Genomic DNA, 243,793 nt, shown 5'->3' with positions numbered 1-243,793 from the left:
CCCTCGAATCCTATAAGCTCACGGAAATTGGCCGTTCGATTTATCACGTTGACAGCTCGGGAACGATTGGGAAGGATCGGTAAGAAGGCATGAGATGAAGGCGTTTGATTCCATCCGCTTTATGTGTGATCAAAACAAGACGATTAAAGCCCGAATTACGGAAACTCCAATACGGTAGCGCGTCCGCTCCGTGTTATGTCCGGTAGCTGGACACTTTTTTCTATACGGGTTTTGTAATCCTTCCGGGAAATGGATTGTATTCTATCGGTGTGCTTGTTATTGGTATTGTTAGCATTTTTCTCATAGTTGTTACTGGTATTGATTGTCTTTCAGGTATGTTTTGTAACCTTTCATGTGAAAAAGTATGAATTTGTAACGTTATTTATTAATTTCGTTATGAATGATTGTTTAAAGGCTCATCAAGAGGCATCCATAAACTACGTAACGTAAAGAGTAACATCGTTTTGGCTACATTTTTGCATAGAATAACAAGATGTGATGTTGAAAATACCAAACCTTACCATACCATAAAATACCAATCTTCTTTGAACGTTACTCCATTTATGGATGATCCCTAATCAATACGCATTAATAGAGCTAGAAAATTTACATACATTTGTTTAGATAACAATAGCACATCTAGTGGTTTCTTTACTGTTTTGGTTATTAAATATCTCATTTTAATTATATTTATTAATTTAAATGTTTTAAATGTGTGTTGAAATTGAAAAAAAGCAACTAAAATACATTCCATTTCACAAATATAAACCTTAATCCCTGACCGGATGTAACGATCTACACTACCGTTTTTTGCCATTTCCGGAAGAGAACCCCCCGGTGCCATTTGCCACAAGCTCACACTTCCTGTACTGTCAGGTTCGGTTCTGTGTTTGCTTAGACCTTACAAAAGAATTAATTATTGCAGTACAAAGGCCTCCATCCCTGCCGTTCGGCCTAGCCCGGGCAAGGTCCTTTCCGCCGTCCAGAGACACTAATTGTGTGAAATAAAGCGATGCACAACACGCCAAGGCAACGCAGCAAAATCAAACAATTGCCGCAAAAGTTCATAAATGAAAGGAAAGCAGCAGCAGCAAAAAAGTGGCAATTCGTGTGCAATTGCAATTCCCTTTTGGGTGGGCTCGTAAACCGGAACGGAAAACCCGCCCGTGATGAAGGTTCAGTTTTGGCACAACAACGAAGACCGATGATTTTACGACTTTTACCCTCAGCTTCTTGGCGGATCCTATCGCCCGTCGTAGGATTGCAAGGGAAGGACCAAGGATCAAGGGGAATGTGTTGCACATGTGTTGCATTTCCCTTCTTCCGGCGTTGGTAGCATTCAAAGCTTTTTAACCTCTTTCCCTGTACGCAGTCGTGCTGCGAGCGTCTTCGTCCCGGGGCGACAAAACGTGACAAATACAATACGTTTTCGAAGCCGGGATGGCCGGGAATTCCGCTTCCGATCGGGGTTTCCTCGTCGGCTATTGAGTTATAAAACCTTCTTTGGCTTTCTTTTGCCTTTCTTGTGCTGCGCATTGTGTACTGCTGCTGCTGCTGGCCGGATGATAGCAGCAAAGCAGCACATCCTTTTTGATCGTTATTACTAGCCGACCAGCGGGGGTGAACCGGAAACCGGAAGAGAGTCGAAACCAATTGGGCTTTGGTGGGGGAAAGAAACGGTGGACCGTTCGCGCGATCGGATGTTTATTTCCGCGTGCTGTCGAGGAGAAACCGGAATGGCTTCAGCTGTACTTGTGGGTTTGCCTGGGTCAAATGGACAAAACAAAACTGGAAATCAATTAAACTGACATAAAAAATGGAACATTTACAAGTATTGTTAGTGATAGAGAATAGAGAAAAGGAATATGATGATTGTTTTTATTTTTGTTCACCTGGCCGCTCCATAATATAATTAAATGAATGTTTCTCATTTGTGCTCTTCAATAAGCTTTAAGACACGAGTAATTATATCGCTTAAAAATCGCTTGGTTGACAACTAACTTAATAAAAAGCCTGCACAAAGCACAAACTGCAGTAATTCTACCAAATATTCCTTTTGTACCTTGTGCGTTGAAAAAAATATAATTTTGCTATTAGAACTCGTGGTCCTTCGAACCGGATTTAAAGTTGAGACCTTTGGATTTTGGAATTGGATTTTAACAATTATACTTTTTTCTAAAAATCATGTCATTTTGATCTGAGTAATGATTTTAAAAAGCTATGAGCCTATTCGTGACTTATTCCTCGTTTGTCAAATTAACTAACATGTGACTGCGGACTTGAATTTCACGATTTTGCTAGAAAAACTAAACTATGCGTGGAACTGGCTATACTAGTGGTAAACCAACTTTGTGACCGAAAGAGCAAAATTCTTCAAAAATGTTCGTAGAGTTTCATGTGAAGAGCCTAATTAGCAAAAAATGTGTGAAAGTTCTACGAAACATATAAACGGTTAAGAGCCGCCATCTCGATATCAAAGTCCGCATGTCGCTCGCGAGCCTTAGTTTTCTGAACGCTTTTTTCCGATTTGGCTCTACACATGTAACACTACAAATATTTTTGAAGAATTTGGCTCTTTCGGTCATAAAGTTTGTTTATCGCTGGTGTAGTCAGTTCCAATACGATCCGCTTTGTTGGACGGAGTCAAAATACTGAGACAGTCTCCTATTCTTTAAATTTGGGATTTATTTGCGACATCTGAATGAAATTTCCTGCAAATCATCTTTATTTTTGTAGAGTGGGCTGCTTATCTGCGTAACTTTCCTTAGCAAGGGTTTCAATGAACTTTTTTATTGGACTTTTTTTCCTCGGTATTGCCTATCTGTATCTGTTATGTTATTCAAAGACTCTTTATTTTGTAGCATTTTACTGGTGAATGGTACGGATTTGTGCGTGCTAAATGACGTTTGTCAGTTTTCTGAAGGCCAACTGACAACTTATCCACGTGCTATTAACAGCAAAGCGAGAGCTCTATACAAATAAGAGTGGATCCTTTCCAGGCTTTTTGATACTGTGTGACTAAATCAGAGAAAAAAAATGAAATAAAACCTTCCCTTTCACTGCACTGCGACCAGATTGATGCCATTATGATTGATATAATGTTTAGTTTTTAAAAAGAGCTATAAATGAAGAATTATAGTGAATCTTATGTGCAAGTTTTTTGGAAGTATCGCTGATGGATAATTTTTGTAAGTATCGTCGATGGATTTTTGTTGTTGTAAATATCGTCGATGGATCGTGGAATAGATGTGATCGCGTGTGAAATAGCAAGTAGTTTTAACCAGAAATAAAATTCCAATTTTGCAGTAAGAAAACTATTAGTTATTCTATCAAATTCAATCTAAATACAATCCCCGAAATACATATCACGAAATGCAATATCTTAAATATCTACATTATTATCGCATTTTAATTGTAATCTATAAATATGGTAATACAAACAAGTACCGTAGCAAAATAACCTAAACAAACTATAAAAATTGAAAAAAAGATAAATGTATTAAATTTTTTTACAAACAAAACCACTTTCCTGAACGCATTCCCTCTCATAAAACACTCGATCAGCAGAACGTTACTAACCTTAGCCAAGTAAGGAGAACACATGATTTATTACAACATCGAAAACCTGACGCGGCACACGTTTCTCATTTGTGTTTCATACGCTTTTTGGTTACATCCTCATTTCGTTCGTCGCTAGTAGCGAACGAAACAAGGCAACCGCGTGAAATGTGACACTTTTCTGACGTTGGAAAAAGGATACTCCCGAAACCCATCCGCTAACGGCCGCTCGTCGCTTGATCGACGTGGATGGGTAGGTAGGTGGAACACGAACGATTTTGTTCTATTCTCCTTTCCTCCAAAACGAACCAAACCTTAAAGTGTGTCCTTCCTAGATCACCATCTGCACACAGAGACAGATTGCGCACCGGCTAATGGGTGAATTATGTAAATAGACGGCTGCACTTTCGGGGAACTTGCTTTTCAAACATCGATTGCCACGTGCAGCTGCACAAACGGACGAAAAGGCAACAAATACGGGGGGGACAAAGAGTGATCCCATCCCTGGCACGATCGCGATTGCCCTAGCTCGATAAGGTGGTGAGGGGTTTGCTTTCGGTCCCCGTGCACCATACCCAACCCCGACTTTAAATTGAATTCCTCTTTCGTTGCAGTCGCTGCAGTCAAGGAAGTGCGTAATTAAAATTAAGCAAAAGAACGGCGGCACATTCCCGCTTCTGGCTCCGGGACGTCAGCTTGCGTACGATCGTCACCGTGATTCGACACTTTCCGGGTGGGTTTTGGATTTTTCTTCTTCATTCCGCACATGCAGCATCCTTCCTCAAAGCTATCAATCTGATCTGCTTGCCGCTTCCTGCTCTGTTAGGGTTTTGTGATGTTCTTTTTTTCCTTTAATCCTCGCTCGACAAACAAAGTTCGTCCTTTTTTACCGAGCTGCCGGATGATGTTTCAAAAATCGAGTGTTGAAAAACAGCACAAAATGACTCAAGCAAAGGAAAGGAAAAAAGGATGCTGCTCTCCTGTGGCAGGATGTTTTTTTATGCATTCCCGGTGTTGATTGTGAATGATTTTACAGTAAAAAAAGGATCGTCAACTTCCTCTCCACATTTGACATTGCTGCATGGCTTCACGACGCGGTTAAACGGATGAGCGGATATGTAAAGAAATACTTCATTCCGATTGCTTGTGTTGGAAGTGTCGTATTTTTTGTTTTGAAATACACATGCACATCGTTGTAGGTTCGTTCTATTTGCGTTCGCCCTTTCATCCCCCCCCCCTTGCAAACGACCGACACAAGGACAAATCGGGATCGATTCCGGGTCGCCAAAGTAAATACAAGCGATACGATATTTCCCGCGCGATCGATACATCCTTCCCCGGTCAGTTGCAAGCGTTTGTAGCGTTTGAAAACCAACAAAAAATCAACAACTAAACCCCACCCCATCTGACCGACCGCAAGGATTTGGTCCTGTTATTTTTTTTGGTGGGCGTCGCTGCACGGGTGAGTCGTAAAGAACAGCACGGGATATGGGTGTGTGTGCAGATAGAGGTTTGTTTGCGATCCGACACAAATCCACCGGCCTGAAATGGTCCGTCTTTAACCCAGCCTTAACCAGCGGTCGATCGGCAGATGACGCTCAACGATCCGGTCGTTAAAAAGGGCTGACGACCGGACGAGCATCATGTCGTGGATGGCGGTACAGAGTAACGAAACGCTCATATTTCCTCTCGGGTGCCGGGTCAAGCCTCGGGCAAAGGGACTCTCGAACTTGGTTTGGTTTACAAATCAGTAAAACTGTCATGCGGGAGATGTGTTTTTTTATGACGCGGTGGTCTAGTTCTTGGCTCGAGACCGCACATGGTCATTTTCAAAATGATCGTAAACGTGAAGGAGGAGTAGGAGGATGCAGCGGATGAATCTATTTTCAAACGGATTTTACAACCTGGAAACGTTTGAAACGGCAGTAAAATGCAAACAGTGAAGCAGATCTGCTCACTTGAAACTCGTAATTAAATGCACCAAAACGCTATAAAACTATGAAAACACATCGTAAAAAGATAGATACAAATTACTGTTTTGTTTGTATTTTTCGTTGACTTAAGCAAATAATTATTCTTAAAAATCCCGATCTGGAAACCAAAACTGTTTAAAAAATGTTCTTGTTTTTTTTTCCTCCCCATTTATTGAATTACATACTTGTAACTGGTTTATTTCTTGGCGAGGCTCTACGATACTAGAACTGATCAGCTGTTTGCTGCTTGGTTGTGTGCGTGCGATCGCTTTACTAGCAGTAACACTATGGGCAAGTTAAGCAGTGCTATGTGAACAAAGTGGACATTTGTGAATACATTTTATGGATAAAAAAATATCTTTCTTTCAAATTAAATGCAGTTGGTTCTCGAGTTATGCGATTAATACATTCGAAAGTCAACAGCGTAGTTCGAATATCCGTGTAAGCCAACTATCGAGATTTTCGACAATTGATGAGTAATACAGTGATATCTCTCTAAGACGTTGTCTCTTCAAGATGAATTGTTTCTTTAAGATAAATATGCTGACGATCCCGTCCTATTCCATACGTGTTATGTATCTTCAAGATGAATATCTCCCTTAGGCGAATATCCTTCAAGCTGCATATGCAAGTTTCTATAAGATGAATTGTTGGGTTACAATTGACAAACATATTGGTGAAAGGATGCCATGTATTTCCCGTGGATACCTCACAACTTCATAGCCACATCTTCATTAGTTTTCCTCAACATGAATATCTCTCTACGCAGACGGCCCATCATATTGGAAAAAATAGTCCAAAAAGCTATAGGTGAAACCTGAGATACAACTGTTTTTGGGACTGAAAAAATGTCCCAAAGCAGGATGTAAGCCGAATATCAGTCATTATAAAGTTTATTACCTAAGATGCAGAGTCGAAATCTATGATATCGTGTATTTAACTGAAAGCAACATTAGACAATATTTTAATTTTACTCCAAAAACCGTTTACATGATATAAATATTCAAGATTGAGTAGTTGGGGAATATTTATAAATGTGTATGTTACGGTTATCAGTCATTAACTTAATAAAAAAAAACCTTATATTTCTTCTAAATGACAGCTTTAATCTTCTTCTTCTTTTGGCTCAACAACCGATGTCGCTGCCCGATGTCCACCGATGTCAAGGCCTGCCTGTACCACTTGTGGGCTTGGCTTTCAGTGACTTAAGGATTTTACCACCCCATAGCAGGATAGTCAGTCCTAGGTATGACGGCACGGTCCATTTGGGGTTTGAACCCATGACGGGCATGTTGTTAAGTCGTACGAGTTGACGACTGTACTACGAGAACGTCTAAAAAAACAGCTTTAAACTGTCAAATTTAAGAGGCGAAAGAACTCCGCAGGAGCCAAAGCCTCTCTAAACCATACTAACAACAACATTTAAACTGTCAAAATCAATATCGTCGTATCTGCAAATAGCCGTAACTCGAAGGGGTCGTATCTCGAGGATCACCTGTATACGATAGTTTAATGACAGTTCAAGTAAAACGCATACCTGTACATGCAAATATGTACAAAAACACACGAAAAATTCCTTCCTATGCCTATCGGAAAAATCGTTAGAAAAAAGCCAACTTATAGGCATTCTTTTTAAAGCTGCCAGGCATTCACAGCTCTACTGATGATTTCAGACTAAAGTTGGCATGCAAACGAAGTCAGCTAGTGAGTTCAGACTGTAACTTCAGCTTTTATTTCTTCTTGTCATACTTATAAAATGAAAATAATCAATTCTATTCAAATCTCTCTGTAAGCTTTATCAAGGTGAAGTAAAACCGTCTTAAAGCTCTTTTATGCTATTTCTATGGCCTGTTGTATTTTTCAGGAATATTTTCAGTGAATTATCCAAGGATTGAATTTAAAATATTATAATTCAAGTTTCTAACCTTGAGACACACACACACATTTCTACAGTAACAAGAAAAATTTAAATAAAATAAACAAATAAATAAAACATTTGCTCTCGCGCAATCGCCATCCTAACCCATAGTGCCTATCCGGTGTGGCCAGCTCGCTCTTTCTCTCTCTCTCGCCCTACCATCCGGCTCTCCCGTTTCACTTACATCGTAAGCGTTGCACCAAACAAAACCATGAGCCGAGCATAAACATCCACTCATTCCTTCCTTCGTTCGCGGAAAGCAAACATCGCACGCAGCGCAGCATCGGCAGTGGTGTTAGTTGGTGGTTTAGTTCTCGCGACAGCAGAAACAAGATCGTTTGCGTTTGTGTGCACGTTGTGTGCTCTTGGCGTGCGATCGTTGCAGTTTGTGCGAACGGAGTTCTGCAAAAGTGCAGCAGCAATTTGGGCCGCTCGAGGGCGAACGTCGTGTGTTGTGTGCGCGATTCCAGTGCGCCAGTGTGTGATGTTTTAAATTAGCTACTTTGTGCACGGTTTACTTGCGTGTGCTTGTGTGTGTGTGTGCTTCCATTACATTAAGCCTTGAGGTGTAAAAGCAGCGCTTGTTGCAAGCGGAAACAAGTGGTAAAACATAAACCCCGATTCGGTGAAGTGAAACGCGCGCAGAAAAGCGAAGAAAACAGTTTGCCGGTGTAACGATCTAGCGATAAGACGTGCGCGATCGCGAGCGATTCTACCTGTAAAGATTGAGCTTTTTATTATTTTTTTTTTTTGAGAGCGCAAATTAATCATATTCCGGGAAGTGTTCTACAGACCTCGCGCAACGAACCAGCAAACGCGCAGCGAACACCCGGCGAGGAAATCACTCGCCCATGAACTAATTAGAAATACGATAATCAATTTGGAGAAGGAGAGCACAAACAAAAAAACAAAGCCACAACTCATACAAGTCGTTCTGGGTTCCTTTGGGTGTTTGTATCGTGTTTCGTGTGGCCACGTGTAGCAACTCCGGTGTTCTCCGGCGCTAAAGGTACCAAAGTGAGCACAAAAACAGAACCCTACAAGCAGTAACATCTTTCGACTGAAACATCTGTCGAGTGTTTGGCAGCTACCGGCACGGCATCATATACCTTGCACACCAATAGCACAACAACAACGGGGTTGCAAGAGTGCAACAGTGTGAGTCCAACCATCATCGTCATCATCCAGCAGTGCGCCTTCGATAATCTCTGTAAAACGAACGTTTCAAAGCATCCAGCTGGGTCCCGCATTTCGTAACCAACTGGCCAGTTTAGGGGTGAAGCTCAAAACACAGCAAAAAAAAAAGGAACCAAAAAGGAGAATCACGTGACGAGCGGGACGAGCGCATCCAGATCACGCAAGCAGCATTAGGAGGCCGGTTGCCGGCAGCCGGTAGACGCATATTTGCACCCACTTTGTTCTGTCCGTTGCGCTTGCTTTCCTTGGCTGGAACGACAGGGTAGCCCCTTTGGCACGTGTTTCTGTGTGTGTGCGTGTGTCTCTCTCTCCAGTCCAGTCGGTTAAGGGCACACGGCACAGGCCGTCTTCGGTGAGCGACAGCATCTTTAAAGCAGCAGCGCCGGCTGATTTATTCCACCATCGAACCGGAAACATCTGCAACCGATCGACCGGGGCAAACCGGGTGCTGAGATTGCCGGTCGCTGGTGACGTAAAACGAAACGAAACGGCTTCCGATTCTGTTTGAAGTTCGTTCCAGACAAGAAAGGTAAGCTTAAGTTATTGCAAACATACTTCTTTTTTGAAATAGAACAATCATGGACCAAGACGATTGCGTTTTATAAGTGTTTGATGTTTTTTGGTTGATCGGTGTCATTATAACATACTTTACTACTTGTTAAAAATTCATTTGAAGCATAATTTTACACAAAACAAAGGCTCATTTTACACCAGATCTTTTTCAAAACAAAAGCAAAAGCAAATGATTCATATTGAAAAACGAAGTGGAGACTCATTTAATAACCCTCCGCGACGTTATGAGTCAAAGCTCCTTAACACCTAACGCCGCTCGATACAGAGAAATTCCGTGCACCTACATTTTCTTTTATTTTCTACTGAAAGTGTAATTGGAGAAATCGACTCATCAACTCATCGACACACCATACCCCCGAAACTCACCCACGTTCAATCAGTCAGTACCCTACTTCTTCGCAACCCTCCAAATGTTTGCACAAAATTAAATCGTGCCGCTTAGTAATGAACGAACAAAAAACCAAGTCAGCAAGGCAAAACAAAATCTTTGAAATTGCTTCCATTCCGGGCGCCGTACGCTTGGGCGCAGACTTAAACACAACCACGTACTGCATCTCGATCCTCGTCCATTTGGGGGATAATACAACCGTTTGTGTTTGTTTGTTGGAACGTTCGTTTCTTTCCCCTTTGCTTCCTTTGCTCCGTTGAGGTCCGTCGCGTCACGATTGAATTGCTTCGAAAGTCCCCGGTTCCCGAAAGGCCAAGTGGTTGTGAGGCACCTACACCCTACACTGTACGGCTTTCGAGTGGGTGGGTGCCGATTGAGCGACAAAAATGCGCCAACATGTGCGTGTGGTGTTGTTGTGTGCCTCAGAAGATCGCTCCGCAGAAGCCAGGAAATGGGCTGCCGAAACCATATGTTGGCCAGGCGGTGCAAAACGGGAATGCAAGCTGCAAAAAGAAATTCCACTTTTCTTTCCATTTTTTCGTTGCGTGTTCAAGTCGAAATCGATCAGAACCACTTTTCCCGGACTTTTCCCCGTCCAATCCAATGCCACCACATATGGGCGCGTGTGTCTGTGTGTGTTACCATATCCGTCCGACGACCGACGTTCTTCGTCACCACCGGCTTTGATTTATGGAAATGGAAACGAGAAATTGGATTAGGGATTCTCAGCTTTGGTTGGGAAGCCAAACGTTGCCGCCGTTTGTTATACACCCAGCAGCGGCAGCGGCGGCAGTTCCGGTCGAAGGGGTTAACTGGAAACCCGAAAACGGAAACGAACAACCCGGCCGGCGTCTAATAAGTGGCCCCCTCTTTGCGACTTGTGCGTAATCTACTTTTGACAAGAACGCTCATTTTCTCGGCTCAATCCTTCGTTACTGCTGCGGCTCATTTTCCTCTTTTTTGTGTGTGCCGTGTATGGGCGCCCTTTGGTAGCCATGGTGTAGCGGTAATGAGAAGGTGAAGAAAATGATCGGCCCACGGAACGCAGGTCCGCCCTTCATCCGGGTTTGGGTTTTTTGTTGTTGTTGTTTGTCGAGCCGTTTGATCGCATTTCCCGATCGCGGCGTTTGAACTTTTCCCCTTTTGCTGGCCAAGTGGCCACAGCCAATAAGTGGGAAATGGGTGGCAAACGAACCAAAGCGGCCAGCATGCTTGTTTTGAGCATATATGTACACGGACGGCCAACAGGAAAGAACAGTCCACAGACCAGCATCTTCCTCTCGCCGTCCCAGGGTTGCGTTCTGTAAGGGTGCGTTTTAATGAGCGTAGGAAATCTATTATTAATTTACGAAAATCTTACACCATCCCGTTTTGCAACGAGAGTGCGCGGCGGAAGAGAAGCCGGAAGTCGCAACCGGAGGCATTGATGGTTGCGTTTTTTTGGTGGTTGTTTGCGTATGGTAAGGGAGGGATGGCAAAGGGGGAGATGCAAAAATGGAAGGAAAATAAACAAACGCATTGGGTTTTAAGACGGGTGTTAATTGAGACTTCTCTAAATTCAGTCAGGATGGAGTTGGCATACTTGGAGCAAGGTCTCAATAATATTTGAACTAGCAACTTGTAGAGGACTTAAGCAAGGCTGAATCTACAAATGAACATTTATAATGGAATAAAAAATGACGCTAAAATATTAATAAAATGGGCCTTTAACAAACCTTTGTTGAAAAAATAGGAAAATTAGTTAATAACAATGAAAAACAAACATAAAATAGATAAGTTATATTTGATTAAAACAATGAAAAATATAGTAACAATAAGAGATTATAGTTATTTAAACATCCACGTCAATCCATGTAAAAAATGGAGGAAAATAATAGACTACACTTGGTATTAAACTACAGAGATGTTTGATCGAATTATCATTTGACAGATGCTAATAAGAGAGTTAATAACAATGTAAAAATAACCGGCCATTTTTGCAACATGAAAAAAGCAATCAAATAAGTGATTTTTTAATTAAAAATTGAACAGTAATTAGACAAAGAAAATAAGTAAGAATGTTTTATATATAAAAACAAAAAAAAGACAAAGAAAAGACAAAGATTGATAATGAATTTTCAATAACCGATATTTTACAGTGTTATTCATTAAATAATGTTGATAACGGAATTAATAACAATGAAAAAACGAATTAAAAAAAGGCAAACAAATTGACATTTTGTATGAATACAATGAAAAACCCCAAAAAGTAGAAAACATTCAAAGAAAAAAAAAAGAATTATTTAAACAAAGACGTAAAATGACAAAAAAGAACATAAATAAGGCTACAGTAAAAAAAAAAAGAGATTATTTTGGTCTGTTTTTTAATGTTGGATCATTTAATACCAATAGAACTGATTTCAGATACATTCTTATCATTTATTCAGTTCAATCAATTGTAAACTGCTGTAACTGAAACCTTAATCGAGCTTTGTTGACGATAAAACAATGCCCGCAAGATGTGAATAAGTCTGAAACAGTATAAGATAAATTAAATTAATTACCATCGACCCTAAACCATGACAGTAAGCAACGCAATCAAGCAGCAAATCAACAAAGACCGAAATTAATCACACCAGACAAGCCCGGTTTTCTAAGAAAAACCCGCACACAAACATGGAAAACTAATTCAATTTACGTGCCTGCCAGATCTGGGCAATCGATAAAAACCAAAAGGCGAGACTGAGGCGAGACGCGACAAGAGCGTATGGGGCGAATTTTCTAAAACCACAAACTGCTAGAAAATGGGAGGAAAAAGATCATTTGAAGCATCCGTCCGGGCGATGACAACGAACTCACAAACACACACACACGCTTTGCTTCCACTTCTCTCTCACTCCTCTTTCGCTTTGTACATGCGGAGGAAAAACTCTATTTCCCGCATCGCGAAAAGGGCACCAAACCCCCGCCCCCCCCCCTTCCTTCGCGCGTATGGCCGATCTAATAATATTGAAGGTCTCACATTCCGGCTCGGAAACCGTGTGACCAAACCCGGCCTTCCGCTCACTGTTGCGGTGACCCGGCCGCCCCGTCTCCTTACCCGCCTAATTTGCCGCGCGGACGGCGCACTTTGTCGACTCATTTCCCGCGTACACGCACACGCATGCGGACATTTCCTGCCCGTGCGTGCATGCGCTCCGTGCGTGCGTGTTCACATAGTGACCGCGTCACAAACACACACGTACACGGGATGAGCGAGTCGGGAAATGGACCACCACCACCATTAGCAGCTCAAATTTCCCCCCAAAATTTCATCCGTGGTCATCTCCCGAAGCGAGGAGAGACACGGGCGGATGGGGGGTGAAGAAAAAAAACGCAAACCAAAAACACATCAAAATCCATTTCCGAAGCATCATCGAGCGGACGCGCGATCGTTTGCTTCATTTCAGAGCTTCCGTTTCAGCAGCGTCGAGAACAGTTGTTGTGTTCTTTTTCGTTTTTAATTCGGCGCGTCTCTCGCGTCTCCAAAACAACAACAACAACAACATTGCAAACATTACCAGGCGGATGCCTGTTTGAAATAGAACCCAATCCACACTGGACACCACCATTCGCTTCCATCCGCTTTGGAACGTTACACGATCACGATCGAAAGTGATCAAAATTTAATTTTTGGATAGCACGCAGCAAACACAGACACCTTTTTAAGGGGGATCATCCAAGAGCATAATTGCAGCAGCACCACGAGAGGATAGAGCATTCCATTCAGCAGACGACGACGGGGTTGGCGCGCAAAAGCGCGCGCAAAATGTTTAAATATAGAACTGTCGAGGCTGTCGTCTAAGACTGTGGTGATTGTTTACATGCGCGCGCGCGCGCTCACTGGCCCGCAGTGAGGTGCCGGATGCATCACCACTCCACCATGCCGACAGCGCACGACGGAGCACGAGAGAATCGATCACGAAATTGACTTCCTTTCGGGTTGCTTCCGGTTTTCTTTAACCCTTTTCTTGTGTGTCTCTCTGTCCGGTGCCACAGCACAGGCCGGTGGCGAAATTGAATGAAAAGGGAAATTAGATCATTAGGGAAAAGTCGGACGGATGGACGGATGACGGATCTGTCTGTTGGAGGGAGTGGTTTTTTTTGGTTGGTTGGTTTGAGATGAAATCACGGCCACAGCGGATGAGGACGCTAATGATCGACGATTATTCGAGCGGTGATAAAGAACTGTGGGATACAGATAAGGCGAAGCGTGCGGTTCTGTTGGATTATGGGTTGAATTATAGACGCTTTTAAGGGAGATTTCAGTTTTGAGGTTTTACGTAATCAACAAATTATCGTTAAGGTTGTCTTGTTATCTGAATTTGAAGTTCAAAAAGAGTTTGTTATGTTGAAGTGATGCGTTAAAGTTGAAGTTGGTTTATCTCTTGGGCATCATTTTTGGAAACATAGTCTTTGAGATTCAAGTCTTTTGTAGAAATATCTCTTTTATATTAGGAGTACCTCATTTTGTCTTAGAGATATCTAACAACAGTGTTTGAGATCAGCTATCTGTGGTGCATATGGTGCATATCTCCAAACTATGATGTCTTCAGGCTGTAGAACTCTACCATCACCTGTAGGAGAGCTTTATTTGAAATGTAATACGGTCTTCAGAATCTCAGAGCTGCATCAAGTATAGCTCCATCATCTGTACAGTGTCAAGCATTAATGGAATACGCTCCTATTTCGTCATCTTTTTGGACGATCTTTTACAATTCTAGAGATAGTTCTGGGTGGTCTGGTTGTGCTTCTGGAAGCGTTCGCTGGAACAGAAGTCAATTATTGCTCTCATGCACAAACATGACGCGCGGTCGAAGATTGATGACTTCATCAATGAACAGCCCATCTGTTAGTCATGCATCAAACCGTGGAAGAAGGGGGCGTTGTTCTGGAACTAATTAAAACCCAAGAATAGCCACATTCATATTTACCCCAAGACAACTCAAAGACACATATCGATATACCAATAACCACTTCTAAGCGTTTGTTGTGGAATTTCCCTTGATATTCCTTTTCCAATGAGCCATACTCCTCGAAAAACCCTAGCGACAGCTACCGGAAATGACACCGATCAATCACGGTAGGTCCCATTCGAGCAGTAGTTACTCCCGATGGGATCATTAATTGAATGTTGAAACGCTCGTACGAACACTTTCAATCGGTGAAAGTCCCCTTTCATCCCATCGATGGTTGTTACATCGGCATTGGTAATTCCTTTCCGTTGCCCTACCCGTATAAGGAACCGGCCACACACTAATCCATATAAGAGAACACCCCAAAAAAAAACTATCAAAATATGCCCGCACCCTTTTGCCTACCCCATTGGCTGTCGGGTTGTTGTTGCCCACAGTCAGCGGATGCACTCGGCATGTTTAACTCGGTGCGGGTTTTAACATCCGCTCCTACCTCACCCCAACGGGAGATAACGGTAGCGGTCGGCCCTGAACGACCCCCGTTGTCTACAGGAAGATAACGTGATAAGACATACGAACCGCAGCAAGTAAAGGTACTCTGCGCGGTGGATACTTATTTTTGGAAGCGCCCTTACGCCCGTGACTCAGAAGACGGGCATTCAACGGGCAGCGCACGGCGCACTGTTCACATTGATTCATCTCGCGTGTATTTTTCTAATTTTAGCCTACACGATCGTACCTTCCAGATGAGAACTCGGCTTAACTCTCGCTGGTGCGTTCGATCGTTTCGCCGTCGCTGCAGAGGAGACACGATGGCCCAGTTTTCTCTAGGACGTGCCCGATTTCGTTGCGATCACAATGTCGTAACCGTAGATCACCAAACAAGCACAAAAGCTTGAATTGTATTGCTTTACCGACGAAAAAACAGGCGATAACGCGGCGGAAGTTTATGAACAATCCAGCTCCCAGTCGATTGGTATTGGTGGCACTGTCTCGCCCGATAGGGAAATTGTGTCACAGCGTTGAGAAAGGAACGAAAACATATGATTTCACCAGAATCAATTAAAATAACCTCAATCGCGAAACCGGTAGTGCGTTTCAATTGAAAGTAGATTAAAGAGCGGGACAGCAACACATAAACAAATTTGGAGTAAAAAACGAAACCTTCAAAAATTTCGCCTTACTCAGCAGGCTTTGGCACGATCACGAGCCTCCGACGTTTTGTTATGACGTCTCACCCTGGACGGGCTAGCAGGCAATTTGAAAACGAACCTTCCATTACCGCCCCAAAAATGCCCCCAAAGAGTGACATGCTGAGCCAAAAAAAAGCACCCAAAAAACTCCATACCCAAAAAAGCGCATCCAATTTTTTCAGTCCGTATACCCGAAATGGATGTTTCGCCACAGCTTTTGGAGGTAAAGTGTGTCACGTGGTTGGCGTACTTTGATGGATGGAAACAAAACACACCTTGACGCTTACCACACCTTGGGGAAGTTGTTTGTTGTACATCTCCAAATTTTGGAACCATTTTGGTTGGGTGGATTCATCCTCAGCCTCGGAAGAGAAACGAAAACACATAAACAAAGGCGAAAACCAACCTCAGAAAACCTTAAATGTGCCGTTTAACGCACATACAGTCTACGAAAGGAAATTCGGCATTCTAGCGTTGCGGTGCATTCAAATGACCATATGGCACTGGTTTCTTTTTGCCGGAGGTTTATGCCGGATTTTATCAAACTTCGAACTCCAAAACAGTCTTGCGAACAAAACTGAAAAAGCGGTTTTTGCTCCCAAAAAAGAAGAAAAAAACCTTCACACCCGCCGTAACTGTACACCGTCTATTAGCGGAAAGGAACTGAACGATCACGCGCCTGCTGCTGCTGCTGCTGCTGCTGGCCGCAATGGGTGTGTGTGCTCTCACATCAAAACGCTCTCGTGGTCTGGAAATGATGTGAAAATTGCGATCTTCCCTCCGGGATGTTATGGTGTGTGAAGATCGCTTGGAAACTGGGGGAGAAAACTGGGGAATTTCCTTCCCATCCCATCGGCGCTGCTTGATTTGCGGGCCAAGGCACACTCTAGGAATTCTTTCCCAAGGTTTTGTGTGGTCTCGTTCTCTGTGCGGGGAAAAACAGCACAGCATCCAAAGGTGAAAAGCGGATAGCATTATTAACAATTTACTGCAGAGCAGAGCGTCACATCCTCAATAGCAATAGGAATACGAAGCGTCTCAGAAGCGTTAAATACGTCGATGTTTTCAGGCTGGGGTTTGTCTGTTGGACATGACTTTCAGAAACTAAGACCCATTTTTTCCAGATCATGAAATCTCTATTCCACGTTTGAAGCTTTTGTACGCACCCAGAAAACCCTTTTGTATTAAAATGATGATTTAATTACCACCCAAAAAAGCCCATCTATCGTACGTTAACCTGCGGCACCAGCGCGCGCTCTCTAATGCGAAGGTGTGCTGATCTTGTGCGATGGTCTTAATCTCTCTCACGCTTCAGCTTAGGATCGTTTTCACCGGACCGGAACAGAGCGCGCAACACAGCTGAGGAACGAAATTCCGAACCTTGGAGGTGCAAATAAACAATAATTTAGCCGCGTTCCACGAGCGGAGTGCCTATCGGAAAACACTATTTTCCAAATTAGACGAAGGTGGGAGGGTGTGCACAATCCGATCGATCGGATAACATCACTGTGTGTGTGCTTGTGGTAGGAATTTGCTGGTGCTGCTGGTGGTGAAGATCGGCCAAATCTTGAACATCTTCCAACCTGTTGCTGGCCGCATTGGAGATGAGGTGAATTTTCCAGGCCGACCGCGCTCGCGGAGAAATGGAAATGAGGCATTCCCGTAATGGGATCGCTCACCTGGCAGCAAAGGAGGGCTAGATTAATGTGGAATTAATTCCACCAGCGGTCGGGAACGTCTTAGGGGGTACGAGAGACGTATATACCGCACCAACAGCTGCTACTCCGGCTCCAGTGGGTGTTGCTGCGGCAGGCAAACAATTGGAGTGTAAATAACGGTGGTTGCCCTCGATTCACGCCTGCGGCTCCCAAAACCTCCCCGCGATCGACATCATTATTGCGAGCGACGACGAGAACGGAACGGCTTTCGAAGGGTTTCCGCATCTCGGTTATGGTCGGCGGATTTCCAGTTCGTTCCGCGCACGCGGTTTCCCTCTCCACCCCGGGGGGGCTTCCTCGGTTTTGGTTGGAAATGTGAGAACAACTCTGTGAGCTTGGGGCTAAGGTTCCTTTTTTCCACGATGTGTTGCAAAGACCACCGAGCAGCTAGAAGTTGGATCTAGCAGTTTGAGAGAGACGCCTTAGAAACTGCTGCCGGCTTTTGCGCAAGAACAATGCGATCAGTGCGCGCGCGGAGACCGTGACAGGCAGAGTACGACTTGGCTTACAGCAAGCATTCGTTTCCCACAGCCTATTCTTACTTCCATTTGGCTCCGAGCAGGAGTTGGATTGAGACTGAGGCACATGCGATGTTGTGACGTTCTAGTCGGGTCTACAACCACCAAGCTCGGGCGCAGTGAAGAGTGGAAGGCTTGGGAATTATGTTTCGCACCAGCTCTTATATTACGCGTCGGCAAACTGCAGCAACTGGAGCAACATCCCACCCAAATGTGCATGTGCTAATGGAAACGGTGGCAGGCCAGCCTTTTTTTTGTGCACACATTTTCTCATCGTCCATTCGTTCACTTGAGTCGTCACTTGAGTCATCGTTTCCTCTTGCGTTGTGCGCTCTTGGAGTGTCGTGTTTTGCAGCAGCTTGGAAATATTACGACGTATCGAACCTCTCCCTGGCAGGTTACTGACATGACATCAAATCGTACTGGTATTGAGAACTTTGGGGGAACAAAAACAGAAAAAACAAACACTAGAAGCTGTTGAAAAACAATCTCATAAGACCTCTCCTTTCTCGCGGGAGTGCAGGAAATTGGAGGGTTATCAGGCATCCATGCACCGAATTTGAGCTGCTGCTGCTCGTGCTGATAGTAAAAAACCAAACTTCCGTACACTGGCCGCGGTTGACTGGCGCCAATCTCTATGTGAAGACGAACCGACACCGGCCCTATCTGCGCCCGGTTTGAGTGTTTTCAAATTGATAGGTTCAGTGGTTTTAAAAACTCCTCGTGTCAGGGGTACGTACTGTTTCAAATGCAAAACCTTAATTAATGCGGAGGACGACTGCTGCAAGCGAAGCAAATGAACCAGAAATGAGCCTCCGCCTGCGTTGGTATGTCGAAAGCAATGTCTAGTGTCTCGGCTGTCGGTGCGACAGGATGCCAGAGACACGCGCCGGTAATTTAAACGTCGAACAAATGTCATTAACTCGACCGGCGTCGGCCCACGTCGCACATGGAGAGAGTCAAGCGACGTACCTAATCAGTCATCGCACTGCTCGAGGGGGAAGATTTTTGCACAAAGGTGCACAGGGCACACTGATAAGTGCGTCGCGTCGTTCTGCGGGCAAGTGGCTCGGTGAACTTCGATGATCTCGCAGCAGCCGACCGACACCACCGAAGAGAATGGCGTTGAAGCAGAACATAATTTTCAAGAGAGAATGGCATATTATGCTCAACGCCCTTTTTTATTGCTTCTGTCTGTCCGTACACCATGAGCACACCTCATTTAGCATTGACTTCGATACGGTTTTGCGGTTGTCTGCACTTGTACACACGCGCACGTACGTACGCGCGAACGGAGTGAGCGGAAGTGACGCCACCGGGCAGCACCGACCGAATGTCGGTCAGCCAAAACTGCGTCAGGGTAATTATGGCGGGTAAAACGGCGAATTTGGCTACCGTTTTGGAGGTGGTTAGCGGCATGAATGATTAACGCGCTTGTTTTTTTTTCGTTTGCTGTTCGTTCGGATATTGGATACGCGTCTTCCCCGTCCGTACGTGTTTACCTTGAGCAATACGAGTTTGTTTGTTTATCCGCATATAAACACAGCGATCGAGCGGAGGGAGAAAGAGAGAGGGAGAGCAGGAGAGCGACCCAGCCACCGGATGTAGCGGTGACCATGATCGAGCAGCGTCATGAACCGATCGGTGCAATTATCGCATGATCGGTTGCGCTGATGGCTCACTCTTCTCGCTGTAGCAGAACCACCACGGGAAGGAAGCGTGCAATTAGCGCGTGGGGAAAAATGTCACAATTTCCTTTCGCTTTAACATTGTGTGACTCCACGGGACTGGGAGGAACTTGCGGGAACGCTTGATTGGCAAGCGAGAACCAGCATGTTTTGCTGCCGCAAGTAGGTTTGGATGCAATTCCCGGGAATGAAGATGCCGTTCGACGTTTGTGTGGTTTTCCATTGCCCGTTTAGCGCAAGGTTCCTGTTGTCACAGCCGGAAGCGAGAGCTCCGGACGTCCAAAACGTGAACTCTGGATGGAAGAATAAAGAGCGCACACAAATCGTTCTTTGCACCACAGCATGTGGTAGCTGTAATTTGGCAGGCAAACATTGCTAAACACAGCGCATTGAGAGTTGGTGGGAAATGAGACTAATATTCCTGTTCACACACACAAAGCAACCGCCAAACGAGATCGCCGCATGTAACGCAATGAGGGAACTTCCTGCCCTTCTACGGTGGCCTTCAACCCGGGAGCGGCCTTTCCGTTCAAACTCTCTTCATCGCTCTCTCTCTCTGTCTTGCTCTCACCCTTTAGAGTTTGCCCAGTTTTCAAAATGTCCAATCGTAATTTCCTCCGCCTCCCCTTCCGACCCGAAAAACCTAAATCACGCTGAGGTAACATCCGTCATACTTTGCGGATCATGTCGATCGACAACGGCTCGATCGTCGCGATGAGTGTGCGCGTTGATTTATTTTGTTCGTTCGTTTCGTTACGTTTCGTTTTTTTCCCCCTGTTTGCACGTAAAGCACACAGCCGGAACTCCGGTGTCTGTCCGGTTGTCTCCAGCGGCGAGGTTTGTAATTACGTTTGACAATTGCTTCCAGCAGGTGTGGCCTGGATTTGCTTGTTTTCGAGCACAACAAATGCAGACGGAAGGCTCCACTCCTGATATCTTCAATTCCAAGGCCTGCTTTCTGTGATGTTTGATTTGACTCATCTGGGGATATCTGGGGAAGAAGATCTCGACAAACCCCCGTGTCGCGTCGCGTCTCTGAAGACTCTAGTTTTAGGTCGTAATTCGTTTGGGGTTTTTTTTGAGTAGCGTCTGGAGTAAAATTCAATTCCAATCCCGCAGTCATAAATTGTGCTACTCTGTCTTAAATCACGACACACACACACAATGTGCGCCGACGGAGGACATCCGTTTTGTTTGGCAACACAACAGGCAGCAGCAAAACGGGAAGTGTAACTACAACGACCCCTTGGGACCGACCCCGATTTGGCCCGGAGGACCGCGTCTTACCGAATGCACACATGTGGCTATAGAAAATTGAGGAAACGGCGGCAGCACCGGCAGCAGCAACAACAGCAACTACCGAGCACATCCGCCTGTGGCCCATCCGCCATAGATGCGTAAAGTATTTCCGTTCGGTTATTGGTTTTTGCGTTTAACGTTTAGATTTCATTGCATTGTGTGTATGTTGTGGCTCTCTCCCTCCCCCTCTCTCTCTCTCTCTCATTCTTCTACTGCTACATTGCGAATTATTGTGTACTAACCTCCGCTCGGAGCTGGAAGTTGCAACAACAGTGCGCTGCTGTTCACCTACTTTTTGGGTTTGGGTTAGCAAAGAAGCAAACGGATTTTGGCGCTCCGTCGAACGATGTGTTGTGTGCGCGCACCGGAAACAGCCGTAAAGCAAAACGGTAGAGTTTAACGATTGCAGCAACTCCTTGGAATTTAATACTGCATGCGCAAGCTACGCTCACAAGACTCACAATCCAATAAGATCGACGACACGATCCTCGCTTCAGCCTGATTCATGATTCACCCGATCCGGGAGACTCCGGAATAAGAAGCGATAAAACAAGGTTTATTGCTTGCTCTTAGAGCCGGTCGTGTAGACTCACCCTGGCAAGGATTTAGTTTCCATTTCCCTGTTGCCGTGTGATTGCGCGAACATAAATCTTCACCCACACGCACACAGAACCGAGGTTCCAGAAAGCAATGAGCCACAAGAGAGAAAAAGAGCCGCCCGGGATGGAAAGTATTCCGAGCGGATAAAGCCCACAAAAGGCTGGAGATTTACTGGAGCAACATTTGCTCCACTGCATCTACGAACCGCCCTACTCCTTGGGCCCCTGCCCCAGTCAACCGCACAGACCATGAAGCATGAACGGTGGGCCCCCGGTAACACTGGAACGAAATCCATTAGATACCGATTTAAAAGAGCCGGTAACCGGATCACGAGGGCGCTTCTTGTGGGAACAGGAGAGGGCAAGAGAGGAAACACAGAAGAGAAGCAAAAGCGGAAGATTGTTACAAACCGGCCAAGAAGTTCTGGGGACGGCCTATGAAGAATCAGTTGAAGGAACGCCATCCGGGCATTGGGGCAAAAGGAAGCAGACATCCGACGACCCCTGCTGCTGCTGCTTCTACTGCTGCTGGGACAGGAAAAGTATTACCGGGAAGCGACGCTTTTTTATAGGATAATTACATAACTATCAACGTAAACCGAACTTCGTCGTCGCTCCGTTGCCTCTCCCACTTACACTGCACACACACACACAAACAGAGAACGCCCGGATGGCCGTCATCCGGTCGGGGGTTGGCATTATTAGACTTTGATCGTGCACAGAAAAGCGCATCACGACGATCGCAGCACACAGATCATAAATCCACACTTTGGAGACATAGTTCAGATTCTTCCACTGGTTGGTTGGTGTGCGAAACAGAAACCAACCAACCAACCGGCATGCTGTTTTCTCTGTGCGCCACCATTTCCTGCTCACTTGCGTAATAGTAGCACGGAGAACGCAAGAGGCACCCCGACCACGTGGTCGCGTTTTGCGCGAGATGTTTGCCGAAGTGTTTTGCGCTCGCGCGCTCGATCTATATTTATGTTTTGGAATGCGCTTTGCGCGTGTAAAACTCACGGCAGTGGAGTGTCAGTGGAGAGCCGGGGAAAAGCAGAATGGGAATGGTTTATTTTTTGCTTCGGTTCGGTTTAAGCCGTGGTCTCTTTAACCAAACGCACCGGAAAAGCCCCGTGCGTCGAAAGGAAACCCCGTGACAGCAGGAAAAGGAAGAGAGCATGGTGAAAGAGATTAATAAGAGAGAAGAACAACAGCAACGGGAAAAAACAACGTTGTCGTATACACACAAAAAAGGAATCCCGGAGGACGACGCACGCACCAGGAAGCCCAACGCCGCACGGAACGAATCGAAAGAAGAGGGCAGGAAACATACTAGAACAGGAAGCGAAACCCGGAGACCCTTTTTAACGAGAGACGAAGGAAGATGACGAAGGAGGACGAAAACGGGCTTAAAAGGCTCGCGGCTCCCGCGTGTGATGATGATCCCGCGTGTGGTGTGTTTGTGTGTGTTTGGGAACTTCGTTCGCTTCGAAGAAAGCGAAGGAAATGAAACAAACGCCCTGTGTGCGTGTGTGGCGCTGAAAAGATGTGAAATAGCGGACGGTGGTGGGTACAACAGCACAGCAACATCCGCCAAGGGGGAAGGAAAAAGGGGACAAAAACGTGCGCACTTGCTGCCTCCGGTGCATCTGCTGCACAAAAGGAGAACACAGAAAGAGAGAGCGGGAGAGAAAAGAGAGAATACCACAGCGAGACGACGTTAATAAGGAAGTTGATTCGTGTATTGTGGTCCCTGCCGAGTGCCGGTAGCCAACTGCGTGGAATCGGTCCATTCAGGAAGTCCATTCAAAGTACGTGACTGGGAGGATGATGTTGGCCGTGGTGAGAGGAATTGCTCTTTGAGGCGGTTTTGAGGCCCATTAGCGCATTGCTTTGGAATTAATTAGATCGAACGGAGGAGGAAGGATGCAGCAGTGTAATTATTGATAAATGAGGGCGATTGAAGATGACGCTGATGACGGCTTAGGAACAGGACGTATTTGAACTGGAATCTTGTTATCTAAATTTCTGATGTTTACATTGCGTGTGTCAAACGTGAAGCAACGATACACTGACGCATAAGAGATGGATAAATTGCAAACTATTCCTTCGGCTCCGGGCGACTCCCGACGTCTTGGGACGACTCTTGACAACTCCCGACAACTCCCGACAACTTCGGACGAAACTCCGGATAAACGAAGTCCGGACAACTCTTAGTGAATTCGGATCATACCAAATGGCTTTGAATGAAGGTGCAAATGTGCAGATTTATCTTCGATGCAATAAGAAATTCACGTCTGGAGTCGTTTCAGTAACCCCGCGTTGTTCGGATGAATTTTAGATTCGGAGTCGAATTCAGTCTTTCAGAGTCCGAGTCAGAGTGGATCTATGACTCGTCGGGAGTCATCTGGAGTAGAGCCTAGAGTCGTCGGGAGTCAACGAAAGTCATCCGGAGTAGGATTAAGTGGTCTGCAGTAGTCCAGAGTCATTGGGATTCGAATCCGACTTTGACTCGGAGTTTGATTCAGTTTTTCAGAGAGCCGGAGTTTGAGTGAATTCAGTACTCGGCGGGAGTTATCCAAAGTTGTCTGGACACGTTTAAAGTCGTCCGGCAGTCTTTCACAGCTATCGTCGGATTGGATCTAGTACACGTAGGGAGTCATCGAGATGCATCCATAACCGTCAGGAATTGTCCGTAGTCGTCACAGTCTAGTCGTCTAGATTCGAAACTGATATTGACTCGAAGCCAGAATGGATCCACGACTCGTTGAGAGGCATCTGGAATTAAACGGAGTTGTCTAGAGTCATCCAGAGTCGTCTGGAGTCATCTGAATCAACGAATCTATTCCCGCTTACCCATCGCTACAAACGCACCCGGAGATTCGGGGATGTTCCGTGCGATGTGAATTTAGATTTCCTGTCCATCTTTCTTCCCACCAGGTTCATCCCTGGTAATTGCTTAATTTTATTAACTTCGTCTGCGTCTGCACCGAACCGCCGGCGTCTCTATGGCATTGCGTGGCTCTAACTCTAGACCCTCGCTCACCGCTACTTCTCCCTGTTAAGCACTCACACGCCACCATTCCACAGCCTCCTCCATTGACAAGTCCCGGTTTTGTGTTGTTTATCTGTGTCGTTCGCTTTCGCTTCTGTTCTATCTGTCTGGTCTGGTCTGGTCGCTTGCTTGTCTCGTCGGTCGGTCCGTCCGTCTGTCTGGCGTTGATTGTCTGGCAGCCGATACACACGTACCCGCCTATCGTACGTTGGCGTTTCACCACCACCCCGCACTCTTTCAGCCTCTATCTATCTCTCACACCCGCGCGCGCGTTTAACGCGCATTGACATTCCGCGGCAGCGCGAACGCGCGCTGCGATTTAACGCATTTTGAGATCTCGCGTGTACACGCCGTTGATTTCCGGTGTGCGATATGCTGCAAGGGGGTGCAGCATATCCGACAAGGGGAAACCCCCGTGCTCGCACACGTAGCTTTTGCGTGGGCTGTGGGTGTTCGTCGTCCCGGTCGCGAATGAATTCAATTAGCCGCAACCGTGCGCAACACACGCGCCATCGAACGCCGCACGTCGGACTTTGGTCGAATTGAATCAATTTATTGAATCAAACCAAGGGGAGATAGATGTAGGAGGGGAAGTCGAAGACCAATAGAAACTCAATTTTAAATATAAACAGATAGAAGAAGTCGAGAAACGTCAACTTTCACGTCAACAAGTCGAGAAAGTTGAGGGAGGAAACCAATTCGACCCTTTTAAAAACACTCAAAATCCCCATCTTCTTTGATCGAGAGCCAACTAATTTCCGCGCTGACACGGTCGCTTGTTGGCACTTCACTAAAATCACGCACTGTCGCACTTCACGTCACAGGCCACGCCCCGTGGAAAACTGCACACGCATGAAGCGCCTGGACGATGTGGCAAGAGAGCGTGTGGTGTTTATTTTCCCAGCGCCATTCAAAACAACCGCGCGGGGTCGTCGATCCCGGCAAGGGTGTAAAGCCGGTGCTCGCTGACGGAGTGCTGCGTACGTTGAAAGATCAAACCACGCACATGGGCGTCACAATCTTGCCACTTGAATCACTTCACGAACGCGCTCACACTCGTCAAACACACACAAGCAGCGTGTGATACAAACATTCCTTCGATCTTGAGAAGGGGCAAAAGGCAGACCACAGCGAGAAGAGCTGGCATCCGTTTCCGGGATCCACCCGGGATGCGTTGAGATGTCGTCTGTGCCTTCCCGAAAGGAGCGCTTGGCGGGAATGGCCGGGGTGGCATAAAGCAAGGAAACGCATCTCCAGAAGCTGCTTCCGCTTTCCCAGGCGAATCCGTGACATCCGGACATCAAGCATCATATCCGCGGGCGCCATTGGAACAAGCGTTTGCGGTTGGGAAAAAAAACACATGTGTCGTTCGCAGCACGCCTCATCGCCTCATCATTTCCCGTTCTGGTTAATGCTCCAAAGATGGAAACGGTCCGATATTGAACGAGATCACCGGCGTAGATCTGTCTGTGTCGGCATGTTATGGGTGGGTTTTGGAACGCTGGTGGAACGGATTTTGAACCCACACACACCATTAGTGAGGGCGCGATGAAAGGTTCGCTTTCAAACCAGTCTCGGGAACAAGACGGGAAGTGACAAGATCTTGTAGCCCTGGAGCGAACTCCAACTTTGGGTGGTCATCTCTTCAGTGTTCTCTGATGACAACTTCACAGACACACACACACACACCCGGAGAAACTGCTGGAGGTCCAACTGTGAGCATCCAACATTCCGATCGCCTGCTAGAGAGCTGCTCGATCGATCACACCTTTTCGGTCATTTGCTGCCCGGAAGTGCATTCATCTCGGCAGCGGCAGCATCAACCCATGGTGGGAGGAAACCCCGGGCAATGGGACAAAAGCCCGATGCTGCGGAAGCCCCATATGCACCAACCAGATCATGCTAGAAATGCAAGGTCTCCGCCATTGACGGACTTCCTCACGCAATTCGACAACCTCCGAGAGGAAGATAGACATTACAACACACGCAGAGAGATAGAGAGAGAAGCCTGGAATGACGAAATCGAGTTTTGTCACCGGAACAAAAGACTATCACCCCTCCCTGAGGGCAGTTACACATCGGACCATTTCCGCTGGCTGCGTGCAAATGGGCGCATTGTTGTCCGATTGTCGTTGGTTGTTACACGATCGGCGTGTGCATTGTGTGGTCGGTTGGTTGACTTTTCCTGTTCCCGCGTGTTCTACGCAATTGTTCACTGCTGTGACACTGTTTCTGCGCACAGATTGTTGTTCGACCTCCCCCCCACTGACGCCTCCACCAAACAAAATTGTGTCACTCCATGGTCCATGATTGATCTAACGCAGTGTGCGCGCATATCACCTTTCCTTCCGCTTTCGAAGCTTTCTAAACATCTCTCTTTCTCTCTCTCTCTTTTTGCCTTTTCCAGATAACTTCCACAATCACCAGGATGCAGGTGGAAAGTGCAACGAAATGGCGCGTCCCACCGCTGGACCTCTCCGCCGTCAGCGTGCTCACGAACGAGGCGGAAAGGCGCTGGAATCACGGCTCGGGCAACGGTGCGAGCAACAACGGTAGCAACGGTGGCGCAACAAACCTTAATGGGCGCGGCGATTCGGGCACGGGCGGACACACGCAAACCAGCGCCAAGAAGATCCAGTACGGCGCGGATGGGCTGCCAGTTGATCCGCGGGACTGGACGCGCGCGAACGTGTGGACGTGGCTGATCAATCTGGCCCAATCGGAGGGGCTCGACATCAGTCCCGAGCTGGCGCAGAAGTTCCCCATGAACGGGAAGGCCCTATGCCTGATGAGCCTCGATATGTACCTGAGCCGCGTGCCGATCGGTGGCAAGATGCTGTACCGTGACTTCCGCGTCCGGTTGGCAAGGGCGATGAGCTTATGAGCAGCGCAGGTTAAGATCAAACGTCAAGCAAAGGTAGGGGTGGGGGGTGTGGGCTTGCTGCCACCCGAAGAACTGACTACTAGAAAGGGGGGGAAGGGGGAGGTTTTGTTAGTTATTGGAGTGATCAAAAGGGCGTGGGGAGGCACCGTTTAATTTATCTCGATTTATAATGTACTAGAGCGCACCCTAGTTACCATAAGCTAGCTCTCCAAAGTATTGCACAGATGATGTTTTTTTTTTTGCTTTCGCTCCCAAAAACTTCAATTTAAAGCGGGAGGAACACGGAACCCTGAGCGATGGCCGGCAGTGGCAGCGGGGGCAGCAACACCAAAACATTACAACATAACAGAGACAAAGAGTGGCAGACGTGTACAGCCGTGTACATGTACAAAGAGGAGCTTAAATAACTTTTACAAGGTTTAATAGAAAGAAGAACAATAGAACTGTATTTAAGGGAGTTGATCATGAGAGCCGGGTCAAAGCTTACTCTATCTTAACTATCTAACTGAAACAGGCACTTAGTTTACTCACTTTTTTGTCACAAATGATCATTCTTTTTTTTAGTGTAATTGTAATATAGTCTAGACATAAGTTACTCTAGTCAGTAAATGCACAAATATTAAAAATCAAGAGAGTGTTTGAATTTATTTTTTATACAAATTGAGCGAGAAAGACTCTTAAATAGCAATTTTGGTTGGTGTTGATTCAATCCGATTACGATACAAACCGAAGTCCCGGAAGATTCAAGATGCGGATTTGTTACGACGGGTACGGAGTTGATTGGAGTTGTTCGGATTCGTCCGGAGTCCTCGGGAATCGATTGGAGTAGTTTGGAGGTGTCTGGAGCAATCTGGACTCGTTCGGAGTCATCAGGACTGGTTCGGATTCATGAAGACTTGTGCGGAGTTTCTGGACTTGTATGGAGTCTTCTGGACTTGTCCAAAGTCTTTGGAGATGTCTGGAGTTGTCCGGAGTCATCTGGAGTCGTCGAGAGTCATCTAGAATCGTCCGAAGTCATCTTAACTCGTTAGAAGTCGTCTGAACTCGTCCGAAGTCGATAAGACACGTTTGCAATCGCATGATATCGTCCGGAGTCGTCTGGATTCGTCCAGAGTCATCCGAACTCGCCCGGAGTTATATGGGCTTTTACAGGGTCGTCGCTAAACGTCCGGAATCGGTTGAACTCGTCGTCTGAAAGAAGAAATCGCATGGACTCGTCTGAAGTCAGTTGGATTCGTCAAGGGTCGTTTGGACTCGTCGGAAGTTGACCGCATTCGTCTGAACTCGTCCTGAGTCATATGGATTTGGACGGAGTTATTTGGACTAGAATGGAATCATTCGAGCTTGTCCGAAGTCGCCTGGAAATGGTTGGAGTCATCTAGAGTCATCCGGAGTTATCTGGAGTCGTCCGGAGTCATCTGGAGTCGTCCGGAGTCATCTGGAGTCGTCCGGAGTCATCTGAGCTCGTCCGAAGTCGTCTAGACACGTTTGTAATTGTATGGTATCATCCAAAGTCAGCTGTATCTGTCCGGAATTGCATAGACTCGTACAAAGTCGTCTCTACTCGTCTGGAGTCATATGGGTTATTACAGAGTCGTCTCGAAACGTCCGGAGTCTTTTGAACTCGCCCTAAGTCGTCATAAAGATTCTTCTTTCATCGCGTGAACTCGCCTGTAGTCATTTGAACTCGTCCATGTTCTTGTCGGGTCAAGTCCAATCAACGACTTGTCCAGAATTGCGTAGTCGGTGCGTGGTTTTTATTCGGAGACGAGTTAATTTTGTCACAAGCAAAGTTGGATTGGAACTAGTCTATCTATTGTAGCTATGGTTCCTCCGTTAACCCAGTCGATTTCAATTGTAATACAGATGCATTCGTCAAGTATCTGAACTCGAATAAAATATAGTACAGACTATTCCGGACGAGACAACTCCAAATAATCCATTTTACTTTATTTATTATCAAAGGTTAAAAAATACAATGTGGTGAGAAACGGATAGGAAAGAATCCGGCAGACTAGAAATTCGTCTAAGATCACCAATGCTTCTTTAGTGCTGTAGAACTTGCAGTAAAATGTTTATTCTTCTGTTTTGCGTAACGGCCATTTTGATGATCGGTCGCCGTATAAATAAGGTCCTACGGAAACAAATGATAGCAATTTACCCCCTCTTCTGGAAAAGAACTCAATTCGACAAGGGAATTAAACTGGATCTAATTTAGTAGGAAAAAGAACGTCTATCAATTAGATCACTTCGATCATATCGTTCGATCATATTAAACGTAAACACTCGACCATAAGCCTCAAGTCCCCAGGAGTGCGAAGAAAGGAGGTTTTGAAATTATACATGGAATTCTTTGCTCGAGCGAATAATTAAATTTAATATTTTTTTAGAATTTTCTCAATTTTTATAAATTTGAACAAATTATAAATTAAATAATTACAATTTTGCAAATTGATTCATCTGCGATTTTAAAAACATATCTCATTTTTCATTAGAATGAGCGTATACATTTAACCAGAATTTCGATCGGAACATTGATATCTAATTTTGTCTAATGGGAATTTCCTTATTAAATTCACCACAAGCTCTGTCTACACTCAACTCCGATCGCCCGATTCCATTGTAAACTTAAACGGCATATCGCTCCATTGGCCCCGCAAGGTTGGTAGTCGGATCCTGCTTCCTGTCCTCCATTTTGCCAGCACCCAAAAAAGCCGCTTTACTAATCTGCCCGGCTTTGTGTGTGGTGTGTTGCACGGGGTGAATCTGCAGATAGTTAGCCGTTAGCCGTTTTTGTTTCGTTCTATTGTTTTTGTGTGTTTGTGTGTGTCCCCTGTGTACTGTGTCTTTTTATAATGGCTACTACAAAATCTAAAGGTACGCTGCAACACATTAATCGCTGGAGATCATTTCTTTAAACCCTATTGTCATCCTTGTTTTTTTGGCCTCGCCCCATAATCAGCGAGCGAGTTGACCGCTGTGGTAAATCCCGCAACCGCACTGCAACCGTCACCGATCATACAGAAGATCTCCCCGAGCGGCAACTGCACCGCGGACGTATCGTTCGAGGCGTACAAGCAGCCGAAGAATCGTTCGAAACGGCGCAGCTTCTCGCCGATGGTACACCAGGACCGGATACCGTCACCGGAGCTGTCACCGATCGAGCTAAGCCAAACGTTTCGCATCTCGCCCCGTATGAACACACCGAGGGCTACGGAGCGTCAGGACGTGGTGGGCAAGACGTACCTGTTGGCCAAACCGATTCGGTAAGTGTGTGTGTGTGAGGGCGTGTATCAGAGCTTTGTGTTTCATCCTATTTTCTTTCCTTCTTTCCTTTGCGTACACGCGCAGTCCTCAGTACAAACGATCGCCAAAGGAGGATGAAGTGTACGTGGTGACACCGGTGGCCAAGCGTGAGCTGGAGCATCGCATCTGCGTGTCCAACATACTGAAGGACATGGGTCTGGAGAAGTACATACGCATCTTCACGAAGGAGGAAATCAACTTCGACGTGTTTCTGACCCTGTGCGAGAAGGATCTGCACGAGATCGGCATCCACTGCCAGGAGGACATCGAGAAGATACTGGCCAAAATTGCCGACTACAACATGGGCGTGGAAGGCTAGCCAAGATGTGTGTGTGTGTATGTGTGTGAGACATGCAGGTCATTGATCTCGATTCGCAGCGGAGGAAGCGGTCGCTTGTATAGGATTTTAAGTTATGTGATAAGCTTTCTATGTGTGTATTTGTGTGATTTTAATAAAATGATACTTGAAGACTTTTAGTAGGAATAGTTAAGGATATGAATGCGCAGCTGTGAGTTTGTTTATTTTACATTTATTGTTTGTTTGTTAAACATTGAAAAAGCGTTCGCTTACCTCAGTTCGCACCGAAACCATAAATCATCCGGTAGTACATGAGGTACTCGTTCTCGTACTCGCGGTAGCTGCGGCCGTTAAACAGCTTTGTCGGGGGCACGAACTTCCGCAAGTTGTTGGCAAGCGCAAAGTTGTAGTACAGCCGCACCCTGTCCATCGTCTGGCGCGAGCTGTTCGTCAGCGTTTCGATCTTATCGAGCAGCTCGCAAATCTTGCCATGGTTGGACTTCCATCGCTGCTCCAGCTGGTCGTGGTCGCAGGCCGGTGCCACTACAGTGCACGAATCCACCGTCGAGCCCTGGGCGTGTTGTTCCAGCTCCTGCAATTCGGCAAACTGCTTCAGTGACACTTCCGCACTAACACCCGTGCAAGGGAGCAGGGCCAGTACGGCCGGCAGCTCGAAGAAAATGGCCGGGTTGGGTTCCACACTGAGCAGAATCGTTTTCGAGTGCGAAACGTACTTTGCGATCGGGATCTGGCGGAACACTTCCAGCTCGCGGACGAACGAGGGCAGTACGGCCGGGCTGTAAGTGGGACCGCCAGTACCACCCACTCCGCCCAGCATCGTACCGTCCATTCGACTGAAGGAATGATCGCTCAGGTTGAGCGTGTTGTGATTGTTTCCACTCTTCTGGCGCATCGTGTGAACCGTGTGCTGGCACACGTACTTGGTGTAGTGTACCTTTTGCTTGATCTGCCGCACCTGGTGCAGTTCCGCCTCCATGTGTTTGGATATTTCCTCGATCTGGCCGTAAATGCCGCGCAGCTGCCCAAGCAGCTGCTCGTGGTTCTGCACCCGCTGCGTGTACGCGTGCAGCTCCTGCCGCTTGCGCTCACACTCGCGCACCATATAGTCGATCTGGCCCTGGTTATACTCGCGCGAGTTCCACTGCACCAGATACTCCTCCAGCGCTTCCTCCGCCTCGTCGTCCATCACGTTCAGCAGGGCCATCTTGGCCTCCAGCTCGTTCGCGCTCGGCGTATACTTGGCCAGGTACTCGACGCGGGCCGCATTCACCTTGTTCCGGCTGGACACCACGTCGAGAAACACGTTAACGTGGCTGGTGTACATTTTGGTCATGCTCGTCTGCAGCAGATCGAGATCGGACAGCGTCACGCCGTGTTCGGTTTCGTCGCGCCGGTTCTCATGCTCGGCAATTTCGCGCAGATGCCGATCCTTAATCGCTAGCAGCACGTTCCACAGCAGATGGTTCGGGATGCCGCGCAACGCTTCGCGCAGGTCCGCCCAGAGCTTTTCCTGCAGCGCACAGCCCGCTTCCTGGTTCTGGTCCTGGAAGCTGTCGTAAAACCGTGCGAGCAGCTCGATGCACCGTTCGATAGCTTTTTCCGCCGTGTCTGGCCGGCACGTATCCGAGCGTTTGATGGGCATAATGCGTTCGATGCGTTGGGCAAGCTGGGCTTCCTTTTCGAGGCTTGCTTTCAGAGTGGTTTCGTGGGCCAGGTAAAGTGACACCTTGGCGTACAGTTCTTCCTGCTTGTTCATCAGCTGCAGCTTTTGGATGTCTGCAGAAGGGGTAATGGGTGGGTGGTTATAGACGGTGGAAAATCAAGCAAAACCTCTACTCTTACTCACTTTTCTCTTTGATTTGTAAGTTGAACGAGTCGAAGCTCCCAACCGACTGCTTTATGCGGTGTCGCGTTTCGTCAATTTTCTTCTTCAGCTTTTGCACCTTCATGTAGCGCTGCAGCTCCACGGGCAATGTGTTAAAGGATGCATTCTGCAGAAAGGAAAACCATCAATTTGTAGCAAATGGAAAATGTATTGCCTTGAATCGCCCTTACCGCCACGATGCTGTCCATTTTCTTGTAAATTTGCAGCTTGTGTGTTAGCACGTTCCTTCGCATCGCTTCAATCTCTTGCCGCGAGCGCACTTTTTCCATGATGTGGTGAAACATGGTGCTCTGCTCGCCCCGGAACGACCTGCCATGGTAAGTGGAAATGCCATCTATTTGTTAGCTTGGTTTTCTGGCGACGTGCGATAAAGTACAGCTTACTCACTTTTTCAGCGTGTCATCGGGCGGAATCTTTTCCGGCGGGCAGCCGAGCTTTGTTGCCCACGCTTTGAAGCGCATTATTTCATCCATTTCGGGGTGGGAAACGCAATTCTTTCGCAAAAGTGTTTGGAGCGCAATGGGTCAGCTTGTTCACAACACAGCCACAGTTCGTTTGATTCAAAACAACGGCTCTGCGGTGGCTGTCATCGCGAGATGGTTGTCAAATTTGCAGAGTGCTGCTAGCGTCATCTAGTGGACAGTAGCGAAAGTAGCGGAGATTTGATTTTGTGAAAAAAAATCGGGAAAAAGTTAAAGAAAATAACTCGATAGCACAATTTTATGAACTATTTTCGTAAAATTCGAATAAATACTGTTAAATAACGTATTTTTCCCCTATTTTTGCGTAATTTGCCCATTTCAAATTATGATTTGTTCGTTGCTCTCAGCTGTCAAGGGCAATCAACGCGAGAAGCTGTCAACAAGGAAATGACAGCATGGACGTACCTGGTCTTTTAGCAAACATTGCAAACAAATAAACAAACGCGTTCACATCGGAGCAAAGCAATACGCGGCGGCGATGTGCAAATGTTTGCGTGCCCAGGAACCAGATAAACGCCCTTAAAAATGAAGAAAGAGGGCTCTGAGGCGACGCCCCGCCCGTTCAAACTATAAGTATCATCAGTTGGCATGTGCACGTGTTTTGCTGTGCTGTTTTGTGTAATCGTGTTTGGCTTCTTCTCCTCCCTTGCCCCTTCCTCTCATTACAGCGCACCAAATCCTAAGCCTGACCGGTATCAACTTCGAGCGGAAGAGCATCATCGGCTTCGTGGAGCTGCTGATTGTGCCAACGAGCGATTGGCTGCCGGTGATACGGCTGAACTGCCGCCAGTGCCGCATCTATCGCGTCATCCTCGACGACAGCTATGAGGCGGAGATGCACTACTTCGACCCGTTCCAGGACATTTGCCAGGGCGAGACGAAGAACAAGTCGCTGGAGTTTTTCTCCAAAAGCCACCTGGACGTGGCCCGGCAAACGGACGCGGACGAGAACAAGGGCGAGCTGGTGATCGTGGTGCCGCCGGAAGCGAAGCACTTGATCTCGGAGGGTCGCGGCGTCCGCATCGGGATCGAGTTTTCGCTCGAAGATCCGCCGGGCGGCGTGCACTTTGTCATCCCGGAGGGCGAGGGTACGATGGAAGAGCGGGCGGCGCACATGTTCACCTACGGGCACGAGAACTCGTCGCGCATGTGGTTCCCCTGCATCGACAGCTACGCGGAACCGTGCACCTGGAAGCTGGAGTTTACCGTGGACAAAACGATGACGGCGGTGTCGTGTGGGGAGCTGGTGGAGGTGGTCATGACACCAGACTTGCAGCGCAAAACGTACCACTACGTGGTGTCGGTGCCGGTTTGCGCCCCAAACATTGCGCTGGCGGTCGGGCCGTTCGAAATCTTCGTCGATCCGCACATGCACGAGGTGACGCACTTCTGCCTGCCGCAGCTGATGCCGCTGCTGAAGAACACGGTGCGCTACCTGCACGAGGCGTTCGAGTTCTACGAGGAGGCGCTGTCGACGCGCTATCCCTTCTCCTGCTACAAGCAGGTGTTTGTGGACGAGATCGATAACGAGTGCAATGCGTACGCGACGATGACGCTGCTGTCGACGCATCTGCTCCACTCGATCGCGATCATCGATCAGACGTTCCACTCGCGCAAGGTGATGTCGAAAGCGATCGCGGAGCAGTTCTTCGGCTGCTTCATCACGATGGAAAACTGGTCGGATGCGTGGTTGGCGCGCGGCATTGCCGAGTACCTGTGCGGGCTGAATTCGAAGAAGTGCTTCGGCAACAATGCGTACCGCAGCTGGATCCGGGACGAGCTGGACGAGGTGGTGCGGTACGAGGAGAAGTACGGGGGCATCATACTGGACTGTAGCCAGGCGCCGGCACCGCCCGCCGTGTCGGCCATCAACAACTCGCCGGCCGCGCCGCAGAAAGCGTACAACGACAACCCGTTCTACTTCCCCATCAAGAATCTGCACACGATGTCGCCGAAGTACATTGAGCTGATGCGCAAGAAGTCGCACCTGGTCATACGGATGCTGGAGCACCGGATCGGGCAGGAGCTGCTGCTGCAGGTGTTCAACAAGCAGCTGGCGCTGGCTTCGAACGCGGCCGGCACGAAGATTGGCAGCGGGCTGTGGGGCCACATGCTGATCTCGACGAACGTCTTCTCGAAGGCGATCTTCACGGTGACGGGCAAGGACATGTCGGTGTTTATCGATCAGTGGGTGCGGACGGGCGGGCATGCCAAGTTTACGATGACGTCGGTGTTTAACTCGAAGCGTAACACGATCGAGCTGGAAATTCGGCAGGACTGTGTGAACCAGCGCGGGGTGCGGAAGTACGTTGGTCCGCTGCTGATTCAGCTGCAGGAGCTCGACGGTACGTTTAAGCACACGCTGCAGATCGAGAACATCATCGTCAAGTCGGACATTACGTGCCACTCGAAGAGCCGGCGCAATAAGAAGAAAAAGATTCCACTCTGCACGGGGGAGGAGGTGGACATGGATCTGTCTCCGATGGCGTAAGTGTGGGCGTGCAGAGCATATTCGCTTCCTGAATGCAATAATTCCTCTCTACCTCTTTTTCAGTGAATCTCCCGTCCTGTGGATACGGCTCGATCCGGAAATGACGCTGCTACGCTCCGTCAACATCGAGCAGCCCGACTTCCAGTGGCAGTTTCAGCTGCGCCACGAACGCGACGTAACGGCTCAGCTGGAGGCGATTAAAGCCCTGGAAAAGTACGCCACGCCACAGACACGCCTCGCCCTGACCGACACGATCGAAAGCGAGCGGGTGTTTTACGAGGTCCGCTGTCAGGCGGCCATCTGCCTGACGAAGGTCGCGAACGCCATGGTCACGTCGTGGCAGGGACCGCCCGCGATGCTCACGATCTTTAAGAAGTTTTTCGGCTCGTTCAGCGCGCCGCACATCATACGGCAGAACAACTTTACCAACTTTCAGCATTACTTCCTGCAGAAGACGATCCCGGTGGCGATGGCGGGCCTGCGGACGGCCCATGGCATCTGTCCGCCCGAGGTGATCCGGTTCCTGCTCGATCTGTTCAAGTACAACGACAATTCGAAGAACCACTACTCGGACAACTACTACCGGGCGGCGCTGGTCGAGGCGCTGGGCAACACGATCACGCCGGTCATCTCGGTGGTGCATCAGGGACGGGCGCTTTCGTCGGAGAATCTGTCGCAAGATGCCAAGTAAGCAGCTGGCATGTCCATTCCGCGGTCAAAGAAGGTTCATTAATTCAACCAATTTGTTTCCCTTTTTTGAAGGCTGGTGCTGGAAGAAGTGACGAGAATTCTTAATCTGGAGAAGCACCTACCATCGTACAAGTACACCGTGTCGATCGCGTGCCTGAAGGTGATCCGCAAGCTGCAAAAGTGTGGCCATCTACCGACGAACCCGAAGATCTATCGCAGCTACGCCGCCTACGGCCAGTACATCGATGTGCGTCTGGCCGCGATGGAGTGTTTGGTCGATTACGTCAAGATCGATGGCCGGTGGGAGGATCTGGAGCATCTGATGGAGCTGCTCGAGACGGATCCCGACCCGATGGCTCGCCATCAGCTCGGCCGTTGTATGATCGAGGCACTGCCGTTCGATAAATCGAACCGGCACCGTCTGGACCGGGAAGCGCTTGCGCTGCGCATTTGGGAAAATATGAAGTAAGTTGAAGAACAAAAAGGCACGATATTGAAGCACGTGAGTGACATTAATTCTTCCTTTTTTCTTAGTTCGAAGCTCTCGCACGACACACGGCTCCGGTGCGATATGGTCGATCTCTACTACACGCTGTACGGTGTGCGAATGCCGGCCTGCCTGTCCAACCAGGAGCTTGGGTCGATTCTGCGCGCCCAGAAACCTTCGTCCGGCTTCGGCTACTCCGATCGGGGTGGCAGCCGGCGTAGCTCCCCTGCCCCGGACGACGCGATGCCCCTCGCGCCGTACACGATCCCGAAGCGCGATCGGTCCGCCACACCCGAGCCGGCCGACGTGAAGGAATCGTTCGATATGATCGAGATCGGCGACACGAAGGTGATGATACCGCGCAGCCGCGACGGCTCACCGTACGACGATGCGGAGAGCCGCGCGCGGGAGGAGCAAGAGGACAATGAGCGGGTGGCGCGGGAAAACCAGCGCATCATCGAGACGGTCGAGGCCAGCATCAAGAAGGAGGCCGGCGAGACGGGCAACAAGTCGATGGAGCAGGTGAAGGAGGAGGTTATCGATCTGGACGACAACGATCCGCCGTCCGGTGTGCTCGAGAAGGAACCGCCGACGAAGAAGATCAAGGCAGAGTTCTACTCCGACAACTCGATCTCGCTGCCGGGCATTAGCATGGGCAGCTCGAAGGGAGCGGGCGGGCCGACCGGCTTCGAGCCGGGCATGTTCGGCAAGGCGGGAATGGCAAACGAATCTTCCGCAGCGGTCGATCCGAACAGCTCCAAGACGGATGGTAGCAAGGTAAGCATGCCGGGCTGGGGCCGATTGAATTTTTTTTTTCAGAGCAAATGTAACAAATATGCTTTTGTTTTACAGAAAAAGAAAAAGAAGGATAAGAAGAAGCATAAGCACAAGCACAAACACAAGCACAACAAGGACAAGGACCGGGAGCGGGACCGGGAGAAGGATAAGGAGCGGGGCGGGGGTGATCGCGACCGGGACAAGGGCAAGGACAAGAAGGATCCCAACATTGTGCGGGTGATACGGGAGGAAACGCAGGAAACGCTCAGCTCGGCCGACAGCTCCAGCCGGGACAGCAATCCGACGACGCTCGACTTGACGCTCTAACAGGAAGCAGCATTAGGCTAAGAAACTTTAAATAACGTAGCGAAAAGGAAACTAAAAGTATAAAATAAATAAAACAACTATAAGCGATTTGAAAATGAACGTTACAAAAACGGTTAGCAAGTACTGGAAGCGACAGTATGAACCTGCAGCTGTCAGCTACCCGTACAACAAATTACTGCAGTTTGTGAGCTCGCGAGATCGCTCCAAATCGGTGCGATTTTCCCTCGTGCTGGCGAGCGTTTTTGAACGGCGGAATGACGGTTTTTGACGTTTGGAGTGAGGCTTTTTGAGGGTTCAAGACCGCCTGCCGAAAAGCTAGCGATGGTGTGCGACTGTGTTGGTGGACAAAATTAAATGGCAAACAAAAAAAAACTCAACCACTCTCTCCACCTCACCTTCATTCATTTCATGTGCGTGTCATATTTGCATCTTTGCTCCATCGTCTCACTTGCTCGTACATGTTCCGCTATTGAATCAGCTGATCCTTTTATGTACAATCTTCATTTGCTGGTGACATTTGAGGTGGTAAACAAATCGCTGCATCTCGCTCTCTACTTTCTATACCCGTTCTTTGCTCACCTGGCGTCCATCTTGAACCCTCAAAAACCCTCACTGAAAACATCAAAAAGTGTCATTCCGCCCAAATTCCATGTAGGATACATAGCCCACAATGCATAGCCCTTTTTTGCACTAACACAAAGATTGGACAGTTGCCTCGTTTATTTCTACACGCACGCATAAAACCTTGAATTAATCGGGGTGTCAATTTCGCAACTAGTTTTACTTTTTGTGGTGCTTTTTGTCGTTTTTAATTAAATTGAGTCAAGAATGTGTTCTCCCAGAGAAAAATTGAACCAAACACACGGGTTTAGCTTAAAAATAAATATTTTCTTTGTGCCACATTCTTCAAAATAAAAAAGTTTTTTGGGTGTTTTCGCGGTGTATGGTACTCATAAATAATTATTACACTTTAAATAACACCACAAAAAATCGTATTAAAGATGGTGTAGGAAGAAAGACCCAAAATTTATGAACGGCATGCACCATCCGACACAAAAAGTACACAAAAGAACTGGACGAAGCAACTGTCATCCTGAGCCTTCTTTTACGTCAAATATTTAAGGGAGGTGGCAACGCTCATCTGATGCAATTTTGTGGGACGAAATTTATATGGGATTTGATTAAGGATAATGTATTTAGAAGGTTGATTTTTCTCGCTTTTGCTGGGCGACATTGTGGGGGACATCTGTCACTCTCTGCATACAAATTTCATTACCCCGCACCAGCCCTCTCCGATTTTTATACCGGAGCCCTCGGAAGAGATATGTCAAGTCGTGAAATGTCATTTTGCTCTGAACAACTTCACCTTGTAATTTATAACACCTTGGATTTGATAGATAATGTCGGACATATGATTCGTCGTCCGACGCTATCTGTCAAATCCCATGTAAAAATTTGACAGGTCGTCCGATGAAATCCCATGCAAAAAAGCGTTGCCACCAGCCTAAGTCCACATCGACCTGTACCTTATATGGACTTTAATTCCGCCTTTCAAAAACGCTCGCCAGCCCGAGTGAAAATCGTACCGATCTGGAGCGGTCTCGCGAGCTCTGCCAACTGCAGTAATTTGTTGTACGGGCAGTGTGCGGTGCGCGGTTCGCGAAGCGCCGCTAATCCGTGCCGCTGCCAATGTCCGGGACGGATAAGCGAGGTCGGTTTGTTGTAGTTTGATGGGGGAAACAGGAACATTTGGTATTATTATTTTTTTGGGTTGTATCCACCGAACGAGGAAGCGCAGAATAAATCTCGGCTGCCGCACGGTGAGGCAGCGTCCAGGCAGCAGCGTGCCGCGTTCAAGGTGTGTGTGTTTGTGAGTGCTGTGTGTCCTGTGTCCGTGCGGGTCCAGTGACGACAACGACACGCTGCGTTCCAGCAACAACAACAACAGCAGCATCAGCAGCAGCAAACGCAAAGTTCCGCACAATATCCAGTGGCAGGTCTGTGTCTCCTCACCTGAGTGCGTGTGTGTGTGTGTGTGGCCATCGCTCTCCTTGTGAATCCTGTGAGCGAAAGATCTTCCGCTCCTCAGTGTTCAGGGAGGGGGTGAGTGTGGATGCGGGGAACTATCATCTGCTACAGTTACGATCGAACGCTCCCTCGCCGCCCCCCCCAGCAAATGGCAAGTGGATTGGAACCGCTTCGGTGGTGGACGTCGTCGTGCATCGGTAGCCGTGCAAGAGTGTGTGCGACCCCCCGACAGTGCCCCGATCGGGAACCGGAAATTTTGGTCTTCCCTGGAAACTGTGTGTGTGTGCATGTATGTGTGGAATGTCCACTCTGTGCCTTTTTTTGGGGGGTTGACCTGGAATAGAAGGGCAGCATGAGAAAGATATATGTAACGCAACATATTACACACCGGTGTGCGATAGGTCAGGTGATCGATCGAACTCGCCACCCGGCACCATTTCTCTGTGTATATGTGTGTGTGTGTTTGGGGTGTATGGTGAAGCGGAAGGGAGGAATGTGGAAGGGCACACCGTCGCCGGGAACGGAACCCATCGCGTGGGGAAGCTCGCAGGGCAACCATCTGCAGCAGGCTGTGGGAAGGAAAAGAAGAGCACACACACATGGTTTTCGCGTGGAGGCCGTAAAGAAGAGGAGAAGAGCTCAAGTCAGGAAGAAAAGGCATTCAGGGCAGGACAGGTTCGATCAGCTAGTTGAGGCACGGACGGTGCAAGAGCAAGAAGCGAAAGAAATAGCAAAGTGCACTAGCATGCCAAGGTTGTGATGGTGTGCCGTGGTGAGTGTGTGTGTGTGTGCTAAAGAAAGAGAGAGAGAGAACGAGAGGACGAGACACCAGCATAGCCACGGGGACATACCGAGCAGCGCGGCAGTAAAAGAAAGGGATCCAAGAAATGGGCGAATATTGTGTTTTTTTTTGGAGGATGATGACGGCCGCCACCACGACGTCGCTCATTTTCTGCGTGCTGTAGTGGCACATACACATACACACGCACATACGGGTCCATATTAGAGCATAGAAGGAAAACATCACACAAGAAGTGTATCGGTGTGTGCAGCAGCACCGCTCTGGTGTTTTGTTTTGCTTTTCTTGCAAGCAGCAGCACCAGCGCCCTACAACAGAGCAGCCATCGCGTTTGAGAGAAAGAGAGAGATAGTGTGAGTGAGCGAGAGAGCGCGCGTAACCAACCTGTCAAAAACGAAGCGCCCTTGCAGTGGGCGAGATCTATCCGGGGTGAGCTGGTGCTAGTTGTTGCTGGATTGCTCTGACCGCGCGCGCGTGTGTGTGTGTGTCCTGCACACGTCCTTTTGCTTCGAGTCCTTTCCACGGCATTCGCTCTCTTTCCCTCCCGCCGCGTGTGTTTTGTTCGCCAGGTGTGTGTGTGAGTGACTCACCGCCCTTTGCTCGCAGTAGAACAAGCGCGTAGGCTTCGCAGTGTGTGCAGGCAGAGTGTCGGAATTTAGGAATCAATGTTGTTGCGATGCTGTGTGTGTGTGGGTTGTACGTGTGTTGTGTGACGGATATTGAGTATCCCCCCCTCCAAAAAAGGGCTCTTTAATTATTGCTGATTGTTCTTTCTCCATCTCCTTTTTGTCACAGTGCCGTGTAAACAGGTGTGCGTGTGTGTGGTGTGGTAACGCTTTCGCGCGATTGTTTCAACCCAATTGCAACAACAACACAACAACAAAAAGTGCTCGCGCGCGTGTGTGTGTTTTCCGTTGTTGGCTGTCGTTGTTGTGTTTTTAGTAATTGTAGGTGTGTGTGTGAGTGTATTTGAAGGTGAAAAATAAATAATTCACAACAAAAAAAGGGAAACGGTGAGAATTAACCTTAACCACCCACACACAAGAAGAAGAAGCCGTTCGTAAAGGGAAACCGGGAGGAAGGTGTTGGTGGGGGTGTGTGTGCATCGTAATATAGTTGTGTAAAAGTTGTAAAGCGTAGATAAAAAATCAATCCCCCACACCCAAACCCGGCGTGTGTGTGTGTTTGTGCGTGCGGTAGTGGTGGTCCGGTACACACCGGTGCGTGGGTAGGTGTGCGTGCGTGCGTGTGTGTGTGGTAAGAGTGATGATGAGCGGGGTGGTGGGATTAAGTGGCAGCGGGAGCGTGGGCGGAGGCGCGGGCGGCGGTGGTGGCAGTGGCGGATTTGGCAGCGGAAACGGTAACACGGTGCCACCGAACAACACGAAAGCCGCTAAAGAAGGTAAGTGACACCGTGACTCAAACAGACAAACACATACACTCACTTAAAATCTATGATTTAGCAGAAAAAAATGGGAATACAAAAATAATATTCATATTTTCCTCTTCTTCTTTTTCTTCTTTTATTGCACTCGTTTCTCATCCTTCTAATTGGATGCTTCTTTCTAGTAGTAGTGGTGGTGGTGCTGTTGGCGGTCTTTTATGGACCCACACATGCCAGCTCCCACTTCACCACAGCTCTGGCCGTGGGTGGACCAGCTTCAAAAACCAAAATTTGTCCATAAATATTCGAATCACTCTTCATCCGCCTCCCCCCGACAGAGGGAGAGAGAGAGAGGCCACGTTTCAAGGTTGCGCCCAAAAAAGAAAAAAAAACAAAGGTTGGCCCCAAACGACACACGCCCGACAGGCATGATGTGGTGGTCTGTGCCCCGAAGCCAAATGTCTCTTGGGGATGTTGTGGTTTTTTTGTTGCAATCGATGTCCGTTGCTCTACCTGCGTCTGTTGGTCGTTTCCATTTTTAATCGAATTTATGCGATGTACGACGACTTGGCCAGCATGCCATCGGTGCTAATTGATAAACCTTGGAAGCAGGAGAAGGTTTTTGGAGCGGTTGATTGTTATACAGTCACGTGTGAAGTGCAGTTTTTTTCCCGTTCAATAATCACTATTTTACGTGCATGTTGCGTGGAAATGCCATTTTCCTCCCTCCCCGCATTCTGATAAGGCTTTAGTAAGGGCCAAAAACCATCTCTAATCCGTTGCAAAACGTTTGCCTCACTGTTTTTACCATTATTGAGGGCAAGTTTGAAATTAACGAGCGTGTGCGTGCATTGTTTTATCTCAACACAACACTACAGTGAGTGTGGGTGGTGGGTCTTTTTTTGTTATCCCCTGTAGCCACCACCATTTTCAACCTGTTACTGTAGGGTGCTCTCATTTCCTTTCTCGCTAACTTATCGCAAACCTTTGGCTCAGCGCCTTTGGTGATAAGCTGCACCGACCACAAAGCGCGGTACCGATTGTCCCAAGCCCCTTTTACAGTGGTTTTTGTTTCCGATTTATACCCCCCGCCCCACCGGTGGTATCAGTTTTTGTAGGTAAAAGATAATCTTATCGCGCGCTTAGCAAAGTTTTGCACAATAAATGGGCTAGCCAAGAGAAGGCTTTGTAAAATAGCTTCCGATGAAATGATATTAACATTCTGCGAAAGTGTGATTTTAGGACAAAGCGATACTTCGATTTTGCACTTGCTAATTCCTCTCCGTTTTGCGCGAAAACTTCTTCCCTGCGTGTGTGTGTGCTTGTGTGCAAAGTCACGTCCGGACTACATTCCAATAGATGCGACCTAAAACCTACACAACGGGGAGAGTACACGAGAGGAGTGTACGGAGTGTTTGGCAGGAGAGAACCCTAGGCCCCTTGGCGAATGTCGCGCGAAAAGAAACAAAGAATTAATTCGCACACAAGAAACGGCAAAAGTCAATGAAATCCGTCCGGTGCAGCAGCGAACCCGGGGTGTGTAAAATGGCGAGACAACGCATGTCCCCCCCGGACCAGAAAAGGGTTGTGTTCCCACCGCGATCGTATCGGGCATCTGGTTTCACTGGCTGGTGGATTCGATCGAGAGCTTAAACGTTGCAATTGACGATCCTGTACACTGGGTTTTACAGGGTTTTGCAAGTCACATTCAAATGTTAACATCATTATTCTCCACCTGCAAGATGTTTTTCAACAGCTGTCACATATTGTACTGGCATCACTATAAAATTTCAGTTCTTACACATGATTTTCAACACATCACAAATAACTGTCAAACTCAATCCAGCTTAAGACGTGTTGAAAATCATGTGGAAGAACTGAAACTTTATTGTGATGCAAATACAACATTTGACTGCTTTTGAAAAACTTCTTCGAGGAGGTGAATAACGAAATTCACATTCGGAAGTCAAACTTGGAAAACCCTGTAATTTTTAATTCCTTCAGTATGATTTTCAACACTTCAAAAGTATATTACCATCGTTTTTTCACCGGGGTTTGATGCCTTATCTCATCACGCATAGACCGTTGAAGTGTTGAAAATCATGCTGAAGAATTAAACAATATTATGATGGAAATGAAATATCAGAGTGATGTGGAATAACATATTGCACGTGGTAAAAAACAGTGTTTTCGAATTCGAAAATGACCTGGAAACCCCTGTATCCGAGTAGAAAGGCTTAATTATTTAAATAATTAATTGTACAACAATTGCACCTTTTTTGCAGTAAAAATGGGGATTTACATGGAACGGCTTGAAAAGTAATGTATGCTCTGCTGCAAAACCGCCCAGAGATCTCGAGTGTCACACCGTGTCTCTCGTACATTCCTTCTCACGATCGTTGCGCTTGGCGGGCGTAGAAACTTGATCTTGCTTCTTCCGTCTAGCCAGCATCTTGAAACAAACTTGCTGCTGCTGGTGGTGGTAGTGGTGGGTAAGGAAACAGACAAAAGCAGCCAATGTCCTTCGATGGCTAAACTCTTTGCGGTGTGTGCGTTTCTTCGTACATGCGCTAAAAAGGAATGAGCATTGAACGGCGTTGCTTCGGCACAAGAACCTGTGAAGGAAGGCGCAAACATGGCTAAGAATCGATACAGACCGGAAATATCTACAATTATTGCACCATTTTTGCTGGGAACGTTCTTTGGATTTGGAAGCGAAGAATTATTGTGTGGTGAGTGGGAAATTCCGTGCGTCGTTCCGTGACGTATTTCATCATGTTTATGCTGGCTATTTTGTATACATTAAGCATTCTTCTGATTGAATTGGATGTAATTCCATTAGCATGACACTACCGCAACACTAAAACAGAGATTTTGCTGTACCGATTGCATACCTGCAGGCGTTTATCGCGTCTTATCTCTAGAAATGCTTCTTTACTATCTTGTGACCCAGTTTAGCAGTCGCTCTGTGAGTAATAAACCTTCTACTAGCATTTACAATACACACACACACACACACAATGCAGACAAGAAGAAAATGGATTTTTGCCTCTCTTTTCTCTTACTCTCACTTCACTAGAACATGCTTCACACTACTACCACATCCGCTTTTCGCAACTGGCCGCAAAAACACTTGTACGATGTGTGTGTGTATGTGGGGAGAAAACGGTGGTGCATCATCCTTTTTTTTCGAATTCCCAATGGAAATAGTGTTTTTTTATCTCTTCACTAGCCCTGGAAAAAAAGAGAGACAGTAATCGCTTTCGTACCAAATTCACCGTAAATCTCGGCTTGCGCGCGGCGAGTGTGTGTGTTTTTATGCTGGAAGCTGGAGCCATTCATGCGAATGGGTTTGTATCATCGCTTCGCCTGCTAAAACGCTTAATGCACAAAAGTGAAATGATGTTGTGCTTTTCTTTCGCTCGTTTGCGTGTTTTTCTTCTTCTCGTGTGTTTGTGTTGTCGTTTTAGTTTTCGCTTAGAACGTTTGTACCGGCACTTCGGTTCACATAATTTCCCGCATGTTTTGTGTGTGTTGTTGTTGCTGCTTCCACTTGAACGTGAAACACTTAAGCCCCCGAGTGTGGCGAAACTAGAACATATGTAGGGAAATGGGTTGCGGTGTGTTTTTGTTTGGTTTTGCAGCTTTCCCTTCGTCTGACACAAATCGGCACAATTGCAGTCCAGGGGAAAAAAAAATCTGGAAATGTGCAAGATTTCACTGATAACACGCTTTAGCGGGCTATGTTGGGCAGCTTCGCCTTCCGTTTTTATTTTCCTTTACTGCATACAAATGCAGCGAAGTGTCGTTTTTAATGTGCATGCATTCGAACGCCACTTATCGTGCAGAAGACTTATAGAACAAAAAAGGATTTAAAAAAAATAAATAAAGGTAAACTCTTCAAATTAAAACGGTTGAACAATTTTGATAAACTGGATAAGCTGTTTAAAAGGGTTTTTTTTGGCTGTACCCGTAATGCCTATAAAATTCCCTCTATAATTGCTTCCATCGCTCGTGCCATTTCCATGCTGTTAAGTTAGGCAGAAATTGCCTGAAAAGACAGATTTTCCAACTGAAAAAACGTGGAAAACTTATTTTATGTACGTTCTTTTTTTTGTTCTTGAAAACCTTATTTGATGGCGCCTTGCCACCTACTTCCTACCTGCATTCTGCTCCACGCTGGGAGACAGTTTTTTTGTGATTCTTTTTAATGTGTTGTCGTGTTTCGCGTCTTCTTTTACGGTACGTTTGTTCCAGTTTCCGGCTCACTTCCGACAGAGATTGCAGTGCAGTGCTTTTGAATTTGGTTCTACTGTACTCCGGCTCCGGTGCTGGAGCGGATTTTCTACTTTTCTTCGTCTTTTCTTTGTTTTGTTTTCAAAATTTTTCTTCTGCTGAAGGACCACCGAGCAAGAAAGGGGGTAAAAAATTATTTAAAAAAATGCAAAGACAACGTGCATACGAAATGCAATCGTTCTGTTGCAAAACGTTTTTTTTCCCCTACAAGAGCACAAAGTTCACATCAAACGTGGGACAGAGAGCCGAATGCAGTCCGCTTATAATTGATTGTAACTGCAGTGGAAAGTGGAAAGAAGAGGATGAGTTGGGGAATGGTTTGCAGCTGAAGAGGGGAACGCTAGTGATTGCTATCTAATCCATTTAGCGGAAAATGTATGCCTCACCCTGGGACGGACAATTCTACTTCAATCGAGTAGTTGTGGACCGTTCTTTGCACTCGGATGAGAAGTGGGTACACTTGAGCAGCATGTTTGATTGAGTACATTTTTTTATAGTAATGTTTCAATGGAGTTGCCCGGATAAATAAATAATTTCACTGAGTGCGTAATGCGGTTCGTCGCTTCTATCAGTATGATTCATCTAATGTACCACTTAGTCGCTTTTATTAAAATATATGATTATCCGATTACAAGACGCATTGGATGTCTTACAAATTACATGTAAAAAATCCTCCAATATGTACCAGTGAGACAAAGCGTGGTTGGTTGTTATCACACGTCGGTACGTATGCGGATTCTGATATTAATCACAGTCACTTGGACGTCATATTTAGGCATAGAATTACTGCTTTACGACCGTCCGACTGATGTCATATGATTTCAAGATAATTAGCGTTCATAATCAATTACACTCCGTATCAATTATCCCGCCCTCCAGAAACGGTGACAGTGCGGGATAATTAATCTAAAGTAATTTGCATCCCGTACGTCAAATCTCTGGCCGACACCTTCCCCCCTCTCTTAGTGTTCAAGAAGGGGCAATAGCATGAATCGTGCCGGAGAGAATGTGCGAACTCGTCAACCTGTCGGTAAGGGTACTTGTGACGGTTGTCCTCATGAGGCTGATATTCTTTTCGATGATGTGGAGACTTGCATCCTCAAATTTTTATTGATTAAAATAATAATTTTGTACGTTTCTACAAAGTACGAGTACTTTGATCTCCCTTGAGATATCTATTCTAAATGAAATGATTTTTAAAAATGGAATAAGGCTACTTGAAGCAATCAAATTAGAATATTAAATACAATACTGCCTATGAAGGAATTGAGGAATTCAGGAATTATGCCGTATGATTAGTACTTCAAAACGTCGTGAGAATCACGTGATAATCACCACAGAAAACTATGAAAATATGCGTGAGTCTCACCTCTGATCATCAATGTAGAGCTCGTGACGCTGACATGATGTTGTTTCAGTCAGAATTAGTCAGTAAAAAAAAGTCATGACATAGTGACTGCCCACGCGTTGGTCGCAAAAATGTCAGGAAGCATATATTGGTCACACCAATCGTTTTGAGTATCACATCTGGTCATCACAATTGAGTATGTGACGCTGACATAGATTTTATTTCAGTCAGATTTTTTTATGACATTGACAGTGATATTTTGCAGCACTTCTTATGATAGCTTTTAAAAATCAGTAATTAGAGATATAGAACTTGGAAGTTCGTTGCTCGGAAGTTGCCTATAAGAATTAGCCCATCGTATGTATAATTCTATGAATAAGACCTAAAATTTATTTAAAATTCTATAAACTAGCCATGAAGAATTTTTCAAAATATTCAGCTATCTTGGGCAAATGTCCTATCATTTAGGTATTGAAGTTTACTGTTTTAAATATTTTGGCAAGCTTAAGAGGACACTCGTTAGAGGACTTTATAGTTCCAGCACTTTCATGCTCCGCTGAAGAACATCTATTGATGCGCAGTTTAGTGATTCATTCAATATTATAATGAAATGAATGATCTGATCATGACAATTAAATGCCGCCTAAAGACCCGACAGTTTTTGAAGATACGAATCGTTGAAGCAGTTTAGTAAACATTGTCTCCTCAGGGACAACGCCACGGTTGCTCGATTTCGAACCGCGAACGTGTTTAAATAACCCACCACGTCGATGCAAATAGTTGCCACTAATCACGTCAACACAATGCCATGCAAGATTAACTTCACGGAATGTGAAACCTTCTCCCCTGGTCCCGAGCGCACCACCCAGCTGCTATCCAGCAAATCGAGATCGAGTCTTTCCCGGCCACATTCCCCCCCCCCCCCCTCCCGAGACATATGGGAAGCACAGCGCAGCCCGCTTTGGGACGATAAAATTGTCATCGTTCGATTCTCGGTGTACTCGGTTCGTTTGGTTTCCGGTGGAAAAACTTTCCCTTCTTTCCAATGGTACCAATCTTCTCCCCACAACCGCTGCTCTCGGGCGAGGAGTGGTGGCTCTTCGTGGTGTGCTGTCTTGAGTGCAGGGTTTCCTTTTATCCGGTGTCTCTACCATTCCACCGGAGTGTTATGTCCAACGGAATGCCTTCCCCAGTGGAGTATCACCTTCGCCTGGCCACGATACTGCAGACAGTATTTATAGGTGCACACTCTGGTGTCCCCACACACACACACACACAAATGCTGCTCCTGGTTGCACCAATTTGGGTGACGCGCGGAATTAACGCGCTGGGGTTTATTTTTGTCGGCAAAATATTTACGCACACGCGCGCGCATCGTCTCAACCCGTGTCTGGATGACACTTTCCCTCCGGCGGTGTGCTTGTTGGACTGTATGCAGTTAGATTTTCACCTGAAAAGTAGAACCATTTTCCATCGGTTTGTACTTCGTTCGGGCAGGGCAGTAGAGAGAGAGAGAGACTGAGAAAGCAAACTTTTTTTTTTTGAAAATTCTTGTAACCGATCCGGCTACGAGCGGCGCAAGGTATCGTATGCGGGAGGCGACGGACAATCTCATTAATCACGCCACCACGTGACTCGGATTTAATTCTGCTCATTACTATGCACCACCACCGCGCGCTACTATTTTCATTTGCAAGCATTCCAAGCTCCCGTTCTATCCTCCTCCCCTTCTACCCCTCCGTACATGTTAAGTTGTTTGACATAAATTGGAGAAAACATACTTAAAGAGCTTTAGGCCACGGCATTAGGCTGATTGAATTAATGAAGCAAAGTAAAACATTATACGCAATGGGCAGGCGAATACATCTCTCCAATACTGCCGTGTACACGCTGCACGGCGCTGGAAGACTTTAGCAAGACACGCTGCTAATATAACAGCTTCACGTGATTGGAATTGACGTCTTTTGTGCTGTACCGGAATGATTCGGTCTGATGGGAAAAAAAAGTTCCAAATATTTGTACCCCACGTCCCACGGTAGCGGCAAGACCTCCTTCTTGAGTAGCTGATCACGATTCTTGCTGCACTGGAGAAGACACGTTTCCTCGAAGAAATCCTCTGACACACACTCTCACACAACGGCGCCCCCTGTCCCTGCCCATAGAAAGCGTTCATCATTCAGCCATTTATCATCATTTGGGTGATAAAAGGTGTAACACAAAAAGGAGCGAAGAATTTCGCCTTCCCGTTGTAGCAAATTCCCCCTCCCCTGATGTTAGTTCCGTGGAGAAAGATCTATCTTTGCTGGGCTTTCGCGGTGTGCAGCTTAGCATGCAGCGCTATCATTCCGAAGTAACTTTCGGCAAATTAATCATCTCCACTTTGCTGGCTGCTCCGGCAAAGGTGGCTCTAATTGAAGGTGATGCATAAGTGGAAGCCAAACTTTCTCGAGGGCGCTCTGCTGACAGGATAAAGGGCGCATGCATAATCTTCCTACTTAAGGTTCATCTAGATTGTTCTCTGTACTAGGATGGGTCTATTGGAGCGATGAATTATATTTCGTAATAGCGTCACAGTTGAAACGGGTGCTGCATAGTGCAATGGATAAGCTGGCGGTGTTATATTGAAGAGGTTATGGGATCAAATCTCATTAGAAGTAATTACTGATTTATCCAATTATATTACATGTTGAGCAGTTTTATTAGAATGATTCCCAATGGGAGGCTGTCTTTTCCAATATGAAGAAGAAGAAAAAAAGTGAATGAAACAACGTCATTTATTAATGTATGGAATTGGTTGTTGTGCGAAAAAATCGCAATTTTAGATTGCTGTCGCGTCATTGTTTTCGGAGCGCTCATTTGACCTTATCTCATGCATAACGCAACTCATAAACAATATCAAACGGTTGATTAAACCGATCCCTGCTTCGATCCAATTTCGATACGAATACAATGCTGCACCAGACCGTGAAAAATTCTACCCCATATAATCCGCAACCGACGATCATTTATCGGCTTTATGTGCGCTCATCGATCGATACGCACCCAAGTTTGAGGCTGCCGGCGACTACTACGTCGTCGTTGTCGTTGTGCTCGCCGTGTTTCGATTTTCCAGCCACAACGGAATTCGATCGATTTACAGAAAAGTCGCTCTACTTCCCTGTATCCGACCGGTAGTGTGGTGGTAGTGAACCCATTTCCGAACCCAATTTCACTGACTGCCATCCGATAGCCTGCGATGGTTGTGTAGCGGGGTGTGATGTAAATACAATCTATTTGTCAAAGTTTGATTGTTCGAGCGCACGCTAAATGGTGTCCGTCGGAGCGTCGTAGGTAGTGTTGCGTGGAAGCGTTAGGGTGGAAGCAGCGCAAGGAAGCGCGTTTGCTGTTTGATAATCCCATTATCAACCTACTTATTTCGAACTGCAGCAGTAGCAGCAGCAGAGGCAAGAGCGCTTGTAATTCACGACGATGTTGCTATGGTGGGAGCGATGAAGTAGAGCTGTGGAGCAGCGCAGTATCGTATTGTGATGGTATTACAAAATGACATCGTGGCCGCGTTGTGCTTTTCCTTCCACTACCAGCTCCATCCCGAGCTCTGTGGTTGGATAAAGTGTTACAGCAGATGACGCAATGGTGCGATGGTGTAATAGGTGCAGTCTTCTATTTGCTTTTTCCGTTTTGCGTGTGTTCTGTTTGCATGATAAATAAGAACTGTTTTTTGTGGCGCTTAAATAAGTCACGTTGGGGCCGTTGGAAACATTTGAAATTACACATATTTTTAAAAGAAGTTTTTTTAATGAGACGAAACGATTATGAATAAAAAAAGAAAAAAGAAATTTAGCAACATGATTATCCCTTTTGTTTGGTTTGCAGTAGTGATGGGAAATTCGTTTCATTTCACGACTCGGATTCGGGTGAGAGCTTATCGGAATCGATTCGGACTCATGAGAACAGCGGGTGCGTTAGAACGGAGTCGTAATCAAGTCCGGCTTATGGGTGGAATGAGTTCGAGTATATACGATTAATGATCAGTAGGTGCACGAAATCATACAGGGTCTACCATGTCACTTCCGAATTTGCACATAATTATTCACCGCCTCCAAGATATTTTTCAACAGCTGTCACACATTGTATTGGCATCAGAATAAAATTTCAGTTCATTCACATGATTTTCAGTACATAACAAACAACTGTCATGTTCAATTCAGTATGAGACGTGTTGAAAATCATGTGGATGAACTGAAATATCATTGTGATGCAAATTCAATATGTGACAGCGGTTGAAAAACATCTCACAAGCGATGAAAAATTTTGTTGACACTGGAAATTGAATAGGAAAACCATGTAAGGGCATGGAACCGTTGGAACAGCGAGTTCGCATAATCACCACGTTCGTTATTGTGCAGATTGAACGAACAGCTAAACAAAAAAAAAACAAAAGCAAAACACCAAAAAGAACCATTCCATATGAGTTAAATAATGAAATAAAAAAAATCTATCTCTATTAAATAAATTGTATATCTAAATTTTACATTCTCAATAATCAAAATTAAAGTAGGAAGCTGTTTATCTATTTATCTAACTTCTATATGGCTGACTAGGTATTACCAAAAACTAGTGAACCAAACAACCAAAACAAACCATCTTATGAAAAACTTATTGAATTTGTGATAACAAACATACATATTCGTGTTATAGGAGTATCCCCTCGAGGTGGAGTCCTGATGTGCCCAGAAAAACGGCGTTGTATACTGCATGTTAAAACCAAAATTTAGCCTATCTTGGCCAGAACCGTTCACGGAATCACTGATGCTGTCTTGTACCTTCTGAACCTGCTTGTACCTTTTGGGTCGATCTTAACAACCCTGAAAGCGATATTATGTAGACCCGAAATTAGGGATGGTTCCGAAACGGTAGATACGACTCGTCCCGCACATCACTAGTTTGCAGCCTGCGAAAAACTCTCCCCGATTCGCATCGGTAGGCTTATCTGATCGGTTATCTCGCTCACGCTCACGGTTCGGTAGCCACCTCCAGCCCGTTGATGACGTCAAAGCAAAACCTCTAATGATGAGGTGATGCCGGTTTAGTGCCATCGCTGCTAACAAAGTTTGAAATTCATTTCATCGGCAGTTTTATTCTGCCCATTTCTGCTTTATCTCACAGTACCCTTCCGAATAATGCTTTTGCTCCAAAAAACAAAGTGTTTTTTTTGGAATCCCATTTTGGATGGGGGGTGTGGTGGGATTTAAAAATCTGACTGGCCCTTTACTGGCCCTTTTAAAAAGCCGAATACAGGTGGGGAACAACACCCTTTTGGTAGGCAAGGTAATGGTGGGGTAGGCCTGGAAAAGCTGCTGCCGTTGTGGGGTTGAAAGTTTGACCAGCCCCGGCTTTCTCATCACAAACCTCTCCGACAAAAGATGATGGTGTTGGGGATGGTGCACGTGGAAAAGTTTTCTACCTCATCGTGAGCCTCTCCCGGTTATTATTTGCTGGCACAGTAGAGCCAAATCAGTTGGAAGGGTAAAAGAAAAAAAAAAACACATCAAGCGTGCGGAACCTCTAGAAAACATTTCCCGTTCGGTTGTTCGTTGTAGGTTAGTATGAAGCTGTCAAAGTTGGCTCAAGATGGACACGGGAAATAGGAATGTGGGATGTTATTTTTCGAAAGCTGCTACTGTGCGAATGAATGGTTTAGTAAGGGTCGTTATTGACGTCATAGAAAGCGATCTAAAGTTGATAAAAAGGTTCTTTTTGCGATATGAATGAATGTAGAGAGTTTTGGGGAAAGAATATTAATTCAAATCAAAAATATGGCTTTAAATGAAAGCTCTTTTCATTTGTGTTGTATTAGTGTTAAAAACTATTAAAATGTTTCAAATTTCATTGCGAAATAAATGTAAGCTGTAATCTGTTTCCTTTAGTTAGCATTTTCTGTTTTATTTACCTGGTTAACATCTTGCTAGATTAAATAAAATGTTTCTTAGTTTATTCTCTTTTTTATTCTATTATTAATTCTGTATGATTTTTCTTTGTTTTTTCTTCAATTGTTTATTCGTTTTGTTGTGTTTTTGTTTATAATTTGTTTTTATTTCTTTTTTTTCTTGTCATTCATATTTTAGATAGTTAAACCATATTTAATATATAATTACGCAAGTTTGATAGTATTGTAAAGGGAATGCATAACATTTTAACTGATGGATATATTACAAACACAATTTATTCTTATCATGGTTAGAATATTGATTATTATTGACAATTTTTGCTTTGTAAACATGTTCAAAATCATCACCATTTTTGACTGATTCATCTCAACTTTGGCATCCGGAAAACGTCATTAACAATTCAAATCCAACACCTTCTCCCTTTTTTCCCGCCGTTATGGTTCCGTTCGAAAAGCCATGTCAAAATAAATACATAATACCTCACGGAATTATTTTGGTTCTCTGTGGCACTTTGATTGAAACATTGCGACATTCCGGCGATATCCATTCGTTTGGAAATATTTTAGAGAAGCCGTAGCAAAAAAAAAAAGGAAAATAAAAACAAACAAACCCCAAATCGGAGCTGGTGCATCTGGTGCATCTGATTGGAGATGGGAAGTGGGAGAACATAAAATCAACCCACTCCATCTCTGTTGCAGCTCGCCTGGCTAACGTCATCATCAATCTCGTTTCATTTTCGTACGCGATGTGTTCGGTATATGAGCTGCTGCTGCAGTTTGGTGCGGCCCGTTCCGGATAAATTGGCGCTGTGTGTATAGGTTTGGAGTCTCAAAATAGTGCGATGGGTGGAATGTTAGGAAGAAAAATCGTTTCCACTAATTTGAACGTATTTGTATGATGTATGTTTTCCACCGTTGTTTGAAGCGGTACAGCAACTGCTGCTTGCTTGCGCTGCTATTAGTGAAAGATGAAACAGAAAAGCCGAGCTCATTTGTTATCCTCTAAGAAGGACTCCGAAACACGGTTAAACGACGTGGCATGGCTTTGCTGTACCGTCCGTCAGGAGCTCGTTTGGTGTGTTCTACTGTGTGGTAATGGTGTGCCGTACATATCGACCATGGTGTCATACCCCCCAAAAACACTCACTCGCGTCGTAAAGTGCATAATAGTGCATCTGTCACGGGGCACATGTTTTCCCATTTTCCATTTTGCCGAGAACATTGCAGCCAAAGGTGTATGGCGTGGTGGTGACACATTTTAGCTGCACCGTTTACGTGTCCCGGTGACACAAGAATTAGGCCACTGCGGCAGAGCAGAGCACAAACCGGGCGGGGGTGAGAGGGGGTCGGTCGTTTCGGGTGGCCCAAAGCCAGTGTCCGGTCATGTCGAATTATGACGTTGTTTCGCGTGAGATCGACTTCCGCACCGGTTCGGGTTCGTCTTTGGAGTCAAGCGGGATGAAAAACCGGGCGGTTCACACAAAAACGGTTAAAATCTCTCACGGCTTAGCTCTTTGGGGAATGTATCTGCAGTGAATAAATGTCTGTCCAACGACTGGCAAACGAGATTTGACAACAACGGCCGCCCGTTGGTGTTCGCAATCCGCACGGAAGTTGAACAAATAAATTTAGTCACACGGAGAATCATAACTTCCTTCGAGAGTGGGTCCTAGTGGAAAAGTGTTGGTTTATATCTTCCTTTTTTTATGAAAATGGTTTGCGGGATCTAATTTTGGTGTTCAAAAAGTTTGTTCTTTCAAGGTTTATATGGAATAAAATAGAATAAAACGCAAATTATCGAGTGGCCGAATGAGTATCAATTGAATTTTATCATGTATTGTGAAAACAAACCTGAATAAATACCTTATTTTATTATTGCAGTTTCATTTTAATGATTCAAAATTATATTCTGATTACTTCGCTTAATAAGGGAACATCCATAAATTACGTTGCATGATGAGTTCTTTGCTGGAAGTTACTGGTATTGTTCGTACTTGTACAGTGTCTTTTCATAGTTCATCTGAGAAGTTCTGCGCTGATATCTGAAGAATCAGCTTATATTGAATCTTGAACGTGGTTATTTGTATTTTTTCTATGATTTCCCGTAATGACGTCAGTTGTCATTTCACTGCAACTGGTTATGGTCTTGAGCTTTGATTGTTGATATTAAACTTTGCATTTAGATTATGATTTGTAATGTATAAATCGCATTAACAGTTCGTCTTTGCGTCTTTACAGAGTTTTTAAGCAGATCTGATTATTTTTACACGCTTTCTAGACACCTTGTGAAGTGATGTCATAATCTGTCAAATCACAAACAAGACATAAATGTATCACTTAATGTAACAAAGAGTGCAGGAAGTCGGCGAACTTTATCAGATAAAAAGAATCCCCCTGTAACTCAAACATATAAATAGTTATAATAACGTAAATTGTACTCTCATAACTTATCAAATCGATTCGAATTCCACCGGATCAGAACTTAGAGCACAGGTCAATTTTATGACACCTTTCAACCCACATCATGCCGGTCCCAGGAGCGGCGAGTGTATACATTCCGATATAATTCCCCCGACGGGTCAAGAACATTTCGAGAACAGAATCATTTTCCCTCGGAGCGCACTGTTCCGGTTCAAGCTTCAAAGTTCACAAAGCTTCCGAATGTTTGCCCAGTCCGGGAAGGCGCTTCTTCGGATCGTTCGGTTCGCAGCACCGTTGCCATTTCCATACCGAGGCCAAAGAAAATTGCGTCTGTGCAAATACGTAATCGAGAGCAATCACCGCTCCTTGGTGACCATTTGTGTCGTACGAGCAGGCAGGCGGCAGCGCACGGTGGAAGTCGCCCGGCGTCGGAAAAGGATTAACGTTTGTGCATTGAACGTCAAGAAAGCAGAGGCATTTGAATCCGTCTACCCGGGCAGATGTTGCTTGTGTGCGATGGGTTGCGGGCGAACGGTAAGGCACAAACGATGGAAGATGGAATTGAAAGTAAACGCATCGCACTTTAAGCAACGGGCGTGAGCGAGTAGCTTGTCCTGACCGCAGCCAACCCGCGCCGGGTGGTGATGGTGGGAGTAAACTTGATAACCGTGGCGATGGTGCTGCTCAACGACATCAGATGTCGTGTTTATACTGCTGCTGCTGCTGCTGCTGCTGTTGCAAGTCGATATCGATGAGCAATACTGTGGCAATGAAAACGATACCATTATTGGTTTGGGTTTGAATGGGCGCTAGAGCTGCCCATTGACCTGTTGGTTGTGGAGAAGGAATTAAATGTATGTGTGTGTGTGCTTCGGTTGAATATGGTGTTGAAGGTGGTTAACCAGCAAAAGGGAAGGCGGCTTGTTTTGAGTGGTAGCGTTGCCAATTCTCAGCGTAATGGTTGATTGGTATTTAAAGTTATTTTGCCTAAGTGCGTCGTAAACGTGGCGGAAGGCGTACTTACATTCCATTTGAACGGTGTGTCTGCGGTGTGTGTGCGTGTTTGTGCACGCAGTGGGAGAAGATATTCAATAAAACTGCCTCGAATCTAGTAGATGATGGAATAAATGGCAAGAACGATTAGAATTTGCATTAGGGTAATTCGTGTCACCGTTTATTGGTGTTTGTAAACGAAGTTAACAACGTGGTGACCTTAGAAACATGTTATTTACGTGAGAGCTATAAACGATATTGGATCTATACGTTCTTCAGATTGGAATTAGCTAAAATAGTATCATTACTTTTCAGAACGTAGTTTCGACCAGTTTTACATTTTTCTAGAATATAATATTGCTCTTTGAAATACAATTGCCCAACGAATGTGTTGTTGAATATGTTGTGATATTTTTCTGGATGAACATTTAAGAAACTTAGTTAGATAACTTGTGTAGTGATGGGAAAAATGGATTTTTCGTCGGAATCTTTTCCGGCTAGCTACGAAGTTTTCTGGAATCGATACCGGATAGTATGCCCAGAATCAGTTTCCAGAGACGATTCCGGAATCAGAATCGGTTTTGGTATCGGAATCGGGTCCGGAATCGGGTTAGATTTGGCTCCAAAATCAGAATCGGCTTCGAAGTCGAAGTCTGGTTTCGGCATCTACATAACGAGTGACGTTTGGATCTAATGATTCTACGTATTGATATCCGTAAAGAATCCAAATTTACAAGTAAACAGTTCATTCTCATGGAGATTTCCGGATTGATTTTGCTTCTGATACTCCTTATTTCAATTCAAGAGCTGATTCTCATTCCGGTGCTAATTCTAATTCTGGAGTCAATTCTGATTCCATTTCCGGAGCAAATTGCGATTCCCAGGCCAATTCCGATATCAGAGCCAATTCCGGATTCAGAGTCCACTCCGCAATCGGCTCCGGAGTCAACTCCAGCATCGGAATCGACTCCGGAATTGATACCGAACATACTGTTTAATGTAAACGACTGTATAATATTTTGTACTAAAAATGTTCAAAAATCAATTAAACCTAATTCCCAATTGTTTTTTTTCTTCTATTTTTTATTGCAGGTAACATTTGAACTCCTAGACACCCTTGAAGTAGTTTCAATCTTCCTCCGGCAATCCAGCAACATGCACGAGACTGTATAAAACAGACCTACTACACAAGTCGTAGGTTTTAATGAATTTATCTGTTTGTCTATCAAATTCATTACTCCTACCCCCTCCCCCACACCATCAAACGACTTAGTTTGTGGGGGCCACTACGGGTCGTCTGCTGCAAGTTATGACAGCTTGCGTCGATTACAAATATAATATCGTCTAGAATAATGTTATTTACCCCGCGCACCGGATGCGTCATTTGATCGGAACACACACAAACACACACACTATTAGTCCCGTGTACATATTATCGCGTGTGTTTGAAGGCGGTGGCAAAGTTAAGCGAAAACGGTCGTTTCATCCATGTCAGCATAAATTTTCAAACCCACTCGTGCGTCGCTCGGTGGTGGAGCGAGTGGTGGAGCGATCGGGCGGCGGCACAACCCTTTCGCTGGCGTGCTCTGCCCCGGCGAAGCGAAATACATGGCGGACAGGTGGCCAACTTTCTGGCGCGCCCTGGCGCAAACTCAAGAACGCTACGGACCGAAAAATCGACTATTAAGTAAAGTCATTTAAGGCCCTCTCACTTGCTCTCCACTTTCCATCCTGATAGAAATGTGACCGTCATTCGGAGGCGAATGGAGAAGGAAAGTGGCGTTTATGATTATGATATGGGTATTTACATAACGGCCACCATCGCTATCCATCTTTGCGCGGGACAGTTTGAACCCGTCGAGTTGCCGCCCCGAAAGGAATGGGTTCGGGCAGCGAGTTTTCATGCTAAAAGACGAATTAAACGCTAACTGCTGCCGCTGCTGCTACATTTTCCGGAGCCACATAATCGTATGTTTTCACTGTGGGCTAGGGGCCGGGGAGGACGCTGAATGAGTGACAGGTGGTCGTGCTGAGGGCGGCTTTTTTGTGTGTGCCCCATCCCCGTGAAACACTGTATCCGTACATCGAATCATTTAATTTGCCACTTTATTTCCCCCGAGATGCGAGGATATTCTCATCCCGATTAATACTATTCCCCTGTCCGCTCTCGGGGGCAGAAAAAGTAGGGATAGATTTTGGTCTGAATTTTGCCTGAAGGTATGAAGCGCTGACGAAAGAACAAAAAAACACACTATTTCGTAAACTGATGAAGGCACTTTTCAAGCTTTTCCGCCGCCTGGCTTTTCCTGACCGGCCCTGGCCAGTAACGACATGTACTATTATCCATTTGCTGCTGCCCTGTTGGTGCTGATGAGTGGAGTTGTATAATGGAATCCCTTTATACCCCACCTTCGTTACAGCCACACGGCCTGTCGAGGATTGCTCGGTCGTTGTATTACAACATTCCAGCAAAGGACCGGGCTTGGGGCAGGGCATGAATATTTTATGGAAATTTGTAATCACATGAATACTAGCCCGGGATGCAAATGATTTCACTTGAAAATGTGTGTGAGTGTGTTTGTGCTCTTGAGTTTTGCTCTTCGGGGGTGTTAAGCCAAAATGGACGAAGAATTAGATTTTGTGTAGCGTTCGATGTAAATCGTAAACGGCAAATGTCGTTTGGCGAAAGGAGTTGAAGTGTTTTTTTCACTTTAAACTATTTTTCATTGGTTAAAAGTGGAAAAACATACTCCGGATTTAAATAAACGACGTAAAAAAAGGTCCTTACATCGTTCGCAACAAAAAACTTAAAGAACTCTCACCGTTCAATCAACGCGGAAAAGTCGCCCTTTACCTGGTCTGGTACGTTAGATACTGCCAGAGCGTACATAGTGCTAACCAAATTATTTTAACGAGCCCCATAAAAAAGAGGGAATGTAAAAATGTCCAGCTTAAATGGCGCCATCATGTGTCCAGGCAGACACATCCTTTTAGGTCCTTTCTGTCCTAGAAGAGGTTTTTTTCAAGCTTTTGGGAGTGCGAAAGACCTCACAGAGGACTAAAGGCGACAAATACCTGGTCCGAACTGGTGAACTCTTCTTCTCGCAGGTAACTAACCCAAATGGGCAGTTCCCCGGTAGAGATCGTACAACGGAAAGGATAAAGGACAACGCGAAAACAAACAAAAAAACTGGTTAAATGGTTGAGGAACAGATCTTGTGGATAACAAAAAAAGAAAAGTCCCGATTAGGTAGAATGGGATGTAACTTCAGGGCGAAAATTTTTATACACTTTTCTTTCTGGTTTAAAGTTGAAAAAAGAAACACAGAAAAGAGAAGGATTAACCCTCGAAAAAGCGAACACATGCTCGACACTGTTGGGCTTTTGGGCTATTTTATGTTTTATGCTGGAATCAAATTATCGGTGGACAGTGTGCTCTAAGCTCGGTGCGCTGGTGCTTAGAAAGCGTTGCTTTCGTTGGGTTGCTGTAGGAATGTTCGCTCGACTAGGGAGTCGCTCGTCCGTTACTCATCTCGGAACATCATCATTTATGTACCAGGGCGTACAGTGAACACAAAAAAGTAGAGTAAATTTATCTCTCTGACATTTTGGGCTTCGGAGAATGGATTGTGCCTTTTTGGGGTAGGAATTTGTTGGGTTTTTTTGGGATTTTGTAAAAATGTGCTGCCAGTAGACTCTCTAGCAGCTCTTGAGGCGAAATGAGTGCAATGGATTGTAAAAAAGCTCCACATTAGGTTGCTGGGAGATGAAATATAGATTTTGGTGTGTGTAATAGCTTGTCGTATGATTAAATGGTGCAGCTTCACCGAATGAAGTGTATAAGAACTATTTGAACCATGCTTCCATTCTGGATGAGTTTGAATACCCATGGGAGGATCTAAGACGGGGAACTCCATAAAGTGTCTTTGTTATGTTTCTAGTCGTTTCAATTTTTTGGAGTATCGTTGGCCAAACTACTAGCAATCTTCTATAGTATTATCGTTTCATGAAAGGTTTGAACTATCTATACTAGCAATGGAACGATCGCTTTGTCCATTCGATTGAATTTATTGCCCATAGAGCATTCCAGATGGTTAGCAGTGTATGATAAGTTTCGAGTTCTATTGTTGGAGTCTTTTGAAAGGCAATGGTTTTTGGGGTGAATTCAAACTTTCAAATTTTATTAAAAATACTTAAAATTTTGTAAAAAATAATTCTTTGAAGAAAGATAATTTAAATATATTAAAGGAAAAGTTCAGTCAAACCTGGGAAGGACATTCGTGGATCTTTTCCTCAGTAGTTGATTCATTTCATGCCTTCATTATTGCTCAATCATGCTTTGAATTCTAAACAGGTATAGGACAAACAAAGAAATATTATTTTCATTCTACATTGTAACTATTGCACCATTGCGCTACATCTAAAACAATATGCACCTAATCATGGTCTATGCTGCTTGCTGTCAAATTTCCCTAAAACTTGCCACGCAACGCTGCGTGGGCAGGGCAGCACGAACTTCTGCAGAAAATAAAACATATGATAATCGCATCAATCAGAACTATATTAAAAGAATTTAATTGCAACATCCCCCACTGCCGTTTGCAACAAATCGCCCAACTTGTTCCAGTTATCGAACGTTGGTCCGGGGGCTACGTGTGAACGAACATTGTTGCCTGTGACCCCGAGAAAGAGCTGTTTTTGTAGACCGCCGCTTGTTCGCCGGCAGTGGCAACAGCAACAGTAGCAGAGTAGCCCCACGGGGTGGCTACGATCACGTGCCGATGCAGCACAACCCATTTCACCCACGTTTCGTGTCACGTTTTTGGCACCGACTGGTAACGAGCAGCGGGTACGTGCTGCGGGTGCAGGGACTTCTCTTCTTGCTACAGTCGGTCGAGATCGATCGAGCAGTATTTTGCTGCTGCTGTGTGTGTTGGAACAATCAGCACAAACGGAAACACGAAGCACGTTTCTCCGTTCGAAGCGAAACAGTGTGTTTTATTTTCATTTGTTTTTTTTTTGCCTCTACATAAGCGTTCTTGCTTTGGTTCAATCAAGCAAAAAGTACTACTATTTTAAACAAATGTACTTAAACTATCTTGAGTAACACTACCGAAACAAAAATTAAAATAAAAACGTCTTAAGTTTCGTACAAAAAGTTAACACATAACTACGCATAGTATGATGGTACACTTTTTGTTTAAATGACTTTTTTCATAGCTCTTCTGACTTCTTGCCAGATTGAATGTGACGGTTATTAGATTGTATCAAGCGTTTCGTGATGTGCGGTACGTCTTACCCGGTACACTGCCAACCGTTTCCTTCGCTGCAATAGATAGTAGGTTTGCTGCAATTTCTCACATTGTGCAGAAAGATGAAATTAGCACCATCTCTCGTCTGGTGGCGCCCTTGCCCAGAGGCTACAGTACGGGCTGGGAGGCTAGAAAAAAGGGAATCCATTATGATACTTGTGCGATCTAGCCCTAGCCCTCTCTAATAGCTTAATTATTGGCGACATGCCGCTAATTGGATCCATTTACCATCTCACGGCGCTCGCGCTGTGCGAGGCAAAGTGTCAAGTTTTTGGCGTGTGCAGCGTGCAGCTGGTACACCACCGCAGTGGCGAATCTCGAAGGCGAATCTCGTACAATGTGGCGTTTTTTCAGTAAGGGCGTGATATAAAATGTGCAGGAAAGGTAATTAAATGTCAGCGCAATGACACGGTCACTTATATGAAATGTTTTGTCAGATGATTGACGTTAGTAGGTTTTAATTGTTTGGAAGGAGGACAATAAAATCAGCATCGGCAAAATGATGGTTAGATTTAACTATTGCCAAACGCCTTGACATCTTGTGTCAAAAGCAGTTGCAGGAACCTAACAGCTTGAATGAACTCGTTTCGACTAGTCAATGAAATGGGAACTCAATTTGAATTATGCGTGAAGTGCAATCGGATGAAAATATTTGAATATTTTTATCATTTTCTTACCTTATGTTTACTAATTGCTAATACTCAAACTTTATGGCAATTTCGAAAGAAAAACTGTTTGAATTGGGGCTTATCCATAAATTACGTGAATAAAACCATATCTCCTCACTTCTAACATTTTACATTATTTAAATGTTGGTCAATGAGGGGTGGTCCCGTGATACATTCGTCAACTCGAACGACTCAATAATATGTCCGTCATGGGTTCAAGCCCAGAACGGACTGTCCCCCATTAGCCAGGATTGATTATCCGGCTACGTGGTAATGAATTAAGTCTGTATAGGCCAGCATGTCCACGTAGGACGTTACGTCAAATAGAAGAAGAAGATCTGTTGGTCAAGTGTTGCGATGGGCTATTTGTAGTGGTATTAGCCTCCTGCAGCAGAAGTTCAAAATCGCTCATGGTCTCGCGCCTTCGTCTGTCAATCCAGACGCCTCCACCGCAACCTGAACATTACACGACTTCGCAGTCCTTGTAGACGGCCGAAAATGACTTTAAGGGATATTCTTAATCTGATAAAGAGTAGCGCTGGAAGCAACCCTCTTTATAATGATTATGTAACAATATGCCGTACTTCCGACAAATATTTTCTCTGATCATTTTTGATTGTAAAAAAGTGGTTTGAAATAAGTGCATTATTTATATTTAACAATTATTCCTTTGTAACTTCAGAGCGTAACGTATTTTATGGATGATTCTTTGATAATTTAACTTTTTTTGTATTGAAATCGATCAATAGTCTGGCGTTTTTACTCTTTTGTCATAAACATAAAAAAATCAAAGTGCTACGTATTTTATGGATGATCCCTTCATAATTGAACTGGTTTTTATTGAATTGAATGAATGGTTTGGATATTTCACGTTTTTGTCCAAAAAAATAAGTAAAAAATTATCCAAAATATGCTCATATGAATGCAAGATAATTTATTTTTGATTTTTTGTTAAATAAATAAGAAACACGAACTATATTGAAATCCAATGTCACACATTTTCATACGATTTGATTGACTGCTGCTCTATATTATTCATTGCTAATAATACTCGTTCGCTCGAATTCCTTACAATTCACCCATCACCATTCCAGTCAAATGATGGGCAAAAATAGTTCTTCATCTTTCAACATACTTCCAGCGCAGTACGGCGACACTGTGTGGTGTGGACTGTCTTGCAAAGGAACTATTTTCTTTGGCGCATCGCATGTCAATTGCACGTGGCTGCCCTTCACACTCCAAGGCAGCGATGTGTCCGTTTCATCCTCTGTGGTTGTCGGTGGCGCAAGAGGCTAGGGCGGGGTAAAGTTATTGAGTTTGTTTTTACCTCTCTTCTATATTTTGCACGACTCTTCGAATATCGAGCGGTCTCACGGTGTGTGTGTGTGTATCTGTGTGTCAAGCCTTGAATTGCAAAAGATGCTACTGCGGCATCGATGCGGTCCGGCGATGCGCACTTTGATAGAGTCCCCCGCGCGGCGCTCCCTTGAGGCACGGCGCGAGTAGGGGTGCGCGATATTTTTCTTTGCAAAATCTCATTTGCGTACGCAAACCCCCTCCACTCGGTATCGCTTTGCGGAAGGCAATTACCATCGCGTTTGGGTGAGGGCTGCTCGCGATGTGTCCTTTTTTCCACCCGGTGTGTGCGCGCGGGTTTGATATTTACGCAAATGGATTTCCGATCGTCTGGAAGCAGGCGGGAGGAGCAGCACACGATGCAGACATTTCGTCTACCGAAATGGGGGTAGCGGCACTATGCTGCCGCGCTCTTCTTTCGCTTCCGTTTTGCCCCGTCCGGACCAAAAGCTCCACACATCACATGCAGTCGACGCACGGCGGGAAACTATTTGCATGCACGCGCGCATTCAGACGGAAATGGTAAATAGTATGTCGCATGCAAATGTGTCCCTTCCATCATCAGCATCGGTGGCCGGTTGTGGCTTTGGTGGCTTCGGCGGGGTGGGCTTGTGTGCTAGCTTTGCGGTGTATCGTTTTCCGCTCCACGCAGGAAGACCGGATGAAGTCGTCATAGATAGGTTTCCCGTTTTTTTTTTCATCTCTCCCGTAACTGCCTACCTCAACACCCAATCCGTCAAAGTTTGCTGCTGCTGCTGCTTGCCTAGCTGGTTTGCTGTAGCATTTTGGCAGTAGCAGGTGGCTTTGTGTTATGCTGTTTGAAGGCGCGGAAAATAAGTTCTGTACCGATTGGCGGAAAAAGAAATTGCATTTCGCGTCAATAGGGAAAAAAAAAGTCGAGTCACACGCAGACATCAGACAGAGAGACACAGCAAATTTGTTTTGCGCTGCCTTCTCGCCGAAGATGCCATTAGCCTTTCTTGGGCGGAGGTCGCGTTGGCTCATGACCATCGAAGGGACACGATCGTCACGCCCGTAAAGTGCAGGTGCTGTTTAAGATATGGTAATTTAATATGCAAACAGCACTGGCGGCCAATGCTCTCCTGGTCCATTGCCATCCCGTGCAAATGTGTTGATTTGAAAAGAAATAAGAACAGAAGGGGAAAAAACGGAAAACAAGCTGTTTCTTTGGATCCTTCTTATGCGCGGAACAAAATGATGCTGGTTCGGTGTTGCTTTCAAATCCGTTTCTAATCTATGTTGTATTGCTTTATCCTTTCGGTTCTGCTGTGCATCTGGGATAGTGATTTGACGCAATTTAATATTTTTTTCCCTCGCCATGGTACACGTTTTTCCTATGCATAGCAATGAAGTGATGGAATAGAATAAAATGTTAACAAGAACTAGTCTGTCCCGTGTTACCGGTTCGTTTGCTCTATTGTATTAATGGTATGCATGTTTTTTTTTTCAAAAGATTTTGTGTTAGTGAAAAAAAGCTTCAAGTTTTGATGATTCCTGTCAAAAATGGATTTAAAAAATATAAAATATACTGGATATCAGATAGAGTGTTCGTGACGGCTGTTTCAAACTGCGAGATGAAATATTTTGATGGAATTGTCTATTTCTGAGTTCTATTTCTTCTTCATGTTTGCGCAACAAGCCGTATTTAGTCCATTCTTAAGTTCCTTTTTAACTATTGTAACTATTTGGTTTATTCATCACTGAATAATGTACGGCGCCGTAAATGTATGTATTATAGGTTTTACGTGTGGTGGAGCTCGGTTTTTATTAGATTAGAACCTACGAATAGCGTGTTGTCAGATCGTACGACTTGTCGACTGAGTCACTTTTGACTGCAGCAGTAGGAATACTAATAGTCAGAGGCGGATTTATCCATCTAGGGGGCCTAAGAGGGGGATATAATTGGGGCCCCTAGTTTCCTGTAAAGTCCAGAAAATTATATCGCATTTTTATGAATATCTTGTTACGAATATCAAATATGTCATCCTGATTTCGTTAGGGATTCATATTCTTCTGTCGTTTTTTATCTTTTAACTAACTGCTAATTATTTTAATAGCTTCTATAATCTTCGTGTAATCAAGCTAACATATTTTCCATATTTTTACTATATGCGTCATCGTTGTTTCCGGTAGTACAAAAATCAAAACTATATTCAAATACTAGCTAGTATAGTATAGTTACTAGTGTTTGGTGTGAAGAAGCATTTCATTCTCTGTAGTAGTTTTTCAACACAAGTACGCATTAGGTCGTTTTTCTAAGCTAAGAGTCTTTTATATTGAAATGAATCAATGAACAATAAAATGATAAACTGTAGTTATTAAAACTCCAGACTTTCCGAATTATAGTACAGATCTAGGCATATCTAGATAAAGGCATATCTGGAAAACCTGACAAAAAATCTGAATTTTACTCATTTATACTTTTGTATTTTTAGAGCAGTTTGCAATACATTTGTTTTCTCATTCATGTACATGAGCAGTGAAAGCCACTACACAAAGCTTGTGTGATTTCCTGTTTCACAGATACATAAAATGTGCCTGAAATCCATGCGTCCGACAATGATTATCCTGCAATTGCGTATTTGTAGTCTTTTCCTCCTTGCAATCGCGACCGTTTAGGAAGTTCTTAAAAAATATAAATTAATCGTCCCAGGAGCTTCTTTATGACTATTATTTATGACCTCACGAGAGGATTTATTGTTTTAAATATGGAAGAGTGTGAAAGTATGTAAAATTTATTTTAGCCTTCAAAAATTATCACCAAAGTTCGTAACAACTTTTAATTGCTATAAACGTTATCAACACATTCCATACACTTACTTGTAAGAATTTACTACTTTGAGAATGATTTAGTTTTCCGTTCATTTGGGCATTAATAACAAAAAATCAATCGCTTATAAAAGTGAACTAACACGTGGAGGCTTAGCTCGGGGCCCCCTTTAGGCCGGGGCCCCCCGCGGCCGCTCAGTCCGCTTATAGGAAAATACGCCACTGCTAATAGTGTATTTAAGCATTGGTGAGTATATTTGTAAATATTAGCTTGGACATACTTGTACATGTTTTTCAGCTTTCGATGCGAATAGCGATGTTGTGACAATAAATAAAACATGATTGTTTGATATGCCTCTCCGTGGATATAAAGTGAAAAAATAATTATGAATATACATCGTTTCATTCAAAATATTTAACTATGTTTCATCTTAGTCAATTCCTTCACTTAAACAACATAGGGAATATTTTTTAAGAGTTAGTTTTGATTTATCGGTTAGATGCTGTAATTACCCATTATTTGAGATGTACATATATGTTTGTTTCTTTACAATTACAATTACAAAAAACTAAATTTTCATTTTCACACTCCTTCTAATTTCTGCGCTATCACATACCGGCCGAAGATCCAAGCCTGATGTATATCAAACGTCAAACGACATTCAATACAAATAGTTTAAAGCCTTGATGATGCATTTTCACTCTTTTCCCGATCAAAAGTTTGCAAACATATGCATAAAGCCTTCTTTTTTGTACATTCACGCGCACTTTTTGCGCACTCAATGGTGGCAGTAAATTAATAAATCATCAATTTCCACTCCATTCATGGTCCAAACGAGCGAGAAAATATTACTGCGCATCTCTCCTTCTTCTTAGCCCGTGTAGAACGAAAACAGAGCTCCGCTAATGGACACCACGTGTGCAAAAGTGCAAAAGCGGGAAGAAAAAGCAAAAAAGACCTTGCATCACAGCACCATTGCGCGCGTATTTATTTGTTTCCAACCGATCGGCGAACATAGCTTTTTAATGGAAGCATATTTTTCATTCCCCCAGAGTAAGTCCTCAATCATCTCTTAGGTGGTGGTGGTAGTGGTGGGTAGAGAGCACCAACTACAACATGGTGCAATTTGGTTGGGTTTGGTTTTTGCTTTCATCCGAATGCGTTTGGCTCCCAAAATTGTGGAGACAGAGGCGGTATTGGCGGTGTCGGAAACATTGTAGGTGGTGTGCGCCCACCCACCCAACAGTATGCGTTTGTCGGCATGAAGAATGAGCGCGATTGTATCTATGCTTACCGCGCCCGGTGGGCGATTAGTTTGAGCGTGTAGTGAGCGGGCGTTTGGTGTGTTGTTTCTCGTGTGCGCATTTTTTCATCCATCAGCTCGTGCCGCCGTGCTCGTTAGCATGGAAGCTACCACCGCCGCCACCACTGCGGGTTCGATTTACATGCTTTATTTGTCAGAAATAATCCAATCATTGATAGCGATAATACACAACATGTGTGGCAAATTGTTGTGTGATATAATTGTTTAAAATCGGGCCGCGGCGGGTCTGTGGGAAGGCTGGGGGCTGCAAATCGCGTCAATTACGCCTCGTGGCGTATTTCTCCTCATTGGTCGTGATGGCGTTGAAGCAAATTAGATAAATCTGAAAATGGCTCGTGATGATGTTGCACATTTATTATCGTGCTCTCCGATGTTTGGAGCATGAAAAGAAATGGGAAATAAATCAAAACTCACGCTTATTCCCTGTATCGGGGCGCTGGGGCATCGATACCTTCGCTAATGCTTTGCCGCATCATATGGGGTTTGTACCAGACCCCACCGTGACGATGACAATGCTGAAACGATTTAGTACCGTGACGCTGGCGGTACCGTACACGTTTCGTTTCGCTATATTAAATCATACACCGCGCGGTGTACTTGCTATGCTTTGGTGGCATACTGCTGCACCATTTGAGAGGGGGTGTGTGGCGGGGCCAAACCAGTGCTGCTGCACCATAAACATAACATCTCCCGGTTTGTTTGGTGGGATACACACGGCCCTGTTGGGGGCTGACTCGCGCCCGCCTGTGTGTTGGGGTTTTTTTTGTGTTGCACACATTGCGGTATGAGATTTGCTTGCCAAGAGCTGGTAGTGGAGGTAGTGGGAAATGGATAGTGTGTATATGTGATCGTGCTGTTTTGTATGTGTCGTCCCACCAGTCAACACTCCTTTAAGGCCCCGTGCGCGCACCAGTTCGATGTACGGGTGACGATCGGTCGTGTGATGGAGGTTTATTTTTAATTTGTGACTATTTTTAAACATCGCCAAATCGACGGCGTGGAAAGTGCGATACACAGAAACGGAGGAAAAAAAAGGCCACCACACAACTACAACCATTCACTGCACAGCCCCGCAACCGACGCTGGGAAGGAAGGAGCGTGTTTAAAGGGTGGTTTGGGGAAATGTGGGAAAACATGTGCAATGTTTTCAGCAATAGGGCGGCAATAGCAGTGACAGCAGAAGAAGAAGAAAAAAAAAACAACGCCGACACTCAAACAAAACAAGTAAATAATGTTTAAAACGGCTTCCGAAACCGTGTCAACTGGTGGTATGTGTGTGTGTGTGTGTGTGTGTGTGGATAGGCGGTCTATGTGTGTGATTATTGTATTTGGTTTGATTCAATCGAGGTAATTGTAGAGCAGGTCGTGACGACGCGAGTTAAACCCATTTTATGCACATGCACGAGGAAGCAAGCTGATAATCTCACCGTTCACCACTACCTCATACAGGAAGATAGCAATTGCCGGTGCGAGTGTAGTGTAAGTTACACGTTGTAGGGGAAGGTAGGTAAAGACGGACACTGCGGGTAAGATGGACACTTCTCATAAATGCATCAAAATAATACTTTTCGAAAAAATCAACAATGCAGCATCCTAACTTGAAGTTGAACAACACATTTGAGAACATTTTTGGCAATATATATGCAAAATTGGTTAAATCAGCGAACAAAATAAACTTTCAATCATGAGTATCCTTGTGGATCTAATTTGACTACTACGGATCTTAAGCTCTACAACTTGTATTGTTTATATTTCCGGAAGTTTTATTTCATGAATGGGTTGTCGTGATCATTAATGAAAAAACTGGCGAAAGAACGAGGATAAAAGCAATACAAAATATTGTTTTCTGGTGGTTTAAACATTCTGACACCAAAGCGGGAAAGACGGACACCTTGTTGTAGGGAAAGATGGACACCAAATTAATTGATTTTTTTACTTCTTATATCAATTGGTGATGAATATATTTCTTCAAATACCTTAAATAAGGCTGTTCCGGTGCTATAAATCAATCACCCCCATCAATCACGCCACAGATTAAGCTTAAACGACTGGAAAATTGAATATCCATAGAAAAAAAATGAAAGCTCTACAGCTTCGTTGGTTTGATCAATAGATGGCGTATTACAACTTATCATTATATTGCTATCTTTTTCTTGCAATGTGTTTCGACAAGTTTCATCTTATCATGACGTATATAGCTTCTAACTTTCCGAACAAAAATCTGGTTGGGGTATCCCACCAACAGAGAGCGCCACCAGCTTTTTCGCTATTTTTAGAATGCATGAGTCGTTTGCCGTCTGCTAAACGAAGTCTTTCTATATTCCGTTTAGGTAGAGAACTTGAGTCGTTTAGAAGCCGGTTAGTGGTCGTTTAGTGGATTTGTGGCACTTGGGCAGCAACTAGAGAAAGTATTTAAATAATCGAGAAATGAAACACCGGTCAAAATAGTAGCCATTCGTTATGCTATTACACGCTCGACGCTGATGAGGCGCTTCACGAAATCCAATATCTTGTCACAACTTGGACAACTTTAAGCAATAAAAATATGAGGCATTGATACGACATCGTTAAGGAATAGATGAGAAATTCTATGGGATTACAAATATCAAATGTTGAATGTTGACATGGTGGAAAATGGATTAAACTATTAACAAGTCCCTCAAAAATTACTGGGGTCGTGGTCTTTTCGCGTAGTAATTTCCTTAAAGGCAGTTCTAGACTGTTGTTCTGTAAGCTGGAGCAACGTCAGCTGTAAGTGCGCGATATTTCAATAATGCTTTAGATGCTTCATTCTACGATATATTAGAACCAGTGCTTACAATTTCTAAAGCCACGGCTGAATGAATCGTTGTTGTAATAGGCCAAGAATTGGTTTATAAACGTACCAGGACGTGGAAAGCGATAGAATCAGTTAAAATACTGTAAAACTTTTCACTTTCCAACGTTTTCTACAGGTGTCCATCTTACCCTTTATGGTGTCCATCTTTCCCATATCAGGTGTCCGTCTTACCCGAACATTTCAAAACCGCACGAAAAAAACCATGTTTTTCATTCATGAAAAATACGCAAAAATCGATGGAAACTTAAAAGTTTCAACACATTTTCTGATAAAACATGAGTGTAAGATAATATATGCACATTTTCAAGATCGTTGCACTTATATATCCCTAGATTTTTACCATTTCCCTTAACGTGTCCGTCTTTACCTACCTTCCCCTAGATGATATGGTTGGATGGGAACAGGGGCAAAAATGAGGGGAACGCATTAAGATAATTTTGTTTTGTATAATATAAGATGCACGTTTTAAAGTGTAAGTTTACAGACATTTTCTTTCCCAAAATGCACTTTTTTTGATTTCTCAACTTAAACGTGTCTGTATATCTCAAATGGTAGTCTATCCATTTGAAAGTTTAAACTACAAAACTATAATGAAACCCAATGAAAGACACATTAGTAGGATGTGATATTTTCAATGGACTTAAAAAATGCGTATTATCTACGAGAACTGCAGTGACCACAATGTTGTAGATACCGTCCGACAAATTCCGTTCGAATTGTTTTATCGACACAATTTATAAAATTAATAAAGCTGTGGTATTATTTGAAGTTTTCAGATAAAGGATTCCACATCGATCTGGTATGTCATTTCCATCACAATAATTTTTAATTTTCTACACCATGAATTTCAACACGACTCAAGCTGGATTGAGCTTGACAGTTCTTTGCTATGTGTTGAAAATCATGTGTTGAAACTGAAATTTCATTTTAACACAAATAAATCATTTGACAGCCGTTGAAAAACATCTTGGATGCGGTGAATAACAATGCTTACATTCGAAACTGACTTGGAAAACCCTGTAAGGCAAGCCATACATACAGTGACACTCTAGCCCACTTGGAGTATGAACCAAATGCTAGCCAAAGGTCATGATTTGGTACAGCTGTCCGTTGGTATAGCTGTCAAGTTGTTAGACCTAATGTGTCCTTCATTTCTTCAAATCTCGCATTAAATTTTAAATAAGACAACATTGTGGCATGTCTTTCTTTATAATATTGCGATTATTATTCTGCTGAATGATTTAGTTATTAAAACCATGATACACTAAAACTTTTGTTTCATAAATCAAATGTAACATTTTAATTTCATAATAATAGTTGGATTATAATTCCATTATAATCCAATATAATTGAAGGTTTTTTAAGAAGATTTCTAGAGCTTTTGGGATAAGATTGGTGTTATTTGTATAGATTTGACTCTGAATCCTATGATTTGAAAACATTATTTTTTATTGCTATTTTGTCAACGCGATTTAAAAAAAATAGTTAAAATTGTGAAATACAGGTATTTCCCGTTTTACGCCATACTTTATAAGGACATTCCTGGGCCATGGGTTTTTTTATATGAGCACATGATGAAGCAACAAAGTTGAATGAAGTTAGTTTAATTGTTTTTATTAGCAATTAGCGCCTGGATATCCATGGCTGCCGTGACAGTGAGCCCTGTGGATGGAAGACCCATATGTCATATGAACATGTCATGACATTTAATGGAAGCTATTCCATAAGTTCAGCATGACCAAATTAAATTTTCGTATGTCCTATATGGTTGTAAAAATGGTCAATGATAGCGGAATAGTCAAACATCTTCTTCTTTACCACAACAACCGTTGTCGGCTAAGACCTGCCTGCGCCACATCGAGGCTTGGTTTTTAGTGACTTTTTGATAAACTATAGCAGGATAATAGTTAGTCATATTGGAACTTGAACCCACGATGGGCATGTTGTTAAGTCGTACGAGTTGACGACTGTACCACAAGTCCAGCCGATAGTCAAACATATTGAAAAAGAAAGTGGGCCACGATTGCTAATGTAATGTAAACACTAACATTTGTAAATAAAAGACTTAAATAAGTAAATAAGACAAAACTATGGAAGGGCTATAAACCGGGATAAGAATTGAATGGAAACCTGTACCAAGATAGCAACACGGTCATAAAAAGTATCAGTAAAAAGACATCAAAAGAGAGCAGGAATGCTTATCTACATGTTTGCATGAAAACATTTAAATATGGCCTGCAGTCAGTATACACGTCTTAAGTTCTGTTGCGAAACCTGCAACCGGGCCAAATTAACTAGTCAGTACAAATTGTACTGATTTAACACATTTATTGTCGTATAAATTCCATTTTGGTTGAATTTAAAAACCATTTTAAAAGGTACATAATTGTAATCTTGTGTTGGAATCAGATTAAATATTTGAAGAATTGATTTTTTTTTTGCTATAATTTCACTGAAAAAAAAAACCGAATATTTGAGATATGCTATTGCCTTCGGTCCGTATTAATAGCGTATATCGGGGAACACCCGTACCTGAATTTTGATAGATATTGACGAATCAGTGAGCATCTCTTTACATTTGCGTACAATGGGGATTGAGTAGCTGCAAGCTGGAACCCTGGTACCTGGTACCTTACAAATCAGAATGCATTCGAGATTAAGATTTTGATTTAAGATAATTTAAGGAGCGGAATTACAACATTTGGTGCGTTTATGTAAAAGAAAACAAACAACAACAGTTTTGTGTGTTAAATTTTATGTAATTGTTACTTAGAATAAAATATATTCTAAAACCAGCTTGACGAATTCTTACATTTAAACGTACTATTTTGAAAAAAAAAAAATAATCAAAATATTCATGAAAAAAGCCTATTTACTGTCAATTATTATTTGTCAAATCAGAATTTTAAAATGTGCAAAATGCTCACGGCAGCATGGTGTTGTACATCCACCTTTTGTTCGTGCTGTAGCATAAACGCATGTTTAACATACCTTCAATCATAAGTACTCGAATGCGTACATGAAAAAAATAGACAGAAGATCAGTAGTAAAACCCCACGGGCGTCCCACACTTCCAGACCATCCATTATTCTGCGGCAGGTTCAGACAATTCTCCATAATTCATCACCGTTCTCTAGCCTAATTTATGCACATCCAAATCAGTTTTGATGAGCTGCAGGTGCGCGCCTCCATTGCTGTAAACCGTCAACCCACCAAAAGGAGGACCCGTTTCACACACATGTTCACGGTATCCTTCGATCGAAGAGCGGTAAAGCAACTGTGTGTGTACCGCTATTTGTTTGGGTTGGGTTTGGCGTGTGTGTCTTTTTTCTTTTTTTCTTTTCATACTTCTTATTTTCAGTCACTCTGCGACGTGTACCGTCCCCACACACTACCCGTATCGAATTGTCTAGCCGCGCAGGGTGAGGATGGAGAAGGGTATTTCGCTATTTGGCAGAGCGAGGGAGTGAAGAAGCTAGCGTGGCGTAACGCTAGAAGTGGCTGTACACACCGGAGCCTACGCTCGTGTGCGGAAGTTCCTGACGTCATGACGTTGTTTTGTTCGGTCCCCTTCCGCGATTGCGATCCCTGGGCTAAAGGTTCAATTCCGTAACAGCCGACGACTAACACACTCCAAACCTAATGCTACCCGTATACCCGCACACACACGTAGCCACGTGCCCTTTTTTCGATGGTAGCAAGCCTGCTGGATGGCGGGCTGTGTTTTAGAAAAGGATGTACTTACAGAGGAGTCGCGAGAGTAAGCGAGAGAAAGATATAGGGTGGCGTAGAGGTAGGTTAACTCGCACGCATACTAAGATCTCTCGCCCGCCCGTAGCTGGGCATTGTTTGCGACTGTTAGACCCGGAGTTCTAACGGCTGACGGCTGCAGGAGTTAGGGTGGGGTATCTGCCTTTGCCTGGGAATCTCGTCGAGATGATTCATAATATGCCTTGTGCCCTACTTGAACTTCGTTCATTCTTCGGGCGCGCTAGACGCAACCGGAGCAATCCGGGAAGGGAGAGAGAGAGAGCGAGAGTTCTGCTAGTGTGGGGCGTTTTGTGCTCTCTCGTGCACTGCTGGGGATGATGTTATATGCTTGTGGAGAGCTCGTTGCTTCGTGGTGTTGGTAATTTTGTTTTGCTCTTTCTACCACCCCCTTTAGTACGTTAGTAACAAACACTCCGCGTGGGCGATAAGACAGGGGAATGTGTTTTTGTAGAGCATTTGAGAGTGGGAGAGAGTTTGTCTATTCTGAGTAAATTGTGATTTGGTTGAGAAGAAGTGAGCATATCGAGGGGTCCACCAATGTATCTTGCGTTAGGTTCTGGCGTTTGTTTCATTCGTTGAATGTTTGAAATGAAGAACTATGTCCAATATGCATTATTTTGATATTATTCAAAAAACTTGAGGAACTGAGGTCCAAACACAAATATTTTTGTATTCTTCAGCATTTTTGGAGAACCTTCATTGCCTTATTCTGCAGAATTCTTTAAGAACACAGGTTTAACATGGATTTTTGTAAACTACTTCAGAAGTATCGAAGAACACATTTTCAACATAGAAGTTATCAATATTCTCCAAAATTGATGAAGAATACAAGTTAAACATGGAACCTTATCAAAATGCATCTTCAATTACGTTTTCGGCCTTCAAGATCGCTTCTAAAATGTAGAATCTTGAATAAAATGACATCGAACCATATTCGATTCCGAACAATTCGCTTCTTTATGCAGAATTCCTTTCGAACTGCGTCGCGCGACGCCCGCACCGTGTCTACCATTCACTTCGCACGCGGAAACGCACACTTTTACTTTCTAACACCCTTGCAAACAAACCAAAGAAACAAAAAAGTCCACCCCATTCTCCGGGTTGTGCTTGTGAATGCGCTCTGGCGGCCAAGCTCTCTCGAGTGCGCTTTCCCTCTCTGACGCTCTGGCCAGCCGAACGCGCGAGCTACGACTCGTGCACTGGTGTTGGTAGTAAGGCGTCGGCGGACGTGTGCGTGGGCCAAACGGCACGAGCAGCATACGGAGAGCGCACCGAGGACTTGCTCACTCAGTTCAATCTTGGTCTTTCTGCAGCTTCGTTCGCGCCTGGTACGCGTGTCCGCGGTTTTACAAGGTACAAGCGTTCCACACCAAACGGCTTCCCGCACAAACTACGACAACGGTACGCGCTCAGAAGCGTTCTAGTCCCCGGTGCGATCCGCTGGAAGTTTGTGCAGTAAGTTTTTGAGGTGTACTTGTAAGCGATTGAAATTCCCAAAAATCCCTAGCGCTTGCAATCACTACTGGTGTGACACAAATAGCCCTTTTCTGGTGGTGTACAAGTTCCGGAGGACCGGGATTGTGAGATCATCTGAAAGGTGCACAGCACAATGTGAAACCGTGAAACGGTGGTTTGGTGGATCAAAAGCAACCTCAAAACTTGTTGATCCAAGCTTCTTGGAGCGGACGCAGCTACAACGCGCTCTAGACCGTGTGCCTAAGCGTCGCCCGTCGCCTACATCTGGCCAATTGAGAATTCCGGCGTCTTTTCGTGCCTCTCTGCGGTGGTGGTGAACATTCAGTTGCAAGGCGGCCCACAACAATTACGTCATTCGGGACGGGTGGGGCGGTGATTAATTAGAATCCGGCCACAGAATATCCTACGCCAACGTGCTGCTGCGGTCTTCGGAGTCCAATAGAGAATCAATACGAGAGTAGCCCCCCCGCACATCGTGGAAGGGGTGCGTCATACGCGAATGCCCTGACCTAGACTGAAACACTGAAAAGTTTGGCTTGACTGAACAGTTTGGGAAAAAGTTTGATCTCTTTTTCAACTTTTTGAAGGCTCGTGGAGTTGCTGTCATTAAACGAAATTAAAACATCAAAAATTCAAAGCAACGGTGAAAGTGTCCAGTGAGTTTTTTTCGTTGGTCGTAAGGGAAGTTCCTGAAAAGAATTAGGCCAAAGAAGCCATTGCTGGGTTTTGGAACTCCCTGGAAAAGGTTACAAAATCGTTGTGCATTTGTGGTTCAACTCTAGTATCAATTTCCTCTGTGTGTATTCGTGTGTGAGTGTGTATTGTATTTGTACGTGTGCACAGCAGTTTTCCGGTGACAAGTGCGTACAAGAGCCTCAAAGCACCTTTGTGTATGTGTATTTGTGTGAGTATTTGAAGTTTAACACCAGTGAAAGGAGGGTGACTGGGGTGTTCGTCCCTGTGCATAATCCTTATCCGTACGTATACGTGTATGTATGTGTATGTGTGCGTGTGTACCGTGATTTCGTAATATTTCCCCCTTTTTAGTAATCAGCGGACGCGGAATTCCCTACCGCTAAAGAGGGTGGTGCAACGCGTCCTTACGCTTCCGAGCATTTTGTGCGTTGGGTTGCCTGTGTGTGGCTGTGCCTGTTAGTACTACGAGAGTTTCATTGAAAGTGGAAGGTTGCTGTTTTGTGGAAAATTGGTTTTCCCCCTTTTTGGTCTTGGTACGACGTAAAACGGTTCAAATAAAAGGGGTCGTTCGAACGTTTTGCCCTGGCCAGTCAGTGAGAAGGAAGGAAAAGGGCCAGTGTACTCGCTGGTGGTAGTAGTGGAAGTAAGCAAGCAGGCAGCAAGAGCAGCATTTTGTCACACCCGCCATCCGTTTGGATCCGTCCAAAATAAACCGCCAGAATTGAGCCGCCTATGTACATCAAGAAGGACCCGAGAAAGGAAGGTATGTTTCAACGCCGTTTCCTCTGTGTGTGAGTGTATGCGTCCATAAGGTGGAAAATCGGTTTGTTTTATATTGAACAAAAAAAAACTCCCTTAAATGCAACTCTATGCTCCTACGCAGTGCCCAGATCTAGCTCCGTTCAGAAGGCAAAGTTTTAAGAGGTTCTCGAACTGTGTATAGAAGGATGCAATAGCGATGATGCTGTACGTGGTATTACAACTACGACTACTTGCTGCCTTGCCTTTATTCCAAAACGAGATATAGATTAGAATGTTTCACCAGCGCGTTGGGGAAGAGTGGATTTGTTTACAATTTGTTCGTGCTACTGCTTTCCTCGTACCGTCTGTGCGGTGTGGGCTCTTGATTTGAATATTCTTCTTGCCAGCAGTGGTGTAGTACACGGCAAAGGTTCTTACCGCACACGGGACTTGGGCCGAACGTGGGCCGGTATGATGGGTGAGTGCAGGAGAGTGGATTCAGATCTCGGATGCTGAGATGATTTTGCCCTTTTTGTTTATCCTATCCGGGGGTCGAACTCTCCAAACCGTTCGACATGATGAAACCGTCGCTTCCTTCTCCGCACACAGTTGAGGCTCGACTCCACGTACCAGACACCATTTTTCTCGTACTAATTGAACCGACCGGAGTTCATCTGCGGTACGCTGTGAACAGATGTCGGTAATGTCTGTATATTGTAAATTGTTGGTTTTTTGCTTTTTTTTTTGGTTTTTTGTGCACAGCATCATCAGCATCATCCTGATCGAGGAACATTGCACGAGAGCGTTTTAATGGTACCGTATCGTTCACTTTAAATGGTGTTTGCGCAGAAATTTGCATGTAGGTTCAAATTAGTGTGCTTGATGTGTAATAATAAGGTGCCGGACACGCAAACATACGTTGGAAATAAGATATTTAGTTATGCTTTTCATGTTACAAGTTTTCGCATATAAACTTAAGAACATTTAGTAACGGAGCAGCTTCAAATGTCTTTTGAACTTTTGTATACAGTCATGGTTTAGAATTAATTCCAATAATTTCGCAAAAATCAATTCCTCTATATACCTGCTGCCTTTACATTTAAGTTTCAGTTGTTTTTCTTACACTGTGATGATTTGTAATTGCTGGACTTGACTTTGCGGGATCTACTGCCTAAGTACATTCTTAATGTAGTAACTATTGGCCTGATGTTATAACTAAGCATCTTAATGATTAATTAATGAATAATTTGAGGTAAAGTTGATTCAAGATCCCTTGTTTGTACCTCCCTCAGTATGTTGAATATCTTGCAATAAGCTACTGCTAGAAAAAAGAAGCACATCTCTGGTAATGTCATTAGTTAGTAACACAATTCGCGTAAAAGTATCAACTTTGGTACTCAGGAGGCTCCAAATTTGCGTGAAGAATAATTCGCAATTCGAAAAGATTTGGGATGGATGAAAACTGGTAAACTAGTACTGGTAGTTTCTGCCTACAGAAACTACTGATTTGGTGGTTTTTGTGGGTTTGTAGTGTCATTTTGGGTCTTGTCTAAGCATTGAAAGTGGAAAATAAAGACCAACAACTAATAGACCTACGAGCCGGAAAGTAACAACTACATCAGAAACTCCACATCTTTGCACCGTCTATCCAATTTCGTTTCAAACTCTCTCATTAATCAAAACAAACATCCAAAAGCTCTGCTCTCGAAAGTCCATCCCCAAGAAGCGTAGATCCCGGAATCGTTTGCGGAATACACTAGCAATTTGCAGTGGCTCGAAAATCTTCCGGGTTCATCGCCGGTCGACGGGGTACAATCATCATGCTCGTTCAATCATGATCAACCTGCTGCAACGGAGCGTTCAAAAGCTTGGGCCTGCTGCAAGTATCAACACGCAAGTCGTCGCGTCCCTTCATCCATCCGTCATGCGTTCCCGCGAACCACGCGAATCGATCGGACGAGATAATTTTCTTCCATTGTGTGGTGATGGTGGCGAAATCACTTCCCAGTGTGCGTGTTTGTGTGTATGGTGGTGACTTGCAGCAGAGCTCTACTGAACTGATCCGGTGTTGTGCGAAATCTGCTAAGGCTTCTTCCCCCAATGCCCTTGGCTTGAGAAGACTCTGTAACGCTCCCGGAGGTGTTTTTTTGTGTAGCAGCTCTTTTGCCGTGTGCCGTTAAGATGCGAGTGAGAATTTTATGGAAAGCGAAAACCACTAAAAGGCTGTGCTTTTTGCTCTCTTTCTAACCGTTTCTTGCACCACACTTCTGGCAATCGTAAGAGCGTTCGTCCGCTGTGGTCGCGTCTTTGGTGCGTAGCAACAACCGGCAACTGTCCGGCCAATGTTTCTTCTGATACGCTCCGGACCCAGCAGCTCGGGTTTTGGTGGATATTCCCTTTGCCGTTTGCAGTTGTTTTTGCCACGGTTGTCGTCGTTCGGCGGCTTGCATACGTTGACCGAGCGAAAAAACGGGCGAGTTAGCGGCAGCCCTGAGCGAGCGGGTCGTTGAACATTGAACTCAACCTTGCTCACCTTAGCCGTACTGCCACCGCGGGGCGAATGGACGTTGTTGCTGGGTAGCACACTACCCCTCTCGCCACTCCACCAGAAGTCGCACGAAAGATCTTCTGCGCTGCCCTGCGAACTTGGATCCGTGTGTGTTTGAAGCAAATGGCACGTTCTCGTGTTCTTTCGGTCGGAAGAAGCAAATGGCTTCTTCTGATCCGCGTCTGTGTCCAGGTGGCGAAAGCTCATCAGCATAATAAAATCGTATGTGTGTATACGGTGCGGGATGTCGGGGTGCTGTTCATGTCGAGCGTTGTTTTTTCTCTCTCTCTCTGTGAGCGACTTCTACGGCTGCAATCTCACTCCGCCGTTGAAAGAACGCTTAGGTACAAAAAAAAAAAAAAAAAACCGTGTGAAAAGTGACAGCTAAAGAAGCATTCTTTTTTATGCACCAGAGCCAGCATTTGTGTAACATTTATGCGCTTTGATTGTCTCGGATGTCTCTTTTTTGGGTCTCTTTGTGTACCTCGCTTACTCACTACAGCAACCCTGGGTTGGAACGGTTTTCTTTTTTTGGTTTGTTTGTAAGAAAGTCAAACCAAATCAACTGTTTTCAGAACAGTAACAGCTTTGGCTGGGTATCATCCGGGTCGTATAACTTTATTACTCCCGCGGAATAGTGAAGTCGCCAGCATTATTTCGATCTTTACGACCGACCCGGGCTTGTCGCCTCATAGGTTCTAGGACCCGACCTGGTCAGATATTGTCAGATCATCAATTGTCCAGCGGGTCCAGCTCTCCGTCGTCAGCTATATCCGGTCGGGAATGGAATATCTTTGCATAGTTTATTGTGCGGCAGCTCCAACATGCACATGCAATTGTAGCCTCTATGCTTTCCATGTATTTGCTGTGCTTTTATGTTTGCGTTTGGATGGCCATATTTAATGGTTTCGTTTTAATGTTTACTTTGTGCTTATGCGACAACGATGACGGACTGTTAATTCATTTTGACGTGTTGTTATGAGGTTTCCTGAACGCATACTACGACAAAGGTAACGCAACAAAAGAGAGATGAGAACTGTTCCATTTTGAAAGAGAATGTTTCACTTAACCAGTTTCTTTGAATTGAGCAGCCACTTACGAATTAAAGCACAACAGATGCAAAAATGATTTTTTCTGATGCATCTTGCAATGTCATTGAAGAATTTGTAGCATTAAAATGATAATTTCTCGTTGAGCCTGTGAAAATGATGACGTTATTTTGAAAAAAAAACCTTTCATTCCATCATGTTTCGGTTCGCTCCGAAAGCAAAATGCATTAAAATGCCGAGCATCCGTTATGATGATAATCACCATTTTTTGAAGCTACCTTTTCGTGCTGTCGAATTTCCGGGTTCTTTTAAATGGTTCTCTTGGCTTTTTTTTCGTTGTTTTTTTTGGGACTATCATAAATAAATGCATTAACTTTTTGGCATGCTGAACGTACCAGCGAGATCTGCTCTTGCGATACGAACGACGACATGATGGTCCGCCAAATGTGTGAAAATAATGTTTCCTTCACGAGGGGCAGAACGTTCTCTCGCCAATTTAAACCGAACAGGCAGAATGGGTCGATACAGTGTTACCGGTCAGCGCGAGCCAGATGAAGGCAAATTCATTTTCATATGATTAATGATGGCAATAAGCTGCAGTAGAAGGAAAGAAAAAACTTCACGCTTAGTTTTTCGAATGGTGGATAGCACTCTCCAGCGGGAATGCGTTGCATTCATTGACGCGTTTGTCAGGCTGTTTTTTGTTGTTGTATGTGATCATCTCCCTTCGCCTTCCGTGGTATATGTGCGCGGGTTTGCTAATTGAACGTCTAATTAAAGCTAATCTATTTCGCCAGCAATGATGTGGTGTTCAGTTCGGTTGCGGGTTAGTGTGTAACGTGCGCTTGCTTGACAAGAACCGTCAGGGAGAAGGGGGGCCGTAAAAGATGCGAGATAATTATGCACAACTAGCGTTAATGAGAGGATACAGAGCTGTGAATTGAATGACGAACGACCCGAGTCGAATGGACAAATTGGGCTACGTTTTGTATGGAACAGTTTCGTGCAGCCCGTCCTTGCTGCTCAAAACTCGCTGCGATGACTGAGGTTGTAAAAAGAATTTCCATCGTGAATAGAACGAACTCCAACCAGACGAACGGAACGAACAAACGTCCACTTTTTGAAATCAATTTTACCACCACTCTATAACGATTCCATCGTTTGGGTAAAACCCCATCACGCGGGTAATGACAGGCATTGCTGGATATTAGATGGAGCATGAAAACTGGGACACAGCAGCACACACAAAAAAAAACCCGCCGGTGCACGAATTCGCAATTCCGCTGCCCAAATGTACCGTCGTTCGCGGCACGCCATTTTGTGCTATCTGCCCATCTGCCCAGGCCATAGTCAGGCTCCCATTCCCATCCTGGTTTCGTGCGGACCGGGAGCAAATCGCGCAAGTTGATTAACTCACCATCGTTCATTTTCGTGACTGTCCGATGCGAGGCAAACAGAACAGTGTTTTCGTTTTTTTCTTCTTCTCCTGCTTTGCTCGTTCCTCTTACAGCTAGTTACTAGTTTTAGCAACCTTCCGCAACTGGCTTTCCAATAGATATTAGAGCAGCGAGTGAGCGAGATTGGTGGTGGAAGATTGTATGTACAGACGCCCGTCTGCTGCGCTTCTCTGCCCAGATGTGGCGGCATCAGTGGAGCATTATTGGTTTAGTGCCAGATAGCCGGATAGAACTAGCCATTGACCGCAAACTCATCGATAACTGTGCGAATCATGATCAATTACTGCTGCTGTTAGTTTGAATCAGCATATGGTGGAGTCCGGCTTTTTTTCTCGTTCCAGTTTCACTCGCCTTTGCTTGCTGCCTTACCCTGTGGCGAACTCATCGAACGCGAGGTCGTCCAGTCTGATGTAACTGCTTGGTGGTTCAGGCTCATCATCATCAGCATCACCATCATCATCTGTTCGATTCACAGCAACCCCTCATGGTATGCTTTCTTCTCTTTGGTTTGCAATTTCGCCCGGGTAATGGCTCATAATCATCATTAGGGCGCCCGAAGAACTGGCGCGGACTGTTTCGGTAATAATGGAAACGGGCAGCAAGCTTAACTAGCTAGCTAGCTGTGTCCTACTTTGCCAGTAGTTCCGAAAATTTTCACTCAAATAGCACGTGTTGCGCAAGCAAATTATCCATTATTGGTACAGTGTTCCAGCGAACAACTGTACAAAGCAACGAATTAAACTCACATTTGAAGTACATTCGTCCACAACAACACGGCGTTGTGTAATTAAACTTTATTTTCGTCGCGCTTACATTTAAAACAGATCATAAATAGGTGGCAGGTACTAGAAACTAATCGAGCGATGTGCGTGCTCCTTCTCAATATCCACACGCTCAATGCTGCTGCGGTCCCATCATCCCGTCCTGCATCGGTATGAGCTGGAACATTTGCTCCGGGTTGTCCGCGGTCACGCCGACGTGCTGCGTTTCCTGCGCGGCACACACGTCGTCGTGGCTGCGCTTCATCAGCCGCACGATCGTTTCCTTCGGCTCGCAGACGTAGATCTTCTTCTCGACCAGCACGTAGCCGCCGCAGCCGCACCCGTTCGGCTGCACCTGGGCGGCGTACTTGCTGTAGACGTTGCGCTTCTGCGGGATCGCGTTGGTCAGCTCGGCCGGCTGGGGCAGATCTTCGGGCCGCGGTGCCGTCTCGAGCTCGACCTCCATCAGGGAGGTTTGCTCGGGCGAACCCTTGGAGACCTGTTGCTGTGCCTCATTGGTGGAGCCGTTGGCCGCAGTCGCGGCTGCAGTCGGTACGGTGTCGGATGCCGCATTGGCTGTTGCCGTTGGTGCTGCTGCTGCTGCTGCGGCTATTACTGTTGGGATCGTTTTTTTGGGTGGTTTTTGTAGCTGTTGTAGGGAGAGCGGCACTTGCAGAGGTTGGGCGGGTGTTGCGGTCTGCACCTGGGCCAGTGGGGTCGGCAGTGCTTGTGGTGTGGTCAGGTGCGTGGTGCTGGTCGGTGTGTAGACGGTTTGGCCGGCCCGTTTGACGATCGTCACTTCCTCGGAGCTGTCAAAGTCTTGCATACCGTACGCGTACGGTGCGGGTGGCAGGTCGCGCTGAATGAAGACGGGCTGGATGGGGTTGGTGGGACTGGCGGTACAGAGACTGCTCAGAATGGTGGTACCGACAGCCAGCAGCAAAGAGATCTTCGCCCAACTGGGATGGCCCAGGCTCTTGCTCTTCGGGTTGAGATATTGTCCGGTTCGTTGTCTCATGTCGGTTGGGTCTTTTACTGGCCGATTTCGGAACGTTATTCTTGCCGCGCTTGCACCGCTACAGTGTGAATGAAGGGCCGGGTGTACCAACTTTAAATATGGATGCAGACCTCCGTTTTCGGACGTGCAAACGGACGACGCGTGTTGATAAACTCGATTGCGATTAATCCAAACGTCTTTCGCGAGCAGTTGTTGTTGTTGTTGTTGAGGACCTTCGAAATGGGTGTGAACCCCGATATGGTGGTGTGCCCTGACCGCGCACTGCTTTCTCTCTCGCAAACCCTTTGCACCAGCGGTTTGATTCGTTTTGTAACGAATGGCGGCACTTATCTTGCGGCTGGGTGCCCAACATACCCAAATGGTGCGGCGTGGCGTAGTAAAACGTGTCTTTAATGCGTGTGGTGCACTTTGGTGGAGAGAAAGAGTGTCTTTTTTCCTCTTCACTTTTCTTCGGCTTCGTTTTTACTACGAAGCGATTTGAACAGGTGCGATGTGATGCAACCTCTCGGCGGGGTAAGTTTGCAAGTTCGAAGGCTGCCCAACACCAGTGCCGAAGTAATCTATCGCAGCACAGTGTGTGGACGACTGTGGACGACGGGTGTGTGGATTAATGTTGGTGCAATCGCGTGTTAGTAGGCGGCGGGACAGTTTTGTCGTAATCACAACACGTTACTGCCCTTTGACGTTATTGTCTATTGAAAGTGCACGTGAGAAGTTGGATTTAGCGTTGATTGTGTAATTTCATTCGATAAGGAGGGTTCTGTGTCGCATGAGGATAGGGTTTTGTCTGTTTTGGAAGGCCTGGAACCTGCCGGTGGCTTAAAATAGTTTGATATGGTAAACAGTATGCCTCACTTCACGTAAATGAAGCAGTCATTGGGACATCTGTGTGAAGTCTAAGCGGTAGTAAGTGGATGATTATGGCAAAATAACACTAATACAGCAAACCAATACCGATAACAACTGAGACATTATAGTGTCACATCAGTTTGTCTTAAATCCTGACTGTTTCCGCCATTTTAAATGACAAAAACCACATGTGATTCAATTTCTGAATAATTCCAAATGATTGATCCAGACGCCAGCGAAGACTACACACTCAATTAATCATTGCATTTGAATTTCTGATTAATACTACCAGCCACTACAGGAAGTCTTGTAGATGTTATTATTTATTTACGAAATGCAAACAGTCGCAACGAAGCGTACAAAAACTAATCAGCTGTCTAGCTGGCACACCATCCATAAACTGTGACCAAACAAAATCAGTGCTTCCCCCCTTTATCAGCGTCTAGCACACCTCCGTTCAGTTTCCGTTTTGGGTCAACGAGTTGAAGGTTTGTTTGAATCATTTCTATCGCCTTTTATTTTCGTTGTTGTGAGTCATAAAAAAGAAGGTTTCAGCGCTCTTATCTGTCAACGTAAACCATTCTTCCGTTGGAGTTGCTGTTGATAATCGATGCGAACGAGGCGTTCGTGTTGACTTGCGCTTGGAGGTGGAAGTAGACAAAGTTCATTCTGGAGTGGAGTGTCGTGGCTTAACTCTGGCACTGGAAGCTATGGAGTGTCAGAAATCAGCCACAAAGTGGGAAGAACGCTGTCTGCTCGCTAGCCGCTAGAGAACCCCGAGAACTGTTGGGAACGGGACGATTGCTTCCAAGTATGTGCCAACGCAATTTGCGAAAACGTGGTCAATAATCACGTTTCGTTCGTTGGTCGCTCTGGTACGGTGGTGCTTCTCTACAAAACCTTGGAATGTGTAGTGTGGTGTAGCGGCTTTTTTGTTGTTGCTTCGTTCCAGAGTGACGTTTACGATTTTATCTTCCGAGCCATCATCTCCAGTCCAGTTTATGGACCGCACTAAAGTTCGTGTTCACTCTGCTCGTGTCCGCCATATCCCCTACGGCTCCCGACTCCCCAGATCTAATGCAATATCCAGTGCGCACTGTCTGCATTGTTCTAATCAAAGATGGTGAAGCGTGCTGGTTTCCGCCCGAGAGGCAGCGCTTGATAATATTGCAAAATATTCACAATTGTTTCGTGCGATAGCAATCTGCCCCTTCCAGTAGAGCGTGGCTGACATTTGTGCTGGTTGGTGGGTTGGTTGGTTGGTTGGTTCGTTGTAAGTCATTTGTCGCTGTCGCGGTTTTTGTCAGCTCTAACGATGCGCCATATTTAATTAAAGATAGTTACCCAACACAGTGCGCTCTTCGCTGTAGCATTAACGGCGTGCTACAGTGGTTGTCATCGTCAATCGCCCTATCACACTACTGCTGCTATTCGAGCTGGCTAGCGAAGGGATCGTTTACGTGCTCCTTCCACCCTGGTGCCGACGGTTGACTTGTGTCCTCAGTCAACAAGTAATCGTGTGCATCGTCTTTCCGTAAGAGCAGAAGCGCTTTCGCCTCCTGGTGGACAACAAACATACACAACAGGGATCGTTAAGAATGTGACGTGATAAGAGAGAGCTCTTAGTAGAACTCTTACGATCTTCGCACTCAAGAATCCTTACTTGCCATCTTCGTTGGAACTGTAGCAATGGAAAGGAAACTTGGTGTGCGTGGGAAAGAGAGGCCACTTATTATCACTTTGCCACTGTCCACACGGGGGCACTCGGGACAGAAGCACTGGCAACCAGTAACAAGTCTATCTGAACGCCGGTGTCGATCAAACAGGAAGCTATTTCCCAGATGTCTCCCCCGGTCGAGATTGGCTTGTTAAGGGTGGGTTTCACTCGAGCTCGCGCGAGTTCAAGAACACGCCATGCTCCTCGTGCACGGCGTGTCGGACGCGGTCGGTCGCGAATTGATTGAAGTTTGCAAACCACCGCGCCTTGTTGTCCGACGCTGACCGATAACAGCAGATGTCAAGCACGGCAAAGAACGGAACAGGAGGCTGACTAACTCATGATGACGGTGAGGATGATGGTGCTGATTGTTGCTGCACGAAGAGCGTTTAAACGTTTCCGCTTTCGCGGGGAGTAACGTAGTATCCATTTCTTGGTAGAGTAAATGCGTGATAGACACGATGTGAACTCTTTGCTTTTTGCTTCCACAAATTAATCCTACACTTTTTCCTGCAAGAGCTTGTCATTTTCAGTATTTCATGCTCCCATGCCCGAAGCTTCATGCTCGAAAGCAAAACATCACAATACATTAAACGCAATGTAAGGATGCAATATGATAGCTCCGTTTTCTATTTTCTGTTTGTGATGTGTTTCTTTGATCTTCCAGGCTTCTGTCGCTCGCTGCTCTTTTTCCGTCGCGCACCACAATGTTAATACGTTTTGTTTTGAAAGGGTGAAGCAATAGCGATCGAATCTGCCGATAGTCGTCAGGGTTTGGATTTCTGAATCATAAACATGATCCGAGATCAAGTAGTAGATGTGCAGTGAGTTGTAGACATCGTCTCTTCGGCGGCAGTCATCGAATAAACAATAATATTTCCGCATTCGTAGAAATAATTTTCTGAAGAATTGTCTTTGTTTGAGGGCTTGGGTGGGTTTATTGTTTGGCATCATGGTTATGCATGAGTGAGTAATTTCCTGATTGAGGTTTTGTAGTCGCTAACAGTTTTCATGCTTTCAATCCGTTTTATTTTCAAACCAATAGGTCATAAAGAAGTCTAAGGGTTGTTGGTTTTGTGTCGTGATCGATTTCTAGGGTTAGTTGTCTAGTGAGAACAGTCATCTAACAACATTCACAATGTATTGAAATTGTTGGAGTATTAACCACATCTCCAACACCTCTGTAAATGTCTTCCAATTTCTAACAAAAAATGCGCAGAAAATAATTACGAAAAATTCCCAGATTTTGATTGAGTTGCATCTCCCTTTTACCTATGCTCTCCTCACTGCACCATGCTCCTCTGCGTGCGAAGTTCGTTCCGCCAGCTCAACAGCAACCGCATGTGTCAATCAGACCGGGTCGAGCACAAGCTTCAGTCCAATCTAGCTGACCTTTCGGCTTGCCAGAGAGGAGAAGTTAAACCGAGCACCGGGCCAGCATACGTTAAACGCGAAACCATTCAACCGAAAGGGAGGGAAACGGAAAGAAGCAAAGAGTGGGAGAGGTCACGTACAGTATTTGGAATTTGAAATTGAAACGGTCGACAATTGCTTCCTTTTTTGCGCTCGGCCACGGCGATCATTTTAATTCAGCGCAGTTGGTCCCTCTCGGGTGATGACAATTATACCCGCACAAGGTGTCAGTGTGTGCGACAAGGGGCGTCAGTGATGGGGTGGGAGTCCATTTTGTTCGCTGGTGGCCCTGATTGCATTTTGCGCACCTTTTACCATTGAAACGGTGTGGTCAGCGAAGGATAAAAAAAAATGTACACACGATGCGTCGACGAGGTGTTGTTCCATTGAGGTCCAAAACGATTGTGTCACCGTGGCGGCATCGTCGTGGGGCCTCCCCCCTGTCACCTGTGCTACCGAATTTTGTGGATGCACCACTGGATGGCACCCCGTGTGTGTGTGTGCGTGCGTGCGCGTATGCAACTTGTCCCTGGTACACGCCGACTGCATTCCGTTCCGTTCCGTACGCGCTCCGTTCAAGTTCACGACGCGTTCCGCGCAATAATTAGCAATGAATGGAAAGCAAACAAACGCGCCACACTGCGCGGACCGCGCTGGAAGAGCAATAGACGCGATCCATTTTTTCTGCGTTCGTGCGTTCATTGCCATACGTGCTGTGTGTGATGACGAGACTCTTAGGTGACGCGATTGAACTTGAACCACGCGGACGTAAAAGGCGACACCGTTCTAGTCGGTTTCCGTTTAGCACGGTCTCTCCTGAGGCAAAAGCGTTCAAAAGCAAACACACATTTATTGCTATCGTGTTTTAATCCAGCGTATCGCGCTTACTATGCCTGTGAAATAATGTTTATTGTTTTTTTAATTTAGTTTGCTTTATTTTTCTCCCCACAAAGCCATGCTCCAGAATGGGAGGAATTGAAACAAATAAAACGTGTTAGTGTTCATTAGCATTGAGGCGTATAACACGCTTTATTTGCTTCTTTCCCTCCCCACAGTCGGATTATTGGTTAATTATGTGCTTAAATTAATTACGAAATGATAATGTAGCTGCTCCCGTACGCGTACGTTCATACATTCCCATGCCAATCCCGTATCGATTGGACCAAAGGGGGTGCAAAAGTATCGTCCGGGAGCATTGCTATCTGGCGTGGTTTGCGTTGGATGAAAGTTTTTGTGCATTTTTCGTTTGCCAGAAATCTCTCTCCAACAGTTACGTTTTGTTTGCCCGTTGCACCCGTTGGCAGGGGAAAAGATGCGGAGAAGGAGAGCGAACATGCTTACTAATTGTGCAACACTTGGATGCTTTTCCCTAACGGTTGTTGTTCTGTTGTTGCTGCTGCTTTCTGATGTTGTTTTCTTATGCGGCACACCGTTATTGGCACTCCGATTGATTGGATCACACTGTGTTACCCTTGAGTACAGTTGTCCGAAATTGTGATTCAGGTTGTTGAAATGGAGGTGTTTGTCGTACTAAGGAGGCTTTTTTTTGTTTCTTTTTGTTTTAAATCCAATATTTTTTCCAATAGTTTCGTTTTTTTGAACCTTCATTATTAATGTTTTTTTTCTAAAAAAAACCACTTTTTGTCATCCATATTCAATTATAAATCATTAACTAATGGTGTTTGATATCATCCCATCTTTTCCAGGAGTAACAATGCGCGAGAAAAAAGGAGGTGCTTTGCAGAAGATAAAAAAGCGGTTATCGCACAGCTTCGGCCGATTATGTAAGTAAATTTGTATTGTACATTTAGTTTAAAACTTACGAATACATTTCCAAAATTAGATTGTGTATGCCTCATATGCCAGTTTGGGTTTGTGTATCTCTTGCAGTTCCTCCCACGTTTTAGAAACCTTCTAAATTTTGAAATTAGGTCACACGAATGATCTTTAATAGCAATCGGCAAACCCTTTCTCGGCAAACAAATACGATCGCACGTTTTATTGCCCCACCGGACCGGAGTGTGTGAGCCGAGTGCCCGTGAGTGAGTGTAAATTTAGTGAGTCTCAGTACACCTCATCAAAGCGAATAGGAGGGGGATGATTTTTTTTTATCGTAAACTTCCTGCGCCCTGTGTTATTCTACCCTCATGGGGGCGATATTGAGCGATATAGTCTCGGCAGCCAGAATATATAGTGTAGTTTTTCGTGGAAAATTTTCTGTTTATCTGGTGTGCGTGTGCTGCACCAGCAAAAGCCATAGGAAGTTATTTTCTTTCCCTGTTGAAAAGTTGGGAAAGTTTGCGTACGGTTAGGCAACATGATACCGCACTATATGTGTGTACACCCTTCCTGGAACAATTTAGCATAGTGTGGAAAGTGATACGGCACAGCAATAAGCACAATAAAGTGTGCGAGTGATAGCCGTTGAAACCGGAGCGGCGGTAGCGTTGAATCAATAAAAGTGTTTATTTATAGTATTGTATGATATACCTGAGAATCTCTTCCCTTTCCCAGATGTTCATAGATTGCTCAGTATTTCGGAACTCCTCTTGAAAAAGCACTATGCAGAATTGGGATGATGTTTGCATAATCACATAATGGACAGAAGGAAGCCAAATAAGAAAAAAAAGCTGGGTACAGATGGTCAATTTCGATTGCCCCGTCCAAGGACATGGGGCCAAGCTAGCGCTGTGCGGTTCTTGCAGCCAAAATCGTTCAATCGATAGTGTTGCCTTACCTGCGGTGCTGCAATTTTCTAAGTGCCCACTGTTGATAAAAATAGAACCGGAAGATATTTTTATACCGCAAATCGCAATGAGCAAAAGCCATTCGAGCATCGTTTGTTATGGTAGTTTATGTATGATTTTTGCATATCTGGACGTTGTTTAGATTGCGGAAGCTATTTTTGGGACTTTATGCTTTGATATTTTGATAGGTATGTAACACGCTAAAAGTGTTACGAATCGATAGGTTGATTGACGTGAGTAAGAGCGAACAGTCGCATGGTGCCGTGGCAACGTGCTAGGACCAATGCACCGTGAGTCGCGAGTTCAAATCCGATCAGAATGCACCAAGCAATCAAAGATATACTACAAATTGTTAACGGACAATACTCTATTATTTCTTTACTTCTTTACCTGCTAAAAACAACAACCAACTCATTACTAGTGAACCATTTCAAACATCGTTTTCAAAACGATACAGCAACTTTGCTGAAAATATGCAAGTAAAGCCCCGGGCATCATCACCGTTCACTTGAGTACCACTAATTCAATAAAAATGCTTCCAATCCAATTCGCATCGTTAACGAGGTCTGTATGCACTCGGGCATACTGGAATAAAAGTGTACACAACAATTACGCGGTGGAATGATTTTCCCGCTGCACAGCAGAAGAGTTTTTGCACACACACATCAAGTGGTGCTGTTGGTGTTGATGATCTGAACCGGTGGGTATGATAACTATGTACAACATGAGAGCAAAAAAAAAAGACGGTTTCAAAGGGAGATCCCTATTAGTTTCGCTATTTTTTCCCAGTATGTATGTGCAACGATCTGAAATGAGTTAGCTTTGATGCGCTGTTAAACTTGCAATTAAACGTGAAACGTGATGGTTGCGCCAGTGCACTTTTTCATTACACTCTTGCTTGTGTGTGTGTATGCGTACTACGTACCGCGAGTGTGCAGCATATTTGATAGCATTTGGCCTAATGTTTGAGCAATTAAATGCCCGGGATAACGCATTTGAAACTTTGGTAAAAGCGAGCAACTTTTTCGCAAGCGTACGATAAAATTGGAAGCAGCTGGTTACATTTTGACGGCATCTCTCTGTCTCGCGATGACATAAACGTTCGTCCGACGGATACCATTCCGCAGAAAAAGAAAAAAATGCGCAAATTGCGCGCTATTGCTTTTGACGATGGATAATATGTGCCGCTGTGTTTGCTGGCGATGCTGCCGTAAGCGAGTGAGTGTTAACAGGCAACCCGATTTGCTTGCCCATCATCACCAGCAACGCGCGGGAACGTGTGTGAAAATTCACCAATTTTCCATTCGTTTCACTTCGGGTTTTTTGGTTTCGTTTTTCGGCAATGTTTGTTTGCCCTTGATGTGCTGGAAGTGATGAAGTAATCGTTTTATTCTACCATTTAATTAACTTTCTGTTTATTGTGGCAAGTGAAATGTGAACGGGACGTTTTACATTGAATTTTGGCTGTGCAGTAGTGCGTTGTTGTGCAGCAGATACAGAGCAAGGGGAGACAGCGCAGTACATGTTTGCTGCTGATCTGTCGCTTTCCTGCGTTATTGAACACTGCTCATAAAGCTATTTTTAATTGAATAAGAACTTCCCCATACAATGAAAAAAAAAACTCAGTTTCAATGCTTAAATTCGATGCAAAAATTAATGTTCAAACCCACTGCTTTGGTAATTAACTATGCCAGTATAAAGTAATGTACAAGAATGCATATTCATCAATGATGTAAACTACCAATTGAACAACTGTAAGTGGTTGTTTTGTACCGGTTGTACGACTCGCTGAATTACTATTCCCATTCTCCGTACACGGGCTCCCGAAAAAGTGGAAAAGCTCTCCCCCATAGCCGCTGTGAGCTGCGCAAAATGCATTATCAATCGGGCCTGGATGAGTGCATCGACAAACCCCCGGCCGTGTTGTGCCTTTTGTGCCTTTGCAAATTACTTTTTAATTAGTTTCACTTTGTTTGGCCAAGTCGGTAATTTTATTTTCCCACTCGAGTTACACGACGTCGGCACACGGTTAAAAATCGGCGCGAAAAGCACGGGAAACGGGGAACGACTGTTGTACGGCGGGCCTTGGTTGTGCTTTCCTGTGGTGCAAAAGTTGGTCGTGTGGTGTCGCATGACTGAACGTAATCTGTTTCGCTATTGCCGCGATGCCGTTGTGATGCCGTTTAGCCCACAGTAGTGCTTAAAAATTGCATCCCGAGTTTGACGTGAAAATGTTTGCATTCAAATTCGAGGAGCGTAATTGATGATGAGATGATGGTGTGAGTGAGCGTGTCGTGGGAAAAAAATCGGGGAGGAAGTAACGCATAGAAAATGGTAACACCCCAAAAAAAACCAGCTTCCCAAAAGCAGTCTGGGAACGTTTTTTTTGCTGCGATAACATGATGCGTGGCGACGTTTCTCGTTTCTAGTTGGGCGGAAAATGTGGCGACGGTCAACGGTTGCCTGTTTTTCCTGGAATCGTTCAGCTGGAAAGCCGAGATTGTGCGGAACAACCATCTCCACCATCTCCACCACCGACCGAGTTCATAGAAAGCCACAGGAGATGCTCCAAATATTCTCACAGCAGCACGTTGGTCCCGATTGTCGGGCATAGATGCGCACTACACCGAAGAGACGTGTTAGACGTGTGGGGCAAGTGCAGCACTCGCTGCATTCAGCCACATTCGATACGGACGCGCTGATAACCTCATTTGTTGTGGGCTCGCTGTTTTGTTTTTTCATGGGCGTCTACTGTGCGCTTCTGTTGTGAAGTGACGAGCAGTCGAGCGCACACTGGCGGAAGTGAATGGAGCGAACGGACTGTATCGACCGGAAGGAAATGGTTGGTAGCGTCAGGCGGAGAAGAGACTCTGAGAGAGATTGTGCGTTTCGGTGGTGCGATGGGGTAGGGCGTTGATTATTGTTTCGCCCTTCACCAAAGCATGATGATAATGCTGTGCCTGGGGTGATGGGTAACCCTGGTGCAACTTTATTTTTTGATAAATTTGAAAACTTTATCTAAAATAATGAATGTTTTGCTGCGGTCGATTTTATTTCTACATCCGATATTGGGTGTCGAATTTGGGGAAAAAGTTGTTTGAAAACAAACACAGACATTTTGTCGATGGTTTGTCTTTTGTGCCATGGGAGATGATTGCTCTTTTTATAACTGCGGCGCTCATAAAGTTGAACAATTACTATTGTTTATGGCTGGTAATGAGGAATGAAACAAAGCAATGGGTAAAATTTGTATTTTTTTTGTACAGAAAAATGTAAATCAATAAATTGATCATTCTTTGCTAGCTCACACTTGCATTTCATCATCTATCTCCTAGTTATATCTTCCATAAATTAACATTTATATCTCCACAAAAGATACAATAACTAAGAATGAGTGCCTGATCTAAATCTTTGCAAAGATTGAGGTGAAATAAATCATCACTTGTATGTCGCTCATTTGTGTTTTAAGTCCTCTCGTGAGTTAAAAATCATTTTCGGGAGTTAAATCACGATGATTGGTTTAGTTTTTCGCGATGACATACGTTTGTAAATAGAATAACTCTTTAGAGAATTCAATGTGGATTGAAATAGCACTTTCAAGCGTCGATGGAGTTGTTCGTGTAATATTTAAAGAGGGTTTGGACCTCTTGGTTCTCTTTCGCCTCTGAAGCGTTGATGGAATGATTTTGTTCTTCACCCCGATTGTAACTTCACCCACAGTGAGTAAAATCATTTGTAAGTCGAGCAACTCTTTCAAGAGTTAATTCTGGATTAACTCTTTGTACTAAATCAGCGATGTCAAACTCATTTGACCCCGCGGGCCAAAATGCCACTGAAAATAGTAGCACGGGCCGCAGCCTAGTATTTTTTGCTATTATATGATACAAAAATCAAATCTTTAGCAATGCTCGGATCAGATCTTTAAATGATAAAAAAAAACTTTAAAAACTTTAAACTTCAAAAAGTTATTCATCACATATTTGTGCAGAAATGCTTTTACAAATAAATCTTGGCTCAAGCGGTCGCGGGACACATCGAAAGACCTCGCGGGCCATATTTGGCCTGCGGGCCACTAGTTTGCCATCTCTGCACTAAATTGTAATTCTTTAATATTTTTTAAAATTATTCTTAACGATGTACCTCAACATTCGAACTCACTCTTTATTAACTCCTTTAACTGAGCATTTTTCCCTCATTTCTTATTAAAATAAGTGACTACATTGCGTGAAGCTCTTTTATAAATGAATTCATTGCGGCAGACGAATGAAGAATGTAAAGAAACGAAGAAATACGTGTTCAATATACATCAAGATCAATATTGTTGCCTCCGATTTTGTCAGTTTCAATACGGAATGGACATGCAAACTGTGCCCACGGGGCAAGCAGTAAGTGAAAACAGGAGCACGTGCATCACGAGCATCACTTCGCAGATAATTTCGACCACTGCACACGTGTGCAAGGGACCATGCAACGTGCTGCAGTTTCTGGGTATGAATTTTAAAGAACAATTTGCACAACTCGAGAAGCTGCTGTGGCAAAAAAAAAAAAACGAACATAAAACACAACCGCGCTCGGGCCAATGGCTGATGCGACACGTGCGTAATATATATGCAGAGCGTTAACATGCTCGCACACACACATCTACAAGAGGACACAGTTGTTCAAACATGTTCGATGAAGAGAGGTACACATACGCTAAGCAAAAAGAAAAGACAAAAACAACTCGTGTGGGTGTAATGAGTTGTGTCACACACTTCCCGAGCAGGGAAAATGCACTTGCAAAGGAACGGTCATGCTGTTTTTGTGTCCGTGTTCCGTGGGTGAAACTGGCGAGTACCGATTGGGTAGTAAAAGTAGTCGGTGCCATGGCAAATTTTGTGTAAATTATTTGCCACCCAGCACATTTTCCCCTGCCCATTATGCGTTATGCGGGCGCTTGCTTTCATTCTCGTTTGCACCATTTTTCCCTTTTTGTTTATGCGAAACAGTTCCATATCCAATCGTGGTGTGTTGGAAAGGATGGCTGGAAGTTGCTGCTGCTTTTGCGCTTGCCCATGTGGACAAATGGACCTAATGAAATAAATTTCGGCCTGGATAAAGGGCCGAGCAGAGCATAATAAATAGTGCATGATGTCGTCATTCCGTGTGCATACGAGGCTGCAGACGAGAGTGCACGGAATGCTTGGGTAGTTAGAAATATTACACGTTTCGGCCGGCATTTCAACGTCATCATCATCATCATGGTCGTTGTCGTGGGTAGTAAAAGTATTCATAAAGCGCAACGAACACACGAAAACACCTGCACAACAACGGGCACGTTGAAGGGGCAGCATCCGGGAGCATTCAGTTTCCGTGTGCAGTTGCATTGCATAAAACCTTAGGCCGTCCAGAGACAGACGCGACCGTCGCATCATCGTGTCGTTCGCAGCGCAGAAAATGGTCTATTTGATCTCACTCTCTCGCACAAAGTCGTCCCCTCGGTGCAGTGGAGGGTTTTTGGTCACCCCCTTCCGTTGGTTTCGGGGACGTGGTGCTGCATTTTAATCCCCCCCCCTACCACACACAGCTCTGGTGTGTTAGAGTGTGCAGGCGTGTGTTGTTGTCTCTTTGATGTTTTCTACAGCGCAAGAGCGCGAGAGTGTTCAATATGACGGAGCAAGGGTTAGACGCCTGAATTTCGCTGAACCTTCGCCACTGGACTCGGCGATGTTGTGCACACAGCGTGAACACCATCTTGCCATGCGGGGGGTAGCTGCATGTGCATCGATGGCCCCACGTCGACACACACGGTCCACGGTGAATGGGAATAAGCTGCAATATGATGGTATTACAGGCCCTCTTCTGGAAAGGGCTTTTTGGGTCGATGTCCGTTACGCTACGCGAGTTTGGATGCATGGGAGGTCCAGCTAGAGCAGAGGGGGAGCGTATTGATTGCGTGAGATTAGAAGAAAAGGACATAATGAGAGCAGCGGTTTGATTTAGAGCACGGCGGTTTAGTGATGCTCTCTTCATCGGGAACTAATGAAAAGGCGTGTGGTGATGCACCCTGATGCTTTCTAAATGCTGTGCTTAACCGTCCATTCGTGTACAGCTCTCGGTGAAGTATTTGCGAGTTGTGCAGTCCCAAGGGACGGACTGATTGTATGTGGTTTGGTTGGGTTTAATCAAAAGCCGTTTTATTTATTAGGATTCTTGTATGTTTGTCGTCAGATAGATTTTTGAATCCTTCCAAATATATTCTTGTGAGTATTACTGTGAGTAGTGTGTTGAAGCGTCCTAAGTTGAAGTTTGTAAGTTGAAAGTCTTTAAACGTCGACATTCTTCGAAAAAACAGTCTGGAATAGATTTGTAAGCTTGAGGCATCCTTCTTCAAATGATTGAACAAATCTAAAATAGACGTATCAGGCACAATCTCATCACTATTCAACTGGAAAATAATCTTCTTTTGTGGGGCGTTCTCTCGAAGCCTTAATTGAGCGTTATCCAAAATACGCCCATCAAACTTAACAGGATCATTTTTGCCTTATAGTCTAACCCCCAACAGTCTTTGCATCCAAGAAAAGCCTTGTTTTCCTCCGCACAAATACATGTATTTTCGTCTTTTCTGGATAACTGGAACATTGCAGAGGTACTTTGCGTGAGTGAGAACAACATACACATTCTCTCTAGCACGGTCAGGGTGTTGTGTGAGTAGCGATACGGCAGAACATGATTTCGCCCGAGAAACGTGTTCTCGCATAAAAATCACCTGCTTCGGTGCGGATGGAACTGTTGGCAAAGAAGTCAACGCGTAGGCACCGTTGTAGGCGCACTGTTGTCAAACAAGAACATTGAGCAAACAACGGAACGGCATGCAGACAGTAGTTCATTGTGTTGGCACGACATTTGCCAAGCAGGCTGGCGGGTACCAATTGGTCTTTAAAACTGCGTACTTTTCTTCGCTTCTTCGTTAGTGTTCTAGGCGTAGGATGGTTTGTTTGGTTCAGGACGGAAAACAGAAGATAGAAACGGGCAAAAGAGCATTGTTCGTTTGCTGTGTTGTCGATTTGTTAATGCAGCTTTTTAGTTTCCAGACTTTAGAACAAGATAACGTTAGTGCAACCAAAGATCATGTTTTCCTTGGATCATTTTTTTAAGTTAAATTTTCTGACAGAGACAACTTCTGTGTCTTCTCCATTTGTTGTATAGCAAAGATGTCTTGTGTCCAGCCAACATCCAATTGTCACATATTTAGGCTACTTTTTTTTCTCCAACATTCTGAATTAAACTCTACAATTTCTTCAGGATCTACTATCGACTAAGAGAGTTTCTACGTGCGTCGTTTGTGGGTTGTACAAGAGCCTTGTTTTGATATGTTTATATCGGTAAAACACAAAAAGATCCGGTCTTGTTTTGTTTGATGACAGGATGCGTGATTTTAGTTCAGATTGTGGTTTCGGTTGCCTTCCGTCCTCCGACCGGGTACACGCGCCACACACCGGGCAAACGGATTTCGGTGTGTTTGATGTGGTCGTATGTGGAACGTGTTGAAGTGCTTTTCGGTAAATTGAACTAATTCCCAGCCCGAGGATCTAACTGTGCGAAAGGATTGAATGTGTGTGTGTGTGGTTAACAGTAAAACTAGGGTGAGCTTTTGGGACGACAGTTTCGCCACCAGTGTGTACTGTTTGTGGTTTTATGTCACGAATTTTCACACCGGATCGTGTCGGAGCTTTAGGAGTGTTGCCGTTTGTACTTTTATGGTAGAACTGTTCTCTACAATACATCTCGTATATATTTAATATCTAAAAACATGTCTCTGTGGCTTCATTGCTTCAATTTGAATCTTCAAGCTCAGCTTATCGTTTAAAGTGGAATCGTAAGCGTGTCCCACCACCATGCCATAAAACCTTTTAATGATCATCTATGGCCCCAGCGAACCGCATATTAGTTTCCAAAACATTTTAATGATACTCCAAAATCCCTCCCTCCATTAAACATATCTCACATATCCTTACCGGCATCCTTTCTGTTTTTTTAGGACGGTGTGTTTCAATTTTTTTTTTCTGTTTGCACTGTATCCATGTATTATATCGCTGATATTAAATTCTATTACGCTGGCACGAGGAACAGAAATGCACGTTAAAAGCACACGAAGCACCGATTCCGACGAGGGCCAAACGGTGGCAGAATCAAATATTCAAAGTCACGCGTGCCGTGGCTCGCCGAGGGGGGATTTTGGCATCCAAAAATTGCTCAAATACTCGCCGCGTGTGCACTTTAGCCGAGCAGCAATGTGCTCTCGTGTGACGGGCTTAGCAGTAGCAGCAGTCTTTGATGTGTGTCTTCAAATTATGTTCCATCATAAAATATTGATCGCTGGAACCGTTTCGAGTGGTACCTTTATGCTTTTTGGTACAGAGTGTGTTGGATGATCGTATGCTTCGGTGTGTTGTGCACTAAGAACATCTAGATGATTTGGGTGCTTGAAGAGATATAAGCTTACTTTAAAGCTGTAAGTTTATGCATGGCGAATCTTGAATGTTGTACACTTGGTTATGAAGCAATTAAGCGCTTTGAAGCGATTAAACGATAAACCTTTTGTGGTGATACTGATGAATAGAGCCGCGATAATGGACGGATGTGTTATCGTGCGTAGCGTTAATTGTGTCTTTCTTCTAAACCACACAACTAATGGTACGCGCATTATCGATTGTGAACCTAACCACAAAATGGAACGTAGCACCAATTACAATTGATTTGGAGCATGAGGTTGCTTTGTAAGTGTGAAATGTTCAGTGTGACACTACAGCTAGTTAAACTGAGGGCTTGATAAGATGTTAGGGTCGTAATGTAGCTAATTTATGACATTACTATTATATTATATTATATATATTTAAATAAGATAAGAGTGGTAGGAATTATTTACTAATAGCCATGCTCAATAGTAGTGGTACTGGCAGGCCTTGCCCGGCAGCGGTTGTTTCCGCAAAAAAAATTAAATGCCCAAAATTAAAAAAAAAAATTAATAAACAAAAATCAATTCCTAAAGAACAAAAATTACCCACAAGAACATGGTGCTAGAACTACAAATTTGAGCTATTTTTCACCTGTATTATATTATTAGTTTGACAAAACAGGTTTAGTGTAATTCCGCACATAGAATGACAGTTTTATTGATTCATTTAAATTATAAATAATTCCCATCCCACTCCAAGTTATGCTTTCGGAGTAGAAATGTATAGTTTTGGACTATTTTGGGCTCCACCTGCGGAACAAAAACTCGCAAACATGTTTTATTAAGCGCTATGGAAATTATGAATACTTCAGTGGATAAATATTATTCCAGACCAGCAGCAGACCCCGGATAACAGCGGTCAACTCATATTTCACCGACACCACTGGTTTGAGGGTGTGTGTGTGTATGTAGTGCGTCTCCGAAAGTTTTGCAACATGTTGTGAATATTTTATGTCACCTGCAATCACAACGCAAACATGGTTGAATGAATTTTTCACCTGTTCGGCTCGTGCCAACCCACGGCAGTGTGCGAAGGTGGACAGTTCCCATGCACGTAGGCGGGATGGAAAATCGATCAACCCATCAAGCGCCCACCACTTCTACACGTGTGCGTGTGTGAAGGGGGTTGAAGCGGGCAGGTTGGTGTGTGAAAGTTTGCACCCCATAAACATGAAGCTTTCGTGTTCGGTGCCCTTTCGGTCGAACCGGGGAGGAAGGTCATTGACAGCTCTGGGGGACTCAGAACTCAGAATGGGCTGAGAGAGAGAGAATACGGCTCCTCCTGCTCCTCTCTGTCTCTGTTGATGGACAGGATTTGTGTATGCAAATAAGTCATGGAGAGTGTCATTTATGCAGCGTGTCAAGCAGGCCTTTTCGGTGTACGCTCCCCCCGGGGATGGTGGTATTGCTTTATCAGTGTCAATAACGCTGCCACAATCTCTGCTATGTGTTGTGTGTGAAGCATCCCCATGCCGTGCTGAAATGCATTACCCCAGTCCGGCTCGCGGGTGTGCAGGATATGCACGGCTGGGAAAATTATGTTGACCTCCAAAAAGGGAGGGGGGGGGAATTGTACGAAGGAAGATCCTTTGCTGATGGGATTGAATAGGATTGATTGATTGGTTGATTGATTGAGTGGTTTTAGAGAGAGAGAGAAAGCGGAAGCCTCCTTTGTTTCTAGTTGTGGTTTGGCGTTATTGATTTTTAATGTTATTTGCTCAGCCAATTGAAAAACACTTTATACCAGCCTGTTTGGGGGAAAACAAGTGGGAAACTAAAATTTGCACGGCATTGGTAAATGAATCGTCTCTCGTGTGAAAATTAAATTTAACTGTGTGGAAAAAGTTTGCCTGTTCCTTCTTTTTTTTTTGTTCTCTTAATCAGCTTAAGCTCAAAGTTTTTTTGTTCTTATGCTAATTTTTCTCTTTCCACTATCTTCTATCCTTAGTGAATGTATGTGCATTTATGGGCTGCAGCTACAAAATGGAGCTGAAACAAAAAATCCAATTTTAATGACATTAGTTCATTCGAATGAAAGCAAACCGCCCGTTCTGTGTGGGAAAATCCCCAAGAAAAACATCGGAAAGAAGAAAATTTTAACCCACACTTTGTGCCGTTTTGGTGTGTCTCTTTGGTGTGCCCTTCTCTTAGCCACACACACCGGTGCAGTTCGCTGCTATGTTATGTGTCGCTTGTGCTAAAACCCAAGCCGGTGGGAAGAACATCTAGGATTTTTGCAGGAAGTTTTGCGTGTGAGCTTGAATTATTCATGACAGCTTGTCGAACGCTTTTCAGACCTGAACAGAAACTGAATCGAAAAAATCGGGCCCTCCCTGCCCTGTCTGGAATACGATCCCAGCAACGAGGGAAAGAAAAATAACAAAAAGCTACTTCTTTCTTCTCGATCTTCTTCTCGTTTAGTAACTGCAATAGATCGTAAGCCGGGGCCGAAATTGGCAAAGAAAGATGCTAGTAGACGCGTTAGTGGGTTGTTTTTTATCCTCTGATGCTTTCCCTCGTCCTCTAACCATAGCTTTGCTTGCAACACAGTGATCGGTGGTTGAACAAATCGGGTTTGACAAGAGCTCGTCCAGCAAAGCACCGAAATATGCACCATCGTTTTATAGTTTGGTTTCTAGTAGCGGGGGCTATAAGAGCTGCTGGTGGTAGCGAAAATTTATAGCCCAAAAACACTGAACCAACACTGGGAGAGATGTGTCTCGCTGGTGAGCTAAACGGACGTAGCATACTTTATTGGATTAGTATCGGTTCGAGTATTTCTCACTCGGTTGTAGCGACTCGAGGTTTATTTTTTGCCAGCAAGGTTCCGGGCATTTCCATCTGCAGTGGGGAAATTAAATCAATGTTGGTTGGTGTTCGTTAGCTGGCTGGCGAAATAATCCATTGTTTAACAAACTTTTAAATTGATAAACTAAATGTTTTTGATCGATATTTTACTCAACTCGTTTCATTCTATTACGAAAAAACACGAGTAAAATGTTGCTTCTGTATTTAGAATATAAATGTTTGGAGTGCGATTATTCAATTTGAAACTTCCAAGTAAGTTCGATAGAATATTATGAACTCAGCGAAACGAAATTTTGATTAATGGTTTGTAAAATGTCTTCGTCAGATCATTTAAGCTGTCAATAATGTTTTCCCAACGGGGGTAGTAGTGATGGTGTTGCGGACTCACGGGATGTTGCTGCAACACCTATTAAGCTGTCAAATGATGTTCTCCTGCTCGGTCCTGTTGTCCACTTTGTGCTTGGCTCACAAAACTCAATAACTTTATTGGACAGCCGCAGCAGCGCAAGTGATAGCAGTGTCAACTCGTTTACCATTAGCTCGGTGTGAGCGTTGAGAACGAGTGCTAGGGGCAGGAAAGGAGAGAGGTCAAATTTTGTCATCATCGACCCGCTGCCGATCCTTGCTCTGCTGGAAGGACTGCAGGATGGGTGGCGGTTGGTCATAATGTGATTTTAATGTCAAAAATACTTATAAACAAGCTGTTCAACATCAGCTTCCTTTTTACTGTGATATGATGGTAGTTATGATGCCACCAGCTGCAGGACGAGAAGCATTCGTGATGCAGATGCACTCGAGATGAAAAAAATGGTGATGGGGATTGCAAAAAGTGTTACATTTTTTAGCAATATATTGTACGTTTCTATTTTCTTCTCTCTTTAGGTCTTGCGGCTTGTTTTAAAGAGCTTTTTAAAGGCTTGTTTGCAGTCCTGCAGGATGTCATGAGCATCAAGAGATGTTCACCAACGTAAACAATGAACATATCCGTGGTAGTTTGATGCTCATTGTTGTCACATGCCAAACGCGACATGCGAGTGCTTGAGTCAAACACGAAACTGTGACTGACAAGCTGAGCTTAATGTCAGCGCAAGCATAAACATGTTTTTTTCTGCCTGTTACTAGTGCTGCCAAATGCCACTGCTTCAGTCACCAACACTCATGACTGAAACGAACCTCAAAACAGCTCGCATACACCACTGAGATGATCAGAGGTGAGACTCAAACAATTGGAGAATCAATCACATGCTTGGTGTCATTAGCATTAGCACCCAAATCTTGGTCACTTACTTGACATTTTCTGTCGGTGATTATCACGACATTCTTGGAATATACTTGGCAACAAAATGAGCATTATTTCTGGTTGTGTCTGCCTTGATGTTCTGTCGGGTCAAACAGAGCGAGAAAACATGCTCATTTTGTTTCTTGGAACTACTCGCAAGTACCGCTTTCTCCCATGACTATCGTGATTATCACCGATAGAAAATATCGCGACCAAGTGACTGACCAAGAGTTGGTTGCATAACATGTCACCAAATATGTGATTTTCGCAATAACTGAGTCTCACCTCTGATCATCACAGTAGAGCTCGTAACGCTGACATGATTTTGTTTGAGCCGGATTTTATCATGACTATAACATAAACATTTTGCAGAACTGATCACAGTAAAAAAGTCATGACATAGTGACTGACCCAGCGATGGTCGCCAAAATGTCACGAAACTTGTATTGGTCACACTAATCGTTTTAAGTATCACGTCTGTCTATCACAATAGAGTTCGTGACGCTCACATGGATTTTGTTTTAGTCAGATTTTTTATGACATTGACTGTGACATTTTGCAACACTGCTTGTTTGCATTTTCCCATATTTTTTTTTTTTACAAGCGTCATTACTTTTTTGTGAGATGTTATTGCTTCTACTCAACAGTGCTATGCATTAGTTTCCTAATAGACTTATTTTCTATTTTTCATTGCAGGTGAGTAGCCCAACGTCATTACTAGGATTCGAATTTACTCTTACTGAAAAGCGGAAATGGTATGGTACAAGCTCCTTCATTAATCCACAATTTCAATTTTAAAAGATGACTTCATTTGCTCGCTCAGATGCAAACCAATTTAAACAGTTTGAAGCATTTCATACGAAAGCATTAATCGGACCGGATACAGTCGATTTACGATTACTTTTTATAGAAAACAAGCTTTTAAGCGTTACACAAAGACGCTTCATCTTGCTCTCTGACTTGCCTTCCCGTCCGTTTTACAAAAACTTTGTCACTGTTCTACTGCCGGTTTGGTTTGGTTTATGGGGTAAATGTCCCTTCGGCGTAGAATGTACAGCACGAAATGGAAGGCAGAGCAAAAAGAAACTTTTCTAATTTCACAAGTGGTAAACTCTTCGAGTGACAATTGATTCGTTTTTCTCCTTTTTCTTTTTTCCCTTCTGTTTCGGTTGTTGTCCTCACGGGGTGGCACAATGAAAATTTAGACAACAAACTTTATTTTTCCTCCCTTCCACAGCAACTTTATTGTGTTGCTTTTCTGTTAGAAACTGGGTACGTTGTTTTACATTTTTGTACGCTTTAACCGAATATTAGCCTTCCGAAAGTGTAACATTTTCATTTAAATAAAGACACCATTCGAGAAGTTTGAATAACCCTGTCAATGATTGATCTGTATCATCGAGCTACATGTGTCACAGCTTTAAGGGTTCATTATTTTGTTATTATCTCAGTCGAGTGCGTTTAAACCATAGAAAAGCCGCATCTTTTCATCGTTAAACCCCACTCCCACTTTTTCTAACGTGATATGTTTTTTCTTCCTCATAATTCGTACACGCTCACGTACGTGTAAAACGGCATTCACAGGGCGTCACCGTATTGCGTATGAAAGCGTAGGAAGAACGGCGGTAGCCCTTTTTATGAGAGAATGACACTAAAGCCATCTTCAGGCCGTTTCATTCAAACATCCATTCATTTCGTGTCAACCTGTCATGTAGAAGGGCAAGCGAAGGTTCTTCCTTCCCACGCTACACTTCGTCTCTTCCCACGCAACTTCATGTCACCGAGAATGATGAATGTCATTTGCAGCCCGTTTTGAATGGTTTGACAGAAAATAAAGAATCCTAAGGGAGCGCACATTTTGTGTATCGGCTCCTGGTTTTGTGGCTGAATCTCTCGAGTGTGGCTTCCAGTGGATGGATGATTGTAAAGCTTCTATTTGAAGGCTGTCAAAAGGCATGGGCATAGTGCTTTACCGGCGAGTACAAGCATTGTTTTAGTTTACATCTTTGCTTTAAATAATTATTCACTTCCTGAAGTTAACTCTACCGTGCAACTCCTCACTGAGTAGCTTATTAGCTGAAGCCATTAATGATCCAATATGCAACCGAATCCTTTACCTCGGATGCATCAGAGTGGCAATAAAGTGTCTTTTTGTCGGTATAATGCCAAAGTATGAAACATAATAAAGACTCCTTTTTCTCTGGCGAAGCACTGCGGTTCGGTGGGAGGCTTTGATAGTCCCTAGAATGCTGTTAAAAGTGTGCCTCGGTTTTAAGTACCTCGTAAGCAATGAGAAACACGATGTGTATAGCCCGTGTGCTGCTGCGGTTTCACGTCCCCCGCTAATGAAGGCATATGATTCGACGCATTGCGTCGCGGTGTGTACTGTGCAAAGTTGAAGAATGTATGTAGAGTATGGTTACACACACACACTTCAAGCCCTGTTATCTTCATTCACGGCACGAAAGAACTGGAGTTTCTGCTAGGCGTAAGGAAATAATAGGAAGCAGCAACAACGATTAGCTTCCGCCATCTTGAGTTAATGGTTTCACGCTCATTTTGCGTCACTGCTGGAAGCAGCAGCAGCAGCAGACAAATTGCGCTTGAAATATGCGTGAAATCTAATCTATGTATGTGCCGGGGCGCATAATCTGGGCACCGTGGTTATCATTGATTTTTGGTTTTTGGAAACAATTTGCTTGCTTTGCTGTAATGCTTAATACAACAGAATTTTAGGGGAATAAATCTTTTTCAAGATGGCACACATGCATAGGGGCCTATTTGCAAAATTGAAAAGGGGCGTAATGTGTGGCATACACATCAATTGGTAGAGAAAACAGATATTCTTCGGAAAATAGGAGAAACAATAATTTGTATTTGCCTTTTTTAATAGTGTAACAAATGTTCGAAACTGACTGTACATGACAAAAACGTTGTGTAGTTTTGTTCCGGCCGAAAAGGGAGTCACGCACAATGATTGATGGTATCATATTCATTCCAGCAGAGCCTACGGCCGCACATCCATCGTAACTATCCGCTCGTTTTTCTTCGAAGAATTCCTCCACCGTTGGCTGCGTTTGCTCATTTTTATGGCCCCGATTATATCCTTACTGCATGCTTTTTCTTCTGTTCTCTTCTACTGCTCAGCTTCTCAGGATTTTCTCCAGCTCTAGGCCCGGCTAGGCTCGAAATCGATTCGGAGAAAATCCTTGCCCTATCACTTTAACAGCGAGAGATCTTTAAGAAACCTTCCGCCGTCGCCAGTGTCGCTAGTTGGACAAACATTTTCATTCACGACGAGCTTTGTGCAGAAGAGAGCTCCCTTTCATAAACAGGCTGTGCCACGGCACATGCGGAGGAAAACAAGGAGGGACGGGTGACACATTTGATGCTGCCCTTGTGTCCCCTTAGCACATTGAAAACATCCAATGAAAATTGTGTAATAAATGGTTTTATCTCTTGTCGTGAAGTCGTCGAAGGGGGATGATTCGTCATGGGGCGGGGAGTGAAAGTTGAATCTTGAGCCACAGATGGAGTGGGAAAGTACCAAAGTTATACCAACCCGAGAGAGGGAGGGGACAGACGGCTACATTGTTTCGATTGAGCGAAGGATAAACGCGGTAGCCTTTTTCTATCCCAGCCTCCGAGATGGTTTAGACGAGTGGATTTTGCCGCGGTCAAACCGATTGCTTCGGGTGCGCTACTGGACTGGGCTTGACGGATGGCTTTGGCTCTGTGTGTGTTCCGTAGGGGAGAAGGCCTAGTGATTTTCACTACCCTTCATTAAATGATAATCCGCGTGCAATCATTCAGGAGCCATTTTTCTCCAACCACACAAACCCCTGCAGCTACATTTGCACAACTGGGGGACAAAAAATCACCCTCTGGGGTGAATGGTTTCCCTTTTCCACAGTTTTCTCCCTGCCGTTGCTGATTGGGAAAATGAAAATGAAAATCGCCCCCCCCCCATATTTTGTGCGGCCCGGTGTCATATCGCGAGCGATTTAACTCGATGGTGGTGCATACTTTTCGGATGAAACATTTTCACCCTCTTCAACGTGGTGTACACAACCTGCTGGGAGGGGGAAACTCGTCCTTAGGTACTGTCAGCGAAGGGTTTAGTGATTGAAGATTCCATCATGGATTTGCTTGTGTGCGGTTCGTTTCCCTTGCCCCTTCCTTCGTTTGCCTTTGTTCGGCTGGAAAGCTTACACGATTTATTATTTTCGGCAAATATTTGCCCACGAGCTGCTTGGGGTGGAAGGACGGATCTAGTTTAATACTTTTCTTTTTGTTTGGTTTTCCTCAATTTTTTTTAGAGGTTCTTAAAAATTGATTTTTTGTTTCTTGTTCTGCTATTACGTTTCACAAAAGTGGAAATAGATCAAATTACACAAGACTCTTGCAATGGTAAATAAAGCGTTTGAAAGTGTGAACGAAATTTGGCTTAGAAATTTGTTTAATCATAAAATCGTATCGCATTTGCATTAAAAATTAAACTATTTCCAACACTCGCGACCCAATTTGTCCCTCACGCTTTTGTCACCCCCGAAAATTGAACCTTTTTTTAACATTCAGCGCCACCAAAACTTTGAAAAATGCTTCCATTTACCTCTCAAGATGGGATTATTTGCTTCTTCCGCTTATTTGAACCAAACGTTTCGCGCGCAGCGATTAGTGAGCGGAAGGGTGTAGGGGAGGGAAATGGGATCGTGCTGGGATTGTAATTATCATAAAAAAGTCATTTTTCAACTGGATCTCTCCTCTCCCCTCTATCAAAAAGCTTAAGCAAAGGGGCAGGCGTTGAAATGAATCGCTTTTAACTCATCGGGGAACCGTTTGAGGCCGGCCCGACCCGAAAAAAGGACCTTTGACCGGTCGGTTTGCGTCAGAGTTTGGTCGCATTTGGGTTGTGGTGGGCCAAAATATATCCGTTTTCCCGTGGAGATAGGAAAAAAGGCCACGGTGGAGTTACGCCAGTGGACACGCGCGCGGTACAGGGATTAAAAATCGTTGCAAAAATATGTACTCCAACGGGTGTCTAACGGGGCGGCGGCCTATCGTGCTCGTTGATTGTGCCTGCTAGTAGTGCGCTCAGCCTTCACCGTGCACAAATGTAACCCGAGCAAGGCACAAAAATAGTAGGAGTGGGAAGAAAAAGAAGTCCGTTGTCCATGAAAAATGATCCCAATGATCCACGGGAACACATTTATCATGTTTGATTTTCTTCAGCTGCCGGAGAATGGCAAAGGACAACGCTGTGTGTATGTGTGTGTGTCGCTTTGAAGGTTCGTTTTCTAGTGCTGTCCAGTTGTTTAATGGTTAGGCTTTATCTTTGCTTTTCCAATGAAGATTATCTCTGTTTTTTTGTTTACTGCGTGGGCTATTCATTCGCCGTCGAACCCAAATTGATGTCGTTTCGCGTCAGCAAAAGACGATATCATTTTCCTCTCAAATCATTATTAATGCCAAAAATAGTTCGTTTAATGAGCAACTCGGGGCGAGCTATAACGACCGAAGTTGTGAATTTTGGAATCTCATTTTTATTTTCTGTATTTTTCCTCGCGCTTTCCTTATGCATAATAGCTTGCAGCTTGCTTTAGCTATCTTCCAAAATCCAACACACGTCCTTTGCAATAGAGACATAATCTTGAATCAGGATCGTTTTGTTTTGCCAAATTACAAATCCCAAGACCCAGAAAAGCAAACCATATTCATACCGCGCGGGGAATATTTTTATGTTTTTGTCGCTCGTTGTATGATAATGTTGCCATTATCATACAACGCCATTTCCAATCATACATGGCCATTTCCATATCACCTTTTGTTTCCTTCCGCACACATTGCTCGAATCGAAGAGCAAACCATTTGACTAAACGGTAGGCTTTTCCTGCTTCGCCGACGTTCAATCGAAGCTCGAAGGAAAAACTCGTTTGAATTATTCATATGGATAAGAGTCGGTATATGCCCTACGGGCAAGATTTGCCTACGCAAGAAGTAGGTCAAGCTTTTGCTTATCTCCTCTCTGCCTCGCTGTTTTCTATAGTTTTTTTTGCGCTGTAGAACAACGTGCTACGTGTGTCATAAACAAAGCAAAATAGTATCATTTTTCCCGACGGGGCACAATGGAAGTAAAAGTGAACATGAATGTTCTACAACAACCTAGAAGCCGGCATCATCACCATCATCATCGTCGTTGCTTATGACCTAAAACAATTGTACAATTTATTCGCAAGTGTTTGATCGTTCAAAGTGTGTGTATGTGTGTGCGTGTGCTTCCTTTTCACTAAGCGCAACAAGACGTTTTGCACCATATGCTACACAAGTTGCCACCGTTCCCAGGCTTCCCTGCAAACCCGGAAACATTCTCCGAAAGTATCCTGTACATCGCTAAATGTGTGCACGGTGGGTTTCTTCTGGAGACATTTATTTCATCACACACCCTCTTTCTCTGTGTCTCGTTTACATTGTGGGAAGTTTTTATGCTTCAAACAGGCTGTAATGCTCGGTAAAACCGTGAATTCTAATAGGATGCCATTTCCTTTTTTTATTTGCTGGCACGAAAAAAAAAAAACGAAGAGTTTTGCACGAGTGGTATGTTTCATCTCGGTGGTTGAGTGTTGTGAATCAAATCGTAGGGTTAGGTTATGTTTTTGGAGAAAGGGGAAAAACGGATAAAAGTGAAACACCACCGAAAATAGTATCTGTTTGAGTTGGGAAAAAGGTTTTTCATGTTTCTGCTCAAATACACCTTGGGGGAACATTAAAACAGTGCCTCTGTTGTGTCCACTGGCGGATAAATTGTCGCCAATCGGTCGCTTGATGGGAATTTTATGTCCTTTTGTGGTTTTGAATGCCGAATGAAAGGGCGTTTAAATGAAAGTTTAGTGGAAGCATGCTACAATTGTAGGGGAACAAGGTGTTGAATTGATTTTAACCTGATAGTTTCAATTGCAAAAGTTGCTAAAAATTGGGTTTTGCTTGTTAAACAGCTCCTTTTAAGCTATTGGTGGTCTATCAATTGCATAACTTTAGGGTGATAGTCCCACTGATTGCATACCTTTGGGCGTATTCTCGAAACATCTTAATTTCTTTAATGAAAATCATTTAAAATCATCGAGACACAATAAAGATTGTGTCTCAGCCATTTTACAAATGTCCTAACAACTTATCACATCATGGGACACGCCACGGGACAGACACACACCTGGCCCTGCATCGTCGCTGGTGGTGGTTGGTAGCGACCATTCATTTAAGCTACACTTTAGCACACACTTCGACCGAAGACGCTAAGCGTTCATTAGAATCCATTTCCAAACAGTGCGTCCATTTCTCGCCCCGCCGAAATTGCCGCCGACGCTGCCGCCCAGTATTTGCATATTTAAACAGTGCTGCCGATCTGTATCTGTTTACCCGGTGGTACCGCCCACTGCGGGCCCGGACCGGATTAGATTGCTGTAACTTCATATGGACGGTTTGGCTGTGTGTTGCCGCCACGCCGTCCACGGGGATGAAAGCACGGGGAGTGATGAAAAAGCGACGAACAATTTCCTCATCATCCGGATACGGTTTCGGTGGAGGATAGTGAAATGGGGTTTTTTTTGTTTCATTCACTTTACTTTCGCTCGTTCGCTCCCGAGAGTCTCTTTCCCGATGTGTCTCTCGGTAGCCACTTTGAAGATCTTTGTACATTTAAAGACTGGTTTTTTTCTCACTTCCCTGGTGAACTTCTTAAATTGCCCACGGGTGAGTATGTTTACCTCATTGGAAATCCACCCCAGACTGCATGGTAACGGGAGAGAAATGGTTTTTTTTTTTTTCAAATACTGGTAGCGAACTCGGGCACATCCACGACGGTGTGCTGTTTGTTTTCAAAAGGCATAATTATCAGGTAATTAAAATTTTATTGCACACTCTTTCGAAGGGGAGGCAGGTTTCGCGCTCCTCTGGCTTACTGCTACTATTTGCTCAAGCGGACAAGGTCGAAGAATGTTGTATTTTGTGTGTGTGTGTGTTAACCATTAACCCTATCGTTTTGTTCTGCGAGAGAGAAGCGGTATGCCGATGAGGTGTGTGAAGATGCAACGGGCTTTGGTATATAAATTAAACCCACCTCTCGCACTGGTACACCTCGTGCAGGAAAGACAAATTTGAATCTAAATCTCATTGTTTACTCAATGGCAATAGCGAATCTGGAGTGTGTATTTACTTAGCAGTGGACTAGGAAGTTCGCCTTTGATTAACTGTTGCTGCGTTCCCTATACCGATAGGAAAGGAATTGTCTATTGCACACAACACCAGGCCCGCTTAAAAATCCATGTATTGTTCGTGTACTATTCGATTCAAAAGCCATAAAAATGATTTTCATAGTTGACCTTTGTCACTTCCATTTAAATTCAAATTTGTTTTCTAAAATGTAAAGCTCCTTTTATCGAAAATCGTACTCCTTTTATTCGTGCAATGTTAATCCTTTACCAGTAAACGGACAAGCAAACAACGAAATATGAATTTACGTGAATGTTTCCAACACGACCACAAATGAAACGATATTGGCGTTCGCTTTTCTTTTTTGTTTTCGTATCTGGTGGGGAGATTTGCCGAAAATCTCTGTTATAAACGGTTCGAATTTGAATTTACCATTTGCCAAAACTGCAGCAGTTATGTTTTGTTCCATCCACCCCCCATTTCCCATTATCCCAACGAGGTCGTCGAGGCATTGTTTCGTTACGTTTCGTTGAGCGGTAACATATTGGAAGTGGAATAAACTAGAATTGCAAAAATTGCACACACACACACACAAACGAACGAACCCCACGCTGAGCGGCTAGACTAAGCGACTAGACGGCTTTTTCTGCCCGTGATGCAACGGGGGTTGCGCTTCTGTTCCCGATTTGCCGTTCCGGACCGAAGGAGCGATGGTGGATGAATGGTGTTGCATTTATGATACTACTCCCCGGGAGGATAGACGTGTGTTCGCTCCTCCCTGTACGGTTACTACACTAACAGAACGCTCTATCGTGTGTTTCTTCCCGACCGTTTGATTGGAAAATTTATGCTAAACCCACCTGCGTTCGTAGAAGGTATGTGTACGCTGTCAGATACTTCCCCTCGCATTCCCCGCATCGGTATTTTGAGTCTAAAGCAGAACAGATACTCTACATCGGGATAGATGAGTTTGTTCGTTGGTTGTGTCACTGTTTTTTTGCGTTACTCGTTGCAGCATAAATCTGGGTGTGTGTAAGTGTGGGTGTACCGAGGGGTGAGTGAGTACTCGCTGTCAGTGTTACCGTGGTTCATTTGCGGTGTACAGTGTGCACGGTAACTCCCCACGTAGGGTGTGTAGCATAAATTTGAATTGAATCAATTTAAGATCACCTGCTGTGCGTGGGGCCTGCTGTTGTATGCGTCTAAGCGGCGATGGCCATTGTCACACTAGCAACAGTTACAAAACATGCCCTGCCCAGGCTAGACTTTGAGGAAGCGGGTGAGAGAGAGCGAAAAAACAAAACAAAACCTCCAACGGAGAGTGCAATTGTGTCGTTTCTTCCGTCGCATAAATTCATCCCATACAGCGCTACCATGTGAATGGAGCAGAGGATAGCAACAGCAGCAACAGCAACGCATAAACCTCCCGGTCCATTGATACTGGGTTGAATTGGACAAAAAGGCACAGCATGAGCACACTGTAGAGGCCTCGGGTCTCTAATCCGCTGTAAAATTTATTAGAATCATGTCCCGCGAAATTGATTTATTTATCGCACGCCGACGTTCCCAGGGACCAGCCGGGAGCGCATTGGAGGCAATTTCCATGGATTTTCACCTCGCTCTGGTGCGGTATATGGGGCTTCCAGTAGAGCACTGGAACTCAGTATCCTGTGCAGTAGTTACGGTGTAACGGTTTTGCCGGGTTGATTAGAAACCTGGCTAGAGATCGATGAGAGTTTGGGCTTTTGCGATTATCACGCACACTGATGAGAGGGGGTTGTAGGGAGTTTCCGCTTAGCGTTGCCATTTTCGTGGACAATCTAGATCGGATTGAAGTGTCAGGAATAATGTGGGCATTACAGTTTTGGAAATAAGCTATTTCCCGCGTGATTCCGTATCATCGCGGTTTTGTGCACTGTTGCTATGGTGTCTAGTGGATTGTTCGTAGTTTATGTTGTGGCCTGTGGTGCCTAGAACCTTTGGAGTGCAGAAGAAGGTAATTAAAATGTCAAATGTTGATCGTTCACGGCATGTAAATTGTGGTTATCAGTATGTCTGTTGTGTCTTTGTTGGATGGTTGGTCAATAATTATGTCGTTATGGTGTTGAACATCCTAGATACTATTAAAAATCGTAGCATTACAAAAGCTGAAACTTATTTTCTATGAAACTATTCTATCTTTTTCTAACCCTTCAGGTGTTTTGAAAGTAAGCAAAAAACTTCAAATGGAACCTATTTTTTTGGAATGGTTGCTCTTTTATGCAGTTTAGACGTTTTCAAACTCTTCTAAATCTACTTATTGTTATGTTTTGCTACTAATTTTCTTTAGAAAAGTGCCTCGCAATCGCCTGTTAAAATAAACTTTGTTAAAACAAATCAACCTCCACTGTACTATTGTTGTGTAACTACACGCTCTTTCGCATTGTCATTGCCAGAGTGCATTTGAAAAGCCACACTGGGTTAACTGGTGCACAATAATCAGCTTTACCGCTCCAAACCGCACGAGACAAATTGCACACCGAACCGGGCTTTGGCCTAGGGTGTGTTGGGCGGTTGGGGCAATAAAATCGAAAAGAGCATCCACTCTCCAGGGCTGCTGCTGTTGCTACTACTGCAAGGAGTAACTTTTAATGGAATTTTAATTGTGTTGAAATGGCTTTTCGACCGAAAAGGGAATGAAAACTGTACCTTGTGCCTCGTACCAAATCGGGAAAATAAATATTCTTCATCGTGGGGGGGTTCTCCCGCATACCAAAGCGGCAGGTTGCGACTGGAAAGTGCATCAACAATGGTTAGAGAGCTGGATGAGGTGTGTAAGTGTATATGGGTGCAAATCGAAACCGTTTGCAAACTTCCAGCCAGAAATTGTGAAACTGTGCGCGCTGCTGGAGAAATTGTTGGCTTCTCATTTCTCCTGTCCACTTAACCCCGAAACTGACAGGCTCCTATCATCGAACGCTCTGAGGGCTGTGTGGTTGGTGAGGTTTATTGGAAAGAAAATGAGTGAAGTCGAACCGGCAGTTCCTTCACGTCGAATTCTCTAAGGGGATTTGTGCTAAGCTAAACGTTTTATTTGCGCTTATCGTTGATAGCATTTTTTTGTTTGTTTGTTTGTTTTTTTTTGTCCGTCTGCTTCGTAGGATCGATTTTTAGATCTACGATGAGCAAATTATATTTGAAAGGGCACAGAAACATTCAAAATTGATTCCAAGTTGAAGTCTTCTTTTCGGGAGAAATCACTTCAATATAGATGATCCTCGTTTCAATATTTACTCAATATTTAAGGATAAATGTAAAGAGATGTTTACCCTGCTACGATGTTTTGGAAAATAACTTTGCTCTTTGTGATAAATGGATTATTCCATTCTGCAGATAACCGCAGGCGAAGATGTCGTTTTAAGTCATCCAAATGTCACTGAAAGCGACGGTCTTCCTTCCTCGGCTGATTTGTGTTCGCTACCGTTTGAACGTTAGAATACAAAATCAAGCCCTCCGGGGTAATAAAATGCCCCATTGCTTATGATGGCTTGGTACGGGTTTGCGATGGCAGCAGAATGAGCGCGAATGGATGGTACACGGTTGGTTGGATATTTCGATGATGGCTTCCAGCGGGAGGTATAAAGTTTTCCAATGCTTCCAGCGACACTCTGTAATTCAATTACTGTCTGAAGCAGGTTGATACTTCCACAGAATGAAGTAGTAGAAGTAGTTAAATGTGGTTTGGTTGTTTCTAGAGTGAGTTATGGAACAATTTCGGTTAAATTTGAAGTTCTTATCAAAGAAAAATAAAGAGTCACAAGGGGCCAAAATGTGTCTATATTGTGTTGATTTCAACGTCTTTAAAAATAAATCCATTTTAGTAGGACCTGCACCAGTACGGTATTGCACATCAACGCACATTCGAAGCGAAGCAAAGCCCATCAAAGTATTAACCTCAATTTAGCACGTTTCAACACCATTTTCGGAAGCGATTGGTTCACGCATATACGACGCGTTGATTTAACACCACATGGTACCACGTTAGAACTCACGATAGGATTTTTTCTCTCTCTCCACTTCTTGGAAAACTCGAACCACCCCGGGACGTAGAACAGTAGAGCCCAAATTCGTAAGAAACAAAAAAACAACCTTTCTGAAAAAATAAACCACATACACGCGCTCCAACACGGTTGCGGTGGCTAGACAAAGAAAGCTCTGTGTGGAGGTCGTCTTTGAAAAAAAAAGCGAACATACGTCGAACCCTAAGGTCGTGAGGAAGTCAGGCAAACAGTCCTTATTTTTTCGCCTGTCACAAACAGCGAATAACAATCATACTCGCTGCTGCTAACCAGAACACGCGACTTGGGAAACCAACGAAAAACACACTCACAATACATTATTTGAGTTCTTATGTTAAAATTAGCATAATAGTGATAACAGGCAAGCTTCTGGGGTTTTCGGGGAGTGTGAAAAAGCCCTTTAAAAATAAAGCAACGTGCGTGTGTGACACTTTAGAGCGCGGCTGGGAGCCTTTTGATGCGAAATGTCGTCATGGAAAACCGCTTCTGGAAGGATGTCTTCCCAATTTAGGCCCTTACCAAAGATTCTTTTGCACAAACGCTTCAAGAAATATCCTCACAGCTCTCCTGTCTTCACCTCTCACGTGCGTGTGTGTGTCACGCCGCCGGTCGTCATCCGGCTGGCGAAAAAACCCGGCAAGAATTCGTAATGACTTGTTTTCGTCTTTCTTGCACCATTTTGACGTGCGGTCCAATGTGCGCGCATAATACCGGCGCCAACTGCGTATTTTGCGTCGTAGCAAACACACACGCATGTATCCGATGTGTCCTTAAGCTGCATGGCAGAGCTTTTCCCGTTGCTTCTTATTACGTTACAAAACGACAGGGAGTAGTAAAAATGAGGCAGGGAAAGCCTAGAGGTAGCCTAGCGTGTGTCCGTACATGATGATGGTTGTGTTCCGCGAACTTGATTACGGCATTAATGGGGCGTTTTTCCGCTACCGTTGGTGAGTGGGCGCGTTTTTTCAAGGCCCCGTGTTGTTGGTGATGATGATGATGGTGATGTCTGCAGAAGGTGGAAAGATGTGTGTCCTCGCGCACGGGACGGTTGGGTTTCGCGATGGCTCATTTCACGGCAATGGCGCACGTCTTTTGGCGCTCGGCAAAGCTACGAATCTTTGCAGTCTCTGATGAAAATTGTGGAAATTCAGTGTACGTGTGTGTTTGTGGCTATGTAGCACCTGCAACCTGTTTGCTTAGCAAGCTGGAAAAGACCCTCGCCAAGGGGTCCCGGGACGGTTATTGGTAGGGCGTTAAATAAGGAGCGGCTTTGTGCAAACCATTTCCAGCCTTTTTAGGGGCTTCTTTTCGCGAGAAAAACATCGCGTAAAACTTGCACGGCTGTGTGATTTTGTATGGTTCTTGTAATGTTTGCCGCGTTGATTTACTGTGAATTAATGAGCGTTTTCTTGCTTTTCTATTTCTTTCACTCTCTGTAGGTAAGTGATGGCCCCATAGCTTCCCATCTGGTAGACGGAACTTTCCAACAGTTGACAGGAGATTATTTGGTATCACGGTGTTATCTGACTTTCATTTGAGGTTGGGGTGAACCTATGAATGTTTGTGATTATGATTCCACAATTACTGAGGCTTTAATGAAGATATTTTTTTCCCCGAAAAAGTTCTCAAACATGCGCCAAACAAAGATTTATGTACTCTAAGCCCTATATACGATCCAAGAAATACCGTAAGCGCGCTCTTTACAGCTGTTGCTGATGTTAATGTCCCCCGTAAATTGCATACCTTTCACAAAAGCAAACCCCGACAGTACCAACCACCAATATATTGCCCTTGGATGGTTGCCCAACTGATGATGTCGCAGCTGTTTCAATAAACTTTGATTGGTCTAATCAAACAGTGCCCCGTTTACGGAAACGACAGCGCAAATCTTCCCAGCGTTTTGGTGATTCAGTACGGTATCGAAGCGTCATTCTGAAACGCGGCGCGGTTTTAACGGGCAGAGAGGACGCATAACTCTCCACTAGCAAACCCACAACAACAACCACGCAAATGTGCTTGCGCAACGATTACGACCATCTGCTGGTGAGTGTGGCTCTTGTGGCCTCGCAGTAGTGGGTGTTCTTGAGGAAGTGGGCTTCTTGGGCAATGTCCTTAGACTTCCTTCAAAGACTTGCCGAGATGTATGAAAACCACTCACACCTAACCTTCGGATGTGTCCTATGGGACGTTATGTGTGTATGTTAGATGTCAATAAATGGTTGTTGCGGATTCGTTCGCCGTCAGAAATTGGTAGAAATTTCCTTTCGTACTTCACGCAGCTTCCCAAAATCATACCTTCAGTTCCTTACGCTGTTCGTACATTAAATTGTGCATAAAGATTCGTTAGCATATGGTGCTCGTTCGTGTTTGATTGATTGATTAGTTTCTACGCGATCGATCCATTTCCGTTGCTTGCTTTTCTAGACGATTCCTTTATTCTGGAAGATTGCCTTTTTTCGATATTTCATTGAGAGCGTACAGAAACAAGACCAATCAACCAAAAGCGATGAGAATGGGAAGATCAAACATAAACGAATGTTATCACGACCAACCCCCCAAGATGGAGGATTTTTCTCATTGCATCCAATTGATAGTGTACAAACAAATCGCTGGCGGTATTTCTGTTTGCAACGGCGTAACAAATGCTTTATCAATTGAGTAATTTCATTCTGGGTTTTTTTGTGTGCCTCATACAATCTAATGAATCACCACTCAGACGTGCAGAAGCGTTTCGATAGCTCAGTAGCCCGCATGAATGAATTTATGCGCTAATTAAGTTAATTTAAAATAGTATTCCATACAAAATCAACATCAACATCACACTGACTGACTAATGGCGTTTTTATGGTCAGACCCGCATGTATTTTCAAATTTGCACCCAGACGTCCGTCTGTTTTATGATTATGTGCGCTAATTGAATAACATTTTGCACTGGCTGCACCACACAGTATGGGCTTATTTTAATTACTAAATTGTATTATCGGTTTCCATGGATTAATGCGAATGTATGATGAAAATTATAGCTTTTAATTAATACCCCGTTATAGTGCGCCTGCTAGCCGTCATGGGAAATTAATTCGATAATAATTTGTTTCAGCTTCTCAGCATCACAATCGAGTCTGTGTGTTCTGCCAGTGAAGCGTTATTAACAATGATCGTTCGAAAATGGTTGAGTCATATATTTTCCTGCGCTGTAATCTGTAGTACGAAAACAAATGAAATGTGAAAACAAATTTGTCCATCAACCGATCGATATTCGCTGTCGTTTAAGGCGCAATTGGCTTAGTAAAAGCTTGACCAAAGAGCCGTCATAATTAACACACAACCTATCCGGAACACTCGAGGCCAATTTTTCCAGCAAGGCGCCCTTGTCCGTGCGATAAACGTGCTTAGAATATTTATGTCCCTCTCCACAACCTTCAATCAGAGCATGGTCGCCCGCCGTCAGGCACGACCGTCGTCCGGCGTCGGCTCCGGTTTATTAGTATGTTATTCACATACGATTGTTTTTGTGCAGAAGGTTATCGGTGAAGTTCATGGCATTACAGCAAGGGTAACAGAAAGAAGCCCTTCGGCGACAAAAAGGTGGCGTCTCCTGTTTTATGTTCATGGTTGAATTTACGTCAGGGAATTGTTTTGCCCGCGGCGGAATGTAACCAAGTGAAGAAAGAGGAAAAAAACACTCACATACAATCAGAAGGTCAAAGGTCGTCACGGAATTATTAATGACATAGCGCCACGATAAGGAAATGTGGTCATAAATCACAAAGCGTTTGTTTTTATTATATTGTTTAGCTAAACTGAAACTAAAATGTTATCCTGAAGTAACATTGGCCAAGTGAGATGAATGATAAGTCCAGGCAGTTGCGAGTCGGCATTTTTGTTACAACTTGCAATTAATGAAAACTCATGAACTCATAATTTGCAAATATTTTTAATGCGTCAAAGGCAAAATATTCTCGAATAATTCATAAAATCCTTGCTGTTTGATGCTAACTGCACCATGAACCCAGGGCACGACCCACCAAAAACTCGGACGAATGTGTCAGATCGCTCATGTAGCACACCATCAGTGTGACACATGATATGAAGTGCGGTTGCAAAGATTTCTTGCTGACATTTGCTCTGCTTCGGACGTGAAACCATCTTTCCACCTTGCATGTGTTCCGGTGAAAATTCTTTCCGTGCAATCAAAGATCTGGTTGCACTGGTGTGCGGCGACTGTCTGCTCTGCTAGCTCCTTCGTTAGGTCCATACAATGTTGCACCGTGGAGAAACGGTACCCATTGCTGGTGAGTGTGTGGAATGTCAAATAAATCTGCACCCTGAGAGTGGCGTTGGTGATGTGTTGCGGTTGCCACATACCGCTAACGTTTGTGACTTTTAATTAAAAGTGCCACTCGTGCCCCGCAACCGTGGACACGCTTCTGCAGTTCGTCTCCTTGTGCTATGCGTTGGAATTCCATATCAATGACACGAAATCAACGGGAGCGCGAGCGCACACACATTGGATGGTGGAAATTTTTGGTGAAAATCTACATACTCCAAAAAAGTGGATGGTGAAAGGATTTTATGTTTCAAGTGAAGTGGATCATTCATCAGAAGCAAATGAGGTAGCTCGTAGTATGAATCTGCTGGAATATTTGGCGCGCTTCATTGGCTAACTGATGCGGTTGTTTGTAGACCGCAATGGCAAAGCTGTGTGACGCTCGTTATTTCATGGCATGTGGTTTGGATTAATTTATCTGATACGGGTTGTGAAGAGATTTGCGATACGCTTAATGAAGGTAATTATTTAAATCAAACATTGATCAATCAAATCAAGGCTATGCAAAGCTGGAGACTGCTTGCATGGTTATAATTTAAATTAAAATATAGTTTGACGAAGCTCTTTTAGAATTGAAGAGCATGAATATATGACAGGGTTGTATGATTCCAACTTGTTTTCTGTGTAAAGATTTCGAAAATTCCCAATTAAAATTATCTTGCTTATTCTACGATTCGAGTTGCGAAAAGGATCTTCAAAGTAAACATTGGGGTCCTTTACAATTCTAGTCAGTTTTTTTATAGAGACTGCAATTTTCAGTCTAGATTATTCTAGCCTCAAAGCTAGAATTAGATTACCTACGAGTACCTGCTCGAAAAATGGCAAAATAAGGTGGTGTTTACATTTATCCCAAGGTGCATTAAAGAGATCAGGTGATGAAATATAGAATCAAAGTGTGTGTAGTCCAGGTGGTCTCATAACATTTTTTTTATAACCAAATTTGAATATCACTTTTTGACAGGATGGGTGAAAACTTTTGTTCAAACAAGCTTTCTGGAGGCTTGAAGAATACACAAAACACTTTTAAAAGCTTCATTCTGAAACAGAAGCGATAAAAATCAGCCTTCTAAATTCATACACCTTGGGATAAGCCCATCTGTATATCATACCCACTTAGATAGCTGCTCGAAAACTGCTATACAATGCAAACAGCTGACAGGCTGAAATTTCAGCCTACCGACTTAAACTGGAAAGGACCCCATTATCTTACAAATTACCACAAAAATGTATCAAATTGACGGTGAGCTGACTCGATTACATGAATAGAATGCTCTTATATGTTAACAATTTATTACAATTCTTCGTTTGTTTTAGTTCAAATGTTTGAAATAGTCATTGGACCTCTTTAAAATGAATAATAATACTGTCCTTTGTTCGTATTTGTAACTTCTGAACGTATAGCAAGCTAGTCTAGTTAACTCTTATTGCCTGTAATAAGGATATACTGCTTAACGAATCATCCATTTAATGAGTCTGCTGCAAAACCGTTTGTCAAACAGTTCAGTTTGGCAGATCAGTTTGTCCGTTGTAATATTTGCACAACACCTCCAATGATTGTTTTAAACAAACACACATCGGTTGTTCCACTTCTACAGTTGACACTGATTTCCGATTGCAAAAGGTTCATAAACCGCTGTCGGTACAAAGTGTCCGTCCGGAACAACACTCAAACAAATCGCCGTGCCGTGTCACCAAATAATAGATGAATCCGTTCGCGATGCGCTCGTATCGCCATATTGGCCAAAGGAAAAGCATTTGTCAGAGTCACACATATCGGCATAGCCGGACAACAAAATAGTAGTAAGCGCAAAAGCGTGGAGAGCACCAGGGATGTGAACAAAACGGAACACGCCACGCCAACAACCTGCACCGGGAGCCCTTGAAAGCCCGTGGCTGTTGCCATTGTCAACGTGTGACATAAATAAATTGATTCACAGCAATTAGACTAATTGCAATTAGTTTAATTACTTTTTGCAATTACGGAGGCTGCGTTACGAGGTAATCCAGGGTTTTGCGCGCCGACCTGGCGCTAAAAGCATGCGTCGCGCTGGCGGCCAACAGGAAGCATCCATTTGGCTGGTGCTGGTGCAAACAAATCGATGTGTGTGAGTCAGCAAAAGTAGCACCTAGAAGTAGTGGCAGCAGCAGCAGTAGCACCAGCAGATGTTGAATTGAATGTTTAGGATGGAGATGGCTTTGAATGCTTCCACCGCGGGATGATGATTTAAACGTCTGTCTTTTCTTGGCGGAGGGAGTTGTTTCGAACTCAATTTGGATACAATTTGGATATATGACTGGAATCATCATTCGGTTGCAAAGACTAATGATGCTTCAAACACTCACAGCAAATTCTTGGAGTGCGGCAACACGTGCACGCTCGCGCGCCTCAATTAAATAAGCATTTAACTAGACAAATGGAAACAATGATCATTAATTACAAATGCCTTTCTAATCGAAACCTTTTAGCTTATGTTGATTCTAATGTAAGCCGTGGGCTTTAGTTGTTTGTGTTGATTTTCGTAGAATCATCGCAAACGCGTTGATGATTTTTTTTACTTGACAGAATTCGTTCAAAACACACATCCTTCAAATGAACTTCAATGAATCTAAAACATCAAACTCATTAGTTCCAATGCGTCTGTCAAGGTCTCAAGTATCATGCTCGAGTCTATCAACCATAATTGTCATCAACTGACAACGGTTTATTTACCACTTTGTATGCCCCCGCACTACTCTGCCCTTGTCAGTCATTAAGCATCATTGACAAAACTTTCCTTCCCCGACAAAGCTTCATTTTACAGCATCGCACGTCGCACGGGCGTTAGAGAGCAATGTTTGCTAGTTATTGAATTTTCTGCTCTGGAAAATAGTTTCCCACTAACAGCATTTCCGCCATAGCAAAGTGCTGTTGTTGCTATCTTCCCCAACCCCATACAAACTCAGCTTTCCGGTTATCCAAAAGAGCCCTCCCGATGAGCAACCAAGCGGTGGTGTGGGAAGCGAATGAAATCACGCAATAACGTGCGCATCTCGTGCGACCTCCGGCGTCGTCGTACACGGTGCTTTCGGTGCCGCTAAGTGTGTACCTACCACTAACTTTCTTTTAAGTAGTATTACATCTCAGACAACACTGGTACTGGCTGCCGTCTGCCTCCCGTTCTCGGCTGCGGCAAGCTGTTTGCGAATAGATCTTCGGCTTGCTTTTGCTAAGCCGATGGAAGCGACCGAAACGAAAGAGTTGTTCGTATAAATGTCTGCAATGGCAGGTCCCATTCCCTCAACACTACCCCGCGCACGATCTCTAGCGCTCTCAACGGACACGCTCGCAATACGTTCCCAAAACGTCAAACCACAAAACGAGAACTCTACACCGGCGAAGCGCGTTTGCCGCCGGCGTGAACAGTTTTCCGAAAGACTGGGTTAATTAAAATACAATCGTTTGACGGCAGTTTGTGAAGTTAATTTTCCACTTTTCAATTAAACATTTTCCGGCCCGGCGTTGTGGCACTCTGTGGCATGTCGAAATCGGGACGGGTATGACAAGTTTTTGGCCGGCCCGGAAACCGCGTCGAATCTCCCGCGGCAATAGCTGTGGTATGGTATGGAGGTGTTGCTTGTGATTTATGAAGATGTTTGCAGCCACAATTCTTCAAGACACAATCAGCCGAAACTGTTTTATTCATTGTCAGTGTGCGTACCAGCGCGCAGTGGTAATGATTGCTACCGCTCATTTGACTTTTCGTTTGCCGCCGACTGCGCTGGCTGACTTGGGCTCGTTGTCAAGTTCGATCACGTCCCGGTCGGCGGGAAACAAAGCAAATCAACTTTGCCTTCGGGCGGGGCCGAATAACCACAAAATGTAATCGGAACGGCTAACGGAAGACCGCCGCCGCCACCGGCTATTTGTGGTAAGGATTTTTGCTCCTTTTGCCTCGAACACGGCAGCTTTTTTGAGATCTTTGCCTTCAGTGTGGTACGAAATGGGACGAACAAAAAACGCGTTGACCAACGAGCGACTCTCCTGAGCTCTGGCGGGCATTCGCTGGCATCCAGGACGAACGAAACACTCGCCCAATCGAAACCGGAAGGCATGCAGTGCCAAAATGAGAGTAATTTGTGCAGAGCACCAATTACTTTTGTTCCCAGCCGGTTCCAGCCCCCGATCACGTACCAGACACGGTCCCCCGACCGCAAACTATTCGATTTGGACGGATGGGCGGAAGAATGTTCAATTGCTACGGGCGCTTCGGGGATGCGAATTTCTTCAAAAAAAGAATAAAAGGAAGAAAAAAACCAATAACTTGTAAAACAATTGGGCGCAGCTCTGAAGTAATGATGCAGTGGAAATTTATGAAGACGACGATATTGGCAATTCAAATGCGAAGACGTGCTCGTTCGTAACTAGTTTGCGCGTGCATCTACAGACGAAGGAGAACTTTATCCCGTAAATCAACTACAAGCAAGAGGTCCAAACCTTGCAGTGCACAGTTAATGGATGTCGCTCGTAGATGGGGGTTTGCGTTTATTCACAATGTTCTACAATTAACAGGAGCAGCAACGTGAAAACAAGTCGCCATAACGAGTCGCCAGTAGTGCTACCAAGTACAAAATTCTATCAAAGTTTGCCATGGCAAGATGAAAGTCCTCTTAACGAATAAACTCCCAAACATTATTCCCACGACCGCGAACCGAAGAGCTCCCGGGACCAGGACCTGTCACGTGCAATTTATTCTTCGAATCACTGCCACCATCTTGTGGGTATTTAACGTTATCCTTGCAGATAGTTACTAGCTGAGCCACTCCAAAGAAGAGGACAACAAGAAAAAGCATGGAACGACAAAGCCAAATTAGTCCTGTGCACGAAACATCAATGGATTCGAGAGTAATTTAATAGAAGATTTTCTTTGATTTTGATGTCCCAACGTTTGCAGGAACGACTGGAAACGACCACTGGAAAGCCACACAACCAATCATCAGTCCCTTTGGTAACTTTAAATGGGAAACTTTTTAGCTGGCACAACAATAGCCCTAACCTAATCAACGATCAAACCATCCCGAGAATCGAGCAATGGCCGGTAGACCGTCTTCAAACGGCCATTTGAAAATTGTGATTTTCCTCCACCTACATTAACGTCTCGCAAGATAAATCGGGGCTATAGGAGAGCTGTCATAGCACGTGCCGGGCTAGTGGCTAATCAATGCATAAAATGGATATGGTCAAGCCGCAGTGTGGGAAGAACGATCCTTCTGATAAAACTGGGAGACCAAGTTATTACACAGGAAACCAATCAAAGCGAAGTTTTCGTTTGCATACAGCCAAACGCTTGATCGCCGTTGGTTTCCAGGAAAAAGGCTAACTAATAACATTTCTCTCGCTCTCCCTCTCTCTCGCTCGGTTTCGTTGTTGACCTTTTCCCTATAAAACCATCCTGCAAGGGAGTCAGCGTACAACGGTCGGGGTACGGGGAGTTGTTTTCTGGCGAAATGTTTGTGTGCTAGCGCACATAGAGCGCACGTCCATCTGAATAAACTCATCCACATTCTCATTCCCCAGTTTGCAGCCTCAAGCTCTGCACACCGAGAGTGGCCATTTGGGCAGCAAGGCTGACCATGTTTGCATAGGTTCTGTGCTGATTTCAGCAGCATCCTACACTCAATCCTCATATACCATCCCCAGCGTCATCCAACTGGCCATGTTTACTCGTATTTTCGCTGTGTCCGTGTGTGTGTGTGTATGTTTGTGTGCCGGGGCTGTGTACACGCTGTGTCCTATTTTTGTTGCCTACCTACGACGTCGGTTCGTGGTGTATCCTGTTCACATCCTGTTTTACGACGCTTGTATGCCGTTGGTCCTACGGCGGGGCAGACACAGAGGTTTTCTGTGTCAAGGATCAGTGAAGTGTTGAAAATGAACTGCATACACAAACCAGAAACGACTACCGCCATTTAACACATCTCATGAAACACGGTACAGGGAGAGAGAGAGAGAGAGCGAGATAAACTAGAAGCGAAAGTTCATTACTTCGTAGCATCCAACGGAGAGGTCAGCGAGGTGCAGCTCTGGAGTATCAGTAACCGGGATGCAATCGTTAGCACCGGAAACGGTTACTCTAGGCACTCTGAACGGTCTCTGTGTGTGTGTGTGCCATGACAATCCCTGTGCCCTACACAAACGAGACACCGCTGCACCGTGGCAGTGTGGTGTAAATCCATTTAAATTTAAATTTCCATCATCCTAATACCACCACGTCGACATCTGGCCGGATTATCCGCTCCCAGAGCAGAGCACACGACGCGTGGAAGCGAAGGTTTTCCCGATGACTTTGCAAAACGGTTGCTCCCGTGCTCCACCACCCGGCCATCTGCCCGGCTCGGTTGTTGGGGGCAGGTAATTGACCCAGTTTTTGGTTTCCGCTTGGTCACGCCCAAGGACCAAATCCCTGGGATGCAGCCCTCACTCTCTCTCGCAGTTGTGTCCTTCGCGCTCTTTCAATATTCCAGTGCTAGTACTGGTAGGTCCAAGGGATGGTGAACTATTCCGAAGGTAGCTCGTTAGTTGGATGGAACTGATGGAACACCCAGCTCGGGACATTACACCAACCTGTGTGAAATCCCTGATAGGCCAATTTCGACCCGATCCTGTGCCGTATCATGCTGTCATCTTCAGCGAGCGACCGCAGAGCGACCGGAAGAGGCAACTGTAGACTCCCACCACTGCTCGATTGCCCGTGGAGACGATTATTCATTCATGCAGCTTTCTTTCCATCCTTGGCTATTGCTATTTCCGCCGCTACTGCTTCTATGTGCGGTTTAGGCAATGGATACTTCCAGGAAGCTGGTTTTTTTTTGCTGTGTCCGTGTAGGTGGACTTGTATTAGGAAAGGTGGGACACTTTTGTGCTTCTGCTAGTCCTGGGGGCGTTCGCTCTATGCATAGCATATCAGACGCAGCCACCGTCTCGTTAGTCTCGCGCTGAATGAGGCAGGGATGCATTACATGACCTCGTCGAATGTTCAAGGACTTCGAGAGCGAATTGACGGCGCGACAAAGGCACCTCTGCGCGCTATAGAAGAGAAAGCAGAGCCTCTTAAGGTCAAGTGTTTGTGTACAGAGCAAACACATGTATGGAACCTTGTACGGGCTATTTATGCGACCCAGAAACAGCATCATTTTGTCGAGTGAAGTCGTTTGAAATGAAAATTATCAAATGCTAATATTGTATGTGCCTTATTCCTTACTAAAATGCTACCGTTACATCATTCATGGTAAAATAACGCAATTTAGATGCATTTTTCCCTTCATTTTTATGAAATAAAGGTTCAGATAACTAAGCATCCGCTAAAGCAAACAAACCTTGACAGAAAGGATGTTGTTGATGGAGGGTGAACAATCGCCGGGGACATTATTTCCACCACCACCACCACTTCAAGCAGCAGGAAGTGTCATTAATCAACGGTTGCTTCCCCGAGGCGTCCCGCTACGCGAGGCCGGTGTAGGCTGTCCTCTGACAGCAAATCCACGCGGATAAATGCCTGATGAAGTCTTCCACGCGTGAAGTGAAAAGTGGTTCAACCCACCGAAGGACCGAAGGATAGCATGGGTGTGGGGGCACCTCAAATTAAAACGACACAAGAGAAAAGCAGGAGCAGCAGAGCAACGTCTCGCTACACGCCCCAGTCAGTGTCCCTTTTTGCAATGGTGTGGAAGCGTTGTTACATTTTTTTACGCGTGCACATCGTACGTTTGCTGCTGTCGTTGTGATGCGGGATTTTTACACATTGCTGCTGCTGCGCTTACTCTCTCTCTCTGTCGGGCGACAATTATCCTGCGTTCTGTTTTTGTCGCATTTTCCCGCTGCTTGTGTAAAATACAACTTGCCACTTGCTAAATGGCTAATCGGAGAGTGCTTTTTTGCGATGGTACTTACCATTATCTCCCGGGTTATGCGTTATGGGGCCGCCGCCGGTCGGTGAAATGAAGTCCCGCAGGCCGGGGCCGTTACGTTTGCTGGCAGGACGAATTGCGACACTCGAGAGGATAATTTAGCACGCGAAGTGGTAGGCGAAAGCAAAGTTTACGTTTTGTGAAATTATGTGCTTTTGTTGTCTTTGAATAGGGAGCTTTTATTTTTTTTATTTTGTATCAACATTTGAATGATTGTAAGCATTTTTCTTAAATTTTATATTTTATTTGACATTAAGTTACATCTCTTTTAAGTCTCATCTCTTTGGATTAGGAGTGAAAGATACTTTTTATAGAAAAGTTCCTTCTTACTGAAAACAAAAACATTGAGCACAGAGCACAACATTCAAATATTGTGTTAAAAAATAAGCAATTAAGAACAAATGATACTGGGGCCCTTCACGATTCTAGTCAGTTTTTTGGTTTTGTCAGAGTTTGACAGTTGGAGACTGAAATCATGTAAACACTACTCCATACAAAACCACACATAAAACTAGCCTGCAATTTTCAGTCTAGATTATTCTAGCCTCAAAGCTAGAATTAGATTCGAGTACCTCCTCGAAAAATGGCAAAACAAGGTGGTGATTCCATTTATCCCAAGGTGCTTTAAAAAGATCTGGTGATAGAATCCACAATCAAAATGAATGTAGTCCATGTAGGTGGTCTTTTATAACCAAATTTGAATATCACTTTTTGACAGGATGGGTGAAAATTTATGTTCAAACACGCTTTCTGGAGACTTGACGACTCTTAAAATCTTCATACAGAAGCAGACGCGTTAAAAATCAGCCTTCTAAATTCATACACCTTTGTATAAGCCCACCTGTATGTTATACCCACTTAGATAGCTGCTCGAAAACTGCTATACAATGCAAACAGCCTGAAATTTCGATTTTTGACAGGCTGAAATTTCAAACTACCAACTTAAAACGGAAAGGACCCCACTGATAGTATTCCTAATCAAATGCTCCAGAATGCAAGAAATCATTCAAGCATTCATTGTTCAGAATGATTATCTTTTTTTCTGAATTTAAGTTTTTCTTAGAGAAATTATAAGCGAATAATCCTATTCATGTTTATTTTCTATCAAGCAAGGGTGACAAACAAATTAACCTTGTGTCTGTCTCGTAAGCTCCACATCACATAAGCTCCCGAAATCTCAACTCTTTGTCAGATACCGATGATGTACAGCTCTTCCCTAACCGATGCTATGTCAACAGTCTTAAATTAAAAGCAAACAAGAGCCCTGGCAAACCATTCCTCAGCGTTTACAAGCAGATTACAGCTACGCAGCTAATAAATTACAATTCACAACACCAGTGCACGTAGATGAATTTTCGTCTTGCCCTCCAAACTTAAATATGTTTCCATATTTTCATTACTTTACCTCTCGCTTTCTCTTCCCCTATACAGCGATATCGCGCGAGGAAAGCGACGACTCCACGCAGCAGAACAACCACCATCACCTTCCGCACCATCACCATCATCACCACGGACATGGTCACAATCGTGGCGGTAAAGTGCCCTTCAACGGTTACACATCCGAGGAGTACCTCGACCGACTGGAACCAAACGGCAACATCCCGGCCGATAAGTCCTACAGCAAACGTAAGTGGAACTTCGCGAACGGGGAGGGCAGGGGTACATGATGCTGACAGGTTTGCGCGGCTTACTTTGACAGGCCTGTCAACTGATGCGGGGTATGGGTTTCCGAATTTGTTTGGATTTTGATCGACTAAGACAGTACTTGTGCGATTTTTTAAGTAAACAAAACAGAGTTTATAGCATTACATCCACGGCAAAAATGAAATCCTTTCCATTTTTCTACCCAATTTTCTGGTAAGAATTTTTCCACGGGCTTTGGTTTTTTTCCCTTCCCTATCCGCACACTGTCATCAGAATCAACGCCTTAGGAAAACATCCCCCCATAGTTCAGCAATCGCCTTCGATGATGTGTCTGTCGCTGTAGCAAAAACAAACTTCCTGTTGAAGCGCCTCACCATGATGATGGTTTGGAAGCAAAATAAAAAAAAAGGCCCAGCCCTGTCACACTAATCTGTTTTCTTGCGCTTAAACACACCGTTTTTGTTTGCCGAACCATTTTGAATGGCACGAAAAATCGAAGCACGAAACACGGTGTCGTCTTCCGTGGTTGGGAGGTAGAAGTTTTCCTGCCACGTCTTCTGTGGCATTATGTGAGGCGAAGAAGGGAATAAAGTTTACCCTCCCCTCGAGGTTGGCAGTTACGTTACTGACAAAGAGTACGTCTCTAACCAGGGGCACAGGTTCTTTCGCCCTCCAAAAAAACCAAAGGAGGTAAGGAAGTGCTAATGGTTTTTCTAACTTTTTTCTCCCCCCTCCCTGCCGTCTTGCTGGTGCTACTTCTTTCCAAAATTTGGTCCAAAAATTATGGAGACAACAACACGGGTGGGGCAGGCTTCTTTGTTTCGGGGCCGTCTCGTTGCTCTTCAGGCGAGCAAATTACAATCACGATTACGAAACGAAAACTCTTCCGGCTTGCCAGGCCATCCTTAGGCTGTTTTCTAGGCTCTTTCTTGGTTGCTTTGCTGCACATCCCCCTCCGGAAGGGTGGAAGAGGGCAAATAACAATGCAGCGAGGGAAAACAATGGCAAGAAGTGGCCACGTGTCTGTCTTGCTGTTTCTTTTCCGAGACAAAAGTTTCATCACATGCGTGAAGACGAAGTGGTACGAGTTTGGGTTGTAGCCGTTATAGTAGCGAGAGTTGTCGTAAATCGATTTTTTATTGATTTTTGCCATAAAAGGGAATACATCCTTTGGAGAGTCGTTGCATGCAGCATGATTACACCGACGTGGATTGTTATTATTTTCAATAAAACAACTATTGTGTTCTCGCGCAATGTGTTTTGGGAAAAATGATTTTCTTTTGCTCTCATTATTTTACCTTATTCTTTGCTCTTTTTATCGCAAAAAGATGTAATTCTACCAGCTCCAATCGATTCGCTGGGAAATTTTATGCATAGAGTGCTGTATATATTGTTCCTATAGCACAACCTTTCCCATACCTGCGGGAGCACAACTGTACGCCATTCCATTTTTCCCCAAAAACCAAAGCCAACTCTCACCATTATTTGAGTGATTTCTGGCCCGTTCGTACTCCCCACCCGTGCAGCCGATATGCGACGGGACGAACGGGGACGGTGCGAACATGTGCAATGCGCGGCCAGCATAAGGCTCCAGGATATTTTTATCCGAGCGCAAATAAATTTATGATTATGGCTCGAGTCGCATAACTTTATCGCAACAGCGCCAACATATATAAAACCGTAAACATGGCGAAAGCAACTCGCCGTGTGTATGTTTGCGAACCAAAAAAATAAAAGGAACGTTCTAGTGGTATCAGCTCTAGAGCGAGCTTCATTGATATCGAGCCAAGAATTGGGTGTGTGTGTGGGGCCACATGAAAGCACTTGGCGAGGTTTGGAGTTCGCCATCGAACGGAAGGGTTTCCCCGAGCCGAGGGAAAAACGGTTTTTTTTTTGGGTTTTTATTTCTTCTTCTGGATGGCTGAATTTCTTGGCCGAAAAGCAGAGATCGAAGGCGAAGCAACAAAGCAAGGCAGAGCCCCGTAACTGAATCTAATGAAAGTGAATGGGTGACAATATTTCATCCCGATACACACACACGTACATCGGTCCACACTAAACGACATCCATCGACTGTGGAGGCACGAAACTCCATCCAGTGTGTGTATGTGTACGTGTGACTTAGTAGTAAGTCACAAAGAGCCAGTAAATAACTGGCGTCTAGTTGTCCCGTCAGTTCCCGACCGCCGCTGCACGGCGTTGTTGTTGTTGTTGTGTGCTTTTGCGTCGCATTCTTGTCGTAGATTTGGCAGGATGAATGTGTGTCGTAATAGATAAAGTGAAATTTATGCTAAAATTCCTTTTTCTGCGGTTGTAATACAGACATTCGAGCGATTTGTGAGCTTTTTAGTGCCTTTAAACCTTGAAATATGGTCTTGAAATGCTCAATCCAAGCTGTTTTGTATGAAAACTGTTTTTTCGATGCAAAAACACTTTTTTTTGGAAGAAAACTTTTCTCTTTTCGGTTATTATTTTCTCAAATTAATGCAATTATACCTTTATTGGTCCCTTACACACCAAGACCAGAACATAAAACCGATTTAATCCGATACGACCGACACCTTACGTGAGTGCAAACTTAACGCAGCGGTGAACTTTTGGCGGCGACAGCTAAGAATTATTTCCAGCACACTACTGCCACCATCATCACCACCGGGAAACTAATCGGTGTTACTACTGTGCTGTGTGCAATAAACTTTCATTTCTTTCACCAGAAAGGTGGAAGTCGTAACAGGTCCTTTAATTTACTTTAGCCTTTCTGTCGAATGTTTTTGGCGGCAACTTATTATGTTTTGGTAGGTGGCAAGAAAGAAAACCGGCAAAACAAAAGTCGATTTTTTGTGATGAATTAATTAAAACTCGGTTTTACGCTACTTTTCTAAACCCACCAAATGTCTGGAAGCAAACCCAGCTCAATCTAGGTGTCACGGAAAGAAGAAAGTATAAATACACCGATTTTGAGTGTTCGTGGCACTTTGAAGGCTTTGTTAGGAGCTTTCGTGGCTCTAAAATGGGCAGATGGAGAACGATTACGAAAAAACTGTTTACAACATCAAAGTCGTGCTTGCTTTTCCACTGAAAGCCCTTCCGAAGTAAATGGTTGTGAAAAGTGTCGTTAACAGGTTAATGGGTGACCGTTTGCATAAAAACGTATTTAACGTTTTGCTATAATTCTTTGACCAAATGTTCGATACCTCTTTTTTTGGCCTTTAGTTGAGTACGAATATAAATTTTCCATTTTTATTTCCTTACAAAAAGGGTGTGGAGAAGATGGAGATCATAAACACTAAAGGTTTTTTTTAAAGGACCAAAAGTTTCCGTACCACTCTGCCACTTGTGAAGCTTAACCGTATCTGTTCAAGTCATAACTAAGCAAGTTTAGCTCGACAGTTTTCCCCCGGAAACCCTGGACGACAGTATCGCGGCTGCTCTGTGGACGCGCTGAACGTAAGGATGTAAATTATTTTCTTGAAATGTGACACCCAACCACCCACCCAAGCTTCCACTACGCACTACACCGTGCGGTGTTAAAAAGGCGTCGTTATGCTTCGCGGGCCGAGATTTGCCCGTTGGTGGTGCGCCTGCAACGACCGGCCAGGAGAGAAGGTCACCAGATTTACGGTGCGTCGTTTAGGTGGAATTTTATTTATGTCTGTTTTTGAACAACTTTTCTCGGCCGGCAGGTTGCTCGGTGCTTGTCACCCACCGCGTGTCCCCGTAGCTTACGGGGAGGAAGGTGGACGGTCACGCACGGACACGGGCTTCATGCTGTGCTAAGCCGTTGAAAAGGTGCCACACTGAGCTCTGTGTCCCAACGCTCAACAAGTTTTAGGCGAAGACGACGAACCGGTGGCACGATTTAATGGCCCCATTTTGTTAACCAAAAGAGCTTATCCTTAAGTTGGAATGTTAAACGGCTTGGCGAATTTGGCTTTGAATTGTTCGTGTTTCTTTAACTGAAAGAATCTGGACTTCCGTGGAAGAGAAGATCTTTTTTTTTACTTTCAACGTACCTTGAAAACGGAAATTGTGCTTTGATTGTTCGCCATTCGAGCACGCGCTCCAGGAAGTGCTTTTAAACACAAGATCCATTTCATCTAGCTGAGTTGTTTCGTGCGGTTTTTGCCGGAGTTGGTTCAGCCCCCCCTCCTCCATCGCTTTCGATTGTCACGCGTCGTCCGCCCGTCTCACGGCTCAATTTCGCTGCGCGCTCTGCTAAATGGTTTCTCGTTCCATTAATTTTAATTAATCACTTGACGGTCGGTGGCTACGCTTGAAAAACCGACCGGTGAGTTCTCGCTTCTGGCCGGGAAAGTTCTACAAACGCTAAGGCATCATGAAAACAACGTGCTTGTTACTGCTGCTCGCTCCTGTTCTCGGATGGAGAAGCCCGGTAGCTCACTCGGCCGGCAATCTAATTGGAAGCACTTTGCGTGCTTTGTGTTCATTAATTTTGCATTCAATTCATTTCCGTACGCGCAGGTGTGAAGCCGGGGCCAGCACAAATCTCGGGCTTTATTAATGTTGTTTTCAAAATTGACAAAATGCTGGGACGAGATTTGTGTGAAGACTGTTGTTGTGCCAAAGTTCCAAATTGTTTTCAAATATCGGTTTGTTTGTGTTTTAGGTTTTGTGATGTTAGCTAGCAACGATGTTCAATGTATCGACTGTATGCATCGATAGTTAATTTTAATTTCATCCGGATTCATTCCATTAGTGAAACATTCATTTTCGTTACCGATTCGGCTCCATTAAAACAAACGACCCCCTGCACTCCCGGGATTCCTTTCGATGCTCAAATTGAGGCCAGCAAGCGGATCCGGAGAAAGAGACGTTATGTTTGGCACTGGAATTGCTCGATGCCATTTTCAAATTAGAATTTGTATAACAATGTATATGTGTGTGTGTTTTTGTGTCCCTGGGTTGGGCATTATCGAGTTCCGTGAAAGTTGTGCCATGCAATTGCCGGAACGAAAAAAAAGTTTTCCCCGCACGCTTGCGTACACGTACGTTTAGCTTTTTTGATGTTTTCTTCGAAATTACTGAGGGTTTTTTTTATTCTTCTTCGACAAAGCATGTAAGCACTAATCGGTATCAATGGTTGTTTTTGCACGGGGGTGGTAGATGTGGTGGAAAATTCGCAACTTTTTCCCTTTTTGCTCCACGATAAATACACTTCCCAGAGGGTGTCTCGTACGCTCGAAGTGTCATTCCGGAACTCGTTAAATAGACATTTTTCCTTGTTTGTTGGGAATGGCAAAGCAACGGCAAAGAAACGAGCAAAGCTCGTGGAAAAATACCTTGTGTCGAAGTAGAACCGTTTGGCAGATGCCATTTGGCTGGTGCACGTGGTAGAACTCTGGTAGCAACGTGGTACTTCAAACAAGATTCTCCAAAAAAAAAACCCTTTCTACGCTCTTTCTCTCTGGTCTCCACACCATGGAGACAGTACACTGGAAGCATAAAACCGGTCTAGACTGGTTTTATGTTGTGAAGTTCTCTTCAATTTCTGCACGGTCCTGTGCACCGACATCCCAGCCCCGGGGTTTTACGCCTACGAGATAGTATCGTAATGCAATATTCCGCTCTGTCCTCCGTAAATGGGAATCAGAAGTTGTTTGTACCTTTTTGCCGTTTGGTTGATTAAAGTTTGTCCACTTTTGATGCTTGGAAATGGGACGCGGGACATCGACAAGGTGGAGATATGATTTCTATTCTACCCGACCGACCGTGGCACCATCTTATGCTACCATCTTTAACCTCCACTTGACGACGTTCCGACTGCCACTTAAAATACATTTTCAGTCCAGGACACTTGACGCTGACGTTGGTTCGGCTGCCGTAGCTTGTGGTGCGATTCTTCAAAAAGGCACATCTCCAGAATATCATTGCTGGGATCTGCGGGACGAGTGAAGTTATTACCTAAGTACTAAGTAGTAATCCCTCAGAGGCGGCCGGGTTGCCTGCCGTTCTCGTTGGCTGGAAGCAAAAGTTATCCCACGACAACGTGCGCCTAGTTTAATATTGTAAGCTCCAGTGTTCAAGATGCTATGAATTCTCATGGGGATGGAGCAACGTGGTCGTTGTGACAAAATCCCAAACAGACTAGCACGCCGCTGCCAAACTAAAATGTAAAGTCGACTCGCCGAGCTGGAAAGTTAAGTGATGTCGTGCTGTTTTGGAAAGTTTGGCTAGAGAAGGTGGCCGAAAAAGCAAGTTGGAGAAGAATACGCAAATTTCTATGCATAAGCATCGGTGTAAAAGTTGACAGTATTAAGTGCACCACGAACTCCTCCACGGCAATAGTTAGCGCTAGTTACAGCTCCAGTTCCACAGAATCGCAGGAAAGTTGTTCGGTAGGTGCTATGAATGTTGCTCACAGTTGTGCTGTGTTTGGCCATAAAGATTAAACGATCGGAGCTGCCAGCTTAATAGGATGATAAACTGTTTATTTCAATTTAATGCCTTGGCCTTGGAATTTATGTTTAAAAACCTTCTTGTAAGACAATAATCGTCCTTCAGTTCGAAAGATATCACCCACAGTGTTTTTACAACATGCTTCCATTTTTGTAGACAAAAACATACACAACCTACACCTGGTTCCGCCATTCAACAGTGCTGAGTCGAACGGAACCGGCCAACCCTCCAAAAAGACATCAATTATTCATCGGATCAATCTTTATTAATACGCACTTTTTGACACGTGATTTGCGAAACGAACAAGACAGGACCGTGATTGGCTTTGGCACGTGATGCGGAACCTTCCCGTGTATCCAAGAAGCGAACGCGGACGACGTGTGCATCAAATGGCAGAAAGCAACCATTTCCCTCAAGCGCGCCTTGCTTTACAGCCGATGTATTTTCTTTCTTATTTCAACAATTCAGTTTGCTGGTAGCTGCTTGCAGAGGAAAGGAGTAGCAAAATCGATTTGAAAACGCAGTCCCGCTTTGCCCGAGAATCGATACCTGTTCGCAGGCCCCTGGCGCGTCCCTGGAGAGATCCCCGGAGACGACGCGTCGGAGTTCTGCACGCGTCCGCCTAGCGATTGGAGGGGTGTGACTGATGGGTTGTTCGGTTGTTCAAATTCAATTCCATTCCTGGAAGAGAGACAACAGTTCCTCCGGTGTGGAATGTATCTTGAATTTCCGAATTGTTGTTGTGTTTTCTCCCTTGATTCCTGCGCTTCATACACGAACTTCAATTTACCTGTGGTGTGTGTGTGTGCGCGCAAGCAATGAAGGAATCGAAGCGAGCTTCTCAAGGAACTAAAGGAATGTGTACGGTCTTTGTCTTGCTAGCGATGGTCTTGATTGGATGGGAAATATATTTCCGCACGGGGGGTTTAGGGATTGAGCCGAGCCGAGCACTTTATCTTTTCCCATTTTTGGCAAACTTTCCCGCCCTCCACGTCCACACGCCACACGGACATCCCACAGGAATCGATCACTCAATTGAATTGATTTTGGGGGCTTTGGTACACGCATCGCTGCATGTAGTGTAGGTGCCCGGTTTTTGGAGGGTGAAAATGGCAACTTCCTAGACATATGTTGCGCCCGTGTGTACACGCGTATGCATGTTTGTTAGAGCGGTGAGCAACTAACTAATCTAATCAGTGTGAAACGTTATCCTGTTGTGGCCCGGTTGGAGGCGGCAATCAATAAAGGATTTGATTGCCTGGAGAATGTGGCGAGGAGTTTGGCAATGTTGCAGCGTGCCGTGCCAGCATGATCGATTAGCAATCAAAGGAGAGCTGCACACGCTTGCATTTAATTAGGGTATCCTGCGGTACGTTCATAGGATTTTAATTCAATTTCATTACGTTATATGGTCAGATTTGGTAAGAATTTTGAAGTATGATATAAATGCATATCAGAAAAGACATTAATAATCCCTAAAAAAGTTGGTAACATTAAAGTAACATCATCCAATAATCCACTACGATCATACCAGCCGGAACTTTAACGATGATATCTTTATCGGCCAACGCGAAACGTGACCATGGTTTGGAGCGAAACGATAATAACGTGCCTGTACTTCGTTAGCCGGAACGGAAATGGTTGCTGTACCACACACCTCTCGCAGAAAAGTGCCGTTTGCGTGTGTCACAACTGCGTGTGTCTGGCACGAAAGTCTCTCGGGAGTTGGAAAGGCGATGGAACCGCTTCACTCACCGCTAGAACGGGCTACATACGCTTATGAATTACTATAATATAAATTTTCATTCCTTTCAAATTATCCGACATCGCCAACGATCGCTGCTGCACCCTCCACGAGAACTACGAAGGAACGAGCGCTACTGGCAGAGGTGTGGCGCGTTCTGTCAGCATCATTAAGATTGGAATGGATGATATCCAATCGCTTCTTGAACATTCTTCGATTAAAAGAACGAGGAGCTACGGGGAGGGAGGGTTCTCGACATTTGCTGTCACAACACACACAAACCGGCACTGTGCACCATTTTCTCAATGCGATAGATTTTCATGCCAGTCAGTCAGAGTAACGGACGATCGTTACTAGCGCGTGGCGTATTTTCGCTCTACGATTTGAGCTGACATTCTGACGAAATGTCCCGAAATGACCCGCTTGTCGGCGGCAACCGTTGTCGCTGAAGTTGTTCAATCGATATGAATTTATTTTCATCATAATTTGTTATTGGCGTGTTTGGTTGCGGCAGGGTCCTTCTTAGAAGCTGCTTCGCTTTCCCTTTGCGTTGCTACGTAGATGCCAATGCAAATTAGATTGTGTCCGTTCGATATGTTTGGAATATGATTTTGAGTTTGTGTTGTTTTTTGCTTGTTGTAAACCACCGCACACCGCACCAAGTGTTTACGTATGCTGACGGCACTTTAATTTATTGCTGCGTGTGCTATCAATAAAAAATAAACAGCACAGATTGATCGTTTGATAGGAAAGCTTCATACCGACTTGCTGGTAGTAATTAAGTTCACACGAGAGAGAGAAAAAAAAGATAACCTTGGAAAAATGTAAATGAAAAGCTAGTCAAGTCGTTGGAACCAACTTTGCCTTCGATGTTGTTTTACGCTGTACAGAGAAAGTAAAGCACAACTGTTCACTGTTATGCAACACTACATCTTTATTAGAACGAACAGATGGAGTTTTCCCTCTTTTTGTGTCCTAAAAAACATATAAATTGTACCAGTTGGCTGTCATAGAGCGCGAAAGTGGAACAAATTTTAACGAAATTGGCAACAAGAACAAGAGACACACCCGGCAATCGTACAACAACGCTTATGGCTGCACCTTCGTTACGCTGACTGTGTGCTGCAATTTGCTCACATAAAAAAGGACGGGGCAAATGTTTACTCGGAAGTGGAAAAGTTTAGTAAAAACAATTTTGCTCTACTCCTGCAGCCAAAGATACCGGGAAACTGGGACCCGCGACGACGATGGAAACAATCGTACATCAAGCCACTTTACGAGCCGCAGCAGCGAGCTCGGGGTGAAATGCACCCGTGGAAATTAAAACCGGCGCCGCGACTGTGCTGCGAGTGTGCGGCCTCGGGCGTGCGGCACGGGATATCCGGCAAGCATTGGGTGTACGGAGAGATGGGCAGGTTGAATAGTTCATAGAACGTAGAAGATTGTTTCCAAGGGATGAAATGCTCCATTTAAACATTTTGAATCCCAAACAATTTATTTAGATTCCAAATTCTTTTGAGTATTGTTTATTTATTTTGTTCAAGCAATAGCTTTATCAGATTTTTACGTTTTTATTAGAGATTTGAGAGGAGTTCCGAGTTCTCCTTCCCCCGAGGGAGTTCCTCTTTCCCCAAATAAATCATTGGATTTTACTCAGCTCGAATATTTTTTATGAACCTTTTCACTATTATTCATTTTTTTCTGACTCACAGTTTTGGAACTCTTTTCACAATGCTTCGAGGAGTATAACCTCTAAAATATGAGAAGCTCGCCCTATAGAATGAGCTAATTTTATCTTTAAAATGAAATTAGTTAGACGATTTATACAGAGGTTTGATTTCTAATAAATTACTTTGCCTGGTCTGCCCTTAGAATCGGTAAATAGTTTCCTAACAAAATTAATCACTAGTCGAAGAAGAATGAATGATATTAATTTGTAAAATAATGAGTCTCTGTTCGATGAAGGAGTTAAATCTCATAACAATTGCAAATAGATTTGTTTGGTGAATTATTGCTCAAATCAAACTAAAAGAAGTGAACTAAAGATTTAATTTCCAATAGGAATTTCATAAATCTTATATATCGCTTTCAAAAAAGTAATTAACAGTGTTTATTTTAATATTAAATGAGATCATTTACTTTCACTGAAAATACATTAATGCACCTGTTCTACACACTTTTCTACCCACAACCGTCGGTGTTCTTGAACTATCGTTCTCATCAGACGACACTCGCGCGCGCGCCTCCTTGCTGCTATCTTTTATGCTTATAAAACAACTCTTTTATTATCAACCTTCCCCCGCAAAAAAAAACACATAAAATCGCAAAAAATACTAACCCTTGCCGAGAAACAGAGCGCACCCACATTAAATCGTCCTGTGTGCAGTCGCGCTGTAGTTTCCGTCGCCTCTTTTTTTCCATTTTGCCTCCTCCGAACTCCTCCCCTGTCGCGGTACAGTAATGTTTCGCAGTTGCAACTCGCTAACTGGAGAGTGCACACAAAAAAGAGGACGTCAGACAACGAACCGACACAGCTCCCACGGGAGGAGTGGGAGAGAGCGAGCATAAATGGTATGCCTAACGCGCGTGCACACTCTGCCGGATGCAATGACATCACTTTCCTTCTATCCATTGTGCAGAATTGCATTGTTACACGGGTGCATTCGATGCAAAAGAAAACAACCAACTGTACCGGGGAAGAGGACGCCGCACAAGGAGGGCTCTCTAGCAAACCCCACACATCCACTTCAAGCAAGCTTGAGTCAGACACTTCCGTTCGGTTCGCTTCCGGATTCCCCAGAACGCCGGTGCTTGGTGTGGTGTATTGTGCGTTGGAGTTTTGGTTTTTGTCGTTCAGATCAGGCACGTTCTGTTTAGGAAAGGCAGCAGGGGAGTGTTGGTCCTGTCGCTACAATAAAATGTCACAACTTTATGCGGGTGGTTTGGAAGGGGTGAAATTCGTACTTTATTACTGTTTGCAACCCTAGTGCACGGGGTCTGGCAGCGAAAGTGTGTGCCGGCGGCTGGCTTAACGGAGTGCCGACGGGACATAGCAAAGGGTGTTGTCGCGCGCCGACGGGCGTAAGTTAAGCTCCTGCTTAAATATGCACCAAGCAGCAAGCGCGCACCGTTCGAGGGCAGTGCAGTGTGTGCACACCAAGAAAGAGAGAGAGAGGGAAGGAGAAAGGAAAAACACAGAGCGATAGTTTGAAAGCGGAACACAGCTTGAATGTAAAACTGTCGGGATAATGGAACCGGGCGATGCTGGGCGTTAGTGACCCAATTTCTCCATTATGCCAGTGTTATCCCGGTACGCGTCGCAGATTCGTTTCACCGTGACTGGGCGTCTTTTTTCTTTTTGTTCGCTGGCTTACACGGCAGCCGTAACAGCCGGTGATGAATTTGCCATGCAAATTAGGTTCGTCGGCCGACATAGAATGGGCGCGGCGCAAATCAAGGAGGTTCAAGAATTAAATAAATCATGACACCGTTAAATTCTTCCCTTCGCAGTTTGGGAAGGGAGCTTTTTTGTGGGAGCGTAAAAGGCCACAACGTGTATCTACAAGCTCGGGAACATTTTATAAACTGACTCCCGGTTTGGCAGCACCCGCCTACATGTGGGTGAAGGTCGTTAGCTCTGTTGGCGAACTTCCATTTTGGTACATTCTTTCATTTTATCGTGCGCCATTTTTTCCCCCTCTTACCTCGCGCTATATGAAATGATTGGGGCGCCATCAGGGATACGCTGGAGTTGGCGCAATTTTCGCGCCGACTTCCACGGTCTTTGTCGTGTCTTGCTGTGTGTAATTGTGTGTGTGTTTTTCGGTCGAGTGAAACAATTTGTATGAATAAATCATACCCATTTGTGCCCCGTTATGAAGCTTAACCTGCTAACAGAAGCTGCTTTATTCAGCTCTGATGATGCTAACACGTTATTGGGTTTTAGACGAGCGTTTTATGTGTGTGTGGGGTCTTTGTTCCTTTGCTCCTCTGGGAGTTTGTGTGTGTGCGCTTTTTAATCATACTGAAAATGTGTAAGCTTTTCCAAACCTGCAATCTTCTATGATACAAAGCTTTTGGTGCTCTTTTTTTAAATTAACCCTGAAAAAGGGTGTGTTCGACATAAACCGCCACCGCTTCCATTACGCGTCGAAAGGGATTGTAAAGACAGCAAGAAAAAAAAACGAAAGAAATTTATATGCACAGAGCTGTATGTACTTTTTATGTCTTTTAGGGAAAAGTTTGGTGAAATGATGGGAGAGTATTCTAGCAAATTCTGTAGATTGTTTTTCGGTGAGTTGTGTCTATTATTCTCATCGGTGATGGCAATCTCATCTCGGAAGCTTTTTACGGCTTATGAGGCCATTACGAAAGCAACTTTCAGGGTTTGGTGAGAGAATCACATTGCTAGAGGTATCTTAGGGTATCGAAAGAAATATAAAAACATGAATTAGTGTTCTTGCTTCAATTATTTCATCTGTATGGTTGTTTCCAGTGCTGCAAAATGCCATGAGTATCACGAGATTTTCACCAAAGAAAACAATGAACATATCCGTGGTAGCTTGATGCTCATTGTTGATAGTCAATAAGAGTGCGTCATGATATGCTCAACACGACATGTTAATTCTTGAGTCCAATACGATACTCTGACTGACATGCTTAGCCATTGTTTCAGTCATCAACACTCATGACTGAAACGAAGCTTTAATCAGCTCACGTACACCATTGAGATGATCAGTGACGATACTCAAACAGTTGAAGAATCAATCACATGCTTGGTGACATTTAGTTTAGCACCCAACTTTTGGCCACTCACTTGGTCACGACATTCTTGTCGGCGATAATCACGACGTTCTTGGAATATACTTGGAGCGTGGGTTCTAACAACAAAATGAGCATGCTTTCTCCCTCTATCTGTTTTGATTATCTGTCAGGTCAAACAGAGCGAGAAAAAATGCTCATTCTTGGAACCTCTCGCACGCACCGCATATCTCCCATGACCATCGCGACGATCAACGACTGAAAATATCGCGACCAAGTGACTGACCAAAAGTTGGTTGCACACAATGTCACCAAGCATGTGATAGTCGCACCAACTGTTTGAGGCTCGCCTCTGATCATCACAGTAGCGCTGATATGATTTTGTTTCAGCCGGAATTGGTCATGACTATGCAAAACTGACCACAGTAAAAAAAAAGTCATGACATAGTGACTGACCAAGCGATGGTCGCAAACATGTCACGAGCATGAATTGGTCACACCAATCGTTCTGAGTATCACCTCAGATTATCATAATTGAGTGCGTGTCGCTGATATGGATTTTGTTTCAGTCAGATTTTTTTTTTTCTGGTATTGGGGCCCTTTACGATTCTAGACAGTTGGAGGCTGAAATCATGTAAACACTCCATACAAAACCACACACAAAACTAGCCTGCAATTTTCAGTCTAGATTATTCTAGCCTCAAAGCTAGAATTAGATTCGAGCACCTGCTCGAAAAATGGCAAAACAAGGTGGTGTTTACATTCATCCCAAGGTGCATTAAAGAGATTTGGTGATGGAATCCAGAATCAAAGTGTATGTAGTCCAGGTAGTCTGTAGCATCCATGCTATCGCATACCCGTTTAAAGCATGAATGCTAACAGCCGGGTAAAACACTGCACATGCGTTCCGTGTTTTACTGCACACGCGGTTCCGTGTTTTACCATGGTGGTCGCACCACCCAAGCTGGAAATAAACAAGGAAGACCTCCAAAGTAGGTCATAAATAAGGAAGAACAATTAGCATAAGAAACGCATTAGACCTTAAGCAAAACATTGTAAATTGTAAAAGCCCACCAGGAAGGCGACCCTCTTGACAAACATGCGTTTGTCAAAGCGCATCAAGTTGCGAAAGAGAAAGTTACGAGCGTAAACATCTGGTGAACAAATGTGCGCTAGCTTTCTTAAAATGGGAGTATAAATAAAGCTATCAGAACGGACAGAAGGTCAGTTCTGATCGGACATAGGATCGTACATCTTGTCCCTTCAACTCACTTATGAGCAGTATTGTCCCCCTACCCAAGGTAAGGCTTTACTGTCTCCAACAAACGCACCGTGTATCAGCTGGCCGGTCAGCAAAACCCCAATCCGAAAGGTTAACGTATGCGAGGTGGCATAACGTCGTTCCCACGGTTTAGCATAACTGGAAGTCCGCTTTTTTACCTGACGCATCACATTGATTTCAATTGTTACGCAAGGTCAAGTTCGATTAGTTTACCGCGCCAATCGCGAAGTGCTAACTCAGCGCTGCCACCAGGCCTATGACGCGAACCCGTACCGAACCTACAACAATAATTCCCATCGCCACAAGTCTCATAGCATGTTTTTTATTATCAAATTTGAATATCACTTTTTGACAGGATGGGTGAATACTTTTGTTCCAACAAGCTTTCTGGAGGCTTGACGAATACACAAAACACTCTTAAAATCTTCATTAAGAAGCAGAAGTGTTAAAAATCAGCCTTCTAAATTCATATACGTTGGGATAAGCCCACCTGTATATTATACCCACTTAGATAGCTGCTCGAAAACTGCTATACAATGCAAACAGCTGACAGGCTGAAATTTCAGCGTACGAACTTGAAACGGAAAGGACCCCATTGACAGTGACATTTTGCAGCACTGGTTGTTGCTTTTATCTTCATCATAAATGTATATCTTCTATTTTATTGATTTTTGGACTTGCCGGCAATTAAAGCAACTAAAAGGATATTAAAATATGTTCACTATTTAATGGTAAAGCATGCATCTCAACTTTACACATATTCTTATCAAACGATTAATCTTTACAATGAATTGAATCTTCCTGTTGTACATTAAGAAGAGTGACAAAGGAATGCGGAGGAAGTACTATACTAAAGCTAGAAAATAAAGATAGGAGAAACATATTTTCAGTTACCAGTACAAACAGCTCTAAGCCGGTCTGGTGATACATTCGTCAACTCGTACGACTTAACAACATGCCCGTCGTGGGTTCAAGCCACTAATGGATCGTGCCTGCATGCTTAGGACTGACTATCCTGCAATGGGTGATCTCTGTCAAGTCATCTATCTAATTTCGATCAAGTCACTGAAAACCAAGTGGGCTCACTAGTGGTACTGGCAGGTATAAATTCGTGTTTTTTGTGTGTTTCGTTAATTAAAGTGTTTTTTTACTATTTAATAGTACATGACATGGTTAAAAAAATATACATCTGATTCGTAAAAACTACTGTTTTCACCCACTGAAATGGATAGTCCATAAAGCAATGGCATGAATAAACTACTTACGTCAATGGTTGTTAACTTCATTTTTGTCAATGTGGCTAGCAACTTCAACCCTTCATGCAACGTTGTTCCTTCCACTCATTATATACCTTCATATTAAGCCACTTTTCGCCGAAATTTTCAATCCTCACTGTTACTTTATCAAATTAAAGTGTCCCAAAGACATCAAAAGCATAAATTCTAAAGCCTGTAGCTCAATGCCCGAAGTCTCCGGAACACATTGTTTTGAGCTGGTCGTACGATGTCACTCGTTTCAAGCTTCGTTATATCCCTGGTCCAGGCGTGTCCGGTTTTGAACTTCGCATCAAAAGCGGTCGATGGCATTATCAAACATCCAAGAAGGGAGGAAAGATGGTACAGAAAATGGGTTTAAGCTTCTTTGTTGTGTGTGTAAAAAACAGTTGGTGCAAATGGTAGCCACTTTCAGGACAATCGGCTTCGTTTTCGGTTCCAGTGTGTTGCGCTTCAAACTACCACCACCACTACTTACTTCTACTGTTCCGCTAGCGCGTCAGTAACGATTCTAACCGGGAACAATATGACCTTCTCGGTGTTTTGCCTGCAGGCAAAAACGGTTCAGCGAATGCCCCCTACCAAACGCCATGCCATTTCGTTCCATCCCACGGGCTCCCCATTCTTACGGCGGTCATTCCTGCTTCGACCGCCGAGCCATCACCGTCCTCCAGATGGTAGATGATAAAATGAGAAAATGGCATTCACACTGTGGCCCCGGAACGGTGATACCGCAAATGGGCAACGGTGTCGATGGGGCGCGAAACGAAACGCATTCTGTGGTTCGTCCGATCCCTGGCGGCCATCGAGAATGATGTGTGAAGATGATAGTCAACTCCTCATGGCTGTAGAGTTTGTGTGGATAAACAAAACCAGCAGCAAAAAAGTGACCGACGGCCCACAGAAACCTTACCTCGACCACGACGGCAGAGCTCGAATAGTAAAACCACAGAACGGTTTCAAATCGTCAAGCGAAGGCGTCCTGGCCAAACGGTGTGTCTAGGGGAGGGTGGAAATCCCTTTTCTACCAATGATACCTTTTTTTGTTGCTGTCTTTCACTGTGTGAAGGGACATAAAAAGAGGGAGGGGACAAGAAAACACATAACCAGAAAGGAAGAACGCGAAACGGAAGGATCATTTTGAATGGTCATTATTTTTTAGAATGCCCGCAGCCAAACTGGCAGGGGAATGGTGGTGGGAGCGGTGACCTTTACGATGCTGATGGGCTCCCATTTTCCTGGGAAACGCTTGGCCAAAAGTGTCCGTCATCTGTGACCAAATGATCTGGGCGCGTTTGTGTTCCTGGCGGGATGGGCCTGGATCCTGTTTTGGCGTCAAGGAAGAGGATGGGTTAATCGAGAATTAAAGAAGCAAAAGGAAGCGTCACAAAAGCTGCAGTTCACGGTCCCCTCCCGAATCCTTTCAGGGATGTGTTTTGTGTCAATTCTTTAGATTTTCTGGACAGGAAACGTATTTTTAATCCGTTGGGTGCTGGAATTATATTTCGTTATTTTTATTTCAATCCTTTTCGAAAGATAAAAACGAATTAAAATATAATTAACTATGCTAACGTCACGTGCCTTTCCTTCTGGAAGCAGCTCAAACTAAGGTTTTGTTTTATTTTCACTTAAGAATTCCACACGCACACAACTTTCATTGGCATTTAATAGCTAACCTGGTACATCGTTATGGGTTTTCTTTTTTAAATGTTTATTTAATTTTAACGACGCTGTTCCAGAATCCTGCGACCGTGTTGTCCTATCACACGACACACATACACACAGCAAGACATTAAAAACAAGTCACCGTGTTGAAATTGAAGCTTCCCCAATCCATCGGCTGCTTTTCCTGTCCGAAATAACAAAATGATTCAAAACAAATCTGTGTAAAAAAAAAACAGGGCGACCTAAATGCCATCCCGAACCAGATGCCACCGACGAGCCGACCTGGCCGCTGTTTAACCGCAGCTCGAAAAAAAGAAAACAAACTTTAGAGCAGGAAAAAAAATGATACCCATTTGGTTTATTGAGCGCCATTGGAAGGAGCCATTTTCATCCCACTAAGTAGCACCATTCCGTGCGACACCTTTTATGTGTTCATGGATGTTATGAGTTTCTTTTTTTTTGTATCTCCTCGTTTCCTGGAATAGCTAATTTGGATGTTGGAAGGGGAAAATGGATGCCTTTTTTCCGTACCTATAAACACCTCACAATGACTCCTGCTAAATAGGTGGCAATCGTAACTCGCGTTTGCTGCTTATCGTAATAACTGGCGACAAATCGCCATTTTTGTTCCGAGAAATGATTGGGAATGGGCCGTGCCATAGGAAGGGAAGCGAAATTGAAATATCAAAAGGAAGCAAAATGAAGAATCAAACGCGTGCAAATTAATTGCATGCTTTTTATTGCTGTCGTCTCTGTTTTAATTTCCTTTTTGTGGATCTTGTTTCACTTCCTCCGTGCAAGCTGACGGGGCAGTCCGGATTTGGACAGCAGATCTGTTGTGCTGTTGTGCTTGCTGTTGTGTGCGTTTTTAATGGATTTCACTTCCTGATCGCAATCTCCCTCCCGTTGACAAAGTACGAACTTTCAATCGCAACGATTGATTGATTTTTTGTGTGTTTTCGGACGGAGCAAATAAAATTAAATATTTTACAGCGTTCATCATCATCATCGTCACTTATTGTCGCATGCGTCTTTTGTGTCATGCAGCGCAAAGCGAAGCTAGAAGCAATTAAATATCGCCATTTTAAGTGAAAAGAAGAACGATCTCCTCCTTTCCCTGGCGACAGCAGGCGGGAAGTTCATGGCGAAAAAAATGGTGAAAATTATAAAAGCTCTCATGGAAATGGTCGCTGTGTTCCATTACCCGGCGCAATCGATCGGCAGACAGGCCCATTAAGTAGCTTATGCTTTTTCTGCGACTGTTTTCCCCCCTGTAGGTAGGAATAGAGAAGAAAAACTCCCAAGAACACCAGGGAATCGTAATGCCGCCGCCGGCACGAGTCGTGGGAAGCATTAAAAATTAATCAATAATCCACGGTAATGGAAATTTATTGCGGATCGGTACGCAAATAGAGCTCGCGTGCGCCCTATCCCCCAAAACCACCCCACCCCTGGTTGAGGTTGGTGAGTGGGCGGTAGTGTAGGGAATAGCAGGGAAGGAAGAGCTGGTCGCTATATTTGAAACCAAATGGACAGTGAAATTGATTTGTCGGAATGTGGGCCGGGATCTGGAGATTTTTATGCTTGCTTTCGCTTCTCTTCCTTCCTCCACACCACCCGCCTAATCACGTCCAAAACAAATGCATATGGAAGGAACGAGCGCGGAGCGGGTGGATGGATGAGCAGAAGATGGTAGGGAATGGTAATGGTGGTCATGCTGTAGATCGCGCTCTGTATGTTGCTCATGTTTTGTGGTGATTTATGGGCGGCTGTTCGTTAGCGGTTTGATATTCAGTGGCTTAGATCACAGTGGCCGCGCGTCGTTGCGTGTGTACGTGCATATGATTGTGGTGGAATTTTTCCGGATCGGGAAAATCCGATTCGATTAATTTCACACTCAATTGGGAAACCCTGGACCTGCTGCTGCGGTAATAAATCGTGGGCAAACGGGATGGACGAGCTGGTTCGTTGAATTTCAAAACCAGAGAGATTAAAGTTCTTTGGATTGGAAAAGGCGCAGCATTTAGCTTGCTAATGGGTTTTAATTGAATAAATCATCAGTTTCTTACTATAGATAGTAGCTGTAGAATATTACAGTGTTGGGGAGGATTTGTTTATGCTTTTTGATATTTTAAATAGGCTCTAAAATACTGTTGAATCAACTGTATAGCTTATTAGACTGAAAACAGCCCATTAGTTGTGGAATAAATGAAACAGTAGTTCAAGTGATATTGAAAATTAGTGATTGAGTAAAACATAGAAAAATTTCGAGTAACAAATAAATAATATAATTAATTATAATTAAGTTTATGTTTTTTACGCAGTTTCTCCTTTTAAAATCCTATAAATACTGTTCTGCGTAACTTGATGTAAATCCCAATACCCACTTCATCCCTTATCCTTGACCCTTAACGAGTGCGCTTCCGACGGTAAAACATTTCCAGTTCTTCCATCGATGAATAATTCCTTTCTCGATAAAAGCTCTCAGCGCAAAGAACGCTGGCTGTGCTGGGCCACCTCTTACCACTGAACGGCCGAACCTTACTTCGTAGTACTCATCATTTCCCCTCCTTTCCATGCAAAAGATCGAACCACGGGCCAGGTATCATAATGCTGTATCGCTGCGAGTCAAATTTCCTTTCCCTCAACCAGTAGGTAAAGCGCCCGGGAGGAAAAATCACTTCCGGCAAGCACGATGCGAATTAAATTTAGCTCCCGGTTACAATTTTCCACGAAACTACTACCACACTCGTAGAATGGCCGGTGGTGGTGTAAATCCGCGACGTTCTGCGTAACACTGCAGCCGAAGCTTTCTTGAAGATGGAACCGGTTTCTTCGAGTTGGCGAGCAGCGATCAGAGTATGAAGCGAGGGAGTAAATGTTGTTATAATCCAGTTCCTGGTTGAAATATCCCAGGGCGCACATAGACGCACACAAGCACTCGCTTATACCTTCCCTAGGAGAGCACCAAGATCCTGCCGAGTACTGTACCTACCGGGCTCGGTGGTAGTTGATACAGCAAACAAATTAAGCTGAGTGAATTTCTGCCAGGAGGTTATAAGATAAATATTTGTCCTTGCGCGGAAGGGAAGGTTGTGATGAGTGGGTAGTAGTTGCAATATTCCATCATTGCTCCAGGCGTACTGGCAAGCAAGGGGGGGATACATTTACACTTGCCCGTACACTTTGCCCGCGTAATGCAAATCGCGCTTGACGGTGGTGTGCTGTGTGTTTCTTTCGGATGGCACTCCTCCTTCCCATCACTTGGGCATCGATAATGTTTGAACAAAGTGCAACTTGTACATTCGAGTTGGCAAATTGTTTAACTGCGTACACTTTACAGCACACTCCAGTCGGTAGAAGGAGTGCGGAGTAGTGCAGTGTAAATAACACAGAACGGAAGTTGTGCTTGCCCGATGGCGGCAATCGGTGTTTGAACAAGTTTGAAAATTGATGAAGTAATCAAACCGCCATAATTCCGGCTCACGCAAAGTTGCACTGTTTGGACAGCAAGGGAAGCAGCATCGTTACGCTACAAGCGACGATATCCTATTAGGACGATAGTTGAACAACATTTTCTTACTGTATTTTTTTCTCTCCTCTTCATACTTTCAGATTGGAACAGAGTAAGCGATCACGAGCGCGTCCATAGGCAGCTGTCGGTGTCGTCCGACAGCAAGCTGCTGGACGACGACATCCGGGAGGAAACACGTGTGATAATGCGACCTAAGAAGCCACCCCGGCCGAAATCCGAAGTGTTCTTGAACAAGCACGACCCGCACCCGAGAAGGAAACGGTTTAGTGCATTCGGGGTAAGTTGTTTTATTTTCTCGTGATTGTATGGACAGCTTTGAAAGACAGTTGTGACAGTAGTGCGCCCTATTTTGCGAACAAGAGGATACTATTTACCGTTGCGCCAATCCCCTTTTTGTGAAACGACGTATAACTTCTGGTGAGCTCATCAAAACACACTGCAGAATGGTACGATTAATCATCTGCAAAGTTACAAAACTTTCGCGACAGCATTTACATGGAGTGAAAGGGAAATATTTTTTGTAATATCCTTTCCCGTCAAAGTACAGTGTCAGTGAAGTACCAAACATGGCATCCCAAAGCAACGGTCTCGACAGGGAAAGGTACTTGCCCAGTGGCACACATCATCAGGGGGGTAAACTTTACTCCATTCAACGTACATACGTGAGCATAATGCGCACTTTTTACTCCATTTTGTGTGTGACAGATTGTTTTTTTTTTTCTCCCTTTAATATACCATCACACTGTCTGTTTAAATCCTTTCCCTTCGTGCCTTTGGAGCTTTGCCGGAACAGTGATGCACGACAAATGATGACCTATCCGTCCTGCTAAACCCATTTTTCCACCAGCTCTAAACGCCAGCACACGGGCAGCCGACGGTGATGAAAAAATGGGACAAAAATGTCTGCTTCATTCTTTGTTCATTTGCATACGAAAGCTACCCAAAAGTTGTGCTGGGGTTTTAGTGCTTTTCCATTCACGGGTTTGTTTGCTTTCTGGCGCCGTTTGCCTGTGCCTGCACTGCTGATGATAGGGGATTTTATGTAGCCAGCGAAGGGCAAACAGTGTAAAGCGTACTGCCGGAGGTTGATTTAAAAGCGATGGTGCATTTGCGAAAGCTTCTTTTGCTGATGGTTGGCTTAATTTTAACACTTGCCGATGTGTTGTGCTGCATTGTTTTATGATTCCGGGGGAAGTTAAGCTAGTAAGTTACGCTTTTGTCTTGTTTCTGTTTTCTGTTTTTCTTTCCCAAGTTTTTCTCATTTCTTTGCATTTCCTATTTAAGCTCGAAAGTAAGAGCACCTTGAGCATAATAAATGTATGATGATGTGTGTCTGCATGCTCACCAAAAACAAACAATTCCTGCTGATTGCACAACTGGGAGCACAAATCATCATAAACTCTGAACGGGTTTGGGGTAAAATGTGAAGGCAAACGAATCGTTTGCCGCAACGCAAAGTGAGAAAAGATAAACTACACTTCTCAACAGAAAATTGAGTACGTGAAGCCAGAGGGTAAGGTACGGCTGGGTACGAATCTTGCCTCATAAATGATGCAATACGATTCGAAAGATGGTCCAATTGCTTTCGTTATCTTAGTATTTTTTGCACATTTTGCCTCGTTGTGTTCAAAAAAGTTGAAAGTATGTGATGTTGTTTGAATATTTAGTTTTGTTCAAGTTAAAGTAAAATCTTGAAACTTCATTCGTTTTAATTTGAAGAACTTTATTGCTTCACGACAAACAATAATTTATTCCTATCAACATTTTATTAAAACTTTAAAACTAACACCGACCACACACACCAATGCCCTTTCTAAGGATGTCGCTCAATCAGCCGCAATTGTACGCAAGTGCCAACTAGCGCGCGCGTGTGTGTGTGGTTTGGGTTGACGGAGGTGGCTAAAGAATTGTGTGGCATTCAAACTCGTCGAGAGCTTAACTTTTTTACCATTTTACTTGAGAGCGTTTGAATAGTCTGGGAAAGTTTTCCAGTTCGTTTACCATTGCTTTTCGAGCTCAGCTGCTCCTCTGCTTCGGGGGCTGTTTTCGTTTGCGAACTTTTGACCCGCAGTGATTCTATTCTGTTCCATTTTATTCTTTTTGTTCACTTTCGTTGAATAACAATACTCAGGGAAAGGAAAGTTACACCACATTCTCGGCTGCTTTCTCGCCGCTTTCTTGCGCAACTGTTTTCGAGTGAAAACATCACACCGAAAGTATCGCACACACAAAAGGAAAGGAAGTAACTGCACTTGGGCGCACCACTCTCCCGGAAGAAAAGTGTACAGTAACACACCGAAGTGCGCGGGAATTGCTGCTGCCTTCTTCACCCGGGGTCGGTACGCAACGATGGCGAGCACATAAAAGGGCTCTGCGTGTAAAGCAGCTTTAGGTGGTATGTGATTTTCCTGAACACATTTCCAGACGGTGCGCCAATATTTGATGCCTTTGGGGTCCCACAACCATTGAGTATCGGAACAGTACCACCAACAACGAACCTGTGGATAAAAATCCACAAGCAAAATATGCAATCCGGAGCTCGCTAACACACTGGTGAAGCTTGTGATAGTGTGGGAAGAAATATTTGAATATGCTTTGCAATCAGAATTTATCTACGGGAAGGGAAAAATTGAATTTCATTGCTGCCCATCAAAAATCCGCCGTCGAGTAATGGTGTACGCTCCGGCTCGCTGAATGGTTTTTTGATAACAAGTGCAAAAGTTTCGCGATGGGGAGGAAAAATTGATTGCAAAGCAGCTTTCCGAATTTGAATGGCGAGAGAAGTCGAAAGCGTTCTCTTTAAAAAATGATCGAGTGAAGTGGTTCAAAAAACACTTTGTGCAATTGTATAAGTTGTTAAAGTGTTTTTTAAACAGAGCAAAAAAATAATACAAAAATTCCCATGGAGGCGCCTGGTGCTTGACGTCGCTTCGAGGTTGGCACTGTCAGGCGTTGCCTTTGATATGCATGGAAAATGATTGCCGCCGTGATGCGTGAAATAGCGTTATTAGTGTGCTCATAAATTTCGCCACACGCCTTCCAAATGAACCTCATTTGATGTTCAATTAAAAAGAGCTTCTTTGTGCGTATCAGTCAATCTAAAGCAGCATCATAATGTGCTACTGTGGGTGTGTGTGTGCAATTTACAACATAATTTACTTCAAAGCATTGTTTCGTGAAGCAGACACACACACGCCATTAAGTCCCTCCTTGCCGTGCCATACTTCTTGCACCTCACACACACACACATCCAATCAGAATAGTCCATAAAACCAACCCCCCCCTCCCCCCCCCTCACGACATGTTTCGTCGGCAACAATGAGAAAGTTTTGCATAGCTCCCCCCTTGTTGTGGGCGAGTAAATCACACAACCCGCCGGCGGTTACACTTGTCAAAACAGATCCCTTGAATAATGATAACAGTGTCGGCGGGGTTGGCATGGTGGCAGCGTCAGAGGTAATACTCGTTTTATGCATAATTTTATGCGTTTCAGTACGATGCGAAGGCTCTCTAATGATGATAATAATAATAATAATAATAGTACCAGCAGAGCCGGGCGTTCGAATATTGCCGCAGGAGTTTTCCGGTACAACACCACGCACACACACACACACCCACCCACTTGCGTGTTGCCTCCCAAGGGTGTTAGACGGGAGGGGGATGGGTAAAACCGCATCATTTTCAATCAAATAGACTTCCTCGGCTTCAAGTTTCTCGGTGATTTTGTAGCAGCGCGTACGAAACACACACATACACATGAACACCAACACCAGCTCGTGACCTATTTCACGGTGGGTGGAGAGACCATAAGTGGGCGATTTATCTATGCACACGCACGGACGGCAGGGCCTGCTCAACTAGCACGCTCCCGAAAAGTCACACTTCAAGCTCGGCTGATCTTAACGAACACACACATGCACACACCCACTCCCGACCCGTGTATCTTTGTCCCATTGGGTTTTGTGGTTTTCGATTGGCTTCTTGGGGCTGGGTGCGAGGAAATTAAATTTCACTTCCAGGTCTATCTGCTCGCTGATGATGATGATGATGATGATGATGCTGATGACGAGCTGAAACAAACTTTCTCGTCACTCGTTGCTGTTGCGTGCCTACCGTTTTCTACGGACGCGCGTACCACGCTGATCAGTGTAGAAATCTAATTGGAAATCCCAGCTGTCACTGGTGAATATTTTGCCTCGGTGAGGTTGAATTAAAACGATACACACAAACACACACATCCACATGATAATTCCGGTACCAATCAAGCACCGGAGGCTTGACCTTTTAAAACTCATCCCGTAGATTAAATTCGCTTCCAGCCCAAACCACACACACCGAGTTGAGTGGGTCCAAAAACCGGGAGCTATTTGCGGTCTGTCGCGCTGTGCATACGGCGTAGGTGCAAATCCCCACCAACATTGTTGCTGGCGAACGGTAGAAAGTAGCAAAATTTCCCAACCCCCCGGACGAGGTTTGAACTCCGAACGGCACTGATTGCGGAGGTAGTCGTGAGTAATGAGTTTTGATTCAATTGCGGCCTAAAAATAGGTCAGCTTGAATGGAATTACAGTATGAAGTTCGCATGCTCGTTGGCGTAAAAATAATTCACCTTTGCAATACATAATAAGCTTCAAAAGGCGAACTTAATTCCTCGCCAGCATTCTAATTCAAATGTTCGGAGTGGCAAAATGTATTTTCTGCACGATTCACTTTCACGAACACTCATGGTCACCGAGATGCTATCATTTTTGTGGTAGTTGAAATTATAATTCACGGTTGCCATTTTCGTCCACATAGAAAGCAGCGCCCGAAATATATGTGTATTCGCTCGCTCCTCACTCACCGCCTCAGTATTAGCATATTCATTACCGTTCCATTTTGTTGCTAATTTTAGCCTTCCTTATTAGCACTCTGACGCTCACCGCCCGCTTCCATCATCATAGTGCCTCCCCGAAATGTTGGTGGAAAACTGGAAATGGAAAAATCATTTCATCCTCGAAACCCGTAAAAGTTACTGGTGCTGCTGCCTCCGGCGACGGTGGCAACGCTCGGTACATCACAATGTCCAGCTCGTTTGGAAACGCTCGAGCTACATCATGTCCTTTTTTTGGTCACGGTTTGGGTGGCTCGCCAAGGGGTGGCCGGGTGCAGCAAATGGTAATGCAGAAAAAAATGTGCGCCCAGCAACGAGTGTAATATCATTTTACATAACTTTGGTAAGAGTTTTTGGGAAGAGCGCTCTTTTTGTGTTTTTGATGCTGTGTGCCTGCGCCAGGCTGCTGTGTGGGTAGGGTTCGGGTAGGGGACATTACGGACGGCCGATTGAGCGTTTGGACCAGTAATGAAAGTGGAAAAAAGGGAGAGCAGTGAAGCGGGTGTTCATGAAGGACTCTTGAAACGATGGTTTCCCATTCGTTGCAGCATTGTGCAAGTCACATTTTACCGTTTGGTGTATAATTTCTCGCTCACTTGATATTTGACGTACTGATAATGTCCTTATATGTGGGTTCATTTTTTATCATTTTCATTTACAGCAAAGTTTTGTTAATTTGAATGTTTTAACACATCTTTAATTTATCAGTTCTGAAAATTAAAAATTGAAAATTATGATTTTGTATCTGTGTGTTACATTGTTTTATTTTAATGTTGGTTTTGTTCATATCTCTAAAAGTTATGACGGCCAAAACTTCCCACAATATTATTGAATCTTTTTATTCGTTTACCTTTGACATAAGTTCAAATTTTACTATCCTTACCACAACAACTCACAATGCATTCCCACAGTCGGCCCACACGGCTAAAATCAGAGCCAAACTCAATCGCTCACCGTGCAAACAAGCTTAGCTTGTGTGGGACGAAATTTACTGACCAAACAGCGTAAAAGAGAAAATGCTTCGCTTTCACTTCCTGGCATGCTCTCTATCGCTTGCTTTCGAAAACTGAAAATACGTTAACACACTTGCCGGTATCCTGGGGGCGTTAATATACGAACAAACAGTGTGCAGCAAGCAGCCCCGCACAACCAACAACACTCTGTGATTGTGTCAACACATATTGTCGTCGCCATCCCAAGTGCAGTGGTTGTGTAAGCAGCAGTAGCAGCCGCTCGAAAGCTTTTGCTCGGTTTTTGTCCGCCCTTCGCTGGTGTAATATATCTTGCCAGCAAGATATTGCCAACCAGAAAGATCTCTATCTGTCCGTGACCGCCGGTTGTTTGCCGGTCATGATCTCCTGTGCTTCCATTGGTGCTGTTAGGAGGGAGCTGTAGCATATTGCAACGGATGCAGTTTTCCTTTCCTTCAAGAAGAGAGAGAGGAAGGGTTTCATTGTTAAAGGGATATCCTAGTTTACAGCTCCACCAAAAGGGGGCAAAGGAAATGAAAACGTTTTGTTTGCCCGCTGCTTTCAGCTGCAGTCGAAAAGTGGAAAGAAATCTATTTCCACCGAATATCCTGTGAGTAGAGACCAGCCACAGAGGGGTGCGCAAACCAGTCAGGCGGAAATTTACAGCGCCGAGCGGTGAAATAAGTTTTACAACGTAAATATTTACCGATCACGCCACAGAAACCTAAACCCGACCACCGGGAAGCGATAGCAGCGTTAGGGTTTTGCTACAACACTCTGAGACATGCTTCGATAGCGCAGTTTGGGGAGTGGGTTTGGGACCGTCGTCAAAAGGATAAGGCTTGCTTGACGATGTGCAGTATTGGGGGGGGGGGGTCTGTGCCAGGTATGCTGCAGCCCACGTTTGACCACGGGGAAAAGTGTCAAATAGTAAATCTTTACATCACGAACAAAGCAAACTGTATCAAAGGATATAATAAAAGTGGCAAAATGAAACATTTGCGCAAACAATGTAGATGAAAAGGAACCACTTTGTTTGTTTAATGTTATGGTCGTATTTTTTGCTTTTAGTTAACTACTTTAATTACTTATTTCTACATTTGTTTTCTGTATTATCATTATTTTTGTTAGTTTTATTTTAGTTTAAGAAGAAAAATTATGTTTTTTTTTAGTTTTGAGAAGTTCCATGTTTCAACCAAAAATGTCTAGCTTTATTCTATTTGTACTTTTGCATTTGATTTTTTTTATTTGTTTAGCTAGCTTTATTCTTTAATTTTATTTGATTTTTCAGAGATTTTGAGTTTTATTTTAGTTTAAGTAGAATGTCTACTTCTGAGTTTGTATTTGAAGTCTCAAGAAGTTCCATTTTTCAACCAAAAATCTCTACCTTTGTTCTTTTTTGTATCGTTGCTATATTTCCTTCAACGTATTTTCAGCACCATCTGCAGTTTGTGCTTTTCAGTCAGCTTTTGATGTTTATTTTACGTCACATTGCGGCTTCCTTGTCGGCTGCGATGGTGCTTCTCTTTCAAGCCCTTACTCACACCGATAGGTGGCCCCGCCCGATGGTTCCGTGCACCGAACCGAAAGAGCCCATTCCTGGTGACGGTGAAGGAATGATGCTTTTCTGCACTACCGACTGCACACTGCAGTTGGCCTTTCGAGAGGATTGCTTTTCGCCTTGCCTTTACTTTATCTCACCCACCTCCCGGAAAGCGGAAGTAATTTCGTTGCAACAAAGTAACGACGACCAAATGGTATGTGAATAAACCATCTCCTGCTGGAGGAGAGCAGAGAGAATGTGTGTGCTTGTGGCAGGGTCATTTTGTAGTGGAATTACCGTATCGCGGAGGTAATACACAGCCAGCGGTTGCATTTTTTGTCGAATGAGTTTGAGTTTTTATGATTTTCGTCGGTTTGTTGTAAAGCAACTTGACTTTGTTGGTTTCCCGGGGGCGATTGTTTGATTAAATTGAATAGGTAAGAGATGTAAAAAAATATTCAAAACAAATAATGCAATTTTCTTAACTGAGAGCTTCTACGCAGTCGAAATTTGTTGATATTTACAATTGCAGAGTAAAAAAACATAAATTTATTATTAACCAAAAAAAACAAAATCAATACAAAACTGATATCATATAATGTCCTATTTTGTTCCAACACAACCCAAAACTTACAGCTTGCGTTTATAAATTGTTTAAAGCTTTATAAAGCACATTGATGCTGTTTGGTTCAGCTTTACTACGTCCCCAACGAATCCTTTCGCTAAGCCAACCCAACCGTATCTTTACGGGTCAGCAAGAATGAAACAGTTTAGCCAGCCTGTTTCCTAGAGCTGAACTGTTTCACCTCTACTGTTTTGTGGTCTGTCTTGCGCTGCTGTTTCGTTGCCGTCTTAAACATTTGCTTTTTCCACACGATAGTGTTAAAAGTTTCATAAGGGCCGCGCCCCTGTAACGTCCGCTGCATATTCAACTGTACATTTTTCATGTCGTTTTGCCGCTCTGCTGACCAAAAAGGTTGCCGTGTAAAAAGGGAGGGACTTTTTCCCAGCAACCCGATAAAAAGTCGGAAAATATTGACCTCAGCTTTTTGTCTTCCTCACTCCACACTCACGGAGAGCTACAAAAGACTGGGCGCATCCATGATGTTGTTTAACACTTTAAGCGCCGCGTCATATGAAATCGCATGACGGCTTTGTTCACCGCTCAGCTCTGTATCTGACGCTCACCAATTCTCTGGATAACGAATGAGGTAGGAAAGAGAGAACGAGAACGACATGTGCTACGCCGCTTATCGAAATGAAACAAAAGAGTGATAATAGTCGCACGAACAATTGTCGCTCTCATCGCTCTCTTGTCATGCGCTACGTGCTCACTCGCAAACTGTGAAGTCAGGCCGGCGGTCAAAGTGTTAAAATTTCCTTGAACTCGGGTGGTTGATAAATAATATTTTACTTTTATTTTTACTAATTTGTACTTGTTTTTCTACTCCTCTCAACTTACAGGGTGACTCGCCATTTGGCAAATCAGATGCATACATCAAACTAGAGCAACTCGGTGAAGGATCCTACGCGACGGTATTTAAAGGTTATAGCAAGTAAGTAAAAAGCAACACATTTTATTGTGCACTTATTTTTGTGTGTGTGTAACACTCGTCCCCGACGTAAACCATGCAGAGGGTTTAAATCAACTACAATAAAGTTGTTAAATGTGTTTAGGTTATCCCGGGAACGGTCCCACCGTGTTCACCGTGGAATCGAGCACAAAAACGCTCTGCACTCTCGTTCTGATTCGCCTTTAATGGAAAATCAATTACGGCTCACAAAATACGGTACGGTCACCGTTCATACCGTTCCTTTCTATTCTTTTTACTCTCCTTTTCATGATCGATAAAGCACTTTGAAGGAGGAAAAAAAAACAATGCGTTCATTTTGTCATCCCTTTTCTATCATCCTCACATACTCACACACACACACGCGCGCGCGTATCAACGTAACAGCACGCCCGCACTCTTGCCGCAGCATGGTTGCGTCCGGCAGTACACGAGAGTAGTGTGACATGAGCACGTATACCGTTGGTTGCCCTAATCCCGGACAATTTGCCAACGATATTTGTCCACCCGTAATACTCCCCCGGGAGAAAAGGGACGGGATGGTCGCGTTGGTTAGGGCAATTGAGAATATAAAAAAAAGTCAAACGCAGGGCCGGCTGTTGTAGTAGCCGCCGCCACGTCGACAAGGGAGGCGAAAGCGGCCGTAAAGAAATTTAAATTTTATTGCATTATTTATGAAAATCGACCTCCATAAAATTGGCAAGCCAGGAAGAAGAAGGTACTGTTGTTGTGTACGCTGTCCAATACGCCAGCATGCGTGTGTGTGCGCCTGTCAATACTGCGTGACGATGAGATGGCTGTTTTTGTGTTCGTTTATTTTTGTGAAAGCTTCGTACTAAAAAAAAAAACAAAAATAAATTGATCGAAAAAATGGCATCGTTTTGGCACAACGTTAATGGAGTGACATCGCACCGGTAACGGGGAGAGTTTGTGGTTGCCATTGTATAACACGCATATGGTATTTAATATATTAGTCATTTATGCATCTTCAACTCATACCATTCCATGTGAACAAAGCGCCGTACATTATGTTGTCTTTATAAAAGCTTTTTCGTTGCTTTACTGGCCTCGTTTCGGGGTCTCTTGAGTATCATTTCGAGCTGTAACGTTCCGTGCCACTTTACCCGTTTATGTGTTGAGTGTAGCAAATGGGTAAAGGAAAATAGTACACGAACAAAATGAGTTCCTTCCATCAACCGAAACGAATCCTTCCCACAGGAATCGAGATGGCAAAACAAAGCACAAGCAAACAATAAATCTTTCTCTCTAAGCGTATACATTTACTAGACGATGCAGCGGGAAAACAATGTATACCAGTACGTACGCGGAAGAGATATTATTCTTGCAAAAGAAAATCCACAATAAATCGTTTTGGATACATGCAATTTGGCCCATTTTCATGCGGCTATGAAGCAAAGCTTTTCCTCCGTGCGCTGTTTCACAACCTAAAAGACGTTCCATCATCGCGTTCTCTCGATGTTCGATTGAGTGAAAAGATCAATAGCAAGCGAGAGAACATTTTGCAATCAACTCAACACACACAACATGACGACAGTCCTTTTGCGTGGAAAACGATAAATATTCGCTTTGCCGTGCAGAAAGCGCACGTCCACGTCCAAACTTCGATAACGTTGTCGAGCGTCGTCCAGCATTTTTGTTTGGTCGAACTATTACGGGGAAGTTCTCTTTTAACCCACAACGTTTTGTTCGTGTGTGAATTGTCCTTTTTGCCGCTTCTACATTGACCTTTGCTCGTCTTCCCCATCCTCCGCATTTGAACTTTCCTTTCCTTGCTTTCTTACAGCAGAACCTATTGTAAATAGAAATATCTGAAACGCAAATACACGCCCAACCTCCTCCGTGGTGGACGGCTATCGACGTCAATCTTCAAAATCCGGCTACAGTTCGTGTGCATTTCGTAGTGCGTGTCCCTGGAACCGCGTTGATGGTCCACCGCTTCGCTGTTGTGTGCAGGGAAAAGGCCACCCGCAGCAGATCATGATGACGATAACCCCGAACGGAAAGGCACAACAAACGCACGGGGGTGGAGAGCTTGGCAAAAGTTGGCCGGTTGGCTGGTGCTGCAACCAAACCGCATAATAATGAAATTGGCTTCTTGTCTCACACTTTGCCGTTGGGCGATAAAGTTGAGTGTGATTCAAAAAGAAACCCAGAGGGCGCGCTGCTCCCACAAGCCAGCGGGGCGAAACACGATTGTTCCGTTGACTTTTCTGCTGTGGCGAAAAACTTTACCCCAAGAAAAACGCTTTTTTGTGACGCTTTTGATGTGGGACCGAGTTTATAGTTTTTCATTCCAGCGTTTTGCTCGAAAGAACAAAAAAAAAAAAGGATTTCTTTGGGCCAAGATTTGACGGTTTGGAATAAGTGCGGTTTCCGTTTTTTATGAAGCATTCTTTTCGATTATGTGAGTGGCTATAAATCCAACTCGTCTGGTTTTCAAATTTTCAAAAAGGGATGAAAATTAGACACATAAACCCAACGCATCTTTCTCGCAAGCTGTAAATAATAAAACCTTTACCTTGCTTAAAATTCGATCAATCGCGTCTAATGCTAACTTTATGGCTAGCAGTGTGTGTGACTCCGACCACCGGTGGTGTAAATTGATCCACCCAGAAAATCCAGTTTACGGGAACCACCGGCACAAGACAGTTATCGTGTAACGTGTATCGGTTTTGTTTCTTCCCTTTTTTCTAATGAACAGGCAAAATTGTCGTTTAGCGCCTCCTACACGGACACTCCTCTTGGTGTAGTAGCGAAGGAATCATTTTACGAAACCGATCCCATAACGGGGCTTAGCCGTAGAGATTAATGACAGTTCCAGCGTCCTGCCGGGTGGACCGTGTAGCGTTTCCGGACGAATTGACGGCGTCCTTTCCTATCCTTTGGTTGTGTGTGTGTGTGTGTGTGTGTGTGTATGTGTCCTTGATGGTTGAAGAAGAGATTCGACGCATCATTACGCCGACGAAGGAGAACGCGACGAAAGTATTTCAATTTCGGTATCTCGCCAGGAAAAAGCACGAACTATTCATTTGATCCCATAGCAATGCGGCAAAGTATGAAGAAAATTGCCCCTTTTTCCCAATTTAAACGATAGATCAGACCGCATCCATCCTTTCCATCGCTGCTTGGAGTCCAACCAGGATGACCACGTCATTAGGATATTTTTGGTCGTTAATTAAGTATTTAAACAATGGGCGCACACAATAGCGTAATTCCATGGCACAATCTCCCCCTATTGTTTGTACCGATGGTAAGTGATTTTGCCGTAAAAGTATATCCCCAAGAACATCGGGAACATATCTTCATCGCTGACCATACTGTCTGCTCATCGAATGGCCGAGCGTTATTAATGGGAAGCGGACAAGGTTGTGCTGTTTGTTGCGCACACCAAGCACCGAAGGACACAAAAGGCATTACGAATTTCGATACCTTGCCGAAAAGCCTTGGGATATTATCAAGACGAAAACAACTACTATAAGCACAAACAATAACCCACCATCATCAAGAAGATTCTCTGGAGGCCACTGGCAGGACTGGTTGAAATTAATTTCGTTTCCTTCGTTACGTGCTTTTCGGTGCTTACCAAAGCCGACACTGTCATTCGCTCTCTCTCTCTCTCTCTTGGGCGGCACACTGTCATCACCGTCGTCTTCTTGTTATTGTTTTGTTGTGCCGACTGGCAAAACAAAGACGTTAAAAATGGAGCGAAACAAAAGAATCATTGCTTCGCCCGCTCGTTCGATCCCCCGTACCAGGGGGGGTGTGGATGGAAAAGCCATCGAAATCGGTTACGGTTGGACGATAATGGCTTGTCAACTCCTCTTCACAAGCTGCTTCTTGTGTGCGTCTTATTCGCAAACCACCACCCCAAATTGTGGCGACGCACAATGGCGCTAAAGCAGCTGGTGTCGTCGCGTAGCTCCCCCACCCCCCCCTCCTTAGCCAAGAATTCAAGTTTCCTGTTGATTACTTTCGCAAAACCCGATTACGAACGCAGGACGAACAGAGCCTTCGGTCCTTCGGTAGCTTCCCCTTAATCCTTGTGCCGTCTGCAAAGGCGGCCATTCTCGACAGGAAGATTAGTGACCGGATGGATCATAAACGGAATGGACCCAATGGGGGGGAGTCGATGGCTGTCGATCGGACTTTAACGCGGCGATCAGCGCCCAACGGAGAGAGAGAGAGAGCGAAAGAAGCAACAATAATTCGCTTAATCCTCGATTGACATTCGGTCTGGTACACATTCGAAGCCATCATCCAGACTTTTGCGGACTGGGGTGGAAACGTTTTCACATACCGGCAGCAGAGGTCTGCCAGGTCCCAGGTTGGGAAAGTTTTCGCTTTGGACAACCGAACTTGCAAGAATGCGTGTTTGGTTGGTTGTTGCTGCTGACGCTCTTAATCAATGATTATTAGACGGGCTAGTAGGGATGAAGTCGGTTGACTACGCTTGGTTGGAGGTTGATAAAGACCACACGATGCTGCTGGTTGGTCAGATCGTGTAGTTTATTATTAGAAGGAAAGCGTTGCCTGGGCGATGCGAGGGGGATTAATTGGAACTGAAGGGAGGATATTAAGAGCTTAGGTCAGCAAATGAGATTGCAGCTCGAAACTCAGAACAATGCGCTTCTTCCCATCTTCCCCTAACTTTCTTTCGCACCTGTTGGAGGAGCGCGTGTGTGTGAGCGATAAGATTGTGTCTTAGTTTCTGAAGAATTGGAAATGAACAACTGAAGTATGGTGTGAGGATTTTCTTTGGGATATTGAGAGTCTGAGGACATTCAAAAGCGCAATATTTAACTGATAATATCCACACAGGAAAGCCTTTAATGCTCATTTTCCAATGAATAATAAATGTTTCCATACGTTTGTCACATGAATTTTGTATTCTCGCTTGCCCTTTCCGTACTCCAATCACGTTCACGATGCCCAAGCGGTTCAGAATTGTTTAGGAAATGTTCCACCCAATATCCCAGTGACCTAGTTATTGGGAAACACTTTGAAGAGCAAAGAGTCCGAGATTCGTTTCCACCGTTCACACACACGCACTCCTTCAGAGAAAGACACATCCTTGACCATTTTCCGATCCAAGCACAGACGAGGTTGGCAAAAGGTCTCATATTTCCATTTTCTCCCAAAAGCACCGATTTCCTTGGAAAAAGAATACGGAGTACGGAACATCGATGGCGGCAGACTTCAGCTCCGGTGGAATGTTTTCCCCCGCAAAACCGTAACCGTGCGCCACTACGCCAATGTCAAGCCCGCCAGGCTCTGTGGGTGGATACGCGGTGGTACGGTGACACAGTTCCACAGATGCCGTCGGGGAGAAAAAAAAAACTTTCCCAACTCCTGCCAAATGGCGTGGCGTTGCCAATATAATCCCTTCATTTTCTGCTCTCAGTTTTTCCTCCATTGCCCGGCGAGACAGACAAGAGGGAAGGGCAGCAAAACGCAGCAGCACGCAGGAGGGCAACATTCGTGAAATTGTTTTCCCCCCTTTCTCCGGTCCTCCTGAACTCATTTCGACTCCTTCTCCAAAGCCCGGTATCTGTCCCAAGGCTGTGTGAAAATCGATAAGTTTTAACCTGCTGCTCGAGATGATGCGCTCTTAGATGGTTTGGGGTTTGGTCCATCTCAACTCATTTCTTTTTCTCGGTTGGTAGGAATTTTTCTGCCAGTCTGTGAGGAAACTGGTTCTTGTCTCTGTTATGGGGCTGTCCTGACGGTGGAGTTGGGGTTTTTGGATTTTATAACCTTTTCAACCGAACTTTAACCTGCGCCCTGCGTGGACAGAACAATTCTTTGAATTCTTTAGAAGCGGCAAACTTGAAGACACACCCGGAATGGAAGGAGAAATGTCGGGCGAATTCTGTCCCAGAAATGGTAGACATTTGCTGTCAAAAGTTTCTAAATTCATAAGACGGGACAGGGAGACGGGGAAAATTGTCTGAAGAAAATGTCCAATGCAACAACTACAATGAAGAACTAATTTTCTTGCAGAATTTTGTTGTGTGTGTGTGTGTGTGCCCTAAACAGAAGGTCCCTTCTCAAGAGGGAATGAATGGAGCACAAAACGCACAAAACTTTCATTCCCAAAGTGAAGCTGTAAAACTGGCCAGAGAAAGGAATTGGACGTCAGTGTCCGTGTGCTGCTGTCCACCTCCGCCCACCCGGAACAAAGATATTACCTCAAGCGAAATATCATACACTCGCCCCCAAAATAAAGTGATCACCATTTATCTTCCAACCGGGGGCACCATCCATCTTGAAGCGTGGTCTAATCGAATTTAGGTCGAATAAAGGATAGCGCACGGAAGGAAATGCCTTTGGGGGTTCGGTGTGATGCCATTTCTTATGCCCTTTTTTTTCGCGCGCGCTCGCTCTCGTTAATGCCTCCGTCCAGGCACATAACTTACTGTCCGCCGGTGTGGTGCGTTGAGCCACTAATTCATCTTCACCCTTGCACCACATTCATCTAGCGAGGCACTGCGCTAACTCTTCCCTTCTTCTCGGTTTTCGTTTCAGTTTAACAAATCAAGTGGTAGCGTTAAAGGAAATCAGGTTACAGGAGGAGGAGGGCGCACCGTTCACGGCCATACGCGAGGCATCGCTGCTGAAGGAACTGAAACATTCGAACATCGTCACCCTGCACGACATCGTGCACACGCGTGAAACGCTCACGTTCGTCTTCGAGTTTGTGGTAAGTAATGGGCGTTGGTGGTGATGGAGAGCAGAGAAGTATTATTTGCTCATTTTCCAAGCCGGTTCCGGGTGCTTTAGTACTTATTTATTACCTTTTATTAGTTGTTGAAGTCATTCGTGTTCGTGCTTGCGAGACTAAAGCTCCCATCGTCGATCCTTTCGGGGGGAGCGAGAGACAGACAGACAGACAGACACATCTTCTCTACCGTTTGCGTGTGCTTTCCGAGTCTTCACACGCGGATGAGGGAGCGACACGCAAAGGCAAGCGCCCCAGGAATGCTGCAGGAAGGGAATAATAGGCGCCAAACTACGAAGACTACGTCGTCGTTCTGTACGCTTTTATTTATTGCTTCTCGCGCTGGTGCGGGAATGTCTAACTCAGGCGGGGATCGGGATGGGAATTCGTCATGAATTTCTAAGCACCTTTTCCCCGGGACACCAGTGCGGACGTTCTTCTCTCTCCTGGTTTGCCGGAGGAGCTCAGCATCCGGTTTTTTTGTTTCTTTTCCTGGTCTTTCCTTTTGCAGGTGTGATTTATTGCCTCCCTTGGTGCGTGTTGGCGGTTGGGACGCCTTTTATCCCGTCTGGAATCGCGTGCACTATTGACATTCCGTTGGAGTAGAGTGTGTCTATTGTTTTACCTGTTTGTTTTCAATGCTGCTAATTTAGACATTTCGAATTAAAGTGTTTAACCAGAAAACGTTGATTTTAAATTGGATTAAACTTCAGATATTACTCCTCAAATAAACGGAAATCAGATCAATATCCTAAAACAACATTCTTAAACCACTTGCAATTAATTATTGACTCTGTTATAGTCTCCCTTAAATGAACAAACCTCCCCAAACCCAATTATTGCAAGACATTCATTGCTCAATTGCTGCGGTTGACAGATTGGTTTGTTTTCCTTGCCGCAATAAATCATCTAAACATTGCTCTGCTTCTCTCCCTCTCGGTGCAGAAAAAAATGGTGAAAAAGCATAAATTGTTTACACCACATGGCGCACTCCCAACGGGGGGAGAGTTCAGCATCAGGTCGGATTGGTATGTTTACCCTGGGTTTGGTACAATACCAACAGGTTTGATGCCAAAATTGCAACCACACATACAAACCAAAACAAGCGCTCCCATAATTCATCCTTACGATATGAGAGGCGTAGAGCCTTACCGTCTACAGCTCGATGTCTGAACAGGACGGATTGCAATAGGTGTGTGCTGTTGTTTTTTTATACCTTAATCCTACAAGACGTCCGTAATAAAACCATCGCAGGTGAACGGTAGTATCAAAAAGAAGGAAAAGGGGAGGAAAAACAATGCGGGAAAGATACGGTGTTGCACTAGTGATGTGTATTCGGGAGTGGAAACGTGGAACTATTCCAATTCTGGCTTCAAAAAACTGAATCTCAATCAAAATTCGATTCCGGGTGACTTCGGACGGCTCTGGACATGTCTGAACGATAAGTTTGGACGACTTAGGACATTTCCGGACAGTTCTTAATGTGTCCAGAAGACTTTTTTTAGTTCCGGGCGACTTGAGACGATTTTAGACGACTCTAGACGACTCTAGACGACTCTAGACGACTCTAGACGACCTTAGACGACTCTAGATGACTCTAGACGACTCTAGACGACTCTAGACGACTCTAGACGACTCAAGAATGCTCCAAACAGCACCAAACGACTTTGAATGTCTAGGCGACTTCATATGAGTCAGAAAAAAAACTCCAGACGACTCCGAACGACTCTGAATAATTTAAGGTGTCTCTGGAGTTTGGATGGCTTCGGAAGGATCTAATCGGACGAATCCAGTTATCTTTGGATAATTTCAGAAGAATCCCTACAACTCCAGACGACTCTTTACAATTCAGGATGACTCTGGACGATTTTAGGAAAGTCGAGATGACTCCGGACGAGTCTGGACGACTTCGGACTAATCTAGATAACTATGGATGAATCCAGATGACTGTAAACAACTTCAGGTGAATTAGGACGGATCCAAACAAGTTCCCGGATTTGGACTCTTTCGAGCTAAATGCTCTCAAAAGTCGAAGATAATCTGACTCCAGCAAAATTTGTTATTTACCCACCACTACTGTGTACCACGTCGCAAGTGAGCCACACATTCTAGCAGTGTAAAGGTGGAAACGAGTACATAAATTACAACTTCTGGTTTCTCGCTCGCTGCACCTTGTCGACAGCGTTTTGGGCAAAGCAACAAGGAAGGAACGAAGGATATAAGAAGATAGAACAACAAGATTGCATCTCGAAAGCTTTTGTCTTCCCGTACACTATCACACACAGTGTTGTTCGTTCGTTGTGATGCCGTGGACCACTTGGAGCAACACACCATCTACTAATATGCCCCATTTATCAACACATCCCTGCGCTTCCGTCCCCAAATGCACCCCCCTAGATTGATTTTAACATCCTGCTGCTTGCTCCACTAAGTGTACTATCGCTTCGCAAGATTTCACCCCGAGGGCTCCTCTGTAGGGCGGGATCGTTCGAACGGAAGATATTGAAGCCAAAATTTGGAGCTCTGCAAACGCAACAGCAACCCAGCGATACCCCTAGGTGGTTGTATGGGTGTCAAGCAGCGCTATCGAACAACGGTTGCGTGGAACGGCAATTTATTGAATTAAATTAATAATTAGGGCACCACCAGGCAGTTCCAGGTATTTGTCAGGCTACGGTGAAGCAGGGCACAGTTGGTTGGGGACGTACATTCGATGGAAACTGTAATTTATGGCATTTGGGGCAGCGGAACCTTCCGATAGCTTCCGATCGTACCGGTGCTGGATAAGAGTCAGTGTGTTTGTGTGCGAGGGGGTGCTGCTTTTGCTCATGGCGCATTTCGGGGCGGGTGCGCATTAGGTTTGGTTTTAATTATTCATGCTAATTAGTGCGTTCCGGAGGGGACGTGGGAAATTCGCCCATGTTGTTGTATCCATTCACAACCTTACTGATGTTTGCCCCCAGTGCACCTGCCTGCTTTATTTACACTACTAATGATTCTTCTTCTGCTTTGTTGCGCTCCCTCCTGAACAGAATACGGACCTGTCACAGTACATGGAGCGACACCCGGGCGGACTCGACCATCGAAACGTGCGCCTGTTCCTGTTCCAGCTGCTGCGAGGGCTTTCCTATTGCCATAAGCGACGGGTGCTGCACCGGGACGTGAAGCCGCAGAACCTGCTCATCAGCGAGACGGGCGAGCTGAAGCTGGCCGATTTTGGGCTGGCCCGTGCCAAGAGCGTCCCCAGTCATACCTACTCGCACGAGGTAGTCACACTGTGGTACCGACCGCCAGGTGAGTGTCAAAAGACGGATTCAAAAGGAACTTTCGTGTTAAATTCTGACCCGTGTTTTTTTCTATTTAAACAGATGTCCTGCTCGGCAGTACGGAGTACTCCACCTCGCTCGACATCTGGGGCGTCGGGTGTATCTTTGTGGAGATGATTACCGGTATGCCGACCTTCCCCGGCATACGCGACACGTACGATCAGCTGGACAAGATCTTCAAAATTCTCGGCACACCGACGGAGGACACGTGGCCCGGGGTAACGCACCTACCGGGGTATAAGCTACAAATGCTAGGTAGGGTTCGGGCGTGCGCGTCATCGCGTCACCATTTGTGATGCATTCTTTTTTTGGACTAAATTCGTTCTTTTATCTTTGTAGGCTTTTTCAAATCCCGCAAGCTTGGGCTGAGCTTTCCCCGGTTGTACGACATTAACGAGGGCGAAACGATGGCCACGGCGTTTCTGCAGCTCAATCCGGATAACCGGATAAGCGCGGATGAGGCGCTGCGCCATCGGTACTTTGCGTCGTTGCCAAAAAAGCTATACGAACTGCCGGATGGTAAGAGCCAGGGCATGATTAGGATGCCGACGTGGTCTTGTTTTTTTATTAACATTCATTTCTAACTTTTTGCCCTGTTTGTTGAACTTTTTTTAGAATTATCCATCTTCACCGTGGAAGGTATTTACTTGCATCCGGAACCGAACCGCCACCATGGGCACCGAGCATGAGAGTTAAGACAAAGCAAAACCCTAGATGCAATACGTTATTATTGTTAGTAGTTAATGTGATTACCTGCGTTGCTGGTTAGCAGAAGACGCAGTGGAAGATGAATTACAATACAAATGAAACACATACACACACACGCACCGTCACACCGATACACACCGAATTATTCGCAACCAATGTGTGTGTGCTGTGTGTGCTGTGTGGGTGTGTGTGTGCTTGGCGCGTTAAAGACGATAGGGCAGCCGGTGTGAGTGCACAGACGGGAGGGAGCAGCATAAAGCGGCAAGAAAGCGATCATAGCAAAACGCAAAAGCGCGGAATGCGCAGAACAGGAACAGAAACGGGGCGAATAGCAGACAGAGGCCGGATTGGGGGAGGAGTGTGGAAAAGCCGAATCAAAAATAGATATCCTCAAATTGTTGCCTTTTGCTTAAACAGGCACACGGAGACAAAAAACAAAGTCACTCACGCATGCATTGACGATTGAGCCAGCCACGCAAGAAGTCCTCGGGAACCAAAGTGAAGCTAAAGGATGTGATCAATTCATTCATACATCGCTCGCCAACCCTCACCCTACACTCACAGACACACACATTTCAAACACATCTGCATACGGCTTAGTTGTTCACCTTTTGCCATTGCCTAGTCTTTGGTTTCCATATCCCGTCCTGTGCTGCGAAGAGCATTAAATGAGCAAAGAGAGTAAGAGAGAGAGAGAGTTAGAGGGAGTCAAATTCATTATTTTTCTTTTATTTTGTTTTGTTTTTGAAAATCGAAGATGATACTATTCGTTCGAATAGGCAGCAATTGCTTCATTTTTAAACACTTTTAGTTTACCTATTTTGAGCGCACACAAAAGAGAGAGTTTTAATTGCAAACAGGTTAAATTGATGGTTGCATATGCTCTATAAGCGTGATATTATATGGGCTAGTTATGAGTTGTATCCAGTTTTGTGCATGATTTTATATCTATTCCTTGTATTGCTTTATTGCATGCTGCTGGTATTGTCTAAGGTAGACAATAACATGCTTTTTAGTCTCTATATCTCTCTTGAACCCTTGGAAAAGAAGTTGGCGGATGGATTTGGTCTGCCCTTTCCGCAGGCTGTGAGTTCATCATACACACACACAAACCCCGTTGTGTGATTAATCCGAGGTTGGTAAAAGTAGGTACATTTACTCAATTCGCATCCACATCAAACTGGTAGGCCTAAACACGTGCGTGGTTTTGCGCAGCTGAGTTGATTTTGCTACTCCGAAACTCTGTGCGCTGGCAATATTTCCACCAACAACCCCATTCAGACACAAACACACATACACATGTACACAATTTGCTGCATTTAGTGGAAAACACTACCGGGTTAGGCAATGAAGAGGAAAGAAAGGAAAGGGTAGGGTTGAAGAAAAAATCCACACAAAAACGTAGGGCAAAAAAACGACGATCCCGAGATGAGTGTCACCTGAGTTTTAGGCAATTCCGTTATTCTGTTTTACATAGGAAAGTGTGTGGTGTTGTAGCTGTGTAAGTTGGATCATCGTTCTTTCGTTAACAGAGCCCCCTTTATATCCAGATCGCGATGTAAAACAAAATACACACACACAACCCCCGCAACACAAATTATTTCACTAGATCGCCCCTGTATTATTATTAATTATTGGGGATACATTTTACTACACGTAAATGGTGTGCTGTTCGCCATCGATCGTCGCATGTGTACGATCGTTTTCCTTTTCCCCTCTTTCTGGTAACGTTAAACCCCCCCCCCCGTCGTAGCGGATTAGGAGATAAATCAAAGGAAGGAAAAAAAGTATTGATACAAAGCATAGAAAATGTGTTTTTGTTTTTTTATGGGCTTTTTTTGATTTACGAATTATACGTTAAGTGCAAATGTTTATTATTAAAATGATCGGAACTGAGACAGATCGCGGAGCCTATGTGGGAGATAGCGCTAGGCGGAGCTATAGACAGACAGCAAAACCCCCCCTTTCATACATAGACACGAAATAAACAATCTTTAAACTACACATACGATGGAATTATTTTATTTTTTACATAACTACCGTTTTTGTTTATTTAGTTTTTTTACGTTATTATTTACAAATTTGTATTTTTTCCTTTATCTTTTCCCATCTTTCTGGCCCTTCTTTGATACATCATCAGGATAGTAAGCATACGAAATAATTCGTTTTCTCTCAGGGATCAGATGGTGAAACGGATGAACACGCACACATACACTAACACACACACACACACACACACTGGACATTAGAAACATTGCAATCCTTACGTAGCTGGCACAGTTCAATCATAAGCGATAATCAAAATGAAATGAATCCAATCCTCCTAAAAAGTAAAAGAAGAAACCATATGATACTTTATCTTGGTTTCTCGAAAGGCGAAAGATTTGTATACTTTGTAGCTGTCTGTCCGGCAGCCCGCTTTGTGTGGCCATTTCCGGTGGTGGTGTTTATCGTCCTCATTGTTGTTCCGGTTTCGGTGTGACTTTTCGGTGCCGTTTGTTAAGTATTATCCTCATTCCCCCCTCCATCAGCCCCTTTTTCCAATAAACATCCCACTTCTCTTTCGTGGGCAAACCATAGTCGATAGTGCAACTAGTAGTAGTAATAGCAGGAAACTCCTTAACACTTGCAAACACTTCTTCTAAAACAATAAACGCAAATCAAATTTCACGTAGTCGGAATAAACGTAAACAGCAGTTGGTAGAAGAAAGGGGAAAAGTAAAAACGAAACAAAAAACATAAATAAAACAAACATAAGCAAGGTACTTTCAAAGTAGATAAAGCATAGAGTATAGACCCGTTAGAGTAGTGAATTAATGACAGCTCAGTACGAACACAACTAGTTGTAACAGCAGGAGCTCTAATGAGGGTTTGAGAAAGGGAAAGAAAATCCAATTAAAAACAGTAGAAACTCTCCGTAGTAGGTTTGCCATCGTCTCATTCTAGTTAAACCAATCAAAACGGGGTAAAACAACCGACAAGCAGATGTTATAAACTCGCAGAACAATTCAGCTCTAAATTCAAATCCAACCGTTTCTGTGGGACGTTTCTGTTCGACTTACGCTCGTTTAAAATGTTTAAAGTAAAACGTTTAAAATTTCAATCGGAAAACTGACCCCCAGTAGACGTGTGCGCGTGCGTTACACCAACCAACACAGTATATACTTAGAATGAAAAACAAAAATGAATCCACAAAAGGCACAGGTGTGTGTTAGACAAAATGGAAAGAGTACGCATTAACATCAATTTGTCAGCTCGTAGCGCAAGCAAAACAAAAACTCTTAAAAAAAACACCTCATACATAGGACAGTTTAAGCAGTAAATAGTAGAAGTTAGTACTCAGTACATCCTCGTTCTTGGGGTCGGTTCTTTTGGGGTAGTCGAACAGGGCACCGCGATCACTGTAGGCATATTAGCAAGTAGTGAGCAAACACCACGTTCCCACAATAAAAAGCGGGCTAAAACCGTAACACACATAAACGAACCCCAATAGAAGGAGATGGAAGCAGTTTTCAAACTAGTAGGAGACGAATTAGTGGACACAGCTGCCCGAGACCGAACTTTAGATGTATAAATGTTTGAATTTTTGATAGTTTAATACGATTGATTTGGTTCTGTGAAGTAAATGTGATATTGAAGCAAAAGACACAAACACACACGGATGGGGAGGAAAAAGGGATGCGAAGAGGGATTTTTTGAGTAAGCATCAATAATCAAAAACAATGCAGAAGGGCACCGGAAGGAAGTAATCCCGGCAAGTAAAGCACAGTTTATAAGTATTTACCACAAGCGCGCGCGTCGTTGGCCGTACCGCGCCACAGCCACAATTTTGAATGGTGAAACTCTTTTTGAACTACTCTTTTCCTTCCTTCCGCATCCTGTTTCCGGTCCGCAAGAAGCCTACAAGCGTACACTCTGTCTCTTTGTTCGCGTTGTGTTTTTACCCCCTTCACACACACTCACCACACGCGCACTGTTGAGGTGTAAGGTGCGTTTCCGAGATGGGGACAGGAGAGTGTATTTGATAAGAGAGGCAAACAGCAAACGTTTGCCCATGAGAACACTAATGCAAATGTCTGTGTAAGACTTTAAAAGTGTTTGACTGGTATGTGTGTGAGTGTGTGTGTGTGTTTGTGTGAACAGAAGAAAAACCGGAACAGGAAGGCGAAACAAATTAGTATTAATAAATAGTGTAAACCGAAAAGGGAAACATTTTAAACCACAAGCAAGAAAGAAAAACAAAACAGGAAGAAATAGTTAAATCTAACAACTTTGATACATTAATTCTTAATGTTGATACTTTTGTTTGAGTTGCATTTAATTCTGAATACACAAAATTGGCACACACAGAAAACTGTGAGAAATAGTAATGCATGGAATTTGTACGTTTTGAACGGGGTTTGTTATGGCAGAGTTCATTCAAGAGAATAAACGCAACCACTGCTCTAGATACTGAGGGTAGTTGTTGAAATCCCTGAATCTATCAAGTCGGATCGCTAGGGCCGTTTCGTTGATCGTTCCTTGAGAAGCTTACATTCTCACCCGTTTCAAGTAAAACGACTAGCGCGCGATAGGCGTTACACACAGTTCGCAATCAAGCTTGATTGTAGTATATGCAGTATTGCAAGTAGGAATTCCTGGAAAACAACACTCTGATAGATTGAAAAGGTAGGAGAAACAAACTATAAAATTCCCAAGCAAATTATTCAAATTCCGAATCAATTTCACTGTTCGAATAGTAGCGCTCCCAAGCTCTCAGCACAGCTAGTCAAATCTTCCACGGAGAAGGGGGAAAACAATAATAGAATAAACCACAACTGAAACAGATACAATAGAGGAAACGAGAAGGGAAAAGGAGTACAGTAGCCTAATCTACGAACTAATCAAACAGGTTTTACTTTTTGTTCGGTAGACCCGTTCTTGACTGATGATTCCAGATGATGAGATGAGTACTACACAGATGAGTAGCAATATTGCCCTGTCCCGTTAAATTGCGCAAGCACTTCTTTACATTAGAAATAAAACCAAGTAAAAGAAACAAAGTAGAACTGTGCAGTGAAAACGAGCAAAATGAATGGGTAAAGAATGCGAGAAGGCGATCGATCGAATGAAGCTGGCACAGGTACTTCCGGTCCACAGAAAGGAGAAAGGCATGATTAGGGAGTCGCAATCAAACACGTTAACGCGAGGTTCAGTTTCAGTCCTTGATGCCGCGAGGAGCTTTACGGCAATTTACATTTGCTCTTTCTGCGCAACCTAAATTCCCTTGTTCTTATACTCTAAATCTCACATACCGTCCCCGGAAGGAAATGGAAGATCGTTTGGTAGAGAGAGAGTTGATCGCACTCGCTAATCACTAATTAAAGAGCCTTATACTGTTTTTTGGCGAAGGCGATGCAACAGAGCGGATAGAGGAAGGATAAGGAGATTGAAGTGTAGTTTGGTGGTTGTTGGTTTAGGGGGAAAAAAGGCTCGCGCAATTCCTATCCTAAACCCGCCTCAAGAAGCATTTAGCGCTGCTTGCAAGAGATAAGAAATGATTTATTTTTTAAATCTGCAGAGAACCGCACACTCACTCACAAGCTCACATCCACACGAAAAACACATTAATATTGCACGTCCCATCCCATAAATTTCGTCCATAGAATTACTAACAAAAAGCAACTTAAAACGAAAGAAACTGAGAGAGAGAGAGAGAAAGAGAGAAGAAGGAACTTAAAACACTCACACGCACGTGTCTCCTAAAGCGAAACACACACGTGTGCTGTATTTCTAAGCTCGAACCACGTGATCGGGAGATGCTGCCGCCTTTCCACTCACTAGCACATAAGAAGTAACGCACGGTCGCGATCATTGTTTTGTGTTTTTGTGTTGATCTAGCAAAAAAACAGAAGAAGAAAAAGCTTAAGTGAACCATCGCAAAACTCTATTTGGCTGTATTTTTGTGTTATTTTTTGCCACGCCCGCCTGTTTCTAGTGTTCTCTCCATCGCTGCTTACTAACTCAGTTTAAAAGCAGTCGAAAGCAACAGAAAATGGAACAGAAGATGAAGAAGAAGAAGAAAAACCCCTCCGGTAGGGCACTCGGGAAAGGACACAGGGCAAGAGTTGAGGTGAATGTTTTCATATTTTTGTAAATACTTTTAATAAAATACACTGAACTGGAGAGGACGAAATGCGAAACGTGGAAATGGAATAAACAAAAAAGAGAACAGCACTGCAAAGTGACAAAATAAAAGAAAACAGGAAATGATAGTAGCGTGTGGTAGAAGAGGAAATGGAAAGAAAGAAGAAAACACAGTTAAAATGTGCAGGAAGAACAAACAGAAAGGGAAACAAAACAGGCAAAATATTGTTTATTTATGAAACTTTAAATAAAAGTAAAAGTATATATATGACGACTAAAATCCATTTCGGATAGTGACGGAGAGGGTGGTAAGAATGGAGAAGGATGGATAATCCTGGTTTGGGATTTGAAACGGGGAAGTAAAAGGCAGGGGTGAAGTAAGTGAAGTAAACAATTTAAATGAATGAAATAAATACGAACAATTCAATGAACTCTGTACTTTGTTGAGCCGGCTATTTATGATTGATTTAGTTTTGCGATATGGTTTTGATTTCAAAACAACAAATGAAAGGGTAAGCCTTTTTGATAACCAAACATCTGAACCAAAATGTTTTTAAAATATGCATGACAGCCATGATGATCACTCTAATTTCCTTGTATCAATCTTTTTTCTAAAAAAAAAGTATAGTGGACCACCGTTTAGCCGGGTACCTTTTATCCGGTTGTCCGTTTATTCGTGTTGTTGAGAAATGACAGTTCGATGCAAAGGTATTGCGTTTTGAGGAGGATATTTTAAAAAAAGGTTATCAGAGCACATTGTCATAACAAAAAACACTATTATTCATGGCTAATTTCAAATATTCTCATTAGAAGAACATGATTTTAATAAAAATTGGGTAATTTTTATAAAAAATAACATAAATTAAAATCCTAATATTAAGGGGCGGTCCCGTGGTACAGTCGTCAACACCAACGACTCAATAACATGCCCGTCATGGGTTCAAGCCCATAATGGACCGTCCCTCCGTAGTAAGGACTGAATATCCGGCTACGTGGTAATGAATTAAGTCTCGACAGCCTGTATAACCCGGTATGTCGGCGTAGGACGTTACACCAAATAGAAGAAGAAATATAAATCCGGAATATGTGATTAAATCTATCCTTTGACTCGTGTTAATCGAATATCCGCGCGAGGTCGAGCCCCAATGAGTCCGGATAACCGGCGCTCCACTGTAGATGAAAATTAGTACTTAATGCAATACTTTTCTATCTGTTGAAATCAAATTAATACAGTATTTCCCCGAGATATGCGAATTATGCATTCCAGGAACATTCGCATAACTCGGATTTTCGCGTAAGTCGTATATCACATTTTTCATCCAAAATATAAAAGTTGTTCATAATTAATTTTTATAATGTATTGATCATTATTACTAAGTTCATACAATTTATGTAGATAATGTTCTTGTGTAGAAATATTTCTGTGAATCAAGCGATTTCAAACTTGTAGCAAGTTTTGGAATTTATTTTGAATTTTGCATTTGCTTGAAGAAATTGAACCAATTTCACCTATGAACTGTCAACACTAAAAATTCGCGTAACTCTAGTGTCGCGTAACTCTGGGAAAGACTGTATTGATGTCCACCGTTGCATTCGTTCAGATGAAGGAGTAATTTAAGCTTTCCACTCAGTTCAATCGCAACACGTTTCCCAATTTGCCCTTGAAGACGGTTTAAAACTTTTTTTCCGCACTAGTTTTCTCCATGCCTGGTCTTTAACGGTCAAACTACTTCAAACAGCTGCCGACGTCACTTTGACAGCTTTCTCAGGATTGCGTATGACGACGTGTAGAGCCCACCTAACTTCACACTGCACGAGCGAGACCACCATTCACTTCGCCGTTATGTTCTATCTCTTTTTAGATGCTTTCTTCGTTCCCGACAGTAGCGAAACAGAGACGGGGCGATTGCAGCTGTCAAAAAAGTTGGCAATTTCAAAACAACAACAGCAAGAAGCGTAGCAAAACGTTGAAGAAGAGAGTGTGCCACTCGGTCGGTGCGGTGTTTTTTCTCTCTTCCTGTCGCGATTTCCTCGTCGAACTGCTCAGCTCTATTCCCCGTGTCCGGTCCGTGTTTTCTGCCCTATATCGTAAAGTACAACACACACACATACACACGCACACGCCTATTTCTTCCCTTTCCATGCGCCTTTTGTACGGCAATCGACGTCTAGCGCCCGCAGTCTGCGTTCAGTACTTCCAGCACACCACAGCACTAGCAGCACCGCAAGCAGCAGCACCGCGTCCATACAGTGCCGGACGGTGGAACGATTCCGTCGCCACCGCCGCGAAACAGTGCTATTTGTTCAACTCACCGTCGGCGGTCACGTCACCAGCGGCAGCAGCGACAGTAGGTCTCACGTCGGCGTGGCAACGGTACCGATTGCGTGAACAACGAAACACTCCACCCCGCTCCCGCGTTTCCGCGTGCGTGCAGCGACAACAATCGAGCAGCGGTTGCTTCGTGCATTTCGCTCCCAAGCAATCATCCGGTGTGTGGTCCGCAGCGGTGCGTCCGGTTGTTGTGTACGGGTGTGACGGAAACAGTGCCAGAACCGTGTCCTGCTGTGCCCGAGAGACACAGCGTCGCTACAGCAGCACCTCCGCCACCATCGACGGCAGTGACGTGTGCGAAACAAGTGAATACAAAATGTCCGCAACTACCGGCAAGCCCAAGTTTCAGCGCCTGCCCACGAACGTGGTGCCCGAGCACTACCGGCTGACGCTGAAGCCCAACCTGACCGCCCTCACGTTCGAGGGTAACACCGCGGTGGAGCTGAAGGTGAGTCGTTTTGGGTGGGAATCCCCAGGGGGAACATCTTATCGGCGGTGGCACACGGTGTCCAGCCCCCTCCCCCCGTTCCGATGGCCGGCCATCTTTCATCCCATGCAGACACATGTGTTTGCTTGCTGTTAGTATCGTCAAAACACATTCGGAGGAGGGAAGGGAAAAACGTGCTTCGGGACAGAAGGGAATGATGGAAGAAAAGGCTCATGCTGGACGGTTTTACTGTTTAGCTGGTCGTGTCTTGGGGAGTGTGTTTTATGGTGTTATAAGATGAGGTTGCTTTCTTGCTATCTTCTTGGGCAGCAACTTAACTGCAGGAAGGGAACAATGAAGTGATTGTTATAACTTTGTACAGCTGCTTTCTTCTAAAGGCGCTAAAGTTAGCGTCAAGAAGGAAGGGAATGATTTGATTCATGCTGGAAATTGTATAAACGTTAATTGATGACTTAATTTGTTAGTAAACGGTCTTACATTGTGTGTGTTCTCAATTATGTTTTTGATTGTCTCAAGTACTTATTCGGCCAACTGAATTGTAACGGTACTATTTTTACCTCCAAATAGTCTTCGGAAATTCGTTGGAAGTGCAAACATCATATAACTATCAGATTATATGCTAACCAACAAAACATAAAGGATGGACCAGAAAGTAATACAGGGTTTTCCAGGGGTTCGCATAGTTGTGTGACACTTCCTAGATTCTTTCCCATTGGAAGTGAACTTTATCCGTTGGAAATTGAACTCTATGGCACCCTTTTTGGACAGGCTCGTTGGAAATTCCTATTGGATTTGTCCAACAAGGGTGCTAGAGAGTCCAATTCCCATTACAATAAGTTCATTTGCTGTAAGAAAGAGTCAATAAAGTGTCCCACAGCTATGATAACTTCTGGAAACCCCTATAAGCACTAAGGACAGTACTTTTGCCAGTACGGAAAGTAATAGCAGCTAATTACTGCACTTTTGACTTTACGACGCCCATCCCATCAGGTTCAGCGCACACATGTCCCAAACGATTTGCGACACTTTTGGTCCTGAAACCTGAACATATGATTTTCGACCATTTTTCGGCGCATCTTCGAAGCTGGACTCCTCCCAAAACTTTCGGATGACTCACATCTTTCAATTTCGTTCATTGGCTTAGCGAAATGTTAGGAGCACCGAGCACCGTTTGTGTAAAACACTTTAACGCTTTTCGACGGAAATGTTTGTTTAGTATCTTTGAATGTAAACAGTCAAGCCACACGAAGAATCAACTGTTTTGCATCATCCGTTTACTAGTAACGTCATTTAGAAATCGAGCTTATACCGTGTAGTCCAACCTTTACATAAAAAATCAACGCAAACAGGGTAAATCTTTCGAAATACTGATATACTCGTCGAACGCAAACCTCATATACTCACACATGCCAAGAAGTGTCTAAATAACAAAAAAATGCTTTTTTATTTCTCGTAAGGACAAGCAAAAGAAATGTTAGAAACAATACTTTTTTTTTTAGAAAATTGGTTTCCTAATTGAATCTCCTCAACACCAAAGCCCTTTGTTAAACTTGTTTTATTTTTTAATATTTTTTAGTAATTCCTACGCTAAAATGTCCTTGAACATGCCATGTGCAAGTAAATGTTAAAGCAATGAATGATATTTTGAAAATGATCCATTTTAAAGACAAGTTCAACTTCCGCAAGTTAAAAAAGAAAAAGAAACGTTTCAAACTTCCAATAAAATCGATTCCCGGATTGCGCCAAACATTGCGCCTCCACCATCCCCCTTAATCAGTTCATTAACCTTCGGCACTCGGACATCGCCGCTCAAATGGCTTCGTCCTGCAGTTTTTCCCCCAAAGCAAACAAGTGAAAAAAAAAACGAAAAACGTTCAACCATAAGCGTTTTGCCCTTTTCACGGACGAGCCCCGCTTATCAAACATGCGAGCCGAAAAGAGAGAGAGAGGGAGAAAACCGCCTACCTGACAAATAACTCATCCAAGCCCAATGTAGTGGGTGGTCACCCTTTGCCCCGTATCCTCGTGCGATTAATAATTAGCTTGCACCACACACTGCTTACAACCAACTTATGCTTCCTGTTACTGCAAAACGGCGGTGAATCCAATTCGTTGCGGCTGGAGAAAATGCTAGAAAATCACTTTCACTATCCCATTTGCTATTAACGGGCCCGGCTCTTTCCCGCTGCCAGAGCCCACTAGGCGGATCATATTTTTCCCATCGGTGTTGGCGTTTGCTGCGGGGTGGAAAGAAATGTCTTTCAGCCGCTCGTTCACTTTCTTTCGATACTTTATTGCCAGTGCTGGAAATGCCACGGCAAAGTTCATTCTGTTCATTCAAGGCAATAAATTCTATAATCCGTTTGCCGTACTTTCTAACGCTAAAGAGCAGATCGCGCGCGATCGTGAATGGTTGGGTGGGACATTTACCGAGGCAACGGTTGCAGAACGATCCCACGATGTCGTGGGATTAGTCCTTGATGTGTTTAACCCAATAGAGGTTCAAATGCACTATTAAAAAGGGTTCCAATGTGTTACATTGTTTTGCCCCTTACCTCTTACAGGAACATAATCGCCATTGGCCTTCTACGGTACTGTAACAGCATCAAGTTGCCTCCTTTTTCACGATCAAGAATTATTCTTGCCTTCCAATTCCATTCCCTCGCTCACGCTGCACTCTAGAGCTAGAAGAAACGGGGAGGGGGAGGGGGGAGGTCTAAAACAAACAAAAAGTAAAAACAACACAAATGCAAAACATACCAAACACAGCAACACATCACCAAATACCACACATAATCGCGATCACGAACTGGACAACGTGTGTGCGGTTGGCTGGGGGATGCGGGGTACGGATTTGCAACGGTAAATCCGGTGGTAAATAAAACAACATAACGGTACACCCCTCCCCCGCCCTTCCCATGTGGGGCGAATTAGCATAACGAAACAAATGTGTGTGCGCGCGCTCTCTCGCTCCAGTTTGAAGGAGCAGAGCAGAAACAACAAGCGGGCAACAACATACATGCACAAAGGGAAAGGTACGATCGCGTAAGGGAAACGCGATCGCGAGGTTGTGTGTGTTTGTGTGTCTGTAAGTGTGGGGGTGTTGGAGAAAGGGGGAAAGGGCACAGGAAGGTGGGGCAGTATGATGATGCAACGAGCGCAAAACGGCGTCCCGATCATATGGTGTGGTGAGAGAGGGAGAGGGCTGGATTGTGAATGTATTGTACCATTTTTGTTGTTGTTTTGCTTTCCCTCCGCATCGCCGGCGGTACAGTGTTGCAAAGTGACATTTAAATTGTGTGATCGCGCGATCCCTTCCTTCCCATGCAACATGGAAACCATAAGGGGAGGGATCGGTTTTATGCGGTGCGCGTCATGGATTGTTCAAGCGATCATCGTTTGAATGGGTACTGATTTGTTTTGGATCCTGGGATGTTACTTGCACGACGAATATTTTTATGTCTGTTCTATCAAAAGAAAACATTAAACAGAGAGATTAATATTAAATTTGAAAACATATGATGGAGAGATGGCAGATTGTTGGTTTAAAATTAGGATTTTTTTTCATACAAACAGTTATTTTGGATTTGTATCGTATTTTATTCCCAACATTTAAACTGTACCGTAAAACTTATCCCTGGGGGTTATATGGACGATTATGTACGATAATAGTATCCTTTTCTAGTACTTACAGGGTTTTCCAAGTCACATCATTATTCACCGCCTTCAAGATGTTTTTCAACAGCTGTCAAATGGTGTGTTTGCATAATAATAAATTTTCATTTCTTACACATGATTTTCAACATATGAACTGGAAGAACTGAAACATTACAGTTTCTAATGTGAACGGCATTATTCAACAGTAGCGCGAGGTTTTTTCAACAGCCCAACTGTCACAAATACGGAGTTTTTCAAGTCACTTTCGAATGTGCACATCATAATTCGCCGCCTGCAAGATGTTTTTCAACTGCTGTCAAATGGTTTATTAGTTTCAAAATGAAATTTCAGTTTCAACACATGATTTTCAAAGTATAACAAAGAACTGTCAAACTCAATCCAGCTTGAGTCGTGTTGAAAATTATGCTGGAGAAATTAGAAATTATTGTGATGGAAATGAAATGTCAGATTGATGTGGATTAACATCTTGCACGTGGCGAATAAAAATGTTTACATACTGTAATGACAGGGTTTTCCCGGTCACTTTCGAAAAACATCTTGAAAGTTTTGAAAGTCTAAAAGCTGTTAGACAACTCCACACCCTTACGATTTCTTATGTGTTTCAAGTTAAAATGCCAGCAGTTTCTTTTCTTTTTTTCAAAATCATTCATTGGGAATACTTCAAGGTGCCTTAAAATTATTATCTATAAATTCCATACCTACATACCTTGCATACCTGCATAAAGAGCAGATATGGAACTGATCACTGATAACGCTTTATGACGATAGATGATCTGACCGTACAAAATCATTTCAAACATAAACTGTCCGTAATTGACTGACATGTGCTGTATAGAGGAAAGTAGTTCCTCGAAACTATCAATCCTCTCTCCGTAGAATGGTTTCTCCAAAACGATCGTGTTGACTGTGCCGTGTATCTGAGCTTCGTTCCTTAAGCTTTCCTAAGTTTGACGTCTCTTCTAGCTATAGGTCCCTTCGAGGATCACCTTTGTGAGACTTTACAGGAGTTTTGAGGATTATATACACATGTCCAGCGAGTTGTAGTTTTGTTCATGCATATAATAGACACTTTCGGAAGTAGGAGTTGACGATTCTGCAGTGCTGTCGTTTGTTATGTTCTCACGCTGTGCCTCAGCGTTTAATTTTTCATTCTTAAATGTCCTAAAAATAAGAGTCGATTATATGCCTGAATAAAACTAGAACACGCTGAACATGTCGATATAATCCTCGAAACCCCGTATTGCGTCGTTTAACTTGTCTTGAATCATACTTTAACTGAATATCTGCTAAAGAATGCCATTTCCAAAGGATTTTGAACTGTCCCACATCCAAAGCTAGTTTTGGCCACTTGAGGTGATTTTGTGCTGAAAGCTTCACACAGTAACCTCATGATAATGTTGCTTTCCAATCTATTTATTTTTACAAATCACAAATATAAACCACTTCTTCCTATACGTGTGCCAATCCCAGTTCTTTTTTTGTGACAAGGGAATAAAACCACAACAGCATTAACAACCACAACGTCACGTGGTGTGGGATCGCCACGCCGGCTCAGCAGACCGGTTCGGGATCGCGGCGGCATAGTTCAATGTTGGAGTTTTAAAAACAACATTTGAAGTCGTGCGGTGCCCACCCCCAACCGTCTCCCCCCCTTCTTGAGAGTTTCTTGCGAATTTGCGTGGGATAGAGGTGCGAGATATTTGTTTGCCCTCCGGTTTGTATTTTTTTGTTTCGTTGCCCCGCGATTAAACCTCCGGCAACCTTCACTACACAGAGCGTGTGGTTGTCATTGGTGTGTTCCGCATGGTTTGCGGTTAAGCGAAATTAGCCGCCAATCCGGACCGGGGAGAAGAGATTGTTTAGCATAAATCAAGCACAACCAACGTCGTACCCTCGTCAACAGCTTGGTTGAGGGTGCAGAAAAATGAGCCACCAAACAGCTATGACAGCTCACGAAAGCGAACGCCGGAGCGGAGGCCTGCATTCCGTACCACCAACGCGCGTGGCACGCAAACCCAGAGGCTGCCCGGTAGTAGTGAGTAGTGGAAGTATTTCACCCTCTCACTTCCATCTCTCGGGCCGGTGTCCCTGAGAGGGATGTGTGTGTGTGTAGCAAACGAGAACTATTAGCAGAAGGACGAAGGGGACAACATCGTCTAATCGGCTAGCCGTGAGCGGATGTTTGGAGAATTATGGTGTGTCCCTTGCGGTTGCGATCATTAGCCGTTTTCGTGGAAAGCAGATCTACACCTTGTTATACTTCCGACAAGCTTTTGGGAAGAACTTTTGCGAGAGGATCGTAACAGTTCATTAACATCTTGAAGGTGTTTTTGATGATCGGCTGTTTGTTTGGTGATCGTGGTCCGGCATATTTATGGCTTCTCGGCATAATGACGTGCCGACCGTGTTGGGGGTTAGGAATTCTTCGAATTTTAAACAAATTGGACAAGATTTGCGGTCATTTTTTCGTTGCGATCGTTTTCTGCTTTAAAGCGATTTATTATGATCCGGAACGGATTATGTTTATTTTGCTTTCCAAATGAGACAACAAAAGGGGGTGGTGCTGCTGGTGGGGTGTTGTTAAGGGTAAAAAAGGGTTCGATGTTATTTATATTAATCCTTGCAATCAACATGAAACGATCGTGTAGCTGTCTGGTAATCTGTTACCCTGCTGGAGTGATTAAGACTCTTATGTTCTTTCGTATAATTTTAGAATAATAATCCCATTAGAAACTTTTTTTTCTATTTGTCTGTTGTTAGCAGTGTTGTCTGTCAGTAATATAAATATGAATAAACATTTGTTTGTACCGCATATTTTGCTACTATCGATCAATTTGGATTATTTAAGTGTCCAGACTTCAATAGTTTTAGAGCAAGAAATTCTTGATTGAATTTAAAATGGAAAATGGAATTTAAAAAGAAATAAGTAAGAAAAAAAGCTCTAACAATATATCTGAGGCATCCAATGTCGCGATCGGAAGATCATCAATGAAACGGCAAACGTGGTCGTTAAAACTTCCTGTCAACTATTCTCACGCGTCATGCCAGTACGTATCGGGACGGAAATGACAAGAAAAAACTGATCTACCAGTCGGTATATCTTGTGATCCAGTCCAGAAACAGGTTTATTCGTTCTTTCGTCTCGGGGTTGCCAAATTTGTCTCCACCATTGCAAGCAATACGGGCTTGGGAATCGCGAATAACAGCATAACGAATGATCTCGCAAACACAACACACAAAAAAGCATGGGTTTCCGTATGGGCAATAAAAATCGGCGGGAATTGCTTCACCGTTGCTGTTGCTCGACAGCCGGACCGAGCAGCAAAGACTCAAGAATGGGCAAGAACACAAAGCGATAAGAGCGGAAACATCAGATGAATGAAATGAAAGCAAAAGATGCTCAACGCTGGGAAAGCAATCAATGGGCGGCTGACGACCCAGGGGTTGTAGATTTGGGTTATACCAAAAGTGATTGAAGTAAATAAAAACAATACTGTTTTTTGTGTAATTTGGTCTTAGAGAAAATAAGAATTGTTTTTCATTATTTAAGGCATTTATTTTAGACGGGAAACTGCAGCAACTTTATTAAAGTTTGCCCATGTTGGGTTAATAGAAAGCATTCATGGAAACATAAGCTGAAATGCACAAGTATTTTGACAGAATCAAAGCCTTGGAATGTTTCTATATTTTAGAAAATTTTCAGTTTCTGAAACTTGAAACTCAGGTTAAATATTTTGTTGTCCTATAATATTATTTTCTCAGAAAAATGTATTGATATTTGGTCATTATTTGCCAATAAGTCAGGCAGGAGCGGTCCCGTGGTACAGTCCCGGCTGATCAAGTACCTGATCAAGTCCCGTGGTACAGTCGTCAACTCGAACGACTCAATAACATGCCCGTCATGGGTTCAAGCTTAGAATGAACCGTCCCCCCGTAGCAAGGATAGACTATCCGGCTGCGTGGTAATGAATTAGGTCTCGAAAGCCTGTATAGGCCGCCATGTCCGCGTAGTACGTTACGCCAAATAGAAGATGAAGATGTCAGACAATAGTTTTATTTGCCAATATGTCAGGCAATAGTTGATGTTGTTTTGCCATTTCATGGCCAGTTTGGCCAAGTGGTTATAGTCATTTTACCCTGCATAAAAATTTTGCATAAGATTAAGCAGTGCTGTTTTGATCAATATTGTTTTTCACGTATGCCATACGTGATCTTGACCGAAAGATATTTTTAAATAATAAATAAGATGTTTCAACATGAACTCAAAAGCACATAAAGCACGTAAAAAGAAACGTGTTCGAATCAATATTACAATATTTTTTTACCGTGCCTTTATTGTCCCAAGTTCCTCAAAACTGCAACCCCTAAAGATCAGAGATCTTAGATCGAAATAAAACAGGGATACGCTCCACGTTAAAATTATTCAAACAATGAGCTAAGATTCACAAATTCCCAATCTTTGCGTTACGGAATTTATGGATGAGCTCTTACCATTTTCCTTTGCAAAGTACGCGATACGTACAGCTGCGTCGGTGGAGACGGTTCAACTGCAAGGTAAACGACCTTGCTAGACCATTGCAAAAACACATCTGACCGCCTCGCAACCCATTTAAAGCTAACGGGGCACGTAGACGAAAATAAAATGCTGACTTGTCATTACAAGCTGCGATTTGCATTGTGCAGAAGGGGGAAGTACAAAAAAGGGGGAATGTATATAGTGCAATATACACGTACGGAAAATGTCTTTTTCGGAGTAAACATGTTTTTTTTTTTTGTAAATTCTCTATACATTGTGTATGTTTTTTTGTAATTTTAAGTACTTCAGCATTTTCACCAGCTAAGGAAAATGTCTTTTTCGGAGTAAACATGTTTTTTTTTTTGTAAATTCTCTATACATTGTGTATGTTTTTTTGTAATTTTAAGTACTTCAGCATTTTCACCAGACATATAGAAAAAAAAATGGAAAAAACACCTCAAAATGTGGATCTCAGCTGGTTGAAATGCACAATTTGTTTTGTTTGAGAGCACACGGGGTACATGTCTGACACAGAGAGCGTCTGGATGGGTGTTGTTTATTATTGTTGACCGTAAACGTGAGCAAAACTTGAGACAAATCTCATTTTGAAGTTATCTATTTTCTTAGTAATACAATCACCACTATAGAGTTATTATGTTATCAATTTTATCTGAAAATTGACCTCAAAAGTCTACGTACGTGTCTGTTAAAATGTGTTTAATTACACTCTTCCATCCTCCCTTTAAATCTTCTTCATCTTTGACACAACACAACCGTTGTTTGGTCAAGGGCCTGCCTGTACCATCCATTATACGGGGAGCTTGGCATTCAGTTGACTTACTGATTGCACATAGCATGATGATAGTTAAATCAGTCCTTCGTATGGGAGCACGGTCTATTCGGGGCTTGAACCCATGACACGGGCATGTTTATAAGTCGTACACAGTTAACGACTGTACCACCAACGCGGTATTGGTTTGGCCCCGATTTTTTTAAATTACTTTTCTTAAAAATCCTTGCACACTACCAAGGATTGGATTCGATCCGGCGACTGATCGTGTGTTAGATCAATGACTTACTAACGGCTCTATGGGATCCGACAGCGAATAGAGTCGTTAAATCTCGTACAGTTTCGTACCTCACCGCACCACACTAATATGTTTCTTTCCTCTTCTCACCAGGTCGTGGAAGCAACGGATCGCATCACGCTCAACGCACTGGACCTGAAGCTCGGCACGGCGACGGTTTCGTTCGGCGACCAGCAGCTCACCGCCCAGGACATACAGTTCGATGCGGGGCAGGAAACGGCCTGCTTCGTGTTCGGGGCGGAAATCCCGCCCGGCAAGGCCACCCTGGCGGTTGAGTTTAGCGGCGAGCTGAACGACAAGATGAAGGGCTTCTACCGCAGCAAATACTTCTCGCCGACCGGGGAAGAGCGGTACGCCGGTGTGACACAGTTCGAGGCAACGGATGCGCGCCGCTGCTTTCCCTGCTGGGACGAACCGGCCATAAAGGCCACGTTCGATATCTCGCTGATTGTGCCGACCAATCTGGTGGCTCTGTCGAACATGCCCGTGGTGGAGGAGCGCCCGGAACCGTCCGACAACACGGTGCACTTCAAGTTCGATCGGACACCGGTCATGTCCACCTATCTGGTGGCGGTCGTCGTCGGCGAGTACGATTACGTCGAGGACCGGTCGGCGGACGGTGTGCTGGTGCGCGTGTACACGCCGGTCGGTAAGCGCGAGCAGGGCCGGTTCGCACTGGACGTCGCCACGAAGGTGCTGCCGTACTACAAGGACTACTTTAACATTGCCTATCCGCTGCCCAAGATGGATCTGATTGCGATTTCCGACTTTTCGGCGGGCGCGATGGAAAACTGGGGCCTCATCACGTACCGGGAAACGTTCGTGCTGGTCGATCCGGAGAATACGTCGCTCATCAGGAAGCAATCGATCGCGCTGACGGTGGGGCACGAGATCGCGCACCAGTGGTTCGGCAACCTCGTGACGATGGAATGGTGGACGCATCTGTGGCTGAACGAAGGGTACGCATCGTTCGTGGAGTTCCTGTGCGTGGATCACCTGTTCCCGGACTACGACATCTGGACGCAGTTCGTGACGGACATGTATACGCGGGCGCTCGAGCTGGACTGTTTGCGCAATTCGCACCCGATCGAGGTGCCGGTCGGGCATCCGTCCGAGATCGATGAGATTTTCGACGAGATCAGCTACAACAAGGGCGCGAGTGTGATTCGCATGCTGCACCATTACATCGGCGACGAGGACTTTAAGCGGGGTATGAACCTGTACCTAACGCGCCACCAGTACAACAACACGCGCACCGAGGATCTGTGGAATGCGCTGCAGGAAGCGAGCAGCAAACCGGTGGGCGCCGTTATGTCCACCTGGATCCAGCGGATGGGCTTCCCGGTGGTGCAGGTACGGTCGTCGAAGCAGCTGGAGGGCAATCGGCGCGTGTTGAGCATCGCACAGTCCAAGTTCTGTGCCGATGGGTGTGAAGCGCCGGAACAGTCGCTGTGGATGATTCCGATCAACGTGTCGACGCCGTCGTCGGGCAATGCCGTATCGACCGTGCTGGAAACGGCGACCGCTGACATTACGGTGGAGGGTGTCGGAGAGCAGGACTGGGTGAAGATCAACCCGGGCACGATCGGGTACTACCGGACGCAGTATCCGGCGGAGATGTTGGAGCAGTTTTTGCCTGCGATCAAGAACATGACGCTGCCGCCGCTCGATCGGTTGGGGCTGATTGACGATCTGTTTGCGCTGGTGCAGGCAGGCAAGAGTGCCACCGTTGATGTAAGTACAGTCTGGAATGGCCATTATGTTGTGCAAGCTCCTAAAATGTTGTTTATTGTCATTTTGTAGGCACTGAAGGTGATCGATGCTTATCGAAACGAGAACAACTACACCGTCTGGTCGTCGATTTCGAACTGTCTGGCCAAGCTGCAGCTACTGCTAGCTCACACGCCGGCCGAGAAGCAGTTCAGCGAGTACGGCGTTCGTCTTTACCAACCAGTCGCGGAAAAGCTGGGCTGGGATGTGAAGCCAGGCGAAAGCCATCTCGACACGCTGCTGCGTTCGCTCGTGCTCGGTCGACTTGTGTCGTTCGGGTGCCCAAAGACGGTGGCAGAAGCGAAGAGAAGGTATGTAAATCGATGAAAGAAGAGGTGTAGAAAGCAAAACTAACGCACGAATATCCTTCCCCTCCACAGATTCGAGGAACACGCCCAAAACAAGAGTGTCCTTCCCGCCGATCTGCGCAGCACCTGCTACCGGGCAGTGCTCCAGCACGGCGATCTGGCCACGTACGACGAAATGCTGCGCCTGTACCGAGCGACCGATCTGCACGAGGAGAAGGATCGCATTTCGCGCGCCCTCGGCTCGATCGGCAACGTCGACATACTGCGCAAGGTGATCGATTTTGCGATGTCGGAGGAGGTGCGCGCCCAGGACTCGGTGTTTGTCATCGTGTCGGTCGCCATCAACCCGAAGGGACGTGACTTGGCGTGGGACTACTTCTGCGAGCACTGGCAGGTGCTGCTGAACCAGTACGAGGGCGGTTTTCTGCTCGCCCGGCTGATCAAGTACCTGACGGAGAACTTCTCGACCGAGGAGCGGGCGAAGGAGGTCGAGCAGTTCTTCCGCGAGCACGATTTCCCCGGCACCGAGCGGACCGTGTCGCAGTCGATCGAGACGATCCGGCTGAATGCGGACTGGATGCGGCGCGATCTGGACGCAATTTCCGCCTACCTGAAGCAGCAGGAGGCGGAGGGACACTAAGCTCCACTGGTTTGGGGGGAGTACAGGGTGGGAAGATTCGCACACGATTCAAGGCGTGCCATGTATTGAGGTGTTGACGAGCGTGCGTGTGTAAGTGTGCTAGTGTGTGTGTATGTGCACGTGTGGAAAAGTATGTTTGTTGTGTCTGTTATGTTGTTTTTTGTTCTTTATTGATGTTACTTTCCTTTATTTCTTCATTCTATCTATGTTGCATACAAATTCTATGCATGCGTGTTTTTTGTTCTTCGCTCGTTCAGTAAAGAGCAGAGTTAAGTTTCCTTTCGTTTCGAAGATGTCCCTGGTGCAGTGTCTTTGTTTCGTTTTGCATTTAAGCCAAAGTGTGTGACAACAATTAAAAAAAAAAAGATAGTAGAAGAAGTGTCGACATTACGATAACTAATATTATAGCAAAGAAGCAATATAATAGCCCTCTTCTCTCTCCCGGATACAGCGAGTGGAGAGTGGAGAGATATGATACACGCACGTGTTTGTACGAAAACGATAGAAAAGTAGAAGAGCGCTGTTAACTCCATCGTTATCCGCCGGGAGCAAGAGCACGAGACGACGAGAAACATTGGAAATGCTTTGTTTGTAGCTGTTTTTTCTTCTTCTTTTTAACAAATAATAAATCTACTTTACGTCACAAAAATGAATGCTTTTACTCGTTACACTACAAGCATCTTTGGATTCTGTTGATACTCGAATCGTCGTTCGCTAAATTTACTATATCTAATTGGTGCACTCAAATCACAAACAGACAGCGACACGATTATAAAATAAATGATTCATTGGATTGACTCGATTTGCCAAAAAAAAAACCATACCATAGATTCACGTCATTCGTGATTCATTGACCCAATTCACTTTGATTCATTAACTAGCGAACTAGGATTGAGTCGATTCATTGATTTTTTTAATTCATGATTCATTCGATTCGCTAATTACAATTCATCCGTATTGGGATTCGTTTGATTTCTTCGAGTCGCGATTAGAGTTGTGCCTTAAGAACCAGAACTATACGATTCATTAAAATCATCCTAAAGAACGAGCGAAAATGTTCATCTAATCAACGTTCATCGATTCTTTATGAATCGTAATTTACTGACTTGCTCATGCAAATAACGTTCTACCATTCGAAATAAAGAACGTCTTAATACGCCAGGTTGTTCATTTCCCTCATACAAATATAATCGTGACCATATTACCAGGGCGTTCATGAAAAGAACGTCCTACCCTTCGAAACGAAGAACGTCCTAGTACGCCAGGTCGTTCATATCATCTAATGCAAATATGAACGTGAACCGTTTGACCAGATCGTTCACAAAAAGAACGTCCTACCCGTCGCAATAAAGAAGGTCCTGGTCTGCCAAATAAGTTTTAAGATGTAATAAGTAATTTTATTCTTCTTGCGACAAGACACCATTTGCCATATTTTGACTGAAACTGAACTGAACGAATGAATCGCGATTCATGTTCAGTTCATCTAAATAGAAAACCAAGTACAGTGGAGCGCCATCTATCCGGGCTCATTGGGACTCGCCCGGATATGCGAAAAAACGTATAATGAGTCAAAGGATATATTTAATCACAAATTCCTGTTTTTTTCTGTTAATTAATCATATGTTTTGATAAAAAATTCCAAATTTTTATAAAATTCATGTTTTTCCAATGAGAATATTTGAAATGTGCTGTGATTTATAGCGTTATTTGTTATGACCATGTGCTCTGATAACGGTGTTTTCATATATCCTCCTCAGCACGCAATGTCACTTTTTTATTGAACTGTCATTTCTCAACAGCACGGATAAACGAACCGCCAGATAAAAGGTATGTACCCGCATAAACGGCGCTCCACTGTACGTTCACGTTCATAAAAATGAACCGGATTGCCCAAGCCTAGTCACGATAAAGGATTCATCCAATGTTTGAGTTGCTCTTTCGAGTCGAGATTTACGATTAATCGCAGACCGATTAACACAAATTAATTGAATTAAATAGAAATAATCGATAGAAAAAATGGATGAAAAGATAAAAATGATGGCAAATAATCAAAATTTATCAAAAAATATAATGAACGACCAAAGAAACGATGCTAATCCACGCAAGTACCTCGCTTGAGAACATAAACTCAAGAAGTACTACTGCATTTCATACGTCCTCACCATTCCTACTGTGCAGAAAGCGCCATCTATTATTCAAATTCAAGCATTATTATGCTCAACAGCGCCATCTAGCTGTGAAATGTGAAAGTTTATACGGTTTTGAAATGAATATATCGGATAGAATTAAATTTTGGATTTTTTTGCCTCAATTCTTCATACAAGACACTGTCTATCGGAGTATTGGAAACATGACTCATAGGTGAACATGAACCCCAAAGCTTATTCCATTCCTAATCCACAAATTAATTTGATTTTGTTTCTCAACCTTCTGTCATGCCAAATCCAATCGCCTTAAAAAAGAACACTCTTCAATTTGCATCGAAGTTTTGTTTAGCTTTAGTGCAGGAATTACATTTATTTGAAATTCTGTGTAATCTCTCCCAGCCGCCACATCTCCGACCATTGGCTTTAGGGCGTGTTTGTTCGTGTACTGTGGATTGATTGATTGAAGTGTGTTTGGAAAGAAGTTGTTAAACCAGTGGTACAAATTCATTAAAGTTCGCGCAATAAATACTTAGCAACTAGACGCACTGACTGAAGTAACGGCTTAATCCTTCCCCCCTCGATCCCCTATGGTACATCACACAATTTCGTACATTTTATGCAAAACTCTGTCCCTATGTGTTTTCTGATCATTTGTCTCTTCGTTTCCTTTCTATTTACATCCGGCCCGGGGAGCACCCTGCCCCATCAGCTCATCGTCGCTTGTATCAGGTCACGTGACATTAATCTCCTCGTCGCTATCGTCCGAGTCGCCCGCCGACTCGTACTCGTCGTAGTACATGGCCTGCGCTCCCGACTGCAGCTCCGACGAGGCGCTACTGTTCGATCGGCCCGACCCGGCGGCCGGATCCGTCGCACCCGGGTAAAAGCCACCCATCGGGAAGTGTCCACCGGGGGGTCGATTCCCTCCCGCCACCTGATCCTCAAAGTCAAACTTAAAGTCTGCACCGGCACCGCCGGCCACGGCGCTCGGTTTCAGCAGCTCAAACTTGGACTTGAAGGTAAGCATCGGCGGTGGCGGTTGTTGTGGTGCTGCGCCCTGCTGTTGGTGACCCGTTGGGGCCGGTTTGGGAGAGGCCGACGGGGTTGTGGGTTGTGGTGGTGGTTGGCCATCGTGTGGCGTTGATCCTTGCGGGGGTGATGCGGGGGGAGGCGGTGAGAGCGACGTTTGCCGGTCGGTGCGGGCGTCCGACAGGTCCGGGTTGGGGTTGTTCTTGTTCGGGAGCGTTTGGTCGCGGGAGCCACCGTTCGCGAGCAGCTCGCGCTCCTTCGAGTTGCGCCACTTCATGCGACGGTTCTGAAACCATATCTTTACCTGTGTAGGGAGGAAAGGAGGGGAGAGAAAATGTTGGAATTAGTATAAAAATAAGCTTTCAGTACTTACACACAGTGTTTGATATTATTTATAGAAATTATGGACAAAATAATCATCAGCATCGCAAAAGTATTCAATATTAGTTTTAATTTTAGTTATCGCATGGTGTGTTTTGTTAATTATGTTAATACGTTAATTTTAAAAAATCAAAATAAAAAAAACTAATAAAAAATCATTATTCAACCTTCTTTTTCGATTGCCCGATTATTCAGCTTATTCAACTCGATACGATCTGAAGATTCATCCACAAATAACGCAAAATAATTGTTTTGGAGCCTTTCCCTCCAACCCCATAGTCGAAGAAAGTCGATTCTCAACGAATAAATTTAGTCTATTAATTACGTTGTGGTTTGATGTATCCTTTCTCCCTCTAATGCCACCATTTTATTTCTTTTTTTTTTCTGATGATCCGTTAGTCTTTTACGAATTATAACATCAAATTTAGCCGGTCTTGTGATACAGTCGTCAACTCGTACGACTGAACAACACGCCCGTCATGGGTTCAAGCCCTAAATAGACCGTGCCGCCATACGTAGGACTGACTATCCTGCTATGGGGGGTAATCCATAAGTCACTGAAAGCCAACCCCACAAGTAGGTACAGACAGGCCTTGACCGACAACGGTTGTTGAGCCAAAAGAATAACATCAAATTATTTGTATATTTTATATTGTATTCGACTGCATGTCTATTCAACATAAAGTTTCGTGTGTCGAATTTTGAATTTGAACATTCAATCATTAGAAACTGGAACACATAAGTGGTTAGTGACAAAAAGTTGATTAATTATTCTTTGCCATTGTTTAGAAAGAAAGGATGATTTAAATATGTTTCAGTTGCAGTTTAAATTTAAATTGAAAAAAAAAATCAAATTTAACCCCGGCGAAAAAGGGTTTAATAAGAATACTTTCTTGATATATTTCATGTGTTTCTTCATCCTTAAAAATGGAAAAAAATCATACTAATACACTCTTGAAGCTACAATTGATTTTTTCTTCTTTTTTTTCTTCACTTTATAAGAAATTGTCACGCAAGTAGAAGAGTCACATGTTATCCTTTTTCCCTTTATCAGATATTGTGCAATATATCGTTGCTTTATTGATAACGAAATACTTTTAAAGATAGAATTTAAATTCCACTCCATCAAACGAGTGAATATGTGTGAGCCATTATTTTTAAAAAAACATAACTTGGATGCCTTGCAGCGTTACGTAATCTTTGGATGGTTCTCTAAAGCAGTGGTCTCCAACCTATGGTCCGTGGCATTAACAGCAGTGGACCAGTGGATTTTTTTAAAGAAAAGCTTATCACAGTGCATATTTTGCTTTTCTTTTCCTCAAAATCAAGATTAAATATTAATTAGGCATGTATAGAATAAGATTTAAACATATGTTTGATGTAAAAGCTTTGAAATAAATCTACAAATTATATGCCCTCAATATATGTGGGCCGCGGAGAATGTATTTTCAATGCCAAGTGGTCTGTGACCCAAAAAAGATTGGAGAGCACTGCTCTAAAGCAACAACAAAAATGACAATAAGACTTATTGACACAGTTTTGTCAAGCAAATTGTATACTTTCAGGGGCTAAACGAATTCCAAACAGAATTTCATTGAGGTGAATTAATCCAGAGCAAATATTACCCGGTCTCGATTCTATTTGTTCTCGTTTTCAATTGCCAAATGTAATGAAAAGTGCAACAAACGAACCTTTTAATCTGGACAGAAGCCGGTTCACCGACCGATTTAGTCTACGAAATTGAACAAAATCTTGTATCGGTACCGTGAACTTACAGAAATGCACCTCAAAATTGTAAAAGGCTACCCCCGCTCGAGTGGCTATACCTTCCTCAATACAATCATCGACCTTTAACTCCACGAAATACAATCAAAACCATCAAATTCACCCAAAACCATTCGATCCTAATGGTGTCCATCCAGCTGTAATGTGCGAATTTGTACTTCTCATCAAGTCCGGCGGCCCTCTGCCCGAAGGAACATACGATGGTGTTTGTGTGTTTAACCGTACCTTTTATCGATCGTTTGCCATCCGTCATCGGATTTCAGTGCAAATTGATGCTGGCGCGAGCCGGCAACCATCGATCGAGTCGGGCCCCGCCACAAAAAGTGCCACAAATCTGTGTCCACTTCCCTTTTCGGTAGCGAATTCAATGTCCCGCCACTGTTTAATCAATGCTCAAATTTCATGGGTGGCCAAAAATCCCTCCACATGATGTGGGGAGGCAAATAGGGGTCGGGAGGGGCTGGGGTTGACTTCAATTTTTTTTATTTGTCCATTCCATTAGGCGACCTTTGGGTTGCCTTCGCGTTGTTGCCCTAGCAACGCGAACGTCCCAAGCTAACACAATCGCCTCTGCAGCAACACAATCCAAGCGGCAGCAGACGATGTGTACGAAGGCATGGCACACTTGAAACTTTTCACATTTGACAAGGAAGCTGCTGTAGCGAAGGGCGGCTCCGAAAACATCAGTATCTGGCGTTGATCGATTTTTTCTTCCCCTTCTCCGCTCGGAAAACAAATACCCATTTTTGCCCACTGCACAGTGTGCACGAGAGAGAGAGAGAGAGAGAGAGAGAGAGAGAGAGAGAGAGAGCAAAAAAACGCAACACACTATCGCTACACAGCTTCGTGCTACACTATCTTACACTTTGCAACAAAGTTCAGGGCTTGCACAGAGTACACACTTTACTCCGGTTCTGGCAGTGGGAAAAACTTGCAACCGAACCGAACGGGGTGCTGCAACAAGGAAATTGCAATTACTCATAAACAGATCCCGGAAACCCACACCCCTCGCTGTGTCCCCAGCACGCAGTACGCACAAGACAACGCATCCAACCGGCACCGAAAAACGGGCGGCAGGACTTTGGAGGGGGGTGCCCAGAATAACTCGAAACAATTTCCTACAATTTCCCGCAGGCGATACAGGAAAGCAGGAAAGTGTCGTCGTCCGGGTTCTTGTCCATTCTCGCGGCGACCGGGAGTGCGAAATGGATACACAGTGTGGCTGGAAAAACAACCAACATCATCATCATCATCGTCACCATATCGCTTGAGCTAGTTGGAAAATGCTTTCGGTCACACACCGGGGCATACTTTTGTGACACGAGGACCGGCACAATGGCACCAGAGAGAGAGCGCGCGCGAGGTGTAAATGCGTGCGTGCCGCATATAACTCAAAGCAATACATTCCCGCCTTTTCTCGTAACTGTCACCGGCAGACACTTTGACCCGGGTGACAATTACGCTGAGGGTGGTGAGTTTTGTGTTGGATCTTTCCGGCCGAGGCCGGTTGGGGGTGGGATTTGTGAATCAAGTCGGGTGGTGGTGGGTAGATGAAAGAGAGTTCAGAGGACAATTTATGTTTGTATTTTTACCAGCTTCTAAATAACTCCTACTCGTAAGAGGGATAGACGGCTGGTTTGAATGAATTTTGAGGATTTAGAATTGTATTCTGAGAATTAGCACTCGAGTTTATTGTCGTTAGGATTATTTTGTTAGAAAATGGAAGATAATTTTAGCAATGACGATTAGTATGGAGGAGCTCAAGTCCAAAAGAATTGGAGAAACTTACTTAAAGGCTTATTATTTATGGAAAACAATTGAAATTTAAGGGCGAGGTACTGATGTGCAGAGGTTACTGATGTCTAGAGTACAGGTCTGTGAGCCTTGAAGAAGAGTTTGATGATAGTCATTCCATATGATGAGCAATTCACTTTAAAGAACCGATCGCGATGATCGAAGTTGTTAGGAATGATAACTTGATTAGGACGTTACGACGAAGATAGGACTCACATACACCTCTGGACAAGGAAATCAGAAGAATTAAACCATATTTGTGGAAGAATATTCTAATAGATTGGTCTGGTGGTACAGTCGTCAACTTGTTCTGAACATCGTCCAGCGAATCAAGATCGGCATATGCTACGTCCTAATACTGGAATATCCCAGTCCTTTAAGATCGATCATGGCAGATGGTAAGATTGGGATAACACATTGGGAGTGAACGGTGTAAGACTCTCTAGCAGTAGGTCAGCTATACGAATCGATTGGCATGTCTCACTCGGTGGTTACTTGTGTGTAATATTCCTGCTTAAAATGAAGAATTCAAATCAACATTTGGGTAACAATATCTGCAATATCTTCCGTCCTTCACAAACCTATATTGTGGTGTTCGTGATTGTTACTTCATCTTCATTATCATCTTTTAAGCACCAAGCAGAAGATACATGCTGACTAAATAAATGGTGACTTGGAGGATCTGTTATTGACCTTACAATGATTGTACAACCCAGCTAAAGATCGTTTCAATTCAAGCTATTTCTATTCCAACTTCTATTGTTGGTGCCCTACATCCAACGTCTTTGAGGGCCTTTCCAGCCTTGAATAGACTGGTCATTTGAAACTTATTTAGCTACGCAAGATATTTCTAAGGGTATGTCTATGTCAGAAAAATGTGGTCTATCTATCACGAATTGAACTTACGATCAGAAATACTTTCATCTTGAAATTAGCTTTCAAACACATAACCTCATCATTTCAAAATGTATAATACATGTGGTTATTTCTTGTCTCATAACCACAGCATCTATTGTATACCAATTTTCTTGATTTTTTTAGATTTTATCACATTCGTGCCTGTTCCCGTTATTGTGTCTTATTAAGTCGTTTCCAAAAAATCCCGTGCCAAGCCAAAGGCCCCAAGAAATATTACTCACAACATACTGATGTGCTTGTGATCAAAAGCGTTAACCGACACATACGTCGCAACATTACATCCATAGTTTAATACCAAGTCCAAAAAATCACCCACTAGTAACCTACCCAAATCGACCGTTGAACCCAAATAACGCTGAAATTTCTCCTCCCAGACATCATCAGACTCCAAACGCTTTAGCTACTCTTCCTGTTCTTCTTCTATAGGCTCGCCCCCTCAGCAACAAAGCAAATATTATCACCACACTCGAGCATCACTCGTGGGTTTTGATTGTGACGCATGCGGGTCCCGGGTCCAATATTCATCCCAAACGATGGTTTCATCGCACCGAACAAAAAAAAAACCGGGAACAATTTAAAAGATGGAAAGTTTACCAAACAAGTGTTGATAAATGAAGTGAAATCGACAATTTGCATTTGCGTCAAACAGATGTACTTCTTGCGCAGAGTAGTACGATTTCGGAGGAACATTGTGGATGATCTTGAGCGCGTCTGCACGTTTGACGTTTTAGACATGATCCCTGAAGAAGCTGAATTCCCGGAACGAGACACACGCTTCAAACATTGATTGATTTTACAGCTGCTGGCATTTTTGGTTGCTAATTTAATTAGTTTTAATCGATAGATTGGAATGCACCACCGAGCTTAGTCGCTAATTGAGTAATGCTAAATAATTCTCACGCACGGGCAAACAATGCGGTGACGTAGTTACTTTCGGTTTTCATTGTATGACAGAAGAGGATATTACCGTGCATTCCATGTGAAGTGATTATTAATTTTGTTGATTTGTTGTATTGATTTGACTAAAATTGCTTGGCCTTCGATTTGGCTTATTAAAAGCTTAAATAAAACATACATTAAGAAATTGGCGTGAGAAACGAAATGAGAAGAATAACAAAACATATTATTATTTTCCTTTACACAAAATATGATGTTTTTTGGCATAAGTTTCAATTCTATTCGATGATATACAAGTCATCAAAAAATCTAAAAGCGCGCTCTAGATGTTGAACATTAATAATAATTGCCCCATCTATTGACAGCATCATGCAACGAAAACCCCCTTAACCGAAGGAGTGGAACAGTTAAATCCTTCGCAAAGCAGAGCGATGACACTTCACAAATGCAAACCACAAACCGTGTCCTTGCTACGACTCAATTTATCAGCCTTCAGAGTGCATTCCAAATGCATCCTGACGAAAAAGTGTGACGAAAAAGTGGTAACGTTCAATTATCTAATTTTCAACTGCCGCACACCGTGAAGCGGACAAAATCTTGCTGTGGTGATCGATGAATTTTGACAACGTGTAATGTTTTGTTTTTGTGATCCTTTTTTTTACTTCTACGGTGGTATAGACTCAACCACACGCCACCAAACCCCTCCAGGGGACAGATGCTTTGGAAAGGATCACTAGGCCTTTGCCAACGTCATCGTAGTTATCGTAGTGTGACCCCCGTCTGTGCATGAATGCAAAGGCAACTGTAGTCCGTCAGTCTCGGTTCAGTCTGTATGTGTCATCAACATGTGAGTCTGCGTAATCACGCCAGAACCTTCCCGAGCACCTTGTGGTCTCATTTGTCATCGGCAGAATGAGAAAATCAATTACATTAGTTACGCGTCGAGCTTGAACCTGAAATCTGGTGTGCTGCAATTCGGTGCGCTTCTGCCTCATTTCCAGCGCTCGGGTGACTCAATCAATCATCCGTTCAAAACATCAAACCCGAGTGTAAGGAACAACAACAAAAAAAACGCAGCGACAATTTCCCACAGTGATTGCACTCTCTAGGATGCCTTTAGCCGCTCCACTCGAAAAGGATAATCAGGCTAATCTGAGCAGCAGATCCCGTTAAACGGTCTCTCGTTAAATGTACATTCCACAAAATCCCTGTCTTGTTTGTTCGCAGCCGATGATGGCCCTCGTGGGGTTTAATTTTCCTGTAAATAAACACACAACTAACACCCTCCACGCGCACTGTATTGTAAGCCACAAGCCGCAGGAAGAGCATTTGCTCCGAAAACAATCGAAACTGCCGCCGGCAATGACAAGTAAATGTTTGAGAAGAATTCTACCCCATCTTGAATGCTCGGGGAACCACCGGGTCCCGGTCGGTGGGTTGAAGGTTTCCCGATTTGCCGAGGGTGGTAATCAATTGCAGTGATGCTTATCCTCCCAAACTCCCGCACAGACGGTGGTGGTTAGCGGGGCTTGTTTTTCGTGTAAAGGTTGAAACTCGGGCCTGGAACGGCACTTCTTGCAAGGAATGGCTGGGCCAGCTTGCCGCCACGTGCACCATGTATAGCGCTTACAGGGGTCGAACGGTCGATTAAGCATACATTTGTTATGCCAGCAACGTATGCGCAAGCAAGCGTTTGGGAGTGTACAGGGCAGTGGTGATGATTGTTGCCCTGTTATCAAGTTATCAAGCTAAGTACTGCGTGTGCTAATATTGACCGAACTTGTTTGTGCGTTGGAGCGGTTTTGTTTATTTTATTAAAGACTTAAAGAAGCTGTTGCATAAATAGCAGAAGATTAAGATAACAGAATCGTAATCGGATAAAAATGCGGGGTAAATGGTTTAAACTTACGAGGCATTGGTTGTATTTTTTTTTTCAAATTATGTTCATCCGGTTCGAAGGACCAAATGCTCAATGACGTAATAAGCTTTTACTTGATGAATAGATGAGCATTCAACTAACGTTATTTTCTTTTTGCACTAGACTACACTAGACTAAGTTTAACATACAACTGCTCTCCTTTGTGCCAAAACTGATTCAAAAGTAATTAAAACAAGTTTTCTTTCATTCGTTAATTTATATTTCATCTTTTTTATCATAGTTCTTGTTAGAAAATATAAATGATTTATATATTTATTTATTATTTGTACTGTTTTTGTAAGTTTTTCTTTTGCAATAATTTTTAGCTTTGTAATCCTCTTCTACATTATCAACAACAATAATGACCATGACCCAAACTTTACTCTATTTTTTAATTGTTTGTACAAAAAAAGGTTCAATCACCTGTGATAATTCAATTAAACCTAGTGCTAACAAATCATGTCCTTCCTTTCTTCATTGCATAATTTTCACACAATTATTAAAAAAAAACAGTCCACCCTCTTTCAGATAACTTTCTTCCGGTTTTTATTTTACTAAAGAGAAATGACGGGGAGTGGGGGGAGCACAAGCCGATGAAGCGATAGATTGGAAAATTAATGAACGATTAATTTTCCTCTCCCGGCAAACCACAAACCAACCAGAATGAACACCCTCCCTTGCCCAGGCGAAACGTGGACAAAAGTGGGAAAGGAATATTCATGAATTTATTGAAACATTCCTGCAGCTCCCATGGCCGCAGGACAGACTATGAAGCAGTAAGTTTACCGAGGAGAAAGAGAGAGAGATAGAGAGCTAAGGAAAATCCACTTCTGGCACGTTGAATCCTTGTGTGCTTCAAGCAAAAGAAGGAAAAAGGACGCAATTGCTGGAATCATTTCACGGATCATGATCATCAATGAGATTATTTCGCTTCCTTCTCACCACTCCCTCTCATACTGCCTCGTTGAATCCACCATGGCAAGCGAATGAAAGAGAAAACATCTTATTCTGCCTTGGATGAGGACGGGGACACGATGTCGAGAAGATGGGGAAGAAAGTGGGTGGAAAATATTCATTACGCTTCCACCGATAACAATCGGATTAAATCAATTTCCAGCATTATTCGGAGCAACCACCGAAGAGCACATAAAGACTCTCTCTCTTTCTCTTTCTCTTTCTGTTACTCGCCTCGCAGATTTTTCGTTCTGGTGCTCGATTTTCCGTGAAGAAAAACAGAAACCCTCATACACACGGAGAGGGAGGAAAAAAGCGGGAAAAACATTATCAAAGTTGGAAAAATGTCATCTCCAGACGTGCGCTCTCAATGAGTGTGTGTGTGCGTGAGTGTGTGGGTTCCTTCCATCCCTGCAGGCCGGAAGCGTGCGCACGGCGTGTGCATGGGCAAACCTATGTATGTGCCTGCGTGCGTGTGAGTGTGTGTGTGGGAAAAAGAGAAAAAGAAACTGCCGCTTTCTCTGTTTCAGGAGGTTTTTTTTCTCTCTCCCCATAAGTGAAGTAGGAAATAATCGTTTCTTTATTTGTCATGTCGTACACTGTTTGATTGTTTTTTTTCTTCCCTCCTTTCCCATTAACAGAAAAGGAAAATGAAGAAAATGGAAGTGAAAAAGAGAAAGAGGATTTTTTCTGTTTTTTCCCTTATACACTCCTCAGTTTTCCCGAGGAAACCGTGGTACGGTGGGCAAACTTTTCAATTTCCAAGCTCCTTCCAGCAAATGGGGAGGATGAACCGGGGGAACGGTTCGGTTCGGGCATGAAGCATGAAGTTAATGGCTTTTGGTTTTCTGGTCTTTTTCCAGTCGAGTGCAATCTCGGATTACGGTGCAGATTATCGCTGGCAGGAGGGATGGAGGTCGCCGGGCAAGAGAAGACGAGATTTTAGGGGCAAATACAAAGGGAGCAAAAAGAAAAGGGGATAACATTTGCAGAAGGAGGTTCATTTCTCAACACAAAGTCTTGTGCAGTCTTATGTGGGGCGTACAGAAAACGGTGACCACAACGGAGCGTTTACGAAGCCACCATTAATCAAGCATCGTGACCAATAGGAGGGCAAGCTTGCTGGCTGGTTGGGGAAACTGTCTTGCTATTATGAAGGCTCTAAAAGCTTGAGATTTATTTTTAGGTTCTACTCCGGAATAAGTTCAACTGCGAAATCAATCCTCTAAACAAAACCCCAGCAGCCTCGAAAAGCGCATTCTACTGCCCAGTCATTGCCCGGGCGAATGAGTTGGTAATAAAAACCCATTACCCTTTTCAGAAAACCACCCGACAACGACGACGATCATCGACAACACACAATCCATTAACGTGCCCCACAACACGAGCGACTTTGACCATTAATCAGTGGAGAGTTGGATCCATTTTCTCCCGAAAGCCCTCATCCGTCCCAAAACTTCCCGTATTCGCTGGAAAATTCAAAGTTTTTCCTCCAAGAAATGGCTATGCCGCAGACAAATCAGTGGACGTTCGAAAGACGAATACGACCCAAGCCGGGGCGAGTCTGCGCACTTTGCGCTACTCCCTCGAAAGTAGAGTGCTCCAGCCAAATAATACTAACCATCTCTTTCTCTCTGTTTTCTTCCTCTGTCCTCTGGTGGAGTGGGGGTTGTTGCCGAAAGTTCCGGCACAGTATATAGGCAAGCCATCTTTCTTTTTTCGAGCTCCCCCTTCCCGGTTGCGAGCGTTGATTTCAGTGAGGAAAATTCAGTTTTCTGAGGAGTATTTTTGTTGGAGTGTGTTCCAGAAGATCTCACTTTTAGCCAGGGCGGAGCTACTGACTATGGATGTCAATAGCCGCGATGGCGCACCGGCAATAAAGAGCACACTAGCAGCTCCCACATGCAACCCTCCTCAAGAGGCTACCAACAATATGTTGTGTGGTCATTATTTGTTGGTTTTTTTCCCCGATGAGCAGAGCAATGCCCCAAATGGCATGAATAAATCATAACCCTCACTACAGATATATCTTACCTGGGAGTCCTTCAGGCCGAGCCGTTCCGCGAGCTTCTTCCGGTCCGGCTTACTGATGTATTTCTGCAGCTGAAACCGCTTCTCCAGTCCCTTCCGTTGGGAGTCTATACGAAGAAAAGAAATAAGTCGTAGAATAAGCCACCCAGTTGACATCCTTTCAAGATGTGTACTCCTCCCTTTATAAAACTTACCGGAAAAGACGGCCCGGCGCATCATCCCCCGGCGGGGCTTCCCTCGCGTCGAGTGTGCCCAGGGGAATCCCTGCCCGGGAGGTAGCGGGAAAACCTGTGGTCCACCTGGCAGAAGAGCAGAGGAGCGTACGCGTGTAATGACTGAACTCGCATGACGTCTTCACCGACTAGACTAGACTGAACTTACCTGGCATGTAAGGATTGCGGCAGTGGGCCAACAGCGAGTGCAGATGCGGATGGTTGAGGCTGTGGTGCAGAAAGGGCGTCGGTCGACTCGGAAGTGGTTTCGCAATGATTTTATTATCTCTCGGACCCAACCCGGTGGCCGACGGTTCCTGCAGTTCCGGGCTGTTGGGCAGGCTGCCCGACTCGCTCGTACTGTTGCTGCTGTTGCTGTTGTGCAGGTGGTGGTGGGGTCCACCACTACTATTACTGCTGCTGTTGTTGGTTACATGTCCTCCAGTAGGGCTACCGTTGGGTCCAACGGTAAGATGTTGCTGCTGCTGCTGATGAGGTGATAGAGGATGTGTGCCCGGTTGATGATGGTGATGGTGGGGATGATGATGATGCGGGTGATGGTGTGGATGATGATGATGCGGGGGTAATTGCTGATGAGGATGATGCGGGTGGTGCGGATGGGCGCCGAGGAAGACCGGGTTCGCCAAGTGGTTCTGTTGGATCAGGTTCTGCTGAATGTAAGGCCAAAGGTGCTGTGGTTGAATAAATTCTGAAACGAATCCAAACCCAAAGAGACGTCTTGAACATTCTAGATCTGACTGTTGTTTTTGCGATGAGCATCAGTGTCACCCAAGGTGGTTAAGCTTAAACCCCCGCGAAGGAGAATGACCGCACAAGAGTTCAACGGGAAGCCATACCATTGGGGATTCCCTACATTCAGTTCATGATCATAACAAACAACTCCATAAAGCCCAGAGTTCCAAAGTTTACATTAATACCTCGGTACTCTAACAGGTGACATACATTCGCTTCTTGCTTGCGCTGTTGCGTCCCAAAATGTCCGGAAATAGTTCGCATGTTTTTGAAAGGTTTTTTCTTCTTCTAAGAGATCTAACTATCAAAACTCGCCGCTACGTATGACTTCTGGAAGGTACCGACCTTAACCCACAACTACGCAACGCTTCGCTGTTGACACTCAAACACACACTTTACGACCTAAACGCACTAAAGGTGCCGACACTCGCGACACGTTAACGCTGGCTGGTGCAAAGTTTTCACATAAAAACTTCCGCGTTAACACCTTAGCCTCGATGCCGTGATCCCGTCTCGAAACGCAAGATAGCAGCCGCCGTCTTATGGCCTCATCATGACACAAAACCCCCTACGAAGAAACGCTCCACAAACGGTTGACACGCTAACGTCTTGGGGATGAGTCTTGGAACCGAACAGGCAGTGAAATGCTATTTCCCGAAACTCTCATTTGCGCGTAAAGATCCGTTTAGATTATTGTGGTTGATATGCTCGTATCTCTTTGGGACTCAATCAACGCGTCAAGTTCGGCGAGTTCAGGAGCGGCAGCAGGCAGGCAGCGGGTTGTTTTGTTTCGCACAGAACAACATTCTAATCGACTCGTGCCTTTGTTCCTAATCCTTTCAACGGGGGTGGAAAGGCTCCGGCTCTCCCATACCGACCGGATACTGACAAGTAAGCTGACGTGTGTGCTGGTAGAAGCTACCTATGCCCGCTCTTTGTTATTGCATGTTACGCTAAATTTCCACCGCTCCACCTACTGCTAATGAGTGTGTGTGTGGATGTGCGGTTCACCTTTCAACGGGAGCCTTTTGGACTGACGCTGGCAGATGAGTTGATTGCAGGAAACGGTGCAAAACATCGGGCCGGCTAACTTTCACTCCGTGATGACGCGCCAGACAGTACCGGCGTGAGTACTGGAATTTGGAAGGCGCCTGGAGCCTTTTTCCCGCATTCGGGGAAACACGGTCGGAACACGGGTACTTTGTGTGCAAGGCACGGCGAAATTATCATATAAGGATGTTTCAAATGCTAAATGAAGGATGCAAAGTGATGGTGGCAGATGCTGGAAGCACTTCAAAAATGGCGAGCTCAGAGCGAGAACCGGAGAGCAGTGGTTGGTTTAGTTTTCTCTGGTTTAGTGTGATACTGGGAAATGGATTGTAGATGATGTTTTAATTGATCATCTTTATTTTTCTGTTTCCTTACCCTAATAAGCTTGAACTGACTAAATTTTTCACGTACTGATCCATAGGTTAGCGTTGAGAGGTAAATTTACAGTAAATTTAACCACGATAATGTTCTCTACATATCTGAGATTGTCTTTTTAGCAAGACATTCTTAACTTACATCAGGGATTGTTAAATAGTTATAGATAACACATCTAAAGCAGTGAATTTATGAGATCTGATTTGTGTTCCTAGTTACAGAAGTATTTTTATTTTATTTTTTAAGTACGATACTAAAACTGGGACAGATTTATTTTATTTCCATTAAATTTTAATGATTTTTGAAAATAATTAACTATATATTTCACAAGGATTTCTTAGTCACTTTCAAAAGTGCGCCTGCAAAATGTTTTTCAACAGCCGTCACACATTGTATTCATCTAAATAAAAAATCAATTCTTACACATGATTTTCAACATATCATAAAGATCTGTCAAACTCAATCCACCTTGAGACGTGTTGAAAATCATGTCGAAGAACTGAAAATCATGTGTAAGAGAAATATTGTAGACATTGGAAATTGACTCAGAAATCCTTGTAATTGTTTATCTGTCACAATAATTGAAAATCAACGCTAGTTACACGCAAAATATCGGTGCTGGATATTGTATGACATAGATGCCCTTTTTCCATGTGTGAACCAGCACTGCTAAGGATATGAAGTTACAATTCAAGTTACAAGTTCAATGATTATTGGGACTCTGTTTTATTTCTTCGATAATTCCTTTTAAACGCACGTTCATTTTCGCACACATCCTTTACGTTCATTGAAATACATTGGAATCTATAGTAGTATTGGTTATCGACGCGAAAACAAATATGTGTTATCATATTGTGATCTGAATTTCATTAAAACACGTATTTAATACTGACCGGAATTCGGAGCATTATTGTTTAGCTTGATTTTAATTCCGGACAGCCGAAGTAAATTGTCATTAATTGCATAAAAATATGGTTTTTGACAGTGATAATAACAATAACAAAGATTCGGTGCTATTAATAAAACAACGATATTTGAAGATACATGCACCCAATGCCTTAATGGTCGTATAGGAAAGATCTTCGAATCGCGCAACAGTACTTCGGTTCAAACCGCACGAAAAACCCCATTGTCAGTAAGACCGTCGTCCTGTCGGCCTAGGAGTACAATGACCCTCAGAATTTGTTGTCCGTACGTTAAACAAGAAAACGTACGTTGTCCGTATATGTTAAAAACAAGAAAAGTGTAGTGTGTGTGTGTTAATATAAATATTATAAATGAAATTTTGAGACTGTCCGGGATATGAATTGTTTTTCGTCCGTAATTTGACTTATGAGCTCAAAACTGTTTGGAATATGAATCAAAATATCGTTGCAGATTTGGAATTTTTGCAGTATTTCGAGTAAAATTATTGGAAATCTTATTTTTTTTCTTAATTGTAAAAGGTTTGCTTCAGTAAATTGAGTTATGCTGGGGTACGACGAATTAAATATGAATTAGTGAGAAATTATTACATGCCAAAAATGCCTAAGTGTCCGTAATTCAAAGCAGTACGGTAAATGCGATTTCTTTCGCGTGTCTCATTAATCGATTGAGCTTAGTTCAGGTCAGTTCAAATTTAATATTTCATTGGATTTATGTACTGTTGCTTTACCATCAATAAAAAAGAATCTCAAAACAAGATGCTGCCAGAAACGGCTGGATGGATTTTGCAAGTACCATGTGGAAGATATGTTATTTGAATTTGTGTAGCCACGTTTCAATATTTTGTCGTTGCTAATTTAAAAATGGGCAATTATAACAAAAATGAACAAAAATAAACATACTGAAAAATTGAATCAGCAGAGCTACTATTTGAATAAAATTGATTGATTGATTGTGGTTCAATTACAGAAAACATATTTGAAGTGAACTCGACAGAGGCAACGTGTTTTTGAGACTCAGGTCATTCTATATTTAAGCTGCTATGTTTCAAACCGCTTCTAAAATACTGCTCGTTTCACCACACTCAGCAAAGGTAACATTCGTTAATCAACAAACCCGTACAACAGCAATCACTCGAACCGCACCTTTCAAGCATCAATTGCAATCCTTCTCAAAAGAACCCACAAAAAAGGATGATGCCAAAGTTGCTCAATTTTCTATTCAATCCTTGTCCTAATCTGTTACAAAAACAAAAGCCCAACGTGTCTGCCTAAACTTCCGTCGGTGTACGGAGCCCGTACAGCAAGCGCTGTTAAAAAAGGACGTTAAGCAGAGCAGAGCAAACCCGAACGCCATCCCGCAGCAGGCCCCGTCTAAGGCTGGGCTGTAAAAACATTGGATTATAATCATGTTTAAATTATTGTCTCGATTGGCCGCGTAAAGCTGCTCGATAGAGTGTGGCTTAACCGGTATAGGGCGGTGGTGTGTGTCTGTGTGTGATTCTGGTATTTCCAGCTGGTTGCTAAAAACCCCTCGGGGCCACCGAGATACTTGCCCACCGGGAACGGAAATATCCTCCTTTTTTGACATGGCTCGTGGTGTGTCTCAACGCTCCAGCATAAGGACGAATGTGTGTGTGTGTGTGCTGAATTGTTATTATTGTACTTTGAAAACTAAAGGGACCCGCCGTTTGCCGGCCCGTTCACGGGGCGTAACTTTGCACGCTTCAACGTGCGATCGATGATCCCGGGACTTTCCGGGGATGTCTTCAATCAAACGGTTCTCGGGTGTGGCGGGAATGGGCACCACGCGCATTTCCACACCACCTCTCCTTTTTTATTGCTCATTTCTAACGATTTAACGATTATTGTTGTGCCCATGGTGCATAAAGTGCGTCTGGCAGTGTTTTTTTTTCAACTGTGCTTTTATTGTTCTTCAATGTTTTTACTGATTTGCGCAAAAACTGCAGCTCGGGAGGGGTAGAGAAAACGGGGACGGACGGAGAACCACCGAAAATGGACTGTCAATGTGGTGTGTCGAGGTGATTAAACGCAGTTATATGATCAATTGATGGGACGCCCCGGGAAGTGCAAATTTGGTGGGACTGTTTTTTTTCACTGTTTCTTTTCCATTGGCAATGTGTTTTCCTTTTCATTGTAGTTGGGCTTTACTTTTATGGCAGCAGCTTTTATCCACACTGTGGTTGTGTTGTTAATCCATAAAATGATAAATTGAAGTGGTGGAGGAAGGTTCTGCTGACAGTTTTACAATTACTATGAATAAAAGAAGCAGTGTGTTGAAGTGTTTGCATTGAACAAAAATGTGTGTTTTTGTTAAGTTAACTGAACATGTACCGGAAAACCAAACACAGCATAAAAATTTAGCAAATTTCTAACAACTATGACGTCAATTGCTAAACCCCTTCCAAGTCCTCTCGCAACCCAAGAGGCTCCTAACAATGTCTCCTGTGTAATGCACGCTCGCAGCATAATTAATATGCAATTAATTAAGCACATCATAACCGTGTTTTTCACCGAAATGGTTGACCACAAACTGGCCCGGACACACGTGGCTCCAGAACCCTCCCTTGGAAATGCAACCCGCAAAATAAATGGCGCCACTCATTCGTCGCCTGTCATCCCGAAAGCGACAACACAAAAAGTGCTTCCCACTCCGGTCCACTCGAGCCTCAAGCGCGAGCCATCGTGTATTACATTAACAAATTACCGGTGATATAATTTATATGCATCGCAGCCAAAACAACACACACGCACACACACATATAACTACCCATTGTTGCAGTTTTGGGGCTGCATTTGCATCCCTGTCAGTGGAGGTGGTGAAGATGCGGGATGATTTTTCGTGAAACAATATTTACAACAAAAAAAGAGCATGTTAACCATTTCCCCGAACATTGCTCAACGGGTTGTGGAGTTGTTCGGTTGGAGGTTGCTTTTTTTTGTTTCGTTCTCTGGTTGACATGTTTTACAAACTCTCTCATAGGTTTGGAGAGCTTCCAACAAAACACACTTCACCAGAACAGCGCTCGAAGCTCTTGGGAAAAGGCCATCAAAATATTATGTTGAACACACAAGAGCACATGCTTTGGCCAAAAACCAAAGCCAGCAAAAAGTGAAATAATATATAAAAAGCAATTCGTTAGCATAGAGTGAAATCAAAGTAAATAAAATAACAAGGTTATAAAAGTAGCGTGGCGAGGGCAAAGCAAAAGAAAAAAAAATCACAAAAAAAAACAATGAAAAAATTCAAATGAAAAGTAAAGTAACAATGTGTAAACAAATTTGCAATTCAACATCTGCGTATACGAACATTGAAATAAAAAAGATTGTTAAATATATAAAAGAATGGAAACACAATAAAACAGATAAAAACTCTAATAGAATATAGATCATGAACAAAAAAAAATCAAATTTTGTAAAAAGAGCATAAACGAAAATAGAAACAATTAAAAAGCTTGATAGAGTGTATGAAAATAGTTGCAAAAAAAATGTAAAAAATAAAAGAATCAAGCACACAACAAACCAAAACGCCCAAAAATCTGCAACAATTTTAATAAAACACTCCGTGCGCCCAAAAATGTTACTCTCTGCCCACCACCCGTCCACCCGTTCCGCCGGGAGGACACAGACTTGTACGCGCGTTATAAATATTCATTACAATCATGTAGCTGAACGGAAGCATCACACACACGCACCTCTTTCCATCCTTTTTATCACTATCAGTATTCCATCAAATGGACATTTACAAGGCTGGCTCGCTTGTGTGTGTGTGTGTGTGTGTGTGTGTGTGTGTGTGTTTATTTTTTACGTTGTTATATCAACCACGCATAAATAATACACGCCAGCAAAAACCGCAACATTGGACAGCAGGCGGAGAAAAAAACCGGAGCCTGGCGTTTGGAGGTTTTGGACACATCCGCCACCCACAGGCCTTTGCGGGGAAAAAAGGGTTGGCACAAATTGAATCATTTAAATCGCTTCAAGCCTTGTAATTCACACACTCACACACACACGCCTATTTGGTTTACCACGAAGTGCATCGGGATGAGCTAGCCGATTTTAAAGAGCGCTTGAAAGGCTTTAATTCTAGCGATGGGCTTGTTTTAATTGCACTTTTATGCAGCTCACTTCTTGCTGCTCACTTCATGTTGCTGAAAAATTTCTGCATTTTCCCCGCCACTACTTACACACTTACTTCACCTTCGCCCCGTCCTGCGCCCGTCATAAACAGATCGTTTATTCATTTTGAATTTCTCATTTAAAGGGCGAAGGCAACTTTTTCGTTTTTGACTTGGGTGCAAAGTATCATTTGGTGAAGAAAACTTTCTCCTTAAACAGAAACTTTTTCTCCCCTTCGGTAGGTTCTGTTGTGCTTGTGTTTTTTCTACAGTGACAATATCGATTTTGGGGCTTATCGTAATCATGTGACACAGAACACAGACAGACCGAGCGAAAGGCATGCGATCATCGTAATCATTACCGCCATTTGCCAAGTTTTCCGGTCCTTAGGCTCAGCTCCCAAACAGTTCTTAACAGTTCTCTCGACAGCTCTGCTTTATACGCGGCGGACTATCTATGCATTGGCAAGGAGGCAAAATGGTAGAACATTCACTCACACTCGGCGAATGCGCCCCCACAACACACCCTCTATTGCTGAAACATATGCTCGGTCCTAAATTGAGTTAAACGAGAAAAACACTTAGCACGTAAACTGTACCAGATTTCGACTCCACAAAATGTCGAGCTGTTGGTATGCTGTGTTCTCCCCTCCCACCTGCTTTACGGCGCTGCGTGAGGCGACTGCTGCTGCTGCTGCTACGCCTAGTTCAAAAGACATAAAGTCAAAGCGCCTTGCCTTCCCTTGTGCCTGGGACGCTACAAACACTCTCCCACCCGGTGTGTGTGTCGGAAGAAAAACACCGAAAAACCGGCCCCACAGAACAAAACGACTAAAGATATTTCTCCCCCGTACCCGGGACCCGGAAAATCTGAAGCGTCGTCGTCGTCGTCGAAGGGTGGAAAATAATATAATTTGCGTCAGCTGGCGGCTCACTTAGAGGATCGTTCGGCACCACCACCACCAACACAGCCGTGCTGTAGTCGGGCGGGAAAGTTGAGTTGTCGAATGAAATTGGCACCGCCGTTCGGTGTTTCCCCGAGAAGGAATGCGCCAGTCTTGCCTGCCAGAGCTCTTGCTTCATTTTCCACTGCAACAAAAAATACACCCTTAGTGCGGGGGAAAGGAAGACTACAGGGGAAGAAACGGAACAGCTCGTTAGCAGTATGAACATGTTCATACGCCTGATGTGATTTTCTAGCACCGCACGTTTCCTCCCGTATATCGAACCCGTTTTGCTTTTGCGAGGCACGTTAAATACCCTTCACATGAACGCGCATTTCGCATCTTAAGCCTCTCGCCAAATGGCATGGAGAATGGGGGGTGGGGAGAGATTTTTGGTCCCATCCCCAAGGAGAGAGCAATTTTTGGAGCAACTCCAGTGTCCAGAGAATCCAAGAATTTGCGACGCCAGACGGTTTTGCCCAAATTTCGACAACCCGGGGTAGCCATTATGTGGTCATCGGGTTCATTCGCTAGATGTGTTTATAATTTCATGTGCACGTCACACGATGCGTACCTCGATGCGGTCGGTGCTCTTTTGCTTCTTCTTCTTCTCCGGGAGCTAAGGACACCGTGTAACACATTTCCGTCCGACAACGGAACAAACCGGTCTCACCCAGCCGGAAGTCTGTCCGAATAGCCCTAGCAGCAAAGGGAAAAGCCAATCGAAGCCAAGTACACTAGCAACGACGACGGCAACCGACGACAAAGATGATGATGATGATGGGCCGTTTTTGCAATGTTTTTCCCTCCCTTCGCCACTTTCGAGCCGGCCGACCGACGGTGCAAATCGATCCCGATTCTTCGCTTCCCGAAAATCTGTCACTTGCAGACGCCGATAATCATAAACGAGCGCATAAGAACGATCGGAACCGCTGGGTAGCGGGGCGCACACTGCCACTCCTTCGCTTAACTTTTTCAAACCCACAGCAAACACAGGCACTAGTACCTTTTCGGTGCAGCACCTTCAAAACGAGACCTTGGAACACCATGGGTGTCGGAAGAAAAACCACACGGACACACACACCCTCCGAAATTCGTCACCTCTCTCGGTGCCGTCCGAAATTCCGAAAATCAAAGCGATATAAATTAGCTTTCCCTCCACCAGCTTATCCGTTGGCGTCAGACACTTTTGATAGCCTCATTTTGCCCAGGAAGGGAAGAAATTAATGCAGGAAGCTGCCCCGGCCCCAAGATTGGTGGCTGTTTAAACGGAAGCGGCAATACACAACACAACGGTCAGCAGCAACAGGGCAGGGTGAGACGCCCCGAAAATAAGTGTGGTATAAATTATCCGGCAGCACATAATCAATTTCATCCGGGCTGCCAGGTTGCCAGGTTCTGGATGTTTGGCAGCTTTTGGGCTTTCGGTACGCATGCCTCGGTTGGAGGAGTTGGGTGATTTTTTTGTGCGGCGATAAAGGAGAAAAAATATAGCAAACCTATTTAGTCAGCTTTTCTCTTTAAGTGAAGGAAATCGGTTGTTGATGGACTGGCAGTAGTAGTAGCAGTAGTGCGAGTGGTGTTAGTGGTTGATGGATGTGAATTTAAATCCAATCCGAGGAGACATTATCAAAGGAGAGGAACAAGAATGATTAAAATATAGTTTGAAGCAAAATAATGAAACAATTGCTGGAGTTAGGTGCTGGTATTATGGCTGGAAATAGATCATGGATAGTATCGTGAATGTACTAGCTTTATTTTAAGTTGCTTATACAAATAGATAGAAAATCTCATGTTTATAACCATGATTTATTTGTATTTTACATTCAAACTAAATGAAAAGTCCTATGAATCCAATTGTCATGTAAATAGTAGTTGATAATTTATGTTTCGTTACGTTAAGCTAGATTAAGCTACCAAACGGCAAAAGCGATGACGCTAAATCTCGAAATCTCATAGCTGATACTCATGTAAAATATTATCAAATCAAATTTAATATAATGAGTAAATTAAACATTTTTTCAATTACTATTTTGCTCTCTCTCTCTCTCTCTCTCTCTCTATCTCTCTCTATCTCACTCTCGCTCTCTCTCTCTCTCTCTCACTCTCTCTCTCCCTTTCTCTCTCTCTCTCTCTCTCTCTCTCTTTCTCTATCTCTCTCTCTGCACATGCAAGAACCGATTTATTCCGGTTAAAAATAATCATTAAAATGCATTAGTCGTAAGTGTAGCAGAAGGTGTTTTTTATGTCTGCTATTAGGTAACTTTCCACAGAAAAATTGTTTTATAGCGATTGTTTCCCTTTCCTTCGCCATAAAAATCATTTTATCGAACCTTTTTGCGTTTTCATGACACGATTATTTTATGAATTAGCTAATGACAGCAACATACGTGCAATTATATATGTTTTCAACGCTTTAAAATTACTTTAAACTCTTAAACACAAGTTCTCCTATGCGCAGGGATCACAACACACAACAAATACACAGTTTTTCTTTGCTCCTGTCAAAAGATCACATTTGCTATTTAACGTGCCATCCAACCAACAGTGGATGGCAAAAATAGCACGAAAAAGATTCGCCAAAATCTGCTCAATTTTCCATTGTCATGAGAACGGTGATTTTGTCCGAAGTTTTTGTATTTTTAAAACAGTTTGTCTTGAAAATCTTCTAATATAAATCATGTTGCCTTACTTTTTTTATTTTGCATGTAGGTAGCCGGTTATGTACATTACAATATATAGGGATTGAATAGATTTCCAGCTAAAACAGGTTTAGAATATTTTCTGTAATGCTCAATTTGCACCATACGTTGCGCACATAAAAAGGCATTTAAAACAAATAATCGTTCAAACAATTTATGATGCTTTCTGTCTTTTCCAGTAGTTTACATATATTTTGGTTTCATTTTTAGATATTTATTAGATGGTTTCATTTTTTGGATTTGTTAAAATTAATCAAATGTTTCAGAAATTCTGGTACATTACCATTACATTGTGTGAACGATTCAATAATAATCTTTAAAAAAATCAGTAAGTAATCACTGCTTTATACATAGTCAGATATTTTATCTAGTCTTTCATCATACTATTCAAATACTTTTTTTCATGTATGCAATGATAGTTCAAACTAAATGAAAAAAAAAAGTGCAAAATTAATAAATATCTGTATTCTTATTTAATAAGCAATTTGTCTTAACGTAAGGCTAATTATGACTCTACGGTAAATTATTGAAAGCTTAAACATTGAGACATAAAAAAACAATACAGTTACGTATTTGTCTGCATAAAACTTTGCTAAATTTCTATAGAAACGTTAATACCTGTTTTTTTTTTACAAAATTATCTTAATACTACTGAATGTCCTAAAGCATCCTGAATTGTGCCCTTACTAGTTTAATTCTTAAATATTGTGCAACACACAAAACACAAAATTAAGATATACTTTCTCGATTGCACGTAGTTTATCTAACTGTTAACTAACCACAAACAGTTATAATTGCAAAGCCACCAAGCAAATAAATATATCAGCCTACGACTAGCCTTACGTCAATCATCCATCCAGGATGACGTTCGGTGGATACCCGACAGCCAACTCACCCCGAAAAACAAGTTGTTAAACAGCGGGAAAGTTCTAGTGCGCAAAATGTACCGCACACGTACTTTCCACACGCATTTCAGGAACCAAATGACGGGTGCATAAAAATCAAACAAAACCAATCAACCAATCCCGCCACGGCACGGCATGCGTTCGGTTCGACGTGCGTACGACCGCAACACGCCGATCGAAACTGCCGCATACCATCGACTGATTATCGACTCGGCCAGTTGTTGTTCGTCTATTTGTATAAATGAGGTGTTAATTGCATATAAATTATTCCCATCCCAACGGTGGACGGAGGCCGAAACCACTGTCGACTGGACCGGACCGGGGATGATAAACTGCTTCAACGCAGTTCCAAACGCTCACACACCGTACAGCATGCGTGTGTGTGTGCGAGTACTGCTATGACTCTCGATGCCTCAAGTAGTGCGGCGACAAATGAGCAGTACAACGGTGGACATAATTGAAAGCGATGCAACCGGTGGTAGCATCCCTATGTGTGTGCATCGGATGCAACCGAGATCCTCACTGGGGACGGTGCACTTGTTCATCAGCTACGCTTACACGCGTACCGGACGGTGATGATGCTGCCACTGTCCTGCCGTGGAATGAGCAAAACTGCACCCCAGCTGCAACCTTCCTACGGTGCGGTGGCAGAGGGTGGCTGCATGAAATCAGATCATAATAATTACACACGCCAATCCGATAATGGGGGGATGATCAGGACAATCGCCGGGGGTCCAATTTCCAGTACGTTCCAGTACGAGAGTGAAAATGAGGAATAATGTCCTTTCGACGGTCACGATGGGTTTTTCCGACCGGGTTGTGGCTTGGAATGGCCATTCGGAAGAGTAAAGCAGGTGTCGAAAAACGCAGACACGCAAAATGGTTGTTTTTGAGGCTTTTTGAGGCGGAAAAACGATGCCAGTGAATGGCGATAATTGTGATCGTTTACCAAAGAGTCGTTTAAATTAAAGTATGACAAGCAGTGGCGGATCTAACGGTAGGCGGACTAGGAAACAAACTTACAAAGGATTGTACAATCAAATGGACGTAAAAATGATGAACTTGATTTATCAACGAAATTATTAAACTAACCATTTGGTATATAACAGTAGAAAATATATTGAAGCTGCAGTGCAAATTGCAAAACTACATACAAATGTTAAATTGTTATGTTGTTTGATCATTCGTTTGCTTGCTTTAAGAGATTAATTCGTTTCATTGTACTCTTTAGAGCAATTTGGTTTGAAAAGATATTGGCATCCAAAACTATTGCACACAATATAAAACGTTTTGATTTTAATGTGAAACTGAAACACAAAACCATTCCTTCATATGCAACAATTTTCGGCAAAATCTAAGTGGTTAATTCTGCTAATATAAATAATACAACAAACTTTTCATTAAGAAAAAGAGATTTTGAGCCTATTGGCCTCTTCGGCCTTTTTAAATTGAGAAAAGAACCCAATCTTAGAATCTAACATTCTTCTTTGTAAGCCATTTGAGGCTATCAGGTTTACATATAGCGTTTGTTAGAGTAAAGAATTTATAAATGATAGCAATAGATACGGTGAATGATCTGAAGACCTTTTGCGATTAATTGATTTCCTTGCCCCTGGTACTGCCGCCCACCACAAACGACTGGACCATCAAAAATCAGCTTCGGGCTGCTTGCGATAGTCTCATTGTAAACCGTCATTTTGCTGCAAAAATACCTTAACCACCATCTGATCTACACTGACGTATCAGTACTAAACTGTTCAACTGGCTGTGGAATTTACTCCAGCATCGACAATAGTGCCATCCGACTACCAGACCAAACCTCAGTCTTACCGCAGAAGCATTAGCCCTGGTTATTGCTCCTGATGAAGGCCTGCGCAGAGACAACCCCCACATCATCTTCACAGACAGTGCAAGTGTTCTTAAAGCACTTGAATCTGGAACCAACCGTGACCCGAACTTCTAATAACTATGCAATATACCGAATTCACTAGAAGCCACAATCTGCTGGGTTCCTGGTCACACAGGTATTCAGGGAAACGAGCAGACCGATTATCCAACACAGGACGTATTAACCCGGCCTGCTGTCATACCATTCTTCCACGCCTTGATTTCATTCGTCCTAGCAAATCCATCATCGCCAATAGCTGGAATGGTTATTGGATTAGCAGCGGTTGCTCTTTCCTGAAAAGCATGTAGCGTCGACATCACCGTTCGCCACATCTTAACCGAATGCCATGGATATACTGCGGAACGCATCACCTGCAAATTGGACCACAGCTCTAACCAAAACCACATTTGTAACAATCCCTTTTGTTAATAAAATCAACAGATAATAACTTTAAGTAAAGCGAGATTACCTGGTATACGGTAATTTGCCACTATCATCAGAAGATAGTTAGATTTATGTATAGAATTAATTCAATTATTAAAATAGGCAAATGAGGCCAATCGGCTCAAAGTTTCTATAAAATTAAACAAAAAAATGATTTCCGAAGAAGAACATGCAAACGGTCTCGGTATTTTACATACATGGTTTAATTTTTAGATCAATTTCCGGTGTACTCGTATGATTTAACAACATGCCCATCATGGGTTCAAGTCCCATATGGATATCATCTCCATCTATTGAAGGATTGACTAAAGGGTGCTAAAGACTTCACGAATAAGTCACAAACGTTCCTAAGTATGAGTGATACGCCCAGCACCTAGACCATCAATGATTGTTTCGCCAAATGACAAGAATATGGTGATGATGCTTCTAAAAGCCCATATTTACTAATCTAAACTGTATCTAAACTGTGAACAACTGCTCACAGCTATATTTTTTTCTGCGGTCATAGAAAATCGTCTTTAAAAACATCGTTTGTTGAAACTAGCGACAATTTTAGTTGGTTTCCCTTTAAATCGATGTCCATTTACGCCGTAGATCTGTGTGAAGCAGATCTTAGAGAGCCTTCACTGTAGGGACGCAAAATAAATGAAATGACGACGAATAGTAGAGCACTATTTTGCATTGCAGAAGAGAATGTGAACAGCAAGATACTACAACGATGCTGGGAAAACACCACATTTAGCCCAAAAAATCCCTGTTTGTTATGGGTTGGGGATCTTTCTATAGATTCATGATCCCTTGAAGTTACGTTACCAGTTCTAAAATGTACAGCACAGATAGTAAGATCAATTCTCACACCCAGCCCATGAGTAGGCTTTTATCACGCTCCAACACTCTCACATCAAACACACTTACCATTCCTAACTTTAACGCACTCCTTCCTGTCGCCCAGTATGGCGGACACACTGAACTTCAGCACCGGTTTGCTGCTCTCCTTCAGGATGGTCTGCTTCCCCGGCACCACGTACTCCCCGAACCCGCACTTTTCACACCGAAACTCGTACTCACTACCAATCCCGTCACCGTCACCGCCGCGCCGTTCAGCCACAACACTGTCGCACTCCTCCTCCTCCTTGCTGTGATTGTTGTTATTTTCCCCCGCCCGCTTATCTCCCCCACCGTCCCCACCGACCACCATGGGACTGCCATCCCGAGCGGCCGCGGGGTTCAGGTCCACCTGGCAGTGGCCACACTTGGCACAGACAAAATCCATCGGCTCCAGCGCCGCCACACCGTCCGGGTCCGGGTGGGGTCGAAACGTTGCACCTGGTCGTCTCACACCCGCACTGAGGGAAACTGGAGGTCCGGCCGCCGGCAGCTCGTCGTCCGAGAATGAGGACGAATTGTGGTGATGCTGCTGATGCTGCTGCTGCTGCTGCTGCTGCACCAACAGTGCATGATGGTGATGGTGGTGATGGAGATGATGATGATGGAGCTGCAGCTGATGTTCGCTCGCCGGATGGTGCAGACTGTGGAAGCTTTTCGGCGAGTCACACAGACTGCTGGAGTCTTTCGGTTCGTCAAACTCGTCACTGTCCGAGATGGAGGCTAGCGAGCCGGCATCACCGTGCGTCACACCCGGCGTTGCGTGCACCGGGCTGGACCCGTGGTCGCTCGGCGAATCCTTGCCCTGCAGCAGACTGTCCACCATGAACGCTGTCGACATGGCCGTGGACATGATTGTACTCTCACCTCCCGAAAAAAACACGGGATGTTTTTGGTCACTTTTTTCACTACAAGCGCGAACTTTGCATGAACAACATTTGGGAGTAAAAGGAGTGAACAGACACGGACAGAAACACACACACAGCAATTTACACTTAGCAAAACACAATTCAAACACTTTAAAAACAATTTCGATTCCACCAGAACTGGTTTTCTTTGCCGGATCTTTTCCACCGATTGTATCAAAAGGAGTAAAATCACTTCACACACTTCTCACGACCTACTTGGACCTTGCTGCATTTATCAGAAAGTAATCGAAAATTGCACACTACGATTGCTTTAATTGCAAAACCAATAAATAACTAATTGCTACTGCTACCAGCAAACATCCGAGAGGGTAACGCCACACACACTGCACCAAAACGACACTGTGCGCTTCCTTCGCGGCTCCTCCGTAATAGGGACGACTCGGACTCGGCACCGTACAGGACGAGTCAACGCTAGCGAATGGGCTGTGTAACAACCGAGAACCCTTGTCCCATAGGCCACACCGGTTGCATTTGGTTCCCGCACACAAACCAAGGTACGTACAGCATCCGTTACGACGGATGACGGCGGCGATGATGATGACGCCGTGCCGTGCGCCCGTGGTCGTCCTCAATTCATATTCATCACCCTGTGAAGCGGCAAGCGCTCCGTACGTAATCTCAACCCCGTGATTTGCTCTCAGACATCGTCATCATCATGATTTCCATCGTCAGCATCATCGGGATTCATTTGCTCAAAATCTCACTCCTCCTTTCTCGGGCGAAGGATATTCGCACGGCGCGCAAGAGCAGGATAACTGTGCGTCGAAAAAGGGACGTAAAGAGCATGCCGGTCGCGCGTCCGGTCGCGTATCCTTGTGCTCAGCGGCTGTATATAAACCGTGCCTGCAGTATGCAAAATGGGAGGAGCTACGCTCGCTCCTTTTCAACTTCTTTTCCCTTCCGTTCTCACCAGTACACAATCACAGCGCGCACATGCACATGGTGGAAGGATTTTTTGCTGTTGTTGCTTCCATCCAAGAACAACCGTGAATAAGGACTTCATTTCTGATCCGGTTTGATCGTTTTTTTGTTGTTGTTTTATTTGGTGGTTTCTTTTCCACCTTCCACACTTGCATCGTTATGTGCAGCCGCTTTCTCTCTTTGGCCAACCAACCAAGCAACCAACGAAAAAACATTGTCCCGAAGCGCGGGGGAACGCGCGTGCAGATCAAACCGCGCGCTCCCACACGGCCATCTTTGTGTCCTCCCAGCGAGCTTTTGGGGGATGAAGCTGTTATTTACCCCCGGCGCGCAAGGGAAGCTCTCATTACCTATCACCGTGCTTTTATGCATGGAGGAATGCTTCAGATCCTGCAAAAAGCGTGTTCTTTGGCCAGGTTCTTTTTTGTTGTTCTGCCTGCGCCTTTTATGCTGAGAATTGAAGGTTGAAATATAGTGCGAGAAAACCTACACACGACCGCACAACATGCGCACCATGCGCCATTCCCCACGAGTCCTTATGGCGATGGGAGGAGGGGGGGGATGCATCGATATTGGAGAAGGTTTTCTATTTTTTCTATTCCCTGTTTTGTCTCCAATTTTGTTCGCCTCCTCCCTTCACACAATCAACATCCTACTATCTGGTCTGGTTCATCGTTGTCATCAGCCCTAATGTACTTAGAATTCATCCCTTCCGGTGCGCTGTTGGGCAGAGTTGAGTCACAAAAAAGCAGCGAGGGGAAGAATGGTGTGTTGGCCATCCCTCCGTTTCTCTGAACGGTTCGATTGCCGATCCACTTCTGAGGCTGGGATGGCTGGTCCCCACTTGAGCACGCTCATCAAGGATAGGGTTTTGCATAATCTCATTTAACTTTATCCGTTCGAGATGGGGAGATCACCTCTCTTTCTATCTCGTGTCTCTTCCTCTCTTTCTATATCTTTCTCTCTTTTTCTTTTTCATTCTCTCTTTCCCTGTCATGCAACAAAAGTCCCCAATAGAGGACGCGTGCGTTGTTGTTTTTTTGCGCGTTGTCGCTGCTTCCTCCGCTTGCCTTCATCAACTCGAACTTCTGGGAACGCGCGCGCTCTGGTACCTTTTTAATACATAGCATAGAAATATGTCTATTATTTTCATATCCTCACACGAAGAACAACACATATCATCATGAAAGGGAAGTGCGGTGGGTGGAAGAGGGCTTTGAAAAATAACGTAATCTCATCCACAGTTATCACAGTTGTTGTCAGCGTTTATCGAACGGGCAGCAACTTCCGCAGCAGCAGCAGCATTTGCCATACCGGTGCCATAATGTTTTATTACCGAACCTTTTCTACGTACTTCAACGTGTGATGGTGTGTGGGTGTGTGTGAGGGCATAAGTGGCCCACATTTTGAATATTCCACTAGACAACCCCAGACAAAGCATCACTCGGTACCTATTCACCATTGCTAAAAGCATGATAACGATAATAATAATAATATTTTTATGTATTATTTCCGGCACAAATATATCATCGCTGGGCAGGGAAGTGGGATTGTAGAGGGGGCGGTGGTTTAGGACTTTTGGAGCTTTGTGTTGGGGTGTTTTTCGTTTGTTTTCACTGAACAATTGATTGGGCATAGACCAATGGACCAATAATAGTGATCATCATCGAAATAAAAATGGACGGTAAAGAGGCACAGCTCAACAGAGCTGGGAGAAGCATGGATGATGTGTGATGGTTTTATGTTAGGATTGAGTTCTTTGGATAAAAAGACAATAAGATATAGTTGTGTTTTTTACGGCATATTAAAAGGCCAATAAAGTGATTTGCTAGCAGTTTTATTGTTTTAGGTATTTATTAGGGAATGGTTTTAATGCATAGTCATACATTGTTTTAAAAGAAGAGCCCATCGCCTAATTCAGAGAGTTGGTGAGTTACTCTTCGACATTTCAATGTGAGTTATACCTTGACGTTTTGCTCTATTTTTAAACGTTCTCCTCAAATCGTCTAACAACTCTTTTTCAATTGAGCTCAATAAAAATCTTATTTGATTGTAATGGTTCACACTCTCTAGGCCGACTTACGAATCGCTTAAAAAAAAGTGATTCAATTCACAGGCGGTACTTCGACTAGTGATTCACGTAACTCTTCTATTCTCATTCAGTCATTATGATGCGCTGACCAGTGACTCACTCGTTTTTGAATTTAAGTAAACTACTCTTTGCGCGATGTTTTTTATGATGCAAATCACTCGCTTCTCTGTGATTAACGATCTATTATTTTGAATCTTCTCATTTCAATCATTCTTGATGCAAAACAGTTGCGATCTGCACCGGCCAGTGAATCACTCTTTTGCAGTTCCCTTACGATAAATACGAATCCCAAAATAGTGAGTCATAAAAAGTGAAAACTAAATAGTGCAAACAGTCAAATATACACTTTGTGCTGAGTTGAATCATAATCAATCACGATTTAACTCACTCGCTCTTACTCCGTGGAAATACGCACATCTCTAATTGAATTGAGGAAAATGTAAAAAAAATCTGGGAATATATCAAAACAACGACCATATAGATGTGCATACATTATCTTAAACCCACGTTTTATCAGAAAATGTGTTGAAACTTTCAAGTTTCTATCGATTTTTATGTTTTCTTCGTGAATTAAAAACATGGTTTTTTCGTTCAATTTGAAATGATCGGGTAAGATGGACAGCTGATATGGGAAAGATGGACACCATGTCCCCCATCATTGTGTCACCTGTAGAAAACGTTGGGAATTGAAGAGGTTTACAGTATTTTAATTTATCCCATTTATTTCCATGTCCCGGTACATACATAAACAAATTCTTGACCAATTTCAACGACAATTCATTCAGCCGTGAATTTAGGAATTTTAAGCACCATTTCTAACATTAAATTGAATGCAGAATTTATGGATTTTTTAAATATTATGCACTAACAGCGGACGTTGCTCCAGCTTACAGAACAACAGTCTAGATCTTCCCTTTAGGACTGTAGTTTACTGTAGTCCAAGACCCTAGCACGTTTGATGGACTTGGTCAAATAGGCCAAAGCCATTTTTCACCAAGTCTATTTAAATTAACTATTTATTAGTATTATTATGAAACTTTTGATCTTTGTAATACCATAGAAACTCTCATCTATTCCTGAGCGATGCCATACCAATGCCTCTTCCTTTTGTTGATTAAAGTTGCCGAAGACGAGGCAAGATATTGGGTTTGGAGAAGTACCTAATCGGTATGGAGCGTGCAGCATAACGAATTACTTCTATTTTGACCTGTGTTACATTTCTCGCATATTTCCTTGTTTTTCTAGTTGCTGGATGGTTCATATCTTCAAAATACTCTTAATTAAGGTATTTTATTAAATCTATTCATCATCAATTGATATAAGAAATAAAATAAATCAATAAATTCGGTGTCCATCTTTCCTTACGCCAGAGTGTCCGTCTTTCCCGCTTTGGTGACAGGATGTTTAAACCATAAAAAAACAAGATTTTGTTAATACTTTCAGCCTCGTTATTTCGCCAGTTGTTTTGCTTTATAGTCACGACAATTGATTCATGTCATAAAAATTTCAAAAATATAAACAATGCAAGTTACAGCGCTTAAGATCCACAGTAGTCAAATTAGATACACAAGGGTGCGCACTATTGAAAATTTGTTTTGTTCATGAATTCATCCAATTTTGCATATTTTATGCCAAAAATGTTCTCAAATGTGTTTTTTTACTTTAAGTTAGGATGCTGCATTGTTGAATTTTCGAAATTTCCCTTTTCCATGCATTTATGAGAAATGTCCATCTTACCCGTAGTGTCCGCCTTTACCTACCTTCCCCTACACATTAATATCTTCATCTTTCTAAACCTTTAAAAACTATCGTTAAATAGCCTACTTGCTTGCAACCTTATTATTTTAGTAAAAAAAAATAAAATATCTATATCTTTTTATCGTTTAAAAATATGAATCATTGTAATTAGCCTTACCAAATGGAGTTTGATTCAAAATGAAGCTACAAATATAATCATTAGTATCCGTCCATCATTCAAGGCTCAAACATATTCATAAACAAATGATTGGCTTTTACAAGCAAACAGCACCTGAAGCTGACGGCTTTTTCTAAATCAATCTGTCAACACCATACGCGCCTTCTGCGCGACCATTCCTCCCATGAAGTCACGGGAACCATCCGTCATACGGCACAAAACCCATAATGTGCTTACCAATCCAATAAACATGCTCCGAATGTCCACCCTTCAATAAATGATAAGCGCTGCTCGGGTGCTTCTGTGCTCAATCTCCTGTTTTCAGTCGGATATACCTAAGCCTTCCGTTAGTAACGCTAGAGCCTCCGAAAGGCACACTGAATAGATATGTGTTTATTTGCCCGCTGATGAGCAACGAACCGAAGGAAAGCAAATGAACATCGTTTTATTTCGATCTGCTGTTACTTTCTTTCCCGGGGAGAGCGTGCGCAAGGATGGAGAAAACAAACGCCGGAAAGCCGGAAAAGCAGCCGCGTACCGAGCTCGCGAGGAAAGCTCGTCAAACCTATTATTATTGCCATCGTCATCGTTTGCTGTAGTTCCGTAGTGGAGAGACGATGGCGGAGGCTCAGCACCCGTGCCTGAGTATCTCGACGGTATTATTATTTCAACTTTTGTAATAATAATATATTTTATCATCCCTCTTAAATAGCAATAAAAATGAAAATTTTATTAAAAGATGTCTAAACCAGATGTCGCCAGCATAATCTTTCTCCTTCGGGGTTTGCCTGTTTGCCTCGGTTTGCTTCAATGGCGTGCCCTAGCCCGGAGACCGTAGCGGGCGGGCGTCATATGCCATTGGCTGCTTCGGCGGGTGTGTGGCATGGGGTGGTGGCCCGTGGAAATCGCACGAGCAACGAAATCACGGAGAAACGATCTGACTGATGGCATTGGGAGAAAATTGAGCTTCCCGTGCGCTTTCCACCGTGCGAGCGAGGGGAGCATAAAAAGGGGGGATATTGTTGGGCAGAAGTTACTTTTACTAGCAAAAGGCGGGCGATATAAAAAGCGAGTCCTTTGCCTCTGTACACGCTTCACTGCGCCTTTGGGTGTATTGGCTGGCTGCGTGCCTGCTGGGAGCATTTTGTTGGTGTGTACCTTCGCAAGGGGAAGCGATGGAGGAGCACGCTGGTAACGAACACATTTTCCACACACTTTGACGTGGAAGTAAAAATGGCAAGAAATGGGAGAAAAAAAAAGAAAAAAAATGCATACACACACTCAAAACGATGAAAAGAAATAATCTAAATTTTCCGTACGCTGCCGTAGCAGGAGGATACCTGGCGGGAAAAACAAACCCATCGCCGTTGCCGTTTACTCCACCCAGCAGCACCAAACGTACTGTCACTGTCGGGATGGAGACACGGTATATGGTGATGAAGAGAGAACAGCATAATTTAATTTCACTTTCGCGATTCTTTTTACCCACTGGTACATAGCACAAAATGAAGGGAAAACCTGGTCTCCTCGCTGCGCCGTTGTCAGGATGGGACTTTTTTCGATGCTTTTTGCAGCAAAGTTACGCTCGTGTTTTAATAGAATTTCTTTCATCCACTCCACGCTGGAAGCGGGAAAGGTGGTGGGCGAGGTAGATTGCGTTGGAAATGGAACTACCTCAAGTATGTATGAGCGGTGCGAGAAAGATGGCGATGGAATGTTATGTGCAGCGATGAAAAGGCTTCAAGTTTGCTCCCCATCGCCATCGCGTCCCGTTCTTTTAAGCTTTGACAGATTTCGAATAAAACCCAATATCGCTGCTTTCAACTTTCCATTACACACACACACACACGCCCCGCGCGGACGGTTTCATTTCGGAGAAGGAAGAAATTAATTGTCCCATAAAACCGGAACTTCATCAAGATAGGTTGATGGGAGGGCGAAATGTACGGTTCTTTTTCTCAATTTTCTGCCCAATCCGCTGCATCTCGTACGCGATTGATGTAATATGATTTATGTCTGTTATGAGATGAAATGGCGCACTGATGTGTCTGTTTTCTGTACGCGAACATATTTCAAGCAGGCAGAAATCATAAATAAAGATTCTAGCTAGCTTTTTATACATGGAATTTGACAATTTTTAGATGAAATTATTCCAATACTTCATACCGTTGCACTTGCAAATCCATTAATTACGAGTATTCTCAAAGAAAAGATGGAGAATGATAAATGATTTGATGATAAATGATTTGTATTATAAATTCTTTAAATAGGTACAATGGTGTGTTGGATAAATTTTAATACTCTTTCCTCATTCGTAGAAAATACTTAATGTATAGCTTATTTTTAATAGCAGTGGAAAAGTAGTAATAAAAATCAAGAAGAAAAGAAGAAAAACGAAAGAACAAAGAATAAAGAAGAAGAAGAAGAAGAAGAAGAAGAAGAAGAAGAAGAAGAAGAAGAAGAAGAAGAAGAAGAAGAAGAAGAAGAAGAAGAAGAAGAAGAAGAAGAAGAAGAAGAAGAAGAAGAAGGATGAGAGAAAAAAAGAGGAAGGAGAATGAGAAGAGGAAGTAGTGGAAGAAGAAGAAGAAAAATATGAATGCGAAAATTGAAAGAAAATTTAATTTATACTGGTTTTCTAAAATAAAAAATTATCTTTTTCTCTTTGTTGAGCGATTTTTTTTTCAGATTTTTTTTATGTGAGCCACACCAATGTTCATTTTGGATTGCCAATTTTTTAGATTTTATAGCAATCTACAACACTGCAACTGGAAACAAACATGGTCCATGCTGTATTAAAAATGGTAAAAAAACGGATGTAATCACGTCAAACTGGGAATAGTTCCGTGTTTCAGTTAGTTGCAGAATAATATTTGCAAATTTATTTTGCAAAAACAAGTCTTATCATTCAGCTAAAAACAACAACTTAATACAAACAGAATTACTAACACTACAAAAAAGTAAACAGGTAAACCTACCATATTTGATTACCCACACCTTGGAGATGCCGGGGATTGAACCCGGGACTTCTCACATGCGAAGCGAGCGCTCTACCACTGAGCTACATCCCCTTTTAAGTTGGATCCTGTATAATACATATAGTAGCTTCCCTTACCCAGATTATGATTCATAGTGTGATCTTCAATTCATGATGATCTTTAACTTTTAATTGATTCTATTGTATCTGTTTCTCAGTCCTATTCGTATTAAGGTTTATGGGATATTCACATATGCAATATTTATGGATATTCAACAAATTTATGGAATATTCACTTAGGGAAGAAAAACATTTCGTCTTTGAAAGATCTTTTCTTCCCTTTAATAAAGCACCACCCCGAAAAAAATACCGTATCGAGCAAACTGCAACAAAATCAGTAATTTGACGACCGTTACATCATCAATCTCATTACGCCCATTATCGTGCATCATCTGCAGCAACTGCTGCCGTTCAGCTTCTTCCTCGCTTCTACCTTTTCTTTCCCATTTTCCACCCCAAAAAAGTCATTTTCATTTACAGCAATCTCGCTGAAAGTGGAACCAAACCATTGGCCCATCGTTAGCGCTGGCGCACTTATTCATTCCCAGCGTTTGATTTGTAATCGTTCGAAATGCATAAAAATAATAGCGATTTTTCTAATTGTCAATGATCGATTGCTTCTGTTTTCTGTGCTGCCACCGACGGGTAAGTGTGAAAAACAAAAGTATGTTCATTTGATTTTTGCATCACCTGTGAATTTAGCCCAATAACTAGCGAGCTAGCGAATTCATCCTGCATCCTTCCCACACCCTCGTTAGGCCAAACGGTTGAGAAATGGTTGAGGTGTCCCTGCCATACACCTACCGCTGCCCGGTTGCCGGCTACTTGTGATGGGTCCCTTTTTCCCCGTTGTCAAATTCATCGTCTGACGGACGGCGCGTCAAAAAATGATGGATGCGCCCACCCCGGCGAAAGAAAACAAAACCTTCCCCGGACGGTTGGCTCGGTCGTGCGAATATTGAATGGAAATTGATCGTCTGAAAATTTGCATTTAATTAGCGAGGCCACCGGGTGGGAGGCGGTGCGAGCAAACGGCGTACAAATCGGTCACAGACAGAAGCCAACAAGGCTCGGACCTAGACACAAAATCTGCTGCCCTGGCCGGATGGCAGCCCGCCGGTGGGGTGGGATAATTATTCTTCGAAAAGCTGGTGATGGTGTGTGCAAATGAATCTTAATTTAGTGTGTGTCGGTGTGTGTGTTTGGAAGCGTTTCGTCGGCACGATGGCTGGAACATAGAGCAGCCAAAATCCGGCACAAGACGGAGTTGGCCACATTTGCCAACCATTGACAGCTTGTCCTTAATGACGCAGTTTCTTTCGATCGATTGGATCGAAGGACAAGAAAAGGATGCGTCCTCGCGTGTGGAAGGTACGCTTTTCATACCAAGCTAATTATCTGCCACCTACGAGTGCGAGCGGTTTTTGGTCGGAATGGGCGCCATTATCTTCAATTATAGTGTGTTGAGTTATGTGAAAAAGGCAAGTTGATAAATCTGGGCTGAAAAAACTGTACGAAAATTACACACACATACAATTTTGTTCCTTTTTGCTCGTTGCTTTTCCCAGTCAGACATCGTTCGGTGTTGGTTTTTCGTTTCTCCTTGCTTTCCTCCGGACTGACACAAACGGAAAGAGGGAATTACAAAAGGGAACGATCACGCCTCGCAAGAGATCTTGCAGGACAATTGGCACGATACCTATTAGCTTCCACTAAATGACTGTGTAACAGATGCTTTCTCGCATTGGAAATTGTCTCTGCAAGTCTGCGGCAACTAGGGTTGATGTTCTATGTCCCCTCTGTTCACATCCACAGCACCATCGGTGCGGTGTAATGCTAGGGCACGCACTGCCACAGAGTGGTAACATACGCTAGAAAATTGGCACGATGTCGATGAAGTGTGTTGATTATGGTTCGTCACATCCTTGCCCGGGGTTCACTGTCAGGGTCGCTGGCGCAACCGGAATCATCAAAGGCAGTGAAACTGCCTGCGAAAAGTAAAGGCAGCAGGCTACAATTTCATAGCACAACGATGTCCACTCGATTGCACACGGCGTTGTAACGTATTTATAGCGAATATAGCTATCTATCGCGAACTTACACTCGGCCTGTGGAGTTCAATAAAATAGTCGCTATGGTTCTTGGGAGCAATTACACCCTGCACTTTGGATGGTTCTGAAGTGCGATGCACCGCGATTTATCGGTGACTGTCAACCCTGGTACCGGTACGACGGTTTCGTAAGAGGTGCTAAGTGATGGGGTAAATAAGGAGAAGCAAAGGAGTGATTGTCACACCTGCTGCCGAGACGATTGAGGTGGAAGAAGGATGACGGGTGGGCTGCTTTGAGGGACAAAAGCGAAGGAATGTCATCGACTTATGAATATTTCAGTGTGTTAAAATGGCATCAGACGTGTATATGCAATGTTTGTTTGAGAGATAGAACTGCCGAGAAGAAGACAAAAAGTGTATAAAGCCATTAAATCAATTACCTTTACCGAGGAAAGAATGAAACGAAATCAAGCAAAATGTATATTGCACCAAAATAATTATTCCATGCGATAGGAAGCTCGGTAGAATATGTACAAAGTTCCAAGCATTTAAATTAGTGATTTATAGATACTGGCTCAGAAGATAAGATTTGAAAATCCAAGGTAAATTAGTTATCCATGCTAAAAAAAGAGAAATAAGGCCCTTATTAAATGTGTTATTTCACTGTTGCGCTTATCAGAACTTGTAGTAAAGCGTCATTTACGCGAACATGAACATGCCCAGCCTGTACAATACTAGGCGGCTTTCAAGACTTAATTACTACGCAGCCGGAAAAATCAAAATCCATCTGTCCATCTAGATTGTCCATTCTAGGCTTCAACTCATAACGAGCATGATATTGAGTCATTAGAGTTGACGAGCCGGTTATAGCCGGTCTCGTAGTACAGTCGTCAACTCGTACGACTTAACAACATGCCCGTCATGGGTTCAATCCCCAAATAGACCGCGCCGCCATACGTAGGACTGACTATCCTGCTATGGGGGGGAATCAATTAGTCACTGAAAGCCAAGCCCACAAGTGGGTACAGGCAGGCCTTGACCGACATCGGTTGTTGAGCCAAATAAGAAGAAGAAGAGAAGAGTTGACGACTGTACCACGCGACTGTAAAGCTATGATAGAAGATTAATAGGACTTTTTTTCATTCAGGAGAAACGGTGAACTAAAAGGAAAATTCAGACACAGTCTTGCCCTGAGTTATGCGACACTCGAATTACGCAAATTCGATTTACGCGAATTTTTATTTTTGACAGTTCTGATATCAAATCAGTACAATTTTCTCCAACAATTGTCAAATGAAAAATAATTTGCATTTTATCAAAAGTTTTAAATCACTAAAAAGACAAAAATATCCGAATTTTCTACACTAATTGCATTAAATAAGAAATAAATTACAAATAAATGATGATAAATGATGAATGATAAATGAAATAAATAAATTCAATCAAAAATCATTATTAATCGAGTATATTATTACTGTAAAACGTGATATTCGATTCACGCGAAAATCCGAGTTACACGAATGTCTCTGGAACGCATTATTCACGTAACTCGGGGAAAGACTGTACTAAATATTTCATCATATATCTCTTTAAAAATGAAGTACTGTTACGTTTGTCAAATAATACCAACTTCACCAAACCAAAGTAGAAAGAAAGAGACATGGAAGTTGAACAACTTAGGTAAAAACACTTCAAACGATAAAAATACAATTAATTCACATTCTTCTACAACATGTAGAGGTGTAAGTACCAATAACGCATACCACTTAAAATAGATACGGATCATTGTAAACAGAACGCAAAAGTTGCAGGGAAAGCTTCTCTTATTCGCCATGTTTTGCTCCGTAAATGTTCTACATGCTTAAGAATGTTCAAACCAATGTATAAATTAAATTTGTGTCTGCATAAATAGTTGAATTGAGTCACGCAGTTGTTGGTGTTCTGAAAGTGCGAACGAGTTATGGTCAAAATGCAGCATAAATATTGCTATGGACGAACCACAATTAATACAAAACAGGCAAATTAAACGTACACTGAAGATACAGCGCTACACAAATCTAACAGCGTGGCAGAGCACTCAAGTTTCTTATCAATAATTAGCTAAATGACCTCTACTTTTAAAAAAGATTTATTTTACATGCCACTACTGGTAATGAAACACAAACACTGATTCTTAAACCTTGTACAAGACTAGTATTTGCATTCGGGTTGATGCTTTCTTCTTTTATATTGTTGTCTGCAATAGTCTTCAAAGCATTTTTTGAACATCATTTCAAAAACAAAACTCTCCAGCCCAATCAAAACCACTCATTTCAAGCATTGTGGTACGAAACCAACCAAAGAGAAGCGAACAAAAAAAGAAACACAATTTTTAAAATCACATTTATTCACAGCCCAAAATCATGAGCACACCAGTCCAATGCTGAAATTGAAAGTCGATAGGACAAAATAAACCTCAAAGCCATAGAGGTGAGCGAGGTAAAAAAACGATTAAAGGGCAAAATAAAAACAAATGCGATTCAAAAAAGCAACACACACACACCGAATTCAAAAACATATATTTGAAAAGGCATTATTAACTCGACTGTTAAATTGAACCGGCCATATGCAGCCGGCATTGCGGGTGCAGTGTGCCAACCAAACTCGAATGCACCAAAGTGGACGCGTGGACGCGTGCAAAATAAAAGCAAAAAGCGCCACCCGAATGGAACGGTGGAGCGAAAATAAACACCGATGGCAAATAGCGAACCGAATCAATTGACTGCCGAAAAATGGTACCTTAAATGGTAACGCACACGGCATGCTTGCATGCTTTCCAGACTGGAAGCGACAGGCAAAGCAAATAGAGAGAACCAGAGAGACAGAAGAAGCCAAATTGGGGAAACAAACAAGCAGTGGTGAGCTTTTTATCATCAAACCATTGGGCACACCTGACAAATTTTCAGGCAGGCAAATGATCGGTTTGGCAAATGGAAATTAATTTTAACGTCGTTTTTATTTACGCCCGAATGGCCAGGGGCAAAAACTGATGGCTTTACATTTGTGCAATTGAGGTACGGTGGAAAATGAATTTATAATGCTAAAATAAGATGGACTAAACTACAATGAAACTTCCTTTGCTGATGGTTGATCTTTTTTATGATCGTTTAGCTTTGTTTTTCTACCCCAAAAGTATTCACAATCATTAAAATGAACTTTTCTTTAAAAATAAAACAACAAGAAACAACCCTCACAAGACCCGCATTTTCATGTTCTTTTTCCGCCGAGCACTCGTTACATGCTCGTTGATCGTTTGTTATCTTTTCGGGCGCGCACCGTATGCACCGTATCCTTTCCGGTTGGATAATTTTCATCTCCACAAGCAGCAAAAAGTGTGGTTCAATATTGCCGTATAGGCCTACCACCGTATCCGTTTTCTGTTGCAATATGCACATTCAGGACGGACGCGTACCGGGAAGATTCCCGGTGGACAACCAACCAATCCACCACCACGCACGCACGAAAATTGGCATTTCACCTTATGCCGGTGCGTAGCTGGGAGCTCCCTTTTCCACCTCCCCCCCGGGGAGGTACTGCAGTGTAGTTTCGAATGATATGAGCCGACTGGCCACAACGGTGAGGGTAGTTTGTGGTTTTTGCGTTGCGGTGTGAATGCGGTGCATTGGCAAAGAAAACAAAAATTGCATCCCGATCGTGGCATGGCGGGCGGTTGTGTTTTTTTGTATGAACTTATTTTCCAATGATGCAGCATATGTGTGCATTGGTAGAGGATTACTTGTTTGTGTTGTCTTGTTTTATAGTATTTTTGTGTTTTTAATTTTTTTTTTTTCAAATGTTTTTTTCCTTTGTGTGCAGTTTAAAATGAATTTTCTTTTGTGCATTCTATGTGTAGTGCATGTACTAGTGTTTTCAGTTTACTTTTTTCTAATTGTTTAAAATTTTCCTTTAACTTACCATATTTTTATGTTTTTCCAATATAATATTTCTTATTTACATTTCTCTTTTTTCTGCATGTATTTTTTACCTTTTATCTTAACCTTTTTTTAGTTTTACTACACTAGTAGTTTTACTTCGTTATAAGTTTTTTTAATTTATAATTTTTTTCAAATAAATTTTTAAAGAAAAGTGTTCAACCTATTTTATTACTTTTATTATCTTTTTTATTTCTATAATTTTACCACGATTTCTTCATAATACAATATACAGTCAGTCTAAAAAGTATTCGTCTAGCTGAAAATTTTAAAGAAAAAGGTGAATTATGGCCGCAATGCGTATGGGGCGATAAAAGTAATGATGAGGTTTGATAAAGAGACCATCAATACACACGTACTGTTGAAAATGAGCATTAAAATAGTGCAATAACAACTAAATTATTTAAAAAACCAAAAAAAGTCGTTTTATGAGCGCGCAAAAAGTATTCGTCCATCTAGCTTTTTAATTATTTGCGCTGGACAAACACTACGTAGACGTGAATAAATGTATTATTATCAATCTACTGGTGACTTCCTTCTAAAATAATGCATTTCTGTTGTTTCAATTGCACTTCAAGTTCAAGTTTCAAGGCACTAAAAGCGGGGGAGTTAAATGATTGGAGCATGAAGGCGCAAATCGTATCTTTAACTTATGCATAACCTATCCTACCCATTTTTGAAGGTTACAAAAATGTGTGGGGGGCCTCGTTCCTTCATTTGATCAATGTTTGGCCATTTTCTGACACTAATTGTGTGACAAACTGCCATGTGAGCAGCCATCCTTGACGGTTAATCTAACGAAAGAAGCGGTTTACTGTCCAAAAAATCAAATATTACCTAGGAATCAGTGCATTTTATGATGGCCAATAAGATCAGGAAAAGATATGGGTCACATTTGGTTGATGGGTCATGCTGCATTTCATTGTAGCTGGTCATGTAATAGCTTGAATGAGTGAGTTGTTACAAACATGTTTTGTTTGAATAATACCATACCCAGAAAGTGGCCAAATCTATTAAGGTGCATCAAATAATTCAGTCACCAATAGTCATAAATGCAATAAGAAACAACATCAGGACATTTTTTGACTCCATAATCTTTGTTTTCTTACGCATATTACGCCAAAAGTCTGATGGACGAATACTTTTTGCGCGCCCATCAAAAGACTTTTTTTAGTTTTTTATGTATTTTGGTTGATATAGTACTATTTAAATGCTTATTTTTTAGCAAAACGTGTTTATTGATGGTCCCTTTATCAAACCCCATGATTATTTTTACCACCCCATGCCTATTGCGGCCATAATTCGCCTTTTTCTGCAAAATATTCAGCTAGACGAATACTTTTTGGACTGACTGTATGTAGCTAAATCAAAGCTAGCCATCTGATCGTTCCTCCTCCTCCTCGCTACACTCAGTAAATGGTTCTGTCACCCACAAATGGCACAGCAACGCTCGATTGTCATCGACAAATTAAAAAAAAACTTCGTTTGATTTCCCGTGCATTGCCACACTTGCCAAGCCCACCCGATAATCACTATCATGTTTAGGACGTTGCTTCCGTTTTTTTTCTCTCTTCTCGTACTCGTCTGTCTATCTATGTGTCCACAATTTCCTAAGCCACCATGTGCGCGCGTGTGTGTGTGGGAACACATGAAAATCTGTGTCATTTATTCAATACGTCACGCAGACCCGATCCTGTCCCTTTCCTGTGTCCGTTTAAGTTAAATCGTCACGATGACATCGTTGAAACATAAACGTCACTAACACACTTTCCACAACCAATCCAGCAGCAAAGCATATTGTCACCGTGCGTGGCGTACGGTGGCAAGCTGTATTATTTTCTTACCACCTTACCCAACCCCCGTTCCCTTGTGTTGGACAGCGGACACTTCCTTTCGGGGTGGTTTGTGGATGGGAAAAGGGAAATGAAATCGAAAGTGTGACGCTTGCAAATGACATCTCTCCGCATCTAAACCTTCCTTCAGGGGGGAGGAGAACCATTGCACTGAAAAACACAACCCAACACAAGCCACCATCCTGTGCCGTGGAGAGTGGAAAGCTCGTCTAGCTGCTAGATTATATCCTTTTAAAAGGAAAGATGATAGTAAAAAAAATGCATGTACACCACACCATCCCGAGCGGGTGTCGTCGGATGCGCATCTGGAGCAGAGCAACGAACAGTGTCGCATCCTTTTCTGTATTTTATTGGTCTGTTACCACACCGCCACCGCCTTGGGCCTTCTCGCACTGCTGCGCTGCTCGAAAACTCTAATAAATGATACCTTGACTAATAAAGCATAATGAAGCGTATTATTGCGCGGCGGCACACAGGGCCAGGGATGCCAGCGGATCGGTGGCATTCGCCATGCAGCTTTAACCATTCTGTACGGCATTTGAAGCATACACACACACAAATTCGTATTCGTCGTGGTCATGGGCTTATGGGGTGGTTTGAAACAATTAGAAGGGCATAAAACCTGACACAATTAACTGCTGACGGTTGGATTGGTTTATTCTGAGAAGTGATTTTTGCATCGCTTACAGCGTCAATTTGCTATAAATTATTGAAGTTGAAATAAAAAAATAGTTTGATTGCAGTATTGAAATCATCTTTTAATATTTTATTGCAGATAATTCTCTCAATAACTATTAAAAACGAGTAAAATACGCTTTATTACCTACACGGGTGAGTCTCCAGTCCCTTGATTTACGCCTGTTCCCTTCCTATTAAACACTAAATACGTTTTACGCAAGAGCTCAATATAAACAAATCAGTTCTGGTCACGTGTCAATTGCACGGGAAAAATCACACCGCCCCTGAATGAATGCCCAAGCAGCCAGCAGCCGAGGATGGCCGGAATCGAGAGCAAAGACGGGGCTTTTTTTCGTATTATCTTTTTTCCTGTTTTATCATTTTTCATGACTGCTTAACGAGCGAATGGTTCAGCTGGAGGGTGCGCAGACACTTCTAATAATTTCTTCCCCACCCCAAAACAAAAGGGGTATTCCCTCGCAAAGCCAGCAGGCGCGCCGGGACCATTCGCTCGGGGGTCCGCTGCCTAGCAAAATTAGTTCCGGTGAGGGTATCAGTCGGGGGTTTTGTGTGTGTCAAAAATTAATTAATTTTGACTCGTTCCGATTGACCATTCTCTATCCGAGATGCTGCTCCTCCTGAACATTCGCCCGGGAAAGTAGCAAGGAAAATTGAGTTACATGTGGTGGGCAACCAAACTCCCTTTGCCTCTAATTGCCACCGTAACATTAGCATTAGCAGGAGCAAAGGGTATATCCAAGGGCAAGGATGCGGGTGAGAGGGGCGAATTTTAATAAAAGTCAAGATCAACTTTTCGGCACTTCCTGGAGAAAAGGGATTTAAGGGTCGAAGGTGTACGGTATTTTTTGTTGTTGCTTCTTAGCTTCACTTGTTTCTTAATCCTTCCATACAAAAGCATTTGTCTTAAGATTGTGCTCTACTCCAGTGCCAGTTTTTTTCACGTCGATCCAACATTATTTTAAACTGCTAAAGAGTTGCTGTTCAATGTCAAAACGTGAAAGTGAGGGTTAAAAAAACGAGGATAGGCTTATCTTGCCGCAGGATGTCGACGAGCGGCACAAGAAAAAGGTACACCAGGAATCTGTAAAGTCAAACCATCGGATAGTGTTTTTTTGCTTTTTTATTTTAGGGATGGCAGATTTTCAGAACCCTTCCCCGGGCCCCTTTTCGGGAAGTCAACCTTCGATGTCTGAAGTTTCTGGTATGTATGCAGCAGCAGCAGCAGCACCACCACCAACCATCTCAACATGTCAAATATGTTGTTTGTCCATCTGTGGGCTCATCAAACGTCAACTTCAGGCCGGCAAGCCTCCGAACGGGAGGGTTCGGCAAACGGTCGGCTTTGCGTCGGTGAAATCATTCAAAAGCGACCCGTATTTCCGGCCGCTCGGGTGTCCCTTTTTTTCGCCCAACTTTGAATCAGGAACCTTGCACACAGACACACACAGTCACAGACACACTCTGCTGCTACCGAATGCAAACACAGACGAATTCAATTAGCATAAATCTCCATCGAATAGAGCGTGATGTTTTGATTTTATTTGATTTTCCATGAATTTTCCATGAATTCAGTGCACCCGATCGCGACAACGAACCCGTTTTCAAGGTTTGACGGGTGGAAATTAATTTAAAAAAAAAGCCGAGTCAAACATACACCGCACTATCGGCGTGCCAAAACCTCAGGACAGGAACATCTCTCGCCAGCTAAATATGTGATACATTTCCATAGCATTACCCCCTTTCATTCGTGATTGGGACGGGATAATTACAACGCAACTACACCCTTAATTTGTTGTCACTTTCAACGGCAACGGTGAGCGGTAATTGTTCGGTAACTCCCTTGCGAGAACTAGTCAACGATATGGAGATGAATTCGACGCCTTCCCTAGGGTCCCTCTCTCTCTCTCCCTCTTACCAGCAACCATATCAGTAGTGCGTACACAACATTAGCGTTGATATTATGATAGGCTTCGACAGGGTAAGGTAAACACGCTTGTTTCGCTTTTTTAATGAACCGAAGCCTCCCCGTTGTCGCGGGTCACGAAAGATAACCGTTTTTTTCCTGCTTCTTTTCTGAAACACAATTCAAAGTATTTTTGTTTGCCGAATGTTGCTCGTGTAATGTACACCCGGGGAATCCATAATTCATGCTGTCACGACAACAATGCCAAAAATGAGCGAACATCAGAACATACCAAGGACGCTGTGGGACACATGGGCGCTGATGTAATTGACATCCGGGATCCGGTTGTAATTGTTGCTTCAGGTACCGCGTGTTTACATGAGCAAATCGTTCCTGTAAAGGGTTTGTGTTTAAACTGCATATATTAGTGTGGCAAGAAAGCCAATTTATATCTCTAATCTCTAATCTTTCTGCAATTGACTCATCTTTTACTTCCACTTTAAATGGATAAAGCGATAGATAGATCCAGATGTTAAAATGTATTATTAAATATATGAGCAAAGATTAAATATAAGCAAAGATCTACGAAACCTTGCTTTGTTTAATGTTTTTATCGATTTTTCGATTGTACTGCTTAAAGACTTCTGGGAAATATTCTTGTCTTTCCCTTAACCTGCCCTCGTCAGCAGGCTCGCATAAGTTACCTACGAATCAGATGAAACGCTCTATTGTAAGAAATTGTTCCTATTCATGCTCTAAAGGACAAACAAATAGTAATAAATAATAATACTTAATAATATCTTACATATCACGCTTTGGGGCATTCCCGTGGTACAGTCGTCAACTCGAACGACTCAATAACATGCCCGTCATGGGTTCAAGCCCAGAATGGACCGTCCCCCCGTAGCAAGGCTTGACTATACTATCCGGCTACGTGGTAATGAATCAAGTCTCGAAAGCCTGTATAGGCCGGCATGTCCGCGTAGGACGTTACGCCAAATAGAAGAAGATCACGCATTTCTAGATTTTCCGTTGGTCATCCTCTTTCTCACAGCAATGCCACGTGCCTGTAACAAATAGAGGTTAGTAAAAAAAAAAGACTGTAATGAATGTTGCACACGATGCAGCAATAAAGGCCCATTTTCATCCCTCACAATGCACCAGTAAATAGTACGTAGGTGGGACCACGCGTACGAGCTCAGTTCCGCTTCGTCTTCATCGAACACATTCAATTTCGATGCAAATACTGTTCCCGCTGCGCTGCGCTGTATTACAATCGCGATCTGTAATGTGGATCTCAGCAATCAGTCCGATATCAATCGCGCCCGATTTGCCGAGACAATTTGCTACAAATCGAGGATCATCCGTGTGCAGTAATTAAGTGTTGTACTGATGCGGGAATAACACGATCAATAACACCTCAATTAGAGCGTCTGCTTCCGGCTGTGTTGGGAAGAATTGGAGGGAAACGAACAAACACTGATACACACACACGTGCAATGGAACTACAATCTAACACGTGCAAATAGTGTGCATCGTTTCGTGGTTTTGGGAAAACGCATGTAACATTGGATGTAAATTTACGACCGAACATGGTTCAATACATCCGCGTGCTAATGTGTGCAACTCTCCTGGCTCGCTGGCTGCCATTCGATCAATTTATGTCGTACCGTGTACACGCCCCTAAGGGACAAAACCCGAAAGGGAGCTCAAGGAAGGGCGGGATTTTTTTTTAACTTACCAGAAACCTTTTTTGCAAAGATTCATGAACGATTTTTTGGTACGTTTTCTTTTGGGCACAAAATGCAACAGAGGGGACGACGACCATTTGGCCATATTTTTTGCTATTGATTCTGATTGCAAACACTAATGTTCACACAAGTTATGATAAATGTGATGGCTTTACTGGTACAATCTGTTTCTATGTTGCGATTGTTTTTTTTCTTCTTGCGTTGATCCCTAGAGGTTAGATAAATTATTTTTGCGAATAGTTTTGCGTGGACTTAATGTTCATGATCACGTGTAATATTTATAGCATTTTTCTCCTCTTATTTGGTGTTAAAAGTGCTGGTAGCATTTGGTTTTATTCAGTGTGCACTGACTACTTATTGCCCAATGACTGTCCTTTGATGGGATAATCTGTTAAGCTTATGATAAAGTCGGTACATTTGAGGCTCGATGTTACTTAGAAGCATGAACAAACACGTTACTATGGAACACTCAAATGGAACATATGTTTCCATAAACACAAGTCTAATACAACAACCAAAATAAAGGACTTTACTGTAAGTAAACAATTTTATAACATTTAGTAACCTCTAGAGAAAAGTAAATAACAATAATTTATAATGATTTTGTTTGAAAGTAAAGGACACGGCCTTTTCCCTTGCCGTATGTTACCTCATTCCCATTCCACTCGTTACATTTAATAAACCTACATTAAAATCACGTAAATCTGTTTCATGTTTGTTGTTCTCTGCCCGAGAGTCCTCTTCAAAATGCTCGTTCTAATTGATAACGCCTTTGACAACACTTTCGCTCGACTTCCCCTGCTCACTTACGACACACACACACAAAAAGAACATCCCTGCCAGCACCTTTTCACCAGAGTGACAATGTTACCGATTTATGAAAAACGCTTAACCATTTTATACCAAACCCTTTACAGAACCGACAGCCGTTTTACAGCATCGCTAACAACCCATTATCATAATGATGGAAACTAATTTTGCTTTATTAATTCACTACCCCATACCAGCAACCGTTTTCGTCCCTTGTAACACCCGAACGAACACGAGCACCAATCGTTCAACAAAGCCCATGGGAAACAGCTACCCATACGCGGGGCCAGTTGTAGCTGCATGCTGGCTGGCAGGCGACACTTGAAAAGCTCAAACACCTCGCCCCAATTACAAAACCTCCGGACGTCGGCACTGTCAGAGCCCTTATTTTCACAAAAAGGCCCGTTCGCTCGCTCCGTGATCGATACTCTAGTGCGGCGCGCCTCTAGCACACACCGGAAAAAGGACATCGGGCTGGGGATGAAAAGTCATAAATTTAAAGTTTTACGACACTTTGAAATGAATGAAATCGAAGTTTAATTTGTCAAAATATTGTCGTTACATTCCCGTTTTCAGTGGGTCGATTAGCCGTCGTTCCACGGTGGCACTGCCTCGCAGGCATAAGGAAGACAGGGGACGAAGCGAAATGAATGGATTGATGCTTGTGAAAGTGTTGGACACTTACCTTTTCCTAAAACTCAAAAAG

At 43.8% G+C, this 243,793-nt stretch overlaps 7 protein-coding genes and 1 non-coding gene across 13 annotated transcripts; 5 read left to right on the top strand and 3 right to left on the bottom strand.

Annotated features, from left to right (window-relative positions):
• The first annotated feature begins 7,703 nt into the window (after positions 1 to 7,703).
• On the top strand, positions 7,704 to 28,127 carry LOC120896358 (ETS homologous factor). The gene is made up of 2 exons (XM_040300406.1): positions 7,704 to 9,175; positions 27,019 to 28,127. Exon 2 carries the CDS (start codon positions 27,040 to 27,042, stop codon positions 27,493 to 27,495), a length of 456 nt encoding a protein of 151 aa, XP_040156340.1. The 5' UTR covers positions 7,704 to 9,175; positions 27,019 to 27,039; the 3' UTR covers positions 27,496 to 28,127.
• A 2,028-nt stretch (positions 28,128 to 30,155) lies between these two features.
• On the top strand, positions 30,156 to 31,301 carry LOC120897052 (ankyrin repeat and SAM domain-containing protein 6-like). The gene is made up of 3 exons (XM_040301660.1): positions 30,156 to 30,372; positions 30,458 to 30,761; positions 30,847 to 31,301. Exons 1-3 carry the CDS (start codon positions 30,351 to 30,353, stop codon positions 31,118 to 31,120), a joined length of 600 nt encoding a protein of 199 aa, XP_040157594.1. The 5' UTR covers positions 30,156 to 30,350; the 3' UTR covers positions 31,121 to 31,301.
• Positions 31,302 to 31,311: 10 nt separating this feature from the next.
• On the bottom strand, positions 31,312 to 33,553 carry LOC120897051 (augmin complex subunit dgt5). The gene is made up of 4 exons (XM_040301659.1): positions 33,393 to 33,553; positions 33,176 to 33,314; positions 32,967 to 33,111; positions 31,312 to 32,896 (listed from the first exon to the last, which is right to left on the bottom strand). The coding sequence occupies exons 1-4, from the start codon at positions 33,476 to 33,478 to the stop codon at positions 31,374 to 31,376; spliced, it is 1,893 nt and encodes a 630-aa protein (XP_040157593.1). The 5' UTR covers positions 33,479 to 33,553; the 3' UTR covers positions 31,312 to 31,373.
• A 364-nt stretch (positions 33,554 to 33,917) lies between these two features.
• LOC120895655 (transcription initiation factor TFIID subunit 2) lies at positions 33,918 to 38,358 on the top strand. The gene is made up of 6 exons (XM_040299184.1): positions 33,918 to 34,056; positions 34,154 to 35,974; positions 36,042 to 36,665; positions 36,741 to 37,133; positions 37,203 to 37,932; positions 38,008 to 38,358. The coding sequence occupies exons 1-6, from the start codon at positions 34,013 to 34,015 to the stop codon at positions 38,257 to 38,259; spliced, it is 3,864 nt and encodes a 1,287-aa protein (XP_040155118.1). The 5' UTR covers positions 33,918 to 34,012; the 3' UTR covers positions 38,260 to 38,358.
• A 1,618-nt stretch (positions 38,359 to 39,976) lies between these two features.
• Positions 39,977 to 177,743, top strand: LOC120897374 (cyclin-dependent kinase 14). 5 transcript variants are annotated; one of them, XM_040302216.1, is made up of 11 exons: positions 39,977 to 40,117; positions 41,882 to 42,488; positions 90,968 to 91,045; positions 130,558 to 130,752; positions 151,529 to 151,725; positions 160,300 to 160,391; positions 166,953 to 167,127; positions 170,178 to 170,439; positions 170,514 to 170,726; positions 170,811 to 170,990; positions 171,087 to 177,743. In XM_040302216.1, exons 2-11 carry the CDS (start codon positions 42,353 to 42,355, stop codon positions 171,158 to 171,160), a joined length of 1,602 nt encoding a protein of 533 aa, XP_040158150.1. In that variant the 5' UTR covers positions 39,977 to 40,117; positions 41,882 to 42,352; the 3' UTR covers positions 171,161 to 177,743. The 5 variants fall into 5 exon arrangements, with proteins under 5 accessions (XP_040158150.1, XP_040158149.1, XP_040158153.1 ...); XM_040302215.1 differs by having other exon boundaries at positions 39,977 to 40,256; XM_040302219.1 differs by having other exon boundaries at positions 39,994 to 40,011.
• Positions 177,744 to 179,244: 1,501 nt separating this feature from the next.
• LOC120897371 (puromycin-sensitive aminopeptidase) lies at positions 179,245 to 192,738 on the top strand. Its single transcript, XM_040302212.1, has 4 exons — positions 179,245 to 180,085; positions 189,461 to 191,101; positions 191,171 to 191,448; positions 191,518 to 192,738. Exons 1-4 carry the CDS (start codon positions 179,447 to 179,449, stop codon positions 192,083 to 192,085), a joined length of 3,126 nt encoding a protein of 1,041 aa, XP_040158146.1. The 5' UTR covers positions 179,245 to 179,446; the 3' UTR covers positions 192,086 to 192,738.
• Positions 192,739 to 194,571: 1,833 nt separating this feature from the next.
• Positions 194,572 to 222,502, bottom strand: LOC120897372 (homeotic protein labial). 2 transcript variants are annotated; one of them, XM_040302214.1, is made up of 6 exons: positions 221,190 to 222,502; positions 206,321 to 206,860; positions 206,134 to 206,238; positions 205,943 to 206,046; positions 205,530 to 205,683; positions 195,124 to 195,565 (listed from the first exon to the last, which is right to left on the bottom strand). In XM_040302214.1, exons 1-6 carry the CDS (start codon positions 222,010 to 222,012, stop codon positions 195,234 to 195,236), a joined length of 2,058 nt encoding a protein of 685 aa, XP_040158148.1. In that variant the 5' UTR covers positions 222,013 to 222,502; the 3' UTR covers positions 195,124 to 195,233. The 2 variants fall into 2 exon arrangements, with proteins under 2 accessions (XP_040158147.1, XP_040158148.1); XM_040302213.1 differs by lacking the exon at positions 205,530 to 205,683 and having other exon boundaries at positions 194,572 to 195,565; positions 221,190 to 222,500.
• A 7,510-nt stretch (positions 222,503 to 230,012) lies between these two features.
• Trnaa-cgc lies at positions 230,013 to 230,084 on the bottom strand. The gene has a single exon. It is a non-coding gene; the product is annotated as a tRNA-Ala (tRNA).
• Between the last annotated feature and the right edge of the window lie 13,709 nt (positions 230,085 to 243,793).

Source organism: Anopheles arabiensis, chromosome 2 (assembly GCF_016920715.1).
Source record: "Anopheles arabiensis isolate DONGOLA chromosome 2, AaraD3, whole genome shotgun sequence".
Taxonomy (NCBI): domain Eukaryota; kingdom Metazoa; phylum Arthropoda; class Insecta; order Diptera; family Culicidae; genus Anopheles; species Anopheles arabiensis.
This window is presented reverse-complemented; position numbering and strand designations above follow the sequence as displayed.

Coding starts and splice junctions, on each gene's coding strand:
- LOC120896358 (XM_040300406.1), top strand. CDS start 27,040: ATGCAGGTGGAAAGTGCAACGAAATGGCGCGTCCCACCGCTGGACCTC.
- LOC120897052 (XM_040301660.1), top strand. CDS start 30,351: ATGGCTACTACAAAATCTAAAG. Junction 30,373..30,457: donor GGCTACTACAAAATCTAAAG/GTACGCTGCAAC, acceptor CCCCATAATCAG/CGAGCGAGTTGACCGCTGTG. Junction 30,762..30,846: donor CTGTTGGCCAAACCGATTCG/GTAAGTGTGTGT, acceptor GTACACGCGCAG/TCCTCAGTACAAACGATCGC.
- LOC120897051 (XM_040301659.1), bottom strand. CDS start 33,478: ATGGATGAAATAATGCGCTTCAAAGCGTGGGCAACAAAGCTCGGCTGC. Junction 33,315..33,392: donor CCCGATGACACGCTGAAAAA/GTGAGTAAGCTG, acceptor TTACCATGGCAG/GTCGTTCCGGGGCGAGCAGA. Junction 33,112..33,175: donor AAATGGACAGCATCGTGGCG/GTAAGGGCGATT, acceptor TCCTTTCTGCAG/AATGCATCCTTTAACACATT.
- LOC120895655 (XM_040299184.1), top strand. CDS start 34,013: ATGAAGAAAGAGGGCTCTGAGGCGACGCCCCGCCCGTTCAAACT. Junction 34,057..34,153: donor ACGCCCCGCCCGTTCAAACT/ATAAGTATCATC, acceptor TCCTCTCATTAC/AGCGCACCAAATCCTAAGCC. Junction 37,933..38,007: donor CCAAGACGGATGGTAGCAAG/GTAAGCATGCCG, acceptor TTTGTTTTACAG/AAAAAGAAAAAGAAGGATAA.
- LOC120897374 (XM_040302216.1), top strand. CDS start 42,353: ATGATGAGCGGGGTGGTGGGATTAAGTGGCAGCGGGAGCGTGGGCGGA. Junction 42,489..90,967: donor CACGAAAGCCGCTAAAGAAG/GTAAGTGACACC, acceptor CATCTTTTCCAG/GAGTAACAATGCGCGAGAAA. Junction 170,991..171,086: donor GCTATACGAACTGCCGGATG/GTAAGAGCCAGG, acceptor AACTTTTTTTAG/AATTATCCATCTTCACCGTG.
- LOC120897371 (XM_040302212.1), top strand. CDS start 179,447: ATGCGCCTTTTGTACGGCAATCGACGTCTAGCGCCCGCAGTCTGCGTT. Junction 191,102..191,170: donor GCAAGAGTGCCACCGTTGAT/GTAAGTACAGTC, acceptor GTCATTTTGTAG/GCACTGAAGGTGATCGATGC. Junction 191,449..191,517: donor GTGGCAGAAGCGAAGAGAAG/GTATGTAAATCG, acceptor TCCCCTCCACAG/ATTCGAGGAACACGCCCAAA.
- LOC120897372 (XM_040302213.1), bottom strand. CDS start 222,012: ATGTCCACGGCCATGTCGACAGCGTTCATGGTGGACAGTCTGCTGCAG. Junction 206,861..221,189: donor GTGCGTTAAAGTTAGGAATG/GTAAGTGTGTTT, acceptor GATTCGTTTCAG/AATTTATTCAACCACAGCAC. Junction 206,047..206,133: donor GCGCCGGGCCGTCTTTTCCG/GTAAGTTTTATA, acceptor TTCTTCGTATAG/ACTCCCAACGGAAGGGACTG.